At 44.7% G+C, this 288,358-nt stretch overlaps 10 protein-coding genes across 14 annotated transcripts; 5 read left to right on the top strand and 5 right to left on the bottom strand.

Annotated features, from left to right (window-relative positions):
• Positions 1 to 9,877: 9,877 nt before the first annotated feature.
• On the top strand, positions 9,878 to 12,741 carry LOC308333684 (plexin domain-containing protein 1-like; the record flags this gene model as incomplete). The annotated part of the gene is made up of 12 exons (XM_080790139.1): positions 9,878 to 9,986; positions 10,134 to 10,277; positions 10,699 to 10,768; positions 10,837 to 10,959; positions 11,063 to 11,181; positions 11,298 to 11,397; positions 11,492 to 11,587; positions 11,725 to 11,800; positions 12,033 to 12,093; positions 12,187 to 12,313; positions 12,417 to 12,452; positions 12,554 to 12,741. The coding sequence occupies exons 1-12, from the start codon at positions 9,951 to 9,953 to the stop codon at positions 12,739 to 12,741; spliced, it is 1,176 nt and encodes a 391-aa protein (XP_080646265.1). The 5' UTR covers positions 9,878 to 9,950.
• A 5,059-nt stretch (positions 12,742 to 17,800) lies between these two features.
• LOC308333683 (fMet-Leu-Phe receptor-like) lies at positions 17,801 to 19,132 on the bottom strand (the record flags this gene model as incomplete). Its single annotated transcript, XM_080790138.1, has 1 exon — positions 17,801 to 19,132. The coding sequence occupies one exon, from the start codon at positions 19,130 to 19,132 to the stop codon at positions 17,993 to 17,995; it is 1,140 nt and encodes a 379-aa protein (XP_080646264.1). The 3' UTR covers positions 17,801 to 17,992.
• Positions 19,133 to 24,386: 5,254 nt separating this feature from the next.
• On the top strand, positions 24,387 to 52,015 carry p4ha1a (prolyl 4-hydroxylase, alpha polypeptide I a). Its single transcript, XM_080789686.1, has 15 exons — positions 24,387 to 24,517; positions 35,022 to 35,115; positions 35,486 to 35,582; positions 38,031 to 38,182; positions 39,878 to 40,015; positions 42,195 to 42,491; positions 43,277 to 43,551; positions 44,161 to 44,337; positions 45,895 to 45,965; positions 46,953 to 47,052; positions 48,258 to 48,311; positions 48,737 to 48,802; positions 48,986 to 49,054; positions 49,314 to 49,410; positions 49,829 to 52,015. Exons 2-15 carry the CDS (start codon positions 35,022 to 35,024, stop codon positions 49,897 to 49,899), a joined length of 1,758 nt encoding a protein of 585 aa, XP_080645812.1. The 5' UTR covers positions 24,387 to 24,517; the 3' UTR covers positions 49,900 to 52,015.
• Positions 52,016 to 56,158: 4,143 nt separating this feature from the next.
• Positions 56,159 to 66,919, bottom strand: arg1 (arginase 1). Its single transcript, XM_080789969.1, has 8 exons — positions 66,735 to 66,919; positions 66,136 to 66,208; positions 63,276 to 63,450; positions 62,445 to 62,607; positions 61,471 to 61,565; positions 61,019 to 61,123; positions 59,316 to 59,452; positions 56,159 to 57,192 (listed from the first exon to the last, which is right to left on the bottom strand). The coding sequence occupies exons 1-8, from the start codon at positions 66,849 to 66,851 to the stop codon at positions 57,029 to 57,031; spliced, it is 1,029 nt and encodes a 342-aa protein (XP_080646095.1). The 5' UTR covers positions 66,852 to 66,919; the 3' UTR covers positions 56,159 to 57,028.
• Positions 66,920 to 69,530: 2,611 nt separating this feature from the next.
• On the bottom strand, positions 69,531 to 136,912 carry heatr1 (HEAT repeat containing 1). The gene is made up of 45 exons (XM_080789025.1): positions 136,799 to 136,912; positions 135,311 to 135,473; positions 134,640 to 134,856; positions 133,798 to 133,939; positions 133,583 to 133,684; positions 132,491 to 132,631; positions 131,974 to 132,191; positions 129,718 to 129,860; positions 129,391 to 129,487; positions 127,841 to 127,942; positions 126,970 to 127,090; positions 125,909 to 126,016; positions 124,819 to 124,917; positions 124,372 to 124,460; positions 123,913 to 124,124; positions 123,257 to 123,378; positions 121,973 to 122,182; positions 120,218 to 120,404; positions 110,153 to 110,304; positions 107,052 to 107,244; positions 105,860 to 106,032; positions 104,870 to 105,028; positions 103,139 to 103,384; positions 101,732 to 101,863; positions 101,005 to 101,108; positions 100,739 to 100,888; positions 99,461 to 99,582; positions 98,416 to 98,537; positions 97,381 to 97,509; positions 96,430 to 96,657; positions 92,562 to 92,694; positions 90,981 to 91,165; positions 85,773 to 85,828; positions 84,456 to 84,579; positions 82,297 to 82,437; positions 81,424 to 81,740; positions 79,887 to 80,037; positions 78,488 to 78,646; positions 78,171 to 78,305; positions 77,441 to 77,545; positions 76,461 to 76,629; positions 75,410 to 75,570; positions 72,881 to 73,039; positions 72,614 to 72,722; positions 69,531 to 71,519 (listed from the first exon to the last, which is right to left on the bottom strand). The coding sequence occupies exons 2-45, from the start codon at positions 135,450 to 135,452 to the stop codon at positions 71,431 to 71,433; spliced, it is 6,555 nt and encodes a 2,184-aa protein (XP_080645151.1). The 5' UTR covers positions 135,453 to 135,473; positions 136,799 to 136,912; the 3' UTR covers positions 69,531 to 71,430.
• Positions 136,913 to 143,359: 6,447 nt separating this feature from the next.
• sun1a (Sad1 and UNC84 domain containing 1a) lies at positions 143,360 to 181,666 on the top strand. Its single transcript, XM_080788702.1, has 21 exons — positions 143,360 to 143,399; positions 151,150 to 151,356; positions 152,556 to 152,752; positions 154,177 to 154,203; positions 154,713 to 155,003; positions 160,277 to 160,357; positions 161,135 to 161,251; positions 164,380 to 164,431; positions 164,976 to 165,031; positions 166,038 to 166,243; positions 170,077 to 170,364; positions 170,538 to 170,630; positions 171,630 to 171,700; positions 171,943 to 172,087; positions 172,758 to 172,958; positions 174,527 to 174,688; positions 175,227 to 175,311; positions 176,735 to 176,850; positions 177,440 to 177,607; positions 179,835 to 179,927; positions 180,368 to 181,666. The coding sequence occupies exons 2-21, from the start codon at positions 151,223 to 151,225 to the stop codon at positions 180,482 to 180,484; spliced, it is 2,700 nt and encodes an 899-aa protein (XP_080644828.1). The 5' UTR covers positions 143,360 to 143,399; positions 151,150 to 151,222; the 3' UTR covers positions 180,485 to 181,666.
• Positions 181,667 to 197,255: 15,589 nt separating this feature from the next.
• Positions 197,256 to 198,616, top strand: LOC308333682 (DCN1-like protein 2; the record flags this gene model as incomplete). Its single annotated transcript, XM_080790137.1, has 2 exons — positions 197,256 to 197,267; positions 197,810 to 198,616. The coding sequence occupies 2 exons, from the start codon at positions 197,256 to 197,258 to the stop codon at positions 198,614 to 198,616; spliced, it is 819 nt and encodes a 272-aa protein (XP_080646263.1).
• A 3,106-nt stretch (positions 198,617 to 201,722) lies between these two features.
• On the top strand, positions 201,723 to 205,181 carry LOC308332941 (DCN1-like protein 2; the record flags this gene model as incomplete). Its single annotated transcript, XM_080789082.1, has 2 exons — positions 201,723 to 201,862; positions 204,539 to 205,181. The coding sequence occupies 2 exons, from the start codon at positions 201,723 to 201,725 to the stop codon at positions 205,179 to 205,181; spliced, it is 783 nt and encodes a 260-aa protein (XP_080645208.1).
• A 30,647-nt stretch (positions 205,182 to 235,828) lies between these two features.
• rab40b (RAB40B, member RAS oncogene family) lies at positions 235,829 to 267,586 on the bottom strand. Of its 2 annotated transcripts, none has more exons than XM_080788659.1 (6): positions 266,671 to 267,586; positions 248,522 to 248,582; positions 242,845 to 242,905; positions 240,385 to 240,462; positions 239,368 to 239,590; positions 235,829 to 237,138 (listed from the first exon to the last, which is right to left on the bottom strand). In XM_080788659.1, the coding sequence occupies exons 1-6, from the start codon at positions 266,828 to 266,830 to the stop codon at positions 236,720 to 236,722; spliced, it is 1,002 nt and encodes a 333-aa protein (XP_080644785.1). In that variant the 5' UTR covers positions 266,831 to 267,586; the 3' UTR covers positions 235,829 to 236,719. The 2 variants fall into 2 exon arrangements, with proteins under 2 accessions (XP_080644785.1, XP_080644786.1); XM_080788660.1 differs by lacking the exon at positions 266,671 to 267,586 and adding an exon at positions 266,465 to 266,531.
• Positions 267,587 to 274,646: 7,060 nt separating this feature from the next.
• cox11 (cytochrome c oxidase assembly homolog 11 (yeast)) lies at positions 274,647 to 287,924 on the bottom strand. 4 transcript variants are annotated; one of them, XM_080789786.1, is made up of 6 exons: positions 287,791 to 287,924; positions 281,720 to 281,819; positions 280,628 to 281,089; positions 279,406 to 279,561; positions 277,493 to 277,618; positions 274,647 to 275,264 (listed from the first exon to the last, which is right to left on the bottom strand). In XM_080789786.1, exons 3-6 carry the CDS (start codon positions 281,015 to 281,017, stop codon positions 275,079 to 275,081), a joined length of 858 nt encoding a protein of 285 aa, XP_080645912.1. In that variant the 5' UTR covers positions 281,018 to 281,089; positions 281,720 to 281,819; positions 287,791 to 287,924; the 3' UTR covers positions 274,647 to 275,078. The 4 variants fall into 4 exon arrangements, with proteins under 4 accessions (XP_080645912.1, XP_080645913.1, XP_080645914.1 ...); XM_080789787.1 differs by having other exon boundaries at positions 281,720 to 281,815; positions 287,791 to 287,895; XM_080789788.1 differs by lacking the exon at positions 281,720 to 281,819.
• Between the last annotated feature and the right edge of the window lie 434 nt (positions 287,925 to 288,358).

Here is a 288,358-nt window from a genome sequence, read left to right as displayed (position 1 = left end):
AAGGTGAAAACATTGTTTCCTGTCATGACGGACATAACAGAGCTCAAGCTCACAGCCTCAATAATAAAGCACTAACCATGTGTACAATGATGCCATTTCATTCTGTGTTGTTTTAGTCAACGTCACTTTTAAACCACATCCTCTGTCAAAGCTGGCCTTCCCTTCCCTCTGCAGGCTTTCATTTCACAAAATGCTGTTGACAGGATATCTCTTCTGATTGATTGATTGATTGATTCCTAATTAACAGTTTGCAGAAAAGAGCACAAGAAAGTACAGTTCAATACAAGGTCTGCTAAGAGGATTTATAATAATATAAGCCAATAAAGCACTATGGCTTGTTTCCATCTGGGTCATTCATATTCAAATTAATCTGAACATCGATCTGAACATATACACCACAATAAATACTTTAATATGAGTCCAATTAATTAACATTTATTTAAACGTTATATGCTGCATGACTCATGCACAAACAAACACACACCTCTATATCTCCATTAATCTCCTCGTCCTCTTTCCTCTCTTGTCTAGCTGTCAGACCTTCCACAGGAGAGAGGCACCACCATCTACTGGCCACGGAACAGAACTACACCCCATAGACACAACTGGCACTGGGTCACTCACAGTCACCCACCTGACAGAACACACACAAGACATGTCATGAAGCTGCCAGTTTAAACTACTGGTGGTGGTTGACTGTCTATTATTAATAATAACTATATGAGGAAACCATGGGGAGATGTTTAGTTGTTGCTGTTATGAACCTACTGGTCAATAAATAGGACCTTAACTTCTAATGTTATTGGTGAAAACAGGCGGCTGATTTACAAAACCACGTTTGCCTTTGAAGACTCTTTTAATTTGTGTAGCATCCAGTGGTCAGAATGTACTGTTTCTTTTTGTATTTCTTTTTGTATTATTGAAGTATAGTATAAACAACGTTCTCTACAATTACAATTTAGGCATTTAACAGACGCTCTTAAATCCAGAGCGACTGACAGTAAGTAAAAATTACACAAGGTAATAATACATTAGTCTAAGATTTAGGTGTTTTTCGATTCTGACGTCTGCTCTCGAAAAGTCTAAATCTTAGGCTATAGTACAGTACATCATCAAATGCATAGAAATAGTGACTCATCAAGGATCATAAGTAAACTAAGAACATAACATCTGTCAAACAGCAGAATATCTGTAGGCCTACAATGAAACTACTGTATAACTATGAACTATGCACAAAAACAGATTTCGCCGACTTTTTTAACTGTGATGTGACAATAGAGGGTATGCGCATGCTTAAAGTGAATGGCACATCGAGAGGCAAAGCAACATGCAAAGTGAGTTTAACATTGTTTAATGCAATCAGATTGGACTTTGCTGTTTGGATGCATGGGTTGTCAAGGCCAGAAAGTAGTTTTTTGCCACTCAGTAGGCATTCGTGGACTGCAATTCCCATAATGCTTTGGTGCCCTTGCTCCTCCTTGTGGACAGGGGGAGGGCTGCCTTACTGGGACAACATACAAGTCCAGGAAGTACAGTAAGTGACACTTTGAAATACTAAAATATCTAGTAAAAACACATATTTACTCACAAAAGTTACTCACGCAGGAAAGTGTTTCTGTTCTCCCAGACATCATTACAATAAGATCTGGTTGCAAAAGGGGTGAAGTGTCCCTTTAACCACTTTAACCCACTCCCCTCAGCATAATGGGAAATGATGTCCTAACTAATGAAAAATAAATATGCACAGCTGTTAATAACCACGTTGCTGCTGCGGGCCACTTATTTGACAACTTGCTCAGGAGAAATGCCGCCTCTGCTGACAATTTGCACATATAGGAAATACTGCTGCAGCTGTCTCCGTTAGAGATATAGTTTTCTGTCTGCCTCAGAAACTCCTTTTTCTTTTACCCCTTTTAACACCAGTGAGGTATTTCATGCTCTGTCCACCATAGACCCAAAGAAATCAGTTGGAGAGGACAATCTGGACCCTTTCCTTCTGAGGGCCTCCCACTCCCTTAATTACAGAACAAATCTGCTATATTTTCAATTTGTCCATTTCATCTGGTATTATTCCCAGAGCCTGGGAAACGGCTCATGTGGTTCCCCATGCACAAAGGTCAAGATAAAAATGACCTCACAAATAATTATCGTCCAATCTCCAAGTTATCATGCCTCGGTAAAATTCTTGAATCCCTTGTAAATAATCAACTTAAAGGATAACTTTAGTTTTTTTCAACCAAGGTTCATATTTTAGGTTGTGTTATTAGAGAATTTTTTTTTATATATATTTTTTATAAAAATATTTTTTATTTGCTGCTTTCTTTCATTTTAGGGATTTTAGCTGTTTTTGACATTCGAGCATGGGGCTAAATATGTATTTTTTTTCAAAATGTTATAGCGATTTATTTTTAAATTATTTACTATAGTCCTAATAAACCCCAGGAAATGTCATCAGGCCACAAAAGATCACGAGATCTACTGAATGTGTCAAACTGACATATTGTGCCTATGACACAGTGTGGCTTCCCCCCAGTAGGCTACCTTCACATCCAGTAGATCCTGTGATTTTTTTGTGGCCAGATGTAATTTCCTGGGGTTTATTAGGACTATAGTAAATAATAAAATAATAAATCGCCTTAATATTTTGCCCATGCTCGAATGCCCCCGCCCCCCTATCAAAAACAGCTAAAATCCCTAAAATGAAAGGAAGCAGAAAATGAAAAATAATAATATATGTGTGTGTGTGTGTGTGTGTGTGTGTGTGTGTGTGTGTGTGTGTGTGTGTGTGTGTGTGTGTGCGTGTGTGTGTGTGTGTGTGTGTGTGTGTGTGTGTGTGTGTGTGTGTGTGTGTGTCGCTCATGGAGGAAGATAACTGATTTCCATTCACCCACAGCTGAGCAGCCGTTACACACACACACACACACACACACACACACACACACCTGACACTGATGACCCCAGTGACGTCACGGTCTCACTGTCTCACTAAAGCATTTAATAACACAGACGGTATAGACACAGGTGCACAATTAAGGGACACATGCCTATGATTACTGTACTCCGTACGCACGCACACACACGCACGCACGCACACACACACACACACACACACACACACACACGCACACGCACACGTTTTATTATCTCAATATTTCCCTACTGTCTGTGATAAGGTAAGACATACCACACCCAGGGCAAGTCTCTCTCTCTCTCTCTCTCTCTCTCTCTCACACTCACACACGCACGCACGCACGCACACACACACACACACACACACACACACACACACACACACACACACACACACACCCCTTCCTTCTCTCTCTGTCACCTGGGCCTATTTCACGAAACTTGGATTAGAGATTAAGCCGGGCTTTAACACATATCCTGGCTTAATATATCCTGGATCAGTGCTTAACCGGTTTCATGAAAGCTGGTTGATCTTGCCAGATTAACTTAACCAGTTAACCTGGATATGTTGAGGCTTGATTCGGTTTCATGAAAGTGATGCTACATAAGTTACCATGGGAACTTATGCTTTGGACTTAGCCTGCTCCGGACCAGGCTAACAGCCAGGTTTAACCTAATCCTGATGTCTTTACTGTTCATTAAGCAGTCAAACTGATCACAAACCAATGATGTTTTCCAGATGTATTCAATTATTATGGGTTTATGTTGCCTTATTTGTATCGGTCTGCATTAAAGGACTAATTTAAGCACTATATAAAATCAAATAACCAAAATATATAGGCTGCACAACATCATGACAGCTTGTGAGCTTGTAGATCAGATGCTTTTGGTGAATGTTCCCCATGAATAGGTTTGCTGTCGTGCAAGTGCACGGTTAAGAATAATTATTATATTATATTATTATTCTTTGTAAAAGTGAAAACCACTAAATATTACCATTACTCATTGTTTTACAACATATTGTAACGTTTCACCCACTACTAGTCCTACATACTTACACCTAGAAACCCCATTCAAACCTATTTAGGTTCATCCTACGGTGGACATGTGTGCCTGAAAAGGAATCTTTGAAATGTTTCATAGTTTTAGAAATATAGTGCTTTCAAATTTGAGACATTTATAGGCAGATAGTGGCACTTCAAAAAATCACTTTCACCTAGAAACTCCATTCACACTTTGTAAAATTCAGCTTACTGTGGAAACACATGCTGGAACTTTTTACTTTGAAATGTTTTGTAGTTTCGGAGTTATGTAACTTAAACGCCCAATGCATTCTCAATGGCAATAGCACAAACTTTGGCATGCTAACCCATGAACCTATGACCCTCACCAGTCTGGCCCCTGTCTGGAAAACAACCCCCTTCCCCAAAGGTAGCTCCCTCAGAGGAGGGAGTTATGGCCAAATATCACAATGCGACAATATCATTATGCTTACAATATTAAGAATTCTGTTTTAAGTTAATAGTAGTGGTAAAATGTAAACTATATTTTTGGGGTAGTTAATCATTCAGTCTATCCACTATTGAGAGTATGTTCTCTCTTTAATTACAGCAGCAGTATTTATTTTAGAAGCTTAAGTCCTTGTATCAGTTGGTCTTGAATAGATTAGTAAAGACAATGAGATATACAGAAGGGGGCTGTAATGCAACTATTAAGGATGCAAACTGCCTTAATACCCCATGAAGAAGAAGGATCAGTAAATCTTTGATCCACAGAAGGGGTCTAGAGACAACAAGCCAGACTGTCTATTAAGCCAGGCTTGCTGATCCCGGCTCGCCAAATCCGCCAATTCTGAGCCTCGCTTGGCTTTAGTGGAACGGAATAAACCAGGCTGTAAAGATCAGGATTTAAAAAGCCTGGTTTTGGCCTATATCCTGGATTAGTTAATCCAAGATTCGTGAAATAGGCCCTGATCAGGGAGTTTAGGGTTACTTTACACACAAAGGTGTGTACGTCCATGAGGAAGAGAGAGAGAGAAGATACACACGTAGAGAGATAGAGAATGGAGAGAGAGAGAGAATGGAGAGAGAGAGAGAGAGAGAGAGAGAGAGAGAGAGAGAGAGAGAATGGAGAGAGATATATAGAGAATGGAGAGAGATATATATATAGAGAGAGAGAATGGAGAGAGAGAGAGAGAGAGAGAGAGAATGGAGAGAGAGAGAGAGAGAGAGAGAGAGAGAGAATGGAGAGAGAGGGAGAGATGTTTACTATGTTCAGTGTCATGAGTTCATTGGGCACACACACACACACACAGACACACACACACACACACACACACAGTTGGACCAGTCAGGTGACTTCCAGCTGATTGTCACCTCAAGTATTTCCGCTGTCTCGTCAGGTAAAACATATAGGCTACCACTGTGTGTGTGTGTGTGTGTGTGTGTGTGTGTGTGTGTGTGTGTGTTCTAAAATGTTACACACTGCATGTCATGTCGCACCTCCTGTCTTTGTGCGCTTGTTTACGTCTCTCTCTCTCTCTCTCTCTCCCAGCAAGCCAAAATTATGTCATTATGACGTTATTTCCATGGGACGTCTTCACCAGTTGAAATAATATAGCTTATTCTAATTTCTAATCAACTGCCAGATCTGACAGTTGAGATATTCTCTCCTAAATGAAGCCTGCCTGCCTGCCTGCCTGCATGTCTGCCTGCGTGATGATAGTTGACTGCTGCTGCTGTACAGATGGATAGAGGCCTATTAGTGTGGTACGAGGCGTATTTCCGTAGGATTTTTTTGCTAAAAGTGATTTTTTTGCTTTTTTGGCTTTCATAGGGACCAAAAAGTCTGAAAATGATGGGGTTCAAATTTTCCCGACCCCCACCCCTTTTTTGGGGGGTCATATATTTTGGGACCTCCCATAATAGTACGCCAGACAATGAATGTCCGATTTTCATAATATTAGTGTTGTTTTATAGGTTTTTTTATATTCTGAGTTGATTTCTTACACTTTGAAAGTAGCCAGAATAATATTTTCTGACTTTTGGTTGGGGTCTTTCTTCACCCGGGACCCCCGGACTCATCTCAGTACTCATTACACATTACATTCCTCGCTCTGCTCCTGTTCCAGAACAATGTCAAATTAGATAATAATATAAGCATTACATTTTTTTGTAGCTGGTCACTGATTACAAAAATGAATGGTAGCTAATACCAGGGGTCTTCCACAGGGGGTCCAGGACCAGTTTTTCCCCTATTAGTGTGGTACGAGGTGTATTTCCGTAGGATTTTTTTTGCTAAAAGTGCTTTTTTTGCTTTTTTGGCTTTCATAGGGACCAAACTGTCAGAAAATGATGGGGTTCACATTTTCCCGACCCCCACCCCTTATTTGGGGGGGTCATATATTTTGGGACCTCCCATAATAGTACGCCAGACAATTAATGTCCGATTTTCATAATATTAGGGTTGTTTTATAGGGTTTTAAATATTCTGAGTTGATTTATTACACTTTGAAAGTAGCCAGAATAATCTTTTCTGACTTTAGGTTGGGGTCTTTCTTCACCGGGACCCCCCGGACTCATCTCAGTACTCATTACATTCCTCGCTCTGCTCCTGTTCCAGAACAATGTCAAATTAGATAATACTTTTGTAGCTGGGCACTGATTACAAAAATGAGTAGTAGTTAATACCAGGGGTCTTCCACAGGGGGCCGGGACTAGTTTTTCCCCTATTCTTGCACCCATATATACAGATTTGCAAGTATTTCGAATAGTATTAGAATATCTTGCGTTTATGTAAAGTACTTTGATAGTTTATTAGTATTCTACCATTATTGTTGACAGATGTTACTGCAGGGAATAAAGGTATTGCAACTTCTCACTTTGGGCATGCAGAATGTGTCCATTTATTTCACACACTGCACTCACACTAACAACACACACACACACACACACACACACACACACACACACACACACACACACACACACACACACACACACACACACACACACCTATCCTCCTAAAGAGCCCATGGTCAATTATGCCTACAATACATTATTTGCAGGATCTATTCATCTTCGTCATCATCATCTTGAATGTCCTCCCTAATAGTGTTGACACAGTCTCCACCATAGCATTTGCAGAGAGGAGTGCAAGGCAGGTTATTGTTTGAGCAGCTGCACCGTCCCTTGCAACCTGCTTTGCAACCACATTTGATGAGCTCAAGTATTGCTTTTGGAGCAGGGAGGGCAAGACACCTGACTGGAACATACCCTCCACTATCTGAATTCCATCCATTATGTTCGATTGGTGGAAGCTCAGGGCAATTTGGCAGGTATGAATGACTTATCCCGCATTGTGACGTAGTTAGCACAGAGGATATGTGGTAGCAGTGCAGCACGAGTTGGAGGTAGCATCTCACCCTCCAAGTTCTTTGACCGAAATAGTTCCTATCTGAGTAATGGCAAAGTTGTTGGACCTTTTGGACTATAAACACGCCATGCAAAATGCTCCAATGACTCCAATGGTGATGGAAGCTTGCCGTTAACAAGCTCAGGAGGAATGGAACCCATTCCAAGGTCCTTGAAGCAATTAATGGCAGGATCATCATCATCATCAAGCCTCAAGTAGGCATTGACCCATGTCTTCTTGGAGATTCCAACTAAGTTTCCTCCCCAGTCAGCACCAGAAAAATTGTGTAAGCCCAGGAAAATTGTGTAGGCCCAGGAAGAATGTCATTTCTTGCCCCATCTGACACAAGCGCTGATGAAACCAGACTCTTCAATGGTGTGTTCTCTTTGAACAGATTGCCTCCACAGTGCAACTCAATCAATTTACATTGCTTGAGAGCATTTTCTCTTGACCACAATGCAATCTCTCCTGAGAGCTGATAATGTTCTTTCCTTGAAGACCTGGAAGCTTTTGGGAAGCTGTTGAGGTACTGATTCACTAGACCAGAAAGATGAGGTGTGGTAGTGACTAGTCGGTCCAGAGCTGCTTCATCTCTACTGAGTCAAACCATCCACCCCATGTCCCTTTAGCTTCTTGATTTCCTGCTCAAGGGCTTGATCTGTGAAGAGATGAGTGAACGGTATCTCTGACTTTGCCAGTTGCCACCACAAATTCACCTGACTTCAGTGCGTTCCATGTTTCTGGGTCATCCTGTTCAAGAGCGTTCATTTGGGCAAGATAGTCGAGCATATTTAAGGAGATCACGAGCAAAGAAATACTTGATGAGTTCCTTTAAGGATGACAAGTAGCCCTCCCAGTCACCTGACCGACAACAGAAAGACAAAGAGAAAAGAGAAAGACAGCAGCAGCCTGGCTGATGTTGGCTGATCTTTATTTAGCAGCAATATTTGCTACACTTGGGTCTGAGGCACCTTACTTTGAAAATAGCTGATCTACAAGCTCAAACTACAACCTTGTAGATCAGCTATTGTTGGCTAAAGTTCTCCTTGGAAAAGGGATGGTATGGTTCAAGTGGTTTAATGTAAAAAAAGAAAAAAAGTGATCTAATTTGACAATATTCTGGAGCAGGAGCAGAGCGAGGAATGTAATGAGAACTGGAATAGGCCCAGGGGTCAGTACGGGAGGTCCCAGGTGAGGAAACACCCCTACCAAAAGTAAAAAAAGATTATTCTGACCACTTTAAAAGTTTAAGAAATCAACTCAGAATGTTTTAAAACATACAAAACAATTCTAATATTATGTTTTTATTATCATCCTAAAGTCATAGCATGTGTGTGTTTATAATTATGCAATAGGCTACAATACTTAAAATGTAGCTATAGCTGTTACATTTACACGAAAACAAATGCATTTATATTTCTAATCAGAAAATAGTTTTAACTACAGTACATTTTGACGAAGGTACACCTTTTAAAATACAAAATACCACTGGCAAATATGAAAGACTACATCTACAACACACTTCAGAATAGTGTAGAATAGAAAGCTATTCTGAGATCAGTATAAAGATATTTTAAAAAGTTGGCTTTGAAGAGCCAAAAGAAAAGAAAATCTGGTGCATTTTAATACTGGACACTGGACAGTGCAGAAAGTGACCACGGAAGTGTAGCTGTAGGGTGGAAGAGTGACTGTTTGTTACAGTTGAGAAGGTTTACGAATAAAGACATTAGTCATTTTGATGTATCCAGTGGTCATTGGAGTGGTCATCATGTTTTCCCCATGGGGTGGGAGGTGGGAGGCTATAGGACAGACTTTGTTGACTTTGGCCTTTCTATTGGACTTATCTTACATACGAATCAGTGAGATCAGTCTGCTGAATACCAAACTTGTCACTTTCACAATACTGTTATGAATGATGATTGTTATTTTTCACATACAGGTTTCCGAGAACAAGACATTTCTACATTTCACTGCTAAATTTCACAAAATGTAGAATTGATTGAATAAAATAAATGAAATTTGCTTAATTTTAATTGTGTGATCAAATTTAATTAAATGTAAAACCATATCGTTAAAATAACACTGAGCCACATTAAGCAAAACATAATCGCATTCATCTGAATAATAATTTTAACTGACAGTTTGCCCCTAGTTTTCTCACATTAGTCTATTGTGTTTGTTGTTTTCTATGTATGTTCAAAATTGTGCACAATGCATAAATGAAATCTGACTGTATAATGCCTCACCATTGTTGCAAACAATACCATCTTGCTTGCATAATACTACACTATGTGTTACAGAGCAAAATATACTAATCCTAATGTTTATTCATGTATTTTCTCCAGATAATTGGTACAGCTTGGGGACACAACATAAGGACGGCTCTAGAGCCAACCGTCTTGTCCACAGAGCCCAGAGGTCATCTTCAGGCCATGCTAGGATGAGCAGGGAGGTCCAGGGAGGAGCACTGACATGACCATTGACACTCTTCCAGACAACATGACACACTTAGTGGTGAGGGAGGTAACATGCCCAGCAATGTTCAGAGACAGACTGTAGTCTCTGGTCAGAGTGATAAAGTTACAGTACAGTATACCAGTAGCAATTTGTTTTTCTTGACACCCTGGATGAGGTTCTTTATTAAGCACTGCCCTCTGCTGGAAGTAAGAAATATACTCAATTTAACTTTGCGCACCCTGAGGGTGCATGAATGTAACTACTTTCTCAGAGTTCACTGTGTCTGTTGGATAAATATATTAGTTTATATAGAGAAAAATAGATGCTCTATTTCTCTATTTTATGTTTTCTAGGAGGATTCTGGCAGGTATTACACATGGCGTAGTTTTGGCTCAGAGGACATACGCACACGTGAACTCTGGGTAGACATGAGTGACCTCCAGCATGGACAAGTCAGAATGCACGGCATTCTGTCCAATACACACAGACAGGCTGCGGTAAGTCATATTCATGCGCATATGCACGCATGTCGCATGCACATACCATATGCACGCATGTACATATGCACGCACATACCATATGCACGCATGCACATATGCACAAACATACCGTGTGCAAATAAAACGAAATGAACTTACTGTTGACACATACTTTAGCAAAGGAACATAGATGTGTTGTGTAGTCTGTCTGCTGTATCATATGGGGATATAGCTCAGTGGTAGAGCATTTGACTGCAGATCAAGAGGTCCCTGGTTCAAATCCGGGTGTCCCCTCTATTATGTCAAAAACAAGAAATGTGTTAATTAATAATCTATACTGCTTTTGAAAAATAAGATATTTTAATTCTGCACATTGCAACAGGCATGTGTATAAATAAAAGCATGTCTCTCTCTGTCGATCTTTCTTCTTCCACTCCAGAGGGTTGCCCTGTCATTTGGCTTTCCATTCTATGGACATTACCTGAGGCAGATTACCATAGCAACAGGAGGTTTTTTAAATCTAAGTAATGCTATTTGTGCTAGTTTTGAAACATTCCTCCCATTTGCCCATATTCAGGATTCATTTTCATGGGGGACATTACTCACCGTATGCTGACAGCCACACAGTACATAGCCCCTCTAATGGCAAACTTTGACCCCAGCTACTCAAAAGAATCCACTGTGCAGTACCTGGACAACGGTACGGTGTTGGTATCTTGTGGTTGCTGTTTTGCGAAGCATCTTGTTCCATCGATTGCATGATTATTTGTTTGTGACTCTTCCTTGACCGGTACTTCCCACAGGTGATAAGTTTGTGGTACAGTGGGAGAAGGTCAGACTCCATGGGAGAGAGGCAGAAGGGGCCTTCACCTTTCAGGCTGCTCTGTACAGAACAGGAACCATCACATTCAGCTACCGAGATGTGAGTCTCACCCCACCTCCACTATGTACATTACATCTACTGGTATTAACATGTGTTTCTCGTAGCCTAATTCAAAATGCATCTATTTAACTTCTTTCTGTGCCTCTCATAATCAGATACCTCTGCCAATGGAGGTGATTGGTTCAGCTCAGCATCCAGTGAAGGCAGGTTTGTCTGACGCCTTCATGGTACGCTTACCTTCTCCGGAATCACCAGGTCAGCAATCCTTGTGCTAATTCACGCCCTCTTCTTTTTGCTATCTTTGGAAATAATATTTGACGAAATGTCTAACGAGATCTCTCTCATATAGATGGCCAACGAAGGACAGTTTATGAATACCATCGGGTTGAGATAGATGCTACCAAAATTACCAACAACACTGCTTTTGAATTCTCTTCTCTGCCTAGTAAGTGGTGTCTTTCCAAATTGTATCCACGGAGGGATGAGCAAAGGGGTGTATGAATATTGGCCTCATTCACCTCTAAAAAAATAATCTCTATGTTCTTGCTACTCTCATTCTGTTCCCTTGGCTTCCTGGGATAGCTTGTCTGCAATATGACACCTGTGAGCTGTGTGTGAACCAGACCTCCAGCTGTAGCTGGTGTAATGTACTCCAGAGGTGAGTAGGAGTAGGACTGCAGAGTGCAGAGTCTGTAGATCCATATCCACATGTATAATCTATTCTACAGTATCTATCTATCTATCTATCTATCTATCTATCTATCTATCTATCTATCTTTTGTATACTGTATTATACATACTGTATATTGGACTTTGCAAGTTGCTCTGGACAACTCCCACCTATACTGTTAAAGCTTTATTTGAATATGCTGTGTATATTGTGTGTTCAGATGCTCAGATGGCATGGACAGGCACAGGCAAGAATGGTTGGATTATGGCTGTTCAGAGGAGGTAGTTGGAAATTATTAATTATTATGAAATTATTGTGAAATGATTGAAATGTTTCTCACAATTTAGTTTATTGACATAATTATATGTGTACAGATTAAAGACATTACATGTGAAGATTACTCCAGGGGAAGTTCTGGCAGTTCCTTTGGTCCCTCTGTGACTCCTGACTCTAAGGCCACAACCCCCTCGAGTCCCCTACAAAATGGCTGTAAGACTGATGGTGAGTCAAGGCCGTCACTTGTGTGTTACCTGGCAGTTAGTTAGTTACAGAGTATGCTGCTTTACATGATTGAATTTAATTGTAATTGTTTGTCTGCCTCCAGATGAAACCAAACATCACATCCTCTTGAATGGTAATGGTGAGTTGAGGTATTCATGGATATCAACATTGTTTCATGAATATTTTTTCATAGTCATGTGTAAATATTCTGGACGTCTCTTGTACCTTTGTCCCACTCAGATCTGAAGACAAGTTCTCCCAAGCAGAGGGACGGTTCAGCTAATACTGCTGTCATAGCTGGTATAGTGGTGGCTCTCGTGTTGCTCTTGGCTCTGGTTCTCTTGGCTCTTTACATTAACTCCCACCCTGCTACTGCATCGCCTCTTTACCTCCTCCAGGTGAACGCTGCATATTTTCATTCCCCCTGAGTCAATAAAAATAACAAAGCTATTGCTTGAATCTGTCCATTACCTCCACTGAGAAGGAGAGCATTGTTGAAGCTGGGCCTTGCTGAATGATTTGAAGAGATGTAAAGAGGAAAGAAAAATACTGTGATATGAAAGAAATGATGTTTGAACTGAATACTTTATTATTATGGACGTTCCCAAAAGCCATTAAACATTCATATTTTCAAATCTGTTTTTACATTCTGGCTGTTATCTTTTACTTTGCTCAACCGGTCTATTGCAAAATAGAGAAGGAATTGTACTAGTATGGGTTGTTGTAGAGTAGACTATAGGCTAGTTAAATTTGGGGTGACCACCAGGTTAATGGCATCACCACCATGCAGACCTGAGGGATATAATATGGATAATATGGCTTTAATATTGACATTCCCAAAAGCCATTAAACATTGAACATTCATATTTTCAAATCTGTTTTTACATTCTGGCTGTTATCTTTTACTGTGCTCAACCGGTCTATTGCAAAATAGAGAAGGACTTGTACTAGTATGGGTTGTAGTCGAATATAGTTACATTTGGGGTAAATAAAAACGTCTGGGTTACCCTTAGAGTATATATACTCTAAGGGGTTACCAGGTTGGCTTCACCATGCAGACCTGAGGGAGAAAAGGGGGCCTACGTTGAGGCAGTTATGATGATGCAACTTGTGATCTGGTGTTCAGTTCAATGGGCGAGTGAACGGGGAAGTTCAGACCCTTAAAAAATGATTAGCCATGATGAAAACTATTATGTAGTTTGTAAATGCGTAAATGTGACAAACGTCAAGTAGACGAGAGGGATACTGGACTACTCGGACGAGAGCCCTTTACAAAACGGAACACACAGTTGTAGTTCTCATCATCTGGCAGCAGGTGTCGCCCGAACCAAATACATCTATAGCTAGGATCTCAAGTAAGACACAGGGCGAACGTGGCAAAAAAGAAAAATAGATAAAGATCATATTATGATTTGGGTGTCAGAGTGTGTTACAGTTACAGTATGTAGACATTTAACTAAATGGAAGCCCGGATAGTGTACAAATGGAAGGAAGGGGGCCCTGTGGCCCGTCGGGAACACCCCCCAAACCGACTGCCCCCCCCCCCTCCAGAAAACTGCTACAGAAACAGAAACTGTCAGACGAAGACCAAAAACACTAGCGGGGGTTCCTATGTTCGAAAGAAGCAACATCTGTACCTACAGGGCCCCATTTTGAATGTCCGTTTTACAATGGGGTAATACATAAATTGGCCTATATTGGCCTCGCTCTGCGCACAATGGTATGGCGTCCAGATTAAATGCATGGGATAAGTTAAGAGGTCAAAACTTTTCAATGACTTATTATGATTTACATTTTAACTAATATATTGGGCACAGGACGAATCAAAAGTCATTCAAGTATAATTAAACTTGAATAAAATGAGAAATGCGCAACTCGAGTGATCAGTAGGCCTATAGCCTACTAGTGTTTGATGCAGAGTTCAATAATCAGCAACAATTTAAACTGCCTCAAATTCTACTGCTGTTTCTCCACATGGTGTCATTGCAGTGCTGTAAATGTTTTAATGTTTAGCCATGAAGACTAACTGGACAAATATACAGTTTGCAGCAGTTTTCTTCAGGGCTTTTGTTTATTTTCTGTCAAAGACCAGCAATTGCTCGATTGACAAATAGAAGCAAATGTTATTGACACGATTTCAGTGCATGCGTGTGTGTGTGTGTGTGTGTGTGTGTGTGTGTGTGTGTGTGTGTGTGTGTGTGTGTGTGTGTGATAAAATAAAAATGAAAATGAAAATGAAATTTGTACACTATAAACTGTTAGACAGTTTATATTCACTTGGCATTTAAATATTGCAAGAAATGTATACAAACATGCATCAGATTGACTTTAATTGCAATGAAATAACACTGGAAAACATACATTTGTGAGAATTAAAATAATTGTAATAATTGTTCAACTACTTTTCCTTTGTGTTCAATTGGTCGTGACATGTCCCGACTCATCTCTCTTTACTGATCTGCTCTAAATGATATGAACATGGCTATAGTGTTGGTCAATCACAGGTTCCTAATGGGATTTGGTTGGAATTTCAGGGGGTTGAATTTGGTTGAATTTGGTGTTTGGTGAATTTAAGCTTTGCCACTTACGTAATTTAGATATACTAAAATAGCCTTCCTCCAGGAGACTTGGCTTACTCCCTCCGACCATCTCAAGATGCTTAAGAGCTGCTGTGTTCCCCAGCACGTCTAGAGGGGCAGCCATTTTAATTCACAAGTCAGTAAAGTATGTATGGCAGCCTTTTCTATCGCATGTTGACCGCCTTGCACTATACCCCCAACTGAACCTCTGTTACCTGACTAGCCTGCCTGTCTTGCTTGGATAATTGTGACCATGAGCTGATTTGTACTGTATATTGATTGTATTGGATTTTTAAGGGGCGTTATAGCCCCTTCTATAAAAACAGCTTTTGTCCCCACACATCTCGATATTTGCCATTGACAATGAGAGGGGAATTCCGGTCAAATGTCCGCTAACTCTTGTGCGTCAGTAAGCCTGATGAACCTCTGCCTCAAATATTCTAGAATGACCTGTTATAGCGCCACCAGGAGGCCGACTTTTGAAAAACATTTTTTTTATATTACTCCTCCAGATTCTGTCCAAAAAATCCCACAAATCGTTACACACTCTCTCTCTATAGTCATGTGTTCAAGACGGATCCATCCGATATTTCAGAATTCCATCGTAATTGGCTAACATTGGCCTCAAATCATGAACGCAGCGTGCAATTTACGTGAAATCTTTCACAGACTTTCCTACTAGACTGAGGAATATATCCCACCCTTTTCACATTACAGCCTATATAACAGGTGGATTTTTGCAAAACACATTATGGAACAAAATGCCTCGCAGCGTGCAATTTACGTGAAATCTTTCACAGACTTTCCTACTAGGATGAGGAATACAGTATATCCCACCCTTTTGACATTGGCCTGTTATATAGCGCCACCAACAGGTGGATTTTTGCAAAACACATTTCTGGAAAAAAAAAATGCCTCAAATCATCCAATTGCCATCCAAGGCGTAAGAAGAAATGTCACCCTTTTCACATTGGCCTATTATAGCGCCACCAGGAGGCCACAACCTGATCTGCCCTGGTGGAGACCTGTGAGTTATAGTAATATCTTCTGCATGCTGCAGGAAAGACAAAGCTTTGTTTTGTACAATTAAGTCTTTACACTTCAATTTACAATTGAGCACACACACGCGCACACACACACACACACACACACACACACACACACACACACACACACACGGTTTTAGTAGCAGAGGAAAGGTTCAGAACAAGAGCCATGACAATGCTACCCACTGCACATCGTGGTTTCCTGAGAGGTGACTTGGCCCGTTAAGAGTCTAGAGTCGTTATCAGGATGCTCGTCTCTATGCATGGTCTGACTGAGTATGCTAATTACATGCAGCTGGTGGGATTTGATCCTTTTTACATCAGCTATTTATGGCAGTTCCTCTTTCAAGAGACCACACTGACTCAGTCCGTTGTCTGACTCTATACTTCAAGATTATAGATTAGTTCAACCCATGACATCACTGCTTTACAATAATTAGACATTCAATGGATAATTGATAACTTGAGTTAGTAGACTCACAATTATTAAAGATTTATCTTCTTCCTGCTCCTTTTCTTTTCAGATATGGAATATGTAAAAAAATATGTAAAATGAATATAATCATGTAAAACCATGACTGAAATGAAATAAATAAATATGAAATGAAATGAAACAATCATTGATACAACATATAGCATTCTGCCATCTTCTCTTCCCTTGAGAGAGAGACTTTTCACACCTCGACCCCTACCGCCATTGTTATCTGGAAACGTCACAGGCAGGGGTCCTATTTTAGGCATGTGTCTGCTAGCAAGTATAAGACAATACCTATTAATTATTAAATAATATCAATATCGTTGATATTTCCACAACGAGTGTCAACGAGCAACAGCTGGTTGACGGCTGGTGAGGGCCTCGCTGGCCGCCTATTGGGGAATCATAATAAGAGGCCTGCTTAAGCTAAACTTCATCATTAATTGTTTGCATAAGCTCCATCATGTTGTTATTCATAAAGGGAGAAATTATAAAAGGAGGGAGGACAGGGAGAGACTGAGAGCAGAGAGAATCATGAAAATGTCAGAAGAGAACCACCACATAATACTGTTTAAAAATAATAACACACCTGTGTGAAGTGAGGGGCGCTCCTATCGTCATACATCATCTCATCTCATACAATTTCTGTCCTCACTTTTCCGTCTTCAATGTTTGTGTTTACACAAACCCGAAGCTGGGCATAGGAGGGGCTATAGTGCCCCTCTGAAACTGTTACGTCAACGTATTTTTTGATATTTTTCATCATCGCTTCGGTTTTGAAAACATAGGCTATAGCGCTGGTCCATAGCCTTCTACTGCTTCTACGATTCTGCCCTGCATTATGAGGCTATGGGACTTTCCGTTTTAAATCTCAAATAGAAATCAGACCAGCCTCTCCTCTTTGTTTTTGCTACTCACCAAAACAAAGGCGGGTTGTGTCATTAGAAAGCCTACTTTCCTTAGTGGACGCACTCTGAGCCCCCCACCACACGTATAAACGGTACTTTTTGGCCAAAAGGGGATTTTGTTTCCACCGGGAAAAAATGTACTTTTAGTTACTCCACTGCGCCTTCTACCGATATTGCCCAGATAATTGCCTCTGAGAATATTTATCCTCCGGTGAAAAAGAAAATCCCTTTTTGGCCAAAAAGTACCACCGGAGTACTGGAACAGGACCTTCATTAAACTTTCATACACAGGAACTTAGAACACAAGATGCCTCGCAGGGATTGTAGGATGAGCAACCAACGAACACACGCGATGCGTCAAAGGACGATTAAGTTAACACACAGATCTCAACACCAGACACACATAAATACCATCAGGCCCTGATGGCATAATAGTCCGCAGCTGAGTCCAGAATGAATCAGTCTCTCAGGGGGGGGCGGGGAAACACACAGGGTGGTAAGGGGCAAATATAAGGACGGCGATCCAGGCGTGGTACGTCCTAGGAGAGGACGTGACAGTTCTACATATTAGGCATTCAAGGGTATATAACCCTATAAACAGGAGGGGCAAGCTCATCTTGCGACCTATACGACCTACGTGTTTTAAGGTTAGCTCACCCTAAATCTGTGTGTCACACATCACCATATTGTATGGCAAGAGACTCAAGAGACTGCATGGCGCTCCCTGGGTTTGTGGAACTGTCGAGGGTCTCGGGCAGCTCTTCGGCGAAGGCTTTCTCCAGCCCCTCTAGGATAGACCTGCAGCGGAACACGTCCTTGAAACCCTGAGCCATGAACAACACGTACAGCAGTGGGTTCAGACAGCTGTGGAGAAGTGCCAGGCCGACGGTCACGGGGATCCCGAAGGTGACCATGACGCGATCCGGTCCGCTGTACTCTGTTGTCGCCAGCATTTTCACAAAGGCAACCTGATGCACGACGTGATAGGGGGCCCAGCAGAGGAAAAAGATGGCGATGACCGTCGCTATGATTTTGTAGGGGGCGCGCCCCGATCTGGGGCTGGACGACGGCAGGCGGCTGTTCCTGAGCCGATAGACGATGACGGAGTAGCAGGAGACGACGACGACGACGGCGAACGGGACCGCGAATCCCACGAGGAACTGAGCGGTGAAGTACATGAGACCCAATCGATATGCCCTCGACTGATTCACTCCTGGTACGGTGTAGTTCCGGGGGAGTCTAAAGTCGTCGATGCACTGGACGATGTCCTCGTCACGGGGGTCGGGGGTCGCGTTCCTATCGACCAGCATGTCGTAGGAGCTGAGAGCCAAGCCCAGCGCCCAGACGCCCAGGCTGACCCCGGACGCCGTTCCGACTCTGCGGCGGTTCCGGGCCCACGCCGGACGCGCCGCGCACACGCACCTGTCGATGCTGACGGCCGCCAGGACGTAGACGCTGGCGTACATGTTCAGGGAGAGAACGGAGACCGTCGTTTTGCACGCGAGCCAGCCGAAGGGCCATGAGTGGCGGCCAGTGCCCAGAGCCGCGTACGCGATGGGCAGGGGCATGGCCGCCGCGACCAGGAAGTCCGCCACGGCGAGGTTGAGGCACCAGACGGTGGCGACGGTTTTCCGCATCTTGAAGCCCGTCGCCCAGATGACGACGGCGTTCCCCGGCACGCCGAGCACAAAGACCAGGCTGTAGAGGACCAGGGCCGTGGTGTGGTGGGAGCGCTGGAGATCAGGGGGGTTTCCACTAGACGGATCCGTCTCTTTATTGTGATAAACAGCAGTTGTAGTTATGATCTCCATTGTTGTCCTAAAAACCTAAAAACAACAAAACAATTAAGGTACATGCTTTGCATTAACTCAGACACTCAGATGTAATTAAGGGCATTGCAAACGTGAAGCGAGGAACGCAGGCGTTGTTGCCTGGATCAATACAGGTCTTCTTCTCCAGGTCTGCTCAAGAGGGGGCGCAACAACGCAAGCGTGAAAAGCTAAACAGAATCCAGGTCTGGTGAGTCGCGAGCATGTGCACGTTCCCCTACCATAAGCCCTAAATTAATTGCATTGAATGGGGCTATGGGGCTAATTCGCTTATTTCCATACTACTTATTTTGATGGAAATAAGTGAAATAGCACAACACCCCATAGTCCCATTCAATTCAATGCAATTCATTGAGGGCTTATGGTATAGGGGAAATAGCCAATAAAGAGTTTTTGCACACAGGAAAACACCTGGACCTCTTTGGTGGGGACGGAACAACTAAGAAAGGTAAGAATGGTAAGAAAGCCTTCTAGCATGGAATTCTCCTTTAACCGATGGCAGTAGACGACATGTATCTGTTGTTGATATAAGCATATACATCAGACAAAGTTGCCAAACAAGCAAACAAGCACACAAAGTTGTGAGGTTGTAGATCGCCTATTTTGATGTGTATCGCATCGCTGTTCAAATGTATCGTTACACCCCCATACTTGTCTCTATCGATGGTAGAGCTGTTTGACTGAAGCCTCATAATTATATCATTGCACACTCTCTCTCTCAAAAAATAAAACTGCAGACCCACAAGGGCTTGATCAGCCCAGAGTGGCGTAGACCAGGGGATCTAAACCCATGGGTCGCGACCCCTCGGGGGATCACCAAATTATTGTGGGGGGTCCCAAAAATTAAAATTAAAAAAACAAAAAGCTGAATGGCTGGAAAATGGTAATGAAGAGTTTACATAGTGGGCTACACATAGTGCATGCATAAACTTTCCTTAATGATTATTATCTGGTTTCAGTATGGTTTCAGTATTCATTTTTAATATATTTTCTCTATTATTAAGGTTATTTTTGCAGTCAGTTTGTATTGTGGGTGTGGGGGCGGGGCGGGGGTCAAAGGATTTCCGGGGGTCCCCAGCCAAAAACGTAGAGAACCCCTGGTGTAGACTATAGGAGTGGCGTCATTGACTTATACTTATAGCATGTTTTACATAGACAGAACTAGAATTGCATTTCATGTATACGTCATAGCACTTTATAGTATAGTATTAGACTATTAGTATAGTTTATATATAGTTTCATTATATAGATACTCCACTGTTACGTCCTTTTTTATGTATGTGATGTATTGCCATGCTCCATTGTCGCTCTGGATTAAGAGCGTCTGCTGAATGCCTAAATTGTAAATTGAGGGAGCAGAAAATAGCGCTCGAGCGCTGCTCATGCAACTCTTGAGTGTGACAAGGTAGAGTTTGAAATCCACCGTTTTCAATTAGAGTGCCGCAGATATCAGTAATTTTAGGCATGTGTGAAACATAAAATAACTGTTTTAAGTATTGCACAGTGACAACTAAAGTCTCTGCAATGTTTATGTTGTACGATTAAAAAAAAAAAAAAAAAACTATCTCAAATAAAGGGACTTAAGATCATTAAAGCTGGGCTGTTGCCCGAGTCCAGTGCACTCGGCCAACATCCGGTCCAGGACTTTGTCACACTTCGCCAATAGAAGTCGAAGAGCCGCCATTGGACTATTATAGCCCAAGAAGTGAACGGAGCAACACTCATCTAAACGGCGCTGTGTGATAGGCTGTTACAGAACAGATGACATTTCACACATCGACATTTTTATATACAGGTTTCATTTTTGTTTTTAGTTCAATGTTTGTTGAACTAAAAACGCTATCGACAATGAAGGGAAAATGTACGTCATGCTGTCCCTCATTACGTCATATTGTCTCTTTATTGTTAATGGCGTTTGTGTTGGCAGTTGGCACCGTTTGTTTTGCATCACCTAATCAACATGAGTTAGACTTTAATATATTAGCGCCCCTCACTTCACACGGGTGTGATCTTTATCCGTGTTAACGCATTCAGTGCCACCGGCTTGACACCAAAGTGTATAGAGGTTGTGCCATTTTGGCCATTGTGACAAATACAAGGCAATTAAAATACAAGGCAACGGGAAAAACGTGCACGTCGTCACGTGCACACCGGATTAGATCAATTAAAAAAAAAATATATATATATATATTTTAATATTTACATGTCATCGCATCATTGTGGGGGTTCTTGGCACAAATAAGTTGGAGAACTAGAACTATAGCTCTACTATATCCTAGATAGCAATCAGAATCATTGCATGTCTAGATAAAGACAATGAAATAAAAGCATAGATACCCATTTTAAAGGTGTTGAAGAAGATGTCAGTGAGAGAAGCGTCTTGTTCAGACGGTGAGACAGGGAACACTGGGGAGGACCATAGCCTATAGTGTCATATCATTGCTGCCCAGGAACCTCATACGTCCATATTTTAACTTTTGTTTGTGTAAATTAACCCCTCCTCCCAGTGAGCTGTGGTGTTCTACAAGGAAACATACTATAGGGCCTTTACTGTACCTAATTGTTGTTCCTGTTTGCAGATGACTCGGCACTGCTGGTCTCAGACAGGAACAAACTGCAGGTTGAAAAGGCCCTCAGCTCTTACTCGGTAGAATCTGCACCCGGCTCGCTGATAACAAACTATCTTTACACCCGGGGGAAAACTGGAAACCATTTTCTCTGGGTCAACCCATTCATTGTCAATGGGGATTTAATGTTTGTGTGGGTTCAAAATAGCCGATTTGCTCAGACACATTCTCCATTCATTGTCAATGGGGATTTAATGTTTGTGTAAGACGGGAATCTATTATAGCTGAATAAGGATGGGGCTAGTGCCCCTCAAAAAAAGAAAACAAGAAAACAAAATCGTATAATTATAATACTAGAAATGCACTTAATAACAGTTTCTGGAATGCTCTCCCACAAACAGTTAGAGATGCCAACTCAATAGACATTTTTAAATCTAGACTTAAAACCCATATTTTCCCCCTGCATTATGGTTTCCCCCTAGTTCACTGAAATCATCATATTCACCTTGCTCTACATTAAAGGATCTTCTGATGATCAGCTGTGTCCACTCCTAACGCATGATACTTACTGTATGTCAGCCATGTGTATTGACACACTGTATTATGCTTTACTGTATTTCTTCGCTATTGTGTTACCGTGCTATTGTGATTTTATTGCTGTTTTTTGCTGTGCTATTGTTGTGAAGTGCACAGAGACCCCTTGGGGTGACGTTGCACTATGAATAAAATTAAAAGTGTCACATTTAACGGAAGAAGCTGAAGAGGAGTAGTGCTGTTGTCTTTGGTGGTTTTCGTTTGTTTTTTGAGTGGTGCAACCACTCCAAGGAACAGCAATGTCCGTGTTCACCTACAGTATGTGACGTTAATGAGCACCAGTATATGACTATGAGTACCAGTAGGGGCGCTGTTGTGCCAGAAACAGAGAGAGGGATAGTGCTGCACTGTTGCCTGCTAATGAGAGAGAGAGAGAGGTGGGGGGAGTTGCACCACTCAGTTCACACAGGTGTTATTTCTTGCGTGATTGCCTTGGTAATGTTCATTTTTTTTGAGTGGTGCAACCACTCCAAGGAACAGCAAAGTCCGTGTTCACCTATGTGTGTGCCTATGTATGTGTTGGTTCATGAGCACCAGTATGACTATGACTACCGTACCAGTAGGGGTGCGGTTGTGCCAGAAACAGAGAAAGAGATATAGTATTGCTGCACTGTTGCCTGCTAATGAGAGAGAGAGAGAGAGGAGAGGAGGGGGGAGAGAGGGGAGTTGCACCACTCAGTTCACACGGGTGTGATTTTTTGTATCTGTATTGTATTGGAAAAAAGGAAAATCAATAAATACATTGTTGAAAAAAAGAAATGCACTCTGTCGAGGTGCAGAGCGCGCAAGTACTGGTACTAATTAATGTCTATTACAACTGCTGTTCTAAATGATTTAGACCTGATACATATAGGTGGGTCTATAGCGCCAATCAAAAATCTTAAGTCAACTCATGTTGATTAGGTGATAGTGATGTAAAACAAACAGTGACAAAACGGGTGCAGTACTTAGTTTAGACAGTTTTTGGTTTAGACTAGTCATTGGTTAGACCATGCAGTCATTAGTACTACAACCTATCTCAAACCCTCACCCTAAACATAACCTTAACCCATGTCTAACCAATGACTAGTCTAAACTAAGTATGCACCCCAACAAAACAAACATGAAGTACATTTTCCCTTCATTGTCAATGGCGTTTTTAAAATAAAAAACATTGAACTAAAAACAAACATTAAACCTGTATATAGGAGGGCCCCTCAATAACTTTCTGTCTGTCTGTCTGTCTGTCTGTGCATGAATGTAGCCTACAGAATACAATAAAATGTTGATGTTGATGATGTACTGTGATTTACTGTGATTGCTACAATTAGGAATTATGCATCATACTTTGCAGTAATTAATCATGTAAAGCCAGATTTTATATTTTGATTTGATAAATCGGCATTAATGCATTTTTGTACAGTATTACCGTCCGTCAATATCCGATCACACATCACAGGAAGAAGTTGTTAATGTTGCTCTGGAGAGAGGGAAGTCTGGAGCACTATGTTGCCCCCCGTGACCCGACTACGGATAAGCGGTTGAAGATGGATGGATGGATCTGAATCATCTGATCAACCTGTATACTTGCTTTCATGAGAATGATAAACTATATGCTTTGTTAAACAGCATGATAAACTTTTAAAAGGGAACTTTTCTTTAGCTTCCCCATCTTTTGTATAATATAACAAAGAAGCGTTGCAATAAAACTGTGCGTGCGTCCCTTTGCGTGCGTGTGTGCGTGCCCGTGCATGCCTGTGTGGAGTCTTTTATTGTGAAACATGGGATTACATGGCGACAGGAAGAGGTTGTTGCTGGTAGTGCCAGTGTCAGGGTTGCCATGTCCGCTGATTATAAGTGACATTGGGCTTGTTTTTATTTAAAGTATTGCTTTTAAATATTACATTTAAACATTTAAATTATTATTTAAGCCAGTGGTTATCAAATACTTTCACGTCACATTTGTCCCTAATCTCCCATCTGTAAATGTGCAAGGGAAGCTTGTTTTCATATACCTAGTTACTTATCTCTCACACACAAAAAGACAAAATCTGGCAACACTAGTAAGTGTTGCATCGGGGCAGACACACAGGAGGAGGAGGAGGGTTTGTCGATCTGTTCTGTGAATCTGTGTGCTGTTTCAAAACAACCAGGGAACTCCTCCACCACACACACACACACACCTCTCTGCTGTCCGCCTAGCAGCGAGCCACCAGCCAGACACAAGGTAGGTAAACTGCTGTAGTGTATGTAGTAGTAGTGTTAGCCTTGGATCAAACAGCCTTGGAGCAAAGACTGACATAGATGTAGCCTATTTTGAATCTGATCGAGTCTTATGACTTTTACGGTATGATCGTGATCTATACAAATGTCAAAATACATCTGTGGTAGTCTTGACTGAGCCAAGGCTACTGTAGCGTAGTCTATATAACGGTTTATTGCGTTGTGCGTTTCAACAATGACATGAGTTGAGACTGTCTGTGAGACTGTGACACACATTTATAAAATGAAACATTAAAGGGGGAGGGTGGCTGCATGCGCTCATGCTAAATCTAGAAAATTCCTGCGATTACTGTCGCTGCTCCTCTCATCTCATATTATGGGGGTTCCTTCTGACTCCCATAATGAAACCGTTATAGTACCCGTTATAAGTGTAGAGCAGCTGAGTTGTGTCAAATAATGCACATGACAATCAGTTCAACTTAAATCATATAGACGCGTTTTTTTTTTGTTTTTTTTTACTGTACGACAATAATGCATGCATGACGATTAGAAGAAGAAAATAATAGTCTTAACTTGGAAGTTGAAGCTGTGTGCAAACCGGGGACAGTCCGTGTTATGGTGGCTTGTTTTGTGTAGAAAACTATTTATTTTTGTTTTGTGTGATTAGCCTAAGTGATGTTGCTGTTATTGTTATAATGTTGCCAATGCCAGCTCAGAGTCATATCTCCTTTGTACAGGCAACGTTGTAGCGGAAGACTGGGATTGTTTGATGTAAAGTGTTGAACTTTCCTAATCCTTGATTCCTACCTACACGAACTCACTGGAAACTATTCCAATACCTCTGCTAGTTTGATGGGCGTTACACCGCAATTGGCGACCCATCGAATCCGGTTACCGTAGATTTATCTGGGTTTTTTTTATTATGTATTTAACTATTATACATTTACTGTTGGAAACGTACCGTATGCTATATGATTAAGGGGACTTCCTTAGCTAAACATTATGTTTCATGAGTTGCTGTTGAAAGGGTATGCATTATGATATATTATGATGCTATATTGCATCAGCTCATTTAGTAAAAATCAGTGCTAGAACAACAAGGATGGTTCCAGAATTCACAAACGTCGTCGTCGTCATCAACAACAACTTGCAAAGCTTAATCCTGTCCTATTTCTTTTTGAGACTTTTTGCACTGAAGAAATTATAAAGCCCTGCAATGTTAAACCCAATAACCCCCAAAAAGAGTCACCGAATTCGTTAGGTCACCGATGCAGGCGTACCACCTGCCCCCAAAATGAAGCGGCTCCGTATGGGGGGGGTGCGGGACGACGGGGGAGGGGTGAAGGACGTGGCAGTCTACTTGTTGTCTCTCCACCCTACCGGGTGAATCCTCAACCTTTTCGGAGACATTCCTGGTCGCGTTGGGGGTTATGTCAGGACAAGCCTTGTTCAGCTGTTAAATTTGACATTCTCCTTCTGCAGTATTTGGGCTTTCTGGGTGCCAAGGAAACCAGAAGTTCATTGGCTAATGGCTGTGAACTTGTGTGAAGTGAAAGACAGCAGGATCAGTGTGAATGCCCACAGTGCCATTAAGGGTTTTAGTTATTATCCTCAGTTAAAAGAAAGACCTCCCTATTTGTTTTGCTTAAAGGAAAGGAGTACCATACATACAGTATGGTGTATGACCCATTTAACATGTCCATGTAACTAAAGACATTGTACACAACTTACGTTATTGTAACGACCCTGCGGAAACCCGGTCATAATTTGCTCCTCCAAGGGAGCAACAATTAAGTCTGAGTCACTTTAACCCATTTAGACCTGTCACTAGATTCTACAAAATTTCACAAAAGTCAGTGGTGCTTAACCTTTTTCATGTCAAGGACCCCCAGAATTATCTGTATTTGTATTTGGACCCCCATCTGAAAATATGTAGTTCCAGGGACCCCCCCCCCCCCCAGAAGCAAAGATTTTAGTTAAAAACGTTCTGAAATAATATATATTCAAAGATTTTGCGACACATTTTTTTAGCTATTGAAATCTAGCAGATCTACAAGCTCGTAGCGCACTACGAGCTTGTAGATCTGCTAGATTTCAATAGCTAAAGTATGCCTAGAATGGGTTAATGTCATTTGGTTGGGTATATGTGAATGTGCTCCAATACAATAAAGACATAATAAATCTAGCAAACACGCGATGAATTACCCTATTAAAACAGGGTAAGTTACAAATTCAACGTGTGACGCTGATGTGCATTATTTATTGCATATACTTTTGATTGATTGATGAATAGTTTATTGCAAGTGCAATCAATTAAATTCAATTCAATTAAACGTTTTGGGCTTTTGGTGCCTTTAGAGTCTATTATGTGGCATGCTCCTGGGGGCAAATTTGTCAAAATATCATAAACCAGGCCTGGACCTATAGAAGTGGGGATATGTAGTCCACTCCACTCCTGACATAACCACACAATCCATATTCCGTAGTTCTCCCCAAGTTCCCACACTTTCTCGCAACGTTCTCGCTCCCCGCACGGCGCACGCGCTATCCTTAAACGACCCGGGTGTGAAGTGCACTGCTGCTGGGACAGTGGGGATAACGGAGAGAGCAGAGTAATCTAGTAAGAGAGTGGCGACACGCTTTGATCTCGCCGCAAAGCGGGTGCCTATGGGCGATAGTTCCAAACATTGGAACTATCCCATTGAGATATATAGAATGAGCACTTCCGCATGCCATTGTTACAACGGGATGGAGGCAACGGGAGTGTCATTACACTCTCACTAGATTACTCTGAGAGAGAGGAACTTCTTTCTATACCCCGAGTGAGTCAGAACTCGACATGGAGAAGCAGTGTTCAGCTCTCTGACAGTACGTTTTAACAGCGGGAGACCAACAGCGAGCATCGCCTGAATTTCATTGGCTATCGCCCACTATCGCCGGGCGACGTCGCCCCAAAAGATGAATTATTTGTATCTTTTCGGCCGACGTTCCTCCACACACTTTTCTACCATCGCCTGTTCGCCTCTATCGCCAGTAGTCGCCGGGTCCCATTGACAAATCATGCACTTCCGGAAGATTCGTCTGGCTGTCGCTCCGCTGTTAGGCCAGGGGTTCTCAACCGGTGGGTCAGGACCCCCAGGGGGGGTTCCCCTTGTGATTTTGGGGAGGGTCCCCAGAAGACAGTGAAGTGACAATTTAAGGACCGTTTAAAGTTACCGGTATTTGTAATACTCAACAAAAGAAAGAAAATAAAAAAAGATTAGCTCAGTGGCCTCGTGGGTAGAGTGTCCGCCCTGAGACTGGGAGGTCGGGGTTCAGTATATGACCCCGGCCGGGTCATACCAAAGACTCTAAAAATAGTAAAAATGGGACCCAGTGCCTCCCTGCTTGACACTCGGCATCAAGGGTTGGATTGGGGGTATAAATCCCTGCGACATAAGAGCGTCATGTCCAGGCGTTGTACTTGTACATCAAGCTGCCTCACGCTACAGAAACAGGAGATAGGCTCCTGCCCTATGGGCCTCATGGCTCGGCAAGGATATTATTCAAGTATTCAACAAACTATGGCATCGTGTGTTGATTGCTTTGCTATACTATGCTTTACTATGCTATAACAACTGGGGTAACATTGGCCACATTGTCAAATAATATAAAGAAAGAACAAAACATTTTTCTAGAACTGCTGTTTTTTACATTATTTATCTGTGGAACCGAGTCAAACTAAAATGGAATGCCTCGACTCCTGTCCATGCTTATCAGTGTCACGGATGATGACCTTTAGCTCTTATACTTGACCCAGTGGTGATTGAATCACTGATCTCTACACTATGCACTGATAAGGGTTGAGAACCACTGTCTTTAGGTGAGGGCAATTGCCACACCCAGCCCCCTTTAGCATTTGCAGTTTATCTCAAATTATTTCATGCATTATTTCTACATGTTATAGACGCGTGTTTGTCTGCAACCATACATTATTTAACCAATGGCGGTGGTGGTGGATCAGGGCCAGGGGTAGAGTGGCCGGATGGTAACGGCAAGGTTGCCTGTTCGAACCCTGTGGGCTCCCCCAGAGTTAGTGTCGAAGTGTCCTTGAGCAAGACACTGAACCCCTAATTGCTCCTGATGTGCTGGTTGGTGCCTTGCATGGTTTCTGCTGCCATCGGTGTATGAATGTGTGTGTGTGAATGGGTGTATGTAGGCTAATGCACAATCTATGTAAAGCACCTTGGATAAAGGTGCTTTACATATACTGTAAATGCACCATTTACCTTTCAACCTGACGTCTCTATTGTGGACGTATCGTTATAGGTAAACATTTAAAGACATTAAAAAATAAATCCCCTCTCTCTCTCTAAACAAGTTCCCAATGCGACTCTCATTGCGCCTCGTTGTGAACTGACTTTTGTGCACCACAAATATCTGGAGCAAACTCCCAGAAACCTTTCCGCTCTGTTCTTCTTCCAACTGAATGCTGTTGTTCTGCACAGTCTTCCTGGTGTGTCTCTGAATGAGTTACTTTTAATGGTGTGTGTGTGTGTGTGTGTGTGTGTGTGTGTGTGTGTGTGTGTGTGTGTGTGTGTGTGTGTGTGTGTGTGTGTGTGTGTGTGTGTGTGTGTGTGTGTGTGTGTGTGTGTGTGTGTGTGTGTGTGTGTGTGTGTGTGTGTGTGTGTGTGTGTGTGTGTGTAACGCACGTTTGGATTGCCTTGTTGTAAATAAACTACCGTAAGCTAATTGAGATTCAGAGCTGGGGTTGGGAATGGAGTCCCAACACGTCATTGAACCTGTGCCGTTCTGCATATTTTCTGTGACTATACCCCTCTCGTAAATAACTGCCCCACACAAACCAGTCTGAAAAGGAGTCTGCCTGCGTGTGCGTGTGTATTTTGTGAGTGGCAAATGGAAAGAGAGTGGGAGAGAGTGTGTGTGTGTGTGTGCTCGTGCGTGCACAATATGTTATTTGTATATTGTTGTCGGGTAGAAACTTCTTATGTCCATATTTGAACTTTTCGTGTTTCTTTCTTTGTGTTTGTCTGTTTGTTTGTTGTAAACTTGATCATACTCCAGCGTCTCGCAACAGTAGCAGATCGACATGCTCGCAAGTTTCCAACTTGTAGATCTGCTACTTTTGCTGGTTTTGAATTAGACTTGAATCCTGAAACGTAGTAACTGTTTTGGACATATTTGTATGAATGATTATGTATGTGGATGAGACGGAAAGCTAAAATCCTTTATAAGAGGGCACTTTTGGACAAAAAAAAAATTGCAGATCTACAAGCTCACAGCGCGTTGCGCTGCGGCGCGCTGTGAGCTTGTAGATCTGCTATTTTCGGGGCGCAACAACACAGCACTCTTTAGCTATAGAGATGCGTCTTGTACGTATTTTTGCATTGAACAAATTTGTTCAACGCAAAATATGTGTTCAAAGTTCAGGAGACTTCGGGGGGGGAAAAAAAAACAATTCTCCTGAATTGCTGCCTTTCCGACATGGCATGGAAAGGAGAGGAGAGGACATTTGCATTTCTTCCACCGTCAGTAAACGCTGCATTCGTTTGGTCTGGAGAGGGCAGTTGTTTTATACAGACGGGTAAAAGCCAAAAGGCAGGGGCTGAAGCCCCCCTTTGATGTCTATGTGTGCACGTCCCTGGTTCTCAATGGTTCCAACTGTTGCCCAGCGTGTTTTATAAAAATCACACCTGTGTGAACCAAGTGGTGCAACTCCCCTCTCTCTCTCTCTCTCTCTCTCTCTCTCTCATTAGAGACACAGCACTACCCCTCTCTCTGTTTCTGGCGCCCCCTACTGGTATAAATGAGTAACATACTCGTGCTCTAAGACACAGGTACACAGGTGGACAAAGCTGGATGTAGAAGTGGTTGCACCACTTAATAACAATCAGTATGAGCCGAAACAACTGTTGATGGAGTAGTCATAGCATTTCCTATATAGTCCTAAAGGTCACTCACTGTCTGAGGCGTGATTTGGGATCGCACTGGAATGGTTGGCACACACACACTCTCTCTCTCTCTTTCTCTGTCTCTCTCTCTCTCTCTCTCTCTCTCTCTCTCTCTCTTTCTCTGTCTCTCTCTCTCTCTCTCTCTCTCTCTCTCTCTGTCTCTCTCTCGCGTGCGCTTTATGATTGATGATTTACTGTAGTTAGTCATGTTGATAGAGCAGTGGTTTAACAGGTTTATTCTTCTCTGTACAGAATGTCTAGTAACTAGTATAGCACTATATGGTATTGGTAATACCAGTAGGTGCAAGCGTTTGTTCTGTTCACATGGCTGTGAGTATAGAAGTTTGATTAGAAACAATTAGATTGATTTGACACTCAAAATCAGGGTACAGGGTAATCTTGATCGCCCATGGCTGTGTACTTGAACGTGAGACACAGTGTATACTTGATATGTATTGTGTACATGCCTGAACTGTAGCATATACTTTATAGTTAGGCAGGCTACGAGAGACATCTCAGACGGCAAGGTCAGCCTTGCTGCAGTTAGCGGTTATTATGTCTGATATCTGGTGGTCACGTCATTATGATCCAACACTATATATGTTCCTGTGTTGTGTAATACACTTTGTGAACCTTCAGCGTGACACTGTCTCGAGTCGTGTCGCGCTATTGTTCTCCCGGTGGGCCCGCCGCCGCTGTCGCCGTACCGAAGGAATAATTCAACCGGATTGGGTCACGTACACCACCCAGCCGGCACACACTATACCCGTCTGTCAAAACCAGACGAGGGTCCAGACTCCAGTACTTAGTTCACAACACAGACGTGCATCTTAAAACAAGCACAGTTATAAAGTCAATACTCTGGTTACTTATTTCCACTGTGGTCCTTTGTTTTAAACGGAGAGACAGACGGTATATACACGTATAACAACGAGAAACGATTAAAAGAAAACGGCTTACAAAACAGTCAGAGAGGACTGCATGCGAGGCACTTGGACTTCCAGACACTGACTGTAATGGTTCTTTTGCGTGGTCAAACTTATGAGCTATATGGTTCTCTGCATCCCGCATGGCCTTGAGGGCCTGGCTGTGATGTTGAAAAGACAAAGTTTTTCTCCGCTCGGATCCTTACAGGGCTGCCGATGAACATTCTGTAAGGGCGCGATGCCAACAAGACGTCAGTGAAACAAGTCAGGACTGTCACAACTGTTGTAATGTAAAACGCCCGGGCTGTGCTTATAGTTGAAGGGCTTTCAGGGTGATCCAGGCCGGGTTCACGCACAGGCCAAATTAGTTTGTTTTGAAGCGTCGCAGCTGTTTCCTCTACTGAGGATTTGGCTGAATATACACTCGACTTGATGATATTTTGGTATTTTTTGGGGTGAAAATTAATTGTGAGGCAGAGGCATGCCGTGGTTATGGTAAGCCTCTATAGTCTGTTTTGAATGTAGTGACGTCCTACAATACTGCAAGTCCTCTGGTTCCATGAGTTGAACCCGGTTCATTCGAGAATCGGAGAGTATAGCATGCATTATCTGAACAGCCTGACCGTCACCCATTTTCAACCTTGTCTTCATATACCAATAATCGGTCCTCATTGATCTTCATTACAAGATACATATAGTGCCATTTCTTCTTCTTGCATCGTGTCAGAGGAGGGCTGCGGAAGACTTTAGAGACTTGCGTGCAGTGTTGTTTTCGTCGACTAAAACTAAGACAACTACCTATTTTCACTGACAAAAACAAATGGAAACTAAATGAAAACGAAGCTACGATGACTAAAACTAAGACTAAATATACTGACAATTTCGTCGACAAATAAAAACTAGACTAAAATGTTAGGAAGGGACTAGTCGACGAGAGATCCAGCACAAGTCATTTTACACTTGGTTGCATGCTGAAAATAGCTGATCTACAAGCTCACGTGTCGTGACGGGTTGTGAGCTTGTAGATCAGCTATTTTCAGCAAGTGTAAAAACACTCATTACGACGGCATCAAGACCCAACCAAAATACATTTTAAAACTAGACTAACACTAAGACATTCCAGGTGACTAAAATGTGACTAAAACTAAATGAAGTTTCAGTCCAAAGACTATGACTAAAACTAAAATAGAGATTTGCTGCCAAAAACAACACTGCTTGCAACCCTTAGATCTCCATATATGGATATACGTCAGAACCTGTTCTAACGACATTTATTGATCCATATGTTGATCCTTCCCCATCCATCCATCCTCTTCGATGTCTCCCTTTTGACTGATACCTGTCCATTTTAAACACTAGACGGGCCTTCCCCCAAAGTTATTAATGCCCGGCAACTGGCGAAAACTAGAGTTCTCAATAGGCCTAAAAATGAAGGCCCGGCCTGGGCAAACCCTGTACACTCACGCACTTGACGACCGCTGGTCGTCACTCTGGCTTCCACAGAACACCGTTTTAGACATTTTGTTTAGTTTCTGGTCGTTCACAAGCCTCGGTTGTCATTTGTTTAGTTTTTCCCTGGTCTGGTCGTTAACAAACCCTGGGTGTCATTTGTTTAGTTTTTCCCTGGTCTGGTCCTTAACAAACCCTGGGTGTCATTTGTTTAGTTTTTCCCTGGTCTGGTCGTTAACAAACCCTGGGTGTCATTTGTTTAGTTTCTCCCTGGTCTGGTCGTTAACAAACCCTGGGTGTCATTTGTTTAGTTTCTCCCTGGTCTGGTCGTTAACAAAAACGTGTGTCATTTGTTTAGTTTTTCCCTGGTCTGGTCAATAACAAACCCCGGGTGTCATTGCTGATTTCCATCGCTTCTCTTGACAACGTCCACATGATTGCTAAAGTTGTATTGTGTAGTGTAGACTATGGGTGATAAAGGCTCTATCTCCTATGTTATCAGTGCGTCATTTAAAGTCTCTCTCTCTCTCTCTCTCTCTCTCTCTCTCTCTGTATGTCTCTTTCTATCCCTCTCTTGGTCTCTCCCTCTCTACGTCTGTCTGTCTATCTCTCTCTCGCATATAAGTTAGGTTTTGTTTTAATAATAATAATATTAATAAAACTTTATTTGTATAGCACCTTTCCTGACATGAAATGCAGCTCAAAGTGCTTTCCAGAGCAATGGAGAAGAAAGAAAGAAAATAAAAGTATGGCAAATAATAGCAGTAATGCAATACAGTAAGGACATGAATAATAACAAGGAATTTAAAAGATCAACTAAAAGCAAGAGTGTAGAAGTGGGTCTTGAGCTGTGCTTTAAAAATGTCTACAGAGGCTGCCTGTCGAAGGTACAGTCAACAGTGGGAGTTTGTTCCACGCCGTCGGCCCGTAGAAGCAGAAAGCTGCTTCATCGTGTTTTTTAGTTGCCATTTTTTTAGGCACAGCCGAGCAGGCCAGCGGTGGAAGACCTGAGGGGCCGGTTTGGAACATATTTAGGCAGGCATTTATGTAGGTAGGAACTAACGTGCGAGGCCATTGAGAGCTTTATAAATAAGTAAAATCATTTTTAAATCAATCCTAAAAACAACCGGAAGCCAGTGCCGTGAAACTAAAACTGGAGTAATGTGTTCTCTCATCTTAGTTTCAGTTAAAACTCTGGCTGCCGCATTTTGGACAAGTCGTAATCTGTCAGTTGTTTTCTTTGGCAGTCCAGAAGAAAGTGCATTGCAGTAGTCAAGCCGAGAAAAAATAAAGGCGTGGATCAGCGCTTTTGCATCGTCCAATGACAAATGGGCTCTGATTCGTGCAATGTTTCTAAGGTGAAAAAAAGCCAATCTTGGTAACATGTTAATTAATGTGTGATTCAATTCAGAATCAATAATGACCCCCCAGGTTCTTTACTGTACTGTTACTTTCTACTTGGTCAGGTTGCCAAGTCTGCTTATTATTGATTCTTTCTGCTCACTCGAACCGATTCATGAGAACTTCTGTCCTTATCCTCATTTAGAAAGTTCTCACTCATCCAGCATTTGATGCGTTTGATGTGGTGATTTGATGTAGTCGTGTAATGGTCTGTACAACCCGGCAGCGCTCAACCCATTCTGGACGGGAGCGCCTTTTGGTGTTTTAACCCATTCTGACCTGAGATCAGATTCATACGAGGTTTCCACTGAACACACACTGGTCTGATTAACCCATTCTGACCTGAGATCAGATTCTAAAAATGTCAGTCAGTCGATTTTTCAAAAATAGCAGACCTACAAGCTCATAGCGCACCACTCGGTGGCGCGCTATGAGCTTGTAGATCTGCTATTTTTCAATAGCTAAAGCATAACATGATGCTAAACACCAAAATGGGTTCCCGTTCAGAATGGGTTAACTAAGCATTATGTTATACTTTAGCTATTGAAATTGAAATTGAATTGAAATTGAAATAGCAGATCTACAAGCTCATAGTCCTATACGAGCTTGTAGGTACGTCTGCTGTTTTTGAAAAATCGTGAAAATGCGGCGCAGATCTTTGAATATATTATTTCAGAGCGAACATTCCTTTTTTTATTTCGACGTCAGGCCTAAATTATGGGTTAATACTAAGGCAGTGCTTAAGGACTCTTTCAAATCAAATCTCTCTGTCTCTGTCCAGATGCAGGCGGTGTGTTGGTGTGTGCTGCTCCTCAGTCCGCTGTGCTGCTCTGTCTCCTCCGCTGCGGACAGCCCTGACTTCTTCTCCTCCATCGGTGCGTAATTCTTCTCATTTCATACGTTCACAACTTAAGTTACCACACACACACACACACACACACACACACAAAAGGCCCCGGGCAGTGATAATTCTCTGGCTACGCGAGGCGAACACACTGTAACATCAAACATGGATGGATAGATAATTAAGACTTTTCACTTTCTAAACAACACTTTCTGGATGTAAAATAACTGGTAGAGTGGCCGGATGGTAACCGCAAGGTTGCCAGTTCGAACCCTGTGGGCTCCTCCCCCAGAGTTATCGTGTCGAGGGGTCCTTGAGCAAGACACTGAACCCCTAATTGCTCCTTGTGTGTGTGTGTGTGTGTGTGTGTGTGTGTGTGTGTGTGTATATACTCCCAACAGGCCAGATGACTGACCTGGTCTTCACAGAGAAGGACCTGCTGACGTCGCTGAAGGACTACATCAAAGCAGAGGAGAAGAAGCTGGACCAGGTCAAAAAGTACGAAAGACTGCATGTCCACCACAGACAGTAGGACAGAGAGAGAGACAGACAGACAGTAGGACAGAGAGAGAGAGAGACAGACAGTAGGACAGAGAGAGAGAGACAGACAGCAGGACAGCTGAGAGGGAGACGGCGTAGGAGAGACAGACAGTAGGACAGCTGAGAAGGAGACAGTGTAGGAGAGACAGACAGTAGGACAGCTGAGAGGGAGACAGTGTAGGAGAGACTGACAGTAGGACAGCTGAGAGGGAGACGGTGTAGGAGAGACAGACAGTAGGACAGCTGAGAGGGACACAGTGTAGGAGAGACAGACAGTAGGACGGCTGAGAGGGACACAGTGTAGGAGAGACAGACAGCAGGACAGCTGAGAGGGAGACAGTGTAGGAGAGACAGACAGTAAGGGGCCCATGCGTCTCTGGAGGAGGTGCATGTCTTTCACCTCTTGCACCAACAACGGCATAAAGGTTTTGCGGGGACACGCCTCCTCCCCAACGGTACAGATGTTACGTTGTTTATGGAGCTCAGAGGTGATCTGTCATCACAGTGAGAACAGAGTAAATCCTCCTGTGTGTACAGTATAGCACCGTTCCTCCGTGCTTCTAATGACAGACTGTAAACGCAGCCTTGCCAACCTGCGCGTTAACCCATTTAGACCCGAGAACAGATTCTACAAAAAAAATCTTGTCAGAGAATGTCAGTCGAATATATATATTCAAAGATGTTGGCCACATTTTTATGGTTTAAAATAAAATAGCAGATCTACAAGCTCGAGTGCCACGCTATGAGCTTGTAGATCTGATATGTTTCAATAGATGATGTATAACGTAATGCTTTTAAAACATCAAAAGTTGGTTCCCGTCCGGAATGTGTTAAGAAAATATGCAGTTTCTTCTCTATGCAAGTCCAATCTGTTGGCAGTAGTATGGATCTGCTTGCCTTTAACCACTTAAGGCAAGCCCTATTTTACAGTTTTTGAGTTTAAAATATATATAATTTAACTCTATTTTCGAGGACTTTGGGAAAGTTTCCACCTCTAATGGAATGCCCCAAAATAGGGACACCAGCCTAAATTTATGCTGCAGGGTAACACGATGCCTCCCTAGTAGCAGAACAGGTTTTCAAGCCAGCAAACGCATCGATTTTTGAGTGTAAGTGAAGTAACCAAGCAACCATTCTGACAATATCTTTAATATTTTGCCCATATCGACCAGCAGCACCGAACCTACAAAGAGAAGCATTGTGGATTAGCTCCAGACATTAAAAAAGGCACATCTCTCCTGTTTATATATGCAGTACATAACAGAGTTTCAGCTGAGGGTGCACTGAGTGGCGCGCTATACGAGCTTGTATAGGTCTGCTATTTTTGAAAAATCGAAGAACGACTGACATTTTTAGAATCTGATCTCGGGTCAGAATGGGTTAATCAGACCAGTGTGTGTCCAGTGGAAACCTTGTATGAATCTGATCTCAGGTCTGCTGGCTGGCTATAGGTACAGGTACGGTGGTGATGGATCAGGTTGCTGTGTTATAGTCCCTCAGTGATTACTAGGTGACAATAGTGTTGGTTCTCCATACAGCGACCACATGTTAAACCTGAGAGCACAGTGGCAGGCAGGGTGTGTCTGATGTTTGAACCAAGGGTTTGTGCAAACATATTGAATAACCACCTCCAGGCAAAGTGGGAAAAGGCGTGCGTGCGTGCACATTGGTAAACTAAACCTACACAGATTTTGGTGTGTGTGTGTGTGTGTGTGTGTGTGTGTGTGTGTGTGTGTGTGTGTGTGTGTGTGTGTGTGTGTGTGTGTGTGTGTGTGTGTGTGTGTGTGCGCGCGCGTGTGCGCCTGCGTGCGTGCGCAATGCATGCACATTGGTAAAATAAACCTACACAGATCCTTGGAGCTAAAGTTACAGTGTGTTACCAAATATTATTGGTGTATATATACACCTTGTTTTCGCTTTCCGTTAGCTTCCGTTAGCTAGCCTCCTCCTCAGGCCTCCCATTGTAGAAACACCCTACACATGATGATCCACGGTGCACGTGCACGCGCACGCGGCTATTAGTGGGACCTCAAAACGGGACAAAGCATACCATGTTTGGGACCTTTAGAAAACATTAACCCATTTTGGGGCGGGAACCCCTTTTTGGTGTTAGCATTATGTTATGCTTTAGCTAATGAAAAATAGCAGATCTACAAGCTCGTATAGCGCGCCACCGAGTGGCGCGCTATACGAGCTTGTGGGTCTGCTATTTTTGAAAGAAATCGAAGAACGACTGACACAGAAACATGGCTTTTTCAGAAAACTTTGTAGAATCGTTCCCACAGGTCAAAATGGGTCAATCCAAGCCGTGTGTTTCGTTTCAGTGGACTATAATAACCTTGGTGTGTGTGTGTGTGTGTGTGTGTGTGTGTGTGTGTGTGTGTGTGTGTGTGCGTGCGTGCTTAGGTGGGCAGAGAAGCTGGACGCCGTGTCGACGGCGGCCACTCAGGACCCCGAGGGCTTCCTGGGCCATCCCGTCAACGCCTTCAAACTCATGAAGAGGCTCAACACGGAGTGGGGAGCGCTGGAGAGCCTGGTGCTCACGGACATGTCCGATGGTAAACGCTTGACATTTATATGTATATATATATATATATATATAGCCTTTTATCCAAGGCGCTTTTTTACTACATAGATTGTGCTTTAAAACCCATTCTGGCCTGAGATCAGATTCTAAAAAAAATGTCTTCTATACATCCCTGACGGTTTTTCTGAAAAAGCCATGTTTCTATGTGTCAGTGGTTCTTCGATTTTTCAAAAAATAGCGGACCCACAAGCTCGTATGAGCCTATGAGCTTGTAGATCTGCTATTTTCCAATAGCTACAGCATAGCGTAATGCGAACACCAAAAGGGGTTCTCTCGCCCCAAAATGGGTTAAATTCTCCCACGTTACACCGATGGCGGCGGAAACCATGCAAGGCACCAACCAGCACGTCAGGAGCAATTAGGGGTGCAGTGTCTTGCTCAAGGACACTTCAAGCCCACAGGGTTCAAACTGGCAACCTTGCGGTTACCATCCAGCCACTCTACTTACCCCTGAACCACCACCGGCACCCCTGGTACTCACACACACACACGACACGCACGCATACATTTTAATCATTTCATTTATGTCCACGTAAGAGATGCAAATACAAAAGGACATACATATTTACAAGGTGCTGTACAGAATGCAGTCAGCAAATCTTGGACAAATACCCCCACACACACACACACACACACACACACACACACACACTTCAGGGGTACAAGTAACGGCGTCTTCGCCGTCTTGCACAGAATTTTGCAAGCCGTTTAGCTGCTTTTTGTTGGCATCCCAGGTTGTTGGAAGCCTCTTTACAACCAACCAACCTATGTATGTATGTATGTATGTATGTATGTCCTACGCTGCCTGATCCGGGGGGGTCTCTGGAGCAAATTATTTTCAGATGGGGGGGTCGGCGCACAATTACATTATATAATGTTTGGGTTCCTTGACATTAGACAGTTTGAGCACCACTGACATTTGAAACATAGTAGTTTTTTTTCAGAAAACTGTCATGATTTAGAAGAATCTGGTCTTCTCGGGTCTAAATGTGTTTTGAACCCGTTTGTCCAGATGGGTTTTAACCCTGTGTGTCCTCTGTGTGTCCAGATGGGTTTTAACCCTGTGTGTCCTCTGTGTGTCCAGATGGGTTTTAACCCTGTGTGCTCTCTGTGTGTCCAGAAGGGTTTTAACCCTGTGTGTCCTCTGTGTGTCCAGAAGGGTTTTAACCCTGTGTGCTCTCTGTGTGTCCAGATGGGTTTTAACCCTGTGTGTCCTCTGTGTGTCCAGATGGGTTTTAACCCTGTGTGCTCTCTGTGTGTCCAGATGGGTTTTAACCCTGTGTGCTCTCTGTGTGTCCAGAAGGGTTTTAACCCTGTGTGCTCTCTGTGTGTCCAGATGGGTTTTAACCCTGTGTGTCCTCTGTGTGTCCAGATGGGTTTTAACCCTGTGTGTCCTCTGTGTGTCCAGATGGGTTTTAACCCTGTGTGTCCTCTGTGTGTCCAGATGGGTTTTAACCCTGTGTGCTCTCTGTGTGTCCAGAAGGGTTTTAACCCTGTGTGCTCTCTGTGCGTCCAGATGGGTTTTAACCCTGTGTGCCCTCTGTGTGTCCAGAAGGGTTTTAACCCTGTGTGCTCTCTGTGCGTCCAGATGGGTTTTAACCCTGTGTGTTCTCTGTGTGTCCAGAAGGGTTTTAACCCTGTGTGTTCTCTGTTGCGTCCACCATAGCGTTCATCTCCAACCTGACCATCCAGAGGCAGCACTTCCCCAACGATGACGACCAGGTGGGCGCCGCCAAGGCCCTGATGAGGCTGCAGGACACCTACCAGCTGGCCACCAGCACCATATCCACTGGACCGCTACCCGGTGAGGCGTCTGCGCGCGCGTGTGTGTGTGTGTGTGTGTGTGTGTGTGTGGGTGTGGGTGTGGGTGTGGGTGCGTGCGTGTGCTCGTGCACCAATGTGGTGCAACCAAGATAGCTATCTACCAGCTCACAACGCGTTGCAGCCTGCCCTGAAGGAAACCAACCGACCGATGAAATGATTCATGTTAAATCATTAAATGCAGGAAACAAACAATAAAGGGACACATAGAAATGTGTCGGCGTCCCGACCCACTGCTTGTGAATGATTGCTGTCAGAATAATATGGAGCTTTTGTCATACAAAACACTTTTAGTTGTAACAAAACGAAGAAAACTAACTTTTTTTTTTCAAGACAAGACAGAAAAGTCAAACTTACAATACATATTACATCACAGACGTACAAAAAATAAAAAAACAGAAAAATAAAAAATACAACAGGCATCGACATTGCGTTACAAAAAGTTACATACTTACATCTTTCTAGGCATTTACAATTGTCTCTCATTCCCCTATACCCTTAAATATTGTCCATTTATACCATTTGTCCTCCATTTTTTCTTCTTGTAGCCTCAGACTATGTGTTAGTTTCTCCATAAAATGAATCTCCTGAATCAAGTCCTCCCATTGTTCCTGTGTTGGAGGTTCCATCTGTCCCCATTTTCTTGTGATAGCTTTCTTTGCTGCCGCCAATAAAATGTTTACCAAATATCTATCCTCTCCTCGAATCTTACCCCCCATCAAGTTTCCTAAATACAAAACATCACACTTCATAGGCACCTCATATCCCAATATCTTTTGTATCTGCTCATGTATCATTTTCCAAAACTCATCCATTTTGGGACGAACAAAACAAACTTACTTACTTTCCTGCTGGCAGCCTCCCGAGTGCCAACGTGGTTGTTTGGACCTGTTGAATTATGTGCCTCTGGCGGTTGACATTTGAACACATTCCACGCCTTAGTATAATAATAAGCAATAGTATAATTGAGCATTTGACCCATCTCTCGGAGCGGTGAGCCGCAGCCAAGGAGCGGTGAGCTGCAGCCAAGGAGCTGTGAGCTGCAGCCAAGGAGCGGTGAGCTGCAGCCAAGGAGCGGTGAGCTGCAGCCAAGGAGCGGTGAGCTGCAGCCAAGGAGCGGTGAGCTGCAGCCAAGGAGCTGTGAGCCGCAGCCAAGGAGCGGTGAGCCGCAGCCAAGGAGCGGTGAGCTGCAGCCAAGGAGCTGTGAACTGCAGCCAAGGAGCTGTGAGCTGCAGCCAAGGAGCTGTGAGCTGCAGCCAAGGAGCTGTGAGCTGCAGCCGTGCCGCGCTCGTGAATCATTTGATTAGAAGATTTAACCCCCCCCCCCCCCCCCCCAAATCCAACCCATTGATGCTGAGTGCCAAACAGGGAGGCATTGGGTCCCATTTGTACAGTCTTCGGTTTGACCCGGCCGGGGATTGAACCCCGACCCCCCCCCCCCCCCAGTTTCAGGACGGACAATCTATTGTTATTGAGCCAATAAAAAAGCCACTTCCGCGATCCGCCTCACAGACAAAGAGCAAAGCGAGCTAAGATCGTCCCTACCCCCTCGTTCACTTTGCATCGGAGTCAGTTTCCCAGATGTTCTTGCGAGCGAGTTATAGTTTGATTTCTGGTTACGTCGTCATAACGCGCCAGCCTCCGCGTCAGATCTACAAGCTCATAGCGAGCTTGTAGGTCTGCTATTTTTGAGAAATCGTTAAAATGTCTACAGATCTACAAGCTCAAAGGTCTGCAGATCTACAAGCTAAAAATGAGTCGCGTTGCGCCGCGTTTGCCGATCTGCTAAAAAAGACAAAAAACACAACATAAAAATCCATATCGGTGGTTTCGGCACGACGCGATTGTGAGCTTGTGGATCGGGGCTATTTGCGAATGCAGCCCCCGAAAATGTATGTTTTGAAGTGGCTTAATGTATGTTTTGTAATAATAAGTATAATCAAAATATACAAAGTAACTATACGTAGCTGACGTTTTCAAATACATTTTCTCTCTCTCTCTGTCTCTGTCTCTGTCTCTGTCTCTGTCTCTCTGTATCTCTGTCTTTCTGTCTCTCTCTCTCTCTCTCTCTCTCTCTCTCTCTCTCTCTCTCTCTCTCTCTCTCTCTCTCTCTCTCTCTCTCTCTCTCTCTCTCTCTCTCTCTCTCTCTGTCTCTCTACCAGGGACGTCCTCTGACGACGTGCGCTACCGGGCCCGGCTGACGGCGGACGACTGCTTCGACCTGGGCAAGGTGGCGTACTCCGAGGCCGACTACTACCACACGGAGCTGTGGATGGAGGAGGCGCTGGCGCAGCTGGACCGCGCCGCCCATGCTAACGACGCTAACGCCGCCGCCCCGCGCGCTGACGAGGCCACTGTCGTGACTGCCGTCACCGTCCTGGACTACCTCAGCTACGCCATCTACCAGCAGGGGGAGCTGGAGAGGGCCCTGGAGCACACCAGGAGACTGCTGCAGCTGGGTGAGTGGCGCGCGGCAGAAATGTAGAGTCTATTAACCCATTCTGACCTGAGATCAGATTCATACGAGGTTTCCACTAGGACACACACTGGTCTGATTAACCCATTCTGACCTGGGATCAGATTCATACGAGGTTTCCACTGGACACACACTGGATCAACCATCGATGAGGGATTCCAAGCTAATAGAAATGGAAACTAAAGCCTTTTATCTTCCTGGAAAGTTAACGTTCTGAAATACAATTTACAATTTTGTATTTAGGCATTGTAGCATTTTAGCCTTAATCCAGAGCGACTTACATTAAGCACGAACAAAAAAATCATGGCAATACATCACGTACATACAAAGTAGTTATCAGGAATCATACGTACGCTAAGAACGTAACAGTGGAATATTTATAAAATGAAACTACGGTATACATGTTTACATTAAATGCTCTAAGTCTACATAAACTGCCAAAACGTTCACTCTGAGAGAATATATATTCAAAGATTTGCACCACATTTTCTCAAAAATAGAAGATCTACAATCTGTAGATCCAGGTTAAGTTAACCCAATTTGGGGGCGGGAACCCCTTTTGGTGTTAGCAGATCTACAAGCTCATAGCGCGCCACTCGGTGGCGCGCTACGAGCTTGTAGGTCTGCTATTTTTTTGAAAAATCGAAGAACGACTGACACAGAAACATGGCTTTTTCAGAAAACTGTAGAAGACATTTTTTAGAATCTGATCTCAGGTCAGAATGGTAATGGTGTCCTCATGTCTCTCTCTCTCTCTCTCTCTTTCAGACCCTGACCACCAGCGGGCCAACGGTAACCTGAAGTACTTTGAGTACCAGCTGACCAAGCAGGAGAAGGCAGAGGAGGAGGAGGAGACGGAGGCGAGGAGGAAGGAGGGAGGAGAAGGAGGAGGAGGGAAGGGAGCGGAGAGGGAGAAGAGGGAGACGAGGGAGAAGAGGGAGACCAAGGGGACGAAGGAGAAAGGCCGTCCCACGTTCAAAACCGACTACCTGCCCGAGAGGAGGAAATACGAGAAGCTGTGCCGAGGAGAGGGACTCAAGCTGGTAGGAGACGCACGCATGCACGCACGCGCACACACACACACACACACACACACACACACACACACACACACGATAAGCTGTGCCGAGGAGAGGGACTCAAGCTGGTAGGAGACGCTAAAATGTTAGGAAGGGACTATTGGACAAGGGATCCAGTATACGTCATTTTACACTTGGTTGCATGCTTGAAAATAAACCGATCTACAAGCTCACAACGCGTCGCGCTGTGAGCTTGTAGATCGGCTGTTTTCAGCAAGTGTATATAAGTGTCATTACGACGCCGGCGTCAAGGCCCTCCGGAATGCATTTCAGTCGACCGAATCAACCGTAGATTTAGTCGACTGAAATCACGTGACATTTAGTCAAACTGAAACTATAGACTAACACTAAAACATTCCAGGCGACTAAAATGTGACTGAAACTAAATGAAAACCATTCAAGAGACTATAGGACTAAAACTAAAGTCAAAATTCGCTGCCAAAAACAACACAGTTTCTTTTCTGCCTCAATGACTCTCTCTCTCTGTCTCTCTCTCTCTCTCTCTCTCTCTGTCTCTCTCTCTCTCTCTCTCTCTCTCTCTCTCTCTCTCTCCCCCCCCCCCCCTTCCATCAGACCCCGCGCAGGCGGAGCCGCCTGTTCTGCCGCTACTACGACAACGGGCGCCACCCGGTGTACGTGATTGGCCCGGTGAAGCAGGAGGACGAGTGGGACAGCCCGCGCATCGTGCGCTTCCTGGACGTGGTGTCGGAGAGCGAGATGGCGAAGGTCAAGGAGCTGGCCAAGCCCAGGGTGAGACTTGCACGCCGTCGCCACTGGAGGGCGCCATAACCTTTTAATAGTACCAGTTGGTTTTCAACCCTTTTTTTTGTTCCATAATCAAGGCCTCGTTATTTATTGGGCATTTGAGTCACACACGGACCATCCATTTGTGACCAGATTTGACGAGGAGAAAAACTGAATTTATGTACCGTATGTTTTATCCTAAATGAGTTAATAGCACAGGCAGACTCTTCACATACTAGAGCATGTCTGAAATAAATACCAGAGCTGAAATCGACATGTAAATATGAAAAATGAATGCTTAACCCATTTTGACCTGAGATCAGATTCTAAAAAAAGTTTTCTGAAAACGCTATGTTTTTTCAAAAATAGCAGATCTACAAGCTCGTAGGGCGCCACTCTGTGGCGTGCTATGAGCTTGTAGATCTGCTGTTTTTCAATAGCTAAAGCATAACATAATGCTAACACCATTTTGGGGGTACCCGCCCAAAATGGGTTGAACATTTAGCTAGGCGTAATGTTAGAGACCACAGAAGTGAACCTTTCAAGCCTGTTTTCTTTGCGAGACATTACTCTATAAGCCACATCTCCAAAACTGGTGGGTCAAACTGAACTACCAATATGTCAATTTGAAGCTATGATTCCCTGCTTTCACATGACGATGATAAAAAATTTAAATAAAATAAAATAGTATAGTATTCTTTATAGTATTTTGTCCACAAGAGAGATTAACATTATTTATTTTACATGCTCTAATTGTGTAGACTTCTTATCTTGTAAATTAAGTAGCCCTATAATGCAGGTATTTAACAATAATTTAACTCTTGAGAGTGTAAAAATGTAAAGGTCCATTTGGTTTCATTTTACACTCTCAAGAACCGAGAGTTAAAGATCTGATAAGGGTCCATTTTTGGTTACCAACTCTCCACCATTTAGCCGGGGACCACCTGGAACCCCCTCAAGGACCACTGGTTGAAAACCACTGCCTTATCCCATTCTGGTTTTAACTAAGCATTATGTTATACTTTAGCTATTGAAAAATAGCAGATCTACAAGCTCATAGCGCGCCACCGAGTGGCGCGCTACGAGCTTGTAGGTCTGCTATTTTTGAAAAATCGTAAAAATGCGGCACAAATCTTTGAATATATATATTCTTTCAGAGCGAACGTTTTTTTGTTTTTTTTCGACGTCGGGCCTAAATGGGTTATTACACTAAGTAATGTTGTCAACTTTCACGAGTTTATGGATGGATGAACTATTTCTGACGGACAATAGTCGATAGTTTCGTATAGTTGCGGCAAACAGCTCTGTTTACACCTTCATGTATTTTCCCCATTTATATTTAATTGTACATACATTAATTTTGTTTTGATTTCTTTGTTCCACTTTTGCCGTGGCAAAATGTAAACGTATGTTTTCTCATGCCGATAAAGCTCCATTGAATTTAGCCATTTTGGAAAGAACCTGGGCCCCTTCCCTACTTCCTTCACAGGTGTTACCAATGATACTACATGAAGGCTCTGTTCCATTCTGATATCTCTCTCTCTCTCTCTGTCTCTCTCTCAGTTAAGACGTGCCACAGTCCATGACCCAAACACAGGGAAACTGACCACAGCTCACTACAGAGTGTCCAAGAGGTAAGAGCCTAAATGAAGGCCTATATTCATCATAGTCCAGTTTTCCGTGAGGTAAGGCCGTACCCTAGCCCTTATTTTAGGACTCGAACCTCGGCAGTGAATTTCCGAGTGAACATTCGGACCATTTGTTTCTAATGAATTAGCTGATTGGCTGCAGGCCCATCACCAAATTAATGTGCACAGGGGATTTTGGAGAGGGACAGCACAGCAAGGAGATAGACATAACTTCTGACAGGAATGCACTAGAAACTTACTTTCTTATAACACGCTCATATCACATTCTCGCCGAGATATATTTTCGAGCCATACAAAATAAAGGCTTTTTCACTTGACTGGAACTGGAGTCAAGTGAAAGGGAAGACAGGCGGGAAGACCCTTTTGGTGGCATTGTGTTATACTTTAGCTATTGAAAAATAGCAGATCTACGAACTCATAGCGCGCCACCAAGTGGCGCGGTACGAGCTTGTAGGTCTGCTATTTTTGGAAAGATTTGGCACAAATCTTTGAATATACACAGTGTGAACGTTTTTAACTCATATCTTTGCTTCTGAGAGGTTCCGGGAATAACATATTTTCAGGTCGGTGGCCAATTTACATATCATTTTTGGGGTCCTTGACATGAAATATTTAGCACAAACTGTCAGGATTTAGAAGACTTATTTCTTATTTTTTTTGAAGGCCTAAATGGGTTAATGCCTTTGAAACCGACGGCTCGGCGTGTTGTTATTCATAGCATTATTTGGGGGGCCAAACGGACGGTTATACCAATGGATCTTATTATCATGGCCAGTCACTTCGTCCCGGTCCGCGGTGTTGTACAATAGTTGGTCAAACATTACTAGCACTTCCCAAACGTATCAAGGCTCACCCGCCGCCTATTGTGTGTGTGTGTGTGTGTGTGTGTGTGTGTGTGTGTGTGTGTGTGTGTGTGTGTGTGTGTGTGTGTGTGTGTGTGTGTGTGTGTGTGTGTGTGTGTGCGCGCTGCAGTGCGTGGCTGGCAGAGTACGAGCATCCAGTAGTGGACCGCATCAACCAGAGGATTGAGGACCTCACGGGTCTGGACATCACCACCGCAGAGGAGCTACAGGTGACACTAATCACTAATCACCTAGCTACAGGTGACACAACGCCCTTAGAACCTGAACACTAGAACTAGAACCTCCTCGTCGGACTCCACCTCACAGAGGAGCTACAGGTGACACAACGCCCTTAGAACCTGAACACTAGAACTAGAACCTCCTCGTCGGACTCCACCTCACAGAGGAGCTACAGGTGACACAACGCCCTTAGAACCTGAACACTAGAACTAGAACCTCCTCGTCACACTCCACCTCACAGAGGAGCTACAGGCGACACAACGCCCTTAGAACCTGAACACTAGAACTAGAACCTCCTCGTCAGACTCCACCTCACCCCGGAGAACTTGGCCTATAGAGCCCCTCCCCCTTTCAGAACGACGAGTGGCCTTAAGGAAATGATTCTCCATTCATTTTCTCCGTAGGCTTTTCAAAACGTATATTTATTTTAAAGGCCTTTTTTAAGCGTCGTACGAAGCCGACTCTCGTCGTGACAAATCGTGACGACACGCACGATATTTTGGACCAAACGAATATTTACAAAGAAGAAAAACAACCGGCGTAAACGTCTTTAAATAAATACTTTCTGAAAATTCTATGAGGAAAATGAACAGGGATTTATTTTCCGGGCTTCTCAAGGGGGGTGCGGGACTGCGACGCTCTATAGTGGTGGTGGCTCAGGGGTAGAGTGGCTGGATGGCAACCGCGAGGTTGCCAGTTAGTGTCCAAGTGTCCTTGAGCAAGACTGAAGTTGAACCCCCGAATTGCTCCTGATGTGCTGGTTGGTGCCTTGAATGGTTTCCGCCGCCATCGGTGTGTGTGTGTGTGTGTGTGTGTGTGTGTGTGTGTGTGTGTGTGTGTGTGAATGGGTGAATGTAATGCACAATCTGCTATATAAATGCACCATTTTAGCCGTGACGACCTTTGCAGTCTTATTATGCAAAGATTGAAATGTCATTTAGATATAGCGTTATTTATTTTAGACAGATGCTAGCATCGTTCATTGTTTACCTGGTATCATATTGTTTCAATGTGGACTATTATTTTGGACAGTATATATTGTTTAATTCTAATATATATATTTTATACATGCTAAGTGCCTACATCATACGTTGTAGATCACATCATACATGTCACAGTCGGGGTTGTCGAAATACACTGGCTGTGAGAAGTTATGTCACTGACCGTTTGAATTAACTGTTGTGTGTAACTGCAGGTGGCCAACTATGGAGTCGGAGGGCAGTACGAGCCTCACTTTGACTTTGGACGGGTAAGAACCAGTTTGTTTGGTCCATATAGCAGAAATTAGTAACATATTCATTCAGAATGTAAGGGTGCATGTATGCGCATGCATGTGTGCACGTGCATGTTTACGTGATTGTTTGAGGTGTTTACATGGACAAAGTGTTGGCCATATTGGAGTGAGATGCCGGCAGCACCACCACGGCTGCGCCATCTAGTGGTGATTTCAAATATTTGAGGACTGTCGTGTTATTTATATAAAATCTCTTTGCTGTGCACACCTGCCATTCTGGAAAGATCCTGGGGCCCCTTCCCTGCTTCCTTCACAGGTGTTACCGATGATACTAAGTGAAGGCTCTGTTCCATTCGGGTCAAACGGAGTCAGGGTGCTGCTGTTGTTGCTGCGTGTTGGCTCACTGGAAAACACTCAAAGTCTTGTCTTGTCTTCTACAGAAAGACGAACCGGACGCCTTTAAGGAGCTGGGCACAGGAAACCGCATCGCCACCTGGCTTCTATACGTTAGTATAACCGTTTAATTGAGTCACATTATGTCACAACGCTCGTGTGAACGATTCTCATCGGTTCATCGGAATAAGAAGAAGAAAGAAATAATGTGTATTTGTTGGATAGTTCCCGTGCATTCTGATTCTGACGCTGTGTGGGCTTTGATTCTCTCTCCTCCTCCTCCTCCTGTGCTGCAGATGAGCGACGTGGCCTCAGGGGGCGCCACCGTCTTCACAGACATAGGGGCGTCCGTGGTGCCCAGGAAGGTACAGATCACAGCACAGCACAAAATAGCAGATCTACAAGCTCGTACGAACTTGTAGATCTGCTATTTTAGAAAAAATCGAACGACTGACATAGAAACATAGCTTTTTCAGAAAACTGGTCAGGATGTAGAAGACAATTTTTAGAATCTGATCTCGGGTCAGAATGGATTAAACAATTTAAAGCCCTCAAAGTGTTTTAATTGGCAACATTTTTCAGTGGTGAGATTGTATGGATCTTTAATCTTTAATGTGTCTATAGGGGTCAGCCGTGTTCTGGTACAACCTCTTTCCGGACGGAGAAGGAGACTACAGGACCAGACACGCAGCCTGTCCTGTCCTGGTGGGGAACAAGTGGGGTGAGTCGGCCATCTTTGTCTCCCAGCAGCCCGCGGCATGCATGGGGAGAGTATGTTTTGCACTCCGTGTGTGTGTGTGTGTGTGTGTGTGTGTGTGTGTGTGTTGACTGTTCGCTGCTTCAATGTAGGAATGAATGGACCATTGTAAGCGCTTTGAGTAAGCACGCAGTGCATAGAAAAGCGCTATAAAAATTATTATTATTATTATTATTATTAATATTATTATTATTATTATTATTATTAATATTATTATTGATGATGCCTCTACTTGGTCTACTTACTGTGGGCGGCGGTGGCTCAGGGGCTGGATGGTAACCGGGTGCCACAATCTTCTCTGTGAAGCGCCTTGGATAAAGGCACTATTATATATAAAATGCACCGTTTACCATTTACCTTAGTGTATCCTCTCTGTCTTCAGTTTCTAACAAATGGATCCACGAGCGAGGCCAGGAGTTCAGGAGGCGCTGTGACCTGACGGAGACGGTCTGACCTGGCGCCCCCCGGTCTGACCTGGCGCCCCCCTAACCCCCCCTCCTGGGTCTGACCGCACTCTTCTTCATCTGAGCCCCCCCCCCCCCCCCCACACCTCCAACCATCCCCTTTCATTTCATATTCCTTTGACTGCTGACTCTGAAGTGACACCTCGATTTTTTTAATCTGAAGTATGTATGCGTTTGTTAGTGTGCGCGACTGCGCGTGCGTGTGTACTGTATGCGTGTGTGTGTGTGTGTGTGTGTGCGTGCGTGCGCGTGTGTCAAGTTAGTGCCTTATTTTGTGTACAGTAAAATCCTCAGTGTTCATTTAACTCCGGGAGGGTTACAAATGGACGGTCCAGTCAGTTGTATTTCTACGGCTGCCAAATCTGATAGATAGATAGATAGATAGATAGATCGTGTCTCAGTCCTGAGGTCCTTCAGGGACAAACGCCAGATAAAAAACACTGACATTTGTGTAGCTAAAGGAAAGAACACTGTGTCTCTCTGTGCCTGTCAACCACTCCTCCCTCATTTGAACGGAGCAGAGTTTCCAGAAAATGCACTAAGATATGATATTAGGAGCAGTTTGTCCTTTATAATATGCTGTTTTTGTTTGTTTGTTGTTTTTTTTTTGCATGAACCCTGAGTTTAATGTTCAGGGATCATAATTATTATAGCTTTTCTCGACTACAAGAACTATATAAGTGTGCCGTGCCATAAAAGGTTATTTGACAGCTTCTGTTTTCCGTACATGCTACATTTCAGATAAGGTTCTTAGAATCTAATCTGGGCCTTAGCTGCCTACGAGGGGGTGCTGTAACCTCCAGTTCTCAGAACACAGAACTTTGTATACTTGAGGGTTTTCCCCCCAAAAAACGGCTAAACCAGCTGATCTACAAGCTCACAGAGAGTCACATTGCAACGCGCTGTGAGCTTGTAGATCGGTTACATTCGCAAATGTGACTTTACTTGTATTGGTAAGGTATAGTGTACAGTACACCACCTCCCTGGTTCTGGTGTTATGACGGGAACAGGCCTGACCTCCAAATGTAAAAAAAAAACCCTTCTAAATCCTTTCTGAAATAAATATTTTCACGATTTTTCAAAAATAGCAGACCTACAAGCTCGTAGCGCGCCACCGAGTGGCGCGCTACGAGCTTGTAGGTCTGCTATTTTTCAATAGCTAAATTATAACAAAATGGGTTAAGCCACAACAAAAGCACGGATCTCTGACAACCTTGTAGTCGAAAAGAGCCAATACTCTAGGCCAGTGGTTCCCAAAGTGGGGTTTCCTTGAGGGAGTTCCAGGGGGTCCCCCAGCTAAATGATAGTTTGGAACCAAATGGACCCTTATTATGGGTCTGTAACTCTGAGAGTGTACAGATGGATTCATTTGTACACTCTCAGAGTTAAACAAACACTTGAAACTTGAAATTAAACGGGTTGAGAATCTCTGCTAGAGCCGTAAAAATCTTCTCTTATGGGGGCTCCCTGGCATATCTTTTCAAATGCGGGGGGGGGGGGGGGGTCCGCAGGCTAATTAGTGTCAATTTGGGGGTCCTTGACGTGAAAAAGTTTGGGAACCACTGGTCTATAGTGGTGTTTTCAGCTAGTGGAATTAACATTACACTGACTGAATTATATATATATATCGGTTCCAGTTTGAGAGTCTTATTTGAGTCTATATAGTGTTGCACTATGCCAAGTAAAGCGTTATTCATAAGTCTGGATTTATCGGTGGTGGGGTGACCACCGAACTACAACATGACATCACTGAGGTGACCACCGGACTACAACATGACGTCACTGAGCCGCGGTGAAGAGCAAAACCACCGCCAACCACCGCCCCCAGCCCTTATCTCTGCTTTTATACGCCACCGCTCAACGTTATTTCAGCTGTGCAGGTCACCTCACCACCGAAAATCCAGACTATGAATGAGCCTTTTGATACTGCTGATAATTATTTGCAGTACCAATATTCAGGATAGAGGCGTATAAGAAATGCATGAAGGAGGACTTTTACGATTTAAACCACTACATGGACACGTCGTTGCTGTGGGGAGGAAACCACCTAACTCCATTTTAGAGTTTAATTATTTTATTTTCATAAATCAGTGCTATTGAACACCTTTTGCATCTGTATGTTGGTTCGAATGTATTGAATCAATGGAAAGTATTAAAATGAGCTTCGGAACAAAACCTCTTAACTCCATTGGAGCCTCCAACTGTCTGCTAACTCCACCACCTCCCCCCCCCCCCACCCCTCTTCTCCTGGAAGTAATTGACAATATTATATATATAAAGTCACAACACCAACTTTGATGAGGCTGTATTGCTTTGTTTTCAAAATATAAGGATTTCTTCATTTCAGTTTAGGGTGGTTTCTCCACGCGACGGCAGAGACATCCATGTCAACCATCGTAATTATGCTTATTATAGTTCATGCGCTAATGCAGGGGTCTTCAACAGCGGGTCCGGGACCCCTAGGGGGTTCACGCTCTAATGCAGGGGTCTTCAACAGCGGGTCCGGGACCCCTAGGGGGTTCACGCTCTAATGCAGGGGTCTTCAACAGCGGGTCCGGGACCCCTAGGGGGTTCACGCTCTAATGCAGGGGTCTTCAACAGAGGGTCCGGGACCCCTAGGGGGTTCACGCTCTAATGCAGGGGTCTTCAACAGAGGGTCCGGGACCCCTAGGGGGTTCACGCTCTAATGCAGGGGTCTTCAACAGCGGGTCCGGGACCCCTAGGGGGTTCACGCTCTAATGCAGGGGTCTTCAACAGAGGGTCCGGGACCCCTAGGGGGTTCACGCTCTAATGCAGGGGTCTTCAACAGAGGGTCCGGGACCCCTAGGGGGTTCACGCTCTAATGCAGGGGTCTTCAACAGCGGGTCCGGGACCCCTAGGGGGTTCACGCTCTAATGCAGGGGTCTTCAACAGCGGGTCCGGGACCCCTAGGGGGTTCACGCTCTAATGCAGGGGTCTTCAACAGCGGGTCCGGGACCCCTAGGGGGTTCACGCTCTAATGCAGGGGTCTTCAACAGCGGGTCCGGGACCCCTAGGGGGTTCACGCTCTAATGCAGGGGTCTTCAACAGCGGGTCCGGGACCCCTAGGGGGTTCACGCTCTAATGCAGGGGTCTTCAACAGCGGGTCCGGGACCCCTAGGGGGTTCACGCTCTAATGCAGGGGTCTTCAACAGAGGGTCCGGGACCCCTAGGGGGTTCACGCTCTAATGCAGGGGTCTTCAACAGAGGGTCCGGGACCCCTAGGGGGTTCACGCTCTAATGCAGGGGTCTTCAACAGCGGGTCCGGGACCCCTAGGGGGTTCACGCTCTAATGCAGGGGTCTTCAACAGAGGGTCCGGGACCCCTAGGGGGTTCACGCTCTAATGCAGGGGTCTTCAACAGAGGGTCCGGGACCCCTAGGGGGTTCACGCTCTAATGCAGGGGTCTTCAACAGCGGGTCCGGGACCCCTAGGGGGTTCACGCTCTAAATGCAGGGGTCTTCAACAGAGGGTCCGCGACCCCCGTTGGTCTCTCTCAGTGAAGGGTGTAACTGTAACCTGACAACGCCGGATTGCGGCAGTATTGAGTCCACCAGTTAACCTCCTCCTGCCTGGATCTGGTCTCTCTCAAGCAGAAACGATGAAACGGAAGCAGCAGCGGTGGAACAAAAATGATGACATCTCCCTAATCATTTGGAGTTGTAGTCCTGTTGGGTTGCGTTTACATTGGAGTTGTAGTCCTGTTGGGTTGCGTTTACATTGGAGTTGTAGTCCTGTTGGGTTGTGTTTATACATGTGCGCTGTGGCAGCGCTTCAATCATCAGTGTCGCGTTGATCCCGCCTCTTAGCGGCCGCATATCTCTCTCCGGTCAGAAATCGTCTCTGCCCCCGAGAGGAAACAGAGGGGAGCAGGAGGAGGAGGAACTCGCTGCTGCCACCATGTGGCGGAGTCGGGTTAAGCGAAAAAGGAGTCGTTTTTGGGCCTGAAAGGGCCCCCCGTTCTATAATGACACAATCCTTCTCTCCTCTTTAACAAATGGAATGTGCAGAAAGTGCAATGTGACACTGATGCAGTTTTCTGTTAAGGCTAAAAAAATGGAGATACTTTCATTTGGCCCCAGTTGTGTTGGTAATAAAGACCTTTTTTTTTGTATACATTTCTTTCCATCATCATTCATTCATTCATCCCTCCATCGTTGAGCTGTACTGAGCTGATAGAAACGTGTACAAGAGAAAATAAAACTGTGTGTGTGTGTGTGTGTGTGTGTGTTTGTGTGCGCGCCTCTATGTACATGTATGGGTTTTACCTCTATGCAGATAAATAAATATTTTATAGATGAATAAATGTCTCGTGAATATTAATGTCCAGTGTGATATGGTCTGTTATGTATTCTGTATGATATGATATAGTACGTTATTGTCAGTTCACACTGAAATACACATTTGACATAACGCAAAAAAACAAGACAATTTATACATACATAAAGAGCAATATCCACCGCTTAGATTACCCCGTGGCCAGTTTCATATGTCACATGCTACTTAAAGAATGATGACATTTTGACTTTTAGGCCTTATATAGGATGTTATGGGTATGGTCACATATTATGCTAATAACTCAATTTCCCACAGGAGTTGAATTTCAAACTTTTAGTATACATGTTATTAGACACATTTAGAAACACATTGGTGAAGAATTTTCTTGGTAACGATTTAGTTCCCGGATTTTCATAGATTTCTCTTACTAAGAGAATGCATTGGGCGTTTAAGTTAAATAACTCAGAAACTTCAAAACATTTCAAAGTAAAAGGTTCCAGCATGTGTCTCCCCTCTGCAAGTCATATTCTTGTCCAGCGACAAATCCTAAGTCAAGCATTATAAACTCTGGGATCATCTCGTACAATCTATCGGTGCATTGTTTCTGAACATATACAGCAGTGATACTCAACCTCAGGCCACATTTATTTTTCTTTCATTTTCCAGATTTTTTTTCTTTTTTTTTTTAGATTTTCATTGGTGGGCCAGTCATAATGGTCCCGCGGGCCTGATGTGGCCCGCGGGACCATTATGACTGGCCCACCAATGAAAATCTAAAGAAAAAAAAATCTGGAAAATGAAATAAAAATAAATAAATCTGAATGAAGTTATCTTTAATTACATTATTATAAGTAATACTATTAGAGTTGTACTATTACTCGAACGAAAATAAAAGCTTGGGGGGGGGGGGGGGAGATGCAATGCAAATGAAAGACATATACTGTGTATCCCTATTCCCTGACATAATTTTATAGCTAAACGGACAGAATTCTATTTTATTTGAATGATGAAACCCAGCTGCCATTAATAGTTGGAAATGGAAATTGCGGAAATTGCGGAAATTGAAATTGCGGAAATTGTGGAAATGGTGGAAATGGAAATTGCGGAAATTGCGGAAATGCGGAAATGGAAATTGCGGAAATGGAAATTGCGGAAATTGCGGAAATGGAAATTGAGGAAATTGCGAAAATGGAAATTGCGAAAATGGAAATTGCGGAAATTGCGGAAATGGTAATTGCGGAAATTGCTCTTCACTTATAGCTATCTATTTTCAGGTAGATTGTTTTATTTTACTAAATTACTACTCATTTTTTTTCATGAAAAAGGTCATAGCTGGGTAATCTATTTTCAGGCAAATTGTGTTTATTGTATTTTATTTTACTCAGCCATAACAATTTATTTTCTGTTAACCAACTTGCTGGCTGGCAGGCAGGCAGACAGCTAATGTCGTAATTTTATCTACTGGCCCCTGGCCCCTTGCCATTTTTGTAATGTGGCCCACAGGTAAATCTATTTGAGTATCCCTGATATACAGTATGGTCCAGTTGTACACTTACTCAGAGTTAAATTAACACACAGGATTGTTTATTATTATTATTATTATTATTATAAAGCGCATTTCAAAAACAACGTTACAAAGTGCTTTACAGTGGCAATATAAAACGCAGTACAGCGGCTTTAGAGGCAAATGGTGGGATAAACAACATCAATGTACAATAAGTGGGCGTCCCAGAGGTTTTAAAAACTAAAATCATAAAAGTATCAAAGGGGGGGGGGGGGGGTGTTCCACGTGGCCCGGATGCATTTCAAACTTGGGGGGGGGGTCCTTGAAATAAAAAGGTTGAGAGTATCGCCTGTGTGGGACAATGGGACGGGGGTTAGCACAGCAGATAGCAGATCTACAAGCTCATAGCGCGACACTGAGTGCCGCGCTACGAGCTTGTAGATCTGCTATTTTTGAAAATGTGGCCAAATCTTTTGAATATGTATTCTTTCACAACAAACGTTTTAAACTCATATCTTTTGCTTCTGTGAGGGTCCCTGGAACTATACATCATTTCAGATGGGGAGTCCACGGCCAAATACAGATAATTCTGGGGGTCCTTGGAAAATAGGTTGAGCACCCAACTGGCACTGACATAGAAAAACACGAGGTTTTTTCAGAAAACTGTCAGGATTTAGAAGGTATTTGTAGAATCGTCCTCAGGTCTAAAAAATAGGTTAAGTTGCTATAAAAAATGCCTTGTCATATTCGACCATATATAGACCTAATAGTGCCTATACATTTAAACCCCTCTGGGCGTCTCACAATTTGTTTTAGAATCAGGACATTTTGTTTTAAAAGGCTCATTTTGGTCATGGGTGGTACAGTATATGTGTGGCCAAAATGGTATACTGTATCCTAGGAGGGGATATTTATCATGTTATTGTAACAGGCTTAAGAAAAAAAGCCCACATCTTGCAGGAAAAAGAGTCAACTAACTATTTGCACGCTGATGCTTGCCATGCAGTCACAGTGTGGGACAGACAGGGTCTCAATGTGTGGGACGGCTGAAAAGTCTTGGAAATGAGGGTTCTGCCCCACGCAAAGGGGGACAAACTGGTGGGGGGGAGGTGTCAAGGCTCGGGCAGGCAGTAGTCGGCCGGGTGCAGGGTCCCCCTCGCGGAGGTGGCGGTCTGCCGGGGTGTGGGAGGAGGGTCCCCCTCGCGGAGGAGGAGGCGGTCTGCCGGGGTGTGGAGGGAGGGTGTCCCTCGCGGAGGAGGTGGTCTGCCGGGGTGTGGAGGGAGGGTGCCCCCTCGCAGAGGAGGAGCCGTCAATTATTATTAAGGCTCGGGCATGCAGTAGTCGGCGGGGTGGTTCCCCTCGCGGAGGCGCCCGAAGCAGCCCAGCACCACGTCCAGCGCGGTGCTCACGGTGGAGCGGACCTCCGCCTCGGTCCTGCCTCGGTCCGGGTTCACCTCCACCAGGTCCACGGCCGACAGGAGACCTGGACGGACGGACGGACGGAGAGGAGAGAGAAGACGTGCGGTCAGAAAACAGGCCTCGTTACAGCGAAAAATAACTAATTTTGACACACTGGAAGAAGGAGGAGGCTCCTGCATTTAAGCACTGGTTAAATGAATTGACTAGTACACTTCATCTTGAGAGAATGAGGTATTTCCTGAGAGACAGTTTGATAAGGTTTGGCTGCCCCCTTGTCCATTACCTGAGTAGAAACAATTAATAGACAGGATACCATTGATATGGTTGACTGTACGCCATTTTTCTTTTCAGATGTTTTCCATGAGCTTTCTATCATCTTATGATATAGTATGCAGTGTCACTGAGCAGTATGGGTGGGAGAGGGTTAAGGGATTTCTTTCTCTTTTTTGTCTTTTTTTTCTTTTTTCTTTCATTTTGTTTCATAAAAAAAACAAATGTATTTCATATCATAATGTTTAACAATTTATAATCTGTTCAATAAAAACATATTTGACAAAAAAAGAAAACAGGCCTCATCGCCGTGTTTTGTGGCGGACATTCCATTTTTACAACATGAGTGGACAATAATAATAATAATAATAATAATAATAATACCAGCACAAACACAACACAAATAGCTAGCCCTGAATGTCTTGACCATAACGGCTCTGTAACTCTCGGTTCAAATGGAACCAAAAATGCTCCCTTGCGGGTCCATTTGGTTCCATTTGAACACTCTCAGAGTTAAGGGGGGTGGTCGTTGCAAATACAACGTTTGAGAACCACTAGTGCTAGTGGACTCCCAATGTGCCATACGTGGCACACACTATGACACATAGATGTGTGTCATAGTAAATACGTCTCATACATATTCTAAATGAGAAAGAACACGAAAACCTGGAACTCACAGCACTGCGACGCGTCGTGAGCTAGCTTGCGCACCGGCTATTTTCAGCACGCAACCGAGTGTAAAATGACTTACATGTTATCCACTATTAGTCCACTATAGTCCCTTCCTATATAAAATAATACATTTTAGCCTAGTTTTTATTTGTTGACGGAATTGTCAATATATTTAGTCACTATAGTTTTAGTCACTCGTCACATAGCTTACTTTGCATTTATCCATTTAGTTTTCGACAGGGGAAAAAAGGTAGTTGACAAGCATTTTCCGTCCTAGTATTAGTCGAGGAAATCACCACTGGGTCCTAGTGTGTGTGTGTGTGTGTGTGTGTGTGCGTGTGCGTGTGCGTGTGCGTGTGCGTGTGCGTGTGCGTGTGTGTGTGTGTGTGTGTGTGTGTGTGTGCGTGTGTGTGTGTGTGTGTGTGTGTGATGGTTGCAGCCACTATAAAGGACTGTACATTGCCAGACATGACCGTCTGGTGGACCTGGTCTCAGACAAGATCAGAGGAGTACAGGACAGGACAACAAGAATGTATAAACACAGCACTGTAAAAATAGACTGGTTTGATCACAATGACACGCATGTCAATTCACTACAAAATATTCCAAATACCCCAGATAGTGTGTTCATCAATGACATTAGAAAAACTGTCACTATATTTGAAATGGGCTGTCCATTTGATTTGTATATGGACACTTGTTTTACATCCAAACTTATGAAATATCAGCTTCTGGTGGAACGTATTATGGCCTTGGGATATAACTGTCAACTTATTGTCCTTGTATTTGGAAGTCTGGGCCATGTCCATAAACTTGTGCTCAGGGGTTTGCAATTGGGTGGATTGCTAAAAACAAATGCAAAAAAGCTGGCTAAATACTGTTCTGTCTCAGCTACTATGGGCAGTCTGTCTGTCTGGAGAAGGCGTTGTTTCATTTATCCCTATAGGTGGCTTAAAAAACCCAAAACAAACATCCTGTCTAGTATCAAGTAATAGTATGTCAACAATGTGCTATATATATTTTTTTCTCTTCTTTTCCCTCTGTGTGTTAAGCATGTGCAGCAGCTAATTGGTTGGACCATATAATGTATAACCTAATTCTGATCAGTGTTTGGGTCTGTTCTGTATTACGCCACTTGTGCAGATCCAAATAAAATAATTCAAATGTGTGTGTGTGTGCGTGTGCGTGTGCGTGTGCGTGTGTGTGTGCGTGCGTGCGTGTGTGTGTGTGTGTGTGCGTGCGTACCCGTCTGACAGAGGTGCTCCGTGACGTACAGCCCCTCCCTGTAGGTGAGCCCCCCCACCACGGGGGTGCCGGTCGCCGGGGTCACCGCGGGGTCAATTGCGTCTATGTCGTAGCTCAGATGGATGGGTTTCTTCACTCTGCGGGAGGACACCAGAATGGAGACACAATGGAGACACAACAACGTGTTGGATAAAGGCTTTAGACGTGTGTGATTGTATAAAGCTGTGATGTGAACATGTATAAACCAGACTGACTCCCCATGGTATTATATTGAGTTCACATATAGTTGTGAAACAGAAAATGTGAAGCAAACCGTCTTCCGTCAGGTTACTGTACGTATACGCGAGCACATCTTCTTCTAACCATGCGGGGGGGTGACCACCATGCAGTCACTTCTCAAGATCCTTGAGAAGTGACAAGCATTTGACCTCAGGTCAAATGCTTGGCTGCGGTGTGTAGTTATACCAGCATTCAAAATCCGAGGGGGGGGTTCAAAAAATGTCTGGCCGCTTCTTTGGCCCTTATTGGTCGTGGAACGATCTACAGTCCAGACTAAAATTGGCGTTGAAAGTTCCCTTGAGAAGTTTCAAAAGGATGGTCTTTGATGTACAGTCCAACACCTGCACAGTGTTTCGATATGTACTATATAGCCTATATGTTCATGCCTATATATTTATTGTATCGGTTCAGATCGTGTAGATTGTGTACATGGTGTATTTTGCCCTGCGACTAAAAAGAAGGACAGAGGTGACTTGTTGTATTTATGCATAGGGTACTTTAAGGTGTATTATGGATGTTGTATTTTGCTGGTTCAAAATGTAACATTGACGATGTGGTATTGAAGTGTAATTTTTTTTTTCTGCCTCTTGGCCAGTTCCCACTTGTAGAAGTCTCAATGTGATTTTACTGGTTAAATAAAGGTTAAATAAGATAAATAAAATCCCTAAATCAAAGCTGGGATAGGTCATTTTCCGTTGAAGCGTCCACCACACACTGTGGAATGAACTTCCACCTCATGTCAGAGCGTCTCAATCCTTGCCTGTGTGTTTAAATCACGCCTGAAAACTCACTTGTACTCCTTGGCATTTGAACACACTGATTAAAGAGTTGCATGCTTCCACTGCCTTATATTATGTCCCATTTTTGCCTTTGGCATTTTAGTATTTCTTTGTGTATAGCACTTTGTTTCAACTCTGGTTGTGTCAAATGTGCTTGATAAATAACGCTGATTGGATTGGGCCATTCACGATGTGGATTGCATTTTTATAGCTCTTGTCTATGCACTACGTGCTTTACTCAAAGCGCTTTACGATGGTCAATTCACTTGTGCATTGGGAGGTGAAGCGCTTTTTCACTTCAAACTGTTTCTCTATTCTTATACTGTATAGATTATAGTTGTCAGCATGCACAGACTGTCGCCGGATGACAGCGCTGTGACAACTCTATACTCTGTAAATGAAGAAATGCCCACATTCCCACACCAACGGTGGCAGTGTGGGGTTCAGTGTCTTGCCCAGGGACACTTCGACATGTGGACAGGAGCAGGAGGAGGAGGAGCCGGGATTCGAACCGCCCACCCCCGGATCACCGGACGAACTGCTCTACCTCCTGAGCCACATAGCCGACCCCGACAACATACGTACATGTGGATGAAAAACACATCATTCACATCATCATCATCGTCGTGGTGGTCATGGTCTTACGTTGAGGAGAGGTAGTCGCAGGTCTCCTCCATCACCCTGTGGATGCCCAGTCTGTCCACATCGGTCATGGAGAACACCTTGATGTCCAGCAGCTTCAGGATGTAACTGACCGGAGAGAGAGAGAGAGAGAAATATACCGTATTTAGATCAAATAAGCATTATCACGTTATAATTTAGCTATTGAAAAATAGCAGATCTACAAGCGTGCAATATTTTTTATCAAGAAAATGTGGCGACCTGTGGGTCCCCTGGTGGATCCCCTGGAACTACATATTTTCAGATGGGGGTCGGCGGGCCAAATATACAGCTCAAACCTTTTCATGTCGATGACCACACAAATATACAGATAATTCCGGGGGTCTTTGACATGGAAAAGATTTGAGCACCACTGACATTATAGAAACATTAAGGTTTTTTCAGAAAACTGTTGGTTTTGTAGACATGTCACTCACTGCTCCTCTGGGTCCACGTCCCTCAGGCCGATGTACACCAGATCTCTGGCAGACACGCAGGGTTTGATCCACGAGAAGTTTGGCAAGGGAGGGATCTGTGTAGTGACACGGGGGGGGGGGGGGACAAGAAACACAGGCTTTCTTCAGAGTCGCAGGCAAATCCCATTTGTTTAATCAAACACGATCTTTGAACTGTCAACACGGCAAAGTGATCATATCGGATTCGTGTCTTCAGACAACGGCCAGACTGAGATACATCCGATATCACATTTAAATCACATTTCAAATTTCCCAAACAGTGGGAGGTCGGGACACAATGTTTGAGTCGCGGCCCAATTTGTACGGGTCGTGACTCGTGAGTAAATATCCCTTAGGTATATAATATCACTTCAAAAAATCATCAATTAAAAACAATTCTATCATTTTTTTTATAGAGAAGTATTTCATATAAAAAAATAACCTAATAATTTCCATAAAGGTTTATGACAATTACAGTAACCACTTCAGCCCTATATACACCTTTCGTCCATTTGACAATAGCAGATCTACAAGCTCACAATGCGTCGCATTAACTCTATGGTGTTACGGTATACCTTTGAGCAGAGCCATAGTAAGAGTAAGAGAGACAGAGTTACGACGACTCCGTTCACTTCTACAGCTCTTCTACATACAGTAGACTTCTATTGAATAGGGACAACCGGAGGTTTACACAACGCATTGGAGTCTTATGGGCTCGTATACATGAACCACGTGACCGTGCTGTTTTCTGCCCCCTCAATGTCGTAACTCTGTTCAGTGTCTTGCCCGAGGACACTTGACATGTAGGACAGGAGGAGGCGGGATTCGAACCGCCGACCCAGGGATCATTGGACGACCTGCTCTACCTCCTGAGCCACAGCCGCCCACAAGGTATAGGACATGGGCTGTACGCCCTCTAGTTTATACAGTATAACTCTATGGCGGTTACGGTATACCTTTGAGCGCAGCTCGTGGACGAGGTAGGACATGGGCTGCCCGTGGACGTTGCCCGTGGGCGAGGTCAGCGGCGTGTTGATGTCGGCGTGCGCGTCCACCCACACCACGCTCAGCTCCCTCTGGATGGCCGTGGCGTGACCGTGGATGGAGCCTATCGCCAGGCTGGAGAGACGCACGCCATGACGACACGGCCAGACAGGGAGACGAGACAAAGACAAAGACCAAGACAAGACAAGACAAGACAAGACAAGACAAGACAAGACAAGACAAGACAAGACAAGACAAGACAAGACAAGACAAGACAAGACAAGACAAGACAAGACAAGACAAGACAAGACAAGACAAGACAAAGACAAGACAAGGACAAGACAAGACAAGACAAGACAAGACAAAGACAAGACAGTGAGATTAAAAAAAAATAGCAGACCTATGAGCGCGCTATGAGCTTGTAGATCTTCTATTTTTTCAATAGCTAAATTATAACATAATGTATGTAACACCAAAAGGGGTTCCCGCTCAAAATGGGTCAATTCAAAATGAGCTAACAGCACAGGCAGACTCTTCACATGTGTACTACTAGAGCGTGTCTGAAATAAATGTCAGACAAGCAGCACATGTGACATAATTATGCCATGTGCAAAGTCTTCTCCCCTTTGTGACATTTTTAAACAAACACGAAAAGCAAACATTTCCCTGGCCCGAAGAAATGAATGACTTATGAACTTGTGTGTCTAATGTATAATGTGTGCTGCGCTTACATGTGCACGCACGCGCACACACACACACACACACACACACACACACACGCACACACAACTACACACACACACCTGTGGTCTCCGCCCAGCATGACGGAAGTGTGCCCGTCTCTCTTCACATTGTGGACGGCCTCCGCCAGTCTCTGGTTGGCACTGCCCACCGTCCTGGGCCTCTTCACCCGGCCCACGGGCTCGTCGCTGGGCAGCTCCTCGAACGTCACGTTGCCGTAGTCTCTCACCGCACAGCCTGGGGGGGGGGTCAAAAAAACAAATATATTATGACCGTAACAATGGGCTCTCTCTATATGCACACACGCCATTTTGAGGCCCCCTTCCCCGAGTGGAATATAGTAAGAGAGTAGTGACACTATATATAGCGTTGACTCCCATTGTGTAACAATGGAATGCGGAAGTGCTCGTTCCGTCTCAATGGGATATAGTTCCAATGTTTGGAACTATAGCCCATATAGGCTCACTCCCTCTACTTCTTTCACAGGTGTTACCACTGATACTTAATGAAGGCTCTGTTCCCATTCTGGTCAGACAGAGTCAGGGTGCTGCTGTCGTCGTGGCAGGTTGTCGTCTCACTGGAAACGCTCTGCTGCACCCAGTGGGTCTCAAAGTGGCCTTGAGTGGGTTCCAAATGGACCTGTACGGTTGTGTATAACTCTGAGAGTGTACATTTGGTTCCGTTTGTACACTCTCAGAGTTATGGAAGGGGGGTCCTGGGAATTAAAAGGACTGCCCACTGCACACTAAATGGAACAGTGGTGCCTTAATTATAGTACCATCGGCAACACCAACACACGGAAAAGCAAACATTTCCCTGCATGGGCCCGAAGAAATGAATGACTATATGAACTTGTGTCTAATGTTACAGTGTGCTGCATTACACCTGCACACCCGCGCACACACGCAGGCAGGCATGCATACAGGGTCTTTATGGGGGTTCCATCATTATAAATAAATCTGAAAATAGCAGTTCTAGATCTGTATTATGTTTTTTAATATATACAGATCTTCAAAAAGTGTGAGGGAATTTAGAATATTTTTTGCACACATACACGCAAATGTTTTGTATATGGGGGGGGGGGGGGGTTTCGTGTCACGCTGATCATTTGATCTTTTTTAATTTCTTATTTAAATCTCGACAAAATAATGTAGAATAATTTTGAATTCCGAAAACGCTTGAGAACAACTGATTCCTAGAAGGCATTTGTAGAACGGATCTCAGGTCTTAAAATACTGGTTGAGCACCTGACCCCCCTCCGCTGGTCTCTGTGTGTGTGTGTGTGTGTGTGTGTGTGTGTGTGTGTGTGTGTGTGTGTGGCATGTACAGTGCGTGGAAACGGTTGAACTTGAACTTGAGCATGACGCATGAGGCAGACGATAACCTGCGGTCCTTCCTAATCCTGGCACACACACACACACACACACACACACACACACACACACACACACACACACACACACACACACACACACACACACACACACACACACACACACACACACACACACACACACACAGTGACACAGCCAAGGGGGTGTGTACCAAGGTCAGATGAGTTGGACCTATCAGATCGCCCCCCCTTGTGTTCCATTAATAACAACACAATGTGTGCCATGATGATGCAACAGCATGGCTGACCAAACACATGCGCACACGACCCACTGTTTACCGCGCTTCTGACGCGCGCGCGTGTGTGTGTGTGTGTGTGTGTGTGTGTGTGTGTGAATAAACACGCACGCAGGCACGCACAGTTGCACACACACACACAAGCATGCGTGCACACATGCGCAGTGCACACACAAACTACACAAAATCTAATCCTACTTATGTCCTCGTCAACACCAATTATGCACGTGTGCTGCACTGTTATATAACAGAGTGTAACGTCACTGCTTCTCACACACATGTTCGTGTCAAGGACTCCCAAAATTGACATGAATACCGGCGTATTACCCCCATCTGAACCTAATGTTGTGCCAGCTATAGGGTTAAAGATATATATATTTTAAATATTTCAATATGCGCATAATATAAGTACAACAAAGTAGCCTATACTCCCTGGGGGTCGTCTGCATGCAGCCTAAATGTATATAGATCTATTTGGATCCATTTAGTTCCATTTGTACACTATAGTTACAGATATATAAGGGTCCATTTGGTTCCTAACTATCAACGAGTTATAGCCACGCGGGGACCCCTGGAATCTTAATCATCTGGGGAACCGGGGACATACCCCCAAAATAATCTGGGGGCCCACCTGGGGGTTCCGTCCGACGCCCAGTTTGGGAACCACCGAGCAACGACACTGGATGCTGAAAGAACCACCGATTCAACGTTTTGAAATAATAATAAAAAAAATCACCCCCGTGTGAAGTGAGGGGCGCTAATATTTTAAAGTTTAACTCCTGTTGATGATGTGACGCAATGGTGATGTAAAACAAACGGTGCCAACACAAACATTAAACGCCATTAATTAAAGGCACATTATAACGTACATTTTCCCTTCATTGTCAATGGCGTTTTTTTAAACAAACATTGAACTAAAAACGAACATTAAACCTGTATATTGGAGGGGATATAGGGCCCCTCAAAAAACACAATTATAGGAACCAAAACAAAATGGGGCCCCATAAAAATGTGTTCCACCTGCACCCATAAATGGGTCCCGACCCACAGTGCATTAAGGAACCCATTTTGGTATTAGCATCATGTCGTGCTTTAGCTATTTAAAAATAGCAGATCTACAAGCTCATAGCTACGAGCTTGTATAGGTCTGCTATTTTTGGAAAAAAAATCGAAGGGCGACTGACATAGAAGACATTTTTAGAATCTGATCTCAGGTCAGAATGAAAACTGTCGGGATGTAGAAGACCTTTTTAGAATCTGATCTCAGGTCAGAATGGGTTGCAGAGTACTCACCCAGTGCTTGCAGTCTGTCCACCAGGCCTGCTGCCCTGATCAGGTCTGGTCCTTTCTCCACTCCTCCTCTGGGCTGGATGGGATATATTAATATGATGCAGAACAACAAATACATTATAGGCTACCATACAATCAATCAATCATAATATTATAATAACAGTATAAGAATTAATTATTATTATTATTATTATTATCGTGGGCTCGAGTATACGCGAGCTACAGCTACTCTTCACTAATTATTATTAATTATGACATAATTGTGGGTAAATACGTCAAACATCCCACACTGTTTCTTCAGGAACAACAAGTATCCTATATTTCTAGTTAATATTGCTATTAATAATATGATAAATAGGCTGATACATAAACAGTGGGCTATTTAAGGCACTGATATATTATATTACAGCCTATATAGTTATTATAAAGTCACGTGAAAAGTGCTGCCAGTGAATGCCGGTCTAGCCGCGTGAACATCTGGTGTCCCCTTGAGAGAGATATGTGTTACATAAATAGTTTCCACGTTGAATTATTAAATAAATCATGCATGGATGAATGAATGAATGAACGATCATGAATCGAATGCTCTTCTTCTCACTGACTTGTCCCTTGGAGAAAGGCGCTCCCACGACACCCACTGAGAAAGGCCGATGGTGGTGGTGGTTGTTCCGTTTAGAAATTGTCCTAAAAGCGACTTGTAATCCCCTGGCGAGCACCATGATGATGATGGGAGAATGAGAGGCTGTGCAGCCAGCCGGGCGAGGAAGAGGAGGAGGAGGAGGCGCACGTTTTCTGCCAACCACACGCACAGACAGGCAGGAGCTAGAGGGAGAGAGAGAGAGAGAGAGAGAGAGAGAGAGAGAGAGTTGCACATCATGTCACGGGGTGGTGTGGCTTGCTCATGCCTGCGCGGTAAATAGCAGATCTACAAGCTCACAACGCGTCACGAACGTGACGCGTTGTGAGCTTGTAGATCCTCTATTTACCGAGCACGACAGAGAGCGAGAGAGAGAGAGAGAGAGAGGCATGGCTCATATACAGTAGTAGGCTATGTTCAAACGGGACAGGTGGAGAGAGAGAGAGAGGCTCGTCTTCGGCCCGCCCACACTGCAAGCCAGTCAGACAGTGAGGCGAGGTTAGTCAGACAGTAGCCTACAGTACAGTACAGTACAGTGCATCACATGCTGCAATTCATCTCCTCTCTCAGCCCGACGTGCGTTACAAATATGTATAAGAGGCTTAATAGTTATAATGCAAAAATTAATCGATAACAGTGGCCAAGCAATAATATATAATATTATTATTACTGCGAATTATATTATTATTATATATATATTACATTATAATATATATATATTTTTTTATATATAATAATATATATATATATATATTTTTGTAATACGCACAAAAATTAAGCCATTATGAAACACTGAAGTCGAGAGAAAGAAGACCATGCAATTAAGAAATGAGCATTTTAAACAGCTGACCGCCTGACCCTAAACCATGAAGCTCTGCTGGTCCATATATATATAGCCTTATAGGGAAGAAGTCCCATATCATATATGGATGGACCAGAGATAACCCTATAACTTATACAACTATGAAAAATATAGCCTACTAAAAGGACAGGACTGTTATTCAAAGGCTAGGATTAGGACGCAATCGGACACCACAGTGCAGGTGTCCGATTCATGCGATTATAGAATTTAAGCAAGCTAAAGGGGTTGTATAAGGGCCGATACATACTCCCATTTCGGCGCTGTAGTGCCGAAATGATTTCGGCTCGTCAGAAATTTTCAGTAGCACCGAAGAGCCGACTTTAGGACGGTACCCCCCCCCCCCCCCCCCGAACCTCAAATGACGTCAAATTGTAGGCTCTACAGCGCCGAACCGACTTTTATTCGGCTCTAAAATAGGAGTATGAATCGACCCTAAGGCCACGGTCATAGGGCCGATTCATACTCCTATTTTAGAGCCGAATAAAAGTCGGTTCGGCGCTGTAGAGCCTACAATTTGACGTCATTTGAGGTTCGGGGGGGGCGGGGGGGGGGTACCGTCCTAAAGTCGGGCACTACAGCGCCGAAACAGAGGTAAGAATCGGCCCATATAGCCTGCATGTATAGCCTACCTTGTCGAGGGACGACAGGGGGTGCTGAAGGTCAAAGGTCTTGAAGGTAGAGTCTCAAGAGGTCTCTGTCCTTTCTTCTTGTCCTCCTCAGTGTGTCGAGGAGATCCTGGTGAGCGTTGTATAGGATTATGAAGGTCTTTGGGAGGTATAGATTCTGGGGATATATATGAGATCGTTGGAGGTTCAAGGTTATGCTGATGTCAGAGTGATATGTGTCATAATTTCCGTGTATTGGTTCAGCTCCATATATGGAGATCCATGTGGATGATGTCAGTAGAGCGTTCAGCTCCATATATGGAGAATCCAGGGGATGAACCTAGAATACGTGACGTCACATATGGACATGTGTAGTCAGCCGCAATAACGGAGATTCTACCGATGACGTCATGTGTTCAGATTTATTTTTTTGAGGGGTGCTAGCCCCTCCTATATACAGCCTTTTTGTCCTCAACTATTTTGCCATTTGACAATGAAAGGGGAATTTCCGTCACGTGTCTGAATAAATCAGCTTTTTGTGGAAACACAAAATTCCATTGACTATGAAAGGACAATTTAGACGAGCAAATCGGCCTTTGGCCAGAATTAAATGTACGATGATAAGAGTGCCCATCACTTCACACAGGTGTGACTTTTATTGCGAAAGCAGTGAGCACTTACTATGAGACCTAGCAGATCATGTCTGTCTGTCTGTGTGTCTGTCCCGCTGTTGTGCCCATATATGGAGCTGAGTGATTTGTTTGTGATTGATGCAACACTCCATATTTGGACGTATAGCTGCGTTCGCTTCCCGCGTTTGCGCGTCTTACTTGTATATACTTTTAGTGGTCATTGTGAATGGCCCATATACCGTGGGTTAAACCAGGCAGATATGTAGACTACAGAATAAGTATTGCTTGTAATAGCCTAAAATAAATTCCGCGGACAAAGCCAATTCTCGTCGTGACAAATCATGACAACAAACACATACCCATATACCTCTCACTTGGATATTACCTGGTTCCCAACTTGCGTTTAATTCAACCCCACTTAGATGTCAGATGGGAACATGTATCCAGAGGGATTGGGTGAATTAGAGAGTTATACACGACACAAAATCACAATCACAAATAGCATTATTTAGAGAAGTGGTTCCATCATCAAAATCAGTCCAACCGCTTTAACCCCATTTTCTATGTAGGCGTTTCAAAAATAGCCAATTTACAAACCAAATTTGGGGATCCTCGACATGAAAAGCATAATAAATGAGAACATTTAAGCATTTAAGCTCAAAGAAAGTTAAATCATTTTATTTAAAATACATCTTTACAATGTATCACAACAGAGTGTGAGCCGGACTGAAGTGTCAAATAGATGCGAACACAAAAAATATTGAAAAAAAAAAAAAGTTCTGATACATACACTAATAATGATGTTGTAAAGAACTGCATACAGTAACTTATGTTAAATACATTTGAAACGCATATTGACAGTTATGATACTCTGTGTCACAAACACTAACTGATTAATAATAATGTATGTTTTTTTTTACATTACTCAGTCGCACGCCTCACGCACCACTCGCACATTGTGAGCTTGTAGATCTGCCTTTTTGAGTGGTGCAACCACACACACACAGGGAGCATTTCCGTGCTCCCTGTGTGCACGGAAATAGCGTCATAACGTTTGTTCACCACCAAGTGTCATTGCACAGCCTAACACACATGTACACACACACACACACACACACACAGGCCAGGGAGGAGGGCTTGTACATTACATTACAGTACAGTACAGTATACACTTCAGACTGGTCTAACCCATTCTTGGTGGGAACCTCTTTTGGTGTTTTAAGTATTATGTTATACTTTAGCCATTGAAGAAATTGCAGATCTACAAGCTCATAGCGTTGCTATTTTTTGAAAAATCTTGATTTGGCACAAACCTTTTGAATATATATTCTTTCAGAGCGAATGTTTTGGTAAAAATGGGGTTTAACACCACCGAGAGAGAGACTTGAATGGATGTCACGTTTCGGCCTCTGTGGCCTTCATCAGATATACCGTACCTGACGAAGGCCACAGAGGCTGAAACGTTGTTCCCCCCCCCCCCCGCCTTGGTAAATAAAGTATTTGGGGAGCTTTTCAAAACGGCGCGCAGACTTGTTCTTTATCTTTTGCGGTCTGTTCTTTTTTTTTTTTGTCGGAGGACCAGTTGAATGAACCCGGGACGTGCGTATACGGTGCACCTCCGGAACACTTTTCCCCCAAAACATTAAGTTATAGAATTCTAACTTGAACATTTACTCTGTAACCGTACAGTAACTGTACACGTACAGTAAACACACAGAAAGGCACGGCGTGCTAATCAATACAAACCAAAGGGTAAATGTCCACCATGTGTGTGTGTGTGTCACGCTGACGTACATACAGTTAATCTGTAAACCAGGGGCTGGTGGAGTTGGATCTATCCAGTCTGCTGGAAAGTACATTTACTTAACCCATTCTGACCTGAGATCAGATTCATACGAGGTTTCCACTGGACACACACTGGGTCTGATTAACCCATTCTGACCTGAGATCAGAATCTAAAAATGTCAGTCGTTCTTCGATTTTTCAAAAATAGCAGACCTATACAAGCTCGTAGCGCGCCACTCGGTGGCGCGCTACGAGCTTGTAGATCTGCTATTTTTCAATAGCTAAAGCACGGCACCATGCTAACACCAAAAGGGGGTCCCGTTCAGAATGGGTTAAGTACTGTGCTGTACTTACTTTTTTTTAAATTACCAGGCAAACATAAAAAGGTATTCTTTATTCATACGTTCCCAATGTTCAACGGGCCAAAAAAACCCCCCGAAATGAACACCAAATTATTTGTGCGACAATGTTATCGTCAATGCTTCGTGGGGAGGTTATATAATATACAGGTTCAGGATGACTGTTCGACACCAGACATGGTACCGTTATAGGCAGGTCGTCCTCGCGTTCGGCCCGGACCAGGAGATAATTTAAATTGATATAATAGAGACCCCTATGACCGCCTTTTAGTCCTACTCCCCCCTTCCCCTTCCTCCTCAACTACTCTGTAACTTCCTCCTCCCCTCTTCTATTGCTCTCTCTCTCTCTCCTTCCATTAACCCATTCTGACCTGAGATCAGATTCTACAAATGTCTTTCTACATCCTGCGGCCCGTTTTTAGAAGTACTGCTGCATCGGTTCTCCCAGAATGGCCTCCATTTCCTGCAGCACCTTCTGGACCTGCTTCTCCACCTCCTCGGACTCATCTGAAACGCGCACGCACGCACACACACACACGCACACACACACACACACACACGCACACACGCGCACACACGCACACACGCACACACGCACACACGCACGCAATATGAGAGAGAGAGAGAGAGAGAGAGAGAAATTCAGAACAAAATTCAATGATTCAATTTCATGAAGAAATCAATGGAAAAAAAATCTAAGAAATTCCATGAATTAAAATAGCAAACGATTAATAAGTACAGAAAATAGCTGAACCATTAGCTTGTAGATCTGCCATTTTCAACTAGTTTGGGTCCCCGGGGGCCAAACGTCTCATTTCTATTTTGGGTCACGGGACTAAAACTGCTTTAGACTGTCTGTTCAACTACTGGATGGAAGGCTGGGTTGGCCTTCCTTCTGCATAATGGTACAGTTCACAGTTTACAGTCAGTCACAGCTATACCCAAACACAAATTATACACGTTCTGTGGGAGTAAATTGGCCCTGCAGCCAGGTGTAATCCACACACACACACACGTCTAACATCTTGTTAGCTACGCTGCCGCGTTCAGGGCAGCCTCGAAGGAACAGGTAGAAATGTTAAAATGGACGAACTACTGTAAGACAGCCATCGGAAAGAAAATGTATATGAACCACTTAAGTCCCATATATACGGTTATTGTACGACAAATGACAACATCAGGCAATAAAAAACAACCCAGAATGGTCGCTGGAACAACATATTTTGAGATGGGGGGGGTCTGCAGACAATTTTGGGGGTCCTTAACCTATTTTGACCTGAGATCAGATTAAAACAATTTTTGAAATCAGATTCAAAGATTGAGATTCTAAATCCTTTTCTGAAAAAGCTATGTTTCTATGTCAGTGGTTCTTCGATGTTTTCAAAAATAGCAGACCTACAAGCTCATAGCGCGCCACCGAGTGGCGCGCTATGAGCTTGTAGGTCTGCTATTTTTAAATAGCTAAAGCATAACATGATGATAACAACAAAAGGGGTTCGCTCCCAAAATGGGCTAAATAGTTTGAGAATCTCTGATAATAGAAACATGCATTTGTTTAGTTTTTTTTCTTCTGGGTGGCGTAGTGTGTACACTCTACTCACCCTCCATGAGTTCGGCCAGGAAGGGGATGGTCTCTGGAAGCAGGACGCTGTAGTTCTCCCTCAGCTTCCCCGTCAACTCCATCAGCGCCAGCAGGGACGAGAAACGCACCTGGAGACCCGAGACAACCACCACGTCCGTTAACGAGAGCGTGACGGGACATGTTCCGTCATGTCTGGACGAGCGTGTGACTGTGTGTGTGTGACTGTGTGTGTGTGTGCGTGTGACTGTGTGTGTGTGTGTGTGTGACTGTGTGTGTGTGTGTGTACCTTGGCGGAGTCGTGTCTGGTCTTGAGGAGGATCTGGTAGTTGAGGGGCTTCCATTGGCTGTCGTCTCCCATGGCCACGGCGAACTGGCCGATGCAGGGCAGCAGGTGATTGGTCACTCTGCTCTGGAACGCCTCGTCTCCTCCCAGGGTGTTCTCCAGCTATGGGACGCACACACGCAACACGCGCACACACACACACACACACACACACGGACACGACACACACAGGGACACGACATACACACACACACAGGGACACACAGAGACACATGAGTCTATGGGCTCGCGCAAGTATACATGAACCACATAAACGGGCTGTTTTCTGCCCCCTCAATGTCGTAACTCTGTCTTACTCTATGGCTCTGGGCTAGACCATAATATGGACATAATGATATGACATCATCAACTTGTGACAGGAGCAGTTCCTAATAGAGTGAAAGATTCTTCATTTATGAAAGAAATTACAATGTTTAAGGTGTTTATTTTATTTTAGTTGTAGTCGTTTTTTTTAAGGCATATTTGTTTCCGATTAGCCGCAGGGATCCTTTTGAGGCACAGTGGGTCTTTAACCCATTCTGAACGGGAACCCATTTTGGTGTTGGCACTATGTTATGCTTTAGCTATTGAAAAATAGCAGATCTACAAGCTTGTAGGTCTGCTATTTTTTGAAAAATCGAAGAACGACTGACATTTTTAGAATCTGATCTCAGGTCAGAATGGGTTAATCAGACCAGTGTGTGTCCAGTGGAAACCTCGTATGAATCTGATCTCAGGTCAGAATGGGTTAAGTTGCGGGGGAAAAAAACGACATGCATTCTTAACACGTATACCGCCATTGGCCGCGATCTACGTCAATTAGAGCTCATAGATCAATGGCAATTGCACTTTTATAGCGCTTTCGATCCATCAAGCCATAATGCTACTTACGTTAGCATCGGGTTGCTAGCTGCTGTTGTCATAACACTGTCGGCACCATAAACACCCATTCTATCCGTTTCTTTCAATCGACCTCTATCTCCTATTCCTTGTCCCAGATGGCATTTTTGGTCAAAACAAAGGTTTATTTGACGGCACAGAGCCGACGATGTGAAGCGCTCCAGTGCACTGGGTTAGCTCAAGGGGCCAGGCAGCTAGGCACGCCAATGTTGAAGCGCTGGGCCCTAGTGGTAACTGCAGGCGGACCCGTGGATTCATGACGAGGAGACCCCGTGCAGCTGGGCTTTAACATTGAGCGCTCGGTTGCACTTCCGCATTTGACCTCCAAAATTTGGAGGTCAAATGCGGACGTGCTCCCAAAAAGGCGGAAATAGACGGTCCCTCCGGCTGCTTCAAAAGGCCACTGAGCAACTTCCAATGACATGAATAGCGGAGGGGGCGGAGCTTCGCGCCAGTTCAGTCTCTATCCTTTTAATATTCTATGGGTTAGCTCCGTCTGACAGACAGGACCTAAAACACGCATCGTCCAACTTCCTAGTTTATGATCAGTTCCGGAAGTCTGGAGATGTGGCTTTTCAAAATAAGAGCTCAAACTGGGAAAAATCCTGCCGTGAATAATATCATGATTTGTCAATAAATGTTAGCGCTGTGAGTGTTAAAGGGAAACTTCACCCTTTTTGCAAAAAAGGGTGAAGTAATATGTGGCTTTAGATATTTTAGATTTGAGCAGTGAGCCCAGTGTCTCTGATGGCATGGACACTGGGCTCACTTCCTTCCTGGACTACATATTGTCTCAGTAAGACAGGCCCCTCCCCCTATCCACAAGGAGGAGCAGTGCACCAAAGCATCATGGGAATTGTAGTCCAGGAAGGAAGTGAGCCCAGTGTCGATGACATCAGAGACACTGGGCTCACAGGTGAAATCTAAAATATCTAATAAAATAGGAGCTCTGGGGTGCCGGAGTTGTCTGAGCGCTTTTACTCTGAAAGCCATGAACCGGAAACAATTTCCTAAAAAAAGTTGACTTCACAAAGTTGACCTCACATTGCGATCATTTTAATTTACACGATATATGATCCAAAAAGCGTTCATATTTTGCGGGAGAGACGGATGAGGAGCAGAAATGAAGCGCCAGCATATCTATCCATTCATCACCACGGAGAGCGCCCCCGGATTAGGAGATATGAGTCCTTCTTTCCGCCGCGCTAACATGCGAGTCAACGGCAAGCTAATAATTGCACAGAGCGTTAGCTATACGGCAAGCGAAAGGCTGAACGGACAAAAAATAATAATAGGAAAAATTCAGAATATTCTTTTTTTGTTAAAGGTAGAGTCAGTGATTTCACTTAATTCAAATATCACTTATTTTTTTGTTTTGTTGTGATAATCCTCTCTACTATAGAGTGTGCTGACCATATAAGGAGTTCCTCCCTGTCCCCAGTTAACCCCTGGGGGTCCAAAAACCTTAGGTTTCGTTTTTGTTCTCTATCCTGATTGGATGAAAGCTTGTGTCCCAAGGCAAAAACGAAACCTAAGGGTTTTTGACTGAAATCACTGACACCCAAGCAGCTGGAAGCCAACACCACCACTGACCTGGTCGACCAGCGGTCCCAGCAGCGTCTCGCTCCTCTCCTTGCTCAGGAAGCGCTGCGTGTCGTACAGGAACACCTTGAACATGCAGTCCAGAACGTACTGAAGCAGCATGCCCGTCTTCTTCACGCCGTCCTCGTCCTCGGAGGCGAAGAACGCCTCGTCTGCGGCAGGAGAGAGAGAGAGAGAGAGAGAGAGAGAGAGAGAGAGAGGAGGCGAGCAGAGCTTAGTTCTGGCAGAACATTCTGGATTCAGTTAAAACTCTTTCAGCGCCTACCTGGTGGTCACCAGTTTAGGCTCTGAGTGCCAATTCTCCCATTATAAAGAAAGAAAGAATTTGTAATTCTACTATGCATGTAATGTGCATGTCATCACCTGTACACCAGAGTAGAGGAATTTTCAAAATATGGATGAAAATAAAAAATATATATTTTTTAAGAATATATATATATTAAAAAAATGGAATTCCCAAGGGAAGACGTCTTGACGCCCGTGGCAATCCATTACAAAGACGTCAATTACATGTCTTGACGTTTTTTGGCTACTAAACAGTTTTAATCCATTTTTTTAGGGCTATTTTCAGCGCAACACAAACATAAACATGACTTGTCATTGAGTTCTACTGGATCTCTTCTCCATCCACTAGTCCCGCTCCCTCACATCTAGTTTCTATTTGTTTGACGAAGTTCTCAATATATTTAGTCTTAGTTTTTAGTCACCATAGCTTAAGATTTGATCGAGTTTCCGCCGGTGACCAAAAAGGTAGCCGACGAACATTTTCCGTCATAGTTTTAGCCTACAGGCGACGAAATGAACACGACTAGGAGGCGAGGACAGAGGAGATGAGAGGACCGTCCTGAATACTTTTTACTTTAGTCTGAACCTCTTACTAAAGCTGGGATGACCACATCTTAAATGCATGTCATTTTGCATTGCACATAACAACCCCCACCGAAGGGAACACAACATATTGCCAGTTCGACTATTATCACAAATTAGCTTTTTCGCCAGTCCCGTTGTTTCTTCCGTCTCTCCCCAGAAGAGTGGGACTCACCGGTCTTAGCGACGTTGGTCTGTCGGAGGAGGTCCGAGAAGCTCTTGACCAGGTTCCCGGAGAACAGGACGAACAGGCCCTTCAGGCGGCCAGCGAGACAGTCGGCCAGGCGGTAGAAGGTGAGGAGACGCTCCTTGCCGTGCGTCTCCGCCTTGCTCCAGTCAAACAACTATACCGCACCACGGAGAGAGGGGGAGAGAGAGAGAGAGAGAGAGAGAGAGAGACGTGTCCAAGACTGATTTAATCCCAGTTAGACCGGAGGACGATTAAAAAAAAAGTCTTCTAAAGCCCGACAGTTTTCTGAAAAACCCTATGTCGCTCTCAAACGTTTTCATGTCAAGGACCCCCAGAATTATGTGTAATTGGCCGCCGACCCCCATCTGAAAATATGTTGTTAGGGACACCCCCCCCCCTCCCCAGAAGCAAAGATTTGAGTTAAAAACGTTCACTGTGAAAGAATATATATTCAAAGATCTGCACACATTTTCACGATTAAAAAAAGAAAAAGCAGATCTACAAGCGGCACAGAGTGCCGTGCTACAAGCTTGTAGATCTGCTATTTTTCAATAGCTAACGTATAACATAATGCAACCCTTTGATTGCCACCCCTGATAGCAGATGATTATGCCTTTTGCCAGCTCTAGAATAGAAAAATGTAAAAGAAATTACGTCAATAACTTCAACGGTAGTGCTGGATTTTGCGATTAAATTACGTCAATAACGTCAACGGTAGTGCTGGATTTTGCGATTAAATTACGTCAATAACGTCAACGGGAGTCTAAGCGTTGTTTGTAATTGGCCACCCGACCCGACAGATTATAATTACATGTAATTTTTGGGGTCCTTGACATGAAATAGTTTGAGTACCACTGACATAGAAACATACGGTTTTTCAGAAAACCAGTTAGAACTTAGAAGACATTTGTAGAATCTGGTCTCAGGTCTCAATAGGCTAACAGAGACCCAGCGTCCGTCCTCACCTTGAAGAAGAGCGGCCTGAAGGTCACCTCGGACAGCTTCATCACCATGGCAACCAGACAGTCGATGACGTTGCCCTCCACTTCCTGGGTCTCGTCCAGGTCGCCCTATCAAGAGACAGGAGTTAGGTAAAGTTAGCTTTAAGTTGTGGCAAATGTGCAAAAAGAAATGCTTATCACTAGCTTTCTTCACAGACGTGTTCATCACAGATAGTAGACACCTACTATCACAGAGAGTAGACACCCAACTCCCTTGGGAAACTTTGTGACAGCTGCTTAAACTTGCGGTACCATTATCAACCAATATAAGGCAAAGAATTCCAAATTTCATTATACTTTAAGTAGCATGTGACGTGCGTGTGACGGTACCCCAACATCCAGCAGCTGTCACAAAGTTTCCCAAGGGAGTTGGGTTGGAACAAATGTTTCTGTGACAGTAGACCCCTTGATGAGCACATCTGTGAAGAAAGCTAGTGGTAAGCATTTTCTTTTGCAGAGTTGCCACGACTTAAGTTAACTTTACCTGACTATAATGCGTATTTATGACTTCATGTCTGATTGAAAGGTAACAGTTACTGTTGTGGACATACAACGGCGTAGTCGACAGACAGACAGGCCTGCAGGCAGACCTGCAGACAGACAGACAGACAGACAGACAGACAGACAGACAGACAGACAGACAGACAGACAGACAGACAGACGGACAGACAGACAGACAGACGGACAGACATACCCGGCAGTGCTGCGCCCTGAAGTCCAGAGCCGTGAGGAAGAAGGAGGTGAGCTCTGATTGGTTGGCGCTGAGCTCCTCTCTCTCCATTTGAGTGATGTGTTCTTTCAGCACGCTCATCAGAGGAGCCAGGTGACCCTGAGAACGAACACACACACACACACACACACACACACACACACGAGTTAAAATGTTCGGTTTAAGATTATATATATTCAAAGATTTGCACACATTAAAACAAAAAATAAATATCCATTAAATAATGTAAGTATTTAAGTAATCTAAGGCGACACAAACGAACGATAAATGCGAAACGTTACCTGCTTGTTACCGACCAGGTCGCTGTAACAGCGCGTGAGGGTGGGCAGCAGGACCCTGGGGGGCACCTTGGTGGCCAGGGTGGCTCTGAGGGAGGCCAGGCGGACACACAGCGTGGGGGAGGCGGAGGTCGTCTCGGCCAGGTGGGTCAGACGACACACCTGGTGGAGGGAGAACGGCAATCAGCTTCAATCGCAACGCATCTTTCTGGTCAGGTGTGTTTTTTTTTGTTTGTAAATTAATGGGTTTTATAAATATAAAATTATATATATATAAATAATATAAAAATAAGGAATAATAAGACACACTGTTTTAAAAGCAACGTTTCAGCCTCTGTGGCCTTCGTCAGGTATATATACTGTATACCTGACAGAAGGCCACAGAGGCTGAAACGTTATTTATACAACAATTATTCACCCCATACATACATAGAACCCCTAATTGCTCCCGATGTGCAGGTTGGTGCCTTGCATTGTTTCCTCCGCCATCGGTGTGTGCGCCATTTACCATACTCGGTACCCATGCAGATGTAGGGTCTAGTTCAGTGGTTCCTAAACTTTTTCATGTCAAGGACCCCCAAATTGACACTAATTATTAGGCCGCGGACCCCCATTTGAAAAGATATGCACGGAAGGAACCCCCATAAGAGAAGATTTTGACGGCTCTTGCAGTGATTCTAAACCCCGTTTAATTTCAATTTCAAGGTAGTTTCTAGTTTACCTGTGAGGTAGTTTTGTGCAGGTAGGGGCCAGGGCTCGAGATTAACGGCGTCCCACCGTCCCGGGGACTGTAAAATATCTATTTGGGACTTAAATTGATCTCATTCGGGACCGTTTTTACACTGAAAATGCGCATATCGTGTGCAGCGCTGATCGGCATGAGACTACCAGCGCTGCAAAGACATTTTGCAAGTTGACAACAACAACGCACACACTACCATTCACCCAAAGGAATTAAGCCGCTTTTATATCGCTTTTGGATGAAACCATGCTTGTGTGCTACAGAAAGGTTCCATAATATGGACATGGGGCTACACTACACCAACGTTTAACGTTAGCTTCCATGCTAGGCTTGCTAGCTGGCATCGAATAGCATTAGTATTCCCCAAAATAAAGTTGTTTTTATTTGTTTTCTCATGCCACCCATGCAATAGACATCCGAGTATGCATAGACTACCTGCATTGCTGCACATTATCTGTTGGTCTCGATCAAGTAGCCTACAACACCAACGTTTTATAAAGCTACTGTAGTCACCGTTCATCGATTCACTGGTACACCAAAATAACAGAAATCCATTTGAAAACACAACTAGTTTACCTGTAAGGTAGTTTCGTGTTTAAAGTTAGCTTCCATGCTAGGCTTGCTAGCTGGCATCGACATTAGTATTCCCCAAAGGTTTACCTGTAAGGTAGTTTTGTGCAGGTAGGGGCTAATGAAGTGGGGCAGGGTCTCCACCAGCCGCTGCAGGGCGGTCACGGCACTCAGCAGGTAGATCTCGTTGGACATGATGTCCTTCCTGTCCTGCAGCGTCTGAAGGACGGCCGGCATCAGCCTGGGAGGGACAGACGGAGGAGGACAACGCCGTCACAACGATGCACACGAGTAGGACGCGCGGACGCGGGACGCGAACGCAGCTCGTAAATTGCAATAACAACAATTAGAATAAATTAAGTTTTTTTTTCTTCTTTTTTTTGTAAGACTTTTTTTTTGAAAGTTATTCTTTTAGTGTGTATGTGCGCGTGCGTGCATGTTTGTTTTTAAGTTAAGTTTTGTGTGTTTTTTGTGTGTGATACAACTCCGCCCTCTGGTGGCGGGCGGGTGGTGTTACAGCGTGACACACACACACACACACACACACACCTTGCCCAAGGACACTTTGACATGTGGACAGGAGGGGTGCAGTACTTAGTTTAGACAGTTTTTGGTTTAGACTATAGTCATTGGTTAGACCAGTCATTAGTCCTACAACTACAACCTATCTCAAACCCTCACCCTAAACCTAACCTCCCACGGGGCAGCACACCTAAAAACCTAACCTTAACCCATGTCTAACCAATGACTAGTCTAAACTAAGTATGCACCCCCGGACAGGAGGAGCCGGGATTCGAACCGCCGACCCATGGATCATTGGACGACCTGCTCTACCTCCTGAGCCACAGCCGCCCCACGATAGTACATACATAATGCCGGGCTAGACAACTATGCGTGTGTTCGTCGTTGAGCGCTGGTTGAACTCTGCCAAAATGTGGCTGTTGTCCAGTCAAATATGCAATTGTGCAAAATGTTGGTTAGACATACCAACAGTCTGACAGTCATTAGTCCGACAACACCATCACTCCCGACACCAATGTGCTGCGGGGTTACTAATCACCTGTGTGCGGTAAAGGGTTAAGTTAGGGTTTGGGGTTAAGCTAGGGTGTCAGACTCATGACTGTTGGTACGTCTAAACCAAACACATGCACCGTGTACATGTTTTTTATGTTGCGCTTGTCAAAACACGACACATGCCAAACAGATGTGCGCCGGCCGCTGAGTTACAGACTCTATGTATAGCATATACGGACATCATGGAATGGTTGTCTACCTCTTAACCCATTTTGGGGAGGGAACCCCTTTTGGTTTTAGCATTATGTTATGCTTTAGCCGTTGGGAAAATAGCAGACCTACAAGCTCATAGCGCGCCACTCTACGAGCTTGTAGGTCTGCTATTTTTGAAAAACCAAAGAACGACTGACATGGAGACGTAGCTTTTTCAGAAAACTGTCATTTTCAAACAGACATTTTTAGAATCTGATCTCAGGTCAAGGAGGCATTCTTTGTGCTTGACATTCTATATTGTTCTGTCATGAACACATCCACAATATTGCGCAGCGATAAAGACACACACACACACACACACACACGAGTGCGATTTAAAAAGACAGATAACTGTGCGTACTTGGGTAGCTGCGGGATGGCGCGGGCCTTGAGCGCGCCGACCACCTCGGCGATGCAGAGCAGCGCGCTGCCCGTCACGTTCCGCTCCTCGTCGGCGCTCGCCACCAGCGCCACGGCGCGCGCCAGCACGGGCACGAACGCCTCCTGGTGGTCGCCGCCGAAGTTGCGGCAGAGCAGCTTGAGGCTGTAGAGCGCCGTCTGCCGGTTGATGGCCTGGTCCTCCCGCTCCTCCTCCTCCGCCGCCGCCGCCGCCGCCTTGCCGGGACCCTTACCCACAATGCTCAGCAGGTCAGCGGTCAGTTGGAGGAGAACGGTGACCTGGGGTGAAGGAAAAACAGTCAATATACCTCCGAAATTATACCTTTTCTCCCATTAAAACGGTTGACCCGTTTAGAACCGTAGAGGCCCATTCTAAAAAAAAAAGTCCTGTGTTCTAAATCCTGAAAGTTTGTATGTGTGACTCTGTGTGTGTGCGTGCGTGCGCGTGTGTACCTATTGCTCCTGCGTCCTGTGCTGCAGCTTGTTGTTGAGCAGGTCCATGTGTGTGTGTGTGTGTGCCTGTGTGTGTGTGTGTGTGTGTGTGTGTGTGTGTGTGTGTGTGTGTGCGTGCGTACCTGTTGCTCCTCCCACTGGGTCCTGTGCTGCAGCTTGTTGTTCAGCAGGTCCATGTGTGTGTGTGTGTGTGTGCGTGTGTACCTGTTGCTCCTCCCACTGGGTCCTGTGCTGCAGCTTGTTGTTGAGCAGGTCCGTGTGTGTGTGTGCCTGTGTGTGTGTGTGTGCGTGCGTACCTGTTGCTCCTCCCACTGGGTCCTGTGCTGCAGCTTGTTGTTCAGCAGGTCCATGTGTGTGTGTGTGTGTGTGCGTGCGTGCGTACCTGTTGCTCCTCCCACTGGGTCCTGTGCTGCAGCTTGTTGTTCAGCAGGTCCATGGCCTTCCTGCGGACCGACGGCAGCTCGTTACCCATCAGCCCCCTGATCACCGGGATGAAGGTGTCGGTGGGCAGCAGGGCGTTCACCTGGTGGTGGGGAAGACACGACGGCGTCAGAACATCTAACACAGCGTCCTTGTCCCCGGGGGGGGAGCTGCATGAGGTGATGCAGGACCCCCGACGAGTGGCCGCCGGGACGTAACAACAACGGGGTCTCTACTGATACCACGGCAACAGAGATGTAACACGAAGCCCCCCCACAGAAACGTAGTTACCGTAGATTGACTTTAGTCTGGCAGCCCGCCAGAACCGTACCGTTAGGCTACGTTTTCTAGGCTTTATATTCTTTAAAGGTAGAGTAAGTGATTTCACTTAATTCAAATATCACTTATTGTTTTGTTTTGTTGTGATAATCCTCTCTACTATAGAGTGTGCTGACCATATAAGGAGTTCCTCCCTGTCCCCAGTTAACCCCTGGGGGTCAAAAAACATTAGGTTTCGTTTTTGACTCTCTATCCTGATTGGACGAAGGCTTAGGTCCCACAGCCAAAAACGAAACCTAAGGTTTTTTGAGTGAAATCACTTACTCTACCTTTAATCCATGTTTTGACCGGATCGCATCGATAGCTGCCTCTCGTCAGCATAACGGTGTAAAGTGGGACAGTGGCCGCGGCCATTTTGAAGATGCGCGCGCATTCCACTTGCACTCTATATATGTGCTGCTTTTCAATGGCCTGGATCTGAATGTAGTTTCCGGGGCCGACAGCAGGAGGCGCTGTGATACTCGCGGTCGTTTTTTTTTCTGCGCCGACCGAGAGAACAACAACCGGTCAAGACAACCACACACAGCATTATGTCATCGTAAACATCTTATTTATTTTATTCATACTTATTTATATTTGGCTCTTCAAAATAAGGGTTGAGAAAGCGGAAAAACCTTGACAATGCGCAATGAATAGATTAAATAATCCTGGCGGACAGTGGGGGACAATATTATTCCCCATTGTTGTATACTACAACCACCACAATGGTTCATTGTATTACTAGGTTATTACGGTGATTCGTTAATTAGTAAGGTAACCACTTAAGCCATATTCAAAAAATTGCTAAAATAATGTAATAAATAATGTTCAGCTATAATGACATGCCTATATTAGCAACAGCAATTATTGATACAAATAAAACAAAACTGCTAGCAGAACTACTAGTAATTGTCATCCATTTTCTACAAACTTAACTATTTTCCATTGTACAAAAATCTATTCATAATTTAATTGCGATGCGGACAATTATGAATCGATTCACAAAATAGTTTTTTTTTTTATATTGGTACAGCATTCCCCCCCCCCCCCCCTTTTTTAAAGGTAGAGTAAGTGATTTCACTTAATTCAAATATCACTTATTTTTTTGTTTTGTTGTGATAATCCTCTCTACTATAGAGTGTGCTGACCATATAAGGAGTTCCTCCCTGTCCCCAGTTAACCCTAACCTGACGCTGCCAGATCCAAAAAGCTTGCTACACAAATTTGTTTCACAGCTTATTTGGATCTGGGATCGCGGAAGCAAATTCGATGACGGGGATGTTCCTTTTTTTCAAGATACATGGTAGATGATTGGATGGGAGCGTCTGTCTATCACCGTGTGGGCGTGCAAACACAACCAATCATATCGACGTGTCTATATACCGTCACATCCGCATCCCGCCTTTAGCTCACGCTGATTGGTTCGGTGCGAAGCAGATCTGACTCAGGGCTCAACTCTGTCAGAGATCCCAGATGAGTGTTGTGTTGGGGAATATGTTTCCGCAATACCGCCCTCATCTGGCAGCGTCAGGTTAAGTTAACCCCTGGGGGTCAAAAAACCTTAGGTTTCGTTTTTGACTCTCTATCCTGATTGGACGAAGGCTTAGGTCCCACAGCCAAAAACGAAACCTAAGGTTTTTTGAGTGAAATCACTTACTCTACCTTTAAAGAAAGCTGCTGTGTTTGTTTGTAGTGAAATTAAATATAATGGAAGTGCATTAATCTGTTTTCATTACGGATCAATTAAGAAGCATACATTAAGAGATGTCCGCCCCCTACTGTATCGGCATGGTAGTACAGTACCTTGTCCAGAACGTCATAAGCCTTGGTGAGCAGAGCTCTCCAGAACTTGGCCGTGGGTTTGTCGGCGTTCTCCTCCACGCAGCGAGCCACCGTGTGGATGTAGCGCAGGATCTCCTCCAGGAGGCTAGAACACAACATCCGGTTATTTTGACCCATTCTGACCTGAGATCAGATTCATACGAGGTTTCCACTAGGACACACACTGGTCTGATGAACCCATTCTGACCTGAGATCAGATTCTAATAATGTCAGTCGCTCTTCGATTTTTCAAAAATAGCAGGCCTACAAGCTCGTAGCGCGCCACTCGGTGGCGCGCTATGAGCTTGTAGATCTGCTATTTTTCAATAGCTAAAGCATAACTTGATGCGAACACCAAAATGGGTTCCCGTTCAGAATGGGTTAAAGGACCACTTCACCACTTTTCAACCTATCTTCATATAATAGGTCCTCACTAATAATCATGAAAACGATTCTTTTCTACTCAGTCTGTGTCTCATAGGACGACTGTGGGCAGTTTAGAAACCGTCTTCCAGTGACATCATTAAGCAGATTTTCTTTTTTTAAACAAGATTTTTTTTACAAAGATATTTCGATTTTCATTATCGTGAGAACAATGGCTTCCATTTTCGTATTGCAACTTTTCAGGACTAGAAAGCCTGCAGTTTCTATTAGCTTGTATTCGCCATCGATGATGTCACTGGAAGACGGTTTCTGAACTGCCCACAGCCCTTCCTATGAGACACAGACCGAGTTGAAAAAAATTGCACCATTTGTTCATGATTATTAGTGAGAACCTATTTGAAGATATGTTGAAAAGTGGTGAAGTGGTCCTTTAACCCATTCTGACCTGAGATCAGATTTAAAAAATGTCTCCTACATCCTGACATTCTGTCAGTCGTTCTTCGATTTTTCAAAAATAGCAGACCCACAAGCTCGTAGTGCGCCACTCGGTGGCGCGCTATGAGCTTGTAGATCTGCTATTTTTCAATAGCTAAAGCATAACATAATGCTAACACCAAAAGGGGTTGCCGCCCACAATGGGGTTAAAGCATATTTTAGCTATTGAAAAATAGCAGATCTACAAGCTTGTAGGTCTGCTATTTTTGGAAGAATCGTGAAAATGTGGCGCAAATCTTTGATGGCTACCAGATAATATAACATAAGACCATCATGTTCTCCATAATGTAATAACAGAAGTACGTTCAGATAACCGAGTCTTGAATCAGCAGAGACTTTTACCGGAACGAAAACGGTTCAATGCAAAAGAGTTTAAAAAAAATAATAATAATCACACAATGGATTTGAACCAGCACTCACCTCTGTTGTAGCTGCTGTAGAGACTCGTCTATGACGTTATCCGCATCGTCTGCGACCTGCGATGGTAGACACAACACAGTCCTCAGTGCGTCAAATAGGATTACATACTGCAGCCGTTAGAAGGAGCAGACCATCTGCACAACTTTACATTGTTTCACAGTGACAGCAATGATGGCAACGAAACAGAGAAAATGGCTTCACCCAAGATGTATTATCTTAGAGCATTTAAAGTATGCGGTATTAAGTACCGCAGCCTTGTGTTCACACAACAGACATTTTGGGTAAGAGTAAGACCGACGTTGTGTGTCTTTCGGGACCTTTCACTGCCTCTTCTCATCTAGCGCCGTTTATATGGCTCCTCTAACTGTATTCCGTTTCTCTCCAAAGTTGGATCATGCCACTACTACTGGAGCAGCCATAAACTACACAGGTTCATCTCTACTACTGGAGCAGCCATAAACTACACAGGTTCATCCCTACTGTTGGAGCAGCCATAAACTACACCGGTTCATCCCTACTGTTGGAGCAGCCATAAACTACACAGGTTCATCTCTACTACTGTTGGAGCAGCCATAAACTACACAGGTTCATCTCTACTACTGGAGCAGCCATAAACTACACAGGTTCATCCCTACTGTTGGAGCAGCCATAAACTACACCGGTTCATCCCTACTGTTGGAGCAGCCATAAACTACACCGGTTCATCCCTACTGTTGGAGCAGCCATACACTACACAGGTTAATCTCTACTACTGTTGGAGCAGCCATAAACTACACAGGTTCATCTCTACTACTGTTGGAGCAGCCATAAACTACACAGGTTCATCCCTACTGTTGGAGCAGCCATAAACTACACAGGTTCATCTCTACTGTTGGAGCAGCCATAAACTACACAGGTTCATCTCTACTACTGTTGGAGCAGCCATAAACTACACAGGTTCATCTCTACTACTACTGGAGCAGCCATAAACTACACAGGTTCATCTCTACTACTGGAGCAGCCATAAACTACACAGGTTCATCTCTACTACTGTTGGAGCAGCCATAAACTACACAGGTTCATCTCTACTACTGGAGCAGCCATAAACTACACAGGTTCATCTCTACTACTGGAGCAGTCATAAACTACACAGGTTCATCTCTACTACTGGAGCAGCCATAAACTACACAGGTTCATCTCTACTACTGGAGCAGTCATAAACTACACAGGTTCATCTCTACTACTGGAGCAGCCATAAACTACACAGGTTCATCTCTACTACTGGAGCAGTCATAAACTACACAGGTTCATCTCTACTACTGGAGCAGCCATAAACTACACAGGTTCATCTCTACTACTGGAGCAGTCATAAACTACACAGGTTCATCTCTACTACTGTTGGAGCAGCCATAAACTACACAGGTTCATCTCTACTACTGGAGCAGCCATAAACTACACAGGTTCATCTCTACTACTGTTGGAGCAGCCATAAACTACACAGGTTCATCTCTACTGTTGGAGCAGCCATAAACTACACAGGTTCATCTCTACTACTGGAGCAGCCATAAACTACACAGGTTCATCTCTACTACTGTTGGAGCAGCCATAAACTACACAGGTTCATCTCTACTACTGTTGGAGCAGTCATAAACTACACAGGTTCATCTCTACTACTGGAGCAGTCATAAACTACACAGGTTCATCTCTACTACTGGAGCAGCCATAAACTACACAGGTTCATCTCTACTACTGTTGGAGCAGCCATAAACTACACAGGTTCATCTCTACTACTGTTGGAGCAGCCATAAACTACACAGGTTCATCCCTACTGTTGGAGCAGCCATAAACTACACCGGTTCATCCCTACTGTTGGAGCAGCCATAAACTACACCGGTTCATCCCTACTGTTGGAGCAGCCATACACTACACAGGTTAATCTCTACTACTGTTGGAGCAGCCATAAACTACACAGGTTCATCTCTACTACTGTTGGAGCAGCCATAAACTACACAGGTTCATCCCTACTGTTGGAGCAGCCATAAACTACACAGGTTCATCTCTACTACTGTTGGAGCAGCCATAAACTACACAGGTTCATCTCTACTACTGGAGCAGCCATAAACTACACAGGTTCATCTCTACTACTGGAGCAGCCATAAACTACACAGGTTCATCTCTACTGTTGGAGCAGCCATAAACTACACAGGTTCATCTCTACTACTGTTGGAGCAGCCATAAACTACACAGGTTCATCTCTACTACTGTTGGAGCAGCCATAAACTACACAGGTTCATCTCTACTACTGTTGGAGCAGCCATAAACTACACAGGTTCATCTCTACTACTGGAGCAGCCATAAACTACACAGGTTCATCTCTACTACTGTTGGAGCAGCCATAAACTACACAGGTTCATCTCTACTACTGGAGCAGCCATAAACTACACAGGTTCATCTCTACTACTGTTGGAGCAGCCATAAACTACACAGGTTCATCCCGATGTTCTGGGCATCTTTGTAAAGTTAGTGTTAGTAAAAAGCAGGTAAAAGAGTAACTTTCGAGCAGACTAACATCAGTCACTTTCCCATTCAATGTAGTAGAAGAGCCGTCGGTTTACACAGCAGATATGTCGTGTCCACCTACAGTGAGCTTGTAGATCTGCTATTTTCAGCATGTGTAAAAACAGTCATTACGATGGCATCAAGGCCACTAAAAATACATTTTAGTCGACTAAATCGGGTGCAGTACTTAGTTTAGACAGTTTTTGGTTTAGACTAGTCATTGGTTTGACCAGTCTTTAGTCCTACAACTCTCTGATGAGGACTGTGAACATTTTTTATCATTTTTCCTAGACAAAGTTGATACCATAAGGTCAAACATCATACCACCTGGCATCAACATAGCCATCCATCCTCCTCCTGTTCCTGTTCTTTCCCAGTTTAATTCAATATCATTGGATGATCTCTCCCCCATTGTATCCCATATGCACCCCTCCTCCAGCCCTGTAGATCCCATCCCGACTACACTTTTAAAGGATGTTTTTAGCTGCCTCAGTCCCTTTATTCTGTCTATCATCAATACATCACTAGCCTCAGGCTGCGTCCCCGACCACTTTAAGCATGCAATTATTCAACCTTTATTAAAAAAACCAAGTCTAGATCCATCTACCCTCAGTAATTATAGGCCAATTTCCAAACTCACCTTCATATCTAAAGTATTAGACTAAAAGTTGTCAGTAACCAACTCCTGCAGTTTCTCAATAACAATAACTCATTTGACAAATTTCAATCTGGCTTTCGTCAAAAGCATAGCACTGAAACAGCACTACTCAGAGTCTCCAGTGATATTCTCATGAGAGCAGATGCCGGAGAATGTTCGGTGCTGCTGCTCCTAGATCTCAGTGCAGCATTTGACACGATCGACCACTCGCTGCTGCTCGAACGGCTACAGCGGTGGGTGGGCTTAACCGGGTTGGCATTAGACTGGTTTGCCTCCTATTTGTCAGGGAGAAGTGTGGCTGTCGCCCTGAACAATTACACCTCCTCCTCCTCTGCTCCCTTGACATGTGGGGTCCCCCAGGGGTCCATCTTAGGTCCTATCCTTTTTTCACTCTATATGTTACCCCTAGGTACCCTCATAAATACCTTTGATGGTGTCTCATACCATTGTTATGCCGATGACACCCAGCTATATATTTCCTTCAAGCACACAGACATTAGCAAACTCACTATATTACTTGACTGTTTAACAGCTATCAACACCTGGATGGCTCAAAATTTTCTGCAGCTTAACCCCAGTAAAACAGAGATCCTCATCATCGGCCCCGAAAGCATCGCTAATGCCATTCGGCTATCCCTGGGCCCTTTGGCTTCTAATATTACAGACTCTGCTAGAAACTTGGGTGTCTTCTTTGACAGCCACATGAATTTCAAATTTCATGTAAAGAAGGTCACCCAGTCCTGTTTTTTCCACTTACGTAATATCTCTAAAATAAAACCATTCCTCTCCACTCAAGACTTAGAAAAATTAATTCATGCTTTCATCTCTTCCCGACTCGACTACTGTAATGGACTATATACTTCCCTCTCCGCATCATCTATTCATCAACTACAATTAATTCAGAACACAGCCGCCAGGATTCTTACAAACACCAATCGCAGATCACATATCACACCGGTCCTCGCTTCACTTCACTGGTTACCCATTAAATCCAGAATCAATTTCAAAATCATTTTAACAACTTATAAGGCGTTACATGGGCTGGCCCCACCCTACATCTCAGACCTTCTGCTTCCAAAACAAAATACAAGATCACTCCGGTCCTCAGACAAGGGCCTACTGAAAATTCCGGCGACTAAACGCGTAACCAAGGGCAACCGGGCATTTGCCGTAGCTGCTCCCACACTGTGGAATGCCCTCCCCCTTTTTATAAAGAATGCAGAGTCTGTTGACATTTTTAAGAAGTCACTGAAAACATATTTATTTCGTTTGTATTTTGAGCTGTGATTTGTCGCTTTTAATTGATTGTTTGTTTTTACCTTGTTGTACAGCACTTTGTAAACTGTTGTTTTGAAAAGTGCTTTATAAATAAAATTTACTTACTTACTTACTACAACTACAACCCATCTCAAACCCTCACCCTGAACCTAACCTCCCACGGGGCAGCACACCTAAACCTAACCTTAACCCATGTCTAACCAATGACTAGTCTAAACTAAGTATGCACCCCTGACTAAATCAACTGTATAGATGTAGACGACTAAAATCTTATGATATTTAGTTGACTCAAACTAGACCAACACTAAAACATTCCAGGTGAATGTGACTGAAACTAAATGAAAACTATTGAAGAGACTTGAGCAGCTTTTTGCTTCTACAGGCCGACGGCATGGAACAAGCTCCCACTGTACCTTCGTCAGGCAGCCTCTGTAGACATTTTTAAAGCACAGCTCAAGACCCACTTCTACAACATTGCTTTTAATTGATCTTTTATTTTGTTGTTATTCATGTCCTCACTGTATTGCATTACTGCTTGTTTTTTAATGTCGTTGCCTGGCTTTTATTTTTTATTTTTTCTCCATTGCTCTGTAAAGCACTTTGAGCTGCATTTCATGTCACGAAAGGTGCTATACAAATAAAGTTATTATTATTATTATGACTAAAACTAAAAAATCTAAATGTGCCAGCAAAAAAACACAACACTGCTAGGAATGCTGTGCACCTGTGTGTACCTTCTCTATGAAGCTGGCGGAGGAGAGCAGCTGGGCCATGAAGGACACGGAGAGGAACTTGAAGTGTCGCAGCTCCTTGCTGCTGTGGACCTCCGGGTTGAAGATCAGGTCCTCCACGCTCTCCTTCTCCTCCTCCGCAGCAGCCTTCTGGGGTCCACGACGGCCCGCAGCCGCTTTCACTGGAGCTGCACGGGGGGGGAGCCCAGCAAAGACTTTTTGTCAATCAATGTATATTTTTATTTTTACATTGTAACAAATGTCGGAAAACAATGCGACAAACGTCTCTGCGTCACAAGCCGGTGTTATCCAGGCGGAGCCTGTTGGCTTCAGTGCATTCGAGTGATAAGAAACCTATACTGGTGATTATCGGTTGGTTTTTCATTAGGAATCCGCTAAGCTCACATGGTCTGTGTGTGTGTGTGTGTGTGACATCTCACCAGCGTCGTCCTTGTCCTGGGGGAGCTGCATGAGGTAATGTGTGTGTGTGTGTGTGTGTGTGTGTGTGTGTTAAGGCTGTACCCTAGCCCTGTTTTTAGGACTCGAACATTTGCAGGAATTTCCGAGCGAACATCCGAACCATTTGGTTAATTGGTTCTAATTAATTAATTTCTCCGAGTGCTTTTAACCTGGCTGCAATTCATAAATAGATCCTCCGGGGCGACGTTGCATAGACTATCAGTGAAATAATGGTTAAGTTCATCAGGGGTTGGTGAGGGTTGCTACCGGGTTGGCCGACCGGGAAGGTGTGCATTTTGAGTGTGGATACAACCGTCTTTACTTTTAATGCACTATATTAATGACAACACGAGATATACGTCTTGAACATGATCAGAGCGCAGCGCGTTTCCCCCCCTCTCTCTCTCCCAACATACACGCGTGCGCGCGCGCACACGCACACACACACACACACACACACACACAGAGCGTCAAGTAGCTCTGACATGTGCTGTGCTCCGCTGCTGCGAGTGGCCGTGTGTGCGTCCTCGCAAACAGCAAAAATAGCCGATCTGCATGAGGAATAGGCTAGCGCCTAGCACCACTCTTGTCGGGAGGGAGGCAGCACAAATATCCTACGAGTAGGGCAACCAAATGGTCAGCATACGTCCCTGATGCGAGCTCATCATTCCATAAAAATGAGCCATAGTTGAATGAGTTGCTGGCAGGCAGCTAAAACGAGAGTGTAGCGTGCCTTGCTCGTTATCTTTCTCTCTTTCATTAATTTGTTCCACCTGTGTAGGCTACTCTCAGAAGCGCATTGAGTGTGTGTGTGTGTGTGTGTGTGTGTGTGTGTGCGTGTGTGTGTGTCACTGTGTTTGTCTCTTCTGCCATCTGCAGGACTTTCAAATTATTGTAAACACAACATGTTTCGCATATGCATATCGCATTCTCGCTGAGATATATTTCTGAGTAAAAAAAAAAAAAATTATAATAATAAAAAAATATAATAATAATAAATAAATAAAAACGAATGGTTCAAGGCCATAAATTAAGATTTGATTGCCAACCTTAACGAGCGAACATTCGAACCCTGAATGTTCGGGGACAGCCTTAGTGTGTGTGTGTGTGTGTGTGACATCTCACCAGCGTCGTCCTTGTCCTGGGGGAGCTGCATGAGGTAATGCAGGACCCGAACGAGAGCGGTCAGCTGGTCCGACACCGAGAACTCACAGCAGAGAGAGATCCATAACTCCACGTCCCTCTCCAGAGCGGAATCCTGAGAGGACACACACACACACACACACACACACACACACACACACACACACACACACACACACACACACACACACACACACACACACACACACACACACACACACACACACACACACACACAATTTACCTTGTTGTGAACTGTGTCTTCTTACAAGAAATTAAAGCAATATGAAACACGTTATTAACATTCTAACTGTCATCTTTCATCCACTTATAAACAAACGGAATGTCTAAATCCATCTCATCCGTTTGCCTTGTTTGTGTGTTACAACTTTGACACTTTGATTACATTTTTTATAAACTGATTGGTAATTGTTGTTATTGAGGGCAATTATAATAATGATAATGATAACTTAAGGCTTAGTGGCTAGGGATCCTTTGAAGCCATTCTGGGCGGGAACCCCTTTTGGTGTTTATAGCATTAGGTTATACTTTAGCTGTTGAAAAAATAGCAGATCTACAAGCTCATACGAGCATGAGATCTGCTATTTTTTGAAAAATCGTGAAATTGTGGCGCAAATCTTTGAATATATATTCTTTCACAGCAAACGTTTTTTAACTCAAATCGTTGCTTCTGGGCGGGGGAGGTCCCTGGAACAGCACATTTTCAGATGCGGATCGGCGGCCAATTACATATATTTTTGGGGGTCCTTCACATGAAAATGTTTGAGAACCACTGACATAGAATACAATACATGTTTTTTCAGGATTTGGAAGACATTTCTAGAATCAGCCTCAGGTCTAAATCGGTCGACGAACAGGAGCGTGATGTGGAAGTTCCACTGTGAGATGCTCACTATGGAGCTGGATGAAGATCTGCTTAAGAGAACGTTGCAACACAACCGTTTTTAAATGTATAACTATTACCAGTAAGACGCGCAAACGCGGGAAGCGAACGCAGCTCGTACATATTTGGGTTTTTTTAAGATTTATTTTTTAACTTAGCCATAACCATATAAGGAGTCCCCAAAGCAGCTATACGTCCAAATATGGAGTGTGTTGCATGAATCACAAACAAATCACTCAGCTCCATATATGGGCACAAAGGGGGGACACACGGACACGGACAGACAGACAGACAGACAGACACACAGACATGATCTGCTAGGTCTCATAGTAAGTGCTCATTGCATTCACAATTAAAAAAATAATAATTACATAATACATGTAGGTAGGCCTAGTTAAAGGACCACTTCACCACTTTTCAACCTAGCTTCATATAATAGGTCATCACTACTAATCATGAAAAAAATTGCGCATTTTTTTCCTACTCGGTCTGTGTCTCATAGGAGGGCTGTGAGCAGTTCAGAAACCGTCTTCCAGTGACATCATCGATAGGGAATACAAGCTAATAGAAACTGCAGTCTTTCTAGTCCTGAAAAGTTGCAATGCGAAAATGGAAGCCATCGTTCTCATTATAATGAAAATTTGTAATTTGTAAAAAAATCTTGTTTAAAAAAATAATCTGCCCAATGATGATGTCACTGGAAGACGGTTTCTAAACTGCCCACAGCCCTCCTATGAGACACAGACTGAGTAGGAAAAAAATCGTGCCTTTTTATCAGGATTATTAGTGAGGACCTATTATATGAAGATAGGTTGAAAAGTGGTGAAGTGGTCCTTTAAACAACTAGTCGACTAGTAAAAATCACATTTTCAGATGGGGGGGTCCGTGGCCAAATGATTTATCCTCCACACCAAAGTCAGTTTGAGAACCATTGCTTTCACCCATTAAGACCTGGAACGCATCAATGTCACTTTTAGCTTTTAACCACTTTAACCATTTTATACTTTAGTTTAGCTGATATACAAGCTCATAGCCGCGCTACGTGCTTGCAGATATATCTTTTTTAAATCGTGAAAACATGTGTTTTTGAATATATATATTCTCTCACAACACAACGTTTTTAACTCATATCTTTGCTTCTAGGTGGGGGGGGGGGGGGCGTCCATGGAACATACATATTTTGAGATGGGGGTCCACGGCCAAATGCACACCATTCGGGGGTGCTTGACATGAAAAGCAAGGTCTGAGCACCACCAATATAGAAACATAGGGTTTTCAGAAAGCTGCCAGGATCTAGGAGACATTTTTGGTAGAATGGGGTCTCAGCTGGTTCTCATGAGGGTTAATGAGTACAGTGCACGCATCGAGACCACAGCTGTTCACCTCACACAACAAGTGTCTCTCTGTGCGTTTTCTCAGCACGTCGAGCATTGTTTATAGACGAGGCTGGCCGTTATCTTTTCCTCCCAAAAAAACCTGCTGCTTTTCAACCATATCCTAACGCCGTACACACAGCGTATAGTTATCACCTTGACCTTGGGCTGCACACACACACAGTAGCCCCACAGCCAGCAGGACTGGGGATTAAAAATGCTGGGAACGGAACGTGAACGGAAAGATAAAGAGAGAACTATCAGATCAGCCAACAAAGGGAAGTACAGAAGAATACGAGATATTACGATCGTAAAGAACTGCGTTCCCAACTTCCCATAGACTGCGTTCCCCAGTGGAATTTTCATTTCAGGTATTTTTGTTATAGTTTTTGAGTGGTGCAACCACTCCGAGGAACAGCAATGTCCGTGTTCACCTATGTGTCGTTCACCTATGTGTCCGCCTATGTGACGTTAATGAGCACCAGTATGACTATTAGTACCAGTAGGGGCGCTGTTGTGCCAGAAACAGAGAGAGAGAGAGAGAGAGAGTGTGCTGCACTGTTGCCTGCTAATGAGAGCGAGAGAGCGAGGGGGGGGGGGGGAGTTGCACCACTCCGTTCACACTGACTGTGGAAAGTGTATAATTAGCCTTGGATCAAGACCATCATCGATGTAGTCCCACTATTACTTTCGTATCTAAGAAACAAATCGATAAAATACATCCATGACACAGAAATATGGGTTTTTCAGAAAACTGTTAAGACATTTTTTTTAACCCATTTTGGGGCGGGAACCCCCTTTTGGTGTTTTTTGGTGCTTTAGCTATTGAAAAATAGCAGATCTACAAGCTCATAGCGCGCCACCGAGTGGCGCGCTACGAGCTTGTAGGTCTGCTATTTTTGAAAAATCGAAGACACTTTTAGAATCTGATCTCAGGTCAGAATGGAAAACTGTCAGGGTGTGTAGAAGACATTTTTAGAATCTGATCTCAGGTCAGAATGGAAAACTGTCAGGGTGTGTAGAAGACATTTTTAGAATCTGATCTCAGGTCAGAATGGAAAACTGTCAGGGTGTGTAGAAGACATTTTTAGAATCTGATCTCAGGTCAGAATGGAAAACTGTCAGGGTGTGTAGAAGACATTTTTAGAATCTGATCTCAGGTCAGAATGGAAAACTGTCAGGGTGTGTAGAAGACATTTTTAGAATCTGATCTCAGGTCAGAATGGAAAACTGTCAGGGTGTGTAGAAGACATTTTTAGAATCTGATCTCAGGTCAGAATGGAAAACTGTCAGGGTGTGTAGAAGACATTTTTAGAATCTGATCTCAGGTCAGAATGGAAAACTGTCAGGGTGTGTAGAAGACATTTTTAGAATCTGATCTCAGGTCAGAATGGAAAACTGTCAGGGTGTGTAGAAGACATTTTTAGAATCTGATCTCAGGTCAGAATGGAAAACTGTCAGGGTGTATAGAAGACATTTTTCAAGAAAACAGTCGGGATGTAGAAGACAATTTTTAGAATCTGATCTCAGGCCTAAAAATGGGCTAAAGCGACCATCATTAACCCCCTCTCACCTTGTCGCTGGCGGTGCCGGTGGCGTGCGTGGCGTGCTGCTTGAACAGCAGCAGCAGCAGCGCCCAGAGGAAGCGCGCGGGGCCCAGCGTGGCGGTCAGCTCCGCCATGATGGGCAGGCGGCGGTGCTCGGGCACGTGGGGCAGCGCGTCGGCGAACACGCGCATCACCCTCGTCGCCACCGCCTCCATGCTGCCGCCGCCGCTCGCCGAAGACTCGCCCTCGTGGGCCTGGGTGGAGGAGGGGGAGGGGGATAGCAAACGGACCAAAATGAGAAAGCAACACTCATCTCTTAAAAAATAAAAAATATTATCCCACGATTTTGTAACCCATTTTTCACGATATATCGTATATCGCGATATATCGATATTATATCCCGTCGATTAATAAAAAAAATAAAAGAAAAAAAAACATTTTTTTTTTTTTAGGGGGGGCTAGTGTGTGATAACAAATGTCAGCTGTAATCATATTCCATCATATTCACATGATTTTAGAGAGAAATGAGACAGTAGAGGCCTGGAGACTCTGGAGAGGGGAGCTGTATATGTGTCTGTGCCAAGGTGATGGTCGTTATTGATGCTAATTAATACATCAAGGAAGGCAATTATCTTTGCAATGTAGTTAAATACACATTGTGAAAAAAGCTTTGGGGGGGGGAAGATAAATCATAAAAAAAAATTGTCTGGAAAATCATTGTGTTGAAAATATCGTGAAAAATCGTATCGTGAACCTCATATCGTGATACGTATCGTGAGTTGAGTGTATCGTTACATGCCTACCCTGTGTCAATTATCTAATGTGATCCTGGGCTCTACACACCCTCCGCCAACCTAGTCAGGGGGACAAGGGGAGAGCAACGGACTTGAACTCATGCTTCCTTCATGCCTGAGTGTCCAAGTTGCTCCTTTACAGTAAGTAAAGAGTGTGTGTGTGGGGGGGGGGGGGGGTCTCACCTTGAGGAGGGCCGGTATGACGGTCTGCACCGTCCTGTTGATCACCTGGAAGCTGTAGGTGTCGTCCAGACGCATGATGCCCGCGCCCATGAACGTGAAGATGGGCATGATGTTGTGAAGGACCTTCTCCTGGGAGACACGAGGACAGAGAGGTTCAGAGTTAAAGGAACATGAACGTGAAGCTGGAGACGAGACCTTCATGTTATGATGACGAAACCGGAAATCAACACATGCTGTGGGCCGCTAGGGCTTCTGGGAAATTGAAGGCCAGTGCAAATGAATGGGGTACGACGCCTCATGGAGGAGGGTCTGGTGGGGGCGGTCTTTTGGCGCACCAAGACGGCGGGTGGTGCGATCGTTCATAACAAACGGAGGAACCTTTTTCCGCGGATCAAAAGCCCAAATAATTCAGCGTATGCTCGAACGGTATAATAAAACAATCTCGGCAGCGTAGAATACATTTGATTAAAATGCGGGTTACACGTTTGATGGAGTCAAACTGTTAACCCATTCTGAACGGGAACCCATTTTGGTGTCAGCATCATGTTATGCTTTAGCTATTGAAAAATAGCAGATCTACAAGCTCATAGCGCGCCACCGAGTGGCGCGCTAAGAGCTTGTAGGTCTGCTATTTTTGAAAAATCGAAGAGCGACTGACATTTTTTAGAATCTGATCTCAGGTCAGAATGGGTTCATCAGACCAGTGTGTGTCCGGTGGAAACCTCGTATGAATCTGATCTCAGGTCAGAATGGGTTAATAATAAAGCACTAAAAGCGGATTTCCATGAAAAGGAACGATGACGTCGGCGCGATAGTTCTACAAAAAGGTTAGTGAAATCTATAGGCAGTCTCTTTACGGGGGCATTTACGATATTATAATTGATTCCGCAGTCAAACCGTTATAGCGTCCCAGAGGTGTGACTTCCATAGGTACCCAGGTACTTTTAAATACCTAGAGGTACCTATGGGTGTCAGGCCGGCAGAAAGGAATGGCACCCCACCGTAGATGGTGTCGTGGTGGATGATGGTACTCACGGGGAACATGCGCGCTCCGGCTCCCAGCAGCAGCAGGGCGTGGTGGTGGGTCTGGGGCATGGCCGACACGCGCACGCACTGGACCACCAGCTCCACGTTGAACTGCTCCTCGGGAAGCACGTCTGGTGGAAGTGAGTTAAGTACACATTTTATTTATACAGCACCCCCCTTCACAGAGAGGTCTCACAAAGCGCGTTACATGCAGTGAGAAAGAGCAAAAACAGGGGGTGAAGCAGAAAGAATACTGTACAATTCGAACAATAATACACACGTCAAAACATAAAATCATCAATCGGGTGCAGTACTTAGTTTAGACAGATTTACACTCCACCGACCTAGTCCCCATATATGGGGGACAAGGGGAGAGCAACGGACTTGAACTCATGCTTCCTTCATGCCCGAGTGTCCAAGTTGCTCCTTTACACCTGACAGGGGGCAGTGCCGGTTCTAGGCCTTTTGTGGCCCCAGGCCCTGCGTTTCCCTGGTTGGACGTAGCGCATGGAAGGAACACGTTATTCCAACCAGTTCCTTTCCCCTCCATCAGGCGCCCCGGCTGGCCAGGGGGAGGCAGTTTAGAGACCAGGATTACTGCATGTTTTTTGTGAGGGTACCTACCTACCCTTATGTTTAGGCTCTAGGCTCTACCCTCGCCAACCTGGGGAGAGCAACGGACTTGAACTCATGCTTCCTTCATGCCTGAGTGTCCAAGTTGCTGTCCACGGTCCCCCATTAAATGGGGGACCGTAGCCTAATTCAGGTCAAACCTGGGGGGGTCCTTGAGATGAAAATGGTTGAGAATCACTGCTAGAGCCGTAAAGAAATCTTCTCTTATGGGGGTCCTTGGGCATATCATTTCTAAGGGGGGTCCACGGGCTAATGAGTGTCAATTTGGGGGTCCTTGACATGAAACAGTTGGAAAACTATGACGAAAAATGCTCGTCGACTACCTTGTTCCACTGAGGAAAACGAAATGGAAACTAAATAAAAAACTAAGCAGCGCAGTAAAATCAAACAAATTGCTGCCAAAAACATCACTACTAGGTACCTGCAGCTATGGCGCCTCCGTCGGGGGACACTTTGTGACAGATGCTGAGCAGACACTGGAGCAGCAGCTGTCTGCTGTACTCTGTGTTGCTGTGCTGCTCCGACGAGCAGGGCTCCAGACTCCTGGGAAAACACACAGACACCGACGTCAGACAACGGTCACTTCAACATTATATCAACCGTCGACGAGAAGTAACGGTTTGCAGAGAACCGACACGCCGACAGAGCCAACGTAAAAATGTATACGCTTATCATCGACAGCAGATAAACATCGGCTATACTGCCATCCGTTTAACCCATTCTGAACGGGAACCCGTTTTGGTGTTGGCATCATGTCATGCTTTAGCTATTGGAAAATAGCAGATCTACAAGCTCATAGTGCACCACCGAGTGGCGCGCTACGAGCTTGTAGGTCTGCTATTTTTGAAAAATCGAAGAGCGACTGACATTTTTTTTAATCTGATCTCAGGTCAGAATGGGTTCATCAGACCAAGTGTGTATCCAGTGGAAACCTCGTATGAATCTGATCTCAGGTCAGAATGGGTTAATGTCAGCGTCGTTTGCCAATATTTGCCAATTGAATGATGGGAGGCGGCCTTTTTCTGACAGCATTCTAGCCGACGGGGCAACGGTCCGCTCCGCAGTGGAGGGGGGACATTCGCTGCGATGCGAAAAAGCGATGGTCCGACATGCGCTGCTCCCGTGCTTGCGGTTAGGGTTAGGTTAGGATTGAGGTTTCGGATCAATATGCTGTCGGAAAAAAAGACCTGCGCCCTTGAATGATAACTGTCGGCAAATATCGTCCGATAGCGATATTGAATGATAGCGGTCGGCAAATATATCGTCCGATACCGATATGTGGCCCGATACATCGGTGCATCCCTACTTAAAGGGGCGGCTGTGGCTCAGGAGGTAGAGCAGGTCGTCCGATGATACCCTGGGTCGGCGGTTCGAATCCCGGCTCTTCCTGTGCACATGTGGAAGTGTCCTCGGGCAAGACACTGAACCCCACATCGCCACTATTGGTGTGTGAATGTGGGATAGCGAGGACGCTGGCGTCGACTGTTTGCCGCTTCACCTCCCGACGTATGAATGAATGAATGAACCGTTGTAAAGTGCTTTGGGGACTTGGAAAAGCGCTATAAAAATGCAATTAATGATGGTGTATGTTGGTTTGTTGAATGGGAACAGAGCCCAACAGTCCTGTACCTGGACAGCAGTGATAACAGAGCTAACAGACCTACCTGGACAGCAGTGATAACAGAGCTAACAGACCTACCTGGACAGCAGCGTAAACAGAGCGGGCACCAACAGCTGGGCTCTCTTCAGCTTCTTCTTGTGCTGCAGCAGCTCCAGGATGAGCGTCACCCTCTGCCAGGGCACGGCGCCCTCCTCTGGCGGGGAGTCACCGCTGTCTGCCGCGGCTTTCCTATACACGAGAGAGAGAGACAGGACGTCTGAGATCTATACACGACCATAAGACATGTAAAAGCTGGATGGCTCCAGGCGTGCATGTGTGTGTAGGTTGAGAACCCCCTGACCTACCTCTGCAGCATTTGGCTCCTGCGCGTCTGGAGGACGGTCACTGTCACCTTGGGTTTCTCCGGAGGAGTGAGCTCGTTGGCCACCAGCTGCCCGTCCACCGCAATCTATACGGCCCACAGGGGGGAACAAGAGACATTCAATCTACGGCCCACAGGGGGAACAAGAGACATTCAATCTACGGCCCACAGGGGGAACAAGAGACATTCAATCTAACGGCCCACAGGGGGGAACAAGAGACATTCAATCTATACGGCCCACAGGGGGGAACAAGAGACATTCAATCTACGGCCCACAGGGGGAACAAGAGACATTCAATCTACGGCCCACAGGGGGAACAAGAGACATTCAATCTAACGGCCCACAGGGGGGAACAAGAGACATTCAATCTACGGCCCACAGGGGGAACAAGAGACATTCAATCTACGGCCCACAGGGGGAACAAGAGACATTCAACCAAACACTGCTTGGACCGCCAAAAGGTTCACAATGAGTCGTGCCGCGACACGTTGCGACTCGAGCTTGCAGACCGAGAATAGGGAAGCTATAGGGTTCACGTGGTCAAATTAAGAATCGAAACCCAGGACCTTCTAGCTGTGAGGCGACAGCTACCGACTGTGCAACCGTGCGCCCAATTCAAAGGGCTTCATTGGCATGAGGAAACATTTACGTTTACATTGCCGAAGCAAAAAGTGTCTCCACACACACACACACACACACACACACGTACCCCTTTGAAGACGCTGCCGATGGTGTTGGAGACGACGGGGGTCCGGCTGTCAGTCAGCAGGTCAAACATCAGTCCCAGCAGCCTCTGCTGCACCTTCTCGTCCCCCAGCGCCGAGAAGAACGGCTTGGTGATCTGAGGGAAACAAGACCCCAGATAAGGTCGGAAAATGGAAACACACGCACTCTCGGGTGCTGAACAAAGAAATATGCATGCATACAGAAAAAGATGGTAGGATTGTACCATACAGCGTCCTTAATGCTCCCAGTAGTATTTTATTAAAGATTCAACGTTTGGAACCCTGTCGGGGTCTTCACCGGGGACCCTATTGCAACGTTTTGGGCTCCCCTCACGGACCTTCGTCAGGCATGAGACATACCTGGAGAAGGTCCTTGATTTTTCAAAAACAGCAGAGCTACAAGCTCCAGCTTGCAGATCTGCTATTTTTCCCCAACAGCCAAAGTTTAAAATAATGTTTAAAAGTGGTAAAAAGCTACAGTGACACAGATAAGGTTAATCCGTTTAGACCCGAGGACGATTCTTTTTTTTTTATTGTTATATAAGGAGGTATAATTTTTTTCAAAAAAAGTGTACAGTATTTGTTAAAATGTTGTTTTTATGTGGGCACGCCCTCCAGTTCATTAAGTATGCCTGGTTTTGCCTGGTGGGGGGTGGTGATGGGTGGTGATCCGCCTGAACTGAAGCCGCACCCACAGCTGTAGTTGTATGATAAAGGGGGAGGGGTTAGGGGAGGGGCTGATAGTGTGGCGTCACTATATTACTGTTTATTTCATTGTCCCGTTTGACTGTCAAGGGTTCAGCCTCCAGGAAGAAGGCTTAAAAAAACGGCAGGTTACAACACTTTTTTTGTCGTTTTTCTTCTATGTAATTATTTGTTTTGTCCAAAATATTGTGTGCGTTGTCATGATTCGTCACGACTCGAGTTGGCTTCATACGACGCTTAAAAGGTCTCCTTTTTGGTTTTAGCATTATGTTATGCTTTAGCTATTGAAAAATAGCAGATCTACAAGCTCATAGCGTGCCACCGAGTGGCGCGCTATGAGCTTGTGGGTCTGCTATTTTTGAAAAATCGAAGAATGACTGACATAGAAACATAGCCTTTTCAGAAAACTGTCAGGATGTAGAAGACATTTTTAGAATCTGATCTCAGGTCAGAGTGGGTTAAATAAATACTTTTTGAAATGTCTATGGGAGAAAAATGCATTGCGATTCATTTCCTGGGGCCAGGCGTCGTCATGAAAGGCTGGCGGTGGGACTGCGACCGCTCTATACACCATTGCACATAAAAACGAACTCCAGGGAGTCTAACGAAGTACTGTCACCTCATTAAGACACATGGAAAAAACTGGAAAAAAACACACAAAAAGTTGTGGCATGCGTTCGTTATACCTGTTCCAGTGCCTGTATCTGACAGCTGGGGACGTCGGCGTAGGGCGTGGGCGCCGCCGTCCTCAGCGCGCGGAAGAAGAGCTCCAGACACGCCGGGTCGCGGGCCAGCAGGGGGGCCGAGGCCTCGCTGAACTTCCCCAGGACCAGGCACATGAGCTGGGCCTTGTCGCGCAGGAGCGCCGGCCTCTCCGGGCTGCTCTGCTCCAGGAGACGCTCCAGCACGGGCAGCATGGCCGACAGGACGGACTGTATGGTGGGTGGGTGGGAAGGTGAGGTGGAGGTGTGTGAGGGTTATGGAGGGAGAGGGGTTAACACATTCTGACCCGAGATCAGATTCTAAAAATGTTTTCTACATCCTGACAGTTTTCTGAAAAAGCTATGTTTCTACGTTGAAAAAATCGACTGTCAGGATGTAGAAGACATTTTTTTAGAATCTGACCTCAGGTCAAAATGGGTTAATGTCATGAAACCACTCAATTCCTATTGGTGAAATGTCATTTCAACCCAAGAGGGAAAAGGAGACAAACATCAGTCATTGTAGGCACATGGGTTTCATCGTGCTGCCATGAGGACAGGAGATGAGCACAACATGCCAGGTCACTGTGGGCCCGTTAGCATCATCTCTGACCAACTGACACGGTCCAGAGATCACTTTCAGACTGGGCCACCATGCAGTCAAATCAGGGACGCACCGATAGGGACATTCATGTTTATAATCACAATTTAGCCGGTACTGATACTATACATATTTAACATAATGTGACCGAGTCCAGTGGTTTGATAAACAAGGGGGCCATGGTCATTTTTCAGTTTTTTACAAATTATGAAACTACATCATATGATGTATTGTTCATTGAAATTGGGGGAAAAAATGAAGAAGATATGACCATCTGAAACTTGTTGAACCGGAAACCCCCCTAAGTAGAAGTTTCCAAAGCTTTTATAGCACCTCTGGGCCCCAGGAATGGGAAGTTTCATTAGAGCCCACTTGTGGTTGAAAATACTGGGAGGGGTCACATATTTATATGTAACCCCCCCTATAGAAAAATAACAAATTATTTCTTCGGCCCAAAACATTTGCGTTTATTGTCATGAGTTGTCACCACCATCCCAGTTGTCTTTGTCCGAGGCATAAAAAGGTCTTTAAATAAATACTTTCCGAGACGTCTATGGGACAAAAAAAAATGTATGGGACAATATCTTCCGGGCCGCTCGTCGGGGGGGCGGGACTGCAACACTCTATAGCTTCAGAAACCTTAGCTTCAGGTACCTCAGGGAACCCCTTTTGGTGTTAGCATTATGTTATGCTTTAGCTATTAAAAAATAGCAGATCTACAAGCTCGTAGCGCGCCACTCGGTGGCGCGCTACGAGCTTGTAGATCTGCTATTTTTTTGAAAAATAGAAGAACGACTGACATAGAAACAGGCTTTTTTCAGAAAACTGTATGTTTTGTAGAAGACTTTTTTTTTTAATCTGATCTCAGGTCAGAATGGGTAATCCATTCTGGGTGGCGGGAACCCCTTTTGGTGTTAGCATTACGTTATGCTTTAGCTATTGAAAAATAGCAGATCTACAAACTCATAGCGACACTCATGTATAGGTCTTGCTATTTTTGAAAACTGTCAAGGATTTTAGAGGAGATTCTTTGAATCTGATCTTAGTGTCAAAATGCGTTAAAGAACCAACCATTCTTCCGTGCGTTAGAATCTGATCTCAGGTCAGTTACTGACCTCTCCGTGGACCAGGTCCAGGGTCCTGAGCAGGGTGCTGGCGCTGTAGGAGGGACAGTCGTGGGCCTGGACGCTCTGGATCAGCTGATCCATGGACGCCGCCAGCCTCTGCTGCTGCGGTTTACCGGACACGCACTCCTCGTGCACCGCACCCAGCATCTGGCCAAACGGGGGGGAAAAAGACGTCATGACAGAAACTTTCATAATACAACAACATGGACACGATATCCATGTTCTAGACTAGTGCAGGGTTGGTTCTCAAAATGTGACCAGATTTGACTGAGAGACTGCCACATCGCGCAGATTCCAGCTTTTCACCAACTCATTAAATCATTTTTTTTCAAGGCAGACTCGTCACATACTAGAGCATGTCTGAAATAAGTGGTGTAATGTTAGAGACCACAGAAGACATGTACATATGAAATAAATGCTTAAACATGTAGCTATAGGTGTAATGTTAGAGACCACAGGAGTGAACCTTCCCAAGCCTGTTTTCTCAACTCGCTGTTTCTCTGCAAGACATTACTCTATATAAGCCATATCTCCAAAACTGGTGGGTCAAACTGAACAACCAAAGTATGTCAATTTGAAGCTATGATTCCCTGCTTTCATACGACATGAAAATTCTAAAAAAAATCCAATGGCAGTCCCTCAGTCAAATTTAGTCACAAATGCTTTGGCCATGTATCGCGACCCCCCCGCCCACCCGAAGTCAGATAGAAGTCCATTCCGGTTGTAAACAAGCAAGCTGCCGAAAGGGAAAGTGATTGGTTCAGACTCAGCGCTAGCTAGCGACCATATTTACGATATGAAAACCATGCACCCGTCACTTAAACAATGTACACACTATGGGAATACTTAAAAAAACATGTAAACTGCAGCATTAGGTGAGTAAATCCATTGTATCTGTGTTGGAAAGATACAGTGGTTGAGCTGTGAACACGGTGTGTGTGTGTGTGTGTGCGCGTGCGCACGACAGTCAAGTCTCACCTGGCTGAGGTGGGAGGGGTCAGCTACGATCTCCTCTGTGTTCTTCAAAAGCCGCTCTATGATTGGCTGGAAGGGAGAGGCGGCCGCTCGCGATAGGCTCTGGAGACAGCCGACGGCTGCTTCGCGGACCTCTCGCGTCGGAGAACACAGACAGCCCAGTAAGGAATGGACCACTGGAGGGGGGAGGGGGAGGGGGGGGGAGAGAGAGAGAGAGAGAGAGAGGGAGAGAGAGAGAAAGAGAGACATACAGACGAGCTCCTTTCAGTGGTTGCATACTTTACCCATGGGGGGGCTACTATTTGGAGAAAAAGAAATGCGGTAAACAATTTCAGAAGAATTTATTTACTTAACCCATTCTGTACGGGAACCCCTTTTGGCATTATGTTATGCTTTATCAATTGAAAAAGAGCAGATCTACAAGCTCGTAGCGCGCCACCGAGTGGCGCGCTACGAGCTTGTAGGTCTGCTATTTTTGAAAAATCGAAGACACTTTTAGAATCTGATCTCAGGTCAAAACGGAAAACTGTCAGGGTGTATAGAAGACATTTTTTTAGAATCTGATCTCAGGTCAGAATGGAAAACTGTCAGGGTGTGTAGAAGACATTTTTTTAGAATCTGATCTCAGGTCAAAACGGAAAACTGTCAGGGTGTATAGAAGACATTTTTTTAGAATCTGATCTCAGGTCAGAACGGAAAACTGTCAGGGTGTGTAGAAGACATTTTTTTTTTAATCTGATCTCAGGTCAGAACGGAAAACTGTCAGGGTGTATATAGAAGACATTTTTTTAGAATCTGATCTCAGGTCAAAACGGAAAACTGTCAGGGTGTATACTATAGAAGACATTTTTTTAGAATCTGATCTCAGGTCAGAATGGAAAACTGTCAGGGTGTATATAGAAGACATTTTTTTAGAATCTGATCTCAGGTCAGAACGGAAAACTGTCAGGGTGTATAGAAGACATTTTTTTAGAATCTGATCTCAGGTCAGAATGGAAAACTGTCAGGGTGTATACTATAGAAGACATTTTTTTAGAATCTGATCTCAGGTCAGAACGGAAAACTGTCAGGGTGTATAGAAGACATTTTTTTAAGAATCTGATCTCAGGTCAGAATGGAAAACTGTCAGGGTGTATACTATAGAAGACATTTTTTTTAGAATCTGATCTCAGGTCAGAATGGGTTACGTTTTTACCTGGTGAGTTGAGCGAGGCCAGCTCCTCCAGCGTGTCGGCGGGCTGGGCGGCCAGCAGGGCTCTGCCCACGCACAGGGCCTGCGTCTGGAGGACGGCGCCCACCCGGAGCTCCAGCTGGTCGCCCTGGTTGGCCCCGTAGCCCCACAGCACGCACAGGAACTTGAACACGGAGGCGGGCTCCTTCAGGTGCACCTGGGGGAGACGGGGACAGAGATTATTATACACACTGGGGGAAAATCAGTAGGGAGAAAACACCCAGGCCCCTTTTCCACCGGGGTTGAACCGGTTCGGTTCTTTCTTCTCGCCAAATATTGAACCAGTTCAGAGTGTTTCCACTGAGAATGAGTTGGTTAATCCGAACCATAAACGTTCGTTCCCACAATGTGAACCGCAAAACCGGTGGTTCAGCTTTTGTGATTGCACGCATAGCGCTTTGTGAACCGAGACGATACAAGTGGGTGTGTGTCAGTATAGGTTGGAACTTAATGTCAGTGGGTTGGAACTTGGGAGGTCGCAGAACACAGTGACACACACGCAACAGATATTCGATGCGACCGACCCGTCTTTGAACAGAAATAAGTTTAGATTAATTGCCAACGCAAACATGAAACGGTCCTAAACGTATGCGGATGCATCGCGATCCAGAATCCCGGGGGCTGAGACTCGCGGTGGCGTTATAATAACTTGTAACCGTGACATCACAACCTCGTGGATACTGTTTACATCGGTTTGTGTTGTGCAAACGCCCTCGGGGCGTCTGCGGGCATGACAGATCCTTCTCCTTTTTCAACATTTTGTGTTTCGGTATAATAGCGCCACCGAATGAACCGGCCGTCAATCTGGTGGAAATGCAGCCGGGTTCAAGGTTCAAGGTTCAAGGTTATATTTATTTGTCTCCCTTGGGAGAAATTTGTCTTGGAGACAGAGTCACAGCTGCATACAAATAACAGACATGTTCACATACGAAAAGAAAAAACACCATGAAACACCCACAATCCCATACACAAAACAGAGATATTGCACACATTCCCTTGATAAAGTGCAACTATAGTCATTAAAGTGCATTCGTCAATCCCTGATTGAGCATTTTAGTTGACAGGGGAACAAAAGAGTGTTTAAATCTATTATATACACATCGTGGAGTTCTATACCTCCTACCGGATGGCATTAGTTCGTACTCTCGGTACAGTACATGCAAGGGGTCAGATACAATATTCCGAGCCTGTCTCACCACTGCTTGTTCAAAGATGGTCTGGGGAGTGATGGGTGGGGTGGACATGCCCATGATCTTCCCAGCCATGTTTGCTAGCCTATTTACTTGAGACTTGTATTTCACAGTTAGATTGCCAAACCAGCTGGATATACCATATCTTAGGATTGACTCTATACTAGCTCTGTAAAAGGTCAACATGATATTTCTACTGACTCCAAAAAGTCTAAGTCTTCTGAGAAAGTGTAGACGTTGGTGTATCTTAGAACACAGTGTTGTAACATGCGTGTGCCAGCTCAGGTCCTCATCGATCTGTACTCCCAGATATTTATATGAGGGGACCTGTTTGATGTTATGGTCATGGACACTAATTATACTGTGGTCTCCTATGGACCTGGGGTCTACTATGACCTCCTCTGTTTTGTTTACATTTATTTTCAGATGGTGTAGATCACACCACTCTATAAACTTGTCTACTCCCTCTGTATGGCTGAGGATGTTATTATCACTCTTGAGCAGACTAAGTATCACAGTGTCATCGGAGAAGTTGATAATAAATTGATTTGGATGTGAGCTGACACAGTTGTCCGTATACAAGGTAAACAGAAAAGAGGAACTGACTGTTCCTTGAGGTACTACTCAGTGTCTCCTCTGAGAGCACCGAGTTAAATCTCACCCTCTGTGGTCTATTAGAGAGAAAAGAAAAATACCATTTAATTATAAAGGGGTTCACATTTAACTGAGCTAATTTACGCAACAGAATATCTGGATGTATGGTGTTAAAAGCCGAGCTGAAGTCGATAAAAAGTAATCTCGCGACCGGTTCGCAAAAAAGCACCAAGGTTCTGAACGGCACTGGTTCTGAACCGAAGTTCTTTTTTGGTGGAAAAGGCACTGTACAAAATATAATAACCCATTTCGGGGCGGGAACCCCTTTTGGTGTTTTAAGCATCATGTTATGCTTCAGCTGTTGAAAAATAGCAGATCTACAAGCTCGTAGCGCGGCACCGAGTGCCTCGCTACGAGCTTGTAGGTCGTTTTTTTTAACTCTTTGCTTCATGGGGGTTCCCTGGGACTAACATATTTTCAGATGGGGGGCTCGGCGGCCAAATACCGGTACGTATAATTCTAGGGGTCCTTGACATGAAAGAGTTTGAGGAGACCACCGACACAGAAACATGGGGTTTTAAGAAAACCGTCATGATTTACATAAGGCCTTTGTAGAATCTGTCCTCAGGTCTAACCCATTTTGACCCGAGATCAGATTCTAAACATGTCTTCTACATCCGGACAGTTTTCTGAAAAAGCTACGTTTCCATGTCAGTGGTTCTTCCGGTTTTTCAAAAATAGCAGACCTACAAGAGCTTGTAGATCTGCTGTTTTTCAATAGCTAAAGCATAACATAATGCCATAACACCAAAAGGGGGGTTCCCGCCCCAAAATGAGTTTTAAATGCACTGTTGAGTGTGTACAAATGTAACTCTTCAAATTTCAAATGAACAAGAGAATTCAAACGTACTAATTTTTAACTATGCACAAAAACAAATTTCACCCACTTCTTTTTTTTAAACTTGTGAAACTGTGATGTGACAATAAAGATGCTTTGCTTTTGCCAAGATACCCCCCCCAAAAAAACGTCATTGTCACAGTGTTACCTGTGGGGCAGCAGTGGCCGAACTGTTTGCGGAGCGGTCTTGATATCGGAAGGTCGCTAGTTCGTATCCCCGATTCCCCGGACCGGGCACGTTAAAATTACCACCGCTGAAGTGCCCTTGAGCAAGGCATTGAACCCCCTACCATGAAATGTTCTATGAGCAGGGCCTGGCTGTAAACAAGTTCTTGAGCTTAGTGCAGTTACCCTGGGTAAACAGGGTACCTTTGATTCCTTACCTGGAAGAAGGATTTCATGAGGTGTCTGAAGCTGGGGGCGGCGCGGCCCCCCGAGGACCCCCCCCTGAGCAGGAGCTCAAACAGGTGACACAGGAGACGCAGGTAGCAGCAGGCGTTGGAGTCCATCTTCTCCGGGTTCCACCACACCTCAGCTGACAGAGCGCACACACACACACACACACACACACACACACACACACACACACACACACACACACACAGTTGGTTGACTACCTATTTTCACTGACAAAAACTAAATAAGAACTAAGCTATGTTGACTAAAACTAACACTGAATATACTGACAATATTGTCAACAAATAAAATCTAGACTAAAATGTTAGGCGGGCACTAGTGGACAAGAGAGTCAAGTCAATTCATGCTTGGTTGAATGCGGAAAATAGAAGATCTACAAGCTCACAACGCACCTCAGCGTGACGCGTTGTGAGCTTGCAGATCTTCTATTTTCAGCATGCAACCAAAACTAAAAATCAGCCATCAAGGCCCGCCGAAATACATTTCAGTCGACGATATCAACTGTGGATTTATAGTCATCAAAATATCATAAGATTTTAGTGGACAAAAAGCTAGACCAACGGCAAAACATTTCAGATGACTAGTAAAACAAGGCTAAAACTAAATTAACCCATTTTGGGGCGGGGACCCCTTTTGGTGTTAGCATTATGTTATTTCATTTAATTTCATTTCGCACATGGTGTATCACAATACAGTACAAATCATAAGAGATAACAATTCATATGTCTTACATAATTAATTTTTCTTTCATACCGTTATGCTTTATGAGCAACTGGCGGCCCGGGGGCCACATGCGACCCTCACCATCATGTAATGCGGCCCTCAGGTTAATATCCGAACATTGATATATTATTGATTTCAGCCAATTACTAGTATTAAAATGTTATTGTCTAGTTTTTGTTATGTCCAATGTATTTGTATTTCATTCATAAAGTTAACATAACTATAACTAAATGCATTTGAAAAAGAAAAAAAAAAAGTAACTTCAGGATTCCAATTAAGAAATGGCAAAAAAAGAAAATCAGGATAAACATGGACATTTTTTATCTCTTGGTACTGGACTGATGACTATTATGCCCAGCAGAAGGAAGGCCTGGTCGGTCACCCATGGTGTACATGGTTGGTATTTGGAACCTCCAGTAGGAATATATTTTCAGATCTGAGGGTGTGGGTGGTTTAGGTAGGGTAGGGTAGGTAGGGAGGGGCAGTTGTGACGGGTGCCCCAGACAAACAAGTCAAAGGCACCGCTCACTTCACACAAGTGTAATTATTTTCTTTGCCTTTTTTATGAATTTGTCAGATTTTTGAGGGGCCCTTCCTATACACAGGTTTAATGTTTGTCTTTAGTTCAGATTGTTTAGTAAACGCATTGACAACGAAGGGAACTTTTACGCCATAATGTGTCGTTTACGTCATATTGTCTCTTTATTGTTAATGGCGTTTAATGTTTGTGTCGGCACCGTTTGTTTTACATCACCTAATCAACATGACTGAGTTAGACTTTAATATATTAGCGCCCCTCACTTCACACGGGTGTGATTTTTATAATTTATATTTCCTTCTTTATCGTAGGCATGCTTTTATCATGTCGGAGTCGTCGGGTTGTTATTGTTGGTTGTCATGGCTGCCAGTTCCCACCTGATGTCGTGTGTGAGCTCCGACTGCTCCAGACCGTACTGAATAACTGCTAGCTTACATAATGTCTTGAGGCTAGGATTGAGGTCTAAGACGTACAGGTCACCAGGTGTTCTTAGTCCTCCAAAGAGGAAGATACGATCTCCCACCATGTATGCAGCATCATATATCACACATCGTTCCCGGTCCTTTCCCTTGGGCTCAACCTTCTTCCAGGAGAAGGTCTCTGGACTGAATTTCCACGCATCATAATTGTTCCCGCAAACAAATATGTACAGCTCTCCATTGTAGGTAAATGCTGAATGATAGCGTCCTTCTCGATGAGGCTGTGGAAATGGTGTGCTCAGCCAGAGGTTGGTCTCTGTGTCAAACACTCTGAGGGGGTACTTGTCCCCAACGCCCCCAAATACAAACATCTTTGTCCCGATGATGGTGGCAGAGTGAAAGTATGTAGTAGGTGGAGTTCCTCTGGTGTTAATTAAAGACCAGACCATTGTGCTGGTGTCCAACTTGTACATGTCATTAGTGTATCCAGTCAGCTTGGTGTATCCTCCATGGATAAACATGACCATCTCCAACAGACAGGCTGAGTGGTAGTACCTCCCCTCTGGAACAGTGCCAGAAACCCTGGGTTTGAACCATCTGTAGGCGTCAACATCAAATGCATAAAGCACATTGCAGTAAGGAATCCCTCCCCAGATGTAGACTATATCTTCAACCAACACAGCTGTGTGGCCAGAGCGCCTGGATGGAACCTCTAGGTGGCGTCCTCCTCCTCTTCCTGGCGGCGTCCCTGGGGTCAGCTGCCTCCAGCATAAAGACACTGTGTTGAAGACGTGAACATCAATGTGATCACTGTCTCCTCCAAAGCAGTACAGCTTGTCCTGCAGCACCACAGCTGCATGGTGACATATCTCTGCTCCTCCTTTCAGATGGACGGTCCAGAGGATCATTCTAACATCAGGTTGTTCTTGCTCCTCTGTCCGACAATGCAGTTCTGACTCTCCGTCTCTGTCCCAGAATGCAGTTCTGTCAACCACACACTATCTCTTATATCTCTACAGTGGTACAAACGTCATGTGACGCCTCTGGCCAATCCGTGAAGCCGGTGTGTTGCGTCAGCCAGACATACAGTAGTCTATCTGTTGTGACGGCCCCCTGGGCCTTTAGTCTACTATGTGGGGTTTCTGGTGTATGTGTGGCTGTGCCTTTAACAGTTCCATTGCAGTGTTGGAGGGCGGAGCCAGAGATGATGAGTGGAAGGGGAGACACCTGGCCAGTGTCCTCCCCAAACACTATTTAAGACACCTGCTCTCACAGCACTTCAGATCTGCATTTCTCCACAGGCTGCAGGGGCGGCCGCAGGAGAGCACCCTTGTTCTTTCTTTTGTTTGTTGTTTGGTTCTAGATTTTGGGCAGCATGTTTCCCTGCCAACCTAAGTTGGAAACTTTGAGCAAATTGATTCAGTTCTTTAATTCTTTTTTCACAAGTATGAAATAAACTACTTATTTTTTCGATTGTCCTCCGGTGTGGTTTCCCCTTCTTCGTTATGGCCCCAGAGCCAGCCATAACATGGGGGCTCGTCCATAGCTAAAAGTTTGGTAAGCTACAAAACTTTCTTGTTGTAGTAGTTTGGGCTGCTTGTTTAATTAACGAGCTAGCCAAGTTCAGGTTCGCACCTATCCTCAGTGGCAGCTGTGGGGTGGAGCCTTGTCATTTGGGGAACCAGCGGAGGGGTTTTTTTGCTACTCGGGTCTCGGAACTTAGGAACGTAAGTACACCTTTCTGTTTACAAGTCACTTTTTGTTGGGCCGACTCTGACAGGCAAAGCGCATTTCCCCTTTGGGACTTGTGTGCATTTATATAATACACGTAGTGTGGGGAGAAAGGGTTGGAGCTATATGCTCGGGAGCACTCTTTGGCCTTGGGGCGGTGGCCAGCTTGCTGGAGACCTTTTTCCCTCGCCAACGTTTCATGTGCGTAAATACCTGTCCCAACTATCCCCTGAAGACTAGGGTTGAGATTTAGATAAGTTTGGGTTAGGCAGTTAGAGGGGAGGCTCAATTTAATTTGACTTGTTTGGGGCATTTATTTGGTTAAATGCGCTTCGTTCTTTGGTTTCCGTTGGCTTTGAGTGGTTTGTTTTGTTTTCTTTGGTTTAATTTTGCAATGGAGGTGCCTGATTTTGTTTCTGGTCCGTCGGAGGAGGGCCTAGATTCCTTTAGCAAGGACCAATTATTGTCAATTGCCGAGCATTACGGCATTGACATTCCCGACAAAAGGGCGGGAAGAGATAAGGTCAAGGTAATGATCAAGGACCAGCTGTATGAGCAGCACATTTTGAGCCCGCAGCCGTCTCAGTGTGGGGCTCAGGAGGAGGTTGTAGCCGCAGTCTCAGTGCCCGCGGGGGCCACTGGGCTAACCTTCGAGGAGTTGGTGAGGCTGAAAGAGATGGATGCTGACTTACAGATAAAACTGAAGGAAAGAGATTTGGCGATAGAAAGGTTAAAACATGAAGCAGAGATGAAAAGGTTGGATGTTGAGGGTACACGGCTCAACTTGGTGAGAGATGGCACGATGAGTGAGGTGAAGAGGGGCGAGTCAGGTGGTGACAATGGCAACATTTTGAATAGTTTACGGTTGGTCCCAAAATTCAATGAGAAAGAGGTGGAAGTGTTCTTCACTCTGTTCGAGCGGGTGGCAGACGCTCGGGGCTGGGATGATTCGGACCGGACGGTCCTGTTACAGTGCGTGCTCACTGGACGTGCTCAGGAGGCGTTCGCCTCACTGTCTGCACGGGACAGCACAAGGTATACACTGGTCAAAGCAGCAGTGCTGCGTGTATACGAACTAGTTCCCGAGGCCTATAGACAGCGTTTTCGGAGTTGGCAGAGAGGCAATAATAAGTCCTATCTTGAATTTGCCCGTGACCTGTCAACACATTTCGAGCGCTGGTGTGTGGCTTCAGGGGTGGAAGACTATGATGACCTCGCTGCTCTTGTTGTGCTGGAGCAGTTTAAGAACTCAGTCCCAGAACCAGTCGCCATGTACATTATTGAACAGAAAGCAAAGACTGCAGCTGCGGCTGCAGCACTCGCCGATGAATTCTCATTGACACACAGAGGGCGGGGGGACAACCGTGGTAATGGTGGGTGGTCTGGTGGCGGCAGAGAAGCTGGCCAAGTTGTTGGGGGAAAATACTTTCCTCCCAAATCCAGTGGAAATGTGAACTCGGATAATAGTGGACCGGCTGGTCGTGACTCCGAGAATGCCTGCCACTTCTGCCACCTTCCAGGGCACTGGAAACGTGAGTGCCCGGCGCTTAAGGGGCGTAACAAGAATGGTGGGTTTAAGGGGAAACCTGCAGCATTTGCTGCGTCGTTGCCTGGTACCGGTGATGTGAAACGAATAATTACTGAGGTACCTGTGTTGTCAAAACCTGACGAGGCTTTCTTGCCTTTCATGTCTAAAGGTCATGTCTCCATGCTTGGTGGTAAAGAGAAGGTGCCAGTTACTATCTTGCGTGACACGGGTGCGTTTGATTCCTTCATTTTGTCATCTGCTCTCCCTTTTTCTGAAGAGACTCACACTGGGTCATTTCTACCTGTGTTGGGTATGGGAATGGCTGTGTTCCATGTCCCTGTGCACAAGCTATTGTTCCACTCGGCTTTGTTTGTTGGTGAAGTGCGCATGGGCGTACGACCGGCGCTTCCAGTTGACGGGGTGACTGTCATTCTGGGCAATGGTGTAGCGGGGGAACGGGTGTGGGCGGATCAGGCGGTTCAGCCTGCCAGTCCAGTTCTGGTCCCGGTGCCATTGATTACCGAAGGCCCCGATGAAAATGAGACTGTTTTGCCAGACGTTTTTCATGCATGCGCTGTGACACGTGCCATGAAAAAAACAAGTGACCAGGAGGCTCTGGGGGAAATTGATTCACAGAGTGATATTGTGGGTGGGTTGATGTTGTCCTTAGCCAATACTCCAATTGCTATTCCACGTGCTGAATTGGTGAGTGAACAAACAACCGATCCCTCTTTGAAGGATTTATTCCAAGTGGTGTGCCCGAAAAGTGATTTGGAAAATCTTGCGCACGGGTACTTCATTGAAAATGGTGTGCTATTGCGCAAATGGGTGCCGCATGGCGAGGCGTTCATTGGAGACCCTATTTATCAAATTGTGATTCCCTCCAAATTCCGTGATTTGGTTTTGCGTGTTGCTCATGATGAGTCAGGACACATGGGCGTGCGCAAAACATACGACCGTGTTTTGAGGCATTTCTTCTGGCCTCGGGTTAAAAAGAGCGTTGCTGGCTACATTAAAACGTGTCATACGTGCCAGTTAACGGGAAAGCCAAATCAGTCCATTAAAGTGGCGCCGCTGTATCCTATTCCAGCTGTGGCTCAGCCATTTGAGCATTTGATTGTGGACTGCGTAGGTCCTCTGCCTTGCGCGAAATCTGGTGCTAAGTATTTATTTACTGTTATGTGCCAGAGCACCAGATATCCTGCCGCATATCCATTGCGCACGATTACAGCTAAATCAATTGTGCGTGCTCTTACGCAGTTCATGTCTATTTTTGGCATTCCGCGCACGGTCCAAAGTGACAGGGGTTCGAACCTGACATCTCACTTGTTTGCCCAGGTATTAAAGCAGTTGCATATCAAGCACAATAAAGCGTCAGCATACCATGCGCAAAGCCAAGGCGCACTGGAACGGTTCCATCAAACGTTAAAGTCGCTGATGCGCGCATACTGTGTTGAGATGGGTGAAGACTGGGAGGAGGGTTTACCATGGTTACTGTTGGCTGCGAGAGAGGTGACACAGGAGAGTTTGGGTTTTAGTCCAAATGAACTTGTGTTCGGCCACACTGTGAGAGGGCCGCTGGCTATTTTACAGGATGACTGGAAAGAAGTGGACCCGCCGACGAATCTAATTGATTATGTAAATGGATTTAAGCACAGACTGTACTCTGCTACGGAGTTGGCAAAAGAGAAATTGGCCTCGGCGCAAACTAAAATGAAGCGTTTGTATGACCGTAGAGCGGAGAAGCGTGTTTTTTCTCCAGGGGATCAAGTGTTGGCTTTATTGCCTATTGTGGGCTCGCCGTTCCAGGCAAAATTCATGGGCCCATATACTGTGGTGAAACAGCTGTCAGATCAAAATTATCTCATTGCCACGCCGGGCCGTCGGAAACACAACCAATTGTGCCATGTCAATCTTTTGAAACCGTATCTGGCCCGCGCGCCACAGGCGCTGAGCGCAGCGTTGAGTTGCACTCGTCCTGTGTGTGTTGGTAACACACACGGGGTGAAGGCAACATCGGAGAATGATGCCGTTTGTGAGGATGGTTTGCCAAATCATGACTCTGCCTTGTTGTCAGGTCGATTAAAAAATTCGGAGGTATTGTCAAGTCTAACTGATGTTTTGTCTCACCTATCAGAGTCACAGCGAACAGAGCTGGTGGCGCTGATACGTGAGTACCCAAGCCTATTTGGTGATGTTCCATCTGTTACGCATGTGATTGAACATGATATTGAGTTGACAGATTCCAAGCCTATAAGACAGCGGTTTTATAGGACAAATCCAGATAAGAGAAAATATTTGGATTCTGAAATTGACTGCATGCTCAAAAATGGTATTGCTGAGCAGTCTGCTTCGAGTTGGGCATCGCCGTGCCTGCTCGTTCCAAAACCGGACGGGACGTACAGATTTTGTTCTGATTTCAGAAAAGTAAATAATGTTACGAAACCGGACTCTTTTCCTTTGCCGCGCATAGATGATTGCATTGATCAGGTCGGCTCTGCTAAATTCATTAGCAAGTTCGATCTATTAAAGGGTTATTGGCAAATTCCCTTGTCAAAGCGCGCACAAGAAATAGCCGCATTTATTACTCCCTCTGGCCTTTATTCTTACTCGGTCATGCCGTTCGGCTTACGCAATGCACCCGCAACATTTCAGCGTTTAATGAACAAAGTGGTTTGTAACCTAGAAGGCTGTGCTGTTTACTTGGATGATTTAGTCATATATTCAGATAATTGGCAAGATCACATTGAGCGCATCTCAGCACTGTTTGGCCGCTTGGCTGAGGCGCGTCTTACTGTGAACTTGGCTAAATGTGATTTTGCTCGGGCCACAGTAACATACCTTGGTCGTCAGGTGGGGCAGGGTGAAGTGCGTGCTAAAGTGGAAGCGGTTGAAAAATACCCACCACCAACAACAAAAAAATAATTGCAACGATATCTTGGTTTCATTGGATACTATAGAGCTTTCTGTAGGAATTTCTCAACTGTTGTTGCACCGCTTACTGACCTGCTCAAGAATAATGCAAAATACATTTGGTCTCTTATTTGTCAGCAGGCATTTGAAAAGGCAAAACAAATCCTGTATGATGCTCCTGTCCTCGCTGCTCCACACATGACAAGGCCTTTTAAACTACAGGTTGATGCCAGCCATGTGGGGGCAGGTGGAGTTTTGCTTCAAGAGGATGAATTGGGCATTGACAAACCTGTATGTTTTTTTTCAAAGAAATTTAACAGGTATCAGTTAAACTACTCAGTGATCGAGAAGGAGGCTTTGGCTCTCATATGGTCTTTGCAACACTTTGAGGTGTATGTGGGTTCTGGACCTGTGGTGGTGTACACAGACCACAATCCGTTAACATTTTTACATTCTCTCCACAGTCCAAACCAGAGGCTCATTAGATGGTCCTTGTTTCTTCAGTCATATACGTTGGACATCCGCCATATTAAAGGAAAAGAAAATGTGGTGGCGGATGCCTTATCTAGGGCCCCGTGCAATTAATCCTGTTCAGTCATGATCTGTTTTGCATTATGTCTTAACCTTCCTCTTAAAGGCTTCAAGGTACCAGTTGCTGAGAGTGGGTGGGGCTAAAGCGTGATGCAGATGTGAGCTGGGGGGGTTAGTTTCACTGGGGTTGCTTGCTTGTAAAGTAAAGTATGTATACATTTTCTGATTGGTTTTTTTTGTAGCACAAATGTTGGGCCAGGGTTCCCTTTGGGACCCTGTTTTCGAGGGGGGGGATGTGACGGCCCCCTGGGCCTTTAGTCTACTATGTGGGGTTTCTGGTGTATGTGTGGCTGTGCCTTTAACAGTTCCATTGCAGTGTTGGAGGGCGGAGCCAGAGATGATGAGTGGAAGGGGAGACACCTGGCCAGTGTCCTCCCCAAACACTATTTAAGACACCTGCTCTCACAGCACTTCAGATCTGCATTTCTCCACAGGCTGCAGGGGCGGCCGCAGGAGAGCACCCTTGTTCTTTCTTTTGTTTGTTGTTTGGTTCTAGATTTTGGGCAGCATGTTTCCCTGCCAACCTAAGTTGGAAACTTTGAGCAAATTGATTCAGTTCTTTAATTCTTTTTTCACAAGTATGAAATAAACTACTTATTTTTTCGATTGTCCTCCGGTGTGGTTTCCCCTTCTTCGTTATGGCCCCAGAGCCAGCCATAACACTGTGTCCGTCACTCAGGGAAAAGGCTCCAGTTTTCAGTGTGACTCTGTGTGTGTCTATCATAGAGTAATAAAATGATATTAATTTCAATAGAAGTTGCTCAGTGGCGTTTTGAAGCACCCGGAAGACTGCCGGAAGTACAATTATAACTCAATGGCTCGAGCGAGCGGAAGTTTAGCCTAGCCTTTAGCCCCGGACCTCAATTGTGAGGTCCGGGGCTGACGCACGTGACGTCATGAATGTCCGTCCACCTCCATGAAAGTGCTGCAGTTCCACGTTTCGCCAGTAGGTAGACGGCAGCTTCAACGTTGGATAGCCTTACTGGGGGCTTGGTGTCTATGCCATACATGGGCAACTGGCGGCTCGGGGGCCACCATGCCACCCCCACCATCACGTAATGCGGCCCTCAGGTTAATATCCGAACATTGATATATTATTGATTTCAGTTAATTACTAGTATTGCAATGTTATTGTCTTCTCTTTTTTTTTATGTCCAATTAATTTGTATTTAATTCACACAGTTATAAGATAACTATAACTAAATACATTTGCCATTCAATAAAACTTTTACTTCAAGATTCCAATTTAAAAAAAATGGCAAAAAGAAAATTCTGGATTTCAATTCAAATATAGCAAAAATCGGCTATTTTTGCTATGACATTATTATGCAATGTGGCCCCACTGGAGTGAGTGTGGAAATATTATGGCCCTCTCTATCGTCAAAGTTGCCCACCTTTAGCTATTCAAAAATAGCAGATCTACAAGCTCATAGCGAGTGGCGCGCTACGAGCTTGTAGGTCTGCTATTTTGGAAAAATCGAAGAACGACTGACATAGAAACGTAGCTTTTTCAGAAAATCTGATCTCAGGTCAGAATGGGTCGAGTCTCATTCCACAGACCAAAAATCCAAACACGTCGTTGTCTCACCTGTGAAGGACTTGTCATGGCAGCTGAGCGACGAGATGAACTCTCGGAGCAGGGACAGGAGGACGACGCCGTACTTCTCGTCGACCGCGACCTTGGCCTTCTTCTTGGTAGCGGTGGCGTCCTGGAGGTACGCGGCCAGGGCTTCAGAGAACGAGGCGGGAGAATCCTCCTCGGAGGAGGAGGACGCCTGAAACACAAAACAACACGGTGAGCATTCAGCCCATTTAGGAGCGAGGCCAGGTTCTTCAAAAGGTCTTCTAAAAGCAGAGGTTCCCAACCAACCGGTACGCGGACCGGTGCCGGTTCCGCGGGACACGTGCCACTGGTACGCGAGAGAGGGGAATTCCATGTTTTCCCCCGTCGTGTAAAAATCCATTTGAAAACACTGCAGAGCGCGACGCTCAATCACCCGTTGGAATGCAAATGCTTGCATTTCAGGCTTTCTTTATATGCTACTCGTGTCTTTGAAAACGCTTCCGATTGTGCGGACGGACAACGGGGACGAGGACACACCAAACGGCGGTGGAAAGTTGACTCGTCTGTTCACCGACTGTGATTTTATTTAAAGGCGCAGTGAAACGGAAATGGTGAACAATTTGAAAATGGTGTTTCCACATGAAACACCGGTCTGAAGTTTCTGAACCAATCAGAGTGTCGCATCCCTTCAGGCGACGGTAGCTAGGGACGGTGGCTAATGCTATGCGCAACAGCGTGGTGTTGTTTGTTTATAAATCAGACGGTCGCCCAGCACAACCAGTTTACTGTTATGTGGCTTATTTCTACCCTATAATGTTTTCAGAAACATATTTTAGCGTGATGATTAAGTTGAAACCGAGTAATACACTGTCTGAATGTTATCTTGAATGGAAATAAAAACGGAGAAATCTGTAATCAGAAGCAGCTGTGTTGCATGGATGCACAGACATGGGGAATTAAACATGTGAGCTTCATTTTTATTGGCTTTTATCGATGTGTACCTCTACACGTCATCACGCAGCACGTTTTCGTTTTAATAAATAAATAATACAATCGTTTTTATGGACCTTTGATATAAAAACACACAGAAATGAGAATTTTCCCATTGTTTTGGCATCCATTGTTAGGTATGCCCATATGATGACCACGGATATGGTCTAAAAGTGTGAAAAACTTATTTTTCATTTCACTGCGCCTTTAAAGGAGAATTCCATACTAAAAGGCTTTCTCACCTTTCTTTGTAGTTGTTACGTCCCCCCACCAAAGAGGTTCAGGTGTTATTTTGTGCAAAAGCTCCTTATTGGCTGTTTCCCCTACCATAAGCCCTCAATGAATTGCATTGAATTGAATGGGAGTTGAATGGGGCTATGGGGTGTTGTGCTAATTCGCTTATTTCCTTTGCTCAAAATTATTATTATTTTGTATATATCCTCTCTTCATAATGTAAATAATATCCCAAGCGGCACACTTCACTACTTATTCAGATGCAAATAAGCGAATTAGCACAACACCCCATAGCCCCATTCAATTCAATGCAATTCATTGAGGGCTTATGGTAGGGGAAATAGCCAATAAGGAGTTTTCGCACAAAAAAAAAACCTGAACCTCTTTGGTGGGGGACGTAACAACTACAAAGAAAGGTAAAAAAAAAGTTAAGAAAGCATTCTAGCAATGGAATTCTCCTTTAAAAACGGCTTGGAGTCAGTGTTACTTCCATGTTTTGCGTATAGCACTATCCACAATCCTTGGCATCTTTACCGTTCATACTCCTTCCTATACCTGTGTGTGGTCCTGCAGAGCGCTGAGCTCCAGCAGAGGGCGCTGCAGCGTGGAGTAGAGCCGCTGGGCCGTGAGGAGGTGCAGGGTGTCGCTCAGCGCCGCTCCGCCCAGGCCCTGCAGCAAGGCCTGGGTCAGAACCAGGAAGGCCGCCCTGGCCCGGGTGTTACCCGCTGGACGCTGGTCCTCCACCACCTGGGCAAGGTTGTCCAGCTGGCATGGGAGAAGAGACACAACAAAACCACACCGTGATGATTTGAACCCATTCTGACCTGAGACCAAGATTCTAAAACGCAGTACGCACAGAAGAATGGTGGTTCTTTAAACGCATTTTGACCTGAGATCAGATTCTAAAAAATGTCTTCTAAATCCTGACAGTTTAAAAAAATAAAAATCACACCTGTGTGAACCAAGTGGTGCAACTCCCCTCTCTAAAAGCTGAATAACTCCTAATCTACGGAGCTCTCCATGGTTTGGTCCATTAGCGCGATTTTCGGAGGTTTTTGCTGATAATCCGGTGGTCTAGATGGAAACATTGGTGCTTTCTAGAGCAAGGATGGCTATATTTTAGCTCGCTAGCATTGAGGCTATTTATGTAGCAACAGCATCCACACACAGGTGCGGGTGCGTGCGCAGACCACTCGTGCTCATTGACACGCATGCGCACACCACTCGTGCTCATTGACCTACACAAACAGGTACATGGACATTGCGAGCTGGTTGTAGAAGTGGTTGCACCACTTAAAAATAGCAGACCTACAAGCTATGAGCTTGTAGATCTGCTATTTTTCAATAGCTAAAGCATGACATTATGCTAACACCAAAAGGGGTTCCCGCCCCAAAATGGGTTAAACCCATTTAGACCTGAGGCCGATTCTAAAAAAAATAAAAATAAAAGGCTTCTGTCAGTGGTGCTCAATCATTTTCGAAAAAAAGAAATCGTGAAAATGTGGCGCGAATCTTTGAATATATATTCTTTCAGAGTGAACGTTTTTTTAAACTCTTAAATCTTTGCTTCTGGGGGGGTGCCTGGAACAACATGTTTTCAGATGGGGGACGTACGGCGGCCAATAACACATCATTTTTGGGGGTCCTTGACATGAAAAAGTTTGAGAACCACTGACATAGAAACATAGGGTTTTTCAGAAAATAATCACCCTCAGGTCTAAATGGGTTTAACCTTTAGATGACAGTGAGCTAAAGTGGCCCAGGGTTAGGTATAGGTCACTGTCTTTTAGTTACTCTAGAAAAGAAAAAGAAAAACTATTTTGACAAGAAGTGACTCACAGCGTCTCGTTTGGAGATGTGGTCCATGCTCGCCAGCTTCTCTGTGAGAGTGGAGACCAGCCGCTGATTGGCCGAGCCCAGGAAGTCGCGCTCTGAGATTCCCTTCAGCACCTCCGTCAACTCTGGAGAGAGAGAGAGAGAGAGAGAGAGAGAGAGAGAGAGAGAGGCGAGGTGAGGAAAAACGATACTGGCAGAACTTTTCCCACAGTGAATTAACAATACATTCTTAACCCATTCTGGGCGGGAACCCCTTTTGGTGTTTCAAGCGTTATGTTCTACTTCAGCTATTGGAAAATAGCAGATCTACGACCTTGTAGATCTGCCATTTTTGAAACATAGAAAATAGCAGATCTACAAGCTCATAGCGCGGCACCGAGTGGCGCGCTACGAGCTTGTAGGTCTGCCATTTTTGAAAAATCAAAGACATTTTTAGAATCTGATCTCAGGTCAGAATGGGTTAATAATGAAACCGTCAGGATGTAATAGACATTTTTCAGAATCTGATCTCAGGTCAGAATGGAAAACTGCCAGGATGTAGAAGACATTTTCAGAATCTGATCTCAGGTCAGAATGGAAAACTGTCAGGATGTAGAAGACATTTTTTAGAATCTGATCTCAGGTCAGAATGGCTTAATAAACGATGGAATGACTCGAACCTTGGGCCCAGCCCAGTGTGAGCGGGTGCTGGGTCATGACGGCCGAACGGGCCACGCACAGCGCCAGCTGCAGCTCGGGGGCCTCCGGCGTGCTGCCGGTGATCACCAGCAGGGGGAGGAGCTTCCAGCCCAGATGCAGCCGCGCGTCCGGCGAGCCCAGTCCCAGTCTGGGGTCACACAGCACCCGCACTGTCTCCTGCAGAACTGGCAACCTGGACACACACACACACACACACACACACCAACATTTATGAAAATATGTGAATGAGCGCCATACTAGCCGTAAAATTGCATTTTAGTTTCATGCATGCAGTATAATAATAATAACTAATGTTTAATTGCTATGTTGACCAGGACATCACAGTCATGAATGACGCATGAATGACTCAGTTAAGAGTGAGTGTGTGTGTGTGTGTGTGTGTGTGTGTGTGCGTGTGTGTGTGCGTGTGTGCGACTAACCACTCTCCAGCCAATGAGAGCTCCGTTCTCTGCAGCACTGACAATAAACAGGATATGGTCCTTTCTGGATCCAAACGGTCTAAATAGAGCTAAAACAAGAAAGAAAGAAAGACATTCCATTAGTTTACTAGATTATCCCACAATAAACAGGTTTTGCTTGAGCCAATAATATATCATATAGCCTATACATTATTTCCACCAGCAACATTTTGGTCAAAACAAGCTTGATTTGCGCCTCATTTCTCTAAACGATATGATCCTAAGCATACTTCAAGCTATACTTCCAAAATGGTCGCGGAGCAACCTTGAAATAGGCCCTGAAGAAACAAATCGCTAGGGAGTCCTGATTTAATGGTTACAAACAAATACCCCCCCCCCCCCGGGCGTTCTTCTGGGTGTTAAATGTTGCAGCCCTAGTGGTGACCGGCGGTCAGTACTACTACTGACCTCCAGGGCTTTGAGGGCAGCGGCTACGACCGTCGGAACGTCGTCCTTCATCCTGTCCAGTAGAACCTCCGTCACAAAGGCCTCGTCTAAACTGTCCAGCTGGAATTAAAAAAAACACACAGAATAGTAAAAACCTCATGCTTTGACAGGCACTAGTTAGTGACTTTGTATTATTGTATTATTACAAAAGATACATTAACCACAAACAGCCGATCTACAAGCTCACAATGCGGCTTGTAGATCGGCCGTTTTCAAAAGATTTGTATACATGGGAAAACTTGAAATGGGACATTATGCACAACGAGCACTATTACTTCTGGTACTTTAAAGGGATAGTTCAGATTTTTTTGAATTTTTAAGTTGTATGAAATACTTGCCATTAATATAGTGGTTGCAACTGTATACATTGATTGCCAGAGTCCCATGGTGGAAGTTGTGCTCTGGTTTTGGTGAAATATCAAGTAGTTCAGTAGTTCTGGTCATTTTGTGGGGGGCACAGGGGGCCACGCAGTAAAAGTAAATGAATCCACAAAACTAACGTAATTTGTATTGTTGACCTATTTCTAAAATATTAGCACGACTTTCGTTCAACTTTTTGGGCGTAGTGATATGGACACAAAGAACATAGTTCTGGGTGATGATAGAGGGGTAAAAAAAGGAACGAAAGTTGCACTAATATTTTAGAAATAGGTCAACAATTCAAAAGATCTGAACTATTCCTTTAAGTGCCATTTTGATGCCCAATACTTTTCGTACTCTTGCTCCAAGTACATGTAACGGCGTATAGTTCTACATTCCGGTGCCGATACCTCGACTTAAAGTGAAGTAAAACATGCCCCCCCTGTGGGTTTCGTTTAGGGCTTTAAGCAACTAGTCTATTTCAGCTAGTCGATTAGTTTCCCCGTTTCTGTAGGCCTCAAGATCAGCTAGATTATATTCATAGTCACCAATGTAACACAGTTTTTAAATGTACACATATTAGTAACCAAAACAAAAACATAATAGCTAGGCCTAGTCAAACGACTAGTCGACTAGTAAACCAGGTGACTATAGTCCAAATCGCTAGGAGTGAAAGCCCTAGTACGGTTACCTGCCCAGAGGTCATGGTGTTGACCAGGTGCTCCACAGCCAAGGTCCTGACAGACGCCAGAGGGTGAGAGAGGCTGAGGAGCAGCGAGGTGTCCGAGTCTCCCAGGATCTAGGTCGCCAAGAAGACAAAAAGGACGTCGGCCATTTTAGCCCCCGCTTCATGCAACTCATTTAGATTTAGAAATATTGCAGGAGTGAAAGACTAAAAGCCGTAACTGATGCCGGGAATAAAGTACATACAATTATAATTTTTATTCCACGATTTTGCACGATTTTTTCACCAAGTGTCAATGGTCTAATTAGACTCTAATGTAATCCTGGGGGGGGCAGCGGACTGACCTCATGCTTCCTTCTATGCATGAGGAGTCCAAACTGCTCCTTTACACCTGACAGGGGGGGAGTTTCCCTGGTTGGACGTAGCGCGTGGAATGAACACGTTATTTCCGACCAGTTCCTTTCCCCTCCATCAGGTGCCCCGGCTGGCCAGGGGGAGGCAGTTTAGTGACCAGGATTACTGCATGTTTTTTTGTGAGGGTACTTACCCTAGGGGACACGGGGAGAACATGTGAGGGTACCTACCCTAGGGGGACACGGGGAGAACATGTGAGGGTACCTATCCTAGGGGGACAAGGGGAGAACATGCGAGGGCACCTACCCTAGGGGGACACGGGGAAAACATGTGAGGGTGCCTATCCTAGGGGGACACGGGGAGAACATGTGAGGGCACCTACCCTAGGGGGACACGGGGAGAACATGTGAGGGAACCTACCCTAGGGGGACATGGGGGAGAACATGTGAGGGCACCTACCCTAGGGGGACACGGGGAGAACATGTGAGGGCACCTACTCTAGGGGACATTGGGAGAACATGTGAGGGCACCTATCCTAGGGGGACACGGGGAGAACATGTGAGGGTACCTATCCTAGGGGGACACGGGGAGAACATGCAAACTCCACACAGAAAGGCCCTTTCACCAACCCCGCCCTGGGGTATGGGCACTGATGACGCGGAGGGAACACACCCAGCGGGAACAGAAAGAAATCGAGGCAATTAAGGAGGTACCTGGTGTTTGCCACAGCTGGTGCTGGCAATGGAGATGAACTGACGCAACAGTTGTTTCTGCTCGGCATCAAAGCCGTCGCTGAAATACGACGACAGAACCAGGTCCATGGCTCCGCTGTACCTGGATCCGAGCACACATACGTTTACCCGGTAAATACAGCACACAGCATACATTTTATTTAGTCTACAAAATGTCTTCTAAGTCATTTTCAGTTTTCTGAAAACCCGTCAGTGGTTCTCAAACTAATTCATGTCAAGGACCCACACGATTATATGTATTTGACCTACATCTCATTTGAGTTAAAAACGTTCACGGTGGATTTTATTTTCAAAACATAGCAGATCTACACGCTCACAGCAAGGCACTCAAGTGTTGCGCTAAGAAATGTGTAGATCTGCTATTTTTCCAACAGCGATAAAAGTTTAAAATAACGGTTTTAAAGTGGTTAATTAAAAGCTATAAGGTGACACAGATAAATCCCCAGGTGTGCTGTAATTCAAAAGTGAAGAAGTAATTTCTCTATGGAGAATAAACATAACAAAATTGTCAGGGAGGTGTCTCTGTATCGTTTGTGACCGTCAGCCACTCATATATGATAACAGTCCGTTTCTAGTGAAAATGTAACTAATTCGGCAGCAGTAACAATAGCGTTTTCTCTCAGTCAGTCGATTCTTCATATCCATACGAGTGAAGCGGCCGGGGTGACATGTTTATTTTTCAAACACAGTTCTTATATGAGGCGATCTGAAGTACATGAACACGTGGACTTGCGCCGTCTACCGATATTGACGTCAGACTTCGGTGCTCTAAAACAGAAACATCGGCCTGAAAATACAAAAAAAAAGAATAAAAGATGGGTACGGTACTTACTTGGATTCAAAGAGACGCAGCAGAGGCTGGAGACGCTGGTTGAGCGCTGGGACGGATTGGGCGGAGCGTTGACCCTGAGCCATGTACTCATCCAGCAGTAATCTACACAAATGTGTTTGTGTGTTAGGTTGCACACAGGTGGTGAAAAACAACCATGCTATTTTCGTGCTTAGACGCACCCACACACCCACCCAGCCACACACATAGCTCCGTAAGGGAGTGGTCGCACCACTCAAAAAAACTCAACAACAACACAACACTGTTGATATTGATTATTGACAGCACATGTTGATTTAGTTTTTGTCTTAAGTCTTCTGAGTAACATTCTATTTAGTCGTAGACATTTTTTTGTCACCTGAAATGCTTTAGTGTTAGTCTAATTCTACATGATTTTACATTTGGTCACACTCTGCAAATAGCCGATCTACAAGCTCACAACGTGTCACGCACGCTGCGATCTGGAGAAGCCGTGTTCATTTAATGAGCTGAAGAGGTTTCCTTCATCCTCTGTGGGCGGACATTGCATTATGAATCAAGGTTCAAGGTTCAAGGTGTTTTATTGTCACATAGATGTACAGGTACAGCATTGTGAAAAACTTTCGTTGGGTGATGCTCCACAATACACATAAGTAAGAATGTGAATGTTTCCACACTAAATATTTAACCCTCTTAACAACCGCATTACTTTCTACTTGCAAAAAATAGATTTCAACCTTTATACTACTTTGTACTACTAGGACTAAGACTAAAAAAAGATTAAAAAAATAAATAATAATAAGTTTGATGAAAATTTTATAATAATTATATAATTATATAATATAATAAATTAATAATTTACATTTGGGGGATATCTTTCACAATAATGAATAAAACATGTTCTAGACATTCTAATGATCACAAAAAAATATATATTACAATTATTTTACCTACTTTTATTAGGGTAAAGGTCAAAAGTCTTAGGTAAAAAGTCCAAACATTTTTTATTTGTGTGAATTTCAGCCTCTGTGGGGGGTGTTTATATGCAAATATCATGACCAATGGCATTGAAATGGCATTGCAATGAACATCACTGATGACGTTTAGGTGAAAAAAGAACAGAAAGAAATAATAATAATTTAGTAATTAATTAAAATAAAATTGTTTCTAAAAAGCAACGCTGGGTCTTAGAGGGTTAACTAGATTTATTAGCCACTGTGTAGCCGCCACTACAAAACAATCGTGTTGCGATGCGTTGTGAGCTCGTAAATTAGCCCTTTGTTTGTTTTGAATCTTCAAATAATTGTAATTACTCACATTCCTAAAAGCGGGAGGCCAGGGTAAAAATGGTTAACCCATTGTAGGCGGGAACCCCTTTTGGTGTTTTACCCCTTCATGTACAGTATATAGCAACATAACATAACATTTTTGAATTTTTTGAATAAAAAAACAATTGCATTTGAATTTTTCAGAAAACTTCAGTCAGTATTTAGAAGGCGTAGAATCGTCCTCAGTCCTAAATTAGTTAATTGATCCGTGTGCTTGTGTGTGTGCGTGCGTGTGTGCGTGCTCACCTGGCCATGGTGCTGTCCAAGTCTTTGGTCAGTGGAACAGCCTGCACGAGGCCTTCAAACATACGACTAGCACCGGACGACTCAGACTCCGTCTCATCTGGGAAACAAACGTGAGAGGGACAAGACGAACACCATATAAGAAAAAAATGAAAAGGGAAACAAATGTGTGTGTTGTCCTGCCTTTACTTGTATCTGCAGTGTACAGGAGTCCCTCCATTTTTCATTGTGCGCAGCGCGCACATAATATGCAGCTGTATGTGATTATGAAAGATGGTTTATGGACAGACAGACAGACAGACAGACGCGTGTCCTCCTCCCGTCTCTTACCAGTAGTGGCGGCGGCGGTGGTGACGACATCGCGGACCAGGTGCGGGACCAGGTAGCGAAGCAGGGGACTGACATCATGGACAGCCGCCATGCTCTGCAGAGTGTCCACCAGAGAGGACATGGAGGACAGACGCCTGTAGGCTCTGAGAGACACACACACACACACACACATTACAACCAGAGGACATGGAGGACAGACGCCTGTAGGCTCTGAGAGACACACACACACACACACACACACACATTACAACCAGAGGACATGGAGGACAGACGCCTGTAGGCTCTGAGAGACACAGACACACACACACACACACACACACACACACACATTGCAACCAGAGGACATGGAGGACAGACGCCTGTAGGCTCTGAGAGACACACACACACACACACACACACACACACACACACACATTACAACCAGAGGACATGGAGGACAGACGCCTGTAGGCTCTGAGACACACACACACACACACACACATTACAACCAGAGGACATGGAGGACAGACGCCTGTAGGCTCTGAGACACACACACACACACATTACAACCAGAGGACATGGAGGACAGACGCCTGTAGGCTCTGAGACACACACACACACACACACACACACACACACACACACATTACAACCAGAGGACATGGAGGACAGACGCCTGTAGGCTCTGAGACACACACACACACACACACACACACACATTACAACCAGAGGACATGGAGGACAGACGCCTGTAGGCTCTGAGACACACACACACACACACACACACACACACACACAACAACCAGAGGACATGGAGGACAGATGCCTGTAGGCTCTGAGAGACACACACACACACACATTACAACCAGAGGACATGGAGGACAGACGCCTGTAGGCTCTGAGACACACACACACACACCCTCTCCATAAGTTGCCCCAAGTGTTGTTTTTGTCGACTAAAACTAAGACTACCTTTTTTTCACTGACGAAAACTAAATGGAAACTAAATGAAAACTAAGCTATGACGACTAAAACTAAGACAAAATATAGACAATTTCGTCGTGAAATAAAAACGAGACTAAACTCTTATAAAGGGACTATAGTGGACAAGAGATCCAGTATATGTCATTTTACACGTGGTTGCATGCTGAAAATAGCCGATCTACAAGCTCACAACGAGCCGCATGTGAGCTTGTGGATCGGCTATTTTCAGCAGGTATAAAATCGGCCATTACGACGGCATCAAGGCCTGTCAAAACACATTTTAGTCAACTAAATCACCTGTAGATTTAGTCGACTAAAGTTGCATGGCATTTAGTCGACTAAAACTAGACTAAAGGTCATTACACACTGGCGAATTAGCGACGCGATGCGAATAAGCTATCTGAAAATGCGAAACATTGCATGTTGCAGTTCGCCTGCGAATCTCTGCAAAATACGACACCAGAGCGAACAAATAAAGAGCGAAAACGGTCGCATTTTCGCACATTCGCCGCTGATGTGGAAGCTTGCATGGACTTCAATTGTTTGTTTTTTTAATGCGAATTATTCGCACGAATATATCGCGTCGCCAATTCGCCAGTGTGGTGTAATGACCTTAACACTAATACATTCCAGGTGACTAAAACTACCGTAAGTGAAAACTATTCAAGAGACTATGACTAAAAACTAAAATAGAAATTAGCTGCCAAAAACAACACTGGTTGCCCCCCCCCCACCGCTGGTTGCGAACGCAGTGAGCACTTACTATGAGACCTAGCAGATCATGTCTGTGGGTCTGTCTGTGCGTCTGTCCCGCTTTAGTGCCCATATATGGAGCTGAGTGATTACCTCACCATGACTCAGCCATAACCATACGAGTAAGACGCGCAAACGCGGGAAGCGAACGCAGCTCGTACATATTTGGGTTTTGGACGTATAGCTCCATATATGGGCACAAAAGGGGCCAGGTCCACAACAAACAAATCACTGGCCCCTTTTGTGCCCATATATGGAGCTGAGTGGACCTGGCCCCTTTTGTGCCCATATATGGAGCTGAGTGATTGCTGATGCAACACACTCCATATTTGGATAGCGGGACAGACACACGGACAGACAGACAGACAGACAGACAGACAGACAGACATGATCTGCTAGGTCTCATAGTAAGTGCTAACTGCGTTCGCAATAAGGAGTCCCCAAAGCAGCTATACGTCCAAAACCCAAATATGTACGAGCTGCGTTCGCTTCCCGTGTCTTACTGGTATATCAGCAGTATACTCCCCTCCCTCTACTCACTTGGGTCCGACGGCGGACTCCCCCTGGTGCTGCAGCAGGACGATGAGGCAGGCCAGGCCCTCCCTGCCCAGGACCAGGGGCTCGTCTCGGACCAGGGACTTGCAGAGCTGCAGGGCCAGGACGTCCACCAGGCCGCCGTCCAGCACCGCCCGCACCGCCAGCTGGCACACCACCATGTAGGTGGCCGCCTTGTGGTCCGTCAGCGCCGACGACAGGCCCTGGAGCAGCAATAAGACGAGCACTTTAAAACCCCATTCTGACCTGAGATCAGATTCATACGATGGTTTCCACTAGGACACGCACTGGTCTGATTAATTAACCCATTCTGACCTGAGATCAGATTCTAAAAATGTCAGTCGCAAATGTTAGGGCCCCCTAATGGTACTAATAAGTCATATACTCGTGCTCATGGCCACATAGGTAGACACGGACATTGCTGGTTGTAGGAGTGGTTGCACCACAAAAAAAAATCACTGAAAGTGAAAGCCCTATGGTGTCAAGTGGACCCCGCCATTACCTTCTGTATGTAGGGCAGCAGCTTGGCTATGATGTTGTCCGTGACCTTCTCCACAGAGTCCAGGGCCAGAACCACGCTGGACGCGTAGAAGGAGAACATGACGCTGAGCTGAGAGCAGCTGCCAGAGGCACCAGGATACGCCTGTAGGGGGCGCGCACGCGCGCGCACACACACACACACACACACACACACACACACACACACACACACACACACACACACACACACACACACACACACACACACACACACACACACACACACAAACCTTTAGTTGGAAAAGAGAGGCCTTGTCACATCAGTTAGGTGACAACTTATCACAATATAAAACAAGAAAAAAAGTTATGTATGCATAGTTAAATGGTTATGTATAGTCAAATGGTTAAGTCTGTTGTTAACCTTTTTTTCTCCAATGCATTGAAAGTGGTTCAGTGAAATTAGTCTATTGTGTTGGATTGGTTGTGCAAATAATTACAGTAAACCAGAAGTGAATCACAGCAGTGATAAACAGTGGTTTAAAGTAACTACGTTTAGTCAAGTAGTGTACTTTACAGAGTATTTCCAGTTTTCTGCACTTTTATTTTACTACATTCCGGACACAAATATTGTACTATACTATATTGTACTATTATTACGAAAACATACATTAACCACTTCAAGCCCTGTATGCATTTCGGCCATTCGAAAACAGCTGATCGGACGAGCTCACAATGCGTCGCATGGCGACACGGATCCGTAGATCATTAAATATATTTTTTTATCCCACGATTTTGTAACCCATTTCTCACCCCTGTGTCAATCATCTAATGTGATCCTGGGCTCTATACACACCCTCCACCAACCTAGTCCCCATATATGGGGGACATGGGGAGAGCAACGGACTTGAACTCATGCTTCCTTCATGCCCAAGTTTCTCCTTTACACCTGACAGGGGGGAGTTTCCCTGGTTGGACGTAGCGCGTGGAAGGAACACGTTATTCCAACCAGTTCCTTTCCCCTCCATCAGGCGCCCCGGCTGGCCAGGGGGGGGGGCAGTTTAGTTTAGTGACCAGGATTCCGTAGATCTTTAAGTGTTGGTGGTGGGTGGTGTACCTTGACGGAGCTGGTCACCATGCTGCAGAGGAAGTCCAGGAAGCCCAGGTCCTTGTGGCAGTGTGTGATCAGAGTTCCTTTGGCCAGCGGCACGCCTGGTTTCTGAACGACAACAACAACAACAACAACAACCGGTTAGTTTCCATCCAAAACGTTGAGCACAACTCAATAAGACCTGGATCCACCAGACAGACAAGACAGACAGACAGACAGACCTGTAGACACTGCAGCCAGTTCCAGCGGCCGGTGGACTCGTTGAGGTTGAGCAGCTGCACCACCCGGACGAACATCTTGGTCTCGTGGTAGGGCAGAACACACGCCAGCAGACTGTCCACGTTGTACAGCTGGATGTGGAACCTGCAGACCCACACACACACACACACACGTGTATACGCACATTAGCAGGGACGCGCAGAGAGTGTGAGAGAGAGGCACGGGCTGAAATCCCGTAAGAGGGCACTTTTGGACGAAAATAGCAAAAATAGCAGATCTACAAGCTCACAACTTGTGGATCATGTGCATATTTGGAAAAGATCTGGAAATTTCTCAAAAATACACTGGAGACATTTTGGCCGTTGCTACACCGGCGTAAACACGCTTCTGCTTTGTTGTTAAATTGTGGATAAGGTTTGTTTATATTACAACTGACATAGACAAAGTGCAGTGGGACAAATTATACATTGGGAATATATAATACCCAATGTATGAATGGACAATTAATTGAAAAGCGCTTTGAGTAGGCATAGTGCACTATAAAAATTAAATCCATCATTGAGTTATTGTTATTAATTCAATTGATAACTACAGTAGACGTCCCACTGGGAGGAGACCCCGGGGCAGACCAAGGCGCAGTTGGAGGAAACACATTGGAACGTCTCGGAATCCCCCAGGAGGACGTCACTAATGTTGCTCTGGAGGGGGAAGTCTGGAACACTCTGGTGGAGCTGTTGCCCCCGCGACCAGACTACTGATAAGCGGTTGTAGATGGATGGATGGATGGAACTACAGTAGACCGAGCAGTGCACACACAAACACACATTCACAAGGACACGCCTACCTGTGTATGAGCCACTCCATGCACTTCTGAGCAGGCCGGAGCAGGAAGTAGGGAGACAGGCGGGTGAGGAACAGGGAGATTCCTGCGTCCAGTTTGGCGTTGACCTCTTTGGACTGGATGCTCCTCTCCAAGGTCACAGAAGACGGGCTGAACAGGGTGCTCTGGAACTCTAGGAACTTAGGTTCGATCCCCAGTAGTGCTTCTAGCCCGTTGCAACCTGTAGGGGGGGGGGGGGGGGGGTACGTGTGATTATGAATCCCACCAACGTTCTAGGATAGACCCGTCTGATTGGCTCCCAAGCAGGCATAGTTTTAACCGAGGTAAGGTTAAGGTTTAGGTACAGTTTCACTGAGTTTAGGAATAGTTTTACTGACGTTACGGTTAGGTAAAGGCATAGTTGCAGGACGCGTTGTGAGCTTGTAGACAGGCTATTTTCAGCATGAAAACAAGTGTAAAATGACTTATACTGGATCTCTCGTGTCAGACGACCAGTAGTCCCTAACATTTTAGTCTAGTTTTTATTTGTTGACGAAATGGGACGCACACGCAGATCAGACACACCAATGGTCCGACATGCGGAAACAGCGGTCGGACATGCGACCAACAACAAGTCGACAAACATTTTTTTGACTAAAACATAGTTTTAGTTAGTCGACGAAATCAACACTGACCGAGGGCATAGAAGGTGCTCCTGTCCATGGTGGCGGCGTCCTTGTGGTCGAACAGCAAGGAGGCCACCTCCTTCCGAGTCAACAGGTTGGGGTCATTCTGGGGCAGGGCCAGCTTCTTCAGCTGGTGAGCTAAAGACGTCATTGTTGCGACTGGGATGTCAATCTGTCCAAAACACAACCAGGGGAAGAATCAGGTTGTGGTGGGATGTCATGTTATGGACACAGAGTAACCAAAACGCCTGGGTTCCCGAGGCTATGCACACACACACACACACACACACACACACACACACAGTAGGGCTGGGGTGTAACGATAGTGACTGCATCAAACTATTGATTTTATTTTCAACAATCGGTATGTAAGCAACACAAAAGTAAGTAAGTAAGTTGTAATTATAAAGCACATTTCACAACATAATAAAAGCAACACATGTCAACAATAAAGCAAGGAGACACAAAACGGAACAATCAGAACTGGTGAAAATCAAGATTTCTTTTAAAGGTCTTCGTCTACACCAGATTACATCCTGATGTGAAAGAAAAACATTTCTAAGGTTATGTGTATCCTATAATGGACATTCAAATGTATCAAAAGCAACTGGGAATATTTAATTTTGATGTAGTGTCATAATTATATATGGCACACTCGGAAAATGAAAACATGGCACTTCATGTGAAAAAGGTTGCAGACCCCCCCCTGGTCTATTTCACTGGTTGGTCCCTGGGGGAATTCCAGGTGGTCCCCAGACCCCAGCTAAATGATGGAGAGTTGACCAAATGGACCCTTATTAGAGTGTGAAATAATAATGGTTTCATTGTACGCTCTCAATAGTTAATTATTGCATCACGGTAGTTCACAAGAAGTCTAAACAAAATAGATAATGTAGAATAATTGTTATTTTGATCAACGTTCCTCCTCTGCTAATGGTACCACATGAGAATCGATAAATCTACGAGAGTCTAAATCTTAGTAGTACCACATCAGCATGGAATTGTGGACAAAATATTATCCAACGACAACAAAATATGCCACGTAGTAGTATAGTCTGAGAGATGTCATCAAATGGTGGTTTTTGATTGATTGAAATATGTATTAACAGTTTGCAGAATACAAAGACTGTTAACTGTGAGTGGACGACCCAATAAAGCTTTACACTTGTTTCATCAAAACAGTTAGAGACGTACAAATAGACACTTCTATATAGCCAAAGACCAGAACAGGAATTCATCATAAAGGAGGTAAAAAAGGAAAAATAAACGTTAGTCCGTTGGTCCGTTATTATTGCTCAATGAAAAGGGTTGAAAACGTGCTGGTCTATTTCACTGTGGAAGCACTTCTCTAGCAGTTTAGATAGCAGTCAAGCTGCAAGCAGTGTCCTCCTTCGAAACACCTCGGTGACAATTACACTAATACTTAAACAATATCTAACGTGGAGAAGTTTGAGAATAAAGAGCTGTTTTTGGTGTAGAATAGTTTAAAGTTCTGACCTGTTAGTGTTCACTGGGTTTGTTTCCACATGCACGTGCGACGTAAAGCCCATGCAGGCACTGTCTAGTGAGCTAATCTAGTGAGCTAATTTAAGGCTTCCGGTGGACGATCTCTTCAAAATAAGAGTACCTCTAGAGTATTGAAAAAAAGTTTAATTTGCACATTAAAACTACAAATTAAGCATTTAAATGATGCTATAAGACACACATTATGTTTCTGTGTAAAAACAAGTAATTAAATAATAATAATAATAATAATAAAGTTATCTAAATGGATAAATGCTATTCACTGGAGTGCATGGACTTCATAAAGTGGACACTGGACAAAAGACGGCTCCGCGAGGCAACTATCTGGACATACCCACGCGTCCGGGGAGATGTCCTCTACCACACCCCACTCTCCGCTAAGCGGGAGAGGTGTAAAATTCAGAGCAGCAGACCTTCTATTGGGGTCAACACTCAAAAAAGTGCCGTTTCCAGACCCAGAATGGACACTGGACAAAGAGGCCTCCGCGAGGCAACTATCTGGACATACCCACGCGTCCGGGGAGATGTCCTCTACCACCCCACAGTCTCCGCTAAGCGGGAGAGGTGTAAAATTCAGAGCAGCAGACCTTCTATTGGGGTCAACACTCAAAAAAGTGCCGTTTCCAGACCCAGAATGGACACTGGACAAAGAGGCCTCCGCGAGGCAACTATCTGGACATACCCACGCGTCCGGGGAGATGTCCTCTACCACCCTACAGTCTCCGCTAAGCGGGAGAGGTGTAAAATTCACAGCAGCAGAGCTTCTACTGGGGTCAATGCAAAAAAAATACCGTTTCCGGACCCAGAATGGACACTGGACAAAAGACGGCTCCGCGAGGCAACTATCTGGACATACCCACGCGTCCGGGGAGATGTCCTCTACCACCCCACAGTCTCCGCTAAGCGGGAGAGGTGTAAAATTCACAGCAGCAGAGCTTCTACTGTGGTCAATGCAAAAAAATGTACCGTTTCCGGACCCAGAATGGACACTGGACAAAAGACGGCTCCGCGAGGCAACTATCTGGACATACCCACGTGTTCAGGGAGATGTCCTGTACCACACCCCAGTCTCCGCTAAGCGGGAGAGGTGTAAAATTCACAGCAGCAGAGCTTCTACTGTGGTCAATGCAAAAAAATGTACCGTTTCCGGACCCAGAATGGACACTGGACAAAAGACGGCTCCGCGAGGCAACTATCTGGACATACCCACGCGTCCGGGGAGATGTCCTCTACCACCCCACAGTCTCCGCTAAGCGGGAGAGGTGTAAAATTCACAGCAGCAGAGCTTCTACTGTGGTCAATGCAAAAAAATGTACCGTTTCCGGACCCAGAATGGACACTGGACAAAAGACGGCTCCGCGAGGCAACTATCTGGACATACCCACGTGTTCAGGGAGATGTCCTGTACCACACCCCAGTCTCCGCTAAGCGGGAGAGGTGTAAAATTCACAGCAGCAGAGCTTCTACTGGGGTCAATGCAAAAAAAATACCGTTTCCGGACCCAGACTGGACACTGGACAAAAGACGGCTCCGCGAGGCAACTATCTGGACATACCCACGTGTTCAGGGAGATGTCCTGTACCACACCCCAGTCTCCGCTAAGCGGGAGAGGTGTAAAATTCACAGCTGGAGCCCTTCTACTGGGGTCAATGCAAAAAAAATACCGTTTCCGGACCCAGAATGGACACTGGACAAAAGACGGCTCCGCGAGGCAACTATCTGGACATACCCACGTGTTCAGGGAGATGTCCTGTACCACACCCCAGTCTCCGCTAAGCGGGAGAGGTGTAAAATTCACAGCAGCAGAGCTTCTACTGTGGTCAATGCAAAAAAATGTACCGTTTCCGGACCCAGAATGGACACTGGACAAAAGACGGCTCCGCGAGGCAACTATCTGGACATACCCACGTGTTCAGGGAGATGTCCTGTACCACACCCCAGTCTCCGCTAAGCGGGAGAGGTGTAAAATTCACAGCAGCAGAGCTTCTACTGTGGTCAATGCAAAAAAATGTACCGTTTCCGGACCCAGAATGGACACTGGACAAAAGACGGCTCCGCGAGGCAACTATCTGGACATACCCACGCGTCCGGGGAGATGTCCTCTACCACCCCACAGTCTCCGCTAAGCGGGAGAGGTGTAAAATTCACAGCAGCAGAGCTTCTACTGTGGTCAATGCAAAAAAATGTACCGTTTCCGGACCCAGAATGGACACTGGACAAAAGACGGCTCCGCGAGGCAACTATCTGGACATACCCACGTGTTCAGGGAGATGTCCTGTACCACACCCCAGTCTCCGCTAAGCGGGAGAGGTGTAAAATTCACAGCAGCAGAGCTTCTACTGTGGTCAATGCAAAAAAATGTACCGTTTCCGGACCCAGAATGGACACTGGACAAAAGACGGCTCCGCGAGGCAACTATCTGGACATACCCACGTGTTCAGGGAGATGTCCTGTACCACACCCCAGTCTCCGCTAAGCGGGAGAGGTGTAAAATTCACAGCAGCAGAGCTTCTACTGGGGTCAATGCAAAAAAAATACCGTTTCCGGACCCAGACTGGACACTGGACAAAAGACGGCTCCGCGAGGCAACTATCTGGACATACCCACGTGTTCAGGGAGATGTCCTGTACCACACCCCAGTCTCCGCTAAGCGGGAGAGGTGTAAAATTCACAGCTGGAGCCCTTCTACTGGGGTCAATGCAAAAAAAATACCGTTTCCGGACCCAGAATGGACACCTAAATGTACTGTCTATCTATGACATTAACATTGTACAATCCTGTTCTTTCATATATAAATGCACTTACCTTCCAAATATGCTTCCTACAACTTTCAAAGAATATTTTAAGACCAACTCTCAGGTTCATGATTATAATACTAGACAATCTGACAATATTCATCCTCCCTTCAGCCGTACCACTCTTAGCCAGTTCTCCATAAAAGTCAGAGGTTCTTTACTCTGGAATTCACACATACTTATTGCCAACTCCGCATCTTCACTCTGTAACTTTAAACATAGATTGAGGGCCAGCCTCTTGAAGTTACCCTCTCCAATTTAACATAATGTAGCGCATACACGCACGCACGCACGCACACACACTTCACAAGTGTAAATAATGTATTTCTTGTTTTTGTTTTTGTTATTTTCAAAATCACCAAAGAAGTCATGATCAATCACAGTGTCATAAGGACTGTCTTGTCGATCATGCTTTGTATCAACAATTTATTTCTGTGGCGCTAGTTTCTGTGTCTCAGACATGATGGTGTCAATACTGGCTTGCACCACGCTAGAGTTCCTTTTACTACCAAGTACAATACAAGCAGCTTGTACTATTGTACTTGTTTGTTGTAGTGTTTTGGCATTAACTAAAGTGCTGAAGATGTACATAGCCAAATTATACCTCTTATCTCTGTGTATGTATTGTTGTTTGCAAATGTGACTTGCCTGTTTCATCAAATTACTTTTACATGCCCTTATGGTACAGAAATCTAAATCTTTGTTATCTGCCTTTCCTACCACTATTCTCCAGCAGCGTAACAAGTACATACTCATGCTATCTTGATTGAAGATACGCATACTGGCTTTTAAAAGCACTATGGACCTGTCACTATTAATCTGAATCGGTGTTGTGTTTGTACCAAATATCTCCTTCTCTTTGCATCTCAATTGTGTGAGTAGTTCCTCTATAGCCGATTGAGTATGTTCTTCAGAGATCATGAATGCAACAGGAGTTGATGAATTAAATGAACTTACTATAATTTCATAATACAAAATCCTTTTCTCTGTTAGTTTAGTCTTAATGATCCCCCCTGTGGCATCCCATGACGCGGCACATTGTGCGGTCGCATTGTGCCACAGTTTCACTCCTGCTTCACTAAAACATATAACCTTAAGGGGACTAACTTTAATAACTTGAATGAATCCTTTTACAACAACACTGTCTGTGTCTTTATCCTCCCATTCTTTTTTAAGGTCCATCAAAGCTTTGATCTCACTGTTATCCTTCCATCCTAGTTTCCGCTGTTCATATTTGACCTGCCTGTACAAAGAAGTGTCTTTGCCAACTCCACTACGATTTCCAGCTATTAAAGACCTTGGGTCTGCATTGTTCACTGCCTCAATGTAAGCATTATGTGCAAATCGGTTCTTCATTTTTCTACCCAAGTTTGCACGCTCTGTGCTTCTAATATATCTACCTCTCAATTTGTCCTTTGTGTGATGTATGTTGCCAGTGTAAGCTATATGAAATATGCCGTCTTCGAATGAATAGAGATGTATTTTAAAGGTCATCTCACATGAAGTATGCCGACAGGCGCCAATGATTGTCAGACATGGCTTGCTTGATTTTCTAACGACAGCGGTAGAAAAGTAGTGATTAACAAAACGGATTATACAGTATGGATTCGATTCCTTGACTTTGCTGGCAAACAGCTCTTGCCATTCATACATCTTCAAATATTTATTTCCTTTGACTCTTAAGGAGTTTACAGTGTCCCATTCTGAAGACTTCAAAGTAAAGGTAGTAGGTTCAATGGCACTGTGTTTGAAGGGTCCTAATGTAGCACTAGAAGCTCTGCTGCTGTGAATTTTACACCTCTCCCGCTTAGCGGAGACTGTGGGGTGGTAGAGGACATCTCCCCGGACGCGTGGGTATGTCCAGATAGTTGCCTCGCGGAGGCCTCTTTGTCCAGTGTCCATTCTGGGTCCGGAAACGGTACATTTTTTTGCATTGACCCCAGTAGAAGCTCTGCTGCTGTGAATTTTACACCTCTCCCGCTTAACGGAGACTGTGGGGTGGTAGAGGACATCTTCCCGAACGCGTGGGTATGTCCAGATAGTTGCCTCGCGGAGCCGTCTTTTGTCCAGTGTCCACTTTATAAAGTCCATGCACTCCAGTGAATAGCATTTATCCATTTAGATAACTTTTTAATGTTATTTAATTACTTATTTTTACACAGAAACATAATGTGTGTCTTTACAATAACTGTAATGTAATAATAATACTAATAATGTAATGTAATAATTATTTAATTAACGAATTAAATAACCTTATCTTATTCTGAAGGCAACCGGATGTCTTAAATTAGCTAGCTCTCAGACAGGAAGTTCTAAATTAGCTCATAAGACGGAGCCACACCATGCAGGCGTGTGGAATTTACTTCCGGCCCACGTATTCTACGTCACCATGCAGGCTTTCAACAATAAAAGCACACGGCACATTTTCAACGTTAGGTAAAGAAATCACAGATTAATTTACAAACAAATATAATAATAATAATAATAATAATAATAATAATAATAAACATTAACATGGGAAATAAATAAGCTCTGGTCCATAGCCAATGCTTCTAATCATAGAAGCATTGCGGGTGTAAAAAAACAAACAAACGAATGTATATACATGTACTTGTGAATTGTATTTATGTCTGTTATTAGCCCCGCAAGCAGAACCCGAATGTAGTAAAGTTTCTGACACTTTTATGACTTTACTGCATTGGGTCCTGCTTCACGTGGGGCTGTCGCCAGTTACGCACAAACAAATACAATGTAAACACGCCATGAGACGGACTTCTGCGCGCTTTTACCATGGTTATTCATGTATTGACTTACGAATGTGCGAACTATAAGTACCTTACATACCATACCGACACATCTCCTGTGTCGCGGAAGCCGTTAAGTATTTTTAATCCATGATTGATTAAAAATGTCGCTTCTTCCTACCTTGTTTATTGACACCTCATTGTACCGCCTATCTGGCTAGCTAGTGGTGCTACAGCTATGACGGAGCAGATCAAAGGCAGGGACATAGCCCGCAAAGCCAACCGCACATCGGGAGGCGGTACAATAAACGGTAAATAAACAAGAAGAAATCAAAGCGACATTTTTAATCAAACATGGATTAAAAATACTTAACGGCTTCCGCGACACAGGAGATTTTATCAGAGGTATGTAAGGTACTTATAGTTCGCACATCCGTAAACAAACACAATAAAAAGCGTCGTAATACCGCGCCGATCGACTAAACTATGAGTTTGTGTATATCCGCGTCCCAACAATCGCATTGAAAAATCTTAGCGTGACCAGGAACCCTACGGGTCAGCCCGGTTCGGTTCGGATTGGGCTGACCCAGGGGGTTCCGAGAGGGGCTAGTCTGTTATGAGAGTCTGGCGTATTTCATCCTGTGCTGGAATCGTTTTCAATACATTTCAATATATAATACATTGGCTATGGACCATTTTTGAACTAGCATGACATAAAGTGTATTTTCTTTTAAGTTTAATGAGGAGCGACAACCTATGAAGCCCTTTCTTTCGACTCATGTTTAATAATAATAATAATTAAATAATTATGTTCCATCCCAGTCCTGGAGGTGGCGGTATTGCACGACAAAACGGGTTGTGATAACCCACCACCAACAGTACATTTAAAAGAAGGACCACGTGACTCACACTACGGCGTCGCCAACTTGAACAAACAAACAACAAGCAGCAGAAAGAAAGATCCCAAACCAAACCACAAACGGGTCAATAAACAACAAAGACACGACATTCGGCGTTCATTGCTCGTTCAACAAGGTGAGAACTCACAGCTGTGGTTGTTTTATTGCATCATGTATGCATCGTATTATTGTCACTGTGAGTGAATATATCTTCTAATCTAAACTAAATTAACCTGCACGTGAGAGCTGTTCCTGTACTGTTCTACGCCTCGGAAACAAATATAGCTGCTCTACAAGCCCACTGCGCTTCGTGCCGCTATGCGTCCTGAGCTTGTAGGTCTGCTATTTATGTATTTTCAAGCTAGTTTGGGAAAGTCTAGTCCACTCCGGGAACATGTTCGTCTTGGCTATAAATAAATAATGACAGTGGCTGTGGCATGGCATGATATAATGGTTGAAGTCTACAAAGATATAATATACATGTAATTATAGTTGTTGTAATGTTTCGTTTGTTTGTTTGGAATGAAGGCCAGTGAGTCAGTGGCTAGAGTTGGAAAGCTAATTTAAGCTAATGCTAACTTCCTTGCTTCGAGCTGTTCGTTTTTCGCGGTACCCCGCCCACCGGGGACGTTGATTGGTTGACTGGCGCGCAAACGTTTTCTCTGATTGGCTGTTTACGTCACGACAGAAATGTCAGTCAAACCCACCACGCAGTCAACACACGTGCTTTCTGTCAAACCCTTCAACAACTGTAGTGTCACTGTAGTGTAAGCCATTTGAATTAAACATTAAAACAACGTTGCAAATTTAAATATTGACATTAATTATTTCACAGCGTGTCACATCTGTGTAAATCTTTTTTCCTTTTTTTTTAAATGGTAAAAACAGTTGGAAACTAGAGTCATTTTTATATATTTTTGTTACAGATGGGGGCTGTGTGTGTGTGGCCAGTGGCCACATCATCCCACATGTATATATCAATTTGGGAGTCCTTGACTTGAACCAGTGCATTAGTATGCATGCTCTGAATTCTTATTCGTTGTAATTAGGCTATAGAACTCTTGTGTGTGTGTGTGTGTGTGTGTGTGTGTATGCATACTCTCACCCAGCCTGCTGGGTGTGTATGGCTGTGTAGTAGCTAGTATAGGGTGTGACTTGACTCTCGTCCAAGCCACTGATGTGATGTGAGGAGTCGGACTGGTTTCTTTTGTCTTTGCCACAGATAAGCTTTTTTTAAGAGTGAGGAAAAAGGTGGGGTTATGATATTAACATATTATTATTATCTTGGGGTGTTGTCATGCTTGGCTGAGGGGGGGGGGGGGGGGGGAGGGAGGGGGGGGTGTAGTGGCGTCTGTGTCAATTTGCACACGTGAGTGTGAAAGAGAGTGATAGAGGACTGTACTGTAGAAGTAGATGATAAAACTTCCTTGTTTTACTCTTCTCGTCACAGTTGTGAGAGAGAGAGGGAGAGCTCAGTTGAATCTTCTCTCATCATGGAAGGCTCTATGCTTCTTCTTCACCCACTCAAACCATCTCAGCATGTGGTCAATAATACTGGCTATACCTATTCTCGCAGGTGAGTGACCTACTGGCTTGGCCTAACCCCTGGACGGTGCATGAACTGTGCCAGTCACTCTCAAGGCTGCAGGGAGAATGGTTTTGCTTAATTTGACCAACGACCTGCGGTTGGACTAACATTTGATTCTGTAACCAAATTGCTTTGAAGCAATACAACCCTTGGAGGGAAGTGACTCTGGGCCTGGAACATGACGGTCAAGAGACACATACACATTGTTTGTGAGAACAATGTGTTTTCTGTAACTGGTGTACTTTAGCTGCTTACAAACGCACACTAATGTCTTTGCGGGGGGGGGGGGGGGGGGGAATCTAACATTTGTTGACCATCTGTGACTAGGAGTTCTTTATGCGAGTTATTCATCTCTGTGACTGTTAACTCTTTAAACTCTTTAGATCGGACTAGTAGTGTACTTTATTATTTTAACCAGTCATTAACTGCCTGCACAATGGTTGTCACATTGCGGATCATGTGTACATGATAGATGGCATTAGCCTACCGATTTAGGCCATAATCTTTATTGAACACTTGCTGAAGTTGCATCAAATGACGTCCTCCCGGCATACTGTACACGCGTGACGACGTCTGTACAGTAGACATTGTTGTATGTCTATATCCTATGTGGACAGAAGATGTGATTTCTGATTGACGTTTTGCCTATGAGGTTGCAGCCACTGAATCAATAGGACCGTTATACCGTCCGTAATCAGCCACTTGGTTTGGCTAAACACGTTATTATGAGTCCGTGTTCTTGGTCTTTGTAACGGTCGGTGAAAGTAGTAAAGTGAGAACGCATAGCTTACTTTCTTACCTGCAATGTGTGAGCTTTGGTAACTTTATCGTATCTGACTGTGAGTGTCAACTGGAGCAGTGTACTGTACACAGAGTCAACTGTTGAGTCCGTTGTGTTTATTATGTTTAATATGTAGCATTACACGTGACGGAAGCAGGGATTGAACCCGGGGCCCCCCAGCCAAGAAGACCCAGCCCGCAACAGCCCTGCAAATCGGGGCTCAGCCCTATTGGCACGGTATAGGTTGCGCGTTGGTCTGGCGAGTGGGAGCCCCGGGTTCAATCCTCGCTTCCTGCACCGATGTGCAAACCAAGCGCTGTATTCTGTTGGGACACAGACACCAGCTGACCAAGCATGGTGTGGCAGCCACAACGACCAGAAGAGACGACCAGCTGCTGAGCAACAGGGAAACACACTGCCATCAATCAGCCACTGATGAGTGTGTGGGGGATGGGCCGTGACAGCGTGGGAACTCGCGCCCGTCCTGCCACATGCACATGCACAGTACTGCATGTTGCATGTAATGTAACTAATAAGCATGCGTTATATTATGAGAATCCAATCTCATATAGTCCTCGCTCTGTCCTAGTTGCTGCGAGAGTGAGGTCTAGCCAACACCAACTCGCGATTCCTGGATCGCTGCCCTCCACAATGTGCTATCCAACACATCAGGTTCTTGAGCTCTGCAGTGTTGTCAGACAAGATGTTGCGTCGCAGCACGTCTACATTAGGTGGTACGCTTCTTCTTTCCCCTCCTGGCTTTGCCCTGGGTTGGCTCCCTGCATAGGGTGAATTGTACTTGCCTTCAAGTTCTGGGTGCCTGAAGCGGTGCCCTGCCAGCCTCATCCTCCTCTCTTCTAAGTGTCCTGATAATATGCTTAATATTATACAATATACAGCCACTGGCAAATCCATTCCATAGTGTTGTATGTGTCCAGTGCTGTCTACTGGGGGTTTGCTATACTGTATATGCCCAGAGAACATACAGTAGGCTATATACAACCTAGTTTAGTTTATATTTGTTCAGAGATGAGCGCCATGGATGCGGACCTGTTTGTAATCACCCTCTGTAGGCGTGATCTGGTATGAGAGTGACAACACTAGCGTTGACTTCCCACGGCAATAATGGAATGCGGAATTAAAGAGCTCATTCTATCTCAATGGGATAGTTCCAGCAGCACCCCGCTTTGTTTGCGGCGAGATCAAAGCGTGTCGCGACTCTCTTCTTCTACTGCTCTGGGATAATGAACAGAACTGCTGCTCTATAGGGCTGCAGTTCTTTAAAGTGAGAGAGTTGCCATCTACTGTAGTCTGTAGGACAGAGGAACTGACATAACGTCATGATCGTAATAATAAAATGCATGCATTATTCTGCTTTGCAGCAGGTTTCATATTGCAGCCTAAAATGCTTTAGATGTGTTTTTTTTGCATATCTAGTAGGTAGTAGCTACCCCAGTATTCAAGTTGCTGCGGGGGACAGGTGTGAATGTAAACAAATGGAAACTATTGTCCCTTTTGGTAACTATTACATGTCAGATCCAATTACCCCCCCCCCCTGACACAATAACAGCATATCCTCCCATTGTATTGTATTGCGGTGGTCACCGAGTAGCACAATAAATTAACTTTGAGGATAATTATGTCATTTTTTTTTTTTTTTTTAAGTTCACAGAGTTCCTGTTAACTTCTGCCCACTTGGCTGTGCAGTTCATGTAATGTGGTCTGCGTGTAAGAGGGCATCGGTGAGATATGATAAGGTGATGAGATGAGAGAACTAGTGGGGGGGAAAGAGGGAGGGGAGGTGTTTACACACACACACACACACACACATACTCTCTCTCTTAAGCAGCTGGTCCAGCCACTGTCGCCCTAACAGGAAGTGATCACTGCAGCAGTACTGTTATACGGTACGTTAAGCAGGGCGAAGGTGCTTGCTTTACTACTCTATCTATGCTGGGAGTTGCTGTGTGTGTGTGTGTGTGTGTGTGTGTGTGTGTGCATGCTGTGACTCACTGGCGGTGTGTACTATAGCGTTCAAGTCAAGATGACCGCTTGCAGCAGCGGCTCTTTTCCCTGGGATGTCTGTCTCTGATGAGGAGGTGGACTTATTGGAGAGTTGGGGCTGGACAGACCTGTGTGTATAGCAGTACAGTACAGTACCGTTTATTTCTTTACTTTACTCTGCCCTTTTAAAGATACTGTATATAGGGTCTTTCTACATTCCTGTTAAAACGGGGTCGTGACTGACTGACTGACTGACTGTCGTCTTATGTGTGCTTCGGTGAACTTGGTCGCTGGTATACAAATTGAACCTTGTTCTGCGGTTGGACTTTTTTGTTTGGTTAAGTGAGATTAACGCTTGACCTGCCTTTGTTCTATGCTTAAGTTTCAGTTGGACTATTCAGATCTTGTCTAATGTCTGCAATGTTTACCTGTGCTGTGTGTGTGTGTGTGTGTGTGTGTGTGTGTGTGTGTGTGTGTGTGTGTGTGTGTGTGTGTGTGTGCGTGCGTGTGTGTGCGCGTGTGTGTGCTACTCCGGGTTTTGTCTGTGTGAGAGAACCTATACGGATTCAGTTTCAACTAAGGCTGTAATAGGAGAACCAGTCCAGCAGTATATTATTCCCCAGACGATTTCCCCCATAGAAAGTTCGACTTCAATTAATTCCGCATGTCATTTTGGAGTTCTTGTGTTCTTGCTTTTCTCTTTGTCTGCTTGCAGAAATTATAGCATCATGGTTCTCAAAGTGGTGTTTGGGTACCTTCTGGTTTTCTTGAGGGGGTTCCAAATGGACCCTTACAGGTGTACAAAAGGACCTAAGGGTCCATTTGGTTCCATTTGTACACTCTCTAGAGTCATGGGGGCCCTTTGACATTAAAACTCTGCCCTAGAGGTGCAAACAATAGCTAGTTTGTGTTTAGATGTCCCGTGACTTGGCTGTTACTGTCTGTATGTTCACCCTATGCCCGTCGGAAAACCTTAAGTTGGTACTGGAGATGAACTTTCAAAATTCCGTGTCTTGTCTTCAGTTGCAGAACTCGACTCGGACAGCTAATGTTGCCCCTATGCAAAGTTTGCAAACTGCTTGGGTCAGCTAAGGCAAACTTGGGTGTTAGCTTCATATGCCAGGCAGGCAGGCAGGCGGCACAAATTCCAAAGTTCATGAGAGTGAACATGGGGAGAGTTCATATCGACTGAGAGACTATTTTCTCCCTGGCACAGATCTGTCAGACCAACCTCAGCTGTGCTAGAATGTGGGCCACGGTGTGTGTGTGTGTGTGTGTGTGTGTGTGTGTGTGTGTGTGTGTGTGTGTGTGTGTGTGTGTGTGTGTGTGTGTGTGTGTGTGTGTGTGTGTGTGTGTGTGTGTGTGTGTGTGTGTGTGTGTGTGTGTGTGTGTGTGTGTGTGTGTGTGTGTGTGTGTGTGTGTGTGTGTGTGTGTGTGTGTGTGTGTGTGTGTGTGTGTGTGTGTGTGTGTGTGTGTGTGTGTGTGTGTGTGTGTGTGTGTGTGTGTGTGTGTGTGTGTGTGTGTGTGTGTGTGTGTGTGTGTGTGTGTGTGTGTGTGTGTGTGTGTGTGTGTGTGTGTGTGTGTGTGTGTGTGTGTGTGTGTGTGTGTGTGTGTGTGTGGAGTATTCTTTTTTAACCCCTCAAGACAGGAGTCCGATTCTACAAAAAATACCTTCTAAATCGGTCATTGTCGCTTCCATGATTAGACTTTATGTTACCCCCCCCCCCACTGTCTTCCTGTCCTCACTGTTCTGTTTAAAATATCATCACCACCACCACCAGCTGTTTCCTGTGGAACCTCATGCCCTGCATTCAGGAGGACAGGACACTCACTGTCTGGGGAATAGAACACCCTACACAACCAGGACAGAGGACGCCTATTGTTGTTAATGCCTCTACAGGAGGTAGTTGGATCAGGGCTATAATGGGATGTGTTGGGGGTGGTATAGCTACTATAGATGACCAACTGAATGCAACATCACCTTTCTGCAACTGTCTAATACGTTCTCGGTTAATGTAACTCACTCCTTACTGGCCTATACCGGCATGCACACTTAACTTAAGCCTCTTCAATTGATCCAAAATAATGCCGTAGCTCGCCTGGTTTTCAACCAGCCAAAATTCTCACATGTCACCACGACACACCCCCCTTCTCCGCTCCCTTCATTGGCTGGAGTACAAAACTCTGATGCTGGCATTCAAAGCAACCAAAGGTATGGCACCCCCATATATCTTGCAAGTCTGGTGGTCACACCCTACAAACCTTCCCGTGCGCTCAGATCAGCCGATGCAGGGAAGCTTGGAAGTACCTTCGCTAAAAACACCGGGACAACGCTCCACAGTCCACACGCCCCCGAACTCTTTATACCTTCTGGCTCCAAAACTATGGAACACACTTCCCATTGCAGTCAGAACTAGTGTAGACACACTCCCAGTCTTCCGCCTCAGTCTGAAAACCCACCTCTTCAGACTCCATCTTAGCCCATATATATAGCACTTGCCGTAGTACTTGCCCTCGCCTCGACCTCCTACAGGCATGGGCTCAATGTATGTAAACTTAAATAGCACTTTATGTAGACATAACACTCTTTAGTACTGTATACACTTATAATTTCATATAATAGATATTCCACTGTTAGGTTCTTAGCTTACGTATGATTCAGGATAAAAAAAAAACTTTATGTATTTGATGTATTACCATGTTTTTTTTTTGTTCTTGCTTACTGTAAATCGCTCTGGATTAAGAGCGTCTGCTAAATGCCTAAATTGTAAATGTAAATTAATCAAATAATCCAGAATCATCTATTTGTTTTGAATGTTGTCTAAATGTTTTATGAATCGCCACATAATGATATCCCTAATATATTTCATCCTTTTTGTCGCACAACACAAATTGACTATACAAGTTGACCTCGTTATTTGTCACTATTGTTGACCTTTTTACACCTATGAGATTGACACGCCCAAAATACTGAAAATGGAGATGAATTAGAAATCGATTATTTTCCAAAATTATATATTTTTTAGTTTGACAAACTGTTACACCCCTATTGTAATGTACATGGTCTGAGCTCTTGGCACAGAGAGATTAAAATAGGGTGCATTTTGCATCCCAAAACACAGTTTTGTTGTTAGTTGAGGGACGCAATAAAACAACGACCTCTGCATCCATGGGATGCACTACTGTGCTGTTTTTTTTGTATTCTAGTTTATTTTGCTAGCTTTAGTTATACTAATCATGTCTTCTGTTTTGTACATGAATATAACCATATAAAATGAAATGGGGGTTAAATGCTGCAATTTGTAAAAATGGCAAAATATGACTCCTAACGTTGTTGAAGTGGGGCTCATAAAATGTCCCTGGCTGGAACTCATCTAAAAGACCATCCCATGATCCCTGCATCCCGGGACTCATTACATTGAAAACCTGTTCACACATCACTGCACATCCTCTCATGTCTCCATCCTTCCATCTCTCTCTCTCTCTCTCTCGTTCCTATGCTCCCCCTGCCAGCTCCAGTTATTCCTCCCGCGTGTCGCAGTGCGAGCGGGAGCAGCAGCAGAGCGGCGTCCTCCAGCCACCAGTCATGTCCAGACGCAGCCTGCGCCTGCCCAACAGCGACCGCTATGGGGAGCCCTCCGAGGGCTTCCTGGGGAGCAGGCCGCTGCTCATGTCTCACAGCAGCACCCCCCTGGGGAAAGGAGGCTCCGGTGGCCACAGGTAAGCCAAGGAGTTCAGCAGTCTAAAGCAAGCGAGACAGACGGGGAAAGACGGCAGATAGGGGAGTTACTTATATAGGATAGACGGGACAGACAGACAGACAGACAGTCGGAGAGGACAATTAGGAATAGGATGGATCAGCGCTTCCTTTCTCAATTTCTGATTTCAAAGACCCACATAACTCTTAGTGTAGTAGAGGGTTAGTACCACCGGCGTATAGGGTCCATTGGCCCACGCGGGGTGTGGCCCAGTCAGTTTAGAGCTGGCCCAGACTAACTTCGAAGAGAGGGGGGGGGGGCGAAAAAACAAGAGAAACAACAAAAGAGAGCCTACTTTGGAAGCCCTGGTTGCATGCAAATGTCTGTTTGAGTAGCAAACTACAGCATGCAAACTAGAAAACTACAGCATACAGGCATGCGCCTTTGTTTTAAATGATCCCCCATTAGCACGTTGGCAAAATCGTTCACACCTATCGGCCGGAGATGCACTTCTTCATAAATAAAGATTCTCCCTTTGATAGATTACAGTAGTTTGGTGGTCGGGATCGGGACTTGGTTAATTGCTATAGATGTGATTTAATTTGTAGTAACGGAGTGACTCCTTATTCCTCTTTCACACTATACGCAGCAGTATGGACTAAATGTGTGCATTCACTAATTTCACTTCTTCACGGCACGCCCCTTCATACCTTTGGTTGTCACTACCAAAACCTAGCTGTGTGTGTGTGTGTGTGGTCTTCCTACGAAATGCATTGGTGGTACCTGTCAAACATTACACATTGAAGTTTACGATTAATTGTCACTCAAATTATTGCGATTTAACTAGCATGCACGATTGACGATTATGCTAAAAAATAATTGTGATTATCTCGCACAACTGCGATTATTGACCTATAGCTAAGCCCCTCCCCAAACTGCTATGGTCCAATCACAGCTAAGCATAACATGGGTTAGACAGATTTGGTAAAACATTGTTTAAAAAAAAAAGAAATGTCACGCTCACATTTTTCCAGTGCATATGGCAGGCCTGGTCTGGTTCGAAAAATGAACCAGTATTTAATGTGTAAATTTACATTGGAATGACTGAGCCTGGCTGGAAAGTGTCCAAGTGGGAGTGTCTAAGTGGGAGAGGGCGGGTCTTTGCTAACGGTGAATCGTGACAGGCCTCTCTCCACCACCCCCCCCCCCTCCCCCCCTCAGGGCGCTGAAGTCTCGTCTGTCGGTCTCCTGCTCGCAGTCTCTCCTCCAGCAGACCCCGCCCCCTGCCTCCTCCTCGCACAGACAGCACTATGGCAGCCAGTCGCTGCACAGCGCGGCCGACTCCGACGCCTCTCTGCTGGCCTCCATGATGGAAGAGTCGGCCGTGGAGGAGAAGACCCTGATGGACAGCTTCTGGGGTGAGACTGGAGTGATTTCTTTCTACATTTTTTTTTATCATCCCACGATTTTGTAAACCCTTGTTTTTTTCACCCAGTGCCAATTAGCCTATACGCTGTGATCCTGGGGCGGCTATACTCTCCCTCTGCCAGCCTGGGGAGAGCCCCGAACCGAGCTTATATGCTTCCGTCAATGCGTGAGGAGTGAGCAGGCCGCTTCTTATCACCTGACATTATAGGGGTGGAATTTCCCCAGTAGGACGTAGTGTGTGTGTGTGTGTGGAACCAACCGGTTCCTTTCCCATACATCAGGTTCCCCGGCTGGGCAGGGGGAGGCACTATAGAGAGGACCCTATAGGACAGGGGTTCCTTTCCCATACATCAGGTTCCCCGGCTGGCCAGGGGGAGGCACTATAGAGAGGACCTTAGGACAGGGGTTATTCCAACTGGTTCCTTTCCCATACATCAGGTTCCCCGGCTGGCCAGGGGGAGGCACTATAGAGAGGACCTTAGGACAGGGGTTATTCCAACTGGTTCCTTTCCCATACATCAGGTTCCCCGGCTGGCCAGGGGGAGGCACTATAGAGAGGACCCTATAGGACAGGGGTTCCTTTCCCATACATCAGGTTCCCCGGCTGGCCAGGGGGAGGCACTATAGAGAGGACCCTATAGGACAGGGGTTCCTTTCCCATACATCAGGTTCCCCGGCTGGCCAGGGGGAGGCACTATAGAGAGGACCCTAGGACAGGGGTTATTCCAACCGGTTCCTTTCCCATACATCAGGTTCCCCGGCTGGCCAGGGGGAGGCACTATAGAGAGGACCCTATAGGACAGGGGTTCCTTTCCCATACATCAGGTTCCCCGGCTGGCCAGGGGGAGGCACTATAGAGAGGACCCTAGGACAGGGGTTATTCCAACCGGTTCCTTTCCCATACATCAGGTTCCCCGGCTGGCCAGGGGGAGGCACTATAGAGGGGACCCTAGGACAGGGGTTATTCCAACCGGTTCCTTTGCCATACATCAGGTTCCCCGGCTGGCCAGGGGGAGGCACTATAGAGAGGACCCTATAGGACAGGGGTTATTCCAACCGGTTCCTTTCCCATACATCAGGTTCCCCGGCTGGCCAGGGGGAGGCACTATAGAGAGGACCCTAGGACAGGGGTTATTCCAACCGGTTCCTTTCCCATACATCAGGTTCCCCGGCTGGCCAGGGGGAGGCACTATAGAGAGGACCCTAGGACAGGGGTTCTCACAGCCTGAAAACTTTGAGAACCAATGATTTTAAAGGAAAGTCTTGCTATAATTCTGTACTTTTAAAGCCGTCTGTTCTCCTTTGAGCACTCTGAACTTCAAGGCTTTACAGTGGGCAGCCCAAAATACCCTTCTTCTCAGCACAGGTTTATTATGTTGATGTCTGACTGTAGTTTCATCTGTCTGTCTCTCAGGTCTGGACCAGGATGGCGATCCCACAGGTAACTGCTCCATTTGTCGTCTTTAACATGCAAGTTGATGTGTGGCCCAGACATCCTGTGTTGCACCAGTACTTAGGTAGTAAAGTACTGCCAAAAAGTGTTGCCAAATGTATTTATAGCATTTCAGAATTGAGTTGCAACTGTACTACAGACAGTACTACGGTTCGTTCTCACTTCTCATAGTAATGTAGTAAAGTACGGACGACTGTGGCTCAGGGAGAGCAGGTCGTCCAATGATCCCTGGGTCGGCGGTTCACATGTCGAAGTGTCCTCGGGCAAGACACTGAATGAGTCGGTCGGTGTGAGCTCGCCACCGTCGGTGTGTGAATGTGGGACAGTGAGGACGCTGGCGTCGACTGTTCGCCGCTTCACCTCCCAACGTATGAATGAATGAACCGTTGTAAAGCGCTTTGACCACATGGAAAAGCGCTTTACAATTGTATAATTTGTTTGTTCCAATTCCAATTGTGAACCAACTACACAAACATGTTTTTTGTGTGTTCTTGCAGAAAGCACCCTCCTGGCAGACCCCAGTGCCAACAGCACCGTGCTGTCGGCCATGAGCGACACCGTCCTGTGTCCCAAGCACCCCGGGCAGACGCAGACCTCCATCATCGACGGACACCACTACTGCTCCGACTGCGTCGTCCGCTCCGACCGCTTCTCGTCGTCCAGAAACGGCGGACCGACCGGGGGGGCGGCGGCGGACCCCGCGCTGCTCGGAGGAGGCGGTCAGGCGAACCGCCCGTCGACGACCGCCACCATCTACGGCCGGGATAAGATTCGCAAGAACAGAAAAGGTGATGTGATTTTCTGCCCGTCGGTTTGATGGATTTGAGGTGCAGTCGTACGTTTGGGCTAAAAAAGGATCACTTTTTTTCCATTGTGGTCTGTCTATGTAATCAATACAACTGTTTATTACTGATTATGTCTCTCTTTATATCTCAGTGTATGCGTCTCTCGCTGTGTGTTCCTCAGTCGTCATCATCACTGCTCGTATTGTGTGTGTGTGTGTGTGTGTGTGTGTGTGTGTGTGTGTGTGTGTGTGCATTATTTAACTACACTTGTGTTTCTGTTTTGTCTATGGAGTGTACTTTTGTAACCCATTTTTCACCCCTGTGTCAATCATCTACTGTGATCCTGGGCTCTACACACCCTCCACCAACCTGGGGAGAGCAACGGACTTAACTCATGCTTCCTTCATGCTTGAGTGTCCAAGTTGCTCCTTTACACCTGACAGGGGGGGGAGTTTCCCTGGTTGGACGTAGCGCGTGAAAGGAACACGTTATTCCAACCAGTTCCTTTCCCCTCCATCAGGCGCCCCGGCTGGCCAGGGGGAGGCAGTTTAGAGACCAGGATTACTGCATGTTTGGAGTGTACTTCCTGTATTCCTGTGTGTGGCTGAAACTAACGGATAGCCTACTTTTATAATTGATTTCCATTGCTCAATCTAGGCAAGGAAACTTTATTTATTTATGCAGCACGTTTCATACACCAAGGCAATTCAAAGTGCTTTACAGAATACAAATGCATTCAATCATATACACTTTAAAAATAAATGGAGAATATGATCTTGGTGCAATTAAAATAAGATAAAGGAGCATACAAATTACATCAAATACTCCCACCTTAATACAATATGACACGCACAGAGGCAAGACCTAGCTGTTCTTGGCTATCATTGGGTAGAGCAAGCAACATTAAACCATTCTGGGCGGGAACCCCTTTAGTTGTTTAAAGCATTATGTTATATACTTTAGCTATTGGAAAATAGCAGATCTACAAGCTCATAGTGCGGCACCGAGTGCCGCAATACGAGCTTGTAGATCTGCTATTTTTGAAAAATCGTGAGAATGTGGCCACATCTTTGAATATATATATATATATATTAACGAACATTTTTAACTCAAATCTTTGCTTCTGGGGGTCCCTGGAACTAGATGGGTGTCCGCGGTCAAATACAGAATTCTGGGGGTCCATGACATGAAAAAGGTTGAGCACCACTAACTTGGACTTAAAAATCGCTATTGTTGGGGATTGTCTAATCCAGTGGTTCCCAAAGTGGGGTCCGGGGACCCCCAGGGGTACTTGAGGGAGTTCCAGGGGGGACCCAGCTAAATGATAATTTGCAACCAAATGGACCCTTATAGGTCTGTAACTCAGAGATTGGTTCCATTTGTACACTCTCAGTGTTAAATTAACAGTGTTTTTACAATATAAATGTGGGTCCCAGAGATAGAAATGCCATTAAATGGCAGCATAATGGTAGCATAATGCGTGTTAAACTGGGTGCCCAAACTGGTGGGGGGGGTTCAGTGTCTTGCTTTAGCCAGGAGGAGCCGGGTATCAAACCTGGAAACCTTCGTATTCCAAGATGGCCGCTCTACCTCCTGAGCCACTGCCGCCAGATGACCTAACAGTGCGTTATCGCCCGAAAAGATGAATTATTTCTATCTTTTCGGGTGATGTTGCTCCGCCCACCTTTCGACCATCGCCGGTAGTCGCCGGGTCCCGTAGACAAATAATGCACTTCCGTAAAAATCCGTCTGGCTGTCGCCCACTGTTAAAACGTACTGTAAGGAAAGGCAAGGCAAGGCAAGGCAAGGCAATTTTATTCATATAGCACCTTTCATACACACGGCAATTCAAAGTGCTTTACAGAAATAAAAACTAATGCAGAGTGCAACAGTGCACTTCAAAAAATAAACAAAGATTACAATAGACACAATTAAATACTGTAAGATAACATAATTGGCATATGAATTAGAACAAATACTCCCACCTTTTGATTGGAGGGTTCATTTGGCTCCAGCATGTCTAAGATGTAGCTGGGGGCCCCAGAGCCACAGATACCTGTAGCCTATAGACTAGTAACAACATTTTAAAATCAATTGATTTCAGATGAAACGTTGTGAGTTGATTTGGAGCAGCTGTACATGCATCGTTGCGCCATTTGCAACGTCACATCGCCGGCTTCCTTCGATAACGAATGGTAGACTGCATCGTTTAATCTGCCCCACGCGCGAACACGAACCTTGTTACCTTACACGGGCTAGTCATCTTACTAGTATAGTTCTGTACCGCCATCAGAACCAGCACACATTGAACACACTTGCTTGCAACCGCCACTGCAACTGTGTGACTGACGTGACAACCATCATGTGTCATCAGGTGGGCTGGTGTCTGTGGGGCACACAGGTGTGAGTGTGATCAAGAGGTGGTGGGCAGGCTGCGTGTCTGGCCTGGTAAAAGTCCTCGCCCTGTTTTACACCAACGTGCTGCTGAAGATACGACACGATGGAACAGGTAGTGTCCTCACTATAGCCTCTATACACTGTGTGCACCTGGGGGTCCATCGTACTTAACCGACACCGTTCACCTGCTCTCACGGGCTCTGCATTAACATGTGTTCAACTTCAACGGGTCACAGTCTCTGCGTTATTGGCACACATGGGCTTAAGTTGACTCATTTGGATTCCATGGCAGTGGTCCTCAACCATTTCAGGACTTTAAACTCACCTGGTGAAGCCCTGTGTGCAAATCATCACTTGCTTTCTGTCAACAAAGTGTTTTCACTATGGCGCACACACTGCATCTGCCCGTCTCTTCTTTCTGTCCGTCTGTCCTATATCGGTCTCTTTCGTCCTGTACATCTGTCCTTCCGTGTCTCGTCTATAGGGCTGGGCGATATTGGTTCAAATCGATATCTTGGATTATTTCAAACTTTTGCCTCAATTATGCTAAATGGACAATCATTCAAAATAAATGACAATAGAATACTTTTTGTTTTTACTTTTTTAGTTTTGGACTGGCTTCCATCCAGCAACGATGCGTATAATCGATCACCAGTATGCAATTAACCTTACCTCAGAAAGATATATTATTTTCGCTGAAAATTGCCCAGCCCTATAGTCTCTCTCTCTCTCTCTCTCTCTCTCTCTCTCGTCCCATCGGTCTTAAAACAATGTAACTGGTTGTGCCCTCAGGTGTGCTGTGGTCACTGTGGGAGTCCAGGCTGCAGTATTGCAGTAGAGCGGTGACCTCTGTAGTCTGGCTCCTGGCCCTAGTCTCCCAGGCCTGCCGCAGCCTGGCCCAGCGCGCCTCGCAGGCCTGCCACAGCCTGGCCCAGCGAGCCTCGCAGGCCGCCCAGCGCGCCTGGAAGCGGAGGATCAACGCGCAGGCTCACTCCTGCAACGGGCAGACGCTCGATGGAGACCGTGACTCCACAGGTTGAACCCCGTGGATATATATATATTGAGTGTGTTTTGTTTGGTGCACCAGGGTTGGGTTCTGTTCACGGGCTTAACACATCTAGTACAGGAAGTGCATCAAAATAGACGCTCCGGGGTGCCAGAGTAGTCGCCAGAGTAGTGATCGCTTTTACTCTGAAAGCCATGAACCGGAAACACTTTCTTAAAAAAATTGACTTGACAAAGTGAGCTCATAATCCCCGATCATCTTACTATATTTATATAAACTCCAAAAAGCGTTCATATTTTGCGGGAGAGACGGATGAGGAGCAGAAACGCAGCGCCAGCATATCGATCCATTCATCACCACGGAGAGCGCCCTGGATGAGGAGATACGAGTCATTCTTTCCGCCGCGCTAACATGGGAGTCAATGACAAGCTAATATTTGCACAGAGCGTTAGCATACGGCAAGCGAAAAGCGAAATGCCAAAAAAAAAAGAAGGAATAATTCTGAATATTATTATCTCGCCCCGCGTCGTTTGGACGTCGCTAGGACGTCCACAGACGTCTAAGGTACCACTCGGTTCTGATCCTTATGACGTTTCCAGACGTGTTTTGTACAGAATGTGTTAATCGTGAATCTTTCTTATGGATATCTTATCGCTCTTGTGAAGCAGAGTGTCTCCCAACTGATCATCATGAACATCATGTTTTCCTTTCTGAACTCTAGGGAGACAGAGAGCGAGAGGAAAAAAAAACATAAACATGCATCCTGACTTTAACGCTGTCTTCATTTCCATCCCTTCCCAGTGTCCTCCTCTTTCCACCAGGGGTCTGTTTTCACTCTGCTGGTCGTAGTTTTACCATTTGCATAGATGTTTGTCTATTTTAAAGTGCTCAGGTTTCTCTCTTTCTCCCTGCATGGTGCTGTGTATGCACTGACCACATCATCCTCCTTTACTATCATCTGATTAATATTTTCCTATTCTATTTGCGTGATGTTTCTATGTTTCTATGTTTCTTCCTCCTATGTTTCTATGTTTCTATGTTTCTTCCTCCTTGTGTCACTCCTTACCTTATCCCAGGGGTGTCCAAACTTTTTTTCAAAGGAGGCTAAATTAGAAAATATGAAAACACCCAACTACATCTCCTACTGTATCTGTCGTAATGTATGTTCGGACGGACCATATTAAAGTCTCATACAAAATACAAATGCATTGCATTTCAACAATTTGATTTCAGCAATATCAATAGTCTTTTTGTCTCAACTCAGTTGTGCTGTGAACAAAACGCAAATAACTAAAACTTGTTAAAGCCTTATTTAGCATTACCAAATGTAATCCGATGTGCAAGGCCTTTTGTCTGTTTAGCTACCAAGTGGTTAACATTCATGATACTGTAGTTAAGTGGAGCTACAGTGCATCTCTCTTTCATTTGCATTACAATGACAATCATTTATGACTGGGGCTGGGCCCACATTAAACTAGAGTTGCCCATGCCCCAAAAAAAAAGAAAATAAAAACTGTCCGTTGTCGAGATCTTTTGGTCATTATCTCTGGAACAGAAGGTCCAAATCTTCTCCGTTTAATTGTCCCGCGGGTCAGACTTTGGACACCACTGCCCTATCCCACCCTTCCGTTTGCCTTCCAAACAAATAAACAAATGGATTTCCGCCTTTTTTTGATTTGGCTGTTGCCTTGGAGAAAGGCAAATGTGTGTCTCTCTCTCTCCCTCACAGTCTGTGTCTCTCTCTCTCTGCAGCCTCTTGCTGTTCATTACACCTCAGGTGATGGGAGGTGTGCAGGTGGATCTCGTCATCCCTGCTGTGATGATGCTGTGATTATTTCTGATTTGTGTTTTTCTCTCTCTCTCTCTCTGTCAGAGCTCTCCCAGTACTGTGGGGTCGTCAACGTTAAGGGCATGGGGACTAACGGGAAACAACTCGACTGCAACGGATCTCTGTGTGAGTATACAACCGTTTCAAGCCAAGGCTTCGACGCACGCAATCGGACGAGCAGACTTGAGGAGCATTCAGCGTTCTTCTCCCATAACAAAGTTCAAAGCGTTTTCTGGTTGCTGCGAGGTCAATACGTGCATACTGTACAGCACTGACGTAGGTGACCCAAACTAAACATTTGCTGCTGTTTTCTTTTCACGGATCACTTTATGAGCATGTTAAAATAAAAGCTATTTTCTATGTCTCCGTCTAAGGAGCCTTGCTTTATTAGAGAACTAATCTATTTCTGACAGTTTTCCAAAAAGTACATGGAAAATGTTGGCGGTGCAAGAGAACCACGGAAAGAAACAAACGAACACCTTCGCCGAGCCAAAAATGCAGTGCGCCCGAGATTTCTATTTCAAGTAACACCTGTGGCCTACGGAATATAAAATTAGAGCACTGTTCACCTATAATGTTATTTTAATTAAGTGTAGCCAACAGTGAAAACTGTGTGAACCCATAGTCATATTCATAGGTATTTAGGTATTTGGCATAACAAAATGTCATTTTTAATTGCACAGCTCCAGTAATAAAATAAAAAAGACGGTATTTTTTTTTTTTTTCTATAATTTACAATTTACTTTTTGGACAAGTACTGTAGGCATGACCTTTGGGGCAAGTAGGACATGACCTGAATATTCTCTCAGACCTTGGTGTCAACCCCTGAAAACGAATGATGAGTAGTTTTTATTTTGTCATTGAAGTGTCTTGTTTACCTTCGCCACCGCCCGGTGGCAACAGGTGACGACTGCAAGGAGAAACATCACACGGTCACATCTTCATCACCACCGTCGTCATCACCATCATGGTCTTCTTCCTACTTGTGGGGCTTGTTATGGAGCGCTACTCTCTATACAGGTTACCTGACCTACCATGAACTACTAGGGATGAGACGATGGTCGTCGTTATCATGATTTAAAAAGGAAAAAAAAACTCCCGTTAATGGTTTTGCAGAGATTGGATTTATTGTGAAATTGTCCGATCAATTCACTGTTGCCAAGCTGCATATACCACTTCTCTTAACCGTAGTTAATGTGACCAGATTTGACTGGGAGCCTGCCATCGCGCAAATTCCAGCTTTTCACCAGAGGAGATTTTTCTTTCCTTTTTTTTTTTAAATTAGTTAATAGCACAAGGCAGACTCTTCACATACTAGACTCTAGTAACTAGAGCATGTCTGAAATAAGTGTCAGAGCTGAAATCGACATGTAAATATGAAATAAATGCTTAAACATGTAGCTAGGTGTAATGTTAGACCACAGAAGTGAACCTTTCAATACTGTTTTCTCAACGGGAAAGCTCTGCAAGACATCTCCAAAACTGGTGGGTCAAACTGAACAACCAATATGTCAATTTGAAGCTATGATTCTCTGCTTTCATATGACATGAAAAAATTAATTCAAAATGGCAATGGCAATGGCAGTCCCTCAGTCAAATTTGGTCACATAATAGGCAAAAACGGAACATTGAAAATAGAAAAAGAGCTAAAAAAAAAAAAAAGATCTGTTCTCTATATTCTGGTGTGGAACGTTTTCATTCCAATGCTGCGGTTGAAGTGTGACATTTGTAAGAGTTTTTCACGTAAAATAAATAATTAGTAAATTATTACACCGCAATTATACTTTGGTCACTATAACATGACATTTTCATGTCCCATCCCTACCATAATCAACTTAAAAAAAAAGAAACGCTTGCATTGTTCTGGTGCGTTTTTATACGTACAGTACGTGTGTGCATGCATGTATAATTGGATACATGAATGCATACTTGGTTACATTAATGTACAGCATCGTTGCATGCATGCATGATGCATGTGTACCAAGGAAGGATGCCTTGTTTAGATGCTTTAGCAGTCACACATTTGACTCTGTGGCACCCTGATAGCAGGTGCATGGATGCTACTATGTTAGCTTAACCTCGTTGCGTTTAAAGCTGCTATAAGCAATAATATTTTTTCTGTATTCAGACAGACAGCCAGCAATGGGTAGAACGCTCCCAAAAAACGTGGTCTCTGTGACACATCTAGGGGCCGCAATCTGCATTCAAAGATGTTCCTATAGAAGCTTTGTCATTGGTCGAAAGAAACCCGGTCGCAATGACTAACCAATCGGGAAGCAGACGGGCAAATCGACCAATGACAAAGCTTCTAGGAAAATCTTTGAATGCAGATTGCGGCCCCTTAGATGTGTCACAGTGTGTGTTTTAGGGGGAGCGTTCTACCCATTGCTGGCTGTCTGAATACCAAAAAATAAAAAGGTCCTTATACAATTTTGACATATTATTGCTTATAATAGCTTTAATGGAAATCATAATATAGAATTTTTAAATGCTGTACTAATTTTATCCGTGTCTGTGTCATTTTAGATTTATAGCAACACGTTTTTTTTCTTCAGAAAATGTAGGATTTAGAACTGTTTTTGATCAGTGGTTCTCAAAAATAGCAGATATACATAAGCCCACAGCACATCACTTCGTGCCGCGCAGCGAGCTTGTACATCTGCCATTTCTGAATATTTTAGAAGAATCTCGAAAGCAAATTTTCTTAACACAAAAAACATCTCTTCTGGGGGTCCCTGCCACAAAACTGAGGGTGGTGGTTCCGTGGTCAAATACATATCAATGTGGGGGCACAAACGCTTGAAGGCACGTGCAGAATCGACCTCGGGCCTTAATTAATAATGGGTCAACAGAGTGGGTGATGGTTGGGGGTCTATCTAATCTCCCACCCATGCAGGTGCACGTGTGTCGTGGCTGGCTCGGGCGGCAGCGTCCGCCGGCTGGGATTTATCCAAGAACCTGCTGTCTTGGGTCTGGTCCACAGGCCAGTCTTCAGGTTATAAAAACCCCCTGCGACCCGTTTCATCTGTGGTTGCCGTAGAGTTAGACGTCCCGCTTTAGAACTGTTATTGCCGTACTGCATCTATAGGGCTCGCTGACTATTTTAACGGTATTGTTGGCATTGAACATTACAAATTACTTTGTAATACAGATATGACAAACAACTGGCATATATATAAAAATTGCTGATATATTTAATTATTTGATACAGTGCAGCTTTCAAGTTATTTAAAATGAATAAATAAATGGAAATAGCTGAGCTTGTGGCTCTGCTATTTCCGCCCCCTTTGGAAAAATGTCCAATCTATGTGCTTATTCTCTGCCTACGTTTTAAGTGTCCTTTGAACAGCCACTGCGCCGACCGCTGAGTCGCTAGTCGTGGAAATCCACTTTTAAAACAGTGCAATCGCCTGTCGTATAGTGTTGAAAAGCATTCCAAAGTGGTGATTCCACAACAACAGACCAGATTAGAAAGGCAGGCACACACTGCGCGGTATACCGTCGCCATTGTAATGAACAGGGACTCAATTTCCCCTTAATAAGATTTTCAATTCAAATGTTGTAAAACGGGTTGTAGAATAAGCACAAGTTGGAGGAAAGCGCACATAGAAACGAGGGCGAGGCGGCAGCAATCTGAGGATTTGCCTTATTGGTGTTGGCGTCCACTTTCTAAATAACCACTTGAACCAGAGCTCTGCTATTTCTTTGACAAAATGTACCCTCAGAATAGTGATAATATGGCCTAGTCTTGTGGTTCTCTCTCTAGCTCAGCATGTGAGTGTGTATGCATAGAGTCTAGGGCTTTTTGTCTCCGCGCTAGTTCTGCTGCATTGAGCTGGGGTTTTCTGGATCTTCTCTGCAAATCATTCCCTTTTTATCTTCTTGCATGTCTGTGATAAATCATAAATGTAGGCGTTTTTCTTTTCTTTTCTTTTTCTCCAGGCAGTGACCGACCGTGCACTAGTACAGAACTAACATGGCTGAAATAACTGTGTCTACCTTTACTGCTCCATGTCTTTGCTGCTGTAGTCGTCCACATGGGTCACCGTAAACCGCTCTCACTCGGCTGCAATTCCTATTAATCCTGTATTTGACGTGTGTGTGTGTCTCTCTCTCTCTCTCTCTCTCTCTCTCTCTCTCTCTCTCAGGGAAGGCCTGGCATCATCTGGTCACCTTGACTGCCTTCCTCACGACGCGCCGGTAAGATTCCCACTTAATTTGAGCGCGATCAAATAAACGCTCTCGTTTTACTGTGCGACTCGTTGTCTTGGTTTACACACACTGTCACACACTTGTTAACCACTTTCGACCATGGCTTCACTATTCCGACCATATTATCGCAGACGAAAATAACGGATCCGGAAGTTCAGAGCGTGTCGCATTGGCGCTGCGTTTCGAGCTTGTGGAGCTGCTACTTTTTCTGCTTTTCTCGTGTGTGTGTGTGTGTGTGTGTGACGTTGTTGGATGATCGAATAGGGCGTTGATTTTACGAAGAACACAATAATCGGCCCAAAACATTGTGTTCATTGTCATGATTTGTCACGCTCCGAGTTGGCTTTGTCCGCGGCGTAACAGTCTTTAAATAAATTAAATAAGAAGTCCATTTCCTGGGCCACTCGTTTTTTCTGAAAGGGGGAGGGACTGCGGCGCTCTATAGGGCAACGTTATCGACTGGGGACCCCCGTAAATGCTTTGGCCATGTCTGTCTGTCTGTCTGTCTCATCTTGTGTCCATATTCCACCAGGAGCCTTGCAAAGCTGCTGCCCCTCCTCCTGGTCGTCACCCCTCTGCTCCTGTGTGGTGAGTGACTGTAGACTAGAGAGGTGTCGGGCCATCATTTTGACTTGTTTCGTTTTTTTACTATCCCACGATTTTGTAACCCATTTTTTCCCCCACGCAGTGTAAATGATCTAATCATGTAATCCTGGGCGCTACACTAACCTGTGGGTGGGGGGGGGGGCAGCGGACTAACCTCATGCTTCCTTCTATGCATGAGGAGTCTAAGCTGCTTCATTTCACCTGACGGAGAGTTTCCCCGGCCCGGACGTAGAGCGTGGAAGGAACACGTTATTCCGATCAGTTCCTTTCCCCTCCATCAGGCGCCCCGGCTGGCCAGGGGGAGGTAGTTTTAGAGACCAGGATTACTGCATGTTTTTTGTGAGGGTACCTACCCTATAGGGGACACGGGGAGAACATGTGTGGGTACCTACCCTAGGGGAAACAGGGAGAACATGTGTGGGTACCTACCCTAGGGGACACGGGGAGAACATGCAAACTCCACACAGAAAGGCCCTTTCGCCAACCCCGCCTTGGGTATGGGCACTGAAAATCGAACCTAAGACCTTCTAGCTGTGAGGCGACAGCACTACCAACTGTGCCACCGTGGTACTTTCTCTAGTGTAAACTCTAAACAACTATCCTCTCTCTCTCTCTCAATTCAATGCAATTTAAATGAAGGTGAAGTAAAACTAAAATGCACTAAACGGAGTTGGTAAACTGGCGAGTTCTCCGGCTACCAGGGAAACTCCCCCCTGTTATATCATATGCACTTCTCATGCATAGAAGGAAGCATGAGGTCAGTCCGTTGCTCTCCCCAGGTTGGCAGAGTGAGTGTAGCGCCCTGGATTACATTAGACAATTGGCTCGGTGACACAAATGGGTTACAAAATAAAAATAAAAAAGGAGTAAACGCCGGCAGAGAACGACACCTCCTTTTCATGGGAAATGTAATTGAATGCACCCCCCCCTTTCCATGCTAGTTCCAGTGATTTACATAGTATTTGAATGTCCCGTCTGTCTTCCTCAGGCCTGTGGTGGTGCCTGTGTGGTCCGGATGCTCTGCTGTCCGCCCTGCCTGCTGTCAACGTCACCCAGTGGGGGACAGTCCTGTCCTCGTCCAGCCTGTCCTCGTCCCTGTGGTCCTCCAGCTCGCCCCCTGACGGCATCGTCCACGAGACCGCCTCGGACGTACAGACGCCTCACCTCCCCCCTCCTACCATGGCTCACTCACAGGTGTGTGTGTGTGTGTGTGTGTGACAGCAAATGTTGATGTAGTTCTACTACACATAGTCTTTTGAATAAAAATTCTATTTAAATCTACAGTTGATTTAGTCGACTAAAATGTATTTCGGCCGGCCCGCGACGGCGTTGTGCCGAAAATAGCCGTTGTTCCACAACATCACAGCGTGCCGCCGCAGCGTGACATGCTGACTATCTGGGGAAAGGGACACCTGCACACTAACCTGACTCTGCCAGCTGGGGGCGGTATTGGGTAACCATGTTCCCCAACACCGCAACCATCTGGGATCTCTTCAGGGAGTTGTGCTAACGCCGAACCACTCGTGGTTTGAACCAATCAGCGTGAGCTAAGGGCGGGACATGTGCGAAACCGGATGTGACGCTATATAGACACGTCAATATGATTGGTTGTGTTTGCACGCCCACACGGTGATAGACAGACGGTCCCATCCAATCGTCTACCAAGTATCTTGAAAAAAATAAACAGCCCCGTCATCGAATTGCCTCCCGAGATCCCAGATCCCAATAAGCTGTGAAACAAACATGTGTAGCAAAGCTTCTTGGATCTGGCAGCGTCGGGTTACCTGCACACTACCAAACATAGAATGAGCGGTCTACTGGATCTCTTCTGTACTATAGTCTCATTTCATAGCTTCAGTCTCTTATTTAGTTTTGGTCAGTGAACAAAAAAAAAAGGTAGTTGCCGAACATTTTTCTCGTCATAGTTTTAGTCTTATGAAATAAACACTGTGGGTGTGTTGTTCCAAACATTTGCATGTTTGGGGCGTCCCACTGTCGATGCCAATTCAAAACACCGGTGATGACCTACGAGGCAAAACAAGGACATCCTACTCTAGTTTGACTGGTTTGGTTCGGTGGCATGTTGTTGCAGCATCTAAACCATTTAGCTGCTATAATGATGCTAAAGCCTGAGATGAAGAATGTTTTGACTTCATCACATCACAGTGAGAATTATCCCTTCGCCAAGTCCCTCCCCAACCCGTCCTTGTCCAATAGGCACGTTAGCAGCGAGGAGACATGAGGGCAAGCTGTCCTCCTCACCCATTGAGATCAGGGGGGCAGTCAGACAGATATTTTGTGAAGCCACTAAGGAGTTCATATAATGGCCTGTTGTGGCGCTATCACTGGACCCAGAAAAACCCATAGCCCCATAGAAGTCCATGTATTTGGGCCCAACTTCACCTAGACTGTATTACCTTAATAAACATGGTCATGAATACTTTTTGCTTCCAGTCACTAGTTTAAAGTCTCATTTCTAATGTCATAATATTCATGTATAAAAAAAATGACCATAAAGTCGCGCATGTTCTGAGGGGCGTGGCTACCATTACAGTCTATGAACGGGATCCCCCACCCACTCGAGTCAAAATAAAAACCAACGAAGAAGAAGGGGGGAAGTCCCGCCTCGTTGTCTGGGCCAGCCAATGGGCCAGCTGGGCCTGGGCCCGGATATAGAAAGATGGCTGCCTCCATGGCAAGGACTGACACATAGAGAGAGGCTTCATTTTACGTTCACGTTAGACCCGCGGAACGCTTTGTCCATATTTTTTACAGTCTATGATTGAGATGCATGCTAAATAACGGGATTTCTCCGTATAAATAACCGATCGTTTCAGTTGCAACCAGCATCAAAATGTCTTCTAAATCTAGCCGACTAGGCCTGCAGTATAGGCCATGCCCTGGACAAATGTGCATGACATTATTTAAATGAACTGGAAATATAAGGAAATGACAGAGGGAGAATTGGTATCCAACATCAAACCTTAGCGACTAAAACATAATGAAGTACCTCCACTATGTTTTATTTTTTCACATTTTACACCATTTTACACTAATGGAAGACTATGGGGAAACCGTGCCCAAATATGAGGCTCTATGTCAGACATGGATTGGGAAACCTTGCCCAAATATGTGGTTCTATGTCAGACATGGATGACCGACGTCCACATCGGATCCTAAGGGCCGATTCATACTCCTTTTTTTTTAGAGCCGAATAAAAGTCGGTTCGGCTCTGTAGAGCCTACAATGTGACGTCATTTGAGGTTCGGGGGGGGGGGGGGGGGGGGGCGGATACCGTCCTAAAATCGTCTCTTCGGTGCTACTGAAATCATTTCGGCACTACAGCGCCGAAACAGCGGTAAAATAGGAGTATGAATCGGCCCTAAGATCCACCACGTCATTTCCTAGTTTAACCCATTCTAGACGGAACCCCTTTTGGTGTTTTAAGCATCATGTTATGCTTTAGCTGTTGAAAAATAGCAGACCTACAAGCTTGTAGATCTGCTATTTTTTGGAAAAATCGTGAAAATGTGGCTCAAAGCTTTGAATATATATATTCTTTCAGAGCAAACGTTTTTTAACTCAAATCTTTGCTTCTAGGGGAGGGGGTCCCTGGAACAACATATTTTCAGATGGGACACGGTGGCCAATTACATATAATTTTTGGGGGTCCTTGACATGAAAATGTTTGAGCACCACTGACATAGAAACGTAGGTTTTTCAGAAAACTGTCAGGATTTAGAAGACATTTGTGTAGAATCTTCCTCAGGTCTATATGGGTTAAAAACGGTGTTCTGACAAGTCTAGGCTGTTCACTCACTGTAAAGGCCAAGGCAAACTTACTGTACAACCCCATCCATGACTCTTTCCATCAAGCATCATTCCACCAGAAATCAAGTACTAAAGTGTTGGACTAGGGCTGACCCAGAGCCATAGAGTAAGACAGAGTTACGCAAACTCTGTTCCCTTCATGGGGCTTCAGTCCAATGGCGGCCTCTCCTACATAGACTTCTATTGAGAATGGGGACAAGTCCTGGACCGGAAGTATAGGCAGAAAAACAGCCCAGATTTAATGATCTTGAATCCATTTATTTTTTGATTGTTTTGCAGTGATAGTACAACATAAACATTGCGGAGGCTTTAGTTGTCACTGTACAATACTTTAAAACAGTTGGCATGTTGCACACATGCCTTAAATGGTAAATGGTGCATTTATATAGCGCCTTTATCCAAGGCGCTTTACATAGATTGTGCATTACATTCACCCATTCATACACCGATGGCAGCGGAAACCATGCAAGGCACCAACCAGCACATCGGGAGCAATTAGGGGTTCAGTGTCTTGCTCAAGGACACTTCGACAGTAACTCTGGGGGAGACCGGGTTCGAACTGGCAACCTTGCGGTTCCCATCCAGGCACTCTACCCCTGAGCCACCGCCTTAAAATTGTTTGCGCCGCCCCCCGTTGAAAACCATGTATTTCAAACTCCAGCTTGTCCTCCTCCAGGCTCTCTTTCTGTCCCTGTAACTCTTCTATTAGATGGCTCTGGAGTCTGGACTGACCCAGTGTTTTTTCCTGGACACGGTAACCAATCGCAGTCAATATAAATATGCTAAGGCTTTAATTCTGCAGTCCACAAGTTATTTGAATGAATAAAACGTTATTGCAATGTTTAACCAACCAGTATGGTCGAGTATGTCAACACAATATGACTACTGGTACTATCTGCAATGGTTTGAGCTCAGTGCTCTCCCTACTGGAGACATTTGGATCTTGTGCGTGGGTATAGGAGGACACCTACTGGCTGATAAGCGGTATTGCACGAAGCTCATTAATCTACGGTTTGACTCCAGAGTAGGACATCAACGTTACGACTTGCAGCTTTATCCCTGCTGTCGACGGGACGGGACGGGACGGGGCTCTACGGTTTTGACCACGTCATCAAATGTTTTGATGAATTTGAATATGAAGGACCGTTTCCTTGGCACGTTTTGAGAAGCAGCGGCTCTGTTCCCCTCACTCACAGGAAGGAGAAGGAGAAGGCGGCGCGACGTCCTCGGGCGACTCCTCGGGGCGCCTGCTGCGCCTGGAGCAGAGCGTCTCCCAGCTGTGGCAGCGGGCGGAGGCGGGCGCGCGGCAGGAGGAGCGGAGGCACGGGGACGCGGCGGCGCTCTTCCAGGAGCTCCAGCGACGGGTCCATGAGGACCACAGCGGGTCCAGGCCCGCCCTGGAGCCCTGGGTCTCCGGCCTGCTGGACCACCGACTGGACGGACTCCGGAGGCAGCTGGAGGAGGAGGGGCAGAGCCGGGAACAGGTTTGGAGGAGTTTAATATCCGTTAAGGTGGGGCCATGGTTTTTTTTTAGGTTGGTTTTGAGTTTGGGGTATTAGGGAGTCGAGATGTTTAATGGCACCAACACTCCCAAATCCAACGACAGTTCCTGTGTGTGTGTGTGTGTGTGTGTGTGTGTGTGTGTGTGTGTGTCTAGACCCAGCAGCAGTATGTGTTGCAGCAGGAGAAACAAGCATCTCATCTGGCTGAGCTGGAACTCCTCATAAAGTCACTGACTGTGAAGACGGAGGTTCGCATTTATTTATTCATTATTTTGGGGGGGGAATACTTCATTCAGAAATGCTAGATGTTAATCTTGTTGCATGCCATGCCATTAAACACTTGAACACTATGGGCTGTATTTTGCGTGTCTTAAGTACCAGGTCTTATTCCCTAACTTGAGTAAACTAAAGACCTGGAGGCGTGGTCAATGCCATTTGGCTATTCTGAGTGGCCAAAGAGCATTGATCACGCCTCCAGGTCTTTAGTTTACTCAAGTTAGGGAATAAGACCTGGTACTTAAGACACGCAAAATACAGCCCTATAGGCCCTATTCTGGAGGGAACATTCTGTGAAATTAGTACATGATTAGTTATATTATCATATAGATCACTGGTTTCCCAAACACTGGGCCGGGACCCATTTGTAGGTCGCATAACTTATTTGATGGGTCCCTTATTTTTTTGTTTCCTACAATTATTTCAAAACACTTTCCCAAAAACAAAAGCAAAAATGTTCATGAATTGAAAACTAAATTCAAAGAATTGTTCAGTCATTTCATGGAGAAATATAATAATTCTTAGAAATTCCATAAATTTGTGAAAATAGCGATACGTTGTGAGCTTGTAGATCGGCTATTTTCACTAGTATTGCGTCCCGGGGGCAAACGTCTAATCTCTCTTTTGGGGCGACGGGCTAAAAGGTTTGGGAACCACACTGATCTAGACTGTGCACAAACATGGCGTCATAGTTCATTGTCCTGGTCAGTTGAACACGGTTTGCCTTGGTTCGTCTGGTCAGTTGAACACGGTTTTCCTTGGTTCGTCTGGTCAGTTGAACACGGTTTGCCTTGGTTCGTCTGGTCAGTTGAACACGGTTTGCCTTGGTTCGTCTGGTCAGTTGAACACGGTTTGCCTTGGTTCGTCTGGTCAGTTGAACACGGTTTGCCTTGGTTCGTCTGGTCAGTTGAACACGGTTTGCCTTGGTTCGTCTGGTCAGTTGAACACGGTTTGCCTTGGTTCGTCTGCAGGAGTTTCAGAGGAGACAAGAAGAGGCCATCGCTACAACCGTGGCACCGTCTGCCTCAACGCTCCCAGTCAGGTGGGCCAAATGGATGATCTTACACTGAGTAATGCAGAGACACTCGTCTCTCGTACAAAAACGCATATCGTTGCGGTTAGGCTGCAGAAAACCTCTTATTTCCATATAGACATATTGTTTTTGCGTTTTTGACATTGTTTTTGAACTTGTGGATCTGCTACTTTTGTTTTGTTTTTTTGGATCCTGAAAAGTAAGTTTTGATAGATTTTTTTATTTTTATTATTATTAATTATCTTTTTCAGTGTGGGTGTGGACCGCGATTCCCACGATGCTTTGCTGGCAGAAGTTGACGGGCTGAAGTCGACTCTGGAGGACGTCAGGCAGGACCTGCAAGGGCTCCGGGGGTCCCAGGAGCGCTGTGAACACCAGGAAGACATGCAGGAAACGGTGAGAGATGGACTGTGTGTGTGTGTGTGTGTAGCTGTGTGTATTTCATTGCCCTTCCTCGTCTATTATTTAATATGAATCATTTCATATGCTTTTATTTTTTCATTTTGCTTTTGTGACGAGGCAATTAGGCAAAGGACAATGTAATGTTGTTTGTCTTTTTGGTTTTTTGTACGTTGTTCTTATGTGATATGGACTATTGTCTGAAATAAAGATTATATATATATATATAATGCAAATACCGATACCAGAAACCTAACACGAACAAAACAGGAAAATAATAATTTTATTAATTAATAATAATAAATTCTAAACTAGGGAAAGAAAACAAAAAACTAAAGTTTATGATAAAAAAATCACACCCGTGTGTGTGTGTCTCTCTCTCTCTCTCTCTCTCTCTCTCTCTCTCTCATATTAGCAGGCAACAATGCAGCACTCTCTCTCTCTCTGTTGCTGGCACAACAGCGCCCCTACTGGTACTCAGATACCACTGGTGCTCATTAACGTCACATAGGCGGACACACAGGGACACGGACATTGCCGTTCCTTGGAGTGGTTGCACCACTCAAAAAATACATGAGGAAAATGGAAAAATAGAGAAGGGTATATCTTTCATTCTATCTATCTATATACTGTACTGTATGTTTATTATCGTCTCCCTATTGGACAGATTTCAGCCCGGGTCGAGGCGCAGGTCCGCGAGGAGCTGCGCGTCTTGTTCTACGGCAACCAGCTGACCCCGGCCGCCGCGGGACGGGAGGAGGAGGAGGCGTCTACGGAGGCTCCGGACCTCCAGTCCCGGCAGGCGCTGCCCCGCGACTCCCTCCTACAGTGGCTGGCGGAGCGCTACGTCACCCCGGATGACCTGCGGGTAGGTTTTTGGGGGCTTTATGCCTTTATTGATGGATGTACAGTAGGTCGACAGGCGATGTATTAGCAACCTAGGCCGGCCCATGAACTTGTGTTCCAAACGCAAGAGCTCTACCTACCGAGCTAACTGGACACAATTAGTTCTTCTATTGTTAACGGCAAAATCATTCAGCGTTTTTGATGACAATTATGTGTGTCCTGTCTTTGTCATTGTGGATTACTACAGTGTGCTCGCTGTTCATGTTTTCACGTACAAACTTTTCTTCAACTGGGATTTCAGATAATGGTTCATAGATTGTGTGTAGAACGTTTCACGCAAATCGCTCAAAAATCCAGGCAGAAAATCGGGTATAAGCATTTTGTAAATTGCTTAGAATGACGGAAAGTCTGAGGGCGGAGCTTACTGGTCAAAATAACAGCTGTGTTCCTCATGAGTCAAGGAACATGTGGAAACTAATGCCATGACTTTTGGGCAAACAAAGCATGAGTTCTGACTGCTCAAAGGATTTGGTTTCAATAAATTGCCATAGCGCCCCCCTTTGACCAATTGGAGTAAGACTGCTTTCAGTGCTATTTGGCATGACCCTCTAGTTGCATAAGCATATGACACTGCATGTATGTATTAGGGGCAGAAGAAGATTTTTCACAAAACAGCAATTTTCATTGGCTCATAAAAACTTAATTTTCTCACTTAAAAAGATGTACTACGATTTTTTTCTGTCCGTATAGGTCCAAAGTTCACGTGTAGAACACTGCGTGAAAAGAAGAGTTAACGGGCAATTACGGGCACTGTATTTTGCCCGTAAACCTCAAGTTTAGCAGCATATACAGTTAATATACGGTAATATACAGGTGTGATGGTACAATTCGGGAGTTTACCGGAGTTTGTTGGAAAGTTTAACGGGAGTTTTCCTGTAATATACACTTCCGTATTCCATGCCTTTTGTGCCGTGGAAGTTTTGAACAAAGATCCTGGGAGGAGATAGATTTGAACTGTTTTTATATAATTCTTGTTTGGCATGAGGAGACGCATGTGTGAATCAAAGTTTTATCTCTTGAGCTACGTATGCGTGGTCAAAGTTTGCATTTTCAATTGAGTGCTATAGCGCCACCCTCTGGCCAATGGTTGTGGGCTTCGCATCATCACCGTTTGGCATGGCCCTCTGCCATATTCCCGACTGCACGGTTCAGCCAGAACTGCTATGTTTGGCGGAAGAAGGAAAAAAAAACCCAGACAAAAACAAGGGACCCCTTCGAGACTTCTTGGTCCCTTAACCCATTCTGAACGGGAACCCATTTTGGTGTTAGCATCATGTTATGCTTTAGCTATTGAAAAATAGCAGATCTACAAGCTCATAGCGCGCCACCGAGTGGCGCGCTACGAGCTTGTAGGTCTGCTATTTTTGAAAAATCGAAGAACCACTGACATTTTTAGAATCTGATCTCAGGTCAGAATGGGTTAATCAGACCAGTGTGTGTCCAGTGGAAACCTCGTATGAATCTGATCTCAGGTCAGAATGGGTTAATCAGGTTAGGATTATGTACTAATCAGGCCTACTTTACCTGCAGGCCAGCCTGGACACTCTGGAGCTGAGAATCCTGGACACGGTCGGCCTGAAGATGGAGGAGGAGAAGGTGAAGCTGCAGATGCAGGAGAGAGGGGGCGGAGAGGCACGCCCGGAGACGCAGAGGGCAAGACACTCTGAACTCTGCACCTCCGTGACAGAGGAGGTAAGGCCAACAGGACCTCGTGGCTTTGACGAAGCTGACTCTTTGAGAGGGAGAGACTGTGTGTAGGAGATCCCATCGCTAGTAGTAGGTCTCTGTGGGCCTCAGACGGAACATCATGTTGCACATTTAGCTGGCCCTCGGCATCTACCGTCCCCCCCCCCCCCTATGGCAGGGGTGGGCAACTTTGATGTTGGAGAGGGCCACTATATTTATACAGTCACTCAAGAGGGGCCACATTGCGTAGCTATAGAATAGCCGATCTACAGGCTCAAAATGCGTGGCACTGCGGCGCGTTTTCATCTTGTAGATACTTTCGCTATTTTGGATATAGCATCTTAAAGTATTTTAGACTAAATTATAACAAATTAAATAAATACTTTAATCAGTATTCTAATATTAACCTGAGGGCCGTGTTAAGTGAAGGTGGGCGCCGCATGTGGCCCCCCGGGGGCCGCCAGTTGCCCATGTATGCCCTATGATGGGAACGGGCGTTCCAAGGAGTTAATTAAAGGAGTCTTCCTCTGCTGTCGTCCCACAGGAGGTGAGGCTCATGGTGAAGGATGCTCTCAGACTGTACTCTGAGGATCGGACCAGCATGCCAGACTTTGCCCTGGAGTCTGGAGGTGAGACAGAGCACATGTTTTAATTCATTCAGACCACTGGAGTCTGGAGGTGAGACAGAGCACATGTTTTAATTCAGTTAGACCACTGGAGTCTGGAGGTGAGACAGAGCACATGTTTTAATTCATTCAGACCACTGGAGTCTGGAGGTGAGACAGAGCACATGTTTTAATACATTCAGACCACTGGAGTCTGGAGGTGAGACAGAGCACATGTTTTAATTCATTCAGACCACTGGAGTCTGGAGGTGAGACAGAGCACATGTTTTAATTCATTCAGACCACTGGAGTCTGGAGGTGAGACAGGGCACATGTTTTAATTCATTCAGACCACTGGAGTCTGGAGGTGAGACAGGGCACATGTTTTAATTCATTCAGACCACTGGAGTCTGGAGGTGAGACAGAGCACATGTTTTAATTCAGTTAGACCACCGTTTCCCAAAATGTGCAAAAACATTTGGGAGAAGGGGGGGGGGGGGGGTTGAAAAGTTTTTGAAATGATTATGATAATTAAACAAAATATAGAAAAAATAAATTAATGGACCTAGTCCAGCAGCTGAGGTGGACGAGTGGGATATTTGGTATATATATATAAAAAATGATTGGCCTAAATATTGTCTATATACATTCATGAATCCACTTGCTGGCCGGCTGATAGTAGCATGTCAAACTATGGGGTTTTCATGATTCTGAATCCATTCCAAGCAATTTTTTTGCACAAAATGCACTCCTTGGGCTAAAAACGGCCATAGACATCATGACAAATGTGATGAGGTCAGCACATTTTGGGCACATTTGTGGCTATGGCTGCTTTTAGGAGTGTATTTTGTGCTAAACTAATGCTTGGAATGGATTCAGAATCATGAAAAAACCCTAGTTTGACATGCTCACATGCTACTTAAAGCAAAAGGAAAAATTTACATTTTTGCCTGCCATAGGAGGTTAATGGTAGGGTCACAGGAAACCCCTATAAAAAAGATTGCCCAATACCAACAGCCGGTCAGCAAGTGGATTCATCAATGTATGTATATAGACAATATTTTAGGCCAATAAAAAAAGTCTATAATACCAAATTTCCCAGCTTTAAACAATAGAAGCCTGTCTGCTACCGGACTAACCCATGAAAATGTGTCTGACCCTCAAATGGGTCCCCCAGCGGTTGGGACCCAGTGTCATACACCAGACAGACTTCATCGGATGATCATGATCAACTCGGGATGCCTGGCTATAATTTACAGCCATCGATCATATACTGTATGGTGGAGACGCTGTGTCACGCTGAGTGATGCCTGTTGTACCTTGAAATCACATGCCATGATTTTGTAAATGTAACTCTACTGCACCTATATTGTGTTTGTGTGTGTGTGTGTGTGTGTGTGTGTGTGTGTGTGTGTGTGTGTGTGTGTGCCTGCCTGCCTGCCTGCAGGGGGCAGCATCCTGAGCACGAGGTGCTCTGAGACGCATGAGACGAAGACGGCGTTGCTGAGTCTGTTTGGAGTCTCTCTGTGGTACTACACACAGTCACCTCGCGTTGTCATCCAGGTACGTGCTTCAGGGACCCCCGGTTTGACATGCATTAGGTCAGTGCTTCAGGGACCCCTGTTTGACATGCATTAGGTCAGTGCTTCAGGGACCCCCCTATTTGACATGCATTAGGTCAGTGCTTCAGGGACCCCCCTATTTGACATGCATTAGGTCAGTGCTTCAGGGACCCCCAGATTGACATGCATTGGGTCAGTGCTTCAGGGACCCCCCAGTTTGACATGCATTAGGCGACGGACCCCCGTTTAATGCCATTTCTATCTCTGGGAATTTATAATAATTGTAAAGGCAATGTTAATTCGCGTCAAGGACGTGTTTTACGTGTTTGTTTGTTTGTTTTTCTATTCATTCAGAAAGCGATCACTCTATACTAAATATCTTCAGCGGAACAACAGAAAAACAGATACATTTTTTCAGATAGATTTATTTTATTTCTTCATAAACATACTGAGTTTTCCTTTTTTTCTGAAATGTTTTGAAATAATAATAATGGTTAAAAAAAACAAATGGGGAACTCATAATCATCTTACACGTGTCAATAAATGGTTGTGGATGTCATGCCACGCTCTGTTTTGTTCCTCCTCTCCAGCCGGACATTCAGCCAGGGAACTGCTGGGCGTTCAAAGGCTCCCAGGGCCACCTGGTGATCCGCCTGTCCATGAGGGTCATCCCCACGGCCTTCTCCTTGGAACACATGCCCAAAGCCCTGGCTCCCAGTGGGAGGCTGCACAGCGCTCCCAAGGACTTCACTGTCCACGTACGACACACACACACACACACACACACACACACACACACACACGTGCCCAAAGCCCTGGCTCCCAGTGGGAAGCTACACGGCGCTCCCAAGGACTTCACTGTCCACGTACGACACACACACACACCGACTGTCCCCTGTGGGGTGGCTTCATGTACAATGATCATGTTGACCTCGTTATACTACGTCATAATAGCAAAAATACAAGCTAAATATACTTGTAAAACTACATGCGATAATACAAATATTACTAAAAATATCAGACAGATCAGGGGAACATCGACCATGCTCTCTCCCAGCAACACTCCCGCTTTATTGGCACCAGTAAACGTGAGATTTGCTCTCGGATGCCAGCAGCCACTTAGAAGACCATTTTGTAGGATTTGTGTACCATTTTGCCTCTAATGGACCCTTCGCTAAACCCCACACCAAAAGTGATTGTCCAATGCCGATCCAAATAGTTTAGCAACCATTGCTAAGCTGGGCAAGGTTCCGTCGCCTCATACGTAGCTTTCATTGTTATTTTGCATGGCTGTGTTGAACAAATACACAGCTCAATGTCGGGTAAAGTTACACCGTACGGTTCACTCACCCAGCAGGTGATGGCAATAATACTAATCACTAGTCTTACCGTGCATTACATGACGACTCCTGTCTGATTTTAATTTTAAAGTTGATTGAGTTGGATAGCTCTAACATTTCCTCATGTTTCTGGTTTATTGAAATATTTTCAAATTCGACACACACATTCCACACCACCGTGGGGGGTTGCAGTGCCCGGTGTCGAGTCGGTCGGACTCACTGTTGTCCAGAACCACGCAAAAAAGGCCTCTGCCCAGTGCCCAGGCTCTTGACCGGTCCCCTGCCCAGCGTCCATATATGGAGCTGGCCTGGTTCTGACCTCACAACACTCCATATTTGGGCATGCCTGACACGGAACTCCACAAGCTGGCCATTTCTGACATCCCAACTCTCCATATTTGGGCGTGGCTGACACAGAACGTCTGCATAGACTCCATATTTGGGCAATTGTATCTGGGAGGGGCATGCGTTTCCAACTTGTATCGTTCCAAGTAGAGCCGGGCCCAACGGGCACCGCTGTAGAGGCCCCACCACGGGCACCGCTCTAGTCTTCATAAATGAAGCATCTTTGCTATTTACCAGTGCACCATGTTGCTGGCCAGTCCAACCAGCCTTCTTCCCTCTGCAACCAGATTAGAGCAGGGGGCTCCCTCTTTCACGTGGGTCTGTGTGTTTTAGTGCTGCCAGAATTGTCCAAAAATTACATTCGGATATTCGTTTCCAAAACCCACGTGGATTCGAGCAATTCGAGCCATTCGGATTTCAATTCGGGGCCATTCGGATTTTATAATTGCGAACGCAGTGAGCACTTACTATGAGACCTAGCAGATCATGTCTGTCTGTCTGTCCGTGTGTCTGTCCCGCTATCCAAATATGGAGTGTGTTACATCAGCAATCACTCAGCTCCATATATGGGCACAAAAGGGGCCAGGTCCACTCAGCTCCATATATGGGCACAAAAGGGGCCAGGTCCACACATACAGTAACAGCGGGACAGACACACAGACAGACATGATCTGCAGGGTCTCAGCTGCGTTCGCTTCCCACGTTTGCGCGTCTTACTGGTAAGTATATTTACACCAATACAACCTGAGACATAACATTTAAGATCGCATTGCTGGCGCAACTCTCTCGCTCTCTCCGCGCATTGGTGCTGCTGAAAACCGAGTTGGAACACAACGCATGCATTCTCCCTTCTCCAGTAAAACTTCACAGGCATTTTTCTTAAATGAGCAATCCTACCACACAGCCTTATCAAAACGAGGCACGGAGGCAGTATTAATTCACAGAACAGAACACTGCATTGCTGTTGCTGCTGGACCCGGTGCCACATTCCATCCTTACGCATTTTATTTATCTTTTTATAAAAGGATAAAGTCGCTTCATGATTGAAGATTGATGAGTGTGTTGTCTAAAAATATACTCTCCATTCCGTCCGAAACAACACCGAAGCAAACTAAAGCCTGTACCAGATTCTGATCACTAGATACGCGGTTGACGGAAGATTTCACCCTTCTGAGCAGCGTACACTCACTTGCGCAAAGAACGTAAAAGGCTCCCGCGGCCCCGTGCTCTAGTAGCACTAGTATGTTTTGACCATAACGGCTGAATGACTGACTGACGGACTGCGTTGTGTGTTTGTCAGGGTCTGGATGACGAGAACCAGGTCAACGGGACGTTCCTGGGCAGGTACACTTATGAAGAGGACGGAGAGGCCCTGCAGACCTTCGCTGTGACTGTAAGTTCTACCTCAAAGCACTGTTGTTTTGAGTGAAAAATGTTCGGCGACTAAATACGTTGACAATTTTGTCAACAAATTAAAACTAGACTACAACGTTAAGAAGGGAACAAGATTTAGTTTAGTCGGACAACTCTTAAAATTAATTTAGAATATATATTTATTGAGCATAATTGAGCATATATATATATATATATGAAGCAGCGGCGACACACAAACATGGCTTTAACAGGTTCATCCCCCGGTGGAAAAGGGGCCTCAGTGTGACGTACTAGACCAGCGGTTCCCCCAACTTTTTTTTAAATTGAGACCCAAACTGAAAATAGCCGATCTACAAGCTCAGCGGCAGCTTGTAGATCAGCTATTTTCACTACTTAAATATCATGACGTGACCATGGCCCCTGTCCTCTGCTTCGTCCTGGCCGCGTCTCCCCATGCAGGAGCAGAAGGAGAGAAGCTTCCAGATGGTGGAGGTCCAGGTGCTGTCCAACTGGGGCCACCAGGAGTACACGTGCATGTACCGCTTCCGAGTGCACGGCGAGCCCAGCAACAACTGAGCGTGGCCCGGCCGGCGTCAGCAACGCGGTAAAAACCCTCCTCCTCCACGTTCATTTGCCATATGGCGTGCACAAACGGACCCACCCCCCCCCACCCCCTATGGGTCCTTTTCGGTTTCCGTTTTTGTGCACTCTTCGGAGTTTAATGAACGCCGTGGTTTTACTGCGTACCGGCGTTTGTCATTAGGCTGACAACGCCCGAAGCTGAAGAGTAATGAAGAGTGAGAACGCGCGCGGTTGGCTCCGCGAAGAACTTAATTGCACACAGCCCTGCAGAGTGCAGACCTCTCTATATGCTGTCACCTCCTGACTGACCTGCCTGCCTCCATGATGGAATCGCATGTATGGCTTTTTTGTGGACTCTTTTGTGAACTAATTTTGACCTTCATTGTTTCTCCTCAACCGACTGAAAGCTGAAGCCTTCACTAGTTTTTATTTATTTCCTGGACTCTTTCTGGATGGACTCTGGTTGGGAAGATGTCTTGCCCCATACCTGTGTGTGTGTGTGTGTGTGTGTGTGTGTGTGTGTGTGTGTGTGTGTGTGTGTACATATATATATATATATATATATATATATATATATATATATACATACCAAACCGGCTTCTATGATCTATTGGCGTTTTGTCAAGTTGAATTTTCTCATCTTCTCAAACGGACAGGGTTTCCTCCAAATTCTAATGATTGTACAAAATGTTAAGGACCAATCACAAAGCTCTGCTGCCACCAAAGACACAAAGCCGGTTTTTCGGCCACGTTCTTACACAAATGGATCGCTTGGACGAAGGAGGGACACGGGATTCCTCGTCGTGACTTTTTTTTTGTTGAGGGGGATGTAAATATGGTCTAGTGTCTTAAGTTGTGATCCTAAATGTGCTCCTTAGATTTGTGTAAATTATTGCTATTCTCTTTTTAAAGGGAATCCATGTGTTGCACTGATTCAATCAACCATACGTTTTATTTAATGTTTTCGATTGCAATGAAATCGGTTTGTGTACGTTATTGCTGCTACGGATGCGTTGCCCTTGAACACAGCAGTTGTACTCTACGTTATTTATTTATATTTTTGTAAAGCATTTCTTATACAGTGTTTGTTTATTTGGGGTTTTTCGTATGTGGTTGCAAGATGACATTTTGGAAATATAATAAAGATCTACATTTTTTTATATATATATATATATATATATTGTTTTTGTATTGCTGATTTTAACGTTTTACATTGGTTTTCCTAACCCCTTCCTGAATAACCCGGTAAGGAAACTGTCCTGTCCGAACACGAAAGAGAGGGACTGATCGGACCCATTTCGGAGACTGTAAGCCTGTTGCGTCATTTCCTGTGTTGCCCGTCTGCTGTCTGACAGCTTTGTTGTCAGCAGCACGAACGGGACAAACACCAAACATTATTGTATTGCGCTGCTGTGGTTTAGACACACACTGTCACTGTTAACTATCCTACTCTGTGGCGATCTTATCGCTACTCGGGCTGGTTGTTTGGCGGGGCGAGCGTCTCATTCTGTCGGCTCAGCCGGGCGATTGTGATGGCTTTCCGCCAACACCACCCCTTCCCTCCCGGCGGGCTTTCCTCTCGCTCTAGCTCTCTCTCCTGCGCCGTATGCAATATGTATAGTTACAGCCCTGACGCCTTTGTTGCTTCGGACATGTGCATCAAATGCAGCTTGTTTGCGGTGCTGGAGGGGAGGCTCGGCGAGTTGGAGGCAATTCTGGCTAGCGGTGCAAACGTTAGCCTAGCTCACACACAACCACGGGGAGCCCACCACCATTCGCGGTTGACGGGGACGGGCATGCCGTCGCCGGTGACCGCGGGTGGTCGGGGCTCCCACAAACAGGACGGCTGGGCCAAGGTGGCTGCTACTGGTCGAAAGCGTGGAAGTAAACAAAAGCACACGGGACACCAACCACTTCACGTTTCAAACAGTTTTTCCCCACTCACTGCTATACCCGTTGAGTGTAACGGTGAGCCTTCAGTTCCACTTGATGGCCCGCAACGCAAGCAGCGGCGTGTCATTAAGAATACAACTCTGGTTATCGGTAGTTCTATAATGAGAAACGTGAATTTAAAGACTCCAGGAACCATAGTCAAATGCATCCCCGGGGCCAGAGCTGGCGACATCGAATCAAATCTAAAACTTATTGCTAAAAGTAAATGTAATCGCTATGATAGGATTGTAATTCACTGCGGGGGCAACGACACTCGACCTCGGAAATCTGAGATTACGAAGATAAATATTGAGTCAGTTTGCACATACGCAAAGACAATGTCGGACTCTGTAATTTTCTCTGGTCCCCTGCCAAACATGAGCAATGATGACATGTTTAGCCGTATGCGCCAACTCAACAACTGGTTGTCTAGGTGGTGTCCAGATAATAACGTGAGCTTTGTAAATCATTGGGAAACCTTTGAGGGGAATACTGGTCTGATAGAGAGAGACTGCATACATCCAACCTGGGACGGTGCAAAGCTCATCTCTAGAAATATGGACGATTTTATAGATAGATTATCATGACCACCCAGAGTTGGGACCAGGAAACAGAGTTGCAGTCCTACACAGCTCTCTGTGCTTCCTCCAGTGCAGCCGCCTACCCAACCTGTCCCACAAATCAGAACTATACAAACTATACAGTCAATGTACAGGCTGAACAAACCATATAGGCTGCACAAACAAAAGCAAAAGGAAATAGGAGCTGTACATACAAACTTGATACAAATCAAGACCAATACAGTTGTACCACAAGACACAAATATCAAATGTGGATTTCTAAATATTAGATCTCTACGCAAAAAAGGAACATTAGTAAATGAAATTATATCAGACAATTGTCTTGATATATTTTTTCTGACTGAAACTTGGCTAGGTGAGCAAGAATATGTTAGTTTAAATACAGCCACCCCACCAAGTCACACCAATGCACATATACCTAGAGACAATGGGAAAACTGGAGGTGGAGTGGCTGCTATCTTCAATACAGGCCTAGCAATTAGTCTTAGAGCTAGAGCTACATACAAATCATTTGAAAGCTTGATTCTCAACCTTTCACACACAAGCTGGAAATCAATACAGCCGCTGATAGTCATTACAGTGTACCGCCCCCCCCGGCGCTTACACACAATTTTATCAGAGTTTTCAGAATTTCTATCAAGTCTAGTTCTCGAGTCTAATAAAATCATCATAATTGGTGATTTAAATATTCACGCGGACATAGGAACTGATAGCTTGAATAGAGCGTTCATCTCATTGATTGATTCAATCGGTTTCTCTCAATGTGTAGACAAACCTACACACATTCACAACCATACCCTTGACCTCATTCTGGTCTATGGTATTGCAATAGAGCACCTCACAGTTTTTCCAGAAAACCGTGATCTCTCTGATCATTATCTGATCACCTTCGATTTTACATTGATCGATTATACACCACTGGACAAAAATGTCCTTGGCAGAAGTATATCCGAGAGCGCTGTAAGCAAATTCAAGGAAATGGTTCCATCAGCCATCAACTCGGTATATTTCAACAAAATAGAGGACCTTCACACATATAGTTCTCATCAACTCGATCAACTTGTTGATAGTGTCACATGCTCATTTCAAACTACGCTAGACTCTGTTGCTCCCCTGAAAAGGAAGGTAATAAAGCAACAAAGGCTAGCCCCGTGGTACAACTCGGAAACTAGAAACCTCAAGCGAACGTCTCGCAAACTCGAAAAGAAATGGCGTTCAACCAAACAGAAAGAATCATGTATAGACTGGCAGAATAGCCTCAAAATATACAAAAAGGCTCTCGACACGGCCAGAGCCACTTATTATTCATCCCTAATAGAGGGAAACAAAAGTAACCCAAAGTTTCTTTTTGATACTTTGGCAAAACTGACAAAAAGCCGTGATTCCACGGACCCACGGATTCCTACGACTCTCAATAGTAGCGATTTCATGAGGTTCTTCAATGGCAAAATAGAAACTATCAGAGATCAAATTGATCTACAACTACTCTCGGCTCCCACTGGACTGCCACCAAATATGGTGGTCTCAGAGGTGGCCGCAGACCCAAATATATATATGGATAGTCTCTCTCCAATCGAGCTCTCTGAGTTCACTTCAATGATATCTTCTTCAAAATCAACGACATGTACCCTGGATCCAGTTCCGACTAGATTACTCAAAGAGGTCCTGCCTCCGGTTGGTACATGCCTACTCAATATGATCAATATGTCTTTGGTGACAGGCTACGTGCCACAATCTTTCAAGGTAGCGGTAATCAAACCTCTACTCAAAAAGCCTACTCTTGATGCAGGCATTCTAGCTAGCTATAGACCTATATCGAACCTTCCGTTTCTCTCCAAAATTCTCGAGAAAGCGGTCGCCAAACAGTTGTGTGACTTTCTACAAAACAACAATATATTAGAAGGCTTTCAGTCGGGCTTCAGAGCTAACCATAGCACTGAGACGGCCCTGCTGAGAGTTACAAATGACCTCCTGACTGCAGCAGATAATAACCTCCTCTCCGTACTGGTGTTGCTGGACCTTAGTGCTGCATTCGACACTATTGACCACCACATTCTGCTACAGAGACTGGAACATCTGGTTGGCATCAGGGGTGCCGCACTGAAATGGTTCGAGTCCTATCTGTCTGATCGTTTTCAGTTTGTAGAGGTCAATAATGGCTCCTCTACACGTGAAAAGGTCAAATACGGAGTCCCACAAGGCTCTGTGCTTGGACCAATACTCTTCTCTTTATATATGCTCCCTCTGGGCAACATCATCAGGGAACACTCCATAGATTTTCATTTTTTACGCAGACGACACTCAACTATATCTATCGATGAAACCGAACGAAACGGACCAATTAGTCAAACTTCAAGCATGTCTTAAAGACATAAAGAGTTGGATGGCACGTAATTACCTACTCCTCAACTCTAACAAAACGGAAGTTATCGTGATCGGCCCTAAGCCCCTGAGAGACAAGTTGGTCGATGGGAACTTTTCTCTAGATGGCATTACCTTGGCCTCCAAGGCCACTGTGAGGAATCTGGGAGTTACCTTTGATCAAGACTTGTCTTTCAAATCTCATATCAAACAAATCTCAAAGAATGCTTTCTTTCACCTGCGAAATATTGCAAAGGTCAGGCACATCCTGTCCAAAAATGACGCAGAAAAACTTGTCCACGCCTTCGTTACCTCAAGGCTGGACTACTGCAATTCGCTATTATCAGGCTGCCCAGGCAAGTCTCTGAAAAGCCTACAGTTAGTTCAAAATGCTGCGGCGCGTGTGTTGACAGGTACCAGAAGAAGAGACCATATCACTCCTTCACTGGCCTCCCTACACTGGCTCCCGGTCAAATACAGAATAGAGTTCAAAGTTCTTCTTCTCACTTACAAAGCTCTCAATGGTCAGGCACCACAATATCTCAAGGATCTCATTGATCCCTACAAACCAAATAGAACAGCAGTGCGTTTGCAATATGCAAACATGCTTACTGTTCCAAAAATATCAAAAGTTACAATAGGAGGCAGGGCGTTTAGGTCCCAGGCACCGCAGCTGTGGAACCTTCTCCCGGCTTCGGTCCGTGGGGCTGACACGCTCTGCACATTCAAGACTAGGTTGAAAACCTTTCTCTACGACAAAGCCTATGGCCAGACTTATCTCCGGGTCTAGCTGGATACCATGGTCGTACATTGTTGTGTGGGTTTGTCTCCCAGCAGTACTTGTAATATACACTATATAGGCTCCAGTAAGGCCTGCCACTAATCCAGCATCCGGGGAATCTCTCCCCGGAGTCTCTTTTCGTCCTCCCCGTCGCAGTTCTGTGGACCTCTAATATTAACCCCCAACTGACTGCCGAGTGTGACCGTGGATCAGGCCTCTTCATGGAGCCCACCAGAAGTGTGACCTGGACCCGGCCTCACAGAGCTCGACCTGGACCAGATGTGGACCAGACCCCTCCACGGAGCCCACCTGCCTATTCTCTGTCTTTTCTCTCTGTCTATCTCTCTCTCTCTCCCTCTATCCCCCCCCCCCCGACACGGTCGAGGCAGATGGCCGCCCACCCTAGAGTCGGGTTCTGCCTGACGTTCCTTCCTAAAGGGGAGTTTTTCGTTACCATTGTCGCAATGTTGCTTGCTCTGGGTGGATCTTTGTTGGTTGTAAAGTGTCTTGAGACAACTTGTTGTGATTTGACACTATAATAAAATTGAATTGAATTGAATTGAAACAAGAACCGTAGAGTTGGAGTGGACGCATGGCATTCCTTAGGTGTGTGTATGCTACCACTAGATGGAGGAGTTGATAAATAAAACAATCTGGAGAGATATGGAGACTCCTGTTACTGAACAAACTCTATAGAGCGCCGCAGTCCCGCCCCCTTTCAGAAAAGCGAGTGGCCCAGGAAGTGGAAGCCCCATGCATTCTCCCATCGGCACTTTTAATATAATTTATTTAAAGACGGTTACGCCGCGGACAAAGCCAATTCGGATCGTGACGAATCATGACAATGAACACAATATTTTGGGCCGATCAAATAATTTATAAGACGAAAAACAAAACAAATAGTGTTGTCTCCTGACTTTCTTTTCTTCTTTCTAATGATTTGATCGTCCCAAAATATTGTGTTCATTGTCATGATTCGTCACGATCCGAATTGGCTTTGTCCGCGGCGTAACCGTCTTTAAATAAATTATATTAAAAGTGCCGATGGCAGAATGCATGGGGCTTTCACTTCCTGGGCCACTCGCTTTTCTGAAAGGGGGCGGGGACTGCGGCGCTCTATAGCAATGAGTACCATCACAATATGGAGCTTTTTACCAGTTATTTTAACTAAAGAAAGCACTTAATTAATGAATAAATAAAAAATCAGACCTGTCTGAAGTGAGTGGTACTGTACTGTACTGTACTGTACTGTACTGTACTGTACTGTACTAGCTCTCAGCCGTGGCTCGGACACAGGGACACATAGTTTCTACCCGAAAGCAATGATCTAATCATCATTTCTCCACGGCTGCAGTTTGACCAGAGCCCTGTCAGTCAGTATGACCTGCTTCCACCTCTCACGGCGAGGACGTAGGGTTGGCTTTTGAGAGGCACACATACAGTGTCTTGCAAAAGTATTCAGACCCTCTGAATTCGTCTTCTTTTGGCCTTTCACATTACTTTTGCAAGGCAATGTATATATATATTTTTTATTTTATCAATTTGTATTATTATTAGTAGTATATCTTCGTTTTTTGACATTTTATTATAATTTTACCTTAGACAATGACAGCTTTTGGCCACACGCCCCAAATATCCATTATATGTTTAACTCAAACAATGTTTTGTCCTTTGTCCGTTTAAACATTTCACTTACATAATGGACCAGGACTCAAAATGGCTGAGATTCCAGGCCACATGAATGCCTGAGATCGGCTCAACTAGAGATGTGGTCCCATGTGGATCTCAATTTAAAAATCACACCTGTGTGATGTTAGGGGTGCTCCTAACATCATCATGGATCACATTCAGTGATCTATCAAATCATCGCATTCCGTGCTCATACACACAAAGCTGCGCATAGGGGGGGGGGGGGGGCTAGTGCCGTGCCCCTCATACATTCTGTTGAAGCAAACCAGGTCACGATGAATCAAATCATTCCTACGTTACATCTCGTATCGGTCTCACGGGCCCGTGCTTCCAGTATAATGCCGTTTACTACACTGATGCATTATTTAGGCCAATTGCAAGACAACTTGAAGATCGACAGCTAATTTGAGTCCAGGACCGCATGCAACCTCTGCTGAGGGTAGTCGGTGTATTCCTCTGCTGAGGGTAGTCAGTGTAGACTCGTCCTCAACTGCTGGTAGTAAGCATCTGCAGCAGTTGGGGGGGCAGGAACAGGGCTGGGCTCTGGTTTCAGCTGCAGGCTTTGCCACCTTCTCGGCAGGGTTCAGAGCTGACTGTTGCCACAGACTTCTTCTCGTCCTCCTGGCCCCGCACGCAGCCTGTCTGGAAACAAAGCTATAGGTGTCTGTACTTACTAAGTTGGGGGGTCCCGTATAGAACGAGCTTCATCACAGACGTGTTGTTTTAATCTCCACGTTGAGATGCCAGTGACCGCAGGGGCTTGTTTTTGAGGATCTGCTGCACGGTTTTTGGCAAACGGCACAAAGCCAAAGTTGGGGAGATTTTCGTTCTCTGCACTCTTGATGGTGAGATCCAGGACTGACGTACGTCTCGAAGAACACAGAGAAACATCCCCACGGTGTGGACGAGGCCAAGCCCACAAGCAGTTGGTGGGGGAAAAAAAACATATTAGCCATTTTTACACTATTCATTTTTCACCCAGTGTTGGGGAACTCTGTAGCATCTGGAAGATCCATACGCATGCCACAACACCTTGGCATGGTATGGGGCGGTATCTCTCTCACAGGCAAGACGGAACTCGTCGCGATTGAAGGCAATCTCAATGCAGTGAGATATCGGGATGATATTCTGGAGCCAGCGGCGATCCCAATATCTTCAGAATCTGGGACCTATAACGCCATCCTCCAGGATCATCACAGAGTACCTCCAGAATTTGGGAAGTGGAGAGGATGGAATGGCCTGCCGTGAGTCCAGACCTCAACCCAGTTGAACACTTCAGCTTAGGCATGCGGTACGTGCTAGAGTACCGGAGGAGAACAGAACCACGTTGGCTGACTTGCAACAAACCCTGGTTGAGGAATGGGAATGGGCCGTCCATCCGCCAGCAAAATGTGGCTAGGTTGGTGACCTGCATTAGGAGGTTGTGGCATGTGTGTGTTTTTTCCTTTATTACCATGGGAGTGTGTAATTCTCTCACTACCAAACTGCTCAAAGAACTCCATGAGCTCGATCACCCTCGCCTTCACCTTCTCCACCTTTCAGTCACATCTCCTGCTCTCCCAGCCGCTTCTCTTCCTTCTCCACAAACTCCTCCCTCACAGCAAGAGGAAATTGTCTCCCCAAGCCTTCAGTTTCTCCTCGCCTCTCAACAATATTCACTGTTACCATCTTAATCAAAACCATCTCCGCCTCATCTAAACTGTCTTTCAGTTTCCTCTTCGCCTCTTCCACATTTTTCTTCTCCTCCTTTTCCTCCTCGTTCTCCAACTCCAGTGCCTCATTGACTGCTGTTCTCAGTGGTGTAGTCATCGTGTGATTGCTGTACATTTCCATGACTTGTCGATTAAAAGTTCAACTTCAACTTTCAAGTTTATTGTCACATTCAGAAGGTTACAGGTGTAAATAGATCATGTGAAATTATGTTCCGCACAAAGATTCCACAAATTGCATTTTAGAAGATACTATTATTCCGTCTTATATTATTAGTCGGTCTCCTTTTTATATTAATATTAATACTTAAACACTACATTTATTTATAATTTTACCTAAAGTATAGTATATACTTTAGACAACAATATCCAATTATATGTTATATTAAATTATTTCTGTGTCTTTTGATAATTTACACTTTACACAATTGAATCATTGTTGCTTTTGCATACATTCCCCTGCTTCCAGTATCAAGAAAGCTCAGCCAAATATAACATGGCGCCACTTTTCCATTGAACCCAATGGACTTTTCTGTCTTCATGGTGTCCTCAAGTTCGATGATGGGCTTTGCTACACGCAGTCATTCAGGTGGCCATAATTCCAATTGCAAGCCAGCTTGAAGACCGACAGCCAATTTGGGTCCAGGTCTGCAAGCTCAGCCTCTTCCTCAACTTCTGCTGAGGGTTCAGGGCTGGCAGTCAGTGTAGACTCATCCTCGACCGGTGGGACCCCTGGCTCCAACCAGGAATTCTGATGGCAGAATGCAGCAGCAGCAATGGGGGCAGGAACAGGAGTGGGGTCTGGGTTCAGCTGCATGGCTGCAGGCTTTGCCACCTTCTCGGCCTCCACCAAGGGTTCAGGGCTGGCAGTCGCCACAGACTTCTCCTCGTCCTCCTGTCCCACAGAAACAAAGCTTGGTTTCTGTACATAAGTTGGGGCGTCCCGTGGAACAACCTTCATCGCAGGCTTGGTTTTAATCTCCTCGATGTTGAGATGCCGATGGCCGCAGAACTTAATGGGCCTCTTACCTAGGATCAGCTGTACGGGATCAGCGCCGTCGAACGTCACAAAGCCAAAGTTGGGGAGCTTTCTGTTCACGGCACAATGGAGGCTGAGCTCCACGACTCTGCCATACGTCTCAAAGAACACTGTGAGCTCAGCCTCGTCCACGTTCTGAGGGATGTTTCCCACAAACAGTTGGTGGGCGGTATGGTGGACGGTGGGTTTCTTCACCTGTGATACCCACTGCTTCCCTTCCCACGCTACTACTGGCCTGGGTCCCCTAAGAAGGGCTGGAGAGCCTCCAGGCATCTGGTTTCTCTGTGTTTCTGGAACGGGTGTGGGCCTCTTCTCTAAACATTCCTCAGCTGCGTCTCTCTCTGGCTGAGCTTTTAGCTGCATGGCTGCAGGCCGAGCCACCTTCTCCACCTCTTCGGAGGGTTCAGACCTGGCAACCACCAGAGGCTTGTCCTCAACCTCTGTGAACCATAGCTCTGGCCAGTGTTCATGCAAGGCGACACTGGTGCGAACAACAGTGGTGGGCTCTGCTTTCGGCTGCAAGGCTGCAGCCTTCGCCACCTTCTCGGCCTCCGCCAAAGGTTCAGCGCTAGCGGTCGCCACAGACTTTTCCTCCTCCTCTTCCTCCTCCTCTTCTTCCTCCTCCTCCTGTCTGTAGCCCAGGGTTTTCTGAGCTTGGGTTTGTTGACCCCATGGACCCCCCCTCCTAGCTGCTGAATTAGTTTTCATCTCCTCCACATTGAGATGCCAGTTGCCACGGATCTTTATCGGCCTCTGACTGAGGATCTGCTGAACAGGTTCCGAGTCGTCAAACACCACAAAGCCAAAGTTAGGGAGCTTCCCACCGTTCTTGATGATGAGCTCCAGGACTCGACCAAACTTCTCGAAGAACTCCATGAGTTCAGCTTTGTCCACGTCGTGAGGGATGTTTCCCACAAACAGCTGGTGGGCGGTGGGTTTCCTGAGCTGTGCTTGCTTCTCGGCCTCCTCCCTCACTTTGTTCTCCCGCTCCACCACCTTCAACTTCATCTTCTCCACCTCCATCAGGAAGGCCTTCAGTCGCATCTCCTGCTCTCCCAGCCGCTTCTCTTCCTTCTCCACAGACTCCTCCCTCACAGCAAGCTTCTTTTCCAACTCCGTCAACGCCATCTCCCGGTCTTCTAAATTGTCTACCCAAGCCTTCAGCTTCTCCTTTTCCTCTTCCAGCGTTGTCACCTCCCTCTTCATAAAATCGTACCTCTCAACAATCTTCATTGTCACCATCTTAATCAAAGCCATCTCCGACTCATCTAAACTGTCTCCCCAAGCCTTCAGTTTCCTCTTCGCCTCTTCCACCATTTTCTCCTCCTCTGCCTCGTTCTCTAACTGCAGTGTCTCGTTGACTGTGCTGTTCTCAGTAGTCATCATGTAATCGCTGTACATTTCCATGACTTGTCAATTAAAAGTTCAACTTTAAAGTCTATTGTCACATTCACAAGTTTACAGGTGTAAAAAGAGCATTTGAAATTATTTTCCGTACAAAGACATATATTACTTAGATCTCAAAACTACCTTTATCGCTCAAATGGCATAGTGTGCCGTTTGGGGAGGTGCTATATACAGATTATTCCTTGACATGCTGTGATGTCACCAGCCCAGCTAATTATGGAGCTATTACTGTATGTATGTTCCTTTGGCGATGTCTTTAGGCTAGACCAGAGCCGTATAAGAAGATAGCATAGCGATACGCTTTGATCTTGCCACAAAGCGGGGGTGTGATGTGCTATAGTTCCAAACATTGGAACTATCCCATTGAGATAAAATAAACATGTCCGCATGCCATTAGTTCCAAACATTGGAACTATCCCATTGAGATAGAATGAGCACTTCCGCATTCCATTGTTACAAAGGGAGTCAACGCTAGTGTCGCCACTCTCACACTAGATCACGCTGGGCTAGACCTGCAACACGTCAACACGATAGCCACTCCCCTTTTCTAAGAGAGGCAGCAGGCATTTACCCCTAACGTATCTTCTTTAGACAACATCCAATTTTGTTTTTTTGTTTTTTTGATGCCCAGCTTTGTGTTTGTGTGAATCACAGCAATGATTTGATTGGCTGATCACCCCATAGCAGTGATTTTATTGGCTGAACAAAATACATATTGAGGATAAAAAAGTGAGGGCAGAAAAGTGACAATTGACCGGAATGCGATGATGTATGATGACAACTTCAGACGGATGTGCTTTTTTGAATGACATTATAAATCATTTTATATTGTGATTAAACACATTCGAAACATATAGACAAGACAGACAAATTGCCAAATATGGAGTAATACACCATAGATACATTTTAGACTGCTGATGTCACAGGCCATGGCCACATGAAGTCTGAGATCCATGTTGGAGCCACGGCGTCCATGTTATTCAATGTCTTACGCAGTTGAATTATTCTCATGTTGCATTTGTTTGCATGCATTCCCCTGCTTCCAGTATCACGAAAGTGCAGCCAAATATAACATGACGCCACTTCTCCATTGAACCCAATGGACACGGCCGCTCTGGTCTTTTCTGTCTTCATGGTGTCCTCAAGCTCGATGATGAGCTCGCTACACAGATGCATTAACGCCTAAGCATTCAGGTGGCCATATAGTTAGACCAATTGCAAGCCAGGCGTCACGGGGTCTGGTTTCAGCTGCATGGCTGCAGGCTTTGCCTCCACCGAGGGTTCAGGGCTAGCAGTAAGCTTCATTTCCAACTCCATCAATGCCATCTGGTCATCTAAAATTCTTCCCAAGCCTTCAGTTTCTCCTCTTCCAGCGTTTAACTCCCTCTTCATAAAATGGTCCCTCTCAACAATCTTCATTGTTACCATTTAAATCAAAGCCATCTCCACCTCATCTAAACTGTGTGCCTTCAGTTTCCTCTTCGCCTCTTCCACCATTTTCTCCTCTTCCTCGTTCTCCAACTCCAGTGCCTCGATGACTGCGCTGTTCTCAGTGGTGATTGCTGTACATTTCCATGACTTGTCAATTAAAAGTTCAACGTTCAAGTGCATTGTCACGTTCACAAGTTTACAGGTGTAAAAAGAGCATGTTGAAATTATTTTTCTGCACATATTCCACAAATTGCGTTTTTGAAAATATTTCGTCTTATATTATTGGTCGGTCTCCTTTTTATATTAATAATTTACTCACAAACTATATTTATTTTTCATTTGACCTAAATTAGCATATATATACACACATATACCTGGGTGTATTATGTATACTTTAGAAAACGATATCGTATTTTGTTTTAAATTATTTCTGTGTCTTGCGAATTTTCACTCCAAGTTGACATGTTTTCTTTTTTTCTTCGAGAATGATGGATCTGATCTACCGCCCTGTGGCCAAATCACCTTTCACCTCAAAAAACGCATCCTAACCATGCAGAGAAGAAGGACTGACATCTTGCCAAATTTCGAGTCATATACATCATAGATGCATTATTTGACGGCTGATGTCACGGGCTGGCAACCTGAAGTCCGAGTTCCATGTTGGAGCCACACGGCGTCCACGTTATTCAATGTGTTCATCGTTTTTATTCATCTGTGTCCAGGCGAAACAGGTGAACGCATACATTCCCCTGATTCAGTGTCAAAGTACAGCCGAATATAACATGGCGCCACTTCTCCATTGAACCCAATGGACGCGGCCACTCAGGTCCTTTCTGTATTCATGGTGTCCTCAAGCTTGATAATGCGCTTTGCTTAACGCCTCCGCAGTCATTCAGGTGGTCATTGCAGACCAATTGCAAGCCAGCTTGAAGACCGACAGCCAATTTGGGTCCAGGACCGCAGGCTCAGCCTCTTCCTCAACCTCTGCTGAGGGTTCGGGGCTGGCAGTCAGTGTAGACTCATCCTCGACCGGTGGGACCCCCGGCTCCAACCAGGAATTCTGATGGCAGAATGCAGCAGCAGCAGCAATGGGGGCAGGAACAGGAGTGGGGTCTGGGTTCAGCTGCATGGCTGCAGGCTTTGCCACCTTCTCGGCCTCCACCAAGGGTTCGGGGCTGGCAGTCGCCACAGACTTCTCCTCGTCCTCCTGTCCCACGGCCTGTCTGGGAACAAAGCTTGGTTTCTGTACATAATTCGGGGGGTCCCGTGGAACAACCTTCATTGCAGACTTGGTTTTGATCTCCTCAACGTTGAGATGCCGATGGCCGCAGAACTTAATGGGCCTCTTACCCAGGATCAGCTGTACGGGTTCAGCGCTGTCAAACAGCACAAAGCCAAAGTTGGGGAGATTTGTATTCGCGGCACTCTTGATGGTGAGCTCCAGGACTCTACCATACGTCTCAAAGAACACTGTGAGCTCAGTCTCGTCCACCTCCTGAGGGATGTTTCCCACAAACAGTTGGTGGGTGGTGGGTTTGGTGGGTTTGGGCTGCATTACCCACTGCTTCCCTTCCCACACTACTGGCCTGGGTCCCCTAAGAAGAGCTGGAGAGCCTCCAGGTCTCTGAATTCTCTGTGTTTCGGGAACGGTTGTGGGCCTCTTCTCTAAGCGTTCCTCAGCTGCGTCTCTCTCTGACCGAGGTTCCAGCAGGGCGTCTACCTTTAGCTGCATAGCTGCAGGCTTCTCCACCTCTTCGGAGGGTTCAGACCTGGCAACCACCCGAGACTCGTCTTCAACCACTGGGAACACTAGCTCTGGCCATTGTTCATGGTAGGCGACAGTGGTGCGAACGGCAGTGGTCGGGACGACAGTGGTGGTGTCTGCTTTCGGCTGCATGGCTGCAGCCTTCGCCACCTTCTCGGCCTCCGCCAAAGGTTCAGGGCTAGCGGTCACCGCAGACTTTACCTCCTCCTCTTCCTCCTCCTCCTGGCCTGCACCCTGTCTGTAGCCCAGTGTTTTCTGAGCTTGGGTTTGTTGACCCCATGGACCCCCCCTCCTAGCTGCTGAATTAGTTTTCATCTCCTCCACATTGAGATGCCAGTTGCCACGGATCTTTATCGGCCTCTGACTGAGGATCTGCTGAACAGGTTCCGAGTCGTCAAACACCACAAAGCCAAAGTTAGGGAGCTTCCCACCGTTCTTGATGATGAGCTCCAGGACTCGACCAAACTGCTCGAAGAACTCCATGAGTTCAGCCTTGTCCACGTCGTGAGGGATGTTTCCCACAAACAGCTGGTGGGCGGTGGGTTTCCTGAGCTGTGCTTGCTTCTCGGCCTCCTCCCTCACTTTGTTCTCCCGCTCCACCACCTTCAACTTCATCTTCTCCACCTCCATCAGGAAGGCCTTCAGTCGCATCTCCTGCTCTCCCAGCCGCTTCTCCTCCTTCTCCACAAACTCCTCCCTCACAGCAAGCTTCTTTTCCAACTCCGTCAACGCCATCTCCCGGTCTTCTAAATTTTCTCCCCAAGCCTTCAGTTTCTCCTTTTCCTCTTCCAGCGTTTTCACCTCCCTCTTCATAAAATCGTCCCGCTCAACAATCTTCATTGTTACCATCTTAATCAAAGCCATCTCCGACTCATCTAAACTGTCTCCCCAAGCCTTCAGTTTCCTCTTCGCCTCTTCCACCATTTTCTCCTCCTCTGCCTCGTTCTCTAACTGCAGTGCCTCGTTCACTGTGCTGTTCTCAGTAGTCATCATGTAATCGCTGTACATTTCCATGACTTGTCAGTTAAAAGTTCAACTTTAACTTGTAGTATATTGTCAGATTCACAAGTTTAAAGGTGTAAAAAGAGTGGGTGAAATGATGTTCCATACAAGATTCCACAAATTGCGGTTCCTAAAGATAATTAAAGAAAGAATATGTTAAAAATAACAAATGTCCTATTATTTTGTATCCCTTTTATGTTACCAGCAGCTATCTGTTGTTTGCACGACACTGTGCGAGCTCTGGGGGCTGCTATAAACAGACCATTTGTTGACGTATGATGGCGTCACCAGCCGTACCTTCTATGGAGTTTTCTTCGCAATCCCCCCTGGATTGGACCGCCACAGCCACACCCCTTCACAGCCACACCCCTTCACATGGGTCTAGACCGCCACAGGCCACACCCTTCACATGGGCATGATTACATATTTTTGAGGGGCAACAAGTGGCTTTCGGAAATTACGTCATAATATGTTTGTTTAGAGCACTTTAAACAGCGTGGCAGCCAAGTCTATGGACTTTTTAATGTTTGTTTATAGCACTTTAAACGGAGTGGCATTGAAGTCTATGGACTTAATGTGTGTTTAGAGTTTGTTTGTGAGGCACCCATCACTTCAAATGATTTTTTTTCATTTTTATATTATAATTATTATTACTAATTTGTTTTCTTCTTTTCTTTTTTGAGGGGCGCTAGCCACTCCTATATGCAGCATTGTTTTATCTGTTTATTATATTATATATAATCCTTTGTGCAAGCAGAGCGCGCAAGTACTGCAATCGGCTGGGTTTGTCATTGTTGTCCATCGTCGGCCAATCGGGGACCACCATTCTTGATGACGTAACTAAGGTATGTTTGGTGACCGGCTGCGTATGTATGTGTGTATGTATGTATGTATGTATCGGGTCTAAATCATTTAGAACAGCAGTTGTAATAGACATTAGTTAGTACCAGTACTTGCACGCTCTGCTTGCGCACAAGTAGGCCATGCAAAGGCCATGTAATGGCCTACTTGTGTGCAAGGCGCCCCTCACGTCACACAGGTGTGATTTTATATATATTACTAAATGGGATGAACAGCGAGGTAGGCACAGCGGTTTCACTGTTTCCAGACCTGAGCAGACAGGCGGGGCCGTGTTCTGCTGTCTGCCGGCATCTTTTCCGGGCTTTTAGACAGCTGGCGGATGGAAAAAAAGCTCCACCCACATGTCATTCGGCCAGATTCCCGGAAAAGCTTGCCCCAGCGGCAGTCAGCCGCGCATGATGGAGCTTAATTTCCATCCAACAGCTGTCTTAAAAACCCGGAAAAAGACGCCGGCAGACAGCAGAAAACGGCTGCGCCCGTCTGGCAACAGCTTTTGTGTTGTGTGTGACGTGACGTCAGACAAGTCTATTTAAAGGTTTTTCTTTTCACAATTTTTCACCTTATTTTCATATAAAATTGATAAAAGTTCAGGACAGAGGGGCGATATAGCATTCACAAGCGGAAGTCATCGCAAACGGGTCAAGGTTCACGCTTCACATCCTTCACGCAGGCAAGTCGGTGTATACTTTGTGTCCGTATGACACAAACGAACTTGAAAACTAGAAGTCATACCCCAGTCTATATAGTTCCAGAACCTTTAGACCCCCTATCATACAGAATCAATGAAATCCAAAGTGAATCCCATGACGCTGGAGCAGCTCTACAACAGATACAAAGACCCCCGGGACGAGAGCAAGATCGGCATCGACGGGATCCAGCAGTTCTGCGAAGACCTCGCCCTGAACCCCGAGGTGAGCCTGAACGTCCTGGTGGTGGCCTGGAAGTTCGGGGCGGCCACGCAGTGCGAGTTCAGCCGGAAGGAGTTCCTGGACGGCATGACCGCGCTGGGCTGCGACACCGCCGGCAAGCTGAAGGCCCTCCTCCCCAAGCTGGCGCAGGAGCTGAAGGAGACGGAGGCGTTCAAGAGCTTCTACCGGTTCACCTTTGACTTCGCCCAGACCCCGGGCCAGAAGGGCCTGGAGCCGGAGATGGCCTTGAACTACTGGGGGCTGGTCCTGACCGGCCGCTTCAAGTTCCTCGACCTCTGGACCCGCTTCGTGACGGAGCACCACACTAGGCGGAGGATTCCGAAGGACACCTGGAACCTGCTCCTGGAGTTCTCCAACAAGATCAAGGAGGACATGTCGAACTACGACGGGGAGGGGGCGTGGCCCGTCCTCATAGACGACTTTGTGGAGTTTGCGCGGCCAATCGTGACGGCGGGCGAGGAGGACAAGAAGCTGCGGCTGAAGCAGCTCCTGCTGGTGGACGAGAAGCTCGCGGCGAAGGCCGCGTTTCAGCTCGGAGGCAGGATGGAAGTGTCCTCCAGGACGAGGAAGAGAGGGAGAGACAACAACGCGGACAACCTGGAAGCGGACGGACACAATGACAAGGTCATGCGCACCTGATCCGTCATATTTGCCCAGTTAGGGCGTCGCTAAACATCTGACAGCAGGACGCACGATGGTGTATATAGTCCAGTAACGCTGCGTGGGGCATTGAGGGGGCTCCAGGGTGTCCCCTCTGCCCCCTCTCAAATGGGTGTCCCCTCTGCCCCCCCCAAAATGGGGGGTCCCTGGCACATCCCTTCAAATTTTCATTAAATTTGCAAGCTGTATACTGCACTGGCCTACTGCCACCTACTGTCTGTTTATTATATTACACAGTGGGTGAAAAGAAAACACCCCTTAAGACTAAACCACACCCATCAGAGGTATGACTTCCATAGGTACCCAGGTACTTTTAAATACCTAGAGGTACCTCTAAAGCCCTGACCACACCAAAGGGTCGCAAGACGGTTTTTAGCGTTGTCCCTGCGGTGTGGTGTGTCTTGTTGCAAGTTGACCCACGTTGACCCCTGGTGATTCAACGCATGCAATCCGATGGCCCCAAACCGCACCAAAGGGTCCAGACGTTTTTTTAGCGCTGACTCCTTTTTGGCAACCGTTTGGACCCAAGGAGTTGCATGGTGAGCCCCTTTGGTGTGGTTTGGGCTTTAAATGAACTCCCAATTAACAATGAGGATTTTACAGTGTAGACTCGGTTGGGGGTCTGAGAGGTCAAATAAGGGTCCGTGGTCTAATGCATATAACTGGGGATTCTTTAAGTTACAAATGTTGAGATTGACTCCTATTAACCCCCAAAACGGGAGAATATCAACATTCACAGAACTGTCTTTGTGGGGCAAACCACTATAGAGTTGTAACAAATTGTAACAAACAGTAATTCAGGCATTAAGAGAACCACAGCAAACCAAAACTAACCTTTATTAATTAACTACATATTTTTTTTATTATTAACACGAATCTCTTCGACTGCTTTTTCTCCCCCAAATATGGAGCAATATATTGATGATGTCAATGTTCTGTTAAGATTCGTTAGATTTGTCATCTAATCGTGCGGCGTCTTCTACGGTACGCCATGTCACCTGATTTTGTCCATATGTCCCCCAAACTAATCTCACATGGTGCCATTAACATTTTGTGATTTCTCTTTTTTCTAGATTAATTTAACTATAGGCCTGAGAATATGACCGTTATAGGGGAAATGGAATGCATTCAGCCACCCTGCAAAACTTGTTATATACCCATTGTTATAGCACCCGTTTTAACCACCTGTCTGTCTGTGTTCCTTTTGTGCCCATGTATGGAGATCTCTGTAACTGTCTGTGGCTAGATGTCTATCTGTATGTCTGTCCTTCCCTGTCCCTCTTATGTCCCCATAACCATGGGCGGTTAGTTGCCCCGCCAAAACGTTGGTTTCTTTTTACTCACCTTCGTGTCTCTTGAAGACTATACTATCCAAAACGTTGGTTTCTTTTTACTCACCTTCTTGTCTCTCTTGAAGACTATACTATCTATTCAGCTTGTCCCTTTTATGTCCAAGATTCTGTGAATTTAATGTAATAACGTGATTTCAAAACCCCATCTGCACTTTGATTGATTGAAAAATGACTTTTCCATATGAATTGCATTGTCACCATACACACTGGGGCTCTTTTTTAAATGTTCGTCCATGTTTTGTTTTAGTTTTTAGCTTGTGTTTTAAATAGGCTCTATATATGTTTTATGTTGCACTGCCAATAACTGAGGGGAAACGATATTTCATGTTCTTTTGTATGCAAGTACATAGGAAAATGTACAAAAGGTACACGTACCACAGGTTGAGAATCACTGTACTACACCATCCCTTAACCATCCAGTGCAACTATGCAGCACTCTCTCTCTCTCTCTCTCTCTCTCTCTCTCTCTCTCTCTCTCTCTCTCTCTCTATATATATATATATATATATATATATATATATATAAATAAATATGCATCGCAACTAAAAATACATCGCATGGATGCACCTGGGACGTATCCTCAGTGATGTATCCCAAGGTCATCAGGGTTTCGGGTCTCTCTCAACATATACCCCTCACTCAGTTGACACAGCCGTGGTGGTCAAGTCCCGACTTACGTCCCAGTAGCTACCCTCAATCGGTCCCACTAGGGAAAAACCAGGGCCACACAATCACTGAAATATATTCTATATATATATCTGCTAGGGACATCAGCCACTGTTCTTACTGTATACATTTCTCTAAACTCCAGAATGTATGTGTATTAAATTGGATATCAACACTTCAGCACCCACCCCCCCCCCCCCCCCGACAGGGTATTACTGGAAAGCAACTGCATTCAGTGACAGGCCAGACAGGCCATTCAGTGAGGATGCCACATCATCAGTGCGCCAGGCCAGACAGATGGTTGGCTGTTATCAGAGCCATCTAATAGAAGAGTTATAGACGATATTGAGGGGGCAGAAACCGAGCGCCCGAGCGCTGTTCATGCAGCCTGAACTGAGACAACCTGGAGTTGGAAATACGTACATCGTTTTCAACGAGGGTGGCACAAATAAGAGTAAAAGTATTGTACAGTAACAACTGAAGTCTCTTTAATGTGTATGTTGTACTATTACTATAAGACGCGCAAACGCGGGAAGCGAACGCAGCTCGTACATATTTGGGTTTTGGATGTATAGCTGCTTTGGGGACTCCTTATATGGTTATGGCTGAGTCATGGTGACGTAACAGCGGGACAGACACTTGCATCAATCACAAACAAATCACTCAGCTCCATATATGGGCACAAAAGCGGGACAGACAGACACACAGACAGACTCTGTGGCTCTGCATGGCTGTTATTATCCAGCAATCATCCCATCTATCAGCCTGGTTGGTTGGGAATGGATTTCAATCACTGTGGTGTGGGACTGTGGACCATTTCATGCAGAGAGATTCCCATCTACCAGTGGCCCCCCTGCAAGATTCGTGCATTGGAAGGCTGCTTGCGCAAATCGATGCTGTCAGACAATTCCATGACAATGGTTTGTGTTGTGACTGTGAGTGACGTCAGATCAGAGCTCTGGTCAGACGATATAAAGCACGGTATATGCCTTGGCTTAGAGATACCCGTATATACTGCAGCAATATAAAGCATCCAGTCGTTGCAAACCATGAGCGGTGTACCCAGAATGCAAAACCTCAAGGCGGGGCAGAAGGAGAAGGTCCGGCAGTTCATCTCCGTCACGCAGGCGGGCGAGAAGGCGGCCATCCAGAGCCTGACGCAGCACAGCTGGAGAGTGGACCTCGCCACGGACAACTACTTCCAAAGCCACGCGAAGAAACCCAAGAAGGCCCACATCGTGGACAATAATAATCGCTGGAACGTCTCGGCGATCGAGCAACTCTTCAACAAGTACAAAGACCAGGAAGAGAACAAGATAGGCCAGGCGGGGATGATGCAGTTCTGCAGGGACCTCGCCCTGGACCCGACCAGCATCGGCGTCCTGGTGGTGGCCTGGAAGTTCCGGGCCGCCACGCAGTGCGAGTTCAGCAACAAGGAGTTCACGGACGGCATGAAGCAGCTGGGCTGCGACACCGTCGCGCAGCTGAAGGCGGCCCTGCCCAAGCTGGAGCAGGAGCTGAGGGACAAGGACAAGTTCAAGGACTTCTACCAGTTCATCTTCGGCTTTGCCAAGACCGCCGGCGAGAAGGGCTTGGACCCGGACATGGCCGTGGAATACTGGAAGCTGGTGCTGTCCGGTCGCTTCAAGTTCCTGGACCTCTGGAACCAGTTTGTGAAGGAGCACCACAAGCGACCCATCCCCAGGGACACCTGGAACCTGCTTCTGGACTTCGTCAATATGATCGCGAGTGACATGGCGAACTACGACGGGGAGGGCTCGTGGCCCGTCCTCATAGACGAATTCGTAGAGTTTGCTCGGCCAATCGTGACAGGCGGCAAGAGCAAAGCAAAATAGTGCCCTATGTATGGCTCCAGGGTCCAGTTTTTGTTTCTCCCTATTTCTTAAGGGAATAGGCTACTGTATTTGTCAATATGCCTTTAGGATTGTCCTCATGCCGATTAAATGTGAGACCACAATTGTTTGGGGGATTGACCTGGAATAGCCCCCCATGCCCTTTGCCTACAATTTGACTTCCAGGGAGGGCGTCTATACAATATTCCTTGCTGGTGAGAAAGCGTGATGACTTAGAATGGCTGCTCTGGACTTGGCTTGTTCAAGTGTTCCCTGAACCAGACGTGCAAGAAGGGATGAAAGCTTAACGTTTTCTGCACATGATCGGATTTTTGGCATCTGGTCCTCGTCTGTCGCCAACATTGAATAAATGTTCAATTCTTTATGCTTTCCCCCCCCCCCACTTGCATGACAAGATCAGGAAGAACCACCTCCATCGCCAGACTTTACGTGGCCAGTATTGTCGGTAGTGTTGTTTTCGTCGACTACCTTTTTTCACAGAGGATGACTAAATAAAAACAACATAAAAACTAAGGTGCGATGACTAAAACTAAAACTAAATATATACTGACAATTGCATCAACAAATAAAAACTAGACTAAAATGTTAGGGAAGGACTAGTAAAGAAGATATACAGTATAGCAATAAAAGACAAGTCATTTTATGGTGTGAATACAGCCATTACGACGCCCTTATCAAGGCCCACCAAAATACATTTTAGTTGACGAAATCAACTGTAGATTTAGTCGACTAAATATCGTAAGATATTTTAACTAAAACTGAAACACTGAAACATTTCAGAAGACAAAAAAATTACTAAAACTGAATGAAGTTTAATTCCAAAGACTCGGGCAAACTAAAATCAAAATTTGCTGTCAAAATCGATCGTCGATCGTCAATGATACACTGTATGACTCCAATATAAATAAATAATAATCACACCTGTGTGAAATGAGGGGCGCTCTGTTTCAGTCCCAGCACAGTTTCAGATGTTTAATTTACGTCATATTTATGTTATGGGGGGGGGGGTAAGCAATTATATCGGAATACTGATATAGTATTGATTTCAGCTGTTACAATTCCAAACCCGCTTTAATTACTTCACTTCATGACTAGTATTAAATGACTATAGTACTAAATGTTATTGTCTTTTTGTGTCCAATGTTATGTTAACAGTTCATAAAGTTAACATCATTATAACTAAATGCATTTGAAATTCAATAAAAAGGTATACTTTTCAAAAATAGCAAAGAATTATTCAGGTTTTCAATTCAAATATAGCAAAAAATAGCTGATCTATACAAGCTCAAAACGCGTCGCATTGCGACGCGCTTTGAGCTTATAGATCGGCTATTTTTGCTACGACAGAAATATGCACTGTGGCCCCTCTGGAGTGAGTGTGGAGATATATTGGCCCTCGACATCGTCAAAGTTGGCGAGGGCCAATTATATCTCCACACTCACTACAGTATACCAGAATGTAGGCACAGAGCGACAACATTTTGTGGACTTATTTTCCACATCATCTACAACAGATGGAAACCAAAAAAAATCACACCCGTGTGAAGTGAGGGGCGCTCTCGTAATCGTACAAATTGACATCATATTTGGCGCTCATTTTGACATAATTTCTCCTCTCATTGTCAATGGCAAATATAGAGACGTGTGGGGACTTTAAAAACTGTATATCACACCTGTTTGAAGTGACCGTTATAGCAATAAGGGACACCTGCGCAAATCTGCGTCGTCTGGAATGTACGGCGGCGGTTTGTGTTTTCCGACCCGAGCTGTCGTCAGCCTATATAAGGTTCCGGCCCGGCCCGCCCCGTACCACACAGTATACATGAGCAATGATACCGTTGAAAACATTTTGGATACACACGATAGTCAAACTCGTATAACGTTCATAAGCTGAAGTCATTGCCCCGAAGAACAAGGTTTATAGGCAGTTCATGTCTTTCACGCAAGGCCGGGTTAGAGGACAGCCGTGTAGAGTACTGCCCGACACAGAGACTGACTTCAAAACTCAGGCCTGGCCTCTATTATAAAGAGTCCATGAAAACCAATGTGGACCGCAAGAAGCTGGAGCAGCTCTACAACCGATACAAAGACCCCCAGGACGAGGGCAAGATCGGCGTCGACGGCATCCAGCAGTTCTGCGACGACCTCGCCCTGAACCCCGAGGCCAGCCTCAACTGCCTGGTGGTGGCCTGGAAGTTCCGCGCCGCCACGCAGTGCGAGTTCACGCGCAAGGAGTTCCTGGACGGCATGACGGAGCTGGGCTGCGACAGCGCCAAGAAGCTGCGGGGCGTGCTCCCCAAGCTGGAGCAGGAGCTGAAGGACCCGGCCCGCTTCAGGGAGCTCTACCGGTTCACCTTCGACTTCGCCCGGGACCCGGGCCAGAAGGGCCTGGAGCTCGAGATGGCCGTGGACTACTGGAAGCTGGTGCTGGCCGGCCGCTTCAAGTTCCTGGACCTCTGGAACCGCTTTCTGCTGGAGCGTCACAAGCGGTCGATCACCAGGGACACCTGGAACCTGCTCCTGGACTTTGGCGACGTGATCGCGAGCGACATGTCGAACTACGACGGCGAGGGAGCGTGGCCCGTCCTCATCGACGACTTCGTGGAGTTCGCGAGGCCGATTGTGACGGAGGGGAAGTGCAAAGCCATATGAGTCCATAAAGCGAGAGGCGTTTGTTTGTGTTTCTCCCTTCGCCTATAACAGAGTATATTTATAACGTGGCCCTGTATAGAGGCCATCTACACGTGGGTCCGTCTGATTTTGTCCGGGGCTAATCCCGCAAACCCCGCTCGTCCAATCGGTGTCCAACTTCCTTGTGCATGATGCCAGTAGTATAGGCCCGAGGTCCTCCCTCTACACACATTTCATAATGCGAGTGAATCGTGTCGGTTCGGTTCGTGCTAAAACATTTGGCCGACTCTTCAATAAGCCTTTTATGTATAGTTTGTTTCAACTGAATGAGAGACTGTCGTCCAGTCTGATGACATGGTAAATGGTGTATTTATATAGCGCCTTTATCGAAGGACAGATGCATAGATTCGTGCATTACATTCACCCATTCATTCACACATGCACATTCATACACCGATGGAGGAGGAAACCATGCAAGGCACATTGGGAGCAATTATGGGGGTTCAGCGTCTTGCTCGAGGACACTAACTCCGGGGGGAACCCATGCAGGATCGCGAACCGGGGAACCTGTGGACTGAATATCTCCACATTTCTCGTGCATGCTGCCATAGTATATAGGCCAAGGAAGTAAAAATACAGAATATCCTTCACCTATTACAATTTTTGTTTCCTGTGTCAATATCTATACTATACTTTGTCACACCACACCACGATTAGATCACATGTAGTTTTGTTTTGTTATTGTTTTTTTTTTGCTGTAATTTTGCTGTAATCTTTGCTGTAATTTGACTGTAATTTGAATAGTATTCCTCTCTTTGGGCCTGCAGAGCCCACAATGTCAAAAAATCTCTTTGGATTTTTATTTCAAAGTGAAAAGAGGTCACGTTGATATAATTCGCATTGAAAGTTCATATTCACGGTTGACGGTTCACATAATCCGATAATGTTCTGATTAACACACACTTTTTGTTTCTCTACTATATCTTTGGTTTCTAGTTTTTAAACCATTTTTCATACTTTTCAAACTAGTTTATTTTTCTAATAAAATAGTTTTTTTTATTTTTCTGTTATGTAAAGTATATGTATTAAGTATAGCTTTCCGAAGGGCGCTATCCCCCCCCCAATGCATGGCTTTTGAAGATCATAATGGCAACCAGAGTCTATGGGATTTTGTTGAGAGCACTTATGACATAAATTGCCAGCCAAGTCTATTATGGACTTTGAGGATATTACAATATTTGTTTAGAGCATGACATAAATAGTTTGCCAGCCAAAAAAAGTCTATGGACTTTAATGTTTGTTTATGGCACTGACGTAAGACGTCACAAGGCCGATATAAATGCAGTGGCCTCCCCCCTCACTTCACACAAGTGCGATTTTTAGCTTCAAAAGAAAGGAGATTCAAATTCAGAAAGTGTCAGAAAGCCTGTCAGCGATGCTTACCACGACTCACGACATATAGGCTTCAGAAAGGCCTCATTCTAGACTCATTACCGTCACAATAAATGTTTTCAGTGTGGCTTTGGGCGCTTGTCCATTTTTAGTTCTGTTCATTTTTCTTCTTTTTGTCTCCACCAGGCTGAAGGCATGGAGAGAGAGTATGTTTTGCTCTCTGTCCGTGTGTGTGTGTGTGTGTGTGTGTGTGTGTGTGTGTGTGCGCGCGCACGCGTGTGCGCGTCCTTCCGTCTGACCGTTACCAGCTAATCTCCGCCACCGTTGGCCCGATCCATGCCAAACTTTGCACATACACTCCCTGGATGCCAACGACAAACCTCTGCCCCATATATATTCTTCAACGGCCTGTTATAGCGCCACCATGAGGCCGATTTAGGCAAAACCCATTTCTGTAGATTCCTCGTACACATTTTATCCATACATCACACACTTCGGTATCCATTATCTCCATAGTCATGTGATCAACACGGATCTGCACCATTTCCCATATTCCGTCCTGATTGGCTAAGATTGTCTTCCAAAGCTCACATGATTGGTCCGTTTCGAACAAAATGCCACAAATCACAAACACAGTGTGCAATTTCTGTGAAATTATACACGCACATTATACATTTCCACTAGGCCGAGGACGACATGCCACAATTATTTTCCAAATCAGCCTCATGGTGGCGCCATAACAGGCCAATTCCTGTCTTTAGCTATAACTGCATCGATCTGTGTACAACTTTGTATGCGCACTCCCTAGAGGCCATGGAAAAACATTGTCCCTGCATCCCTCCACATCAGCCGGTTATAGCGCCACCATGAGGCCGATTTATGCAAAACACATTGCTTATGTTAGTCGCACAGATTTCACACAAATCGGTCCACATCTCTGTAGTCACGTGATCAAGACGAGTCCGTTGGATTCATCAGATTCTACACTGATTGGCTCGTTTCATGCTGCACATGTCCTGCTCATCCAGAATTCTATCCTCAGAGATGCTATGAGTGATCTGGCTCTGCTCTGCATTTCCTCAACAAAATGAAGAGAATTGTTGCAAAAAACAAACAAACAAAAAACATGTTTATATTATTTCTGCTCATATCGACCTGCTGAATTGTCTTGATTCTACCAGCTGCCCACTGATTGACAATTCTACATCAGTGGTTCTCAACCTTTTCAGCCTGCGACCCCCCCCCCCCCCCCCCCAAAATAATCCTTTTTGAACTGGGGACTCCATATATGGAGCCGGCCAGCAACTCTATACATCTAACCTCATACTTCAAACCGTCGGTCTCCGTATATGGAGCGGACATGTTCTGACATTCCAATCAATCCACTTCGATGTCTCCCTTTTGACTGATACCTGTCCATTTAAACTCTAGACGGGCCTGCCCCTATAAGTTATTAGTGCAGCCGCGCCCGTCACGTGGCGAGAACTAGCCTACTAACTAGAGTTCTCAACAGGCCCGATAAGTAAAAGACCCAGGTCCTACCTGGGCCCTCATCAAACCCTGTACTCTCAAGACACTGCCCGTCACCCGCATGCGACGTGCACGCGAAGCTTCTCGCCCTCAGGACGTCTTACTGCAGGTATAGTATAGGCAGGGGGCGTTAAAAACTGTCTGGGGTGGTCAACAAAAGCCTGCGTAGACTTTGAAATGACCCCAAACATGTCCCGTTAAGTCGTATTATCACTCCCCGCTAACAGTGACGAGTTACAGTATTCGACTGCCATGATACTTGGTCAGACGGGACGCAAACATTTAAGATCAATCAATTGATTGTGTTTCTGCTTGTGATCAGTGGAATCACTGTACATTGTTCCTAATTCATCTGTATCAGGCGCGGTTTAGTGGACCCTATGTAATTGGTGAGAAGATCAGCGAGGTGAATTATGTCATTAACACTCCGGATAGACGTAAGAAGAAAAGGTTGTGTCACATAAATATGGTGAAGCGGTATCATGGTCGGGAGGAGAAGCCAGTGGCGGCTATTACCATAGGAAAGAGTGACCCAGAGGAGGAAGGTGGGGCAGAGAGTTTGGAGCCAGTGGGAATCCGGTTGCTAAACAGTGAGGTGATGGATAAGTGGGGTCCGTTGGTGGAGCATCTACAACCAAGTCAGGGGGAGGACGTGTATGCTCTGATCCAGCAGTTTCCGGAGGTGTTTACTGACACTCCTGGGTTGACCTCGGGGGTTAAACATGATATAGAAATAGGGGATGCCTTGCCTGTCAAGCAGCATCCCTATAGGTTAAATCCTACGAAGATGGCTGCAGTTAGGGAAGAAATAAAGTACATGCTAGAGCATGATATTATTGAACCTAGCAGTAGTGATTGGAGCTCGCCGGTGGTACTCGTGCCAAAACCGGATGGGAGTATTAGGATGTGTGTGGATTTTCGCAAGGTAAATGCAGTGTCTAAGGCAGACTCATTTCCCCTTCCCAGAATTGAGGACTGCATTGATAGAATTGGCTCAGCTACATACGTATCTAAGTTTGACTTGTTGAAAGGATATTGGCAGGTGCCGTTGACAGAACGGGCCAGAGAGATCTCAGCATTTGTGACTCCCGATGGACTGTATCAATTTCGGGTCCTGCCGTTTGGGTTGAGAAATGCTCCGGCCTGCTTTCAGCGTCTGATGAGCCAGGTCACCAGAGGGCTGAGGAACTGTGTAACCTATATTGATGATGTGGTTTTGTACCATGATACGTGGGACGAACATGTAGCTCAGATAAGAGAGTTCTTTGCCCGGTTGACAGAAGCCAACCTAGTCATTAACTTAGCAAAAAGTGAGATTGGCAAGGCTCAGGTGACGTATTTAGGGCACGTGGTAGGTCGTGGTCAGGTCCGCCCACGTACCGCTAAGGTACACGCCATTAATGATCTGCCTGTACCTCAGACAAAAAAGCAGCTCATGAGAGTATTGGGAATGTGCGGTTTCTATAGGAAGTTTGTTCGTAATTTTGCGGCAACTACAGAACCCCTCACGAATCTCTTGAAGAAAACTGTGAAATTTTTTTGGAACGAGAAGTGTCAGATAGCATTCGAGCAGGTAAAGGCCATCTTAACCTGTCAGCCTGTGTTAGCGGCACCTGATTTTGGGAAACCATTTAAACTGGCGGTAGATGCATGTGATGTGGGAATCGGAGGGGTGCTCATGCAGGAGGACTGTGATGGTATGGATAGACCGGTCGCTTACTATTCGAAAAAACTGAACCGACACCAAAAGTTCTATTCAACTATAGAAAAGGAAGGGTTGGCATTGGTGTTGGGGTTGCAGCATTTTGAGATCTGTGACCAATGGTTGTGGGGAGGTGGTAGTGTATACTGACCACAACCCTCTGGTTTTCATTGAGAAGTTTAAGACCAAGAACCAGAGGCTCTTTAGATGGGGTCTGGTCCTGCAGCAATACAATCTGCGCATACAGCATGTAGCAGGGAAGGATAATGTCATTGCTGACACACTGTCTAGGGCAGCGGGCTGAAAAAGTGCTAGGGGAGTTGAAGAGAATAAGAAGATGTAGAGTAGACGTGCAGGATAAAGAAAAGTAGAATTTTCTTTTTTTTTTATGGGGGGAGATGTTAGGATATTGTGCTCTGGGGCAGCAGAGGGTTTCACATATATATACATCAGTCATATCATTCCACCTCATGCACACATGCTTTGTTTATTTGTTTTATTATGTTGGCACCGCCTCTACGTCACAACATTGGAGGCCGGCCACTGGAAGTACGACGTCATAAAATAGACGTCATCACAACGGGACGGGAGACGGAGGAAATGTTTGGACAGCACGGTGTCTAGGGAGTGAGGCAACTGTTAGGGGGACGCGATTCAGTGTTACCGACCTGCACATACGAAGGCCACCGACCAGCTGCACTGGACTAGAATAGAAGCCACGGATGGATAGCGCTGTCCTCCGTCGGCCTATTAGTTTAAAGTGGGTTGTGAGTATAGTGGAGCTTCGCGTAGTGGGAAAGTTTACTGACGGTCACTTGTTGCCATCATGTGTCGGCGCTGTGCCACGACTAATCTATAAAAACAGAAAATACCCTACGGGGAACAAAAACAGAAGAAAACCAACGGAAGCTATAACACCATTACCTACGCGGGTTGTTATCCCCGCGCCTGAACGACTACCGATCCAGCACCTCGCTTCGGCTGTGGGCCAACGACAGAGCTGGCCGTAGCCAACGGGTGAGTGGACCGGGGTGTTGTTGATATGGGAGCCGGTGCCGTTTTTTTTATTTAGTTTGACACATGCACGCTCACACGCACACACGACCATCCACGTCTTTTAGGTCAGGGTAGCTCCTAGTTTGCTGTTAACACTTAGACTGCCGCCATTTATTGATAAATTAGGTCCTAATTCACGCCAGCATTTTTTTAATTTGAGCTCTTATTTTGAAAAGCCACATTTTGCCTCAACCGGAAGTGAGCTCATCTCTGCCAGCTTTACGTTTCCATGACAACCTTTGTTTATATGATCACATCATGCCGGGTACACTATAGACCTCCACAACGTCGGCTCGTGCCGTCAAAGAAACGCTGTTTTGACCAAAAATGCCATCTGGGACAAGGAATAGGAGATACAGGCGATTGAAAGAAACGGATAGAATGGATTCTTATGGCGACGACGAACTAAGATGAACGATCCAATGCTGTGCTAACAACACAGCTAGCTAACCGGCTAACGTAAGTAGCATTATGGCTCGATCGATCAAATGCACTATAAAACAACAATTGCCGAAGGGCTACGGCAATGGCGGCAAGCGTTTTATTAATGAATTGACATTAATCTAAGGCAATGGCGCGGAGGGTGTTAATTATCGAGCCCTGGGAGCAACCCGTGACACAATTAAGAATAGCATTTAAGGTTTTCAATAAAAAATCACACTCGTGTGAAGTGAGGGCCACATCACTTCTTTATACAAACATTGTACTAGTCTACAGTATGTTTGTACTCTAAACAAAGTCCATAGACTCTCCCACTGTTTATATTGTGTTTAGTTTCCAAGATGGCCGCAGCACCAGGAGGGGGTGGGGCGGAGGTGAGCGGGTGGGGTTGACATATGCCCTTACTGGGCTGCGTTCACACATTCAAGACACCTGTCTTGTGTCTGTCTTTAATGGCCGCTCCAATGCATTTCCAATGGAAGCCCATATGGTTTGACCAAACATTTTGTTTGATGGGGGGGAGGGGGGCAGAACACATCCATCAAAGCTGTGTTCAGACACAAGTCAGGTGTCAGACACAAGGCAAGTGTCTTGGATGCAGCCCAGTAAGGGCATTATGTCGACCCCGCCCGCTCAGCCCCTCCTGGTGCTGCGGCCATCTTGGAAACTAAACACAATATAAACAGTGGGAGAGGGGTGTGCCGAGAAAGGCCCTTGGGGGCCCACTTCACGGCCCACCGCAGTGGGCCCCGGCCCTCAGAAACGTTGCATAGAACAACAGCGAGGGTGCAGCTGCACAAATGGAAGTCGTTATGCAGGCGTGGCATTGGTTTACGTTATGTCAGACTATATAACCATGCGCAGTCTATTAAGTGTTTATGTGTTGAAGAACCTCCCTTAAACATTGAATTCAACTGTCGTCCACGCCAGCTGTCAGAGCTAAATTGGGATTCAAGGCACTAGAGGTACATCTCCAGAGACCTCCGCTCTGGCATGAAGTGGAGAGTGTATAAGACGCAAGAGTGCAAATCAGTTAGAATGAGTTATTCGGGCGAAGCGGTCGTCTTTGACGACCTGCGGTCTTGTTTCTCCACCACGGAGTGGAACCAGCTGGCCGACGGTGACAGAGTAATTTGTCTGAACGTCATGAAGAACCATTTATTTAAGCTCTCCATAGGCCTGAGGTCCGTGCCTCCCGGATTCATGGCGAGAGACGACGACGACGGCCTGCCCTTATTACGCAGCAAGCCAAGCGAGGAGCAGAAGCAACGTCTGTCCGATGCTCACACGGAACCGGACGCAAAGACCACGACGATACCTTCCGCGAAAGACGACACGGAACGGGACGTTCCGGCGGGCGTCCGACACAGCATCTGCGATTTGTGCAATCAGTTCTATTTAGAGGAGTGTGAGGAGCGCGAGCCTCTCACCGCGGCCATGGCGCATGACAGCCACAACGTCGCTGTAACAGAGAGTCAGAGGGCCAGCGGCAACACCCTTCCTCCCAGATTCGAGACGAGTCAGTCGGGTGTTACCGACGCGAGGCCGGGAGTGTTTTACCGTGACGACTATGAGCTTCCCGGCGGTGGGAGGAATGAAGCTCCGGAGAGAGATTACTCCGTGAAGAGAAGCGACTACGTTGACACTAAGGAAGAGACGTCGTTATTATCGCAACGAGAGGACAAGACGTATCGGCTGGCTTTCGCGGGAAAGAAAACCCACCACGCCTCTAAACAGTGCAACAAGAGTGACAAGAGTCAGTCGGAACCCCGGAAGACGACACGCCAGACTGTCCACGACGTCGGAGGAGGAGAAAAACCCATCCGCTGCGAACAGTGTAATAAACGTTTTGGCCGGTTGAGTGACCTGAAAAGACACCGTCGCATCCACACCGGGGAGAGACCGTTCCGTTGCACGCGGTGCGTCAAGCGTTTCAGCGAGATGAGCCACCTGAAGTCACACCAGCGCGTCCACGACGGGGAAAAACCCTTCCGTTGCACGCAGTGTGACAAGAGCTTCAGTCAGCTGGGCGGCCTGAGCAGACACCAGCGCCTCCACACGGGGGAGAAGCCTTTTAGTTGTACGCAGTGCGACAAGAGTTTTGGCGAGCTGGGCCACCTGAAGAGACACCTGCGCGTCCACAACGGGGAGAGGCCTTTCCACTGCGAGCAATGCGACAAGAGCTTCAGTCATGTCGGCCACCTGAAGTCACATTGGCGAGTCCACACGGGAGAGAAACCCTTCCATTGCACAGAGTGCGACAGGAGCTTCAGTCAGATAGCTGGCCTGGGCAAACACAGGCTCGTCCACACCGGAGAGAAACGTTCAAAGAAGAAATAATAAATGGACATCCTTTTCGGGGGGTTTTCGGTGCTGAGCCAAACTGCAACAAACAAATTGTGCAAAAACGAGAAGGGGGGCTCGCAATTACTTTGAAATGCTCCAAATTCTTTCGAAGTGAGTTGCGACTGCGAGCAACCTTGTTTTTCACGTTGGAGAGAGCCTTCTACTGTACGCAGTGTTACAAGAGCTACAGACACGTACAGTATAAGCTTATCTTAAGGCACACCAGCGTGATTGGCATAGCTGAGCTCAGAAATGACATATGTGTTAAAAACTGGACCATTTTTTGATTATAATTTATTAATATTTTGCGTGGAAAATTATGCAATTGTGATGAACAACAAGCTTACAAAGATAAGCTGGAATATTTGTTTCATGTCCATACTGTAATGGATGACAACATTACAGTACGAGTTTCACAAGGCAAAAACAATATGGGTCACTGCGATATTCTTTGATTGAAGTCGATTATTCGAGGTTTGATTATTATTTGTCGGCCCTAATTCACATCAAGTGTTTCCACCGTAAACAGGCCCGAGAATGAGTAGAAAATCGGTAAACCAAGAGGATATGTTCTATTGTTCCTGTCTGCTTCTGTGATTTGTGTCGTAATGTATATTTTGTAATGTACTGTGTCATGTCTGTATCTTGAACGTAGACAGTCGCCATCTTTGAAATATGTAAAATACAGAGGTGGACAGTAACTGAGTAAATGCACTTAAGTATACTGATTCTGAGGATTTGTACTTTACTTGAGTATTAGATTTTTTTCATACTTATTCCACACTCACTCCAGAGGGCCACTGTATTTCCACACTCACTCCAGAGGGCCACTGTATTTCCACACTCACTCCAGAGGGCCACTATAGTTCCACACTCACTCCAGAGGGCCACTATAGTTCCACACTCACTCCAGAGGGCCACTATATATCCACACTCACTCCAGAGGGCCACTATAGTTCCACACTCACTCCAGAGGGCCACTATAGTTCCACACTCACTCCAGAGGGCCACTATAGTTCCACACTCACTTCAGAGGGCCACTATAGTTCCACACTCACTCCAGAGGGCCATGCATGCAGATTGCATATTACTGTCGTAGCACCAAAAAAAAATGCCGATCTACAAGTGATTCTGTGTGACTTGTAGATCAGCTATTTCTTTGCTATATTTTAATTGAAATCCTGAATGTGTTCATGCTATATTATTTGAATTAGAATCCTAATTTTTGAATTTAATATGAATATATGGACTGAAGTATAATTAAAGCGAGTTTGCATGTTTTGGAATTGCAACAGCCGAAATCAATAATACAGATATTCAGTATTCAGATATAACCTGTGGGCCGCATTAAGTGAAGGTGGGGGGCTGCATGTGGCCCCCGGGGGCCGCCAGTTGCCCATGTATGACGTAGCAGGACCTGGAGAGGACAGAGATCAAGTTACAATATATAGGACTATAGATCCTGTACACTTGACATTATTTTTGAGGGGCGCTATAGCCCCTCCTATATATTCACCTATTAGTGTAGATTTTCGTCCTACACAAACATTAAATTCCCATTGACCAATGAATGGTAAATGTTACGTCATATACTGTACTGTCTGAGTGTCTATTTTTAGTGTCTATTTTTGTCTTACACAAACATTAAATTCCCATTGACAATGAATGGAGAATTGTTAAGTCATATAGTGTCTGAGCAAATAGGCATAGTGTCTGTTTTACGTCATGATGATGTACGATGACAACAGCGCCCCCTCCCTTCACACGGGTGTGATTTTTTTAGACAAGACAGACGGATAGATAGATAGATAGATAGATAGATAGATAGATGATTTATTGTCTGATAAGTTAAACAAATCATTACCGTCGGTCGTCTTAACAATGCAAAGGGAGTCGGGTTATAATAATCAACTGAAAGAGCGCTAAGCATAAAATAACACTAATAGCAGCCAGTGTTGTGATATTTACTTGAAGTAGAAAAAGGGAACTATATATAGGGACGTGCCGGGGGGAGACATTTTGGCCGATATCGACGTCCGATAATAATTAATTGCTGTTATGGCCGATAACCGATACTACGATATTACCGATGTCGAATACATACATTCTGTAGTGAAGAACTATTATAACAAACAAACAAATACATGTACTGTAACAGCGCATCTGCACTGCAGACTTATAGGCAAGTCAGATTTAACTTAAATACCTTTATATTTACAGTATATTGTGAGCTTGTGGATCTGTTCAAGCTGTTACTTTGGGCTTGTTTATCTGTAAAGACTTGGCCAATTAATCTAAAAACAACTCAAATCGTCCGATACCGATGTGTTTGCCGAATCACTGAAAGGAACAAAAGAAAAACTAATCTTCATGGCCCCTATATCTTTAGATCCACTTCTCTGGTGCCCGGCCTGCTGTACAGTAATGTGCAGGGTGTCATTTTATGTTATGATGAGCTGGGAGAGGTCGTCAAGGATGAAGCAGAACCAGACAGGTGGCCTTGTGGTTAAGAGTGTCCGCCCTGAAACTGCGTGGTCGGGGGTTCGATCCCCGGGCCGGGTCATACCGAAGACTGTAAAAATGAGACCCATGAATGCCTCCCTGCTTGGCACTCGGCATCAGAGGGTTGGATTGGGGGGCTCTCAAATCAACTATCAAATGATTCCCAAGTGAGGCACGGCTGCAGCTCACCGCTCCTTGGTTTGCGGCTCACCGCTCCAAGAGATGCATGGGTCAAATGCAGAGAACAAATGTCACTGCGGTAACGTTGTTTGACTTTGACATCTGGCTAAACCCTCTGCAGTAGGCATACTAGTGCTACTACCCGATATGGTAAATGGTGCATTTATTTAATGGTGCCTTTATCCAAGCAGGCGCTTGATTGTGCATTACATTCACCCATTCACATACACATTCATGCACCGATGGTGGAGAAAACCATGCAGGGCACCAACCTGCACATCAGGAGCAATTAGGGGTTCAGAGTCTCTAGGGTCACGCACACACGCACACACAGTCCATTGGAGCCTTCTGCGCCGAATAACGTGGATCTGAAATCATCCTTTAGAATAGTTAGAATCCTTCAGAAAGAAAGAAGCCCCTGAATCATCCACAGCTCTCTCAGTGTAACAACAAAAACAACACATTTCCACACGGGAACATATAGGCCTACAGGCACACAAAACATCAATGCAAAGTAAAATGCTGAAAGGATTTTAATAGCTTAAAAAGACGTCATGTAATATAGTTCTATGAGTATAGGCTAGCTTGTGAATTCCACCCTGTGGGTAATGAAACACACTGCTTGACTGAGCCTGCTTCTGTGTCACCAAGGACTGGTTGGCAGATCTATAGGTTCACAGAATCTGTTTCCATTATTCTTTATTTATTTTTGAGGGGGGGCTAGCCCCTCCTATATATATACAGGTTTAATGTTTGTTTTAATTTTTGTTTTCATTATCACTGGACGAACAGCGAGGGTGCCTTCATGCGGAAATGGGCGTTGCCAGGCTTGCATGGCAATGGTTAGCGTGTAATGTCAGATCAGAGTTCTGCTCAGCCTATATCTATAGTGTTGAAGATCACCTTTAGACATATATTTATTTTGTGGTGCATCTTTAGCTGTCCAATATAAGTAGAGGGCCGCAGGGACAGAGACACCTGTTCTCTGACGTGAAAACCAGGCTGAGGAGATAAGACGACAAACCAATTAGAATGGGTCAAAGGGACACCTTCGACGACCTGAGGACGTGTTTCTCGACCACCGAGTGGAACCAGCTGGCCGACAGTGACAGAATCAGATATCGGAACATCATGAAAAACCATTTATATAAGCTCTCCATCGGTCTGACCTCCGTGCCTCCGGACTTCATGTCGAGAGACGGTGGTGTCGCGACGGGGAAAGCGTCCTTACCCAAGCCAAGCGAGGAGGAAGCGGTGAGCGGGGGGAAAGAAGAGGAATGGAGTCTCCGTCTGTCTGATGTGCACACGGAAACAGACGGAAAGACCACAGCACGTCCCACACGAGATGACACGGAACAGGACAACCTTTCAACGGGCGACCACAACATCTTCTGTGATCTGTGCAAACAGTTCTTTTTAGAGGAGTGCGAGATACACGGACCCCCTGCGTTCATGGCGGCAGAGGGTCGCATGGCCGTGGGAGAAATTCGCAGGGCCAACGGCAACAACACCCCGACTCCCAGATTTGAAATGAGTCAGTCGGACGCATGTCTACGAGTGTTTTACTGCGACGACTACGAGGTTCGCGTCGGGACAGAGGAAGTCGCAGAGAGCGGGTACCGGTATTTTGCGGAGAGAAACAATAATCGCGGCTCCATCAGCGCTAAGGAGCAGGCTTCGACACGGCCGGGGGAAGAGGTAAAGACGCGTCAGCTGGTTTACACGGGAAGGAAACCCCACATCTGTAAACAGTGCGACAAAGCCTTCAGTCACTCGGGCGACCTGAACAGACACCAGCTCATCCACACGGGAGAGAAACCATTCCGCTGCAAGGAGTGCGAGAAGAGCTTCAGTCGGTTCGACACGCTGAACACGCACCAGCGTATCCACACGGGAGAAAGACCCTTTCAATGTCGACAGTGTGACAAAAGCTTCAGTCACTTGGATTCCCTCAAGAGACACCGGCGCGTCCACACGGGAGAAAAGCCCTTTCACTGCAAACAGTGTGACAAAAGCTTCAGTCATTTGGACACGCTGAAGAGGCACCAGCGCGTCCACGACGGGGAGAAGCCCTTCCATTGCACGCAGTGCAAGAAGAGCTTCAGCCAGGTGTGCAACCTGAAGACCCACCAACGCTTACACACTGGGGATAAACCCTATCACTGTCAACGGTGCGATAGGAGTTTCAACGTGTTTGCCCACCTGAAGACTCACCAACGTCAACATATCGTTGGCGAAAAGCATCTGTGCTGCACGGTGTGACAACGTGGTTTCGCCATATGAACCCCAGCATGCCCATTTCTGGGGGGAACAGTCTGTAAAAAATAATTAGAAAATCTGTGTTGTAGTGCAACTCGGGTCCATTTTACTAAGACTAGAGTGTGACCTGAAGACAAACCAGCGCACTGGAGAAAAAACATTTGACATTTACAGTGAAAAGACTGTAAACGATCTGATGAGAGTTCCAATGAAGTCCCCCAAAGTGACATGTCAGTGTCTCCTCACAGGAGAAATACATTTTCTACTCAAAAGTGACAATTTCAGCCGGTCTGAAACAGCCATTTTGAAAACAACAGCATATTCAGTCCAAGAATCAGCTCACTGTGTTCATCAAATTAACCGCCTGTACATTTGGTAGGGACCCTGCATTAAACAAGCAAAACATATTATTGATATTAAGTAGTTCTCTACCAGAGAAAATGTACATTATCCACATTGAGTTTGGTGTACCCGAATTGAAAATTCCAAGAGGAAGTTTGTGGGTCGATCATAGGCGTCATATCGGACAGTATAGGTAGGTAAATGTGAGTGGGATGCTTCCTCCAATAAATAACTACAGTGAGCGCCAGTGCAGGGACTGTCGTACATGCAGCCCTCTCATGTAGGATCACGTATGCTTGAAAGATTAACCGAGGGGTGGGGGAAAATAAATATTATTGACAAAAAGATTAAAATTATTGACAAAAAAAAAGAGAAATGAAAAACAATTGTGTACAGTGCCTTGCAAAAGTACTGTGGGGAAAATATAAACAATGAGAAAACAATGAGTTATCTAGTATTGGTCTGAATACTTTTGCAATACTCTGCATGTGTGCCTCTCAAAAACCCAACGCTACGTCCGACTCCTCGCCGTGAGAGGTGGAAGCAGGTCATGCTGACTGACGGGGGGATCTGGTCAAACTGCAGGATATAAATAATCTCCTGTGAATGGATATTATAGCCTGAACATTGACGAATGACGCCATTCTGGACCTGTAGGAACGGTAGTAGAGTGCCATCTTGCACCTTAGAAGAAGGAGAATACCAGCCCCCGCGGAATAGGCACTTTATTGTTTCATCTTTAAAAATAGGACTATTTAAAGATGGAGTGCCATGATTTTTTTCCACTAAACATAGTTATCAGGTCTTATTGTTATATGAGGAGGAAGAAGTTTTTCAAAAAAGTGTACAGTATTTGCTAAAATGTCGTGTTTGCCTGGTGGGTGGTGATGGCTGGTGATCCACCTGAACTTAAGCCCACAGCTGTATAGTTGTATAGGGTGAGGGGTTAGGGGAGGGGCTGATAATGTGATGTCACTATATTACAGTTTTTTTCATTGGCACGTTTGACTGCAAAGGGTTCAGCCTCCAGGAAGAAACCCTAAATACAAAGTTAATACACATAAAAAACGACTCCAGGGTGTCTAATGTATACTGTCACCTCATAGACACATGAAAAAACTGGAAAAATACAGAAATTGTGGCACTCCATCTTTAAAGATGAACAAACAAAGTGCCTATTCCGTGAGTGCTGGTCTGAAGTGATTCATGACTGTGCTGCACCCGGTAAGATGTTTCTATGAGATCGGAGACAAGTTGGAGTTGGAGTGCATGCTTTCTTCTTCTCGAAGCCAGCTTGTATACCTTCTCATCTTCTCTGCTCCTCACCAGCTGTGGTCCTCCACTCTTTGGTCATCCACTCGTAGTGGTACGAAGGACCAAGGTTCAGGGGCACATCAGTATAATATACTGTATATCGTCACTGTCGGGCATAGGCTAAACCTCTTAATATCTCCATATTTTTAACTTTTTGTGTTTTTTCTTTTTCAGTACATGAACACCCTACTTTTCAACCTTTTTCATATAAAGCCTGATTATGTATTCAGCATTTGAGCCACGGACGGACCACAGTTTAATTAAGATTTAGCCTTGCAGACACAAGACTAAAGAATACTTTGTTGTCGTTTGGATAGTATTCAGTCCACAACTCCATGCTGTATTGATGTGGTTACCATAGGAGAGATGAGGCAAAACATTGCTCAAAATGAGTGTTTGGATTTGGGAATAATCCTGACGAATGCACGGATCATCACTTTATTGTATTCACATACCAGTAGACTCACCTTTTATCATTATCTAGCTGGTCATTAAATGGTCAGCTACAGTATTCATACATTTCAATTTGATTTGCACAAAATAAATTTGATCACTTTGGAAATGAACTATAATATCTGCGGTTTGACATATTATATTGATGAAGACACCATATGTAGCATTATGAATAGTTAGGTTATAAAAAAGGTTGACATTGTACAGTATGCTCTTGTATGTTTCCCACATGTGTGTACAAATGTGCAAAAGCCATTTTCTATGAGAGGTTACACGTTTTGGGCAAATATCTTTGAATGCAAATAGAGGGTAATGATGTAGCATACTTCCATCAAGACATTATTAGCATGTGACACATTTTGGGGTATTCCCACATTTCATTGAGGGAGTCAGAACCAGTCACTTATATAACACTCCATAACAACAGTTAATACAAACAAGTCTTCTGAACAACATTCTAGGCCGCTACAGAAAGACGCAATCACAGCTGTTGTACCGCGACCTTGAGTGCCGGCGCCTTATACATACAATGTATTAGGCTATTATTAGTGTTGCAACCAGACTATAGTCATAGGCCTATATTGTAGTAATCAAACTTCCACTGTGATTGGCCTTTTGGCTGTTGTCGGTTACGTAGCCAATCTATGTTTTACAATAGTTTATAAAGACATAAAAAGACAAAATATATATAGAATATCTTGTGAATGGCAGAGGATTTACCCCGTGGGATTAATAAAGGTCTACGTTACGTAGCAAATGCGTCGGCTTGGAGTTGCTATTGGTGACTCCAGCTGTTCCTGTAGGACTAATAATACAATGCAATCAGTGGCTTAGGATCAATAACCTTGTATGAAAAGGTATTAAATACACCTAATTTTTATGGCCCTTTTGCCCATAACAAAACGTTACATTGGAAATTGACTGACAATATTAGTGGGAGGGGCCTATGTAAGCGACTGCGGCAACCACACGACTTTTCTAGTTTATTATTATTATTATTATTAGCTTGTCTTTTGCTGCCCTTATGGTGAGCAAGGGTGACTTGGTCCACTGTCCAATGAATCACACAGACGGACTCATTCCAATGAGGATTTGTTCGTTCATTTTATTGATGCAAGCAAAGTCATTAGAACAAGAAAACCATCCATTCCATTCGTGTAGTCACTGTCTGCTCGTTAAGCTGCACACGATACTTTCTTTTGCACGAATACAATGTCATTTTGTCCAATCTGATTTATGTTAATACAATATAATAATATCCATATGGTAAGAGGATGCTAATACAAAATTACTAGTTCATGTGTATGGTATAAAATGAGTTAATATAATATAGCATCCAAATCAATGACCAATTTAACCCCTACACATTGAGTATTTGAAAATAGCTGATCTCCAAGCTCACAGCTGCGTCATAGGTTCAAACGGCTTGCCATAAGATCAGCAATAGATACCTCAGAGCATCCCGCAATCTGGTCCACCAGAAACTGAACCCTATTCCTTCTGCTGAAAAATAAAACAAAAACAATAATGAGAGATGAAGAAAATCAGGAAATCAAAAAGCTAACATACGTGCAGGCCATTCACAAACATTCACAGGTCATGTGGCATATCACCAGTTTGTTCCATCATAGAAATGCGGTTATAGGGAAGGAGCTCGTTAATTTTGATTGATAATTAACTTCATTGATCCTACTTATTGAGCCGGGCTTTTATCGAGCCCACTATTACGTTTTTTGTTTTAATATATTTTGTGGACAGATGTGAGAGAACAAATTCTGAACAGAACTATAGCATCTGAACTGCTATTTATTGGCCAGTTGTGAGTGAGTTGTGACTGAGTTTGTGGCTGACCTGATCTAAAATTAAATGAAAATATTGTTGCCTATCATTACAACCATTCATTAATTTATAACTGGCAATCAATGTGTGAATACTTTTCATTGGTTGAAATGCATGTTTTTAAAATGGATAATTCCAGATCTCGATTCTGGAACTATCCATTAATTAATAAGTCCACTACAGACAGTGTTTCATTCCATATTCGGAATAGTTCCAGATCTCGATTCTGATGACATCACAGTCCACAAGTCAGAGCACTTTTTGAGGTTAATTATTCAGAAAACGCCAGACCAGAGAAAATCTACCTTAGGGGTATTCTCCACACCAGGACCAAATGTGGCCTGGAGGTGTGGTCAATGCTATTTAGCTGTTTTGAGTGGCCAATAGCATTGACCATGCCTGCAGGTCTTAAGTTAAGTCATAAGACCTGGTATACTTAAGACACGCAAAATCAGATCCATAGCTTTTGGCTAAATTTACTATGTGTATATGTTTCATTGTGCTGGGCTTAAGTTGAAGCATGTAACAACATGTGTTACATTTCATGATCTAAGTTCACATATGAGGCAGCAATATTTGTTTCAGATGTTATATTGGTGGTATGGTGGATGGTAAATGTATTCATGACCTTTGAAAAATTATGTATGCTTGTAAAATTTGATTTTGGCAACACAAAATCTTTCTACGTCTTTTTTGGTTATACAAAATACATTGCTGGCTTGTGACAAAAATGCAGGATATTATGAGAACTTTTAACCCAAAGTCCAGAAGGTTATATTGTCTATGCAAAATACTGGGAACAAAATTAATTTTCTATAGGCACCTTTTCTTTTCCCAACACTACCCTAAGACACCCTACCCTAACACACACACACACACACACACACACACACACACACACACACACACCTGCAGGCATGGCAGCAGTCAGAGCCATCACAGCACAGAGAAGCAGAGATACACTCAGCATCCTCATGATGATGATGATGATGATCAAGATGACACTTCTCTTGTCCAGTTCACACTGTGTAAAATAGACGTCTCTTGTCCAGTTCACACTGTGTAAAATAGACGTCTCTTGTCCAGTTCACACTGTGTAAAATAGACGTCTCTTGTCCAGTTCACACTGTGTAAAAGAGACGTCTCTTGTCCAGTTCACACTGTGTAAAATAGACGTCTCTTGTCCAGTTCACACCATGTGTAAAAGAGACGTCTCTTGTCCAGTTCACACTGTGTAAAATAGACTTCTCTAGTCCAGTTCACACTGTGTAAAAGAGACTTCTCTTGTCCAGTTCCCACTGTGTAAAAGAGACTTCTCTTGTCCAGTTCACACTGTGTAAAAGAGACTTCAGTCTCAATGTGGTTTTTATTGGTTAAATAGAGATTAATCCATTCTGGGCGGGAACCCCTTTTGGTGTTAGCATTATGTTATGCTTTAGCTATTGAAAAATAGCAGATCTACAACCTCGAGTGGCGCGCTACGAGCTCGTAGGTCTGCTATTTTTGAGAAATCGAAGACCGACCGACATAGAAACATAGCTTTTTCAGAAAACTGTCATTTTCAAACAGACATTTTTAGAATCTGATCTCAGATTGAATGCATGGTTAAAACAAACTGAGATATGCTTTCATACATACAGAGGCCTACAGGTCAATCTATTGGCCAATCAGCAGCATGGAAGCTGAATGAGTAACAACCAGCTGAACATAATATCCAGAGAAAATTAAATACATGCAGGAACAAAAACACACACGCACGCCTGCCTGCACGCACGCACACACGCACGCACGCACGCACGCACGCACGCACGCACGCACGCACACACGCACGGACGGACGGAGTGCAAAACATACTCTCTAGTCTCTCCCCATGCCTTTGGCCTGGTGGAGACAACACATGGATTGAAATGAATGCATTCAAAAACATCAAAACAGTGTAAAACGAGACATAATGTAGCAAAGGACAGGAAACTGCCCCTTGCTATAACATTATGAGGTAAACCTGACAAGTTATACTGTATTTAGTATAATAGTATACTGGCCTAATAGAACAAGCTTTTCATTTTCATCACAACTGTTCTGCTTATTGTGCGCGTGACTGATTTGACTAACCTCCATCTTGCTTTACTGTATAGCAAAAAGCATGCGCGGATTTGCATTTCAAACCATGTCAATGTATCACAATGATCTCAATACTGCAGATACTGCATGAGGTACTAGTGTTGCCTTGTCTTGTTCTCCAGTTGAGGTCTTACAGTGTCTTTAGAGCCATATTATATGTAGCAGTGTTGTTTTTGGCAGCAAATTTAGATTTTAGTTTTAGACATAGTCTCTTCAATAGTTTTAGTTTAGTTTTAGTCACATTTTAGTCACCAGGAATGTTTTAGTGTTTTGTCTAGTTTTAGTCGACTGTTTTTATATTTGCTGAAAATAGACGATCTACAAGCTCACAGCGACACATTGTGAGCTTGTAGATCTGCTATTCGGGTTGCTATTCTCAGCACGCAACCAAGTGTAAAACGACTTATAGATCTCTTGTCCACAGTAGTCCCTTCCTAACATTTTAGTCTAGTTTTTATTTGTTGACGAAATCGTCGGTATATTTAGTCTTTAATAGTTTTAGTCATCATTCACAGCTTAGTTTTCATAGTTTCCATTTAGTTTTCGTTAGTGGAAAAAGGTATAGTCGACGAACTTAGTTTTAGTCGAGGAAAACAACAGTGGTGTGCATGACTGTGAAATCAGATCTAGATCTATGTGTGTCTCAGTGCTTCACAAACCCTTTAGCTCTAGATCTAGAGAAACTAGATACTATAGTGAAAATATCAGATCTACAAGCTCCCCTAACGAGCCTCGATGTGACGCGTTGTGAACTTGTTGATCAGCTATTTTCACGACTTTCACGATTCTTATTTATGAAATTATGAAATATATATATATTTGTTTTGGTGGTCAACAATGTGGCTACATTCGCAATATCGAATCCGCAATATCTTCCGCCCGCCGACAAATACATATTACTTTGAATCGGTCTCAGGTCTTAATGGGTTAAATTAGATGAACATGTAGGCCTAACTTACAGTAGGTGAGATGCATTTGTCCCACGTCAGCATTAAATGCCAGCACATGTTATTTCATCCCAGCCTTCCCTGTCTGGAACTGAGAACAACACAATCTACCTCCGTTGACTTCATTTTGTGACTCGATCTACTTCATTTGAAATGTAAATGACGGCCAACGGTTCCTCTCCGTTTCACTGGACAGATAAGCAACGTTCTCCTCTTTGATACGTGTTTCTGCCCCAGACACTCGGTCGCTGCCACGCTCCAGTCAAATGGACTTTTATTAGTCAAGCACATGATAGCAGAACAGATAATGGTGGCTTTTTCTCTGAGAGCACCACCATTACAATACAATTTCAATACAATACAAACCACCATTACAATACAATTACAATACAATACAAACCACCGTTACAATACAATCAACACGTAGAGTAGAGTAACCAAGTAGAGTGAGATATCTGAAAATATGTAGTTCCAGGGACCCACCCCCCCCCCAGAAGCAAACATTTGAGTTAAAAACGTTCACTCTGAAAGAATATATATAATATTCAAAGATTTGCACTATACATTTTTACGATTTTTCAAAAGAATAGCAGACCTACGTGCTGCGCTACGAGATTGTAGATCTGCTATTTTCCAATAGCTGAAGCATAACATGATGCTATAAACACCAAAAGGGGTTCTTAATAGAGTGACATCATCACCACACACGGAAGTTATGCGGGAAGGCCCGCTGTGTGGCAAAAAAAACGACTGTCTGGCCTCGACATGCAAACAGAATAAAGTCCTATTTTATTGCATTAAATGACTTTAAACAACATTAAATTAACTTTGCCACTCGATCTGCCATTCACTTTATGCATGTAATGAAAGTGTGCGGTCAGACCAAGGGAATGAAGACCAGAACAAAGACCAAAGGTGTTTCTGTAGAATTTCCATGAAAAACAGGAGAGGGACGTGACCACTTGTAAAGTAGACAGTAAACGTGTTCATATATAGGCAAAGCTGGACATCTTTGTCTGCGATAAAACTCTCTTCACGCTCTCTTCACGTGCATGCAAATGTGCGATAGCGCGTAGTGCCTTGTCTGATGAAACCCTGTATAAGAGAGCTCACGAGGAGCTGTGTTTCCAGAAGCTCTTCCAGAACCTTGACTTCAGTCACCGAGGAGGACATCATCCCTGACAGATCTTCAACACTTTGGAGGACTCGTCCAGCTAATTGTCCACCATGGAGAAGACCAGAGCTATCACCCTTCTGCTTCTATGTCTGGCTCTGACCACTGTGCTCTGCAAGGTAAGACCAGAGCTATCACCCTTCTGTTTCTATGTCTGGCTCTGACCACTGTGCTCTGCAAGGTAAGAACAGGGCTATCACCCTTCTGTTTCTATGTCTGGCTCTGACCACTGTGCTCTGCAAGGTGAGAACAGGGCTATCACCCTTCTGTTTCTATGTCTGGCTCTGACCACTGTGCTCTGCAAGGTAAGACCAGAGCTATCACCCTTCTGTTTCTATGTCTGGCTCTGACCACTGTGCTCTGCAAGGTAAGAACAGGGCTATCACCCTTCTGTTTCTATGTCTGGCTCTGACCACTGTGCTCTGCAAGGTAAGAACAGGGCTATCACCCTTCTGTTTCTATGTCTGGCTCTGACCACTGTGCTCTGCAAGGTAAGACCAGAGCTATCACCCTTCTGCTTCTATGTCTGGCTCTGACCACTGTGCTCTGCAAGGTAAGAACAGGGCTATCACCCTTCTGCTTCTATGTCTGGCTCTGACCACTGTGCTCTGCAAGGTAAGACCAGAGCTATCACCCTTCTGTTTCTATGTCTGGCTCTGACCACTGTGCTCTGCAAGGTAAGAACAGGGCTATCACCCTTCTGTTTCTATGTCTGGCTCTGACCACTGTGCTCTGCAACTAAGGTACGCGTTCAAGGTCAAAGGTTCTTCTTCATGGTTATATCTTAAGTGTAATGCTTATAGTTTAGTTTGGCTCCTTTACACATTGCAGAGTCCTTTAGTACACACACAGGGTTGGGAGTGTGTGAGCAGGTGAGACGGTAGCTCAGTATATGTGCACACAGCTGTTAGGAGAGAGAAACAGGACCGTCTATGTTGCCCTCCTGAATTTTAACTTGATATTTCATTATTCACTTTTCTATAGACTATAAATGAGCCGGAAGGACCAGAAGACCACGCCAGGGAATCTGTTGAGACGAGGGGAGGAGGTCATTATAACCCGAAGGTATGATTATATGATGACAATATGACTATAAGGTATGAATATATGATGACTATATGACTAGCACATTGATAAGAAAGTGCTGTCTAAATATTTTAAGACAAACCTATATATTAACTCAACGCAGTCATGATTATTAATCCTATAATGTGGGATAAATTCACATCATCGAGGCCACCATCTCTGTGTCTTTATTCCAGTCAGAAGAAGAGAAGGCCGGAGCGATCGGAGCCGCGATCGGAGCAGAGAAGGGGGAACGCAAAGGGAAGAAGGTGGGCAAGCTGGTCGGCCAGGGGGTGGGGGTCGGGACAGGTGCCGGGCTGGGAGCACTAGCAGGAGGGACACTAGGATCGATGGCGGGAGGACCAGTTGGGTTGTCGGTGGGGATGGCGGCGGGGGGGGCCTCTGGTGGATTTGCGGGGCAAAGGTTGGGGGGAAAGTATGGGGGAAAGTTGGGGGGAGTTTTGGGGGCAAAGGTGGGGGCAAAGGTGGGGGCAAAGAAATATGGAAATGGGATTCTGATGGATTCTGGCAGTACTCGGTTGTGACCTATCATACGACAAGCAGCCACGCCAAGATCCGTCTACACGTCATCAATCAACTGTCAGTCAAACTGTATTAGATTAGAACTCACACCATCACTGTCTATATTATAGCATATAGTCAAACTGTATTAGATTAGACCTCACACCATTGGATATTGGAAATGACTTGACTGCATTGTACTTTGAGGTTGCTGACCTTTTTTGACTCGAGAAAAAGAACTTGGATAAAATCCATTTCCACCTCTCTCTATCTTTGACTCCGAGTGCTTGATTTAAGGTAACAGAAAAACTGTGTCTCGTTTATAATTTATAACATAAGAGGGCTGGTATAACTTGGGATAACTTTTATTAACTTCAGAAGGGTTAAAACCACTATTTTAAGTACATAGACCCATATCTACCTTAATATCTTGGGACTTTGAAGGTATCACATAATAATAATAATAATAATAATAATAATAATAATAATAATGCAACATCATGTCATATTGACATGTTGCATACCCGTAAGGGGTATATAGGAACCTCTCAGAAATATCTTTGCACTTGGTTTCATATTTCCACTTTCAAAAGATATACTTTCTACTTGAGTAAAAATGTCAGATTACTTTCTGTTACATGAATAATGCAGGGCCCTTCATGGCCTAATAGAATAAGAGTTTTCAGATATTCTGCTTAAGGTTTGATGACTCTTTTAAATTATATAGGAACATTTCATCATTCACTGCAGGTCACTCTGATCAATTCAATTCAAAGGTGTATATAAATATATACCTATCTTTTATATCCTCCTGGTCAAATACACCCTGACAAAGGCTTGGCACGCCTATATTATTGGTTTTAAATAAATATATTTCCTCAGACTCAGAGTACCTTTGGGCCTTTTAAACAATCCTTTATGAACCAGTGAGTATTGAATGATGGGTTACTGTAGTATTCTCACACCTATCGTTGGATTTACCTAGACTATTTAAAGACTAAGAGTGCCACAATTTTTGTATTTTTCCAGTTTTTTCATGTGTGACACGTGACAGTACTTCATTAGACACCCTGGAGTCGTTTTTATGTGCAGTGGTGTATTAAACTTTGTATTTAGGGTTTCTTCCTGGAGGCTGAACCCTTTGACAGTCAAACGGGCCAATGAAATAAACAGTAATATAGCTTCTTTTCCATCCACCAGCTGTCTAAAAAGCCGGAATGACGTCGGGCGTCAGCTTCGTCTGTCCGTGGCTGTGCGCTAAGGTGTGCCTGTGCTCAGACAGGCTAACAACGCAACAACCATGACATAGAGGCCATTAGAATCTATGCCAGGGACCCCCATAAGAGAAGACATGACATAGAGGCCATTAGAATCTATGCCAGGGACCCCCATAAGAGAAGACATGACATAGAGGCCATTAGAATCTATGCCAGGGACCCCCATAAGAGAAGACATGACATAGAGGCCATTAGAATCTATGCCAGGGACCCCCATAAGAGAAGAATTGTATGGCTCTAGCAGAGAGCCCTCAGTTGGACAGCTGTTTAATAAGAAACCCTTTTTTAGCTCAACTTCTCTGAGGTTCTTCTTTATTACAAAGACTAAAACGACAACGATGTGTATTATTATTATTATTATTATTATTATTATTATTATTATTATTATTATTATTATTATTATCTTCTTCTTCTCTTGACATTGTGTAATTATTGTCCTGTGTAGAAAAAGTGATAAATCATACATTTCCCTGAAATGTAAGACATAATAAATATTTATTAATATATATATATATATATATATATATATATATTAATCGTTAACTTGGAAAACGAGTTCATGTCTTTCCCCAGAAAACATGCTAGTTCGGTGGTCACCTCAGTGACGTCATGTTGTAGTTCAGTGGTCACCTCAGTGACGTCATGTTGTAGTTCGGTGGTCACCTCAGTGATAGCTGTCCCAGCAACGGGTATTTTGTAATATTCTATTTTATTGCTTACCTTTCTGAAAATGTATAATATGTGAACATTATACTGTATGTATGTTTATTTGGGTACATATTGTATTTGGATGCTGTGTGTGTTGCCTGGTCCTTTATTGCTGTTCATTATGACCTAGAAGGGCATGCAGGAGCAGAGCCCTGTGATTAGAGTGAGGCAGCATTGATTCATTGCACCTGTGTGAGCTGAGCTCAGTCAGAAGAAGCTGAGTTTCAGTGGTGCAAGGAGCTCTTCCTACGTCTAATAAGTGTCCTTAAATAACATGTTGTTTCTTTGTTTGTAAACAGTGTTGTAATTCTGTCGTTTAATTGTTTGTGTACATCTCATTGTGTTTGTTTACATATAATACGGACATAATGATTGACTGACAACAAGGACATTCATATTTCATTGCATGTAAAAGGATATTGTTATGTTTTGTGTGGCAGTTTTTCACGTTGTCTTGGGGAAATAAACAACCTTGAGATATCAGTTGGAGCGTTTGTTATTCTGCTGGATAGGAGCGGTTATAATCCCCATGGACACACTTCCCAAACACTGCTCCTGCTTTGACGTCTAGCAGATGTTGGTTCTCTTGCTTTTTAGTTTACTAGCAAATTTCGTTGCTTAGTTTGTATTTATTAGTCTTTAGTGGTTGCGTTACTAGACCTTCCTGTTCTCCCTTTGATCTTCTTCGGTAGCGGGTTCTGGATTTATGAGCGTTGTATGTTTGTCCTGTTTTTATTGTCTTATATGTATTGTTACTGGCAGAGCTGTGTCACTTATTGTGCCTCTTGTCTTGTCTTGTCCAGTTCACACTGTGTAAAAGAGACTTGTGTGTCTGAGTGACCAATGGACTCATCTATGTGTGTCTAGTGTGTCTAGATCTATGTGTGTCTCAGTGGTTCACAAACCCTTTAGCTCTAGACTCTAGAGAAACTAGATACTATAGTGAAAATATCAGATCTACAAGCTCTCAACGAGCCGCGATGCGACGCGTTGTGAACTTGTTGATCAGCTATTCTCACAACTTATTTTGGGGGGAGATCTATTTATGAAATTATGAAATATATATATTTTTTGGGGGGATAAAAAACAAACAATGAAGCAATTTTATGGCTCGGCAAATACATATTTTTATTTGCCGAGCCATAAAAATGGACCTGCGACCCACAAATGGGTCCCAAGCCAGTGTTTGGGTGAAGCGGTGAAGACAGTCAAAGTGTTCAGATACTGTAGTACAGTATAGGCCTATCCACTGTATTGGACTGTTTGTTTTAGATAAAAACTCTCCAACAGCGCTGAGATGGTCTGGCCAAAAGTCAACAATGTGGCTACATTTGCAATATCAACACCAACCTTGTCTGATGAAATGCAACATACTGTATAATATACTGTATCAGTGAGAACACTTTGATTGATGTTTGGTTTCCAGAAGCTTTGAACACGGTCTTCCACGGACAAATACATATTATTTTGAATCGGTCTCAGGTCTTAATGGGTTAAATTAGATGAACATAACTTACAGTAGGTGAGATGCATTTGTCCCCACGTCAGCATTAAATGCCAGCACATGTTATTTCATCCCAGCCTTCCCTGTCAACCCTGAGAACAACACAATCTACCTCCGTTGACTTCATTTTGTGACTCGATCTACTTCATTTGAAATGTAAACGACGGCCAACGGTTCCTCTCCGTTTCACTGTACAGAAACAGGACATAGGCTCCTGCCCTGTGGGCCTCATGGCTACAGAAACAGGAGATAGGCTCCTGCCCTGTGGGCCTCATGGCTACAGAAACAGGATATAGGCTCCTGCCCTATGGGCCTCATGGCTACAGAAACAGGAGATAGGTTCCTGCCCCTATGGGCCTCATGGCTACAGAAACAGGAGATAGGTTCCTGCCCCTATGGGCCTCATGGCTACAGAAACAGGATATAGGCTCCTGCCCTATGGGCCTCATGGCTACAGAAACAGGAGATAGGTTCCTGCCCCTATGGGCCTCATGGCTACAGAAACAGGACATAGGCTCCTGCCCCGATGGGCCTCATGGCTCGGCAAGGCTACTTACTTACTTACATGATAGCAGAACAGACAATGATGGCTTTTTCTCTGAGAGTACCACCATTACAATACAATTACAATACAATCAACACAGTAGAGTGAGATATAAAGTAAAAATCACACCCGTGTGAAGTGAGGGGCGCTCTTATCTCTCATCATCTTTTACAACGGGTGCTAATGTTGGTTTTAGTCTTCAACACAAACAGTACATGTATCTTTATCGTCTATGAGGCGTTTCCTGAAACAAGCATCGTTGAAAAACAAACATTAAAGCTGTATGTAGGAGGGGCTAGCGCCCCTCAAATGTAAATACAAAATAAATGTAGCCTACCTACCAACCAACAAGACTAATACAGTGTAAAACATATGGTTTAATACCCATTTAGACCTGAGGTCGATTCTAAAAGAAATGGCTTCTAGTTTTCTGAAAAAAGTCGTTCTCGAACATTTTCATGTCGAGGACCCGCAGGATTATATGTATTGCCCGCGGACCCCCATCTGAAAATATGTAGTTCCAGGGACCCTCCCAGAAGCAAACATTTGAGTTAAAAAACATTCACTCTGAAAGAATATATATTCAAAGATTTGCACTACATTTTTACATATTTATCAAAAATAAATGAAATACAAAGCTCGTAGAGCGGCTCTACGAGCTTTTTATTTCATTTATAGCTTGGAGATCTGCTATTTTCCAATAGCTAAAGCAGGGATACTCAAATAGATTTACCTGTGGGCCACATTACAAAAAAGGCAAGGGGCCAGGGGCCAGTAGATAAAATTACGACATTAATGATACTTGATAACTTCTCTCTTTCAATTGCTTTATTTTCGCAAAATGTATCAAAGTACAATGTGCATGCACACAATATGTAAATAAATAAATGTGTTACATTTTCTTGCATAAACACAAAGAGCTGTTTCCATAACTGCACAAATTATTGCACATAACATGAGTAGCTGTTATAATAACATAATAACATAACATGAGTAGCTCTTTGCCTGCCTGCCTGCCTGTCTGTCTGTCTGTCCATGAGTAGTTATTTGTCTGTCTGTCAATGAGTAGCTGTCTTACTGTCTGCCTGTCTATGAGTAGCTGTCTGCCTGCCTGTCTATGAGTAGCTGCTGTCTGCCTGCCTGCCTGTCCAATTGTCCATGAGTAGCTGTCTGTCTGCCTGTCTGAGTAGCTGTCTGCCTGCCTGCCTAATTGTCCATGAGTAGCTGTCTGTCTGCCTGTCTATGATAGCTGTCTGCCTGCCTGCCTAATTGTCCATGAGTAGCTGTCTGTCTGCCTCTCTATGAGTAGCTGTCTGCCTTCCTGCCTGTCCAATTGTCCATGAGTAGCTGTCTGTCTGTCTATGAGTAGCTGTCTGCCTTCCTGCCTGTCCAATTGTCCATGAGTAGCTGTCTGCCTGCCTGTCCAATTCTCCATGAGTAGCTGTCTGTCTGCCTGTCTATGAGTAGCTGTCTGTCTGACTGCCTGCCTGTCCAATTCTCCATGAGTAGCTGTCTGTCTGTCTGCCTGTCTATGAGTAGCTGTCTGCCTGCCTGCCAGCCAGCAAGTTGGTTAACAGAAAATAAATTGTTATGGCTGAGTAAAATAAAATACAATAAACACAATTTGCCTGAAAATAGATTACCCAGCTATGACCTTTTTCATGAAAAAAATGAGTAGTGATATGGCTGACTGAGTAAAATAAAACAATCTACCTGAAAATAGATAGCTATAAGTGAAGAGCAATTTCCGCAATTACCATTTCCGCAATTACCATTTCCGTAATTTCCTCAATTTCCATTTCCGCAATTTCCGCAATTTCCATTTCCACCATTTCCGCAATTTCCGCAATTACCATTTCCGCAATTTCCGCAATTTCCATTTCCGCATTTCCGCAATTTCCGCAATTTCCATTTCCACCATTTCCACCATTTCCGCAATTTCCGCAATTACAATTTCCGCAATTTCCATTTCCATTTCCAACTATTAATGGCAGCTGGGTTTCATCATTCAAATAAAATAGAATTCTGTCCGTTTAGCTATAAAATTATGTCAGGGAATAGGGATACACAGTATATGTCTTTCATTTGCATTGCATCTCCCCCCCCCCAAGCTTTTATTTTCGTTCGAGTAATAGTACAACTCTAATAGTATTACTTATAATAATGTAATTAAAGATAACTTCATTCAGATTTATTTATTTTTATTTCATTTTCAGATTTTTCTTTTCTTCTTTTTTTTAGATTTTCATTGGTGGGCCAGTCATAATGGTCCCGCGGGCCTGATGTGGCCCGCGGGCCTGAGGTTGAGTATCACTGAGCTAAAGTATAATATAATACTTAAAACACCAAAAGGGGTTCTTAATAGACATACAGGACTGCATGTAATGAAAGTGTACAGTCAGACAAAGACTGTGAGTCTGTAATAAAGATTGAATTTTAATTCCTCAGCCTAGTAGGAAAGTCTGTGAACTATTTCACGTAAATTGCACTCTGCGTTCATGATTTGAGGCTTTTAGTTAAAAACGTGCCAATCCTGCAAACTTTGAAAGCCAATGTTAGCCAATTAGGATGAAATATGAAATATCAGACAGATCAGGCTTGAGCACATGACTATAGGGATAGTGTGTAACGATTTGCGGGATCTTTGGACAGAATCTGGAAGAGTAATGTAAGTGTTTTTCAAAAGTCGGCCTCCTGGTGGTGCTATAACAGGCCGTTCTGGAAAATTTGGGGCAGAGGTTCATTGTTGGCATCCAGGGAGTGTGTGTGCGAAATTTGGCATTGACCGGGTTAACGGTGCCAGAGATTAGCTGTACACAGACGGACAGACACTCACACATGGACGGAGTGCAAAACATTTTTTGTCTCCAACAGGCGCTTTCGGCTTGGTGGAGACAAAAAAGAGAAATGAATACAAACGACACGCAAAGGAGTATGCTTGATTGATTGATTGTCTACTCTGGCAGCCAGTTGGACTGCATTGTGTTTTCTGTCTGAAGACGGGTGGTGGGACGTACTGTGCGTACTACGGGAACTGGTTCTAGCTGGTTTACTGATGTATACAGTATGTTCACGTTGTCACAGTGCGGGGCAGAGGTCTGATGAGAAAAAAACGAATTTAAATTTATCAAAGCAAAAATCCAAAAGCGCAGCTAAATGGTAAATGGTGCATTTATATAGCGCCTTTTATCCAAGGCGCTTTACAGAGATTGTGCATCAGTTCACCCATTCACACACGCATTCATACACCGATGGCGGCGGAAACCATGCAAGGCACCGACCAGCACATCAGGAGCAATTGGAGGTTACGGTGTTTTGCTCAAGGACACTTCGACACTAACTGGCAAACTTGCGGTTTAATAAAACTTGCTTGACAATAATATTATTCCAGTCTTTTTTTTTGGAGGGGTTGATAGTGGGTGCAACACGCATTAAGAATCACCACGGGAATTCAACGTTGGATCAGATTTATTGGAAAGGTGTGCATCAATATTATTAATAGACATTAAGAATCTGTGCAAAATAGTGTTGAGAAGATGTCCTCATATCCATACATGATCCAAGTCTTTGGTGGTCGGATCGGATTGCTCGTGTCACCAGGTGCGGGGAAAGAAATACAGTCACTGTACAATTATTAAGTACGGTTACAAAGCCAAACAAATAATACAAATCAACATTGTATCAAACAGCAATATTTCTATTATACAATATCGTACAAAAGTCTATGTACACGTTTCGGAGCTGGCACACGGTGGCTGAAAAGGTCCAGGTTTCACCAGAAGAGGGAAGTCATTGCATTAAAACTAAGCAAAGTCGTCATTTATTTTGTTTGTTTTTATTTTTAAGTACAGTACATCATTGCATGGTTCTCAATCATTTTCATGTCAGGGACCCATATTTTTGGCCACAGACCCAAATCCGAAAAGATTGTGTGTAAGGGACCCTCGTCATAAGAGAAGATTTGTGTTAAAAAAAAAAAAAAAACAAGAATCATGACGATAATCAAAATTAAAAAAAAATGTCCTAAATGTTTTGAAAATAACAAAAGTATAAAACGGGGCTTATAACAAACTTTGCTTCGGACCCCCTGGAAGCCCCTTCAAGGACCTCAGTTTGAGAACCACAGATGCACAAGCAGGTGATCCCACCCCCGAGTTCTGTACAGTCCGACACAACACACCGCTTGTGTGCGCGCATGCGTGCAACGCTGTGTATTTCAAATTTAACGCATGTATCGCTGCCGCTCCTGTGGACCTTTTACGGAATAATACACACACACACACACACACACACCCTCCAGCCGGGGGCGGGGGGAGGGGGGTGGTCTGGTCTTTCTAGGGCCTAGGCTATCTTACAGCTGTTCCGCGCTGCGCAGCTCTGATGCGCCGAGGCCGCGGCGGGGCTGAGCGGTGAGGAGGAGGAGGAGGAGGGGGGCGGGAGCGCGAGCGGGGGCCGGATGAGCTTGGGTTTCTTCAGCAGCGCCCCTCCCCCGGTCCTCCTATTGGTGCAGGCGGCGCTGTGAGCGGCGGCGGCCGGCGTGGTGTTGGCGACGGCGTTGGAGGTGGCGTTGGGGGCGGCGGCGGCGGGGCGAGCGGCGACGGAGTAGGAGCGGCCGTGCATCATGCGCGCGTTGAGGCCGTTGGCCACGCTGAAGGACTTGAGGTGGGAGCGCAGCGCGGGGGGGAGGGGCAGCTTGTCCACCAGGTGCACCGGGGTGCACGAGACGATGGAGCGGCAGCACAGGTCCTGTAGGCCAAGGACTGAGAGGAGGAGAGGAGAGGAGAGGAGAGGAGAGGAGAGGAGAGGAGAGGGGAGGGGAGGAGAGGAGAGGAGAGGAGAGGAGAGGAGAGGAGAGGAGAGGAGAGGAGAGGAGAGGAGAGGAGAGGAGAGGAGAGGAGAGGAGAGGAGAGGAGAGGAGAGGAGAGGAGAGGAGAGGAGAGGAGAGGAGAGGAGAGGAGAGGAGAGGAGAGGAGAAAGTTAAATGGGTGTTTCTCCCTAAAACAGTACTTATTTTCTATCGGTATACGCACAGCCCATGAAGACTTGATGACCGGTGGAGGTGGAGTCAGAGTGTACAAAAAAAGCAATTTGAATTGCTAATCTGTCTGACTACTATATACACCAACAAACCCATACTCTTCATTGAAAACCGTACACTGAAAACCGCAACATTTAGTCAACCTCAACTCCACTGCAATAATAATGCAAGGCTCGTAATAAATCACTTCCAAGCTGCATTCAAGCCAAGAGAGGGCAAATATGACCTCAGGGGAACAGCTATGTTTAAGACAACAATGGCAAGGACAAACGCCCAAGGGGAGACGTCTATCTGTTATAGAAAGGAAAAACTGTGGAACTCATTAGACAACAAGCTTAAATTATCAAACTCAATAAAAACATATACAATAAATGATTTAAAGCAAAGGCAATTGATGCATATACGTATATAGTAGCAGAACGGAAAAAGTGAGAAATTATCATACAGAACAATAATAATGGTATATGTATAATTGTATGTAAGATATAATACCGTATGTATGCGATACAAATGTATAGTTGATAAAGATAACACGTTATATATAAACGTTATGTCTGGAAAAACTAATGAAAACCAATTTTTGTTTGCATCTAGTTTACTCTGACATGATTTTCTTTTTCCTTTTCTGTTTTTAGTTTCATTTTACTGTAGCTTCATGATACTTCTTTTTCATTTGCGCGTTTCATATAATTATGCTACTGTGATATTTTATTATATATATATATATATATATACTGTATATATATTATTTTTTTAATTATGTAAAAAGGTGGACAAAATAAGCTTTATATGCTTCAGCCCATACCCTTTCGGCTAAAATAGTCACCATGTTGACTAAGTCATTTAATTGCTCAATAACCACTTTGTTTTGTTTTTAAATCGAACCGAAATAAGAATTTAACTAACTAACTAAAGTCCCAGTCATCAAATTATTGGCTCAGGAATGTGACAAAGACAAAACAATGTCCATGAATCCAACCAGGGCTTCGAGGTGTACGTAATTGATAGAAAATAAGTCATGTTTTGGGTCAAACTACTCCTTTAAATGTATGCGGACATTCCATAAATAGATCATATTGTGCGCGTGCGTTCGTGGGACAATGGGCTTAAGGCAGGTAGGTGGGATGGAGAGAATTGACTGGAGAAGCCAATGGCAATGCAAACATGCGTTACAAATGAAACATCCACCAGGGGGCGGCCTTGTGTAAAGAATCCACCACTAAAAGCCTTTATACTGAGTGAATTGACTGAGAGTACTGCTCTCTGTTTTACATGGTTCTGGCAGGTGGACTAAGCCAGGGGCATTGATTGATAGATTGATTGATTGATTGAAATAGTTATTAACAGTTTGCAGAATTACAGTACATTTCAAGCACAAACTCAATACAAAAGACTGTTAACTGTGAGTGGACGACCCAATTAAGCATTACACTTGTTTACAACAGGGTCCACCATGTTCAATTCATCAAAGACAATCAGACAATCAGTGTGGAGAAAGAATAGGGGGATGACATTGAGCCATCGATCTGTCCAGCTGGGAATCGAACCGCGGGGACTCACTGAACAGGAAATTGCATCCATGTGCCCACTGGCCACTTGGCTATACCATTCAGAATGTCGTCCCTCAATCAACAATGAATGTTGATTGAGTTGCCAACAAATTAGCCTAACCACTTCAATTACAACCAAATGGAACCAAATGAACCTGCATGTCCATTTGTATATATATATATATATATATATATATATATATATATATATATATATATTATAATGATATGTACCGGTACATTGGTGACTATAATCTAGCATTCTAGCTGACATTGAGGCCTACAAAAACGGGAAAAAGGAAGAAAATTTTTCTTATCAACTAGTCAACTAGTTGAATAGTCGACTAGTTGCTTAAAGCCCTAGCGTGTGTGTGTGCGCGTCGCAGCGTCGACGGTAGTACCTTTGTTGGGCTTCCAGAGGCGCTCCATGCCGTGCCTCATGAGGACGACGCGGGCCAGCTCCGTGAAGGACTCGGTGACGTTGAAGTTACACAGCGGGCTCACCTCGAAGAAGGTGACGCCCAGCCGCTCGGCGTACAGCTGCGCCTGCTCCGTGGTCACCTGGCGCTTGTACGCCAGGTGCAGGCGGTTGCCCACCAGGATCTTGGGTACGCCCGGTGCATGCTGGGTAAGACAGACGGACAGCAAAGGGGAGGAGTTAGAAGCATAGAGAGAGTGGTCCTTGAGGGGGTTCCAGGTGGTCCCCAGCTAAATGACCCCCGGTTAAGGGACGATTCATACTCCTATTTTACCGCTGTTTCGGCGCTGTAGTGCCGAAATGATTTCGGCTCGTCAGAAATTTTCTAGTAGCACCGAAGAGCCGAGTTTAGGACGGTACCCGCCCCCCCCCCCCCCGAACCTCAAATGACGTCACATTGTAGGCCCTAAGTTGGTAACTAAATGGACCCTTATAGATCTTTAACTCTTGAGAGCGTAAAGTGAAACCAACTGGACCCCATTTTACGCTCTCAAGCGTTACATTTTGGTAAACATCTGCATTACTTCATTTACAAGAATTCAACACAATTAGCGGGTGTAAAGAATTCTAATTTTGATCAACGTTTGCTAAGAGCGTGGAACTGTAGACAAAATCTTTGTCCAACGAAAACAGAACATTTACTTTAGTTTTGGGTGTTAAAAGAGGCTAAATGTCATCACATGGTGGTTCCGTGGCTCAAATGCCGACTAAATCAACGGAAAAGGATAGAGTGCATGCAGACCGGGAGCGACAGGCCGTATGCATCACGCATTGGGAACGCATTGGGTATTATTATTATATATTATTATTATATATATATACCGGTATATATATACATATATAGACAGACAGACAGACAGACAGACAGACAGACAGACAGACAGACAGACAGACAGACAGACAGACAGACAGACAGACAGACAGACAGACGTCGACTCACTTCGTCGATCTCTTTGATCCATCGGTCGATCCCATCAAAGGACCAGCGATTGGTGATGTCATAGACTAAAATCACGCCCTGAGAGAGAGAGCGAGAGAGAGAGAGAGAGAGAGAGAGAGAGAGAGACACAGAAAGGAAAAGAGGACAGGATTAGCTAATTTATTTGGACTTTGGAGGACAATACCTAAGAACGCGCACACGCACGTGCACGCACACACGTATGCATGACAGGCACGTGTGCGCTCGCACAAACACACACACACACACACACACACACACACACACACACACACACACACACACACACACACACACACACACACACACACACACACAGCCTTGGCTGTGGTGTTGGTATGGTCATAATATTGTTGCCATGGTAACACTACAGCATCTCTTTCAGCTTAGTGCTCAGCCGTTGGAGGCGGAGCCACCAGGATAATAATACAGAACTTCATACAACTATTTAAGGGGGAACTCGTACGTGATATTTGTTTGGTTATAACAAAAGGATTTTTGTTAAAATGTTTAAAAAAAATCACAATATCGTGACAGTAGTCACTGCTACAGAGTGTCTGCTCGCCGTGCTCTGTAACAAGAGGTCTACCTGCCTCTCCAGCTTCTTGCTATGCCAAGAACGCGGGGCCTCGTTCTTCTCTCCACGACCCAGATCAGACTTACGTACTACAGCAGATCTACAAGCTCACAACGGCTCGTGCTGCGGGGCATTATGACTATGAGCTTAAGTTGTAGATCGCTATTACTATAGCAAAGTGGTTTGGTGTAGAGGGGGGGAAAAATATATGAGCAAAACAAGTATAGAGCCGAAGATCAAGTTGACGGTTTAGGTAGTTAACCCATTCTGACCTGAGATCAGATTCATACGAGGTTTCCACTCGACACACACACTGGTCTGATTAACCCATTCTGACCTGAGATCAGATTCTAAAAATGTCAGTCGTTCTTCGATTTTTCAAAAATAGCAGACCTACAAGCTCGTAGCGCGCCACTCGGTGGCGCGCTATGAGCTTGTAGATCTGCTATTTTTCAATAGCTAAAGCATAACATGATGCATGATGCAGAATGGGTTAAATGTCTAGATCTTAAATGTGTTTATCAAAAAAAAAACATGAATTCACAAAACACTGATAGTCAAATGACGCAATCATGAAATCTATGAAAACAACAATATTGCATACAATATGCAGGACCCCCTGCTTCATCTCTCTCTCTCTCTCTCTCTCTCTCTCTATAAGTGGTCCTTGACCTACTGTAGAGGGGAAAAGGAGGGTCCCTGGTACAGATCCCTGGGGGACCCCCCTGCTGGTCAACAAAGTATAGAGGTTAAGAAAACGTGTGCGTCAAACTGTGTATATCATTCTTGTGTCTGGATTCTGGAACAGGGCAGCCTTGTTTTGTTTTGATTTCATGTGTTTTTATGAGCGGCCAGAGCGGCCTTTCAGCCTATATGGGGTCCTAATGCTGTCCCGCCCGTGTTGATATATGTTCTATACACCCCTCCCTGTCTGTCTCTGCCTTTCTGGTTCACTCCACTACTACTGTGACGGCCCCAGGCAGGGCCTATCTATGTCAGGGTTTAGGGTTTGTGCTTCACTAATAGTATTCTGTCTTTCATGGGGCCCAGTGTGATGGGACCTGGCTGAAGAATGGTGGCAATCAAGGATTGGAGGGCAGCTGGCCGCAGTGCCTCCCAATCACTATGGGTGTGTTCGGAAATGCGCCCTGAACGCACTGGTGTGCTCTCTCTTGTCGTTCGTTTATTCAGTGCACTCGGTGCGTTGTCGTTCGATGATCCAGTGCGCTGCGCACCGGGTGTGTGCCGAGTGCCCGCACTGAGCGACCCTATACCCTGAATCTGGGGTTGTCCGGTGTCGGCGGTGTGAATGCGTCACAGCTGTGGTCGTTCGTAAATAAGGCACACTGAACGCACTCTGTGACGTCACCTTGCCAGTACTTCTTCTCTTCCACCTGGGCCACACCCGAGCATGGCCACACAGGGCATTATTGTTTGTTTGACTCAGTCCTCGGTTTGGCAGATTAGTTTCCCTGCTAAGTTTTTAGTGAGCTAGTGCGCGTATATCATGGAGTAGACGCGTTTTTAAGTTACCGGTAATCAATATGCACTTGCTTCTTCCAAATTAGCAACCTAGAGAAGCAGACCAACACAGGGAAAAGCTACCACACCAGCAGAACCCTCCAATTAACCTCGAGTCACGCGCACACACACACACGCACGCACGCACGCACGCACGCACGCACGCACGCACGCACGCACGCACGCACGCACGCACGCACGCACGCACGCACACACACACACACACACACACACACACACACACACACACACACACACACACACACACACACACACACACACACACACACACACACACACACACACACAAACACAAACACAAACACACACACACACACACTTACCTGCGCTCCTCTAGAATATGACCTGAAGATGGTGCAGAATCGACCCTGGCCAGACGTGTCCCTGAAACGACACAAAGTCAGGGGTCAAGCAGTGATTCTCAACCAGTTTAATTGCGTGTGTGTGAGTGAGAGGACATCTGCAGTAGCCTGGCTAATAAGCCAGACCGAATCAGCCGTTGGCAAAAACAAAATTGCCTGCACACGACAGTGTGATTTGAGTCTGGCTTATTAGCCAGGCTACATCTGCAGTGGGTCTCCATTTCTCTCTGGGTTTTTTTATAAGAGGAGGAACAGAAATTGGCTCTTACAATAATAATATCTCTGTGACTTTAATCCGTTGAAATGAAAGCATCTGTGGATTTTAGCAACATACGTTTTTCCAGAAGGATTTAGAACAGTGGTTTAGAAGGGCAGTAGCAGATATACAAGCTCACATCTGTATAGCTTGTACATCTGATATTTTTGTAAAAAAATAAAAATAAAAATGCTGCTGAATTAGTAAGTTCTGTTTCGCTAGAAACAGACTGTATCAAATATGAGGGACTGACTGTCGCAAACGATACAGAGACACACCTCCCTGACAATAACGCAGAGACACTTTGCTTATTTTTGGACCACAGTGCTTATATGAAACGATTTTAAGATGAGCCCATGTTATTCTCCATAGAGAAATTACTTCCGTGAACCGGGCAGAACCAGGACTTCGGCGCTCCATAACGGACGCCCATAACTCTGAGAGCGTATACGGTAATGGTAATTGATATATTCATGATACAATTCATAAAAGAGCAGTACAGAATTATCAGGATTGCACAAAAAGTCACTTAATTCCATTGTGATCCAAATAAATAGTTACAGCATATGGTAAGAAGAACATTGTGTGTACTAAAATCATGACATTTACCACAGGCCATCATAGATCAGTAAACAAAAGACAATAGATATAAATAGATAAATACAACACTATACCAACTATGCCATCAGCCACTATTTCAACATATTTTTAAAAATGTTAAAAGACTGGGCAAATTTAATTTCCCTTGGGATTTTCTTCCAATCCTCCACCCATTTAAATGAGCTTCTACCTACCTTATGTTTTAGGTTTGGTGGTTTAAGATCAGCTACACTATAGCCCTTGTGTTCAAACTATGGAACTGGTTAACATACGGGAAGTAACTTTTACAATATTTTGGGCATTGTTCTTTTAAAATGTTACAGACCATAATGAGTCTCACAGTTGTTGTATTCTGGAATGTGGCGATCCTATAGCTATATGAACTTAGTCCTTGCGTGGATCTGGCCAATATCTCGATTCACTAGTCATGCTCAAACCCTCACCCTAACCCTAACCTCCCCCGGGGCAGACACCTAAACCTAACCACCCACCCTCTCCCGACCCCCAGCGCACCTCGGACCAATGCTCCTTCTGAGGGAACATAGGGCTGAGGGAACATAGGGCTGAGGGAACATAGGTATGACCCCTAGTGTGCAAGTAGGCAGGAACTGGGGGTGGCAATGAAGGACCGGGAAGTCTGGCGTAGCATTGTGGAATCCATGATCTCGACCGTGGTCGGAAAAAATGACGATGATGATGACAACGTATTCAGATGTTTGTCAACGGTACTCCTCGGACCGTGAACTCTGACTGTCCTTAATTTGATATTGGACTTTAATAATGTATGTCTGTCATTTCACTTATTTCAGTATGTTTTGTATGTATTTGCTCATGTGTTCCTGACTGTTTCTCTTTGGTTTTGGTTTTCTGTTACTCTGTCGTTGCCTTGGTTTTGTGTCTCTTATTTTGTAGTATTGTTCCTATAGTGTTTCCTGTCTTCCTAGTTACTGTTAGTAACCTTGTCTACCTACTTTGTAATTTTGACAGTGTTTCCACCTGTGTCCTTTTAGTCCCCCCCCCAGCCTATTCTAGTGTTGATTGCATTTTGGTTCCACCTGTGCCCCGTTATCCTGTGTCAATTTAAGTTCTGCGTTTGCATTCTGTTCTTGTTGGTTCGTAGTTCCCTGTTGCGTGAGTTCTTGTTATGTATTATATGTTTCCAGAGATGCCTTTTGCCCTTGTATGGAAGTTCCTGAGTTTTATTAATACATATTCCTAAGTTTACCTGTTCTGCCTATCCTGTCGCCTGCATTTGGGTCCTCATCCCTATTCATCGTAACAGTTACACGTCGACTGCTGCCGTGTCATGCCAGCTACAGTACAGTACAGTACAGTACAGTACAGTACAGTACAGTACAGTACAGTACAGTACAGTACACATCGTCACTGGAAACCTTGTTCTGTCCTTTTCAGGAAAAAAAAGAACCTGCGTTCTAATCATGGATCCATTGTAGCTACAGTATATTATTCAGTCACAACTTAAGCTCTTATTAATAGACTACTTTTAATTGGCCATAAAACCCACGGACAGACTTAAACACTTTCGCTTTCCAAACATTTTCGGATGGTGGTGCCGTGGGAAAGTGACTGCACGGGGCATGTTGTGTTGGACCGGAAACACACACGTGTGTGTGAGGAGAATAATCAACTGGCATAACGATTACAAATGGGGAGAAAAGCGGGTAGAAAATAGATTTAAGAAAACGTTGCAGAGCTAATTAAGCTCAATGTGTGTTGCAGGCTTGTAGTCGTGGATCAGCTATATTTGCAACTTTTCTGCAACACTCGTACTAAACTATAAGTAGGACAAAGAAAAACATGAAAAGTAGCAGTTTGGAGATACAAGGGGTTCTTTCTGCCGGACAGCAACAACGTGAAAGCCAGGGGGGAGAGAGAGAGAGAGGACATTATTAACCAACCACTTCCACTTGAGCGTCCATCTTCCGCAGGCGAACATTAGCCAAAACTAGACGATCTTCAAGCTCACAATTAAAGCTGCTATAAGCAATAATATGTCAAAATGTTAATGACTTAGTTTTTTTTTTTAATTTTTGGTATTCAGACAGCCAGCAATGAGTAAAACGCTCCCATTGTTTGTCTCTGTGACACATCTAGGGGCCACAATCTGCATTCAAAGATGTTCCTAGAAGCTTTGTCATTGGTCAAAAAAAAACACACACACAAAAAAACCCCGGTCGAAATGACTAACCAATCAGGAAGTAGACAGGCACGTCGACCAATGACAAAGCTTCTATTAACATCTTTACATATAGATGTGTCACAGAGACTAAATTATTTTTTTGGGGAGCGTTCTACCCATTGCCGGCTGCCTGAATACCAAAAAAATAATTATAAAAAATAAAAAAGGTCATTAAAATTTGGACATAGCAATTTGCTCATAGCAGCTTTAGGCTGGTAGATTATTAAGGTTATTTTTGATGAAGCAATCAAATCAAATCAAATGAAGTAGACGGGACTGGGACCATGGTGTCCACGTACAGTTGTTAACTGGAATAGAGGGTTTACAGACCCCCCCCCCCCCCTCCCTCCAGCACGCTAAAGAGAGCTAAAGCATCTCATCCTCTTAGACTTCAAAGTTTTGTGATGAATAATTTAACACTGACTTGGCTAAAAGCGTATAAGCCTCGCTTCTAAAAATACTGCAGGCTGACAGGCAGAGGCAGCCCCCCCCCCCCTCCCATGGGGAGGGGCTCTGCATGCTGCTCAGTGCATGTGCCAAGCTGCTTTTAAAAGAATAATACTGCAGTTTTCGTATTCTTGTTCTTTTCCTCAAAAGTACAGTTGTTAACTCGGGTCTGTTTGACTAAGAATAGAGGGTTCTATTCTTAGAGGGTTTACACCACCGCCTAAAAAAACAGAGGGCTGTATTTTGCGTGTCTTACTGTAAGTACCAGGTCTTATTCCCTAACTTGAGTAAACTAAAGACCTGGCCACTCAGAATAGCCAAATGGCATTGATCACGCCTCCAGGTCTTTAGTTTACTCAAGTTATAGGGAATAAGACCCGGTACTTAAGACACGCAAAATACAGCCCCTAAATGGCTGGTTTACACTTGGTTGTGTGCTGCACCGTGCACCATGAATAGACCACCGCAAAGCTGCCAACGGGTCGGCTAATTTCTTAAGTGTGACGGTTGTTATTAATCATATTAGCTGCAGCTGGACCAAAATGAAAGAGCCACAACACGCCCCCCCGGACGGTTAGCTCAACCGTCCGGGGCGCCTATAGGCTGCTGAGCCGGCCTGACGGCGTGCCGCGGGTTCGACTCCATCTCTCTCCACCATTTCCTGCATGTCAGACTACTTTCATCCTATATCGAAAAATTCAGAAAAAGCCCAAAAACATTATCTTTAAGAAACAAAAGAGCCACAACTGTCAGAGAACGTCGAACAGACCCATATATAAGCCTGTCTCTCCTGTGCCTTTCATCGACGGTGCGTCGTCATGCTCAGAAGCCCTTCTTTTAACCCATTTAGACCCGAGAACTGATTCTACGAAATGTATTCTTGAAATCCTGACAGTTTTTCTGAAAACCATATGTTTCTATGTGTGTCAGTGGTGCTCAACCTTTTTCATGTCAAGGACCCCCAGCATTCTGCGGCCAAGTCTGTATTTGGCCGCCACGCCCCATCAGAAAATATGTTGCTCCAGGGACGCCGCCCCCAGAACCAAAGATTTGACTAAAAAATGTTCGCTCTGAAAGAACATAATTATATTCAAAGATTTAAGCCACATTTTCACGATTCATTTTTTTTTTAGCAGATCTACAAGCTCGTAGCGCGGCACCGCTATGGGCTTAGTATAGATCTAGCTATTTTTCAACAGCTAAAGTATAACATAATGCTTTTAAACATCAAAAGGGTTTCCCGTCCTGGGCGGTTTAATCTGCACGACACTGACTGTAACTGATGTTAACATGCTGCTGCTGCTGCTGCTGCTATTTTCAGGACTTCTCTCATGCTCCGCTGTTTGATTCTCCCTTCTTGATTTTAACTCTTTTGAATTGCAGTGGTAGAGGCCTCTATGCACGGATAAGACTTACCTCACTTTTAGTTTGCGTTCGTGCATTGTGACAACAAAACGTGAAATTGATTGATTGATTGATTGATTGATTGATTGACTGTTATACCTGCAGCTCTGTTGCTTACATCACTGCGCACTATAAGGTCAGTCGTATGCAGCCTGTCATCATGTATTATTAATATTAATATTTTTTTATTTTTTTAAATTGAACTGGAAAACAAACTACGAAATCAGTTTGGGGCTTCGTGCCACATTTTGTTAACCTGACGCTGCCAGATGAGGGCGGTATTGCGGAAACATATTCCCCAACACAACACTCATCTGGGATCTCTGACGGAGTTGAGCCCTGAGTCAGATCTGCTTCGTACCGAACCAATCAGCGTGAGCTAAAGGCGGGATGCGGATGTGACGGTTATAGACACGTCGATATGATTGGTTGTGTTTGCACGCCCACACGGTGATAGACAGACGCTCCCATCCAATCATCTACCATGTATCTTGAAAAAAAGGAACAGCCCCGTCATCGAATTTGCTTCCGCAATCCCAGATCCAAATAAGCTGTGAAACAAATTTGTGTAGCAAGCTTTTTGGATCTGGCAGCGTCAGGTTAACATTTTGTAGCGCTGCAACTGTTGAGGCTTTTGTGTGACACTGTAGTATGATCAAGTAGTGTGTGTGTGTGTGTGTGTGTGTGTGTGTGTGTGTGTGTGCGTGCGTGCGCACATGTGTGCATCTTACCAGAGTTGCAGTTTGATTCTGCGTCCGTCCAACAGTATGGTGGTGGTCTTGTAGTCGATTCCTGAAATGGAAAGAGCAGAAATACATTGAGTGGAGGCCGTGTTGGGTGTGTGTGTGTGTGTGTGTGTGTGTGTGTGTGTGTGTGTGTGTTTGACTGGAGGGCGTGTTGGATAGCACGTTTAACCATGTAATTACAATGTCTTCAGCTCCATTGTGCCTATATACTGTAGTCTCACAAAGCCAGACAAACTCTTCTGCAATCTTCTAAAGCTGCACAGAGTGTGTGTGTGTGAGTGCAAAGCAGTGCAAAAGGTATAGCTGTCATAATGAAATGGTAAATGGTGCATTTATATATAGCGCCTTTATCCAAGGCGCTTTACATAGATTGTGCATTACATTCACGTGCATTACATTCACACACACACACACACACACACACATGGCAGAAGAAACCATGCAAGGCACCAACCGGGATAAATTAGGGGTTCAGTGTCTTGCTCAAGGACACTTTGACACTAACTCTGGGGGAAGCCCACAGGGTTCGAACCGGGAACCTTGCGGTTACCATTGTCGTGTATTTCTCCCGTGTTGGCAGACAATAGCACTTGTAAACGGCGTTCAGAAAGACAAGTTGACCAGCTCCATTTGGATTTGTAAGGATATACTTTATTTGCAGGAAGAGTCAATCCGCTCACGGCAAAAACAACAAAGAGAACAACCTCTCCCGGACTTCCTGGATAAAACACACACCGCTCTCTGATGCCAGACAAGTCTCGTTTGAACACCGCTCCTCCGTCTATATACTATTTCGTTTAAGGGGGAGAATCACAGACAGAGACATTTTTACTTAGTGTTGCTTAATATTAATAATAACCTTGGTTCATTTATAGAAATTATACGACACCATCCAGCCCACTCTATACCCTGAGCCATCGCCGCCGCCCCTTAATTGTCATTTCTGGTCACGACATTTGATATGTCGAATGCGTCATTTACAAATGCAGTAAAGACATGACATAAAAACAGATATCTGTGGTCAAAATGATGTCTAAACAGGTTGGCTTCGGACTAATAACGACACAGCAGAGCTGCAAGCAATAACAGAAAAGGCTATTCTCCATTATTCTCCATTTTTCTGTAAAGCACTTTGAGCTGCATTTCATGTCATGAAAGGTGCTATACAAATAAAGTTTTATTATTATTATTATTATGGGCTCCATTTCCGTCACCGCTAAACCCCTTATCCCTAAACTTCTTTGCCTTTTTTTTTTTTTTTGCTAAACATTTTTGAATAGTTAAAATGGCTACAAGCTCACAACGTGTCAATGTAGATTGGCTAGTGAAGTTGAACTATTAAAAAAAAAAATCAAAATAGTAAAGAAAAAAGGCAAAGAAGTTTAGGGATAAGGGGTTTAGCGGTGACGAAAATGGAGCCCTATATGTTTCATAAAATCACTTACATTAGTTCGATTAACCCATTTAGGCCTGACCTGAAAATTAAAAATAGCAGACCTACAAGCTCGTAGCGCGCCACTCGGTGGTGCACTATGAGCTTGTAGATCTGCCATTTTTAATAGCTAAATTATAACATCATGTTTAAAACACCAAAAGGGGTTCCCTCCCGCCCAGAATGGGTTAACTGTGGCACTCCTGATGTACAACATTACTGGCTGTTAGGCCGTAATGATAAATGGATTGCATTTTTTACAACGGCCCAATTAATTCAATCATACATTGGGAGGTGAACCGGCGAACAGTCGACGCCTTCGAAGGACAGTTCGACATGTGGACAGGAGGAGGAGGAGGAGGAGGAGCCGGGATTCGAACCGCCGACCCACAGATCGTTGGATGACCTGCTCTACCTCCTGAGCCACAGCCACAGCCGTGATGATGGGAGATGGTGAGCAAGCTAACTGTGCGTGTGTGTGTGTGTGTGTGTGTGGGGGGGACCCCCTCTAAAACATCTCAAGGGGCCATCCCATCCGCTCAATACAATTCTGACAAAATGTCCAACAGCTTCCCTGCATGGCAGTACTACTGCCATGCCTTTGGGCAAGGCATCGATCCCTTCAGCATGAGCAGCAGATACTGTGTACATAGCATGCATGCATACTACTGTAAGCACGCACGCACAGACGAGAGGAGGAGAGGACATGTGTGTGTGTGTGTGAGAGAGAGAGAGAGAGAGAGAGAAAGAGAGAGTGTATGTGTGTGTGTGTGTGTGTGTGTGTGTGTGTGTGTGTGTGTGTGTGTGTGTGTGTGTGTGCGTGTGTGTTTGTTTGTTTGTGTGTTGAGGTAGGCGCACACAAAGAATGTGTGCAATTCAACAGAGTCAAATTTCCATTACAGCACCCTGAAGATATGTGAAGTAATGCAATAGTCTCTCTCTCTCTCTGTGTGTGTGTGTGTGTGTGTGTGTGTGTGTGTGTGTGTGTGTGTGTGTGTGTGACGTTCCAAGGCCAGTGAGTCGATGTGTTTCCTCCAACTGCGCCTTGGTCTGCCCCCCCCCGGGGGTCTCCTCCCAGTGGGATGAGGACCTCCCTATAGGGAGACACCCGAGAGGCATCCTAACCAGATGCCCGAAACCACCTCAGCTGGCTCCATTCCTGGGGAAGAAGCAGCGACTCTACTCCGAGTCTCTCTCGTGTGACTGAACTTCTCACCCTATCTCTAACCGGGCAGAGTTGTGTCTCCGTCGCGTGCGTCAAAGAAACGAACCGGGTCGATTTTAATGCAGTCACGCAACGGCAGTGGAGCCACCCTTCATTGAGTAAAAAAGGGAACATTCCCTGACGGTGACAGAGACGCGGTGGAGCCCCGGTGTTAGTATAAGTCACCCAGCCACCCGTCGAAGAAAACTCATTTCGGACACTAATTTCGGCCTTATTCTTTCGGTCATGACCCACAGTTCATGACCATATATAGGTGAGAGTATAGGAACGAAGATTGCTCGGTAGACAGAGAGCTTTGCCTTCTGGCTCAACTCTCTTTTCGTCACAACAGTGCGGTACAGCGACTGCAATACCGCCCCCTGCTGCTATATACGATTCTCCGGCTGATCTCCTCCTCCGTCCTCAACCTCACTCGTGAACAAGACCCCGAGATACTTAACCCATTCTGACCTGAGATCAGATTCATACGAGGTTTCCACTGGACACACACTGGTCTGATTAACCCATTCTGACCTGAGATCAGATTCTAAAAATGTCAGTCGTTCTTCGATTTAAAAAAAATAAATAGCAGAGCTATACAAGCTCGTAGCGCGCCACTCGGTCACTCGGTGGCGCTACTGTGGCTTTAAACAAACGACATCACTAGTGCTCGACTTAAACCTCTCTTAAAGTCTCTCTCTCGTAGCAAAAACATGTATAATAATAATAACTAAAATTAATAGGACAGCCGACTGAAGTACTGCACGGTTCATGCTCATACGAACAAATGTGATCGCATAGGTGTCTGAATGTAGATTTCGATTCATTGTGCAGCACTAGTGTGTGTGTGTGTGTGTGTGTGTGTGTGTGTGTGTGTGTGTGTGTGTGCGCGCGCATGTGTGTGTGTGTGTGTGTTTTATGAATGTTATGTTTTATATCACAAAGAGTTAAGACACCAACAGAGAGAGAGAGAAGGTCAGATGATGAAATCAAATGTGCTCTCAGCTACAGGCTATGACTCATATACAACACCACGCACGCACGCACACACTCACACACTCACACACTTACACACTCACTCACTCCACAGGTGAGTAATAGGAGTTAAACCACATGATAGATAGAGGTGGGGGTCGGTCCTATTAGGACAAATGGAAACACTCCGGTGTGTGCGTGCGTGTGTGCGTGTGCATGTGTGTGCATGTATGTGCATGCGTGTGCGTGCATGTGCGTGCGTGTGCGAAGAGAGAGAGAATAATCGTAGATACATTTAACCCTTCACAAAGCATACAGCTCCTAATGACTGTAATTACAATGTAACGATAATCGGCTCGCCCGAAATACTTTTACAGTCCCATATTAACTCTCTCTCCCTCTGTGTGTGTGTGTGTGTGTGTGTGTGTGTGCGTGTGTGCGTGTGTGTGTGTGTGTGTGTGTGTGTGTGTGTGTGTGTGTGTTTGTGTGTGCGCGCGTGCATGTGTGTGTGAGAGAGAGAGTAGTGAACAACAGTTGTCACCAACAGGAAAAGGCAGAACCCAACAGAGAGAGAGAGAGAGAGAGAGAGAGAGAGAGAGAGAGAGAGAGAAAGAAATAGAGAGTTAATTTATGTGTGCCTGAATTTAGTTGGCCTGCTGGGAAACAAACACACACACACACACACACACACACACACACACACACACACACACACACACACACAGCAAACTCTTAGTAGCTTATACAGTAAATCACCCTTCAGGTGAATTGTCTGAACATATTATATTTGATTCCCTGTAGCTCTAATATAATTTGTGTACTCAAGGCGTAATGCACAAATAAAGCATAGTTTGTGTGTGTGTGTCTCTAGACCCAATCTGATCCTTCTTCTTCATGGGATATTATGGCAGTTTGCATCCTTAATAGTTGCATTACTGCTCCCTTCTGTATATCTCAGTATCTTTAGTAATCTATTCAAGACTTACTGATACAAGGACTTAAGCTTCTAAAATAAATACTGCTGCTGAGAGAACATACTCTCAATAGTGGATAGACTGAATGATTAACTACCCCAAAAATATAGTTTACATTTTACCACTACTATTAACTTGAAACAGAATTCTTAATATTGTAAGCATAATGATATTGTCGCATTGTGATATTTGGCCATAACTCCGTCCTCTGGGGAAGGGGGTTGTTGTCCAGACAGGGGCCAGACTGGTGAACTGTGGGTCATGGGTTCAATAGTGAGTGAAACGTTACAATGGTAATATGTTGTAAAACAATGAGTAATGGTAATATTTAGTGGTTTTCACTTTTACAAATAATAATATAATATAATATAATATAATATAATATAATATAATATAATATAATATAATATAATATAATATAATATAATATAATATAATATAATTCTTCTTAACCATGCACTTCCACGACAGCAAACCTATTCTGGGGAACATTCACCAAAAGCAGCTGATCTACAAGCTCACAAGCTGTCATGATGTTGTGCAGCCTATATATTTTGGTTATTTGATTTTATATAGTGCTTAAATTAGTCCTTTCATGCAGACCGATACAAATAAGGCAACATAAACCCATAATAATTGAATAAATCTGGAAAACATCATTGGTTTGTGATCAGTTTGACTGCTTAATGAACAGTAAAGACATCAGGATTAGGTTAAACCTGGCTGTTAGCCTGGTCCGGAGCAGGCTAAATCCAAAGCATTAGTTTCCATGGTAACTAATGTAGCATCACTTTCATGAAACTGAATCGAGCCTCAACATATCCAGGTTAACTGTTTAAATTAATCTGGCAAGATAAACCAGCTTTCATGAAACCGGTTAATCGCTGATCCTGGATATATTAAGCCAGGATATGTGTTAAATCCCGGCTTAATCTATAATCCAAGTTTCGTGAAACAGGCCCCTGGACGCGCACACACACGCGCACGCACGCACGCACTACTGAAGGTAGGTTGAACATTTGTTGAAGTCGTCCTTTGATGGTTAATTAATCCCTTCCTAGAAATGGAGTGGAGTGAAAGTGCAAACGCTAAAGGAAAGTATAGGCTACAGACACTCAAAGACATGTAATTACACAGTAACAAACTACTGTCTGTCCACCACTGGTTGGTCCAGCATAAGTCAAAGACACAAGCCATTTTACACTTTGTTGCATGCTGGAAATAGCAGATCTACGAGCTTGTATAGATCTGCTATTTCCAGCAAGTGTAAAATCAGCCTCAAGGCCCGTGAAAAAAGACATTTTAGTCGACTAAATCAACTGTAGATTTAGTCGACTAAAACTAGACTAACACTAAAACATTCCAGGTGACTATAAAATGTGACAAAAATTCAATGAAAAACCATTCAAAACGCAGACTAAAACCAAAATCTTAAATGTGCTGTCAAAATCAACACTGGCGCCACAGCGAGCACTGAAGACAACGCTGGCAGGAAAAGAATAATGTACCTTTTTATCCCTTCCTAGAAATAGAGTGTGGAGTGAAAGTGCAAACGCTCAAGGAAAGGAGGCTATACACAGGACACTCGGAGACATGTAATTACACAGTACTCTCAAAGTAAATCAAAATGTCACTTTGTTACTGTAGTCTGCGTCCACCACTGGTTCCAGTGCGACTCCCTCCCTCATGGCGAACGGGGGAGTCGGGGAGACGTGACCACAGCTATGTGTGTGACTCACTCACGTTGTTGTCACCGCGGCCTGAGTGACCCAGAAACCGTCGGAGAACAGAACACAGACAGCCACTCTTGCCCTAACAGAACACAGCCAGGCTACACAGGCAGCCACTCTGCCCTACACAGAACACAGCCAGGCTACACAGACAGCCACTCTGCCCTATACAGAACACAGCCAGGCTATACACAGACAGCCACTCTGCCCTACGGAAAACAGCCAGGCTACACAGACAGCCACTCTGCCCTACAGAACACAGCCAGGCTCACAGACAGTCAGCCACTCATGCCTGCAGCACAATGGCAATCCTAATCACTAAACCACTCACAGCTGGAGCAATTAATTAACAACAATGAGCTTATTTTTGCATAGTGGCGTATACTGTATATAAACAGTGCAGCGGTGGTTGACAGATTAAAGACTTGAGCGCGGCATACTTACACAAGCCCTATATAAGTTTGCATCGCAACTTGTTGTTATAATGTAGATCGAATAGATTCGTTGAGATTCGTTCTCAGTCGCCACGACTATAGTTTCAAGTCATTGTTCATGAGATTGAAGAGTGTAAATGGGTCAAACGTCAAACCATCTCCATGTTAACCATATTGGTCTCGGATATAACATTATTTGACCACCGGAGAGACGGGGGGGGGGTGACAGCCGGAATGTAGACGGCACCCCGGGAGCAGTATGGGTTGGCGACTGGTGGCGTCCCAGCCTGCATCCTCCGCGAGGAGGAGGAGGAGGAGGAGGCCCAAAAACCTTCGATGACGCCTTTAGGAGGGCCAAATGTAAACTGAGAGCAGGGGTGGACATGGTGAGACGTAGGAGAGGGGGCCCGGACCGGGCCAGAATTGTACCTTCCAGTCCCGGCAGAGTATAGTTCCGGGGTGGATCCAACGGATTGTGTGGCCCTAGTGGTCTTTCCCTATAGTGGGTCTGATCGAGGGTATAGCTACTGGGACGTAAGTCGGGACTTGATCACCCCCCGGGCTGGGTCACCCCGAGTGAGGGGTATGATGTTCGCGAGACCCGAAACCCCGATGACCTTGGGATACATCACTGAGGAATATGTCCCAGGTGCATCCGAGCGATGTATTTTCGTTCTATATAAAAGCAAATTTTAAACTGGTTGGCTGTATAACCGCAGGAAGTGGAACATGATTCTGTATACCAGGGTTCCCCAATTAATTTTCCTCGAGGGCCATATTTTGACTATAGCGTACCAGGCTGGGGGCCGAGTCCGCACGCGCAAGGTCGAGGTCTTGTCCTGAAAATTCATTTTCAGGACAAGACCCCATTTGAAAAGGATGCACAGTTTGACATGCATAGGCTACTGACCCCCATTTAATGCCATTTATAATAAAATCTAGCAGATCTACAAGCTCGTAGCGCGCCACACTATGAGCTTTAGGAATTAGCCATATAAAAAAAACAGTCAACAACTTCTTTTTGAGAGGTGCCTCCACGCCATTACGCAGCTATGTGTGTCCCTATAGCCTTATGTCTACATACGTGTATGTCTGTCTGTCTCTCTGTCCGAGCACGGAAAGCTGCAACACGGTAACTCTGTCATTTCTCTACCGTTTCGGACGCAGGAAGGATCTACAAGCTCGTTACGAGCTTGTAGGTCGGCTATTTTTTTAAAACCGTGAAAATGTGGCGCAAATCTTTGAATATAAATTATGCTTTCACAGCGAACGTTTTTAACTCATATCTTTGCTTCTGGGGGGGGGGGTCCCTGGGACACATACTTCTGGGGGTCCCTGGGACATGAAAAAGGTTGAGAACCGCCGACACATAGGAACATGGGTTTTTCCAAGAAAACCGTCCGCATTCAGAAGACATTTGTTAGAATTGTCCTCAGGAGGATTAATTAATAACGAACGATCCTGCCGTGCTTCGTGGCATGCAGAAACGTGCCTGATGACGACGAGCACAGGCCCAGCTTGACCTGGATTCTGGACCAAGATGTCCAGAGGAGAGAAGATGACTATAAGTGACTGTGAACGAGGGTTTCATTACTAGGCCAACGGATGGGCTGGAGCTTCATTCACAAAGACTGCTCAGCTGGCCGCCAGTGTGTCATTAGAGGGACAAGTGAGTAAAGTGACAGCTGCATTTAATTAAGTGCGATGACCATGATGATGATTGTGCATTAATCCATTCTGGGCGAGAACCCCTGTTGGTTGTTTTTAAGCATTATGTTATACTTTAGCTATAGCAGATCTACAAGCTCATAGCGTGGCACCGAGTGCCGCGCTACGAGCTTGTAGATCTGCTACTTTTGAAAAATCGTGAAAAAATGGCGCAAGTCATTTAATGTGTATATCCTTTCAGAGCGAACGTTTTTAACTCGAATCTTTGCTTGTGGGGGGGTCCCTGGAACAACATATTTTCAGATGGGGGTCGGTGGCCAAATACATTATAATTCTGGGGATCCTTGAAAATGAAATAGTTTGAGAACCACTCGCATAGTAGCATAGGCTTTTCAGAAAACTGCGATGATTTAGAAGACATTTTGTAGAATCGGTTCTCGGGCCAAAATGGGTTAATGTGATATGTAAGGTCCAGTGGAGGACGAGATACTCTACCCCAGTATACTTGAGTCAAAGTAGATATATACTCATTGACATATACTGTATATTTATACAAATAGTTGCTCAGTCAAATTTGCACTTTGAGTTAAATGTACTTTGTTGCTGTCCAATACTGGCAAAGGGCAAATGGAACAGTGGTTCCCAAAGTGAGGTCCGGGGACCCCCAGGGGTCCTTGAGGGAGTTCCAGGGGGTCCCCCAGCTAAATGATAGTTCGGAACCAAATGGACCCTTATGGGTCTGTAACTCTGAGAGCGTACACATTTGTACGAATGTACGCTCTCAGAGTTAAATTAACATTCATTTTACAATCTAAATTGGTCCCAGAGATGGAAATGCATGTCAAACTGGGGGTCCTTGAAATTAAAACGCGTTGAGAATCACTGCTAGAGCCGTAAAAAGTCTTCTCTTATGGGTGGGGTGGGTGGGGGTCCCTGGCATATGTCTTCAAACGGGGGTCCGCAGGCTTATTCGTGCCAATGTGGGGGTCCTTGACGTGAAAGCGTTTGGGAACCACTGAAATAGAAGAGCGTCGCTTCCTCAGGTGACAGAGAATGCCCGGTCAGGAGAACTGTAACGCCGGAAGACTGCCCCCGCTCCGTCGACAACTACAAAGAGAGGGATATTCTAGGAAGGTTGCACAGTGGTCTGCTATTTCTTAAGTGGTGCAACCACTTCTACAACCAGCTCGCAATGTCCATGTACCTGTTTGTGTACGTGTTTACGTGTGTCAATGAGCACGAGTATGTTACTTATTTATACCAGTAGGGGGCGCCAGAAACAGAGAGAGGGGTAGTGCTGTGTCTCTAATGAGAGAGAGAGAGAGAGAGAGAGAGAGAGAGAGAGAGAGAGAGAGAGAGAGAGGGGAGTTGCACCACTTGGTTCACACAGGTGTGATTTTTTTAATCGTTTCAATTTAAAAAAAACTGTCAGGATTTATAAGACATTTTGTTTTAATTTTGACGTCAGGCCTAAATGCGTTAAGTAACAGTATCAATTATACTGCAATGTAGAAATACTCCGTTACAAGTAAATGTCCGGAATTCAAAATGTACTTGAATAAAAGTACATAAGTATTACTATTGGCATCAAAATGCAAAAGTGCCAAACATCGTCATTCTGCAGAATGTCCCATTTCAAGTTTTCAAATGTATAATAATCTTTTGAAAATAGCTGATCTACAAACTCACAATGTGTCGCGTCGGACAAATGGACGAAATGCATATAGGGCTGGATTTGTTAGTGTATGTTTTGTACTAATAATCAAAATCTACAAAGCATTTTGTATAGGCATTTGGCCAAAATATGCAAAACGTCAGGACAAAATAGGGATCTACACGTACGAGCTCACAAATGAAACCAAATGGACTAAATTTGGTAAACTCCCAGAAAGATGTATTAATAATAAGGCTATACCATTGATCAAACACAATACATGTATACTCTTTGCTTTCAGAATATATATCACAAAATACTTTTCACTTAAAGGGTAAGACCACTTTTTTTGAGGTTTGGGTTGTGTAGTTACTTTGCCATAATGCAACTCCAAATGTGGACAAGAAATGAAAAATTACTGCTCCAGTGATTAGAAATTGATAATTCAAAATATGCTCCTCATTGACTTACATTGTAGCTAAAACAGCTCTCAAAGTCACTCTTTTAGTACGTAAACAAACACAAACAAAGTTGATTCAGACAATATAGAGCATCACCAAAACTCATGTAGTTTTATTTTTTCATAAAAATGTTAGATTCCTGTTGATTTTACTATTTGAAGATCTGGATCCGGATCCACGGATCCAGTCCGGGTTTTCTTCCCAATAAAATGGACAAATCAACAGGAATCTAACATTTTTATGAAAAAATAAAACTACATGAGTTTTGGTGATGCTCTATATTGTCTGAATCAACATTGTTTGTGTTTGTTTACGTACTAAAAGAGTGACTTTGAGAGCTGTTTTAGCTACAATGTAAGTCAATGAGGAGCATATTTTGAATTATCAATTTCTAATCATTAGAGCAGTTATTTTTTTATTTCTTGTCCACATTTGGTCTTACCCTTTAAACGTAATGCAGAAATGTGGGGTTTCTTTACTTTAGCTGTCACGGAACTTTACGACAAAGTTGCGGAGAAAGATGTCTGTGGATGATTAACTACACAGGGAGCCAGTGTAGGGAGGCGAGAATCGAGGGTGATGTGATGTGAGATCAGCCACACCACCAGGCACACACAAACAAACAGCCACAATTAGCGGTCAATGCTCATGACACACAGGATTACAGTACAGTACTGTATATGGTATATCGTTTTTTTTCCACAGACTAACTATAACAGCCTCAGAGGTTTATAGGGTAAATAGTTCCTGACTCTTTCACAATGCGTCCCCGGACGGTGATTCAGTCATCTCTCCACTCCACGCTGTGCCAAACAAACGCTACGTGGGCCGAGTGAGTTTATATACCATTTAGACCCGAGGACGATTCTACAAATAATGCCTTCTAAAATCCTGACGGTTTTCTGAAAAAAAAAAACCATGTGTTTCTATATGTCAGTGGTTCTCAAACTGTTTCATGTCAAGGAGCCCCAGAATTTGATACATTTGCCCCCATCTCAAAATATGTTGTTCCAGGGGACCTCCGAGAAGCAAGGATTTGAGTTAAAAACGTTCGCTCTGAAAGAATATTATATAGTCAAAGATTTGTGCCACATTTTCACGATTTCTCTACAAAAAGCAGACCTACGTACAAGCTCGTATAGCGCGGCACTGATGAGCTTGTAGATCTGCTATCTTTCGATAGCTAAAGTATAACATAATGCTTAACCCATTCTGAACGGGAACCCATTTTGGTGTTAGCATCATGTTATGCTTTAGCTATTGAAAGATAGCAGATCTACAAGCTCGTAGCGCGCCACCGAGTGGCGCGCTACGAGCTTGTAGGTCTGCTATTTTTGAGAAATCGAAGAACGACTGACATTTTTAGAATCTGATCTCAGGTCAGAATGGGTCAATCAGACCAGTGTGTGTCCAGTGGAAACCTCGTATGAATCTGATCTCAGGTCAGAATGGGTTAAAACACCAATAGAGGTTCCCGCCCAGAATGGGTTATACCAGCCTTGTTGCATCATTACATGTGGTTGTTATTATTATTGGCTTGCTTTTGGACGGTCAGTATGTGTTATACGGAGAATATTAAATGACTTTTTGTGCGATGTCAAAGGCCGCTATTTTAATTGTCTGCGTTGAGTTGTTCGTTCTGTTTGACCTTCAATTTCTGCGGGGAGTGATGAAAAGGCAATTTAGAGCTATAGTGTTGTTTAGTCAGAACCAGACACCAATTGTGAGTGTTTTCACTGTTGTTGGTTTTATGTAATTTCACACATTCAAGTGCCTCGATGCGACTATTCTGGATGTGAGATGGTATATGGACAATCTTTTTGAAAGAATCTGTTATACTTTAGCTATTGAAAAATAGCAGATCTACAAGCAAGCTCATAGCGGCGGCACTTTCTTTCAGAGCGTCAGAACGTTTTTAACTCAAATATTTGCTTCTGGGGAGGGGGGGGGGGGGAACAAGATATTTTCTGATGGGGCTCCACAGCCAAATAATAAAATAATTCTGGGGGTCCTTGACATCAAAAAGGTTGAGCACCACTGAAAAAAAAATCACACCCGTGTGAACTGAGTGTTGCAAACCCCCCCCCCCCCCACCTCTCTCTCTCTTTCTCTCTCTCTCTCTCATTAGCAGGCAGCAGGCACAGCACTATCTCTGTTTCTGGCGCCCCCTACTGGTACTAATAAGTCATATACTCGTGCTCATGACCACGGCTACATAGATACGCGGCTACATAGATACGCGCGGACATTGCTGGTTGTAGGAGTGGTTGCACCACTCAAAAAACAGTTTTTCAGAAAACAGTTTTTTTTTTAAAGAATCAGCCTTAGGACTAAATAGGTTTAAATAAAGATATAAAGACCCAAAGTAACTGTCCCATCGAGGATGACCGAACAACACACGCTATTCACACAGCTCATTCAGTTCCACTGGATCCAGTGGAAACACAGGTTTGTTTGTTTTGCCCATTTCCTGACAAGTACGGGACCCCGCCGTCACAGAAGGGGTCAAACATGGAGCCCTGCAGTGCACAGTTCTCTTGTATAAACCACACTTGCACTCGCCCACTTGTGGAGAATGTGGTGAAGGATGACTCATACTGACCATATCACTTTTTTCCCCCCCACTTCTCTGTAGAAGAGCAATGCCTATATGTTTTTTCTTTCTTTCCTTTTTTTTCTCCTCGGCACTGAACTCTCAAATGCGCATTGGGGGGGGGGGCATGTTTGTCCACCCCAAAGGGTCATTTTGTTCCTGAGAGGCACAGCGTGTTTCGAATTGTTTACAATGAGGAATGCCGCATTTCTTTTGGCAAACCCCAGCAGAGCTATAATGAGGCACTGGAGCATTTATGTTGCGCTCGCGTGTTCATGACGACGCGTGACATTTTTTTATCTGCTTGCTTGAGAGCTGAAATTTGGAAAACTCAGGCGTTTTTTTGGGGGGGCGAGCAACACCGGGGGAGAACAATGACACGGTGGAGACTGGAGACGGGCACCATAGTCTTTGTAACGAGGGGTTTCTGCAGAGTGTGTTACAGAGTCAGGGGCTGAAATCCCGTGAGAGGACACTTTTGGACAAAAAATAACGAAAATAGTAGATCTATACAAGCTCACAACGGGTCGCCACTGCGACGCGTTGAGAGCTCCCCCTTGGGGGAGTGCACGCACGCTCCCCCAGGAGGGCGCACTCTATTTCAGTGCCATCCCAAGAGACCACAACACACACACACACACACACACACACTCCTGGCTTCTGGAGTGTGTGCGTGTGCGTGCGCGTGTGCGTGTACTGTGCGTGTACTGTGCTAACCTCGAGACCTTCTCTGTGCTATCCTGGAGGGATTACGTAACAATGTGTTTTGAAAGGCAAAACAGAGTGGAGTGTATATATATATATATATATATATAAATGATATACTGTGTAATATGGGTCAGTTCACTCTCTCTCTGCCTTATATATACACACCACAGCTCCTCTAAACACTCTACAACCCTCTCTCTGCCTCGTTTCAGGGGTACGAGGCACGCTCGTCGTACCCCTGTTAATTAATAGGCCTATTACAGCATAGCTATGATTCACTGTTTTGCAGTGTCGGGTCAGATACAATGTAGCTTAACCTGCCCAACACTGCAGATAACAATGAATCATAGTTACTATAGGCTAACCTATTGCTTACTTACTCCACTATACGTGCAGGAATTTGAGCCTCAATTCTTACTGGAAAAAAAAATCAAACATCAAATAAATAATTAAAACCAGTGTTGGGCAGGTTAAGCTACATTCTACCACAGGTCGTTTCGAGGAAGCAATCTGATTGGTTGAAACAGCCTTCAGAAATAATTCAGCTGCTCTGTTCTCCCAGAGCGCTAGCAAACTCGGTGGCTAGGCTAGCTAGTTTCTTGGAACATTTGTGGTCGTAGTGACTACATCTGTCATTAAAAATATATCTTTTTTCAGCAATTTTCTTAGTTTTAAGGGTAACTGTGGTAGAATTGCAATATTACACTCGAGGGTGTGGGTTAAAGTGATTATTGCCACTTCAGTGATGCTTGCGGAAATCGACTTCGTCTCGTTCCTGACCGCATCCCTGTCGTGGCAATAATCACGTTAACCCACACGGCTCAAGTGTAATATTGCTTAAATCATGTAGCTGACCCGACAGTGCCAATATCTCCCCTGGAGGACAAGCAGGGGATATGCCATGATGGGAGCGGTAGACGTTTCTCACCAGGGTTCGAATTAGGAGCATTGAACCTTTTTAGGGTTTTACAGTGTATGGTGTTAAGTGTCCTTGAGCAAGACACTGCATTTGAACCCCTTAACTAAACTGGCTCCCGGTGAGCAGGTCAGTGCACAAGTGTCCTTGTGTGTCTGTGTGGGAATGCACAGCCAGGCCACACACACTTTAATGATATAAATGCACCATTTACTTCGGCATATTCTGTGAAGCCTTTCCAAGCTCACAGCGCATCGCGCTGTGAGCTTGTAGATCTGCTATTTTTAAAACCATCATGGGAAAAAGAAATGTGACATAATGTGGAATATTCTTTGATACATTATTTTAACAACAACACTAATCATTTTAGATGTAGGGTCCTTAGTTGGACGAATACATTCATCTGGAGGTCCTTGACCCATTTTTCTAAGTGTCAGAGTTTGGAAGCACTTGTTATTAGTAAAGCAACCTCCTGCTGCCTCCTGCGTTATGTGCTAATTCTAAACAGGTGGTACGCACAGGCTGTTGAGTGATTGTCAACGAGCACTTCCAAACTCCAGTACTTAAAAGAAATCATCTGCAAGGAATTTCTTGACAACAAACACATTGCAGATAGAAAGAGGATAATTCAAGCTTTCCGTATAGCTGCAATGTTGGCGAGTTTTACGTTATTCAATACAATTAGATAGGACTGTTCTGTTTGGATGAATGGGCTGTCTATGGGAAGTTGCACCTATAGGTAGCACTAGCACCTTGCTGGCAAGATGGCAGCCGTGTGCATATCATCAATTAACCCCCCCCCCCCCCCCCCCCCCCCCCCCAAAAGAAAATGCAACCCGCAACTACCAATATTTACAAGCAACTTTACAGACAAACAAGCCCATAAAGTCGCTTGTAATAAGCGGACATGTCAACACTGGCTGTGACGGCCCAAGCTCACGGTTATTCGTCGGTGTGTGATGTGTTTTTCCCACGGCTGCCTGCCTGCCTGCCTGCCTGCCACGGACATGCACGGACATGCACAGACATGCCTCTGAAATCAACTGCTACATGCGAGGAGCGAGGCTGTTCAATTATTCAGGTTTACTGGTAGCCAGGAGGGACAGAGTGAAAGGGGGTGTGAGAGAATGAGAGAGGGGGAGGGGGAGAGAGAGAGAGAGAGAGAGAGAGAGAGAGAGAGAGAGAGAGAGAGAGAGAGAGAGAGAGAGGGCGAGGGGAGGCTTGTGATCTTGTCAACATGGTGGTTCTTGCCACTTTCATGCCAATAAAGTACTTTTGAACTAAATTTAACTGACCGACAGACAGACAGACAGACAGACAGACAGATTGTTTTTTTCCACTTTTGATTTGGCAATGTAAACATATGTCAGTCAGTCAGTCAGTCCAAATAAGACAGACAGGCAGACAGACTGCAATAAGAACAGTATACTTCAAGACTAACATGTCCACTATTGTGGGAGAGAGAGAGAGAGAGAGAGAGAGAGAGAGATATTCCTGTGCACTCTTTCTTGTTTTTGTTTTGTGTGTGTGTGTGCCTGTGACCATAGTGAATGCATTATACAAACAAGGCTTGACTTGACTCGACACGACTTAGCCTTCTGTACCAGTGTGTCGCGACGCGACCTCTCTCCGAGTGTCGGGAGTGTAAATGCGGCCCTGCGCAAACAAAGTATTAATGAAGCAAGATAAACAAGTTGTTCGAGGCCCCCGGGGCTTGAGTCGCACAGTGTGCGGTGTCCTCTGCCAAATAATAACAACTTAAGTACACACGTCCTATAAATATAAAAACACACCGAAGAATGCTGCCCTGGTCTACTCTGGTTCACTCCATGGAGTGACGTCGTGCTCTCTGCTTTTAGGAGCTGAGGTCACACGCACGCACACTCACGCACACTCACACACTGTACACACCAACATGGCCTGCGTGTGTCCAACTAAAAGATTCACCCCTAAAATAAGGTGAATGTAGATATGTCACTATATTTCCAGGACATAATGTTTAATGTGTATACCCCCACATATGAGAGGAGAAAAACAGTGGTTCTCAAAGCAGGGGGTCTATACATTTATTGTTATAGTTACTGTGTACTCTACTGTGCTCTGTACTGTGTGGGGGGTCCCTGGAACATCCAGACCTCCAGGAACACTTTAGGTGTTGCAGCTTTCCGTGCTACGGACAGACATGGAAGCGGAGGCACCGCTCAAAAACATGGAAGAATATACCCTAGTGAAAAAACACTTTTTTTAACGGGTCCCTGCCCCGGCACAGAATCTTTTCAGTGTTGCTGACCCGTTGATGACCAGTGTACCATGTGCACGCGGGCGTTTGTTTACTGGTGCAGCTGCCAATTGTGCCCGGACCCAAAAGGAAAGATGGTCACTGTTGCTGCTGCAGTCACTGGCCGCCCAGTTTATATATATATATATCACATCCTGGACACCCACTGTTTGTAACTTATCCGTATGAGAAAAGTGAACCGTGACATTTCTCTTTCCTGTACTAACAATCAAGTGGGTGTATTTTGTTTACATATTAAAGCCCCACACAGTCTACACTACAGGCTTCACAGTAGAATCCTGTTGATTTAACGACTCTTGATATTGTACAAATGGAATCCATATATACAATCAGTGGTTCCCAAACTTTTTCACGTCAAGGACCCCCAAATTGACACTAATTAGACCCACGGACCCCCCCCCATTTGAAAAGATATGCCAGGGAGTGACCCCATCATGCATAAGAGAAGGTTTGACATCCATTAGTCTGCGGACCCCCCCCCCCCATTTAATGGCACTTCTATCTCTGGGAATCCAATTTATATTGTATTAAATCAATGTTAATTTAACAGGGTCCATTTTACAGACCCATAAAGGGTCCAGTTTACAAACTATCATTTATCTGGGGACCCCCCTGGAACTCCCTCAAGGACCCCTGGGGGTCCCCACCGGACCCCACTTTGGGAACCACTGGACAGTTCAAGAGACTCAGGTGACTCGGGACGAATGAATGCATCCGAAAATGGTGAACCCTGTTGTAAACAAGTGTGATGCTTTATCAGAGTGTCCACACAGTAACAGTATTTGCATTGATGAGTTGTACTTTCATGTGAAATGTAATGTATACCCATTCTGCAAACTATTAATAAATACTTCAATACTATCAATCAATCTCCACTCACCCATGTTGTGTCCATTGGGAGACCCACTCCCCTCCACTCACCCATGTTGTGTCCATAGTAAGACTAAGACCCACTCCCTTATGAGCAGGGCCTGGCTGTAAACAAGTTCTTGAGCTTTAGTACCTTTCCTTTCCCCTCCACTCCACTCACCCATGTTGTGTCCATAGTGAGACCCACTCCCCTCCTCTCCCCTCCTCTCCACTCACCCATGTTGTGTCCATAGGGAGACTCGGCCGCCCCGTCCTGGAGGCTGGACAGGATCTCCCCCTTGCCCACATCGCTGTCCCCGACCAGCAGGAACTTGAGCAGAAAGTCGTACGCCTTGACGGGACTGTTGGTCCGGTGGTGGCTGAGGACGAGGCTCATCCTATCCTCTCACGGCAGCTCCCAGTGTCCCTTCATGACTGTATGTGGAACACACACACACACACACCCGAGTCCCGACCGACCCGGGTCGGGTCGTTCCCACACGAGGAAGTCCAGTCAAGTCACTATACTCACTGACGGTCGAGTCAAAAAGCGGCGTGCCTCCTCCTCTGTTGCGAATGATAATTAACAAAACAGGTCAGCTTTACACATCGCACCGGGACGGTGTGTCCATTTAAAGTCTCCTCTCCATGCGTGGAAGAGAGCCTGGCTGGATGGATGGAACCCCCACGGTCCCCGTACGCGACGGACGGAGGGCTCTCCAAAAACTCAGCAGCCCGCAGAGAACAATCCGTTTTATTCCGCCCGGACGGTAATGGAGGTATGGATTGGCTTGCTTACCTCGGCTCGATCTGTGCTTATAAAGTGAAAGCTACAAGTGTCATTTTGAAGAAGTGCCGCTCTTCTTCTCCTCCTCAGTGACTGACACTACTTCTCTTCTATTTATCCTAACGGGATTTAGCCAGGTGGTAGGTAGAGTGTCACCGTGTCACGGTCTGTCTGACTGACTGACTGACTGACTGCCATAATAATAATAAACCGCAACACGGCGGTTGTGTTTCGTCTGCTCTTCGACTTCTACACACTCTATAGTCTAGTCATGTCTTCAGAATATAATCCCGTTTTATTTCCCCGGGGCCGACAGACAGAGCAGAGAGACCATGCATCCAGGCGCGCTAGCTGATTCAAGCTGAAGCTGAGCTGACTGACTGAGCCCCCAGGCACAGGCAGGCTTGCAGGCAGGCGCCTCCGCCTCTGCCGTCTCCTCCTCCCCGGCCAGCCCTCCTCCTCCCCGGCAGAGCGCTGCTCATGGAGGAGGAGGGGGGGTGGTGGTGGGGGGGTCTAAAAGACTAAAGAGAGAGAACAGTTTCCCAAAACGTGGCCCGGTATTGTTTACAATATAATAGGATATAGGATTTTTATATATATATGCCCTTGGCTTAGATACACATCTAAAAATCACACCCGTGTGAAGTGGTTTCCTATACATTTTGTTTACAATATATAGGATATAGGATTTTATATATATATATATATATATATATATATATATATATATATATATATATATATATATATATATATATTATATATGCCCTTGGCTTAGATACACATCTAAAAATCACACCCGTGTGAAGTGAGTCATGTTGATTAGGTGATGTAAATAGGTGATATAAAACAAACAGTGTCAAAACAAACATTACATTCTCTTGTTAAGTTGTTATAATGGCATTTAATGTTTGTGTTATAGGGACAAGATGACGTACATTTCCCCTTAATTGTCAATGGCGTTTTTTAAAACAAACATTGAACTAAAAACAAACATTAAACCTATATATATATATATATATACCTCTTTTGAGCATCTCACTTTCAAACTGTCTGGTCCCAAACCCTTGGTCACCGCAGTCATATACCGCCCGTGCCCGCCCAAACTCAACCCTGCATTCCCATCCCAATTCTCTGAATACCTCACACAGCTTTACTGCCATTTCTCCTTCCATTCCTGCTGACTGGAAGACCTCAATATCCACGTGGACTGATGCCAAAGTGCCATTGAATTCCTGGACATTTTAAATGTTTTCAATTTCAACCCAACATGTACATTTTTCCCACCCCACAGAAAAGGTCACACTTTGGATCTGATCTGCACCACTGGAATAACCACCAATAACCTCATCAGCACAGACCTTGGTTCCACCATATCTGACCACCTGGCCCTTACCATGCATGGACATTGATACCCCCACCCCCCTTCATTAAGCAAAAACGCTCTCCTCCTTACTGTCCGACACCATATCAGACCCCACCTCGAACACAAACACGGAACACCCCCCCCCCCCCAACTGAACTGGTCAACAGCTCACTCTCCACCTGCCTCAATCAACTTGCCCCCACAAAAACCAAACCTGTTTCCTACACCCATTCTGCCCCCTGGTATAACGATCATCTCCACCAACTCAAAAAAACAGGGCCGCCAACTGGAACGGCTCGTTAAGAAAACAGGTCTCACTGTTCACTCCCAGGCTTACGGTACAGTACTGCATCAGGAACGATACAAAAACGCCCTCAATAGTGCAAAGCAAAGAAAAGCAAAGTTACTATATTTACCCAGAGTAACTGGACTAAGCTCAATAACTTGTTTACAGCCAGGCCCTGCTCTATAGAACATTTCATGGTATGGGGTTCAATGCCTTGCTCAAGGCCAGGGCACTTCAGCGGTGGTAATTTTAACGTGCCGGTCCGGGGATACGAACTATAGCGACCTTCCGATATCAAGACCGCTCCGCAAACCGTTCGGCCACCGCTGCCTCTATAGTGCACGTACCTCCCACTACTCATCTATCATTCAATCCGGCAGCAATAATCCAAAGTCACTGACCATACTGGAAAACACATCCTCCCAGCAAGAACTCCAGAATGTGAATTAGTCTGCTACTGCTGCAATAAGCAACCTAAAAACCATCAAGTATTTATTTGTATATATGCTTCAGTGTCTTAAGAGTTAAGACACTGAAGCATAATGGGTTAGGGTTATAAGCAAATACAATCATTATTGCATTTGTTTTATTTTTGACAGTTTACAATACTCCAGCTTTAATAGCCTACTGTTAGAGTTATGGCTTTGATGCTATAGTGCTGTGTTGAGCTGATTTGAGATCAGTGTCTGGTTCATGGTTATTGGCAGGCTGCCAGCAGCATGACTCTGGTCCTTGTGTTGTTGTTCTCTCTCTCTCTCTCTCTCTCTCTCTCTCTCTCTCTCTCTCTCTCTCTCTCTCTCTCTCTCTCTCTCTCTCTCGCTCTCCCTAGCATGACGTCACCGATAAACGAGGGCTTCATTCTGCATTGATTCACAAATACAATGGACAATTAATTACGCACTGGGAACAACACACTGCGGGCTCTGTCTGTCTTTGTGGCGTCTCCATTGTTGTCTGAGCGATTTTCTTTTATTTTTAATCCAGGGACAATTTGACAAAGGACAACACAACTCTCGTATGCATTACGTGTACAAGTGAATGCGTGTGCTGCTATGCTATACCCTGCTCTAGGGGAGTATAGGTGGGATCATGATTATGTAATCTAGATTACAGCAGGGTATAGGCAACCTTAGGCACGGGTGCCAACATTGGCACAGGGGACTAAATGGTAAATGGTGCATTTATATATAGCGCCTTTATCCAAGGCACTTTACATTCATCCATCGATTGCGGTGGAAGACATGCAAGGTGCCAACCAGCACATCGGGAGCAATTTGTCCTCTTGCCCAAGGACACTTCGACATGTAGGACAGGAGGAGCCGGGATTCGAACCGCCGACCCATGGATCATTGGACGACCTGCGCTACCTCCTGAGCCACAGTCGCCACAGTCGGACTAGGGAGGTCACTGGTGTGAGAGAGCTAGAGCTTATTTATTTTCAAATTGAAATATTCAAACATGCTAACCCTGTATGCTACTACTACCCCCTCTGCACTATGGCCTACTGTACTGTGAACATGTGCAAACATTTACATGATTGTATTTACATATATGCTGCCTGCCTCTAGACTAGCCTTTAGAGCACATTCTATATTGCAGGATCTAACCTAGTTCACTTCTTTTTTTGCTTTATACTCTTTCAATTTTCGAGTGAATCTGCCTTGCTTCAGTGAGTAAGGGATGATTTGATACGCGTTGTCCTTGCTGCGTTGACCTCGCCGCTCAGCCACAAATATGAGACGATTCCCTCTTTTCAGGGTGTTTGGATCGCCTCGGATGGCCATGGTTTTTATTTTTAGGTCACTTTGTTACGTTTTATAGGGTTGTAGGTTAGCCGCATGGCTCCAAATCCACGGCAGAGAACGCAGCGATTCAGGCAAATAAATATGATTATTATTTGCCTGATGAAGACCTTCGAAACGTTTGTAATTTTTTTTGCCTCCAAATAAAGTAAGTCTCGGAGCTCGAGAAACTAGTGTGCGGATGTTTTTTGAGTGGTGCAACCACTCCAAGGAACAGCAATGTCCGTGTTCACCTATACCTATGTGTTGGTTCATGAGCACCAGTATGACTATTAGTACCAGTAGGGGCGCTGTTGTGCCAGAGAGAGAGAGAGAGAGAGAGAGTGCTGCACTGTTGCCTGCTAATGAGAGAGAGAGAGAGAGAGAGGGGGGGGGGGCAAAACACCCTGAGAAGAGGGAGTCCCATAACTCCCATTACATGCCGCCAGTCAGGTTTAACCACGTGACACCTAAAACAGGTCTGAGTTACTGTACTTGAACCACCTCTCCTCACCTTAAAATATCAAATCTATATATGCTCAGTGCGACACGTGAGCTTGTATAACTGATATTTGTTTTGGCTAATGACCCCCCCCCCCCCCCCTCTGCCCCCCAAGAATATACATGCCATATGACATAGTCTTACTTGCTGAACAGGAGAACGATCTGCAGTTAATGCTGAATATTGTTGCAGACTGGTGCTGGAAATGGAGACTGGAAGCAAACCAGGACAAAACCCAAATAGTACACTTCAGACAGAAAGCAATACACAGAAGTTCAGTTGTGTTTAATTTGGGGTCAATAGGGTTGTCTTATACTGATCAGTACAAGTATCTTGGACTGACCTTAGATGAGCACATGACATTTAATGATGCTGTCAATATCCTAGCTCAGTCAGCGGGCAGGGCACTAGGCTCTGTCATGAACAAAGTTAAACACTGTGGACGTTTAGGATTCAAAGCTTACACACAACTTTACCAATCAGGCGTATGTCCGGTGTCTGACTATGCTTCTGGTGTTTGGGGTTGCCGAGAATATGCGAGCTGTAACAACGTGCACCATAGAGCTATTAGATCCTTTCTGGGAGTCCATAAACTGACTCCATTGCTAGCAATTAACGGGGATATGGGATGGGAACCTCCAAGCATCAGACACAAATGCGAAATGATACGGCTATGGAATAGACTGGTGAAGATGTCTGAGGAGAGACTCACCAAAAAGATCTTTAACTGGGATCTTAGAGGTGGTCACCCCTGGACAAATGAACTGAGAAGTTTACTTTATTCAAATGATTTATTTTTCATTTTTCAAAATAGATTACAATGTAATGTCCAACAAATTAGAAATACAATGTTCTCCAGGTACAAAGAAAACTGGTGTAGGGACCTATGGTACAAACCTAAGTTGCGAACCTACTGCCTTATAAAGGACATATACACTGTAGAACCTTATGTGAAGTATAATTTAAACAAAAGGCAACGTTCTCTTTGTGCTCAAATAAGGTCAGGAACATTACCATTAGCACTGGAGACTGGCAGGTTTAATGCCACCCCTGAAGATGAGAGATATTGTCTGTTCTGTGATCTAGATGAAATTGAAAACGAAGTTCACTTTCTGTTTTACTGCTCTAAGTACGATGACTTAAGGGATATTTTGATTAATAAGATGTCTTCTATATGTGGGGATTTCCTAGATTTAAATGACTATGTAAAAATGGAGATATGTTTTGCCAAAGGGACTTTCGTTGTAGCAGATTTTATTTGTCAAGCTTGGGAAAGAAGACAGAGTACTCTGTATACATCTGAGGTGTAATATAATGAACTGTGTAATGTAAACATGCTATAAAATGCATAAATTATGTATTGTAAAACATGCTGTAATTGCAAATGTGAAATGGTGTCTTATAAACCCATGAGGGTTGGGCACAAGGTGTGCATGACACGAAAATAAATAAACAATCAATCAATCAATCAATCATGCTGGGTTGAGTGGATATTTTCGGTGAAGAGAGGAGGGGAAAAAAAATTAAAATCACACCCACCCGTGTGAAGTGAGGGGCGAACTTATCATCGTACATCATCATGACGTAACATGTCGATTTGCTCAGACACATATGACGTACATTCTCACGTTCATTGTCAGTGGCATTTAATGTTTGTGTTTCCACAAAAAGCTGATGTATTCAGACACATGGCGTAAATTCAATCTGGTAAATGTGACAAGAGTTCAGAACGAAAAAGCGACCCTCAAAAATGTCCGATTAGCTCGTCCACATACAGTATATGAAGTAAATTCTCCAATCATTGTCAAAGGGAATTTAATCGAGGGCGGCTGTGGCTCAGGAGGTAGAGCAGGTCGTCCAATGATCCCTATGGGTCGGCGGTTCGAATCCCGGCTCCTCCTGTCCTACATGTCGAAGTGTCCTCGGGCAAGACACTGAACCCCACATTGCCTCCAATGAGTCGGTCGGTGTGAGCTCGCCACCGTTGGTGTGTGAATGTGGGATAGTGAGGACGCTGGCGTCGACTGTTCGCCGCTTCACCTCCCAATGTATGAATGAATGAACCATTGTAAAGCGCTTTGAGCACTTGGAAAAGCGCTAATAAAAATGCAATTCATTATTAATGTTTGTGTAAGACACAAATCTATACACCAATAGCTGATCAGAATATAGGGTACTCCAGTCAATAAGTGTACAGTAGATGGTCTACTCTAAGTGATTAAATCATTTGCCAGAGTAAACGTTGGGTCGCAGCAGCAACGACGTTGACATGAATAAAGATGCCTGAAGGTCCGATGTTTAGAGAAGTTAACTGGACACATTGTGCAACGCAGCAACACTGGGGTTGAGCCGAGGTGAGCCGGGAAATACTCCAATGGAAGAGATTGTATATCCCAGAATATGCTTCTGTTCTGTTATACGTCTCTTTGTCACACATACAGTTCTGTAGACTTAGATAGCATTTGATACAGACTTATAGCATGTTATGTAGACAGCATAAGTGCATTGTATGTAGTCATAGCACGTCATAGTACATATGTATAGCATAGTAGTATAGATGTATAGCTTATATGTATAGTTTCATTATAGATATTCCACTGTTACTTTCTTAGCTTACGCATGTTTCATGATAAATGTTTTTATGTGATGTATTCCCATGCTTTTTTTGTTCTTGCTTATTGTAAGTCGCTCTGGATAAGAGCGTCTGCTAAATGCCTAAATTGTAAATTGTATACAGTAAAATACATACTTGTTATAAAACTGAGAAATCCCTTGTTTTTGAGGGGCGCCCCTCCTATGTCCAGCTTTGAGGGTTTGTGCATTCACAAACATTGTGTTTACACAAACACTGAATGCCATTGACAATGAATGGCCAGCTTTTGTGTAAACACAAACATTGTAGACAAAGGTGAGGATTGTTGATTGGCCGGAATGAGATGATGTATGATGATAAGAGCACCCCTCACTTCACATGGGTGTGATTTTTGAGAGGCGCCAGCACCTCCTATAAAATTATATACAGCTTTTGTCCCCACAAAATGTCCGCAAGACACAAACTTTAAATGCCACCGAAGGGAAGATTTACGTCATCTAGTCCCCATCGACAACGAAAGGAGAAATTCAAATGCCTTTCACAATGAAGGGAAAATGTACGTCATCTTGTCCCCACACGTCTCATATTTGCCATCGACAATGAAAGGAGAACATAGGTCAAATGTCCGCCAAATATGATGTGAATTTGTGGAAACAGGCATTCTGATTGGCCAGTATGATAAGAGCGCCCCTAACTTCACACGTGTGATTTTTGAAATACTATGCAGCAGTTATACCTAAAACCTTTAAGCTCTGTTATACTTCTAATTAATCCGACTGTTTCCAACACAGTCATCTCAATAGCCTATCTTTTCCTGCCACCTAGTGCCCAAACTGAGGCATTACATGTGAGGCAAAAAAAAAAATCCCTCAAGAACAATAAGATTCCCAACGCATGAAACTATTAATCTTAATTTATTTATTCTTTTTTTTTTTTTACAAGCCGAGACACTCGACATGATACTTTTAAGCGATGTATCAGTTTAAAAGGCATTTACAGCTGTTTTGATTTTGAACACAACTGTCTCACACACAAACACACACACACACACACACACACGCACGCGTCCTATTATCAACGTTTAACAGTTCAGTCGGCGGACATTTGACAGTGTTCTTCTACACATTCAGCGGATGTGGTCGTCCGACGACCGGTTCCTTCATATACAGTACGGCCAACGTTCTTTGGGGTTATGAGTGGATAGATTTATTACCCTGCCAAACCGTACCAGCAGCAGAGGGTCGCGCGAGATCTGTTCCATTCTCCAGCCACCGCTACACGACTGCAGACTGGCCCTTCCTTTTCCTTCCTTGCCTCCCTCCTTCCGTCATCAGCTGTACCCGGGCAGGAGGGGCAGCGGCTGGCCCTCCTTGGCCTCGAAGAAGGTGTAGGAGAGGGTGATGGTGTCGACGCGCGCCATGCGCGGGTCCTCGTCGAACTCCGGGTCGATGTAGAAGAACACGGGCATGTCCACCTCCTCCTGGGGGTTGAGACGCTGCTCCTCGAAGCAGAAGCACTGTGGACGGGGAGGGAGGGAGAGAGAGAGAGAGTTGATTTCGTCGACTTAACCCATTCTGACCTGAGATCAGATTCATAACGAGGTTTCCACTAGGACACACACTGGTCTGGTGAACCCATTCTGACCTGAGATCAGATTTTAAAAAATGTCAGTCGTTCTTCGATTTTTCAAAAATAGCAGACCTACAAGCTCGTAGCGCGCCACTCGGTGGCGCGCTATGAGCTTGTAGATCTGCTATTTTTCAATAGCTAAAGCATAACATGATGCTAAACACCAAAATGGGTTCCCGGTCAGAATGGGTTAAACTAAGGACGGAAAAATGTTCGTCGACTACCTTTTTTTCACTGACGAAAACTAAAATGGACACTAAATGAAAACGAAGCTATGATGACTAGAACTAAGACTAAAGAATTTCGTCAACAAATTAAAAAAACTAGACTAAAATGTTAGGAAGGGACTAGTGGACAAGAGATCCAGTAGGAGTCATTTTACACTTGGTTGCGTGCTGAAAATAGCACATCTACAAGCTCTCAACGCGTCGCAGCACGACGCGTTGTGAGCTTGTAGAATCGGCTATTTTCAGCACAATGCAAAATACATTTTAGTCGACGAAAATATCGTAGGAATGATAAATCTACAGTTGATTTAGTCGACTAGAATGTATTTTGCATTGTGCTGAAAATAGCCAATCTACAAGCTCACAACGCGTCGTGCTGCGACTAAAACTAGACTAACACCAAAACATTCCTGGTGACTGAAATGTGACTAAAACGAAATAAAAAAAACTATTCAAGAGAGAGAGGCACACTTTAGCGTCACGAAGATGCCAAAAGCCGCGAGCGCCAGCGCCAACTCTTCCTGGTTTTTAGACAGCTGGTGGATGGAAATTAAGCTCCACCCACGCAGCAGAATGCCGCGAGGGCAAAGCGTTTCCGGGAATCTGGCCGGTGGAGCTTAATTTCCATCCGCCAGCTGTCTTTAAAAACCCGGAAGAGACGCCTGCCGCTCGCGGCTTTTGGCCGCGCATCGAATCCCAGTTGTGCTTACACCCAGTGAGAGAGAAAGACAGAGAGAGAGAGAGAGAGAGAGAGAGTGTAGTGGGGAGAACATTGAATGAATTATGAAAAAAAGAGTGTCATGCTCTACTAGGTTCTCGGTTTGTTTTGGAACAATGACGCAGGGAGAGCACGGAGTTGTAGTTTGTAACAGACGGATAAACTTTACAGTTGTGTAAAAGGTACAACAGGTACACAGCTCACAGGGCAGAGAATACAGGCTGGTAAGACCTATGACAGGCAGCAATGCCACAATGTCGCACCAAACTATATGAACGCACACAGAACACAGAGGCAGAGTCACTCTTAAATAATGCAGGACAATAATCAGACAACAGTTCACAGCTGGGAGTGTAATAATGAGCAGTCTCTCAAGGGGGGGCGGAAGACACCGGGTAGCCAGGGGAAAACATAGGGGCATGTTACGTCCTGGAACAGGACGTAATTGCCAATTTGTGTGTGCCAATTTGACTCTGATCCAGGGCTTTTGTCTGCAATGTGCCTAAAACTGTGTGTGTGCGGAAAACCAGGCGTGTACAATCGCGTAAGTCTGAACTATGCATAAGATGCATTTTAAGTCTCGATGCAGCTGCAGCTTAGATTCTACACGAAAAAACAATTATCACATTGTCCACCAGTAACGGATATATCTCCAGTAAATTGTCTCTGGCATCAAAAACCTATGCAGGGGCTTTGAATACTTGCATGGAAAAGCACGGAAAGGCAAGAAGCCAAAATGTCTGACGATTCTTTAATGGCTTCAAATTGACAACAAACTGTTTTCTGAAAAGCCTCATGTTTCGTTCTCAAACATTTTGATGTCAAGGACCCCCAAAAATATATGTAATTGACCGCCGACCCGCATCTGAAAATATGTTGTTCCAGGGACTCCCCCAGAAGCAAAGATTTGAGTTAAAAGTTCGCTCTGAAAGAATATATATTCAAAGATTTGCACCACATTTTAGGAAAAAAAAATAGCAGAAAACAAAATAGCAGATCTACAAGCTTGTAGCACGGCACTCGGTGCCGCGCTATGAGCTTGTAGATCAAGTATAACGGATAAAGTACAGATTAAAGTAGAACACCAAAAGGGGTTCCCGTCTAGAATGCCTCAACAGTATGGTGGGGGAAAGAAAGAAATGACGTAGATACTTGGACTTGGTGGATTACCTGGATCTTGTTGAAGTACTGTCCAGCATCGAAGGGAACCACGTTGTAGGTCGAGATGCCGATGACGGGCTTATCTGTTGGGTTCTTGGCTCTGTAGAAGGCCAGCGCCGTCTCCCCTGGGACCACCTGTGTGTGTGGAACAAACACAAACACAGTTTGGAGTAGTTGGCTTAGGTCACATTCCCAACCTAATACTTCGGTAGACTCAATGCGTATGGGCGGAGAAATTGGGATTCTTGCCTATTTATAATTTGCTGCGGTTTGCCTTCACACTGTCACCCGCAGCAATTGGAAACGCGGTTCTTTGATGCGCATTAGGATTCGAATGAGCCTTCACACCTGCCAAACGAAGTGCACTTTCTGAAAATGCAACAGCAGGATTAGTTTTAATCGCGGGAAAGCTCTCTGGTGTGAATGTGACCTTAGAGCTATAGTGGACTTTGGCTCTGCTTTCCATTTTAGTTGTTGAATGGACTGCATTATTTATTTCAACCTGACATCCCCGACATAATTTCCAAAGAACATCTTCAAAGATTTTCAAAAAATGTAACACAAAAGAAAATGTTCTAACAATTTGCAAAAGATAGACCTAAAAGCTCACAATGCATCACGTAGGCTATTTTCGCCATTCGTCATGTAACAATGTATTAGTATACAAAGAAATAGCATCCCAATAAAGTCTATTATGTGATGTATTTGTTCTGTTACTTGTCCTCACATCAGCATGGCATAAGATTAATGTCCTGACCTAATACAGAATCAATTAGGGCTGCAACTATCGTATTATTTCATTGGGATTATATGACATTCAATGTTATTTTTCCACTAATGAATCTTGAAAAAAATAGGGGTCGTCTTATAATCAGAGTCGTCTTATATCCGGGACAATATATATATCTCTTTTTTTTATTTTTAATAACTGATTAAATCGATTGGTTGGATTCTCAACCCGTCTCGCGACCCCTCAAGGGGTCGCCAAATTATTTTGGGGGTCCCCAATTTATTTAAAAAAATAAAACGTTTTTTCTTTTTTCCCCAACTGAATGGCTGGAAAATGGAAATGTAGAGTTTACATAGTACACACAGTGTGCATGCCTAAACCTTCCTTAATGATTATATCTGGTTTCAGTATTCATTTATGATATTATTTTCTCTATTATTAACCCATTCTGGACGGCAACCCCTTTTGGTGTTTTAGCTAAGCATTATGTTATACGTTATAGCCATTGAAAAATAGCAGATCTAGGTCTGCTATTTTTGAAAAATGGTGAAAATGCGGCAACAAATCTTTGAATATACGGTATATTCTTTCAGAAGACCTTTTTTTTATTATTTCGACGTCAGGCCTAAAAGGTTATTTTTGCAGTCAGTTTGTATTGGTGGTGGTTAGGGGGAGGGGCGGGGGTCGCGAGACATGGCCAATTCATTTCCGGGGGTCCCCAGCCTAAAAACGTTGAGGGGATACAGTGAGGTTCCTATAAACGTTGAGAACCCCTGTGGTAGAGGGGATACAGTGAGGTTCCTATAAACGTTTAAGAACCCCTGTGGTAGAGGGGATACAGTGAGGTTCCTATAAACGTTTAAGAACCCCTGTGGTAGAGGGGATACAGTGAGGTTCCTATAAACGTTGAGAACCCCCCTGTGGTAGAGGGGATACAGTGAGGTTCCTATAAACGTTGAGAACCCCCCTGTGGTAGAGGGGATACAGTGAGGTTCCTATAAACGTTGAGAACACCCTGTGGTAGAGGGGATACAGTGAGGTTCCTATAAACGTTGAGAACACCCTGTGGTAGAGGGGATACAGTGAGGTTCCTATAAATGTTGAGAACCCCTCTGTGGTAGAGGGGATACAGTGAGGTTCCTATAAACGTTGAGAACACCCTGTGGTAGAGGGGATACAGTGGGGTTCTTACGTAGATCTCCGTCTGCTGGGGTCTGAAGTTCCACTGCATGCTGGCGTGCGTGTCTGCGTTGAAGGTGATCTTGATGACCCGCTCCTTAACGGGCGTCATGGTCTCCACCTGGTCTGAATCGTGGCCCGCCACCGCCGCCCCTCCCAGACCTGCCGCCTGGCACACACGCGCACACACACACACACACACAAAGTCAAAGCCGTACGATTTGTCACACACGTGACGTTAACCAAAGCCTATTATGTGGCATGCGCCTGGACCACTAGGCCAGCCGGGATCCCCACACAGAACTCATTTTAATGAACGAGTATTGTAATGCAATAGAAGAACGAACTACTGGCAAACAACAGCTACCGTTACATTTAGACTCGATTTATAGACAACGTCAACAAAGTTAAACACAGGACAAAGTTCACCGTCCTTTCAATTAGTAACACCCAGCGCCCAGGACAAAGTTTTTATCAAAAAGACGGAGGTTATTGATATCGAAGCCGATCGCATCGCTACACGGCCTGGGAGCGCCTGTTGCGCCACAATCAATGTTGCATAACAGTGGGACGTCATCGAAAATGTCCCCCCCCCCCCCGTTTAGCCGGCGAGAGCGAAAATCTGAGCGGGATAACTGATTTTAAACCCTGCCTTTTTCATAACAATATGGGAAAAACATCATTCCTGTACTCGGCAGCAGTTCAGTGGAATGGCTTGCCTTCCAGCCTCAAGGTGACCAGTTCCTTTGATATTTTTAAATCCACATTAAAAAGATGGTTGGCCGAAAACATAGTGTAAATATAGTGTAGAATAGATAAATGGCATAAAAGGAAAAAAAAGTAAGGGGAAAAAAGAAAAGAAATCCAGTTTTATTGCTCAGTTTATATGCATTTTGTCCCGTTTCTTGTGTTTTTGTTTTGTTTGTTTTTTTGCCTCCTGTTTTTGTCTGTATTGTACCGTTTATTGTCTGTTGCTCCCCTTCCCCTTTCCCCAAGAGGACCACAATGGAAACAAGCCTAACAGCTTTCTGGTGAATTTATCCTTTTGAAATATATTTACAATAAAGTATTCAATTCAATTAAAAAAAACATCCGGTCCGTCGGGGGAAAAGTGCTCCGCTGCTATATAAATCGCTGGGCGCTCTGATTTAATGGATTAAATCACCACCGGGCAACCGGAGTGTTAAGCGTGTCGCACCGAATTGGACCCTTCCCTTCCCTTTTCCCTGTCTCACCTGGCAGTATAACCTGTAGAGCGGGACGGCGGCGTAGGACAGGCCGATCATGCCCACGCCGGCCGCCGCGATGTACGTCAGCACCGTCTTGTTCCTGGCCTTCCACTTCTCCTCCTGGCTCCTGGTCTGCTGCTGCTTCTTGCGGCCGGTCTTTGCGCCTCGCGTCTGCACGCTGAACGGCGCGGACAGGAGCGAGTGCTCGGGCTGTCGTTGTGGCCTCCCCCCCCCCCGCCGCGCGGCGGCGGCGGCCCTGGCGCCCTCAGAGCGGAGGAGGAGGAGGGGGGACGACGACGACCGGAGGCACCGCAGCGGCACAGCAGCAGGGCTCCCGCCGGGACAGAGGAGGAGGAGGGACCGGCGGGCGAGGGCGGGCAGCAGCAGAGGCAGCATGGCCGCCGCCACAGACCGCTCTGTGTCCACACCACACCCGAGGGGGGTTAGACCGCTGGACAGGACACTCACCTGGAGGGACAAGAAGAGTGTTGTCTTTACAAGTTGTCTGCAAAAGGTTTCGTCAGGTTGACCTTTGCTTTGGAACCTTTTGTTTTCCTCAACCCACTGGATTCGACCAGAAAAGCAACCTTGTGTGGACCACGTGGTTGAACTTGACACTTACACAACTTTAATCTCATGTACAATAGGGCGTTCACTTCTAGTCATTTTTACTAGTTGCCTAGATTACTAGTCGACTAGTTCTTTAACTACCTATTGTGTAAAAACAAAAAAAATATATATATATTTATTTTTTTTGGAAATACATATTTGTACATTTAAAAACTGTGCATATTGGTGACTATAACTTTATCTACCCGATCTTGAGGCCTACGAAATTGGGGGATTTTTTTTTAGTCAACTAGTACCAACAAAGGTCGACTACTGGATTTACTAGTCGACTAGTTGAATAGTCTAGTCTAGTCTAGACTAGTTGCTTAATGCCCTAATGTACAATATACTGACACTCTTCTTCTTGCACTAATGCCATGAACAGTATATACCAGCTGCTACGCTCACACACCTTATTTCTAAACCTTGTGTACATGTAATGTTTGGATGGATTGGATTAAATGCTATGTGTAAATATATATTAGATACCTTTGTTGTCTCCTTTGATTCTTTCTTTTTTTTTCTCCTCCCCTCCTTCCCTTGCCCAAGCCCCACCTGTCACCTTTTCTCTTTCTTTCTTTCTTTCTTTCTGGAAACAATCAAAATGCACAAAAATGTCACTCATTACATGTTCACGTGTAAACCAACCTGCGACAATGTGACAACAACGATGATTCTTCCGGGTTGGACCGCCGCTGCAGTGATGTTCTATCCGAGTCTAACCGAAGTCGCCAGGTGGCGATGTCTCGGAGCCAAATGGGTCGAACGTCGAACTATCTCTGACTGAATGCGTGCCTGCAGCTGACTGCGTTTTGCTCCCGTCATCATGAGACGTCATCCATGCCCAAATATGGAATCTCGGGTCAACTATTTATCTTCTGTACGTCCCTATGTCCATAATATATGGATTAGAATCTGTGAGGTCGTTGACTATTATGGCCCAAATATGATTCTGGATGAGTCTGGACTCATTCAATCTCTACTACAGTAACCATATGATGGTGATGTATGTAACGTGATGAACAGCAGTGATGTAAAACTTGTAGATCTGCTTATTTTGGGACACATTATATCATTATTACAGTATAATATATTAAAGGACCTTTACAAACTCAAAAGGGATCACTACTGTCTGTTTTAGTAGGGCAGATATATCCACATCATATGCTACATTATCCCATTCTGACCTGAGATCAGATTCATACCAGGTTTCCACTGGACACACACTGGGTCTGATCAACCCATTCTGACCTGAGATCAGATTCTAAAAAAATGTCAGTCGTTCTTCGATTTTTCAAAAATAGCAGACCTACAAGCTCGTAGCGCGCCACTCGGTGGCGCGCTATGAGCTTGTAGATCTGCTATTTTTCAATAGCTAAAGCATAACATGATGCTGAACACCAAAACGGGTTCCCGGTCAGAATGGGTTATACATCTGGACGTCATTCTGTGCATGCGCGTCTGATTCTCAACCTTTTTAATTTCAAGGACCACCAGTTTGAAATGCATTAGAACCATGCATGGACCATTCTGGTTTTTGAGGTGCGGTATAGCCCCCTCCTATATTCAGCTATTAAAGCGTAGATTTTCGTCTTACACAAACATTCAATTCCCATTGACAATGAATGGAGAATTTACGTCACATGTGTCTGAGCAAATCGACATGTTACGCAACGTCATGATGATGTACGACGATAAGAGCACGTCAGTGATTTTGTTTTTAGTCCCAGTCAGAGATAAAAACAAAATCATATCCATGTCTGTCCTGGCCAGCCTGGCTTGGCCATACTAATATTATCACACTGCGCCGGGGAGGCCTTTTTTTGTTTTGCACCGTCATATGAACGTCTGGCCACTGCGAGGCTGGACTGTCTGGGACCCCAATGTACATGGTAAAATCCTCCCCATAAGGGTCCATTTGGTTCCTAAAATTGAGAATAATAACTGGAAACCCCCCCCCAAGGACCCCTGGGGGGGGTCACATTGAGAACCAGTGGTATAATTATACAGCCTAGTACAACCATTACCAAGTATATTTTAAGTACTGTACTTGAATACAATTTTGCGGTACACTTAAGATATATTTTTTCCATTTGTATTTATACTTCTACACATCTCAGGCCCCTCTCGGAACCCCCGTAAAGTTTCTAAACATTTGGATGTTTACTTCACAGAGGGTCCCTCTGCAGTTCCTAAGCCCACAATAGGACTCAGCTGTACATACCGTCGGAAAAGGCCGTGCTGCGGACTTTGGGTGGTGGTGAGCTGTTTCAAAAGAAGCATATATCTGCTATAGGACTGACAACGGAAAACTCTGCGAATTTTCATTTGGAGCAGAAGCCGTTAAGTATTTTTTTAATCTGGCTGCTGTGAAATTCTCTCTTCCTTCCTTCCTTTATTGACATCCCAATCATCCCATTGTACCGCCTCCAGCACTGGAACTGGCTAGATGCGACAGAACAGATCAGAGGCAGGAACGTAGGGACGCGCAGCTAGCCACTGTCGGTGCGGGAGGCGTTTACAATGGGAAGTCAATAAGGAAGTCAAGGAAGGAAGGAAGACAGAATTTCACAGCAGCCAAACGGTCAAACAAAAGTAAAAAATACCTAACGGCTTCTGCTCCAAATGAAAATTAGCTGAAGTTTCCGTTGTCTCCTATAGCAGAAATATGCTTCTTTTGAAACATCTCACCACCACTCAAAGTCCGCAGCACGGCCGCATTATGTACAGCTGTGTCCCATTGTGGGCTTACGAACTGCAGAGGGACCCTCCGTAAAGTAAACATCCAAATGTCAGAAACTTTACGGGGGTCCCGAAAGGGGCTAGGACAGGTCAACTATTGTACAATTATTACAACTTTTGTTACTCAGAATCTTAAATTAACTGATAAATTACACTGTATTATATAGTAGGCCTGTCTGTATAGGTTCATCTACCCGTTAAAATCAGCCTCACCTTTACCAGCTACATCATTAAATAGCCCCTCTCGGAACCCCCTGGGTCAGGCCAATCTATCGTGCCGAACCGGGCTGACCCATTGGGTCCCTGTGCGTTGATGTGTTTTTGTATGGAAATGATAGAACGCACAGACATAAATACCGTCAAATACGTCGTTTCTGCGCCGTTTGAGGGCTTCTGTTCGTTTGAGTGATTCTGATTCTATAAGAGCTCTAAGTTACAGAATCTGCACCTGGCTCGCTGATAACAAACTATCCTTACACCTGGGAAAAACTGAATCCATTCTCTTCGGATCAAATAGTAATCTCAAAAAGGCAGATGGCTTCTTGGTTAGAGTTGGTGATGATATTATCACACGGAAGGATCAAATTACCTACCTAGGTTCCATCCTGGAGGCCAATCTTTCCGGTGATAAGATGGCCACCAACGTAATCAAAAAAGTCAATCAAAGAACAAGATTCCTCTACAGGATCTCCTCACTGGTCGACAAAAACACCTTGAAGACCTTAACAGGAGCCCTTGTACAAGGTTTCTTTGACTATGCATCCACCTCCTGGCACCACAGCACCTCAAAGGCCCTTAAAACAAGGCTCCAGACCTCCCAAAACAAACTGGTCAGGCTCCTACTTGGCCTCACCCCCCGAACCCACCTCACCCCTGCCCACTTTGACAGGCTGGGATGGCTTAGGGTCGACGACAGAGTACAGCATCTTGCAATGGGTCTGGTCCACAAGATTAGATACACCACCAAGATACCCATGTACCTGTCTAAATACTTCCTTAATGTAAACGAAGTCCACACCCACAACACCAGAGGGAGTGCAACAAACCATGTACAACCCAGATTCGGCACAAACAAGGGACTAAATTCTTTTCGCTCCTATGCGACCAAAATGTGGAACGCCCTACCAACAGTCATTAAGACATGTGAATCCCTTGGCTCCTTCAAAACTGCTCTCAAAGGGCACCTACGGATGGCTGCAATTCGAAACTGGCCTCTGTAAAAGCTGAATTTGTATCTGGATTGTACTATGTTTTTGTATGGACGTGGTGTTGGGTGCCTGCACATATGCACACATGGCATCAACGCATGGTGTTGTGTGCAGGCGCCCTACACTCTGTCTTTGTACTATGGATTGTACTATGTTTTTGTATGGACGTGGTGTTGGGTGCCTGCACATATGCACACATGGCATCAACGCATGGTGTTGTGTGCAGGCGCCCTACACTCTGTCTTTCGTTTTCTTTTCTTTTATCCCCCTGTTCCCCTCACTGTATATATACTTTTTTTCCCTTTTCGCTTCCTATATGATGAATTCCTGTTCTGTTCTTTAACTACATAGAAGTGTCTATTTGTTTGTCTCTAAATGTTTTGATGAATTGAACAATGTGGACCCTGTTGTAAACAAGTGTAAGGCTTAATTGGGTCGTCCACTCACAGTTAACAGTCTTTGTATTGAGTTTGTGCTTGAAATGTACTGTAATTCTGCAAACTGTTAATAAAGATTTCAATCAATCAATCAAAACAACGGATACCGCTGCGAATTATCCTGTGCCGCGGAAGCCGTTAAGTATCTTTGTTTGACCGATTTGGTCGCTTTGATTCTTCTCTTCCTTCCTTGTTTATTGTCCGTTTATTTGTACCACCTCCCGCGGCGGGGTTGGAAGAGAGGAATCAAAGCTTCCAAATCGGTCAAACAAAATACAAATAAAAATACTTAAAGGGACACAAGGGGACACCCTTTTTGCAAAAAAATATATGTTAATGACGTTTAGAAGCTTTAGAACACTTTCCTGGGGGTCTTTATGTGTGTAATATGTGGTTTTTAGATATTTTAGATTGTAGCAGTGAGCCTGTTGTCTCTGATGTCATGGACTCTGGGCTCACTTCCTTCCTGGACTACATGTTGTCTCAGTAAGACAGCTCTCCCCCCTATCCACAAGGAGGAGCAGTGCACCAAAGAATTATGGGAATTGTAGTCCAGGAAGGTAGTGAGACCAGTGTCCATGACATCAGAGACAACAGGCTCACTGCTACAATCTAAAATATCTAAAACCACATATTACACACATAAATATCCCCAGGAAAGTGATCTAAAGCTTCTAAACGTCATTAACATATATTTTTTTGCAAAAAGGGTGAAGTGTCCCTTTAACGGCTTCAGGAAAATTTGCAGCGGTGTACGTTGTAAACTAAAGTTCTTAGAATCAGAATCACTCAAACGAACAGAAGCCCTCAAACGGCGCAGAAACGACGTTACCGAAGGTATTTATGTTTATTTATGATTGCGTACCAGGTGGCAGGGTAGCGGTGGAATAGGACCCCATGGTAACTGGGTCTCAAAAATGTCAGAAACGTCAGTACCAGTGGGTTCTGACTTGTGGGGCTAATCACTAAAGTGATACATAAATGCATTATCAAAATAAATAATAATTTCTAATACAGCACTTTCATTAACAGACTGTCTTGTCTACAATGCAACCTCATGTCACCAGGCTTTCCACCTACTGTATCTGTAGTATTGGTTGAAAATCCTAGCTTCTCCAGTGCAGTCAGATCATCACATAGCCCCTCTCGGAACCCTACATAAAGCTTTTATGAAATTTGGACTTTAAGCTTTAGGGTAGGGTCCCTGGTCATGCTAAGATTTTCCAATGCGATTGTTGGAACGCGGATATACACAAACTCATCGTTTAGTCGATCGGCGCGGTATTACCACGCTTTTTCTTGTGTTCGTTTACGAATGTGCGAACTATAAGTACCTTACATACCTCTGATAAAATCTCCTGTGTCGCGGAAGCCGTTAAGTATTTTTAATCCATGTTTGATTAAAAATGCGCTTTGATTTCTTCTTGTTTATTTACCGTTTATTGTACCGCCTCCCGATGTGCGGTTGGCTTTGCGGGCTACGTCCCTGCCTATGATCTGCTCCGTCATAGCTGTAGCACCACTAGCTAGCCAGATAGGCGGTACAATGAGGTGTCAATAAACAAGGTAGGAAGAAGCGACATTTTTAATCAATCATGGATTAAAAATACTTAACGGCTTCCGCGACACAGGAGATGTGTCGGTATGGTATGTAAGGTACTTATAGTTCGCACATTCGTAAGTCAATACATGAATAAACATGGTAAAAGCGCGCAGAAGTCCGTCTCATGGCGTGTTTACATTGTATTTGTCTGTGCGTAACTGGCGACAGCCCAGCGTGGAGCAGGACCCAATGGGTAAAGTAATCAAAGTGTCAGAAACTTTACTACATTTGGGTTCTGCTTGCGGGGCTAATCATCACACTGATCTGTCCTCTGTAGCAGACAGTCTGTAGTAGCAGACAGTCCATTCTTCTAAGATAAGATCAGTGGGCGACATTAAAAGATTAAAGTTGTGTAAAACAGCTCGTTTGTTTCAACAAGTGTTCAAACGTTTGCAGACAGAGTCTGAGAGTCAACTATTAATTAACCACAGAGAGTCACTATAGGCTCTTTTCCAGCAGCTAGCTGTTAGCATGCTGATGCTAACACACAAGTCAGACCTGAAGTAGGGGAACAAGAGGTCAAATGAACGCCCTATTGTCTTGTCAATCAGTTCAATACGCAACAATTACCTGGTAGGATGAAAGTCCAGATAAATCAGCTCATGAAATCCCTCTTATACTGTCTGTCATGGACGATGAACATTTTACAATAATGTCACACTGATAAACACAAGGAGCTGTGTGTGCAACCGCTTACATGTCCCCCACTACTTCCCCACAGACTCGGTCACACTCACAGTGGTTCCGCCAATGACAGGTCCGTCTGCTCACAGCCGCCGTAACCAACTGGATCTGGATTCCAGATATTAAAAATAGGATCTAAGAGTTGCTTGCGGCTACGTAGGCTTAGGCTTACACAGACGCGCTTAAAATGCTTTTAAAGGCGTAAAAATACCTGTCATACACTGTCTGTGTGTGACATTGAGTTTAGTAGTGTTTTGGGCGACACCTCGTGTAGCTCCGTTGTCATTACAGGCAGCGTAACTTGATTCCTTGCACCTGCGGCTGGGCATAGTTTGGGAAACAAGTCGCCAGAAAATACATACATTTTTGGTACATTTATGGTATCTCTCTGTTGCATGGAGGTTTTCACACACAGAGAAGAGATCGAGGGTAAATGCCAACCCCGCCCCCCCCC

The sequence above is a fragment of the Protomyctophum bolini genome, assembly GCF_963924005.1.
Source record: "Protomyctophum bolini genome assembly, chromosome: 18".
NCBI lineage: Eukaryota > Metazoa > Chordata > Actinopteri > Myctophiformes > Myctophidae > Protomyctophum > Protomyctophum bolini.
This window is presented reverse-complemented; position numbering and strand designations above follow the sequence as displayed.

What these genes read in the sequence shown, in the direction of transcription:
- p4ha1a (XM_080789686.1), top strand. Translation starts at nt 35,022, where the DNA reads ATGCAGGCGGTGTGTTGGTGTGTGCTGCTCCTCAGTCCGCTGTGCTGC. An exon ending in CCACCGCAGAGGAGCTACAG is followed by an intron (nt 47,053 to 48,257) that starts GTGACACTAATC and finishes GTGTAACTGCAG; the next exon opens with GTGGCCAACTATGGAGTCGG. An exon ending in CTCACTTTGACTTTGGACGG is followed by an intron (nt 48,312 to 48,736) that starts GTAAGAACCAGT and finishes TGTCTTCTACAG; the next exon opens with AAAGACGAACCGGACGCCTT.
- arg1 (XM_080789969.1), bottom strand. Translation starts at nt 66,851, where the DNA reads ATGGTGCTCGCCAGGGGATTACAAGTCGCTTTTAGGACAATTTCTAAA. An exon ending in GACGTGGACCCAGAGGAGCA is followed by an intron (nt 61,124 to 61,470) that starts GTGAGTGACATG and finishes CTCTCCGGTCAG; the next exon opens with TTACATCCTGAAGCTGCTGG. An exon ending in TGCGACTACCTCTCCTCAAC is followed by an intron (nt 59,453 to 61,018) that starts GTAAGACCATGA and finishes GTCCTCCCGCAG; the next exon opens with AGTGAAGAAACCCATCCATC.
- heatr1 (XM_080789025.1), bottom strand. Translation starts at nt 135,452, where the DNA reads ATGACGTCTTTAGCTCACCAGCTGAAGAAGCTGGCCCTGCCCCAGAAT. An exon ending in CTTATGACGTTCTGGACAAG is followed by an intron (nt 82,438 to 84,455) that starts GTACTGTACTAC and finishes CCCCACCACCAG; the next exon opens with GTGAACGCCCTGCTGCCCAC. An exon ending in TGGGACCGCTGGTCGACCAG is followed by an intron (nt 73,040 to 75,409) that starts GTCAGTGGTGGT and finishes TGCGTCCCATAG; the next exon opens with CTGGAGAACACCCTGGGAGG.
- sun1a (XM_080788702.1), top strand. Translation starts at nt 151,223, where the DNA reads ATGTCCAGACGCAGCCTGCGCCTGCCCAACAGCGACCGCTATGGGGAG. An exon ending in GGAGGCTCCGGTGGCCACAG is followed by an intron (nt 151,357 to 152,555) that starts GTAAGCCAAGGA and finishes TCCCCCCCTCAG; the next exon opens with GGCGCTGAAGTCTCGTCTGT. An exon ending in AGGGGCAGAGCCGGGAACAG is followed by an intron (nt 170,365 to 170,537) that starts GTTTGGAGGAGT and finishes GTGTGTGTCTAG; the next exon opens with ACCCAGCAGCAGTATGTGTT.
- rab40b (XM_080788659.1), bottom strand. Translation starts at nt 266,830, where the DNA reads ATGAGCCTCGTCCTCAGCCACCACCGGACCAACAGTCCCGTCAAGGCG. An exon ending in TCCCTATGGACACAACATGG is followed by an intron (nt 248,583 to 266,670) that starts GTGAGTGGAGAG and finishes TTTCCATTTCAG; the next exon opens with GAATCGACTACAAGACCACC. An exon ending in CCTCTGGAAGCCCAACAAAG is followed by an intron (nt 237,139 to 239,367) that starts GTACTACCGTCG and finishes TCCTCCTCTCAG; the next exon opens with TCCTTGGCCTACAGGACCTG.
- cox11 (XM_080789786.1), bottom strand. Translation starts at nt 281,017, where the DNA reads ATGCTGCCTCTGCTGCTGCCCGCCCTCGCCCGCCGGTCCCTCCTCCTC. An exon ending in CCCAGCAGACGGAGATCTAC is followed by an intron (nt 277,619 to 279,405) that starts GTAAGAACCCCA and finishes CCACACACACAG; the next exon opens with GTGGTCCCAGGGGAGACGGC. An exon ending in AGTACTTCAACAAGATCCAG is followed by an intron (nt 275,265 to 277,492) that starts GTAATCCACCAA and finishes CCCCGTCCACAG; the next exon opens with TGCTTCTGCTTCGAGGAGCA.